At 39.0% G+C, this 240,825-nt stretch overlaps 3 protein-coding genes across 3 annotated transcripts in view; all 3 read right to left on the bottom strand.

Moving 5' to 3' along the window:
* Window positions 1-14,685, bottom strand: part of LOC139316018 (MARVEL domain-containing protein 3-like) — a 20,724-nt gene extending 6,039 nt beyond the window's left edge. The window contains exons 1-2 of the mRNA XM_070942562.1: window positions 14,582-14,685; window positions 11,548-11,711 (exon numbers count right to left, since the gene is read on the bottom strand). Coding sequence (XP_070798663.1) covers window positions 11,548-11,711; window positions 14,582-14,685 — 268 coding nt within the window. The remainder of the gene's footprint in view (window positions 1-11,547; window positions 11,712-14,581) is intronic.
* A 30,903-nt stretch (window positions 14,686-45,588) lies between these two features.
* On the bottom strand, window positions 45,589-178,334 carry BCL2 (BCL2 apoptosis regulator). The gene is made up of 3 exons (XM_070942561.1): window positions 178,157-178,334; window positions 177,053-177,902; window positions 45,589-45,856 (listed from the first exon to the last, which is right to left on the bottom strand). The coding sequence occupies exons 2-3, from the start codon at window positions 177,584-177,586 to the stop codon at window positions 45,722-45,724; spliced, it is 669 nt and encodes a 222-aa protein (XP_070798662.1). The 5' UTR covers window positions 177,587-177,902; window positions 178,157-178,334; the 3' UTR covers window positions 45,589-45,721.
* A 17,294-nt stretch (window positions 178,335-195,628) lies between these two features.
* KDSR (3-ketodihydrosphingosine reductase) lies at window positions 195,629-231,760 on the bottom strand. Its single transcript, XM_070942560.1, has 10 exons — window positions 231,590-231,760; window positions 219,215-219,304; window positions 215,035-215,091; window positions 209,351-209,416; window positions 209,153-209,248; window positions 207,652-207,843; window positions 206,489-206,572; window positions 197,887-197,970; window positions 197,394-197,495; window positions 195,629-196,664 (listed from the first exon to the last, which is right to left on the bottom strand). The coding sequence occupies exons 1-10, from the start codon at window positions 231,716-231,718 to the stop codon at window positions 196,554-196,556; spliced, it is 1,011 nt and encodes a 336-aa protein (XP_070798661.1). The 5' UTR covers window positions 231,719-231,760; the 3' UTR covers window positions 195,629-196,553.
* Between the last annotated feature and the right edge of the window lie 9,065 nt (window positions 231,761-240,825).

Raw genomic sequence — 240,825 nt, 5'->3', positions numbered from 1 at the left:
TTTTAGATTACACTTTGCATATGAAAATATTAATTCAAAATTAAGTATTTTTAAGCACTTGAGATTAAAAGTGATTAAAACCTTTAAAACCTTTAATCACTTTTGTAACATATTGTAACACCCCTTAGCACAAATTTACTAGTCCAAAATAATCTTCAATAGAAATATTTCATTTCAGTAGAAAAGGACTAGAGGTGAGGATGGTGCTCTCCCACTAACAAAATCTCACTTTTACATATACATTGTACATATTGATCGTTGGATTTTCTAGTCACAGATTTATTTTTTGGTTCGTAGACAAACAATAATTGCACTTAAGACCAGTGCATCTGTTTACTATTGTTAGTTTCCTGAATTTTAGTATTCTTGTTGCTATTTCTACTTGTATGCTTTTTAAAAATAAAAATAGTTTTTAGCCATTTTCACGCATCTGGTGTAGAAACGGGGAGCCAAGGCAGGACCCAGTAGGTAGAGCAGCCAGCTGACTACTGCTGAATACACGGAGGCAGAAATAGCCAAGAAGGGGGGTCTTGGACAGCTGTCTGTGAAAAAGGATGGGGCTGACTTGACAAGCAGGTCTAGAATTAATCTAGAACTGTGATGGCGAACCTATGGCACGCAGAACCATATCTGTGGGCACGTGAGCATTTCCCTAGCTCAGCTCCAGCGTGCATGTGTGCGCCGGCCAGCTGATTTTTCGGCCTTCTGGGTCCATCGGAAGTCGGGAAACAATCTGTTTCTGGCCTCCGGAGGGCTTCCAGGGGGGTGGGGAAGGCTGTTTTCGCCCTCCCCAGGCTCTAAGAAAGCCTCCGTAGCCTAGGGAGGGCGAAAAAACGGGCCTAACGGGCCCACTGTGCCATCACGTGCCAAAAGCGGGTGTTGCACGGGGGGGTGTCTATGTGCATGCACAGCAGGCGAGGGGCATTGAATTATGGGTGTGGGCACGCGTGTGCGCAACCCCCCTGCGCACCCCCCACTTTTGGCACACAACGGCAAAAAGCTTAGCCATCACTGATCTAGAATTATCAAGCAACCCACTGTAAAATTGCTTTGCTTGTGTTTGGCTATATGTACATGTCCTTAAAAACAAACTATAATTAACAATGGGACAGCTCACGTAGCAACTCACTTCAAAACTAGTTATCTATATGGATAGACAGATGCAAAGGTAAACAAAAGTATTATATTTTGAATGGCTCTATCTCACCAGAGTGAGGTCTATGACAAAATGATCCTTACCCCTACTCAGTTTGTGGTCCAGCAATCTTTTCTAGAAAGCAATCTTTGCTTTCCTTTGCTCTGATTATACTTAAATCCAATTTATACTAGATAATCTTTTAAACAAGAGTTGCTTTTTATATAAGATTATCCTGTGCCAAATGAGCCACATGTCTTATTATTGTGTACTAGTTTATACAGTATGTCCAGGACATGAATGTGAACACGATAATCAGCACGTAAGCTACTAATATCAACATAAGCCCATCAAGTTATTGTGGCATTTTTAAACAGAAATCTTACCTAGAAACTTTATAGTACAGGTAGTCCTCAATTTATGACCACAATTCAGCCCAAAATTTTTGTTGCTAAGTGAGACATTTGTTAAGAGAATTTTGCTCCATTTGTTAAGTGAATCACTGCAGTTGTTAAGCTAGTAAGACAGTTGTTAAGTGAATTTGGCTTCCTATTGATTTTGCTCGTCAGAAGGCTGCGAAAGGAGATCACATGACCCAGGGATACTGCAACCGTCATAACTATGAGTCAAGTTGCCATAGTCTGAATTTTGACCATGTGACCATGGGAATGCTACAAACGTAAGTGTGAAGAACAGTCATAAGTCACTTTTTTAAGGGCCACTGTAACTTCGGATAGTCACTAAATGAACTGTTGTAAAACTGTACAGGTAGTCCTCGACTTACAACCACAATTGAGCCCAAAATTTGTGTTGCTAAGTGAGACATTCGTTAAATGACTTTTGCCTCATTTTACGACTTTTCTTGCCGCAGTTGTTATGTGAATCACTGCAGTTGTTAAATTAATAACACGGGTTGTTAAGGGAATCTGGCTTCCCCATTGACTTTGCTTGTCAGAAGGTTGCAAACTATGATCACATGAGCCCGGGACGCTGCCACCGTCATAAATGTGACTCAGTTGTCAAGCATCTGAATGTAAATCACGTGACCCCTTACAGCAACAGCCATAAGTGTGAAAAATGGTCACAAGTCACTTTTTCAGTGCAGCTGTAACTCTGAATAGTCACTACATGCAGTAGGGATACAATCTAACAGAGGGATACAATCAAGATCAAGTGAGGTACTAATACCACTCTGTAAAGCCATAGTAAGACCACACCTAGAATACTATATCCAGTTTTGGTCACCATACTATAAAAAAGATGTTGAGACTCTAGAAAAAGTGCAGAAAAGAGCAACCAGGATGATTAGGGGACTGGAGACTAAAACATATGAAGAACGGTTGCAGGAACTGGGCATGGCTAGTCTAGTGAAGAGAAGGACCAGGGGAGACATGATAGCAGTCTTCCAATATTTGAGGAGCTGCCACAGAGGAAGGGGTTGAGTTATTTTCTAAAGCACCTGTAGGCCAGACAAGGAATAATAGATGGAAACTGATCAAGGAGAGATTTAACCTGGAAATAAGGAGAAATTTTCTGACAGTGAGAACAATCAACCAGTGGAATAGCTTGCCTTTGGAAGTTGTGGGAGCTTCATCACTTTCAAGAAGAGATTGGACTGCCATTTGTCAGAAATGGTGTAGGGTCACCTGCTTGGGTGGAGGGGGGGTTGGACTAGATGACCTACAAGGTCCCTTCCAACTCTGTTAATCTCTGGAAATATACTGTAGTCAACACATCCTGAGGGCACAGGTTGGGGAAGGCTGGAACAAACAGTAGCACTTTCTGTCCTGGAATCCGAGAAGTTTGGCACCTGCTCAAGAGTTAAAGGCCGTTTGATTATTCCTTTCAAAAGGCCATTCAAGTCAGCTAGCTGCTACAAAGCCTGTCGGTGGGAATCAAGAGGCCAGCTAGCTCTCCGCTATTTTCCTGGCAACATATATTGATAGCACTAATTCTCAGAGGTGGCTCATGTACAAAGCCTAGTCTCAGAGTAAGCTAAAGCAATCTTGTTAGATAAAGAAATTGGACGAGGAGGAGGAGGTGGAGGTAAAAGGCTAAAGAGGGTGAAAGATCTTCAAATGCAAAATAATTAGAATGGAGCTGAAGGTTATGTGGCTGATTTAACTAGAATTAAATTCAAATTCTGCAGGAAAAGAATGAAAACCTATCAAAGGCTTAATACCGGTTTGGACCGGCATTTCTATTTTTGATCGGCGTATGTGAAAAGAGGGCCCCAAAACATCATATAAAGCTTCACAAACAGGAGAAGATCCTATTAAAATGAATTTAATTTGTTCAAAAAGAAAACCGATCGGAGATGGATCAAGGCACAGATTTGTGTTCAGATCACTTTTCCCCAATGCTCCCCCTTCTTGGAATTGCTTAGATTACACTTCTGTCATTTCACCCAGCAGGGACAAAAATGCTTTAATATTTGACCACCAGATAGAGCAAAGTGTAACAGTGAATTGTGTGCGTGCGTGTGTGTATAGTTTTGTATAAAGACTTTATTCTAATCAAAGTATTTGAATTATCACTGTTTGTTCAACAGATATTCCACACTATCTTATATACACTCTGATTACAACTGCTCCCTAGATATACATACTATATACATACTTCTGTTTTTTAATGAAAAGGTTATGTACTCTTTCAGGGTGTGAGAAGATTTTCCTCATGAAAAGTAAAAATCCACGATAAGCCAATTGCAGCTAGAAAAATAGTTATAGATTTCAGGAAGAAGCCAATAAATAGGTTAGTTGGTTTCAGTCCTAAATTACCACAGTATCATTTAACAGAAACACTTCCAAAATAAATTAAATTATCCCCAGTATAAAACACACACATATGCACACATTACGCAGGCGAGTTTATTACAAATTAGTGTATTCCAGTGGAGGGAAAAAAAACCATTTAGGGCTGTTTTTGCTGATGAAATTCAATTTACTTACTTGCTAATTTGCAAATGACCTTGTTGAGAAAAGAAGGGAAGGCTGGAACTGAAGCACAGCCATTGTACTTTTATGAGAATTCAATTTAGGCAATTGCTAAACTACAGTCCGTCAAGATATTCAGTCAAATACAGCATTTAGGGGACCTACGAATCTTAAGTCAAAATTAAAGACCTCCTCAAAAATCAATATCCTTGGAACCTAACTAAAGCATGCCACAAGAAGACAAGTGAGTATATGCATATTAAGCCCACTGTCAGTTAACCTTACCCATTCATAAATGACAACCTTAGTCACTGTTTCAGGGAAAGATGAAGTCTGCCCAGCTTGCTTATTGAAAAACCAAAACAGGGGAGCGAATAATTTAAGAGCAGCTTTTGCAAAGGAGATATTGAGATGGAGCTGTCTGAAGAAGGGACCACTAATTCAATTTCTCTGAAGTTACTAAAGGTGTAACAGAAGCCTAATTCAATGGAAAAAAAATAATATCAATCTTTTAATCATAGTAAGGGCATGGAGAAACCATTTACATTGTCCAGTTATCAAGTTCCATAGAGGAGGCATGTTATCCTAGGTGTTATCCTCTGAGAATTTTAGCTTTTGTTGCTCAGCTACATTTATATAGTCCGGAATTTCGTCCAAAAATTTATTTAGTGTAGGACACTGTAAAATATATATATTTTAAGGAAGACTTATATTGGAACATTGGAAAGTTAAATGTATGACCTCATTCAGTCAATGAATTGAAGACCTGATTATGCTTGCTACTTATAAGTGGATTGCCTATAGATCAGTGATGGTGAACCTTTTCAGCACCAAGTGCCGAAAAGGGAGCGTGCATGCACGGCACCAAGTGCCAAAAAGGGAGCACTCATCTGGGCCATGACCAGGAAGAGGAATAGCACAGGGGACATGTGCTCCCTGGTGGAGCAGGGAGCGGGTCACCCTAAACAGGGCGGCCGGGCGATTATCTGATGACGCAATAAGAGCAGCAAAATGAGTACATTTTGCTGCTTTTATCGCCACTAGGTAATTCTTAATATGAGATCTTACCAGTGTCCGGTCTGATTCAGAAAGACTAGCCCTCCAACTACTCTCTAGGCGTCTTTTCCGGCGCTTCATCTCCCTCAGCTCCTCGGTAAACCAAGGAGCCAGGTGAGAACGGCGCCGGGTCAGAGGCCGCAAAGGCACGACTTGATCCAGAGCTCCAGCGGCCGCTCTATCCCAGGAGGCCACTAGGTCTCCAGTCGAGGCGTGTGCAAGATCCTCGGGGATTGGCCCAAGCTCCATCTGGAACCTATCAGGTTCCATCAGGCACCTGGGGCGGTACCATCTTACCGGTTCTGCCTCCCTACGGCGGGGTACCGCGGTTCGAAGGTCAAGGCGAAGGAGAGAGTGATCCGACCATGACAAGGGCTCAATGACTATGTCCCCTATCTCAAGATCACTCAACCACTGTCCAGAGACAAAAACCAGGTCCAGTGTGTTTTCCCCCCCCTGTGCGTAGGGCCATGAATTAGCTGGGTCAGATCCATGGCCGTCATGGAAGCCATGAACTCCCGAGCCATCTCAGATGCCTCACCCGTGGACGGCAGATTAAAATCCCCCATGACCATAAGTCTGGGGGTATCAACCGCCACCATGGCGATAACATTGAGTAGCTCGGGCAGGGCTGCAGCCACGTGGCAGGGAGCCAGGTACGTGATCAACAAGCCCATCTGAACCCCATGACCCCACTTCACAAGGAGGGACTCACAACCGGCCGTCTGAGGAACAGTGGTCTCCCTCGGCCTAAGGCCTTCTCTAATAATAACCGCTACTCCCCCACCCCTCCCCTGAGGCCTCGGCTGATGGAATGCGTGGAAACCTGGTGGGCACATTTCTACCAGAGGGACCCCTCCCTCCGGGTCCAACCAGGTCTCCGTAATACCCGCCAGGTCTGCTCCCCCCTCCTGAATAAGATCACAAATGAGGGGGGCTTTATTTACTACAGACCTGGCGTTGCACAACATCAGACGAAGGCCCAGGCCCTGAGGATCTGTGCAACCTGGAAAACGACTAGAGCTTTGGGGGCCGGAGCACCCTACCGCTTGAAGACAGCAGGTGTGTGCTGCCTTAACATGATATGGCCCCCTGCTCCCGCCATATCTACCCCTCCCACTCACAGTACCGATGATGGAAACAGTCTGGACAAGCTTGACAATTAAAATTTGCATTTTAAAAAATCTTTTCTGCATAAAAATGCATTTACATTTAAGCTTCTAGAATCTATTTCAAATCTATCCCCACCCCCATCAATCTTTCAACTTTGCAATTATTTTAACCAAAGGGGGGGGGAATAAAGAGATAAAAATGTATTGCTCTTGTTTTTAGTTTGGCCCTCAGCTATATGGAAAAGCTAAAATAAAACACTGGAGAACATTTTTAAATTTGAATTGCAGAAAATTGTGTTACTGTCCTTGAAAAAGAAAACTAATATGCAATCATACATTTGACTACTAAGAAGTTGGTCTCATTGAGTTCAACGGAGCTTATTTTAAGAAATCTATAGATATGCAATATGCATAATACTTTGAAAGGTTTTCCTTTTCTTGTGGTGTTATTAAATTACTGAAAATGTTCTTAATTCCCTCCAGTAGTACCCTCTGAGGTTTGTCCTCATTCTGTCAAGAACGCATTCTCTAAGTAAACAAAATTAGACCATTAAATATGATTATTTTTGTTTAAAACTGGTTTAAAAGATCACTCAAAATACAATATATGTATATAGATATATAGATAGATCATGTAATGGTTCAAAATGTTGGAAAAAAAACCCAGGGGATGTGCAAGACCATTTAATGAAATTCCCAGGTCCATTTTGATTTCTGAATATATCAGGGAAGAAGTTTGAAATATGGTTAATTGTCTTTGTGGGGGTTGTATAATTTTTTATGAAGTAATATATATTTATTAATCTGTAACCGGACTGTATCCATTAGGATCTTTACTACCTTATAACTGAACACTAGAGATTAAAACACACAATACCAGGTCTCCAGTGCTCTATTTTTTCTTAAAGTCAAACAATGAGATCTGAGGAACTTTTATGCTGTCAGTGTTGTAGACTCACAACATTTATTGGACTATTGACAGCTTTAGTTCAACAACATCTAAAACAGGGGCCCCCAGACACTTCAGCTCATTGACTCTTCGTGAGGTTTCAGATTGTGCATTGACACCCTCCCCAAACATTTATGTGAAAATAATTTGAACTTGCAGTAAGTGCAGGCAGCTGGTGTTACTTAACAGTGCTTTAGTCTGCTGCGCCACCAATCATATGCTCTTCTAGAAAGTATTATGTAGCTATCCTACCATTCAATATTACCTAAATCAATTAGCTTCAATTAATCTTCTTGAAATTAAGTAAAAATCAGTTTAATTCAATCTATGTTTACGTTTCTACACAAGCCCTCCTTTTTCTGGTAGGAATTTAGAATACTCTATTCTACCCTAGGGGTGAAATGTAAAATCTGTTACTACCGGTTCTGTGGGTGTGGCTTGGTGGGGAGGGGGTAGTGTGACTGGGTGGGCGTGGCCAACTTTAAAAAAAAAAACTTTTCAAAGCATTTTTTCTAATGCTTTGAAAAGCCTTTCTGCTGATCAGGAACTCAGCTGGGATCGTTAGAGAGGCTTTTTAAAAAATGCCTCTGCAGATCAGGGAACTCAGCTGGGATCGTCAGAGAGGCTCTTTTAAAAATGCCTCTCTGCCATCAGGGAACTCAGCTGGGATCGTCAGAATGCTTTGAAAGCATTTTTTTTAACCACCTCTTCGGCCAAGAGGTTGCAGAAAAAAATGCTTTGAAAAGCCTCCAATGATCCCAGCTGAGCCGCGTGATCATCAGAGGCTTTTTTTTTTTTACTTTTAAAAGCATTTATTCATCGGAAGAAGTTGTAGAAAAAATGCTTTTAAAAGTTAAAAAAAAAAGCCTCTGATGATCGTGCGGCTCTGCTAGGCATGGGGGGGGGGTGCAGGGATTTTTGCTATCGGTTCTCCGAACCACCCGCAGCCATCGCTACCGGATCAGGTGATCCGGTCCAAATCGGGAGCATTTCACCCCTGATTCACCCCCATCTTAACTTCTGACAATAAAACAAGCTAATCTAAGACATTTCACTCCCCGCAATGGTAGAGAAAATTATTTTATTCCCTATCAAGGAAAATCTCATTAAAAAAACCCCAAAGCAGTAAAGAGTGAACTATAACTGAAGATGCTGTTGGAGAGAACCCTCAAGAGTTCTAATTAGCCAAATGTGGGAGAGTTTTGCAAGCCAATATTTTTATAGAGAACTTGAAATCATCTAAATGAGCCTTCCCAATATGTAACTTCAAAACCTAGTAATTGAATTATCAACCATGACTGTATTAAACTTCCTGAGTTCCCCAGTCAGTGCTCATGGCTGATAATTACTAGGTTTTGAAGTCACTTATTAGGAAGGCACATTTAGATGATCCCAAATTGTCTATAAAAAATATTGGCTTGTATAAGTCTCAGGAAGTCAGGAAATTTAAATGCACTCTCCAGAGGGGCCCCTAAGAGAAGCCTAAATATCTCCTTGCTCGATGCAAGATGGACAAGGCAGCATCTTTGACAAATGGCCAATTAGCTATATCTAAGAGAAGAGGACTACAGGTAGTTCTCGATTTATGACCACAATTGAGCCCAAAATTTATGTTGCTAAGCGAGACGTTTGTTAAATGAGTCTTCTCCCATTTTACAACTTTTCTTGCCATGGTTGTTAAGCGAATCATTGCAGTTGTTAAATTAGTAACCCAGTTGTTAAGTGAATCTGGCTTCTCCATTGATTTTGCTTGTCAGAAGATGATCAGATGACCCCGGGATACTGCAACTGTTCATCAATATGCCCCAGTCACCAAGCATCTGAATTTTGATCGCATAACCATGGGGATGCTGCGACGGTCATATGTGTGAAAAATGGTCATAAGTCACTTTTTTCCAGTGCTTTCGTAACTTTGAACGGTCACTAAGTGAACTGTTGTAAGTCGAGGACTACCTGTACTTCCTTCACAGCCAAAATCTGTTAATAAAGGAATGCTTGAAATCCCAAATTGCTATCGCTTAAGATGCTATGAACATTTATGAAATAACAGAGAAAAGGACAAATGCCGAGATTAAACTGGCATGTCAGTGATAAAACTTCACTCTACAGAGCAGGGGTGGATTCTACTTATCTTTACCACCGGTTCGCAATGGGATTACGCGTGCTTGCTTCGCTCACACGCCTTGCTTCTGCGCATGCGCAGATCACTGATGACAACATCCGGGGCAGTGGGCGGGACGTCCCGCCAGTTTTACTACCGGTTCTTGTGAACCGGTCCGAACCGGGGGCAACCCACCACTGCTACAGAGGTAAATTTTCAAAAGAGCTTTTCTTATTTGCAGTAGTCTCTATATTATAGATTATTCTTCCCCCAGAAATACATGCAATTCTTACTTTTCTGGAACTCTATAATAATCTGGACTCCAACTAGCTGACAATGGGAATCCATCTCACATTTTGCCTTGCTTTCTGTTTTTTTTTTCTTTGTAGTTAATTTTTGGTTTTAATATTAATTTGCATTTAGTTTTTATCCTAAAGTCTCCCGAGCTTGCAATATTATAACCTGCAATATTCAATTATACAGTATATTATTTTTATTTAAAAAGACAAATCGTGCTTTGCATGGTGAAAAACACCATCTTTATTTAAGAAATGTACATCTTGACTATTGTGTCAGCTCCTACCCTGTCTGTTTCGAAAAAGAAATCAGGGCCTTAATCATTAGCCAAGCTTTCTCCGTCTGAGATCAATTTAACTCTGATTTCACAGAATTTCTGAGGTTTTATGATTGGTGCCTTATAGTCAGAAAAGCAGGATATAATTCAACAGCTGATGTGACAGAGACAGCAAAGAGTAAGAAAATCATTTTAAGATGTCATGACTAGCCATGAACCCCACACGCAGTTTTTGCAACTCTTAGACTGAGAGGGAAAAAAAAAAAAAAGAAATCAGGAAAAAAAAAAGGAAGAATCTCATGCCAGTTTAATTCATGGAAGAACATGAAATTTATAACCGTGCTGCATTCCCGAGTAAGAGACTAATAAAAAAAAAGTCTGCTTATTAGCATTGCATCTCATGTGAAAATTTGCAATTATTTTAAAACAGGAGTGTCAAACTTGATTTCATTGAGGGCCGCATCAATGAAGGTTGTGTTTGACCTTGGGGGGCAGGGCGGGGTGTGTGTGCCAGGGTGGGCGTGGCCAGCTCAACTTCACTCATGTTGGGGGCAACTGTGGTGACTTGAGAGCTCTGCCAGCGAAAACGGACTTCCGAGCTCCATTTTCACCTGCAACGGCCTCCTGCAATCCTCTGCCAGTGAAAACGGAGCTCAGGAAGGCCGCCCATGGCCCTCGCAAGCTCCATTTTCACTGGCAAAGGCACCATGGGCCGGTCCTTCACTGTTTCCAGGGCAGCCCTGTGGGGCAGATCTAAGCACCCCCCAGGTCGGATGCAACCCCCGGCCCTTGAGTTTGACACCCCTGTTTTAGAACATTTGTTTACAAGACAAATTTTACTCCAAGATATAAGTTTAAATTACATTGCCTTCTATTCTTCACTCTGCCTTTAAAAAGTTCAGACAGTTTTCTCTCTCCCCCCTTCTCTCTTATTCTATTCACAAGGGGAAAAAAAGCTGGCCATAATAAAATGTAGTATCTTTATAAACCCCCTTGAATACAAGTTAATACAGGTACCCTGTTTCCCAGAAAATAAGACATCCCCTGATAATAAGCCCAATCGGGCTTTTGAGCGCGTGCGCTAAATTAAGCCCTCCCCGAAAATATTTAAACGCAGAGCTGGAAACCAGGTAAGATGGTAAGAGGAGCCCCATCTTGGTCCATGTGCCCCAAAATAATAAGACCTCCCCAAAAATAAGGCCAAGCGCTTATTTCAGGGTTCAAAAAATATAAGACAGGGTCTTATTTTCGGGGAAACACGGTGGTCCTCAACTTACAACAGTTCATTTAGTGACCGTTCAAAGTTACAACATCACTGAAAAGAATTGAGTTATGACCATTTTTAACACTTATGACCATTGCAGCATCCCAATGGTTGTGTGATCAGAGAGTTGGCAACTGATTCATGTTTATGACGGTTGTAGTGTCCCGGGATCATGTGACCTACCTTTTGCGACCTTTCAGACAAAAGAAGTCCATGAGTAAACCAGATTCACTTAACAACCCTGTAACTAACTTGACAACTGCCCTGATTCACTTAACAACTGTGGCAAGAAAGGTTGTAAAATGGGGGCAAAACTCACTTAACAAACGTCTCGCTTAGCAACATAAATTTTGGGCTCCATTGTGGTCGTAAGTCGAGGACTACCTGTAATGAAATGGATACAGGAAAAGGCTTGCCTACCTCTTCGGGAGCACAGGTTTGAACATTTCTCCGAAAAAGTCTTTTTGGAATGATAGTAGGGAAGCGGGGGATTGTCATAGCCCTGCCTTGGTCCCAGATGGTTCGGCTCTGGGTCTGCAAAAGCCGAGGAAGATCTTGAATGTTCAGTTGTTCCTTGCGACAACCTATGGACAGATAGAAAGGCAGAAAAAAAAACCCGGATGTCTTTGTGATAGATCAGCCTGTTAGGATCATCAGCAATTTCCTCTCCCTTCAGCAACAGCTTTTATTCCTGTACCAACACAATGGCAGCATCCCTCCCAGTCAACTACCTGACTATACTGGGAGATTATTTCAAATTTGGAAATGACTTCATCAAATCTGTGACAGAGGGCTACTATCATAAATGTTGTGGCCTGTCAGATGCCGGCCCCTCCAGCAGCTGAATCAGATGAGGAGTCAGCATGGGAGTCAGGGACAGTATCAAGGTAACTTGAGAGCTCCGAGAGGGAAGAGGGAATGGAGCTGTCAGAGACAGATACAGAGGCGGAGCCTGGGCCGTCCATCAGCCCTCAGATGGAGAGTCAACAGCCCCCAGATCTGGAGGTGGCTGATGAGAAAGAGGGGGAATAGCTGGGTCCAGTGCCTGACGTGCAGATGCGCAGAATGCAGAGGAGAGGAGAGCAGTGGAAATCTATGGGCCAATCCTTGGGATGGAAGAGCCACTGCTGCTAGCTCTGGGGATAAAAGGCATGGGGCGGAGATGAATAAGTGTGGCAGACAACTATTCATCTCCCTGCTGGACAGACTTGTTAGCCTGCTGTGTGTGTGAGACAGAGACTTTTTGCCAGGGCTCCTGGAGCTCCTAATAAAGGGAACATTTATTTAACTACACAACTAACACAACTACTTGTCATGTTTGGGAGCCAAGTCAGAACAATAAACTTCTGTTTTTCTGCAGAGGGACAAAAAAATTGGAAGACTTCTTATGTGGTGCCTCCATGGGAGGAAGTTGGTGTTTTCCAGAGGATGAACCTACCCACGTTGTGGGGAATATTAAGTAATATTAAGTAAATAAAAGTTAAGCAAACCTTTTGTCCTAGGTCAGAGTTGAACCTCGGCAGGTTTATGGGTGAAATGTTACGGTGGATTAGATATCTCTGCAAGAGGTTTCTTAAGTAGAGACAACATAGTGGTGGAATTGACAGAAATTTCTTTGGAGGAAGGACAAATTGGGGAGCACCCATTTGTGCTCTGAAAGAGCTGCTCCTCACGAGATTTAGTTTTTTGCTATCAATTGTGGGTCAAGGTTTGGGCGCTAAGGGGTTTACAAGGTGTCCCTAATTGCTGGGCAGCCTTCATGGATATTGACTAGCAAGAACATAAACTTCTTAAACACTTGACGATTTAATTACTTTGCAAGCTAAGAGAGATATTCTCAATGGCATTGAAGATCAAAGACCCTTGGTGGCTGCCTTCTTTTTGAAATTAAGAAGGGGGGAGGGAATCAGCTATTTTAAAAGATTTCAATTTTAAAACAAAAAGCTTAACAAGATCGTGATCTAAGAAAGTTTCCAATGAACAAAGGGGACAGTGATTTTTTTAAAAAAGAAGATTTGGGGGTTTTTTTGTTTGTTTTTTTTACAAAACTGCCTTGGAAAACAGTAAAATTAATTAGACTAGCAGACTGGACCTTTGTGGGAATGCTGATTGTTTGTTTTAAGGACAATAGCAGTTGGTTAATTTTGCAAAATAAGAACATAAGGCTAATATGAGCTAAGTTGTGAGACTGCAACTGCAGAAAACTAATTGGGACTAAAATGTTAACGATAGAGAGAAGCAAAATGGAAGGGGGGGAGCCTATCTTTTACGAACTATAACTAGTACTATAATTGACATACTTTCACTTTCTCACCATGGTAACCACAAGGAAAGTTGCCAAATTGGGGAAAAGGATGCAGGGGTTCACTAGAACAACTTACAGATAAAGACATTTCACCAGATTTATTGCAGAAAATGGTTGAAGAATTTGGCAGAAATGACCGCAATAATTTTTTTAAAAATGGAAATGGAAGAATGATTTGCAGGGATAAAAAAAAAAAAAGATCTGGCAGAAGAAGTTTAAAAAAAAAACCCTAAGGCAACTGCCTGCAGATCTAAACCAAGTTACTGATAAAAGTAAAAAGTAAGACAGAAATTATAAATAGAGTTGAGGAAGGAGTTGGAAAATCTGGCATAACTGGAGCGGAGAGAAAAAGCATTTTACTTCAGATTTAGGATAATTCCACACAAAAAAATGGAGAGGATACCAGGGATTTGTGGTGTGTGTGTGTGGGGGGGGGAGGTGTAAATATATTTGCTGCCAAGACACACTTAACTTCCAAGCTTCCCCCCAACCCACTGGAGCTTCAAGTAGCTATTGGTACCAATGTATAATTTTCTCTCCTAGATCTTAACTTCTATGAAGAAGATGATTGGGGAAGGAGCATGTTAGGTACCACATCTTGCAAAGACCAAAATATCCCACTCCCTAAGCTGGACAATTAAGTTTAGGAGGGGGGAATCCATCTTCCATTAGTGTTTGCAAGTGTTTCTCTACTGCTTACAGCCCTGTGGGAAGAAATTTGAAAGAGAATGCTCTCTCCCCTTCCCTGTGTACTACAACTCTTCCTGAAATCGGATATGCTGTGAATAACAATTAAGCTTAGAAAAATCACTGGCACTGGCACTAATGGAAACTCCCACTCAAGCTTAACTGAGGTAAGACATCACTCCCTCCTCCACCCCCTCCCCTTTACATGCAATGCTATTCAGTTTAGAAAAGTATGCCTTGGCCCATTAAATGAGGGCTTTTTTGGTGTGGGAAAACACTTTGCACGTACCCAAAATACTGTGCTCTTTCCCTACTCTTCCTGAGAGAACATTAAAACACTGGTCTACTACTTATCAGCAGTTTGATAGGAAACCTTAACAGGAGTAAATTATGTGGAAATGAGAGGGAAAGAGAGAGCGTTAAAATCTCTATTCTATGTAAAGGATGATTTCTTAAACTTACCGTCCACCTGAAGAATTTGGTGGCCTACTTCTTTTATCAAAATAATTGGGATTCTCCCTGGGAATGTAGCCTCTGTCTTGATGAAATTTCCCAGAATGGGGCATCTTCTATTTTGTTGAAGTTACCCACAAGTGGAACTTGCTTCTGCTTCAATTTGATGAATGGCGAACATTCAGTCAACAATTTTGTTACTTGGTTAGAAACACAAAATAAGGCACGAAGGTGATCTATAAAAAAAGAAAGTGACTTAGTAGGTTTTATTACTTGCTATATAGTATAGGTTAGGGCATCCTTTCCCAATTCAATACCATCCCAAAATTTTGGATAACAGCTGCCCAAAATACATACTTGTCAATTTGGTCAATAACAATAGAATATTAGCCCCAAAAATTTAGAGAGCACTGGTTGGGGAACAAAATGTACAGCGAGGCAGGGAGTTCCTAAACTAAATGATTAGATCAAATTATAATGCTATAGATTTAAAAAAAACCAAAGGAATACAACAAATGGCAAAAATCAAAGGAACGCAACATTAAAATGTTGCTGTTTTAAGAGATCAGCAAAGTTTACGGAATATAGGTAGCCGTCAACTTATGACCACAATTGAGCCTAAAATTTCCATTGCTAAGTGAGACAATTTTAAATGAGTTTTCCTCCATTTTATGACCTTTCTTGACACAAGTGTTAAGTGAATCACGGCAGTTGTTCAGTTAATAACATGATTGTTAAGTGAATCTGACTACCACATTGACTTTGCTTGTCAGAAGGTCACATGACCTCAGGGCACTGCAACCATCATAAATGTGAGCCAGTTGCTAAGGGTCCGAATTTTGATCACATGACCATGGGGGTGCTGCAATAGTTGTAAGCGTGAAAAATGGTCACAAGTCACTTTTTTCAATGCAATTGTAACAGTGGCGGGATTCAAAAATTTTTACAACCGGTTCTGTGAGTGTGGCTTGGTGGGCGTGGCATGGTTTGATGGGTGTGGCTTAGTGGGCGTGGCAGGGGAAGGATACTGTAAAATCTCCATTCCCACCTCACTCCAGGGGAAAATTACTACAAAATCCCCATTCCCTCACGATCAGCTGAGACTCAGGAGGCAGAGAATAGATGGGGGCGGGGCCAGTCAGAGGTGGTATTTACAGGTTCTCCGAATTACTCAAAATTTCCGCTATCGGTTCTCCAGAACTGGTCAGAATCTGCTGAATACCACCTCTGAATTGTAACCTGAAAGAGTCCCTAATGAATAGCCATAAATCGAGAACTACCTGTAGAGAGATCATGACAACCTCATGGAAAAAATCACTCAAATGTTTTAAAATTACATAGTTTAATAGGAGAATGGATTATTTTACCAATGTCTGCTATACCTCTTCTTGGGAAAATATAATTCTCTCTAGGATGAATTTTAATTCAGTCAGCTGCACCTGTCAACTGGTTCGCACATGCCCAGTGCATCTTTCATTCCTCCTTTATATCAGAGCTGATGCGTTAACTGTGTCATGTTCAAGAAAAGGAGGAATCTGTGTTTCGGGCATAAGGCTAACATGCAAATGACCAGATAATGCTATAGTCACACAGGGAGGATGTGATATAATACCAATTCTGATCTCCTGCATTGCAGCTTTCTCTCCTTTTCATTTATCATAAGCCACAGAATTAAAGCCCACTCAGGGTTCCTGCTGCCTTAGGAATTGCTGGGTTTTACTCTATCTTGATTTTGATCCTTTAGATTTCCATTAAAAAATAAATGTACTGACTGAACCAAGACAGTTTATGATGTCAACACTTCTACTGAGTTATCTTAGTTTTGCTTTACAACTACAGCTACAACTACAACTACATAACTTACTTACAGTAAGTTATGTTTATTTTTAATGGACTGTACCCCAGCTTTGGACTGTTTCATATTATGTTCACTATTTTATAAATGAACTGACAAAAACAGCCTAATCTCATAAAATTTATCTCCATCTTTCACTGTATTGCCAGGAATGGTAAACCCAAGATTATATTCAGGTTTGATCTTGCGATGGGATTAAGTTACACATCTTCCAGATGTAACTGAACTCCCAACTCTCATCAGCTCCAGCCAACAGTCAAAGATGATACCATTTTAGCCCAACTGTATCTATGCTACAAAGTCCCATCTGGGATCAGAAAGGACTACGATTAGACTGCCTAAACTTGACTTATGATGAGAGAGACTGTATATTCTGAGAATGTGCTTGCCTTAGTCTAAGTTGAGCCATTTTAATTGCATCCTATCTTTTCCCCAGGTGGTCTACAATCACCTAACCTTTCCAACAAGGTGCTCCTCATTCAGCATTGAAGCTCTGAGTGCAAAAGCAGGAATTTTTAAAGGCTTTTTTCCTGAAATCTATCTTCAGTCTGAAAACAAGGCCAACAGGCAGCCAAGGATTTAGTAAGCCTTCTGCAACCTGATGCTTTGCTGGGCTAGAGGTCCCTTCAGTAGCACTGATGATGTTATCTAGCTTGGATTAATGAAACATCTGCAAGAAAACAAGAAAACTCAGAGAGCACCAAGGGTCCCTCTCTAGAGGTCCCTTCCTTTGCAGCTAGCATGGCCACCACTGACTAAACTGCCTAGGGCGAGTACCTCAAACAGTTTTGGAGGACACCAGGTTGATGAATACAGGTCGTCCTCAACTTACGACCAGATTTGAGCCCAAAAATGTATGTTGCTAAGTGAAACATCCATTAAGTGAATTTTGCCCCATTTTATGACTTTTCTGGACAAATTTGTTAAGCGTATCACTGCAGTTGTTAAACTAGTAACACAACTGTTAAGTGACTCTGGTTTCCACTGCAGTTGTTCAATTAGTAACACAGTTGTTAAATGAATCTGGTTGACTTTTGCTTGTCAGAAGGTTACAAAAGATGGATGGCATGACCCCCGGGACCTTGCAACCATCAGAAACGAGAGTCGGTTGCAAGCCACCCCCCAAATGTAAATCACGTGACCCTGGGGATGCTGCAACAGGTCATGAAAACCGGTTGTACGTTAAGTCAGTTTGTTGTAACTTCGAACGGTCGCTAAGCGAGCTATTGTAATAAGCGGAGGACTACCTGTACTGATTTAAAGGTATCGTATTCGAGCAGAACAAAGCCGGATAAGTTTCTGGGGCGTTTTGTTTACAAATCCCAGATCTTCAAAGACAGAAAGGGGAGGAGAACTTACGTGAATCCAGCCAGCCTTCTTTACTACACAATCATAATCATAAATTTATTTTGTCAAGCATATATAAGGTAACAGGTAAAAGTATAAACATAATGAAAAGAGTAAGTAAAAAAGGAATATTAGGACAGGGACGGTAGGCAAGCTGGTGCACTTATGCACGCCCCTTAATATACATATACGAAGCTGTTTGTGTGCCCGAGATATTTTATTTTCCCAACTCACCCCAGAGCTGCTGAAGGGAATCCACACGTTCACAGCAACGCGCCGGAGTTCACGGGAACTATTTTCCAGGGATCGGGCGCAGCTTTGTCTCTTCCCAGCCGAGAGTCCTTCCGACAGGATCTCGGCGTTTCCTGGTTGGTGCGGCGGCGAGAGAAAAGGTGAAACTTACCTTGGTCACGTACAACCAGCCCGCCCAGCCAAACCTTCCGAAGTCGGGGGAGGGTCAAGTTTCAGTCTGTAAGCGTCCGCAGGTTTCGGAGACGGCTCAAAAGCAAATGGGAGCTACCTTGCCCAACCTGAAGGGGCGGAGCGCGGTGCCCGGAGCGCCCGAAGGTGGCCGCTTCTCCGAGGCGCTGAGGAGAAAAGAGCGCCCGCGGAAGAAGCGTAAGAGGAATAACGTCCGAAAGTGTCAAATGTGGGGTCGTTGGCTTTCTTTTGCAGAGGTGGACGCACCTGCGCTTAAGGGAGAGAATAAAGGGGTTTTGTGTGTGACAAGACGGGGCAGTATTAGGTGATCTTAGACCAGAGAGGTCTTTAAACTTGGCAGCTTGAAGACTTGTGGACTACAACTCCCAGAATTCTCCAGCCAGCTATGCTGGCTGGAGAATTCTGGGAGTTGAAGTCCACAAGTCTTCAAGTTGCCAAGTTTGGGGACCCCCTGTCCTAGTCTTACAACCACAACTGAGCCCTCCAAATTTCTGTTGTTAAGTGAAGTGAATTTTGCCCCGTTTGACGAGCTTTCTTTGCCTCCCTTGTGAAGTGAATGGCTGGGGTCGATGACTTAGCGACATGGTTGTTAAGGGAATCTGGCTTCCCCATTGACGTGGCTTGTCAAAAGGTTGGAAAACTGGATCGCGTGACCTTGGGATGCAGCGATGATCATAAGTAGGAACCAGTTGCCATGCATCTGAATTTTTGATCGCGAGGATGCCGGAAAGGTCGCAAGTGTGAAAAACAGTCATAATAAGTCACTTTTTTTCAGTGCCATTGTAACTTTGAATGGTCACTAAATGAACTGTTGTGAGTCAAGGACTGCCTGTATTGGTAATGTTGCAATGTAGATGTCTGAGAGAAGAACATGGCTGGAGGGCTCCTTAGGCTACCTGGCTGTACTCCTCCTTAAGGACCTACGGTTGATGGTTTGATCTGCAGAAGGCTGGCTCCAGTTTCGTACAAAACGGCTGTATTCTCATAGCCCTTGGATCCCTGAATTAGCCCATGTTGTGGGTTTGCACAATATGGTCAGCGAGTCATTGGCCCCCACGGAGAGGGCTCGCAATTTAGGTGTCTTCCTGGACACACGGCTATCTTTAGAAGAGCATATGACAGCCGTGGCCAGGGGAGCTTTCTATCAGATTTGCCTGATTCGCCAGTTGCGATCCTTTCTAGATCGGGACTCCTTACGCACAGTCACTCATGCCCTCATCACTTCCCGTCTGGACTACTGCAATGCTCTCTACATGGGGCTCCCCTTGAGGTGCACGCGGAGGATCCAACTGGTCCAGAATGCAGCTGCGCGGGTGATATTGGGAGCGACATGGCGTTCACATGTAACACCTCTCCTACGCAAGCTGCACTGGCTCCCGGTGGTCTTCCGAGTGTGCTTCAAGGTGTTGGTTCTTACCTTTAAAGTGCTCCATAGCTTAGGACCTGGGTACCTACGAGACCACCTTCTGCAGCCAATAACCTCCCCCCAACCAGCACGCTCCCACAGGGTGGGCCTCCTCAGGGTGCCATCACTAAAGCAATGTCGACTGGGGGTTCCCAGAGAAAGAGCCTTTTCTGTGGAGGCACCTACCCTTTGGAACAGGTTACCCCCAGGGATACGAATGATCCCAGATCTTCGTACTTTCCGTCGTGCACTTAAGACCTTTCTATTTCACCAAGCCGGGCTGGCATAAATCTCTTCTAATTGTTCTAAATCTTTATGCTGAAGATTGTTAACCGATGAACCAAATTGGCTTAATCATCTTATATTCACATTTTATATGTATGTTATTTAACTGTTCACTGCCCTGAGTCCTTCGGGAGAAGGGCGGTATAAAATTAATTAATTAATCAATCAATCAATCAATCAATTAAATAAATAAATAAATAAATAAATAAATAAATAAATAAATAAACCAAACAATACTGAGATGTTTGGCAAATACAGTCATTATGCTTTAGGTCTTCAAACTTGGCAGCTTTAAGACTTGTGGACTTCAACTCCCAGAATTATCCAGCCAGCTATGCTATGCTATGCTATGCTATGCTATGCTATGCTATGCTATGCTATGCTATGCTATGCTATGCTATGCTATGCTATGTTATGCTATGCTGGCTGAAGAATTCTGGGAGTTGAAGTCCACAAGTCTTAAAGCTGCCAAGTTTGAAGACCTCTGTTTTAGGTTATATATATTTAAAGCAGTGTTTCTCAATCCTGGCAACTTTAAGGCTTGTGGACTTCAACTCCCAGAATTCCTCAGCTATCACAGCTGGCTGGGGAATTCTGGGAATTGAAATCCATACATCTTCAAGTTGCCAAAGGTTGAAAAAAACACTGAGACAAAGCATGAACATAGCCAATTTTTTAAATCAAGCTTGTCCGTTTTAACTGAGATTATTCCTTGAACTGAATGTTTACATTGTTGCCCCTTCTTGCATGCATCAAAATCTACAAGGTAGATACTTTCTTATCTTTTGCAGGAATGTAACTTACTGTTGAAATGTATATTTTATCTGTGTTTTTAAAAAATGTGCAGAAGTAAAATCAATAAAGTCATCAAATATTTGTAACTTTCAGCAACCGAAACCCAAAAGGATTGAGTTTTGTGGGGATATTTCTTTCTGTAAAGATTGTTCTACGGGTTGCATTTATAAAGAGTTACAGTACAACAAAGATGATTGTTCCTAGGAAATAGCTACGTTAATTATGCATTAAATTAACCATGTAAATAAATACATGCATTAAACTGTCGGTTCCTATCTTGATGTCTGCAAATTGAAGGGGGTTGGATGTGAAATTACAGGCTTCAGCTCAACCCTAGCAAGGCAGAATAGTTTTGGGTTTAGGCTCCAGGGATTTGATCATCTCAGGTTCTAGATGGGCTAGCACTTCCCCAAAAAGACTCAGTTTGTAAGTCGAGGGTTTTCCTTGGTGATGGTCTGATGACAGTCACGTTCAGGAGGGCCTTTGTGCTTTATGGCAGTTGCAACTGTTCCTGGATCAGGAGGTTCTGTTCTCATTCATGTGCTGGTTACCTCCTGAATGGATTACTGAAATGTTCTCTATATGGGGCTATTCCTTGCCAATGCATAGGTGTGTAGTATGGGGCATGACTAGAATACATGCCTAATATGGCAGTAGACAGGGGTGAAATCCAGCAGGTTCTGACAGGTTCTAGAGAACCGGTAGCAGAAATTTTGAGCAGTTCGGAGAACCGGTAAATACCACCTCTGGCTGGCCCCAGAGTAAGGTGGGAATGGAGATTTTGCAGTATTCTTTCCCTGCCATGCCACCAAGACACGCCCACCAAGCCACACCCACAGAACCGGTAGTAAAAAAATTTGGATTTTACCACTGGTGATAGGTTGAGCAATGCAACTTTAATCCAGTGAAAATGTGAGTAACATGGAACATTCTTCACATGAACTGCAATCTTCGGACATGAAGAGGGTTATAGTGCAGCAGACATTCTCCCACTCCTTTATGGAATGGACTATGGTTATTTTGGGTTTTCCCAAAGAACAAATGAAAATAGATGAACAATCATGCATGCACTCTGTATGGTTCATGTGGGGCAGGTTTCATCTGATCTCCAAAGTCATTCAAATTGTGTGCACTTGTGTGCACCAATATTATGTTTTTAACCTCAGTAGAAATATTGTAAAGAAAATCCAATTGTGACATCTAGTGGCATCTGCATATAAAACAATGAACATTTCTTTCTTTGTATTTTTATTCATATGGAAAGTAACACTGTGCTTGCTTATGTGAAAAAGGCACGACAAATTTAAAATTGCAAAATATTTTGCAGGCACAGTGCTATTCACTGGAGCTGATTCCGGCCCAGAACCATAAAACATCCTTTTACAAAATTCCAGGGAGGTTTGTGAATGTGTGAAATGACCAGATGACATACAGAATCCTAATATGCGTTGGGTACTATTATTCAGAGTGTTTTAATTTATTTAACTTGCAGTAATATTATTCTAACCTTATACATGTTCACTTTAAGCCATATTACCATTTTAAAAAATATTGGTGATGATGTTCAAAACCAGTTATGATTTAAATTGCCTCTGATTAGCAAAGAGAAAACGGCATTGCAAGGAATTGCTTTATATTCTTCAGAAGGTACAGTTAGCTTTAATTTCTGTTTTTAGTGTCTTCAGGGTTCAAACCCTATGAAAAAAAAAGAGAGCGTGAACAAGTGGCCCAGTCCAAACATTAGACAGGGACATAGCTAATCTTGGTGACAGACACTAAAAGGAGATGACAAGATATTAGAGCAGCAGTCCCCAACCCTTATGGCTTAGCAGCCTGGCGGTGTGGAATTGATGGAGGGGGAGAGGGGAACTGGTCCATGCAAGCAGTGGGCCGGCATGTGTGTCAGAGGTGGTATTCAGCATGTTCTGACCAGTTTTGGAGAACCAGAGCGGAAATGTTAAGTAATTCGGAGAACCGGTAAATATCACCTCTGACTGGCCCTGTCCCCGTCTATTCTCTGCCTCCCGAGTCCCAGCTGATTGGGAGGAAATGGGGATTTTGCAGTAACCTTCCCCTGGAGCGGGGTGGGAATGGAGATTTTACAGTATCCTTCCCCTGCCATGCCCACCAAACCACGTCCACCAAGCCATGCCACACCCACCAAGCCACACCCACAGAACCAGTAGTAAAATTTTTTGAATCCCACCACTGGTGTGTGTGTGCACGCATGCTGGTCCACCTCTTGCATGGCCCACTTCCAAATTGGTCTCCTCCCGTTAGTGGGCTGTGAGTCAGGGGTTGGGGACCCCTGTATTAGAGGACAAAACACAATGTACCTTAAAGTCTGGCCAGTGCTTTTAAGTTTTACGCTCTTCAATGGTGCAGAGAGGGCACCATCCATTGTCAGAAATGAACTAAAATTCAGGCAGCAATTGTGTTGGGTTTAAGGAATGGAAAAAAGGACACCACTTTGTCTCAGACAGGAAAATCACTCAACAGCCCTGATTGAGGAGATACAGAGTACTTTTGGTTATTCATGGGGAAACTACACAAAGTACCTTCATATATACTGATACAGGACAAGGGAAAGAAATCTGTTAATTTTCAATTGCTTTGGATCAGAATTCCATATTTCCTTGATACTAGCTAAAATGCTAAAGCTGTTGAGAACTGAAGTTGGGAAGCACTGCAAAATATTATGTGTTTGTAAGATTTATGGCATAATTCGAATATGCTAATGCTAGTTTGGTGAAGTTAATCAATATAAGCAAATACCGTATTTTTCAGAGTATAAGACGCACCGGAGTATAAGATGCACCTACCTTTTTTGGTGAGGAAAAGAAGAAAAAGAAATCTCCCTCTGCCTCTGAGCAATTTTGCCTCGTTGCAGCAAACAGCAAACAGCCTGCTATACTTTCATTTTCATTTTCAGCATAGCTTGATTAGCACAAGGAAAAAAAAATCTGCTCCAGCAATTTACCTCTTTGCAGCAAGCAGCAGAGCCCTGGCAAAACAGCTGAGAGCAAATCAGCTGAGAGTTGGGAGGCTGATCCAATCAACTTGTGCTAATTAGCCTGTGCTGAAGCTGAAAGGGACTGTTTATTCTTGCTGTTTGCTGCAAGGAGGTAACTGCTGGGAGGCAGAGGCCAAAGGATGGGGGCCAGTGGGTGGGCGGGGCTACATTCGGTGTATAAGACGCACCTAAATTTTCACTCCCTTTTAGGGGGGAAATAGGGGCGTCTTATACTCTGAAAAATACGGTATATACTTGTAGGTACCAGAAAGTGAGCTCAACTTGAGGGAAGCTTTATTTCAAATGATATCTCTGTGGGGCAGCAACCAACCTGGATGGGAGGAGGGCTCAAGAGAGGAATCAATCTAGGCTCAGTACCTAAATGCAAGAGGGCTATGTTTGACCCCACCCCCCTTTAAAGGCCTTAGAGCCTTATATGGTCTTTCCCAGGCAAACATTGGAGAGATTCCTGTATTATAGGTAGTAGACCACTGTATTACCAAGAGCCTTGGTAGTACAGTGGTCTAAGGCACCCTGTTATTAAGCTGGTTATTAAGACCAGCTTCCTGCAATTACTGCAGGTTCGAATCTCGCCAAGGCTCAAGGTTGACTCAGCCTTCCATCCTTTCTAAGGTAGGTAAATTGAGGACCCAGTTGTGGGGGCAATAAGCTGACTTTGTATAAATATACAAAAGGATGAAGGCTATTGCTTAGCGCATTGTAAGCCGCCCTGAGTCTCCGGAGAAGGGCGGCATATAAATCAAATTAAAAAAAAATAATAGACAGTAATAATAAATTACTTTGAACTTTTTACCCCTGCATCTGGTTGTTTGCATGAGATAATCTCAGAAGTCTGGAATAGATTAAAATTCTATTCATACATCTGAAATCCAGTGTATCTGTATTGTTTCAACAACAATAACAAAAAATAAACTCTTGGGTTAACATTGCTGTGGTTCTTGGTTGATATTATGATTAATAACTTAGCTTGTTTTTAGTTAACCGTAAGCCCTAATGTGGTTGCTTTGTTTTTAGCTTAATCAAACATCCAAATTACTCTTTATGATTGAGTATTGATATAAATAAAAATACAAAGAAGGGAATGTTTGTTGTTGCAATGTACCATATTAGCTGATAGATATCGAAATTATAACCATGAGCAGATTTAGTATTCTCATTGTGTGTTGTGGACATTTATTTTGGAAATAGCCATGTTTTGGGGATGTGACATGGCCAATTACAAAACAGACATTTGCCAGTAGTTGAACTCTTTTTATTCTCAGCAAGTGGGCACATATCTAAACAAAATAACTGACTGCAGCTAACCATTGCTTTATTTTCTGGGAAAGCCTATAGAATCATTGGAAATACCAAAGGTTTTTTTTTTTTAATAAAAATAAAGAGAATGTTACAGACTTGACTCTTTCCATTGCAGTATGTTGTCTTCAGATTTTTTTTAAATAAAGGAAAATTATAAAAACATAAAATCAGATGAGGCAGGCACCTAGGCACATATTGCGAGGTTGTTCTTGAAATCCTATCTTTACAAAATTCAAACTTAGCTGTATGAATGAATGGAGAAATGTTTGTTTTTGCCAAGCACCTTTACTTGGCAAAAACAAAATCATTAGGCAAAATGCCACAAGCAAATTGTATCTGATTAAAAGGATAATCAATTATTTCACAAATCTAATCCTAAAGCTACCAGATATAGTCTGCAAGGATCTGATGGGCCACTAGATGGCAGCAAAGTGTTAGGGATTTTCTCTACCTCTTGACCATTTCTAGTGGTCCTTGAATTTTTGAGACTCGGAACTACCAATGCTTCTCTGATAGTAAAGACAGGATAATGTGACAATCAAATCAAATCAAATCAACTCTATAAACACCTTTTGTCCCCGTAATTCGGCTTTCTTTTTATTCTTGGCAATCCAACACAATATTGGGAGGAAATTATTATTATTTTTTTTAATATACTTTATTGGTTTTGTAATTAAAAAAGAAAAACAACAGATCTCTACTAAGATCAGCAGTGCAGGAGGAAATTATTAAAAGGGCCACACTTGTACTGCCCATTGGCAGAAAATCTTTCCAAAAGTTGAATAAAACACAATCAAATTTGGAACAAGGGAGAAGTGGCAAACCAAAACTGAGCTGGACGTTCCAGGGAATAATTCTCCAATACATCCCTAAGGGATAGTTGGGTAGCAACTTGAAAGGCTGTTGACTGATCCATTCTAAGCCTCACTCCCAGACTGGAGTATATATAGCCCATCCTGTACATATGTAGGAAGTTGGCACCCACCCCTCTCCTAGGAAAATGACATATTCTAGGAAATATTAAAAAGGCAGAATATTATATTTCCCTGGATGAGAAATTGAGAAACATGTTTTTAGGCAGGAAACACTCTTAATAGCCCCCACCATCCTCAATAGCCCACAGCAGATGTCCACACTTAAGAGATAAAGAGATAGCTAGGTCTATTCACAGGCAAATGCCCTCACCCAAGATCCAAAAAAAGGTAGGATTAGCCCTCTACCCATCTAGCAACAGAACTCACCACATGGCACCTGGGCAGATTACATCACCCAGCAAGGCTCAAGCAAGCTTGGGACCAGTGGTGAAATGTAAAATTTGTTACTACAGGTTCTGTGGGTGTGGCTTGGTGGTGGTGGGATAATATGACTGAGTGGGCGTGGCCAATTTTTTTTTTTAACTTTTAAAATCATTTTTTCTACAACCTCTTCGGCTGAAGAGGTTGTAAAAAAAATGCTTTTAAAGCCTCTGACAATCCCAGCTGACTTGCCTGATTGCAGAGGCTTTCTTTCTTTTTTTAAAAGCCTCTGACAATCCCAGCTGACTTGCCTGATCGGCAGAGGCTTTTTTTTTTAAGCCTCTGACGATCCCAGCTGAATTGCCTGATTGGCAGAAGCTTTTTTTAAAAAAAAAAAAACCCTCTGACAATCCCAGCTGACTTGGCTGATCAGCAGAGGCTTTTTTTCCTTTTAAAAACATTTTTTCTATAATCTCTTCGGCCGAAGAAGTTATAGAAAAAATGCTTTTAAAAGCCACTGATGATCCCAGCTGAGCCATGCGATCATCAGGCTTTTTTTTTTACTTTTAAAAGCATTTTTTCGGCCAAAGAGGTTTTAGATAAAATGCTTTTAAAAATTAAAAAAAAGCCTCTGATGATTGCGCGGCTCAGCTGGGCAATGGGGGAGGGCAGAGATTTTTGCTACCAGTTTTTCAAACCATCCGCCTCCATCGCTACCGGATCGGGAGATCTGGTCTGAACCGGGAGCATTTCACCCCTGCTTGCGACTCAGGACAGCTTACAGAGTTGCCCCTGCATGGCCCCGGGGGAGTCTGACAACCAATCAGAATACAAGCTCAAATTCAAAGCCCAACAGAAGGCATAAAACCAAGGCACTCTCAACATCTCGGCCTTTTTTTTTGTTCAGGAACTCAAGCCATGTGATCCTGTTCATCAATAAACCTTCTTTCCAAGCAACTTCCATGAATCCAGTGTCTTTTTCCCCACTTGGAACTGAACCCAGAAGAATATTTCTTCCAACACATACATGCACATGCATAGTAAACATAACATGAGGATAGAGTCCAAACACACAGTCCTCCAGATAGAGTTGTGTGAAAGGTGAGTCATGGAAACTGGACTTTTAGGCTTGATATGTTTTGCTGCTTATCCAAGAAGCTTCTCCAGTCAGGCACTGCGTGCATTCCTTATCATGTTTAGATTCGATTTCTCCAGCATGTCCAAAGCATCACTGCACTAAGAGCAAACTGGTCAGGTGCTGCATACAGTTTCTTCCTCTATCAGCCAAGGAACAATTGCAAGTCAGAACCCTACCTTACTTACTGGGTGTACAGAGTTCACTAATCCCTACAAGAACCAAAGATGCAAACTCCCACCTTGTAGCCCAGTGATGGCTAACCTTTTTCCCGTCATGTGCCAAAAACAGGGGGAGCATGGGGGGTTTATGTGCGTACGTGCCCACACCCATAATTCAATGCGCCCCATCCCCCTGCACATGCACGCATGACCCTCTCTGGGCTCCCCCCGCTTTTGGCACGTGATGGCCTGGTGGGCCGGTAGGCCCATTTTTCAACCTCCCCAGGCTGTCTAGAGGCTTTCTTGGAGCCTGGGGAGGGCCAAAACGGCTTCCCTCCCCCGGAGGCCCTCCAGAGGCTGGAAACAGCCTGTTTCCCGACTTTCGCTGGATTTGGAAGGCCTGTTTTTTGCCCTCCCCAGGCTCCAGAAGCTTTCTAGGAGCCTGGGAGGGCAAAAACTGCCTTCCCCACACTCCCAGAGGCCCTCCAGAGGCCGGAAACAGCCCATTTCCCAACTTCCGGTGGGCCCAGAAGGGCTGAAAATCAGGTGGCTGGCGCACACATGTGTGCTGGAGCTGAGCTATGGCAACACTCATGTGCCCACATGTGCCATAGGTTCGCCATCATGGTTGTAGCCTTTGGTTTCTTAGTTCTCAGGCAATGTTCGTGTTGTACCACTAGGTGGCGCCAACTGTGAAGGAGTCCATTTTACTACAGTATAGGAAAATGTCCCCATTCTTTTTATATGGTGGGCTTCAGAGGGGTGCTCTGTGTGCAAAATCTTAGCTTGTGATTAAAGTCTAAATAAAATCTAATCTATGATATACGATAGGAGATGCTCAGCACAGAAAGGGATAGAACAGGGACAAATCTAGAAAGCGATCAAGGTGGAATATTTGTTTGTTTGTTCTGTTTCCAACCTTTCTGTCCATGTAGTCTCAAACAAATACAAAATGATTCAGTTAACATATATGCAGATTCATCATGTGATCCACTTTTTGATTAAACAAAAAGTTCCACTTTCCCACAAAAAGTGGAAAAGAATAAAAGAATAGTAATCAAAACAAAGGTATGAAATTCATGTAAAAAATGAAAACGAAATGAATAATGTTTACACTAACACCATACCTGTTGCACATCCTTTCAAACTATCCATGCTTCCGATATGCCCATGAACAACTTTGTACAGTGTCTTTTATTTGTCTCACCACTATCTCTTTGAGGATTACATCAACTCCTTCAGCAACAACTTTCTCAATCTTTCCTTTCGTCTTGAACCGTTTATTCTTTCTTCACATATTTGTTTTGCAATGGACATTGTTTCTTCTCTGTGTGTCCAAGCCACCCAACATACCTCTTTCAAAACTAAAGTGTTGAATCAGGGGTGAAATCCAGCTGGTTCTGACAGGTTCTGGAGAACCGGTAGAGGAAATTTTGGGTAGTTCGGGGAACCGGCAAATACCACCTCTGGCTGGCCCCAGAGTGGGGTGGGAATGGAGATTTTGCAGTATATAAAGATTTTGCAATAAATAAACATGGATTCAACACAGTGGTGAAATCCAATTTTTTTACTACTGGTTCTGTGGGCATGGCTTGGTGGGCGTGATATGGCGTGGTAAGCGTGGCTTGGTAGGCATGGCAGGGGAAGGATACTGCAAAATCTCCATTCCTACCCCACTCCAGGGGAAGAATACTGCAAAATCCCCATTCCCTCCCCACTCCTGGGGGAAGGATATTGCAAAATCTCCATTCCCACCCCACTCTGAGGCTAGCCAGAGGTGGTATTAAATCCCAGCCGTGTGTGTGTGTGTGTGTGTGTGTGTGTGTGTGTGTGTGTATCATGCAGCCAAAGCAACATCATTCTGGGCTGCATGCAGATAGGGATGGTTGGAGCAAGATTGTGAAAGTCACTCAGGTTTTCCTTCTTGCCTTTTCATCAGGGGTGGGTTTTACTTACCTTTACTACCAGTTTGCAATGGGATCACGTGCTTGCTTCTGCTCATGTGCAGATTGCCTATGATGACATCCGGGGCAGTGGGCGGAGCCTCCTGCCAGTTTTACTACCGGTTCTTGCGAACCGGTCTGAACCAGGGGCAACTCACCACTGCTTTTCATGCCAATGTAGCAATTACCATAGCTAATTGGCTGATCCATTTTCAATCAGTAATAATTTGAATAATTTTATTCAAAAGAAGGATCACACAAATTCACTTATCATTTTGCTGAAAAACTTTGAGAATGACTGACTTAGGTCTCAATGGCATGAATTGACTATATTTACTGGAATAAAAATAACACTGAACTTAAGCCAATTTCCCCCTCTCACCACCCATCAATCAAAGAAAGAATTGATAGAAAAAGACATTAAAAAATGACAAAAGTTCTATGTAATGCCCAATTCCCCATCTTGTTGATCTGGGGTTTTCAACCCGATATCTGGAGATTATCTCTTTGTACATTTTTGTTTGTGACATACTTTTATTATGGATACTTGCTCAAGACCACATTCCAGTCAATTCCATGCGTGAGAATGACTCTTTTACCAATGTTGAGGTCTCTCTCTTTTTTTTGCCATTCAAGTTAAATTCATGTCTACAGAATGGCCAACATTATCAAATCTATCAATTTTACCCTTGAAGCTCTTTATGGGCCGAAGATTATTAAACATCCACCCATCAAGCTTCTCTGTGGCATTTTAAAAGTGGGCCTAGGCACCTCTCCTCCCACCCCTTGTCAGAGTGATTTGAGTCTCTATTGAAAAAGTTACAATAGAGAAGTTGGTTCCCATGTTCACTATTAAAATGGGATTGTTTCTTGGACAAAAGGACTGAGTGATTTTTGACCGTTAACTCAGCAGCAGCTCGAGATGTTTCCAGAGGGTTGGACAGAGAGATACATAGAAGGTGATAGTTTAATAGTTTGCTTAGGTCTTAATGGGCCTGCTGGAGCTTCTGTTTATTTTCTGTTTTCAGTTTCCCACTGTGGGATGATTTAATAAGCCAAATGCTTATTCAGTACAATAGGCGTCAGACCATGGGCAGCATGGAGTTCCTTGCTTCTCTAAATCAGTCAACATATTACTCACCGTGTTATTTTAATTAAGAACCTGTATTTTCAAATATTTTCCGCAAGGAGGGCGTGTGAGTTGTGTGACTTCAATGCAAAAGGTTGTGGAAATCACAACACTGCCCTCCAGCCATTCCTTGTCCTATTAGATGGTGTTTTGGTGGTCTCCGAATGATAAAATCCCTTTGATTGACCTTGTTGGATAGGGCTGAAATTCACTTTTTGTGGGTAATTTTTTAAAATTTATATTTCTAAACTGCTCGTCTCCCTCAAATTACAGGACAGCATTCGATTGAGTAGTTACCGGTATATTGTGTTGTTGTATACACACCAGTGGTGGGATTCACATTTTTTTACTACTGGTTCTGTGGGAGAAGCTTGGTGGGCGTGGCATGGCTTGGTGGGCATGGCAGGGGAAGGATACTGTAAAATCTCCATTCCCTCCCCACTCTAGGGGAAGGTTACTGCAAAATCCCCATTTCCTCCCTATCAGCTGGGACTCGGGAGGCAGAGAATAGATGGGGGCGGGGCCAGTCAGAGGTGGTATTTACCGGTTCTCCGAACTACTCAAAATTTCCGCAACCGGTTCTCCAAAACTGGTCAGAACCTGCTGTATACCACCTCTGATACACACAGTACAGTTTTTCATGGAGATAGAGTGTGCATTATGCTAGGCTGAACTGCTGTCCCAAACGTTTCTATTGTTGCCATTATGGAAATAAGCTTGACCTGCTGATCCATTCAGCATCTGAACATGGAAATACAGACACTTGGTTGTGTATACTTTGTGGAGGTTTTAGCCTTTGGCTGACATTAACACTGCTTTTACAAAACAGCATATTCTTATACACATGTTGGAAAATGTGCCTCACCATGAATTTATGATAGAAAGTTCATTCCCAGTTCCAAGCTCAAGTAAGGAATTTCAATGGTTTTCCCTACCTCCCCCATAACTATATCAATAGTCATTCAATAAGCCTTGGATATGTTGGTCTGGTTTATGCACATAGTTCCAAAACAAGGGAGAGGGAAGGAAAAAAGCCTTTTAGCATTCAACTCTGACATTGTTGAGTGCTTAGGGACATTTTTGTCTGCCGTAAAGAGTTCTTTTTCAGATGCAACTTGGAATCATAAGTGGTGCACCTGTCAAGTAAGGCTCAGCTGCCTTTTCACCTGGAACCCTGACGGTGGAACACTTTCCCTAAAGAGGATCACTTGGTACTTCCATCACTGTCTTCCCACCATCAGGTTTCCCCAGGCATTTAAATACCCATACTATACTTAGATTGCAGTGTTGAATTATTTTACTTTTTTGTGCTTTATATTGCTGAATGCCCCTCTCTTATTTTTCTCATACCTCTATAATTGGCATAATGATTCTTATTAGATGGCTCATATGCACACATATCGGGGTGGGTTCTACTTACCTTTACTACCAGTTTGCAATGGGACCGCGCACGTGCGAGCACTTCTGTGCATGTGCAGAAACTTCCTGATGACATCTGGGTCAGTGGGCAGAGCCTCCCGCCGGTTTTACTACCGGTTCTTGCAAACTGGTCCGAACCCGGGGCAACCCACCACTGACACATATGCACATTTCCCTTCTGTATACAAGTAGTCCATGATTTACAACAGTTTGTTCAGTATCCGTTTGAAGTTACAACGGCACTGAAAAAAGGGACTTATGACCGTTTTTCACACTTACGACCATTGCAGCATCCCCATGGTCACGTGATCAAAATTCAGATGCTTGGCAACTGACTCATAGTTACGACCGTTGCAGTGTCCCGGGCCCATGTGATTCCCCTTTCGCCATCTTCTAACCAGCAAAGTCAATGGGGAAGCCAGATTCACTTAACAACGGTGTTAACAATTTAACAACTGCAGTGATTCACTTAACAACTGTGGCAAGAAAGATCGTAAATAGGGCAAAATTCAGTTAACTGATTCGCTTAGCAACAGACGTTTTGGGTTCAATTGTGGTTGTAAGTCAAGGACTACCTGTATATAGTACTGCTCTTTTGAGGTTTGTTTTCTTGTTCGCTATCTCCACCAAATTGCAGATGTGTCATTTCATATTTTGGTTATTTTTTCCTGTTCTCTTACAAGGTATTATCTTCATTGCATTTTTTGAAAAACCTGGTTCTCACCAAATTCAGCTTCTGAAATGTATACACATTCTACTCTTTCCAACTTGTGTGTTTCATCTAGAGATAAAGTAAGCCATTATCTGTCTTCCAGTCATCTCCTTTATGTCTATATTCAAGAGTTCTCAGCATGAGGAGTTAATTCCTAGACACTTAACTGTAAAGTTATGATCCAAGGCAGGATTATGCAGTTTGCCGGATCTATCATTAGTCTCTTACAGGTGTGGAAAACTGGAGGAGTTTAACTGAAGCAACATTTAGGCTTTTTTAGTGAATCGTGTTATCCAAATTCGTAGGCTTCCTAAAAAAAAGAGTAGTTTATCTCAATGGTGAAATCCAATTTTTTTTACTACCGGTTCTGTGGGCGTGACTTGGTGGGCGTGGTGTGCTTGGTGGGCATGGCTTGGTGGGTGTGGCAGGGGAAAGATACTGCAAAATCTCCATTCCCACTCCATTCTGGGGCCAGCCAGAAGTGGTATTTGCCGGTTCTCCGAACTGCTCAAAATTTCTGCTACTGGTTCTTCAGAATCTGTCAGAACCTGCTGGATTTCACCCCTGGTTTATCTAGACAATAAGTGTTTTTTATAGGGGCAATCTGGTTTACCCAAATATGGGACAGAGCATACTGCTTCCACTTACTCTCTCCCCTGGCATAGCTGACAAAGCTAGGAGAGCCCATGGCTTAGAGGTTAATACATCTACCTAATATGTAAGCAGTCTGGGTTTGAATCTCAGAAGGTATGGCTAGCTCAGTAATGGTGAACCTTTTTGGCACTGAGTGCCCAAACTGGAACGCGCATGCCAGAGCGCCGGAAACCCGAAGACCAGCTGGCCGGCGTATACGTACCTGTTTTTGGCCATTTTTTGGCCTGTTTTCAGGCCGTTTTTTGGGCCATTTTCAGGCTGTTTTGGGGCTGTTTTTCAGAAACCAGAAGAGCAGCTGGCGACGGTGTGCGTGCCCACAGAGAGGGCTCTGCGTGCCACCTCTGGCACGCGTGCCATAGGTTCGTCATCACGGGCTAGCTGACGAGAGTTAAATAGCTCGAAATAGATCTATAGTAGTCGCCCTTTATTTCTTTGTCGGTAAATATAACACAAAATAATTCTCTAGACAATGTTTTTTTTTTCCGTTGAAGGGGTGTGGGCAATAAATGAATACTGACTATTTAGGGTTGAGCCATGGATTTAACTAGAGTATGCTATTTCACAACTGATTTTTCTGCACACCCCTACTCTACCCTTCTTTATTAACACTACGTTTAATGAAATACAGTTCTTGCGGACTGGACGGGAGGAGAATATCGACAGATATAACCCCTTTATTTATGGACGGGCAGCAACAGAATGTCTCTTCCATCCCACTCTCAAAAAATTTATCGTGAGCATTTCTGCCTTTGGCAAATGCATTAGTGCAATCAAATTAGCCTAGGCAGAAAATGGCTTTCTACGAGAATGCACTTTCTTAATAATTGCAGGTACAAATATAGATATCTAGAGAGGGAGACAGACAATATATTTTTTGATTAGCTTCCGTCTCAGGGATTGGATGGCATCTTTTTCTGATCACAAGTGGCTGGCTGCCAAGTCGGTTATCTGACTCGATGGAAAACTCTTGCTTCCCCCCCCCAATCTGAACGATGTCTGCTTTTGCACAAACCTATTAAATGCAGCTGTACTTAAAATGTATAACAGCATTGGTTTAAAAACAGTCTGAAGTTAATAACTGGTCTCCCCTCTTCTCTCTGATCTCGCTGATCTCTTTGATTATAGCTGAAATACACTCACATCTTGTGAAGTGTTTTCGTTCCTCTCTTTGGCAGCCCCACCATCTTTTTCCGCCTTCTTTTTCTTCTCTGAAAGCTGTCCTGCTTACTGTCAAATCTACAAACCATTATGGCGTTTAAGATAATTTTTCTTCCTTTAGCTAAAATGCAAAAAACCCCAAAAACATTTTGGGTTTCTTTGGGGGTGGGAAAAGTACTTCTCATTAATTGCAAAAGCCAAGTATCTCTTAGTATTTACATGAGCTCTGGCTGCTCCTAACGTTTGATATTCCCAGATGTTTTCAGATGCTACCACACATTCACCCAATGCTCTTCAAGTCCGAAGAACATCCATCCACCTTTGAGCTTGGCATACATTTCTATCAGTCCCAGATAGATTCTCCCTGGGTTCATCTGCAAATCCTGCTTGCCCTGGCACAAACCATTTGTTTAAGAAGTAAAAAGGTGAAGTTGCACTCAAAAGCTCTCCCCAGACCATTGCAACAGTGTCTTCCTCCCATCATGTCTTACTCTGCATCAAAAGCAATCTTTCCCCTACTTCTACTGGCAGCCTGCATGTGGTACTTCATTATGTAGGAGGCAATTATTCTACTTCAAAGTCTAATTGAAAGAGCCAGTCAACTAATGCAGTAGTTGAGCCAAAGGGAAAATATGGATATGCAACTGAATTATCAGTGATACCAACACAGAATTTGTCCAGTAGGTTGCAGAAAAATATAATCAATTATTTTAACTGTAAACAGTTTACCAAGTTTATTCTAACTTGGTAAACTATTTCCTCACCCCTGATCATTTCATTCTTTCATTCTGACTCTAAGTTTTATTACAGTGCTTTTATGCATGTACACTGCAACGCAGGGGTGAAATCTACTTATGTTCCCAACTGGTTTGGAAGTGCACGCACCCTGCACGCATGCAGACTCTCTGTGCATGCACAAATCCTTCTCCGTATGCGCAGAGGGTAAAAAACAGGTTACTTCCTGATTAAAACCAGGAAGTAATGATGACCGGGTGGGTGGGTGGAGCCTCACGTCGCCATCGCTACCGGTTGTCCGAACCACCGGCCGCCATCACTACCAGTTGTCCGAACCACCGGCCGCCATCGCTACCAGTTGTCCGAACCACCGGCTGCCATTGCTACCGGTTCGGCCGAACTGGGCCGAACTGGGAGCATTTCACCCCTATGCAACTGTTACATGGAAAACAGACTTCAAAATCTTCGTAAGAATGTTGTTGGAAGTCTCAGACATAACATATGGTGAATATACATCTTTCTCAGTTCAAGCCACGTTTAAATGTTTAAAGTCTAAGAGATTTTGTTAAGAGTCATGTATAGGAGAAGCATTTGTGTTTTGTTAAAAATTGAACTGAACAATGGAAAGTGCATGGGAGCTTCCAAAAGGAGGGAATTCTTTATCTAATGTTCCTTTGGAGACAAAACAGCTGTTTCTGCAAATTCAGAATGTAAAAATCAAGAAAATCTATCTTGTAAAATTCAGGAACTTGGACAGGAGGAAGTCGGTAATGAGGAGAGGATGTTAAAAGGGAGAGAACCCTTCACCTGCTTTATCCATACATGTTGGGGGAATTCAATGTTAAAGACTCCAGATGTTGAGCAAAATATGGATTCAGAGGAGTTTCCCTCAGTTACATCCATTTGCAGGCTCACGAGAGAGCAGTTTGATTTTCTGCCAATCCTGTTTTTGCATAATTGCAAATGCAAGATGATTATGGAGTCAAAGTTCCTTTCAAACAATTACTAAGATGAGAGACATCATCATCTGCCTGGTAAAATTCAACAGGGATTGATCATTTGGGAGTTTAAAATGTGAAGTATTTCTTGGTCCAGAATTTTAACTGAGCTACCTCAGTTTTCCTCAGTCTTTTGCTCTCTAAATACATTGTGAGTACATCTCACAGAATTGCCAAGCTGTATAGTTGTTGAGAATTCTAAGGAATTTTACTTTAACCTATTTGAAGGACATCTGGATGAGATAGTTGGAAAGACAATTTGATATTGGTTATGGACGTTTCTTATAGTCAAGCAAGAATGTGGGAATGGAATTTCCTCAAGAGCCAGGTCAACAGGGAAGATGGTTCTTTTTAGATAGGATATATGAACATATTTTTTCTAAGCTATTCAAACAGATATAACTAATTGGAGGGCAGACTCTATTAAAGGCATAATGGGAATTTCATTGCAAATGATTTTGCTTTGCAGCGTTTCTGGGCCTAGTTTCAGCTCTTGCGTAATTGGATAATTGCCAAGACCATTAGAAATAATGTCAGGCTACGCATCCTATAATCATATGGCTTTCTTCCAGTGTAGCCTAATGATCTGTTTTGGGCTCCAAATCATAGTTAACTGGAACCTTTAAGCAAATGGCTTATAGCTTCCATGTCATCTACTCTGGAATCGAAAGGCCCAAAGGAAGGCATGTTCTAAAGTTTTCTTCAGTCTGAAATTGGCCATAAGTGATTTTAAGAATTAATTATTACATGGAACACTGACATCATTTAACAGTTTCCATATGACTTCTAGTGAAAACAGAGGAAAATATACTGTGGGATTCCTTAAAACAGAATTTACTCTGATAGACCTCTCCAAGTGGATCTCTAGAACTAGATAACTCTTCTATACTTGTGAAGATACAATCAACTTTTTTTTTTAATGGTCATCCCAATTCTGGCTCATTCTGTAGCAATTTCAGTTGCATTTGGGGTCAGCAAAAGCTGCATGTTTATCTTCAAGAGGCATGCCATTATTTTGTTTAAAATCTATAATTTAACTCTCTGTTACTAATTGGATTGCATTTGTGATGTAATAAATATAATAAATGATTTTGCAATCTAAAAGGCAGAAATAATAGAGCATATATTTAAATCAATAAATTATCTTGTTCGAGCATTGCTGACTCTGTGAATATGACAGAATCAAACTATCACCCAAACTAACTGACTTTGCTTATACTTTTATCAGAAACTCAGCTACATCTAGCAATAGCAATAGCATTTAGATTTATATACCATGCAACACAGTGCTTTACTACACCCTCTGGGTAGTTTATATTTAAGACAGAGTAGTCTTCCTCGTCAACCCTCCATATTAGTTGGGAACTGAAGACTCAAAACATCAAAAACACAGCAGACAGAGGAAGACTGCTGTATAGAGTTGTAAATTATATGTATCACCTTAACCTGATCCATATAATTAGGGGCTGAAAGCACATGCGATCTGTTTCTTACAATGTTAGATGAGTGTTATTGCCAAGTGGAAATTGTTATCTTAGTTTTAAGTATCAGACCACAAAACTTATAAGAATCTTGTTAATTGGGGGAGGGGAAATATCACCATCAACCAATATGCTTTTCTAACCAAAAATAGCTGGCTCCATGAAAAGCTGAATGGCTGCTTGATTTCTGATGAAATATGTGGAAAGTTAACTACATTAGGTCCAAAAAGAAAATGTTACTATGTAGAATGGTTGCATTATGAATTTAGCAAATTTACTAAAAAGGTAAATCACCCTTGGTGAAGAAACACACATGGTTCTTTCATTTGCCATTGATTATTTGAAATCGGCATACTTTTAGACACAACGCTGTGCATTGCGCCTCAACTTCAGCTCACTCTGTGCCTCCATTGAGACATAATGTTTGCAGTAAATCTACAATCTCTCAATGATGTGTTTGCAGTAAATCTACAATCTCTCAACAATTACGGTGCACACGGAAGGGTGATTTAACACTGTCCCTCACTCCTCAGGGTCTCCGTAAAACTCACTTCCTCACAGTTACTAAGAGACAAGCTTCCATTATCATCAAATGCTTGGGGTCAAAAGCAGTGGTGAAATTCAACTTTTTTTACTATCGGTTCTGTGGGCGTGGCTTGGTGGGTGTGGTGTGGCTTGGTGGGCGTGGCTTGGCGGGCATGGCAGAGGAAGGATACTACAAAATCCCCATTCCCTCCCCACTCCTGGGGGGAAAGGATATTGCAAAATCTCCATTCCCACCCCACTCTGGGGCCAGCCAGAGGTGGTATTTGCCAGTTCTCTGAACTACTCAAAATTTCCGCTACCGGTTCTCCGAACTGCTCAAAATTTCCACTACCGGTTCTCCAGAACCTGTCAGAACCTGCTGGATTTCACCCCTGGGTCAAAAGCAATCGCAACCGAGTATCATTTTAAAATTGGTATCGTAAGAGTAATAAATACCCTTTTCATATACTGAATTTCATTGCTTCCAGGAAAGGTAATCAAGATATGTGAACTACGTTTACACTTTTAAATACTGAAATTCATTTGGCCCTTAGAAACTAGTTGGGATAGAAGGAATTCCTTCCCCAATCCCAAAATAAACGACAACCCAGTGTATTAGTTTTATTGATCCGTGGTTTCGGGGTGGAGTACCATCAGTACGCTGACGACACCCATCTGTACATCTCCACCCCAGACCACCCCAACGATGCCCTTGAAGTGATGTCCCAGTGCCTGGAGGCCATATGGATCTGGATGGGGAGAAACAGGCTCAGACTCAACCCATCCAAGACCGAGTGGCTGTGGTTTCCGACGTCCCGATATAGTCAGCTGGTGCCATCGCTGACTATTGGGGGCGAAGCATTGGCCCCCACGGAGAGGGTTCGCAACTTGGGTGTCCTCCAGGATTCACAGCTGTCTTTAGAAGAGCACTTGACGGCCGTGACCGGGAGGATTTTTCATCAGGTTCGCCTGATCCGCCAGTTGCGTCCCTTTCTGGATCGGGACTCGTTACGCACGGTCACTCATGCCCTCGTCACCTCCCGTCTGGACTATTGTAACGCTCTCTACATGGGGCTCCCCTTGAGGAGCACCCGGAGGCTCCAACTGGCGCAGAGTGCGGCCGCGCGGGTGGTGATGGGAGCGACGTGGCGCTCCCATGTAACGCCTCTCCTGCGCGAGCTGCACTGGCTCCTGGTGGTCTTCCGAGTGCGCTTCAAGGTTCTGGTTATCACCTTTAGAGCGCTCCATGGCTTAGGACCTGGTTATTTACGGGACTGCCTGCTACCACCAATAGCCTCCCACCGACCAGTACGCTCCCACAGAGAGGGGCTCCTCCGGGTGCCGTCGGCCAAACAATGTCGACTGGCGGCCCCCAGGGGGAGAGCCTTCTCTGTGGGGGCACCTACTATCTGGAACGAGCTCCCCCCCCGAGATACGGAGGATTCTGGATCTGCGTACCTTCCGTCGCACGCTTAAGACGTTCCTATTCCAGCAAGCCGGCCTGACCTAAACTTCTCCTCTTTTAAATGGGAATTTTAAATTTGGTTTTAAATTATTGGGGTTTTAAATATGGTTCAGCCAAATTTATTTAATTTGTTTTATCTCTATTTTAAATTTTGTATTTATATGTTTTATTTTATGGCTGTTCACTGCCCTGAGTCCTTTGGGAGTAGGGCGGTATACAAATTTAATAAAATGAAATGAAATGAATGATCTTTCACTGGAGATCTGAGAAGGTTTCTATATATTTAGAATTTATGCAGAATAGAAGAAGGGGTACTGGACTTGGAAATGAATGTCATTTTGAAACATTGTAAATATGCAGTATATTATACTAAACCAAGGTTATACTGGAGAAGGTAAATTAGGGGGATGTTTTGGTCAACCTCACCCCCAATATTTTTTCCCTTGGGAAACCATCATCCAAAACATTCATTGCTTGATGTTGTGTATTGATGCACTTTCAGTTTCTTATGGCAGAGGAATCACAGTTGGATGACTTAAGCGCTCCTATCCTAAGCTATTACTACAATATGGCTGAGTGGATGAATACTGTCATCAAAAGACTCAAGTGCAAATCTCAGCCTTGCTGTGAGCCCGTAATTTATCTTGGAAGGAATATCTGTCAGCCCAATTCTATTCAACCCTTAAGAAGTTCAGTTCAACAAGTCTTTTATATCCGTAAGTGGACATAAGGACATAAGGTTGAATTTCTGTTTTCCAGACACAATGTGAAATACTCCACAAGATGAGATGAGAGGGAAATGGGATGAGTTATTTCAAAGCATAAGCAGATGAAAATATCTGTATAATGTTACATCATTTTCAGCTCTAAAAGCTGTGTTTTGCAGGATTTTCCCCTTAAATCAAAACAAAGTATCCAAAAAAAACGGAAGGATTATCAATCATGGTGAAACAACTGAGAAGATAGGCAAAATCAAGCTTTTATGTACATTTAACATCTCTAAAATACGTTCAACTTGAATAGTACAGTATTAATATTAACAATCCTTAGAGCTAGTGCAGCCACAGTATTATACAATTTGCAGCAATCGAGGGGTGGGAAGTGGGGTACACACTACTGGCCATCTATTAAAGACAATTGACAGACATTTGGACTTCTCTGGTATGTAGACACTTACAATACCAAGAAGCCCAAGGGGACAAAAACAACAGGAAAACACCCAGCAGTAGCATCTATTTACATGCCTGCAATGTGAAGCAGCTCTGAAAAACAATCGCAGCATTAGGCAATACAAGAAAATGAACTTTGTTCCAATAATTACTATTTTCTAGCAGCATAGCCATTCCTAGCTCAGATAGCGTTCTATTTTGATAATGTAAACGTTTCATTCAAAAACACTCTGTTCTTACTGGATGGTGCTTGAGACCTGTAGTATGATTTTTTTAAAGAAGAGGAATCTGGAAATTAAGAAGAGAAAGTGCTGAGAATGCTCCATGCTTTCTTGTCCCGTAAGCCATTATGCTCAGATGCTCGCACAACCTCTTTTGGAGGAACATCATTATTCTGCCCTAGTCAACAGAACAGGGGTCCTCCAAATTAGACAACTTTTAAGACTTGTGGACTTCAACTCCCAGAATTCCTCAGCCATCCGAGGCTGGCTGAGGAATTCTGAGAGTTGAAGTCCACAAGTCTTAAAGTTGCCAAGTTTTGGAGAGACCCCTGCTATAGATGATGGATATTCCCATATTTCTATTCTAGCCACACCAATTAAGCAGTTTCTTGAAAGTATTTCATTTGGCTCATTTATAATGACTTTCTTCCATATGAGGTGAGCCACTACACCAGATCTGAGTTTCTTCCTACCTCTCAATGGTGAGAATGGTAGGGCAGTTACTTGTTACTATAGCTTAGAACCATCTCATGCCTTGCTCCATGTTCTTCCATGACATATTTGAAAGCATGTAGCCTCTGACGCAGCACTGACCACACATTATTTTTTGTCATTCTCCTCAAGCTTCTGGACAGCATTTTAAGACTTGCCCAAGGGGTTGTATTAAGGAACCTAGTTCAAACATACATGCTTATTACTATTTTGACACTGACGTGTATCACAACTTAATCCTATTCGTATTTTCCGGTATCAGGAGAGCTCTTACACTGAAGGAATAGTCTGATTCTATGCACAGTTTTCCGTAAGTCAGTTGGATGAGCTAGTCTCAGTTTAGGATGTGTGAACCAGTTCTTTGGTAAAACTTTAAGCCTGGTGAATCACTGCACCTTGGAGTTTCAAGGACCTGAAGCTTGTTTGTGGAATGCAAAGGCACAGCTTTTGTGGCATTCCTTCTCTACACCAAATATTTTAACTGAAGGCTAGTTGGAAAAACATTGTGTGGTTTTCTTATATGTTTGGACTCTTTGGACATTCCAGTCGTTTTTAGGCACAGTTCAAATGCCTGAAATGCTACAGAATCTAAATGCACCTGACTTATACAGAATTGCTATTTATAAATCTACACTTTTAATATATGTTAATAAACATTTTTAGGCTTAGCAAAGCTAAATAAAGTGAAGCCGTAACACACATTGCCCAGTATCTAGAAATTAGAATTCAACCACATATCTCTATAGGTTTCTTTTTGCTATGAAATTAAAGCGCTCATTTCACGGATGCTCTTGAAATGCTGGATGCAAAGGCCATAATTGTATATAGTAGCTACAGCCACGTTTTAACATGCATAAAAACTCTGGGCTCAGCCTACCAGAAAGTTCTCGTGTGCATGCTCCATTGGCAGGAGAAAAAGCTGAGAAAAGGTGGCTTTCTGGTGGACTTGGCCCATTTACTTTTTAAAGCAGCTTTGAAAACATGGTATGAATTACAGCAGCCTTCCCGAACCATGGTGATCTTCAGATATGATGAGGCTTCAGCTCCCAGAATTCCCTTTGATTATGGGGGAATCCAATACATTTGGAATGCAGCAGGTTGGGGAAGACTGAACTACATTTTAAGTTTAAAAGTACTACATTTTTGAGACCAGCTTTTCCAGCTTGGTGCCCAACTATTGTTTTGGGACTACAACTACAGTCACTGTAGTTGTAGTCAATGGAAGCTGGTTATTATTTCTTTATTAAACTTACATGCTGGCTTTCCAGTCAGTAAGAACTCTGAAGGTGATTGTGTTATCTAATCCATGTTAGCAAGTACCAGGTTAGAGAAGGCTGATCTCATTAGTTGTTTTTTTTTTTGCATATAATGCCACAAAATCAAGTTATTTCGCTTCTTACATATGTTGTATCTGTTAATTATTTTGCTACATTCTTTTGAATACAAAGCTTTTGATGACTGTACTTCAGTCCTGACATTTTATCACTGAATTAATATTATTTCATAACTTCTACTACTTTACAGTTTTACAGACATTTTTTAAAAAAAATGGAAAGGAAAGCTTTAAAAAAATAAACAAGATAAAAATTCATTCATGTCAAATATGTCCATCTCATTTAATTTAACCTTTTGATCCTTTCAGTTTTTGATTTTCATCCCAGAGTCTATGATGCCCCTCATGTAATAGCTCACTCACAAATCTGAAATACATTGCCTAGGATCCAAGGAACAAATTATAAGTTGGTATCTTTGAACTTGATGAGTCCTTCCTCTGCAACATCCCAAACACCTTTGCAAGATAATCAAAGCATTGCAGAAAATCTTCAGTGTTGAACCCAACAGCAAAGTCCGGAACAACTACAGAAGTCCCAGCTGTGTAGACACGCAGCTTTTCACTGTGGCCATTTATTTAATCTGGTGATATAAATGGATTGTTAAGATGGAACAATGGACTACTGGAATGAATACCACAGCTGCTTTTGTCCAAGTGACAATCATCCTGACAATTTGCCTTCTTCAGGGACTAAGTCCACCTTAGGCAGTCCAGCAAGTTGATATCTATGCTGCCGTTAAACAACTTCATGAACCGAGTCCACTGCATTCTTGGTTACATTCTTAGATATTGCCAATTTTTTTATTTTGGGGGTTTAGAGGTATAATGCCCAGTAAGCAAGCACACACACACACACACACACATACTCAGGAAGGCTCAGGATCTTTGTCATCACCACTGCCTCATTTATTTGCCTTCTCCATCTGAGCCTAATTTGAACCAAGGGCCAGAAGGAGAAGTCAAGATAAGGGGAGGCAGCTTCAACTTCTCTTTGCTTCATTGGTACTTGGTATTCTTTGGATAATAGATGAATTCACAGGAACAGTAATCAAGTGACAGGTGCTCAGTCGGTTGGGGTGGGACACCTTCAACGTAAACCTGGGTTGATGCCTGATGATGTTGAGTTAAGGTGCCAGAAGCTCTGCCTATAAGCCACCTTTGATATTTATAATCAAAGAACCCAAGTGTAGGCATGGAGAGTTTCATATTCATTTTGCTGAAAGTTATTGTAACAAATTTTCCATTCTCTTTCCTTTCCAGATTTCCATGCAAAAACACTTGGCATCTCAAAGGGTTGAATGTCTATGAGTCATACCAGATGGAGGCGTTGGACCATTTCTTTATCTTCTTTTCTTTTCGAAGACATCTGAAGGAATAAATAGTGTGCATCACTTCTGAGGCAAATACACTTCCAATCTGGGACTGGCCCAGGGCTAAGAATGCAATCTGGGTGTTAATTTTGGTACAAAGAGGAAGCCATACCTAATCTCCACCAGCTAATCGCTTCTTCTGGCCAAATGAACCTTGAGCCTGTTTTCGACTTTGAGATGTTATTAATTAACAAAGAAAATTACATTTAAGACCCTAAGAAAAATTAACCAAGGAAGGCAGGCTCTATTGCGAGCAAACCCTCATTCTACTGGGAATGTGAGCCACGGCTGACTTTGAGGCTTCAGTTCTGCAAGCCAGGCACAGGCACTTTTGGTTTTCCTGATAATTGCACGAAAAACGGCAATTTTACCGATGAAATATTTAATGAAACTGTTTCTGCCCATTCCAATGTATTTCATTTCAGCCTTTTAAATCACAGTTTGAGGACCCACAAATAGCTTCCTTATAACGATGGCCAATTGTGGTATGTAATGGCACAGCACTCATGTAACAAAATACTGCATGAATCACTATTTCCAGCTGTTGCTCTGCTGGGCATTTTTCCAAAAACAGCTGTCGGCTGTAGGGACAGAGGGTTGAACCATATGGTCTTATTACTGGCCTGAATCTGGCATTGTTTCTCATTCTGAATAGGTACCATGCCGAACCACCAAATCATTGTCTTCTCATCCTGTTGCCTTTTTAAATCACCTTATTCATAGGCGGCTCTGAAATCTTACCTACAAAATTATGCCACTTTATCATCACTCTTCCTAAGGGTTAGGGTATGTCTCTATACCTACAGTTCTTCAGCCTATTGTGATAAAATAGTCTGTGGAATGATGCTTTATAAGGAAGCCGAAGATCTTTGGAATCTTCATTAAAAAATATACAATGCTTGTGTTCCAGAATTTTAGGAAAATAGTGGGTTAAATGTAAAATACTTTTAATAAATAACTCCTCTGCAATGTAAAAAATAAATGAATATTCCCTTTGGCAGTAATAGCAGATATATATATATATATATATATATATATATATATATATATATATATATATATATATAATATGTGTATGTGTGTGTGTGTGTGTGTGCATTTATATATACACACAAATATGTGTGTGTGCTTGCGCGCGCATGTGTGTGTATATGCACACTCGTGTGTCTGTGTACACCCAAACACACCCGAACACATATATAGAAAGATACTTGGCTCATAAAATAATAGCATTATTTGACACGGGGGGAGAAAAACACCTCATATTATTTTCTTCTTTCAACACTCCTCTTTTTTCAGTTTCTGAAATCAAGATTTCCCATCAGTCCATCACCAGTTGGATGAAGTCGAAAGTCACTTATGTCCCAGGTAAGCCCCCAGGGTGATGCAGGCGCCCACCACTGCCAGACTAAGGATCGTCTTCAGAGGCAGCCATGACAAATCGAACAAAGGCCTGATGTTGTTGCTGTACAACTCCACAAAGGCATCCTGTATAAAAGAAAAGGATAGGGAAAATGATGAGAAACAGGAGAGTACATGCTATAAAACATGAATAGGCATAGTTGGTATTTGTGACCGTTAAAACCAAACCAGCCTACAAAACAAGTATCAAATATGACCTTTTCATTCTCATTCCTGGAGGAATCTCTTGAATTGTGGAAGAAACTCCTGCCAGGTGCGACGGAAGAATCACCTGCCTTTTAGCCAAGATTGAGCCATTGGCATTCTTAACTGTCAAGCAATATAATAAGGGCAGTTTGGTCTAGTGGTTAAGACACTAGCTAAAAACCAGGAGACCATTAATTCTATATGGGGGCACCTGCCCTCTGGAATGAATTGCCCCCGGAGATATGGATGATCCCTGACCTACGCGCCTTTCGCCGTGCCCTCAAGACATTATTGTTCCAACAAGCTGGGCTGGCCTAAACATGAATTTTAATGGTTGTTTTAGTTTTTTAATAATATCGGGGCCAAATTATTTAATATATTTTTAAATTGCTTTTAAATTTTTTGTATATGTGTGTTTTAGTGTTGGCTGTGCACCGCCCTGAGTCCTTCAGGAGAAGGGCGGTATAAAAATTTAAATAATAAATAAATAAATAAATAATAAATTCTAGCCCTGACTTAAATAAATGCATCTTGGGCCAGCTGGTTGGTGATCTTGGGCCAGTCACACTCTCTCAGCCCTAGGAAAAAGGCAAGGGAAACCACTTCTGAAATCTTATCACGAAAACTGCAGGGACTTATCTAGGAAGTTGCTTGGTATCAATACCTGGAATGGGAAAGGGGAAGAAGAGGAGGAGAAGGAGGAAGAGGAAAAAGGAGGAAGGAGGAAGGAGGAGAAAGAGAAGGAGGAGGAGGAGGAGGAGGAGGAGAATTCAATTCAATTCAATTCAATTCAATTCAATTCAATTCAATTCAATTCAATTCAATTCAATTCAATTCAATTTATATGCCGCCCCTCTCCGAAGACTCAGGGCGGCTCACAATACATTTTAAAAAATCATTATAAAAACATCTAAAAATTAAAAACATTAAAAACTCATTCACTCCATTCATGGCCGGATCTTGCCAGATCACAAGAGTCTTCACCATTTTTCGGAAGGCTTCACCTTCTTTTCGGAAGAAGAAGAAGAAGAAGAAGAAGAAGAAGAAGAAGAAGAAGAAGAAGAGGAAGAGGAAGAGGAAGAGGAAGAGGAAGAGGAAGAGGAAGAAGAAGAAGAGGAGGAGGAGGAGGAGGAGGAGGAGGAGGAGGAGGAGAAGAAGAAGAAGAAGAAGAAGAAGAAGAGGAAGAAGAGGAGGAGGAAGAAGAATTATTCCTCTATTAGATTTGGATGCTTCCATTGGACAATGAAGCTGGCATGATAATTTGCTTAAATATTAGTTTCCAATGTTTATTCCATACAAATTCTCTGAGCCAAAAAAATATTCTATATTGTATAGCTTTTCTAAACCTCCCACCCTCCCAGGTAGGTTCCCTGGAATCGCCTCTTCTTCCAAATCACGCTTGTTATCCAACAGCAATGCCTTCTTGAAACCAGACATTCTTATTTGCTGCTGTTGCCACCAAAATTGTATTATATCTACCCAAGTGGACACAAAAATGCAAGTTTGCCTTTGGGGATTAATGCCAGTAACTATCTCCCACATCTGAATTTTGGTTTAGCCCTCTGAGCAGCCGTGCCACTCAGGTAATTCAAGGAGCCTTGAGAATGTGCCTTACTAGCAAGGTAATAAATACAAATGATGAGAATAAATCTTCTCTCCACTTTAGCCGCACAACTCCTTCTCCTCTGTCCACTCTCCTAACCGAGAGAAGCATCAATAGCTTTTAGAAGTGACAGCAGCTCTAAAGATGAGCATGTTACAAGTTTCCACAACTCTGCTAAATGCCTAAGCCAGCAATTATTCTTGCTGGCGCATTTAACAGCAGACACAAGATGGCGCATCATCCTTCTTATGCCATGCAGTTCAAAATCGAGTGAATTAAAATCTGAAGGAGAAATGCTTACATAAAGAAACAGTCAATTTTTAAAATTTATCTTCCCAAAAGGAGGAACAAATAACAAGCAGGCTAGCTTGTATTCTGGTTTTTTTGGGGGAGGGAGAGGAAACCATTATACCTTTCATACCAGGATTAGGAGCCTTTAATACCACTAAAATGGCCTGAAATCAAAACTACTTACATTTCCTTGTTTGTAGCATCTATGTACAATCTTTCATTAGCAATTTTACTATCTGTCCTTCTGCCAAGGATAGTACAAAGTTAAACACTTTTCTCTAGGCTTGCTTTTCAAGGCATCAAGAAACAGAATGGGAAAAGCTTTAGTATTCTAAAATAACACTACATTTTGTATATTGTCAAGGGCATCCCTGTACCTTTCAAAGCTTGAGGGCTGGTTATAATAGAGATATGCAATCTAAGCTACATGCTTGCTGGCAAATAAAAGGGTTCAGGCCACATATATTTGTATAAAGTACCGTACTATCTGTCCAAACCAAATTCCAGCATCTCCTTAGCCAACCGTCTTCAGGTTTACTGTGCCATCAATTATCTAGAAGATTTACCCTGGTATGTAATTGAATGCAGTTATGGCATGGTATGAAGTGGGAGATTCTTACAGGATTTACTACGTAATTATTTCCATCTATGATGTTGATGTTCTGATGTATGAATCATGAACAGGCAGTACTGCCTTGTGATACACAGCCTTGTGTTAAAGATGTATATAAATGTCATTGTGTACCCTAGTTACTGTTGTATAGAATAGCCTTTTTGGGCTTTTGAGTACATTTTTGACTTTTGGTGGTTGATTGTCTACACTTTTCTCGGCAGGATTGTTTGGGGTTGGCTGCCCTTGCCTTTTTCCTAGGGCCAAGAGAGAGTGACTGGCCCAGGTCACCCAACTGGCTCTGTCCTAAGACTAGATTAGATTTCACAGTCTTCTGGTTTCTAGCATTTGCCTTAACCACTATACAGAATTGTCTCTATACAGCTTGTTTACTACTTAAAAAGACTCTGAATTTGATTCTTCCAAGGTGCATCAGAAATGCATGAATGTAGTGTTTATTCTTAACTTTTTAAAGCAGCTGCACCTCTTCCTGGGAAGTACCATATTTTCACATTCTCTCAGCCCAACCTACCTCATAGGGTTGTTGTTGTTGGAAACCTAGGAGGAGAAAGGTGTGTTGGATGTGTTTGCTGCCTTGAGTTATTTGTAAAAATAATAAAAATATAGCCCACTACTTTTTGTAAATCCCATTACATTTTACATTTATTATTTTATTATTTATGTGTGGGTGGGTGAGTGAGTGGGTGGGTGGGTGAACCTGCCCTATTGATGCTAATTTAATTAAAGAAATGCTTAAAATGTGAAATTATTGCCTTGCTCTTCAGGACTCTGAATTTGTGGAATTGTGATGCAGCATAAATTGCATTGTCTTAATTATGTTGATGTAGGGTCAGTTTGACTGATGGAAAGCCATCTTATCTATACCTTCTCCCTTCTTCATATCCACATCACATCTACACGATCTGGATTTGACGAGGAAAAGGTGATTAGGGGTGGTTGTGGATTGGACACATAGCACCTGCTAGCTCTTTCTTAAATCAATTTCGTCTGTGTTAGGATTGTGCTGCAAGATTGTGTGAATTTTGGAGAAGACCCTGCTTCTTTACCGAAGTGATGAGAGGTGCTAAGGAAGCACTCCCGAATGTTGCAAGTCACCTTTTCTTAATTCAGTCAGGATTGATGCATAGCTTTTAATCATTTGACCAGTCAGCCTATCTTCTATCCGGCGGCTCTGTTGCTGGGTTGCAAAACGGATTGAGTTTGCTGCATAATCTGGCTAACAGATGCCTCATATTACATCCCTTTCCTGAATCATTAATATTGATACCCTAATGTACAATCTGGAGTACAAGCAAATTGTGCAGAACTTCAATGCCCTTGCTGCAGACTTTTCCTCCCTTGATGATTTCATTTAGCACTTTGTTCTGATCAGGAAGTGGAAGAACTTGATGAAGAAGAAAAGCCAGGCTAATTTTACGTTCAAATGAATTCGCAGCGAGAGGACAAAAGCTTTAACTCCCGGATTCCTACTTCAAGGAGAACTCATTACAGCATTAATTTTAATATTTTTGTGATACCTCTGTGCCCCATTAATCGCAATCACAAGCGTGTGGTTTGTGCCTAGCCTGAAGACATGCACACCAAAGATGCATTGTATTGACACAAAGAAGAGTGTCAAAGCTCAGAATTCTGGCGATGTATAAGAAAATACACAATGGGAAATTGCAGTTCTTACTGACAACAATAACATCAATGTCTATCTTATGGCTGTTGCTGCTCCATATATTTGGAAGTAAATATTTTATGGGTCCTTCCTTTCCTCTTTGGTGCTTTCTCAAACATCCTGATTAGACTTATTTCCGAAGCTTGTTTGAACAGCCAGTCACTATTTGTTTAAGTCTGAAACCTGATTTAAACAAACATCCCCACTTATAGTATTTTATGCATTACACCAACAGAGTGCCAAAGACAGAAGTCGGAAGTGGAGAAAGGTGATTGGGAAGGGAAGCTGCAAAACCTCTAGCATCTAGAGTCAAGTAAATTCTAACCTGTTATTGTTTCATTATGCTGACTTCTTAGGCTGGTCATAAAAAAACTTCCTATCAAATGACATTACTGGTCCCTTTTACTTTAAAGTAACTCTGCTACGCCTGGCACTGGCTTTATGCTTTCTAATATCATTTCTTGGAGATTCCAGGGAATCAACATCAGATGATTGTATATCAAGAATATGCTGTACATTAGTAGAATGCAGATCTAGATATTATGTAGATTTTGGATGATTTGCAGTAACTGGGAGAATTTATTATTCATAATTGCATAAGAGTGACAGCAAACCCTTGTCTATGGCTGCCCAAATGTTAAAACTGTTCAATAAAATGTGGAATAAGTAGTAGATTTTTAGGTGGAACAGCCAAACAAATTTATGGGGTCAAATGTTCGTTTATACCAAGAGTAATGGATCTTAGGGTCTTAATAATAATAATAAAAAGAACCAAATAGAATTGACAATGAAGTGTACTCCTGCTATTCTGCATACAAGCTACAATCTTTTCCAACAAGGACTAATGCCATTACAGAAGCATTACCACAAGGATTAACGCCACTGTTATAATGTGAGATACAAACGTGTCAAGTGAAAGCAACATTAGCTTGATTCATAGTACAGATATTCAGCTGAATGCTGCAAAATCGGTAAAGTCTTATTAAATTCAATGCAGCTAATCCCCAAATAAGCCTAGTGTCTTAGATGGCTTTGTTGTGTTCACAGAATACATTTAACTGGTTCAGATAAAGACATTTTGCCTAACATATTTGATCAATATTAACTCTGGTTAAATTTTTTGCGGTTTTACTACATTGTGCAAACCTAGCCCTGTTTTGGTAGTTTATGGTTCAATGCATTGTGTGAACTCTCAGAATAGGTTAATTCAGTAGCCAGATTAAGTATGTTGTGAGAATGCCACTGTAAACAGTTTATAGCAGTGCTATGTTAATTGGGTATCTGTGATCTAGGCAGGAATGGGCTTTTGTGGATTAGAGGTGAGAAATGGACATTCAGCCTTTTCTTTTATAATAACCAATCCAATCCAAAAATACTAAGGAATTCCTAGAAGATTCACATTCAGATAAATCAGCCATCAATTTACACACCAAGATAAAGTACATTTACATACCATTCAAAAGAGACAATAAAAAAGCTAAGAAGGAAACAGAACAGAACAGAACACATCAATTCCTATCCTCAGATAAGTAAGGATTAACACCAGATAAACTATCAAGCAGAAAATAGTACATGACTCAACTACCAAAGAGAAAATGACACCCCCACCAACACTGACAGAGGAAGCTACTGTATATAAACAGGGAGGCAAGCCACACTTACTAGTACTGATGATTTTAGCTAGTCAGGTAATGAAATATCTGCAAGCAAACAAACAAGCTCAGAGAGCACAATGGGTTCTACTTTATAATCAATCCGTCCAGTTGCAAGGAAACTGGAATTGATCTAAAAGTAGCCTTGTTGGAAATCTCACCACCCCTTTCTACATAGCATGTTGCAAACTATGATTATATGCCATTTATTAAAGGCTCTTAAGTTCATTGAAAGGGTTATAGCATTCCTAATTTAAATAATAGCAAAAGAATCTCCATTATTTATATGAGCTCTTTCATATACAGTCACAATTTAATGGGTTCTTACTACAAAGGGCCTGTACCTGAGTATGTCAAAGACCTTGGTTAAGTGCATGATGATTTTTACTAAGTGGGTACATAGTTACAGTAGATGGCAGTACCTAGCCAAAGTTGGTTAGCTTAAAGAAAGTTAGTCTGTCCTGATTTGTACTTGGATGGGAAACCACCAGGAAATCCTAGGACTTTGCATTGGAAAGTCAAGAAGTCCCAGAAGGCACATGATGGCAAATGGCTGCTTTTTGTTGCTTAGAAAACAGCACAGACACGCTTCCTTAGGAGTTGAGCTTAAATCAAGTGAGACTGCATTTACTAAATGTCTTTAGCACCGAAGTTCTGTGTTAAAAATGTGGAGCGTATCCTCTATGTATAGTTTAGCCCCTGACATTTCTAGCTGATGCTATCTCAATGGACCAATCTCAGTTTCATACCTTCTCTTATGACTGGCGCTCAGATTGCTACCACAGGCTAAAATGCAGCTCCCAGTTTGCAAAGCCTCAACCTATTAGCTGCACTTCAGTGCTCTGTTACAGATCGGCACCAAACATAAAACTGGAGTTAAATAAATGGTTTCCTTGGTGCTGCAGTTTGCATTTATGAGTGGGTGTTGGGCAGAGTTTACACCCAGAGGAAGCCGACTTCCTTTTTTTTTCTTTTTCTTTTCTTTTCTACCTGAATCAAACAGATGGTGAGGAAGTGATTTTATTTCCCTCATTATCACTGGTCCAACAGGATATCCTTTTTGACCACACTGTGCTGAATGAAGAGTTGGCAAGCCTTCCAAGGCTTGATGGAACACAACTGCTCGCTCGCCTTGTAACGCTTTCTTGCTGCCTTCTCTATGATTCACAAGCAAACACTGCTCATGCCAACTTTTCCGGAAGCCCACATAAGGATCGGGTGATACAACCGTTACATTCACATCCATGAGTCCAAATGGGTGAAATAGGGTATAATGCAGTGGTGGTCTCCAAATTTTTTAACAACCGGTTCTCTGCCCTAATGACTGGCTGGGTGGGCGTGGCTGGGTGGATGTGGCGGGGGGGATGTCATGTGACTGAATGGGCATGGCCAACTCTATGTCACTTGTGCAGATGGTACAGAGGTGGGTTCCACTTACCTTTACTACCAGTTAGCAACGGGAGTGTGTGCGCGCACTCGCTTTGCTTGTGCGCAAGTGCGCGCTTCTACGTATGCGCAGTTCATCAGTGATGATGTCAGGGTGGGTAGGCAGAGCCTCCCACCGCCATTACTGCCAGTTTGCAAGAACTGGACCGAACCGGGAGCAACCCACCACTGAGGTGGTACCTGTATGGGACAGGCGGGGTTGGAGAGGGACAGGCAGGGTTAGGGGGCCTCTGGTGGGGGGAATGGGAGGAAAGAAAGATCCAACCTGTGTGTGTGTGTGTGTGTGTGTGTGTGTGTGTGTGAGAGAGAGAGAGAGAGAGAGAGAGAGAGAGAGAGAGAGAGAGAGAGAGAGAGAGAGAGAGAGAGAGAAACTGCTAGACTGGGAAAGCTGGCTGCGAGAGGAAGAGAAGCCAGGTGAGCTGGACCCAGACGCTTCCCAAGTCCCCTCATCCCAGAAGCAGAAACCTCACACTCTTCCCCCCTCTGCTACCCCCTTCTTCACACGGGATCGGCCAGCAGCGGAGACAGAGAGGGAGAAGGGGGTAGCGGCAGCCGCTAGCATTGAGGGGAGTGCCACACAGAAACAGGAGCACACAGAAACACCACCCCCTTCTCCCTCTCTGTTTCCATTGCTGGGCGATCCCATGAGAAGAAAGGAGCTAGCAGAGGGGGGAAGAGTGTGAGGTTTCTGCTTCTGGGATGAGGGGACCTAGGACACGCCTGGGTCCAGCTCACCTGGCTTCTCTTCCTCTCACAGACAGCTTTTTTGGGCCATTTTCAGGCCATTTTTGGACCGAAAAAGGCCCGGAAAATGGCCTGTTTTCGGGGCTGTTTTCAGGCCATTTTCATTTCATGCCATTTTTTGGGCCATTTTTCACCTGAATCTTCTGAAAATGTTATATGTACAACTGCTATGGGTTTAGTGATGTCATTTCAAACAATGGCCTATATAAGTTTTCATGAAAATATATGCCACATATACAAATTAGGGTAGATCTCTAGAACATGGTTTGCTTGAAGAGGTGCCTTGTGCTTCTGTCATTTACAGAAAAATGACTGCATTACATCTTAATTACTAAAATATAGGCAGTTTTGAAATAAACACATGACATGTATGTTCATACTTCAATATCCAGCTAGTATTACAATAAAAAGTAGAGTGATTTGGAGTGCTGTGCTATGCTATGCTTTACATATTTTATCTACACAGATTAAAACAGATTTTTAAAATATTTCAGAATGTGGATGTTCCACATAAAATACAGGTAGTCCTCGACTTACAACAGTTCACCTAGTGACAGTTCGAAGTTACAACGAAGTTACAATTACACTGAAAAAAGTGATTTATAATCATTTTTCAGACTTATGACCATTGCAGCATCCCCATGGTCATGTGATTTACCTTCAGATGTTTGAGAACTGATTCACATTTATGATAGTTGGGTCATGTGATATACTTTTGTGAACTTCTGACAAGCAAAATCAATAGGGAAACCAGATTCACTTAACAAATGCTAAATTACTAATTTAACAACTGCAGTGATTCACTTAACAAATGTGGCAAGAAAAGTCGTAAAATGGGGCAAAACGCACTTAACCAATTTTTCAAATGACTGTTTGATGATGTTACAATGGCATTGAAAAAAGTGACTTACAACCAGTTCTTGCACTTACGACCATCACAGCCATCACAGTCACGTGATCAAAATTTGGGCCCTGGGCAACTGGCGTGTATTTACGACGGTTGCAGGATCACTGGGTCACATGATCCCCATCTGAAAACCATCCCAGCCGGCTTCCGGCAAGCAAAATTCAATGGGGGAAGTCGGATTAGTTTTAACAACCACATGATTCATTAATAACTGCAGTGATTTGCTTAACAAGCATCGCAAAAATAAAAAACTTTGACAACTGCCCTCATTGGTGAGGGAGGGACTATCCTCACTGGTCCACACGGCATCGATGGGGAGGTATAAAAAAAGGCAAGGACTTTTTTTTATAAAAACCACAATGTGATTGAAGAAGCCCAGCCCCTTTATCATGGGACATGGGACATTGGCACACCTCCAAAGGGGGCAAGGCTTGGACCACATTGTGGTGACTATCATCTTACCTTTCTTTATCACATCCTCTACGGACATTGGTGCCAATCTGTACAATTGGAAAGTCCTATGTTTAGCAACTCTGTGTGCATCCAGAACAAGAAGTTTGGGGACAGTCCTTTGACAAGTTTCTACCTTTAGGCTTCGTGTGCAAGCTGCAGTAGGAGATAGGCTATGAAATTCAGAAATATCTGTGGTTTCTGATTACATTACTCCAGGGAATCTGCATTGCCATTGTTCCATGGAAGCAACACTATATAACACTTCAGGGCTACTAGATGAGAGCAAGGAACCTGCACTGTTTGGAGAGGCTGAAATTTCTTGATTATGAGTGGTGAGGAGGTGGTGAATATCCTTCTATGACAGTCTGAGAACTCCCCCCCTCACTCCAGCCTGATGCTGGCTAAACCAAGCCCGCCTGGGAAACGTTACAGCAATTAGTCTTGGCGTCTCCAACTTAATTCACTTACACACTGTTTTGCAATATCGAAAAGACAGCTCCCGTGAAGGGAGGGGGGGACGTTCTTTCTCTCCCCCCCCCTTTTGTTTCCATTCTTGGAAAAGCCACCTCAAAAATGAGATTATATATCTGACACTAGGATAGCAGCTGCAACAGCATTAAGAAATCAGTAGTTAATCATGGTTGTCTAGGATGAAAATCCACATGATGGGATCAATGTTAACCCCCAAAATTTTAACAGCAGCAACACAGAGAAAGAGACACACACACAAACACAGAATGAATAAAAGCCGTGTTATTACAATTCTGTTTTGCATGGGATCGTAGAAAGATAACAATTCCCAAATCAGGTAGTCCAGGTAGTCCTTGACTTACGACAATTCATTTAGTGATCGTTCAAAGTTACAACGGCATTGAAAAAAGGGACTTAACGACCACTGCAGAATCCCCATCAGGGGTGGGTTCTACTTACCTTTACTACCGGTTCGCATCGTGCCCATGCGCATGTTTTTCTGTGCATGCGCAGATCACTTATGATCTGCCACCCACCGGTTTTACTACCAGTTCTATAGAACCAGTCCAAATCGGGGGCAACCCACCACTGATCCCCATGGTCAGATGATCAAAATTTGGATGCCTGGCAACTGGTTCATATTTATATTTATGACACTTGTAGTGTCCTGGGGTCATGTGATCACCTTTTGCAACTTTCTGACAAGCAAACTCAATGGGGAAGCCAGATTCACTTAACAACCATGATAGTCATTTACCAACTGCGGAAAGAAAGGTCATAAAATGGGGCAAAATTAACAAATGTCTCACTTAGCAACAGAAATTTTGGGGTCAATTGCGATCGTAAATTGAGGATTACCTGTATTCAGGGATGGGTTCTAACATTTTTTTTACTACCGGTTCTGTGGGCGTGGCTTATTTTGTGGGCGTGGCTTGATTGTCATGTGACAATTCTTTAGGATTTAGCAGAGGTACTGGTCTACCAGGCTTTTAACTGCTTGCAGAGCTGTACTGGTCTATCCATTTATTTTTGCAGGCATTGGTCCATCCATTTATTTTTGCAGGCACCGGTCTACTCATTTGTTTTTGGAGGCACTGGTCTACCACTGCCTTTTAACACTGATCAGCTGTAGGGCGGCCCTTTGAAGCCCTGCGGCAAGAGTTTAAACAGTTTTTTTCCTTCTAGCCGATCAGCTGGGACTCAGGAGGCAGCAATAGATTGGGGGTGAGGCCAAATAAAAGGTAAGAATAACGCGGGTGGCGGGACGGGGGAGGAGAACTGGTTCGGTGATGTCATATCGTCACTGCTACCTGCTCGGCGGAACCAGGCGGAACTGGGAGGAACCCACCACTGCCTATATTGACTTGGAAGTCCCCTCCCCCCGATGTAAAACTGCAGGTAAGAATTTTTCTTCTCTTGAATAAATTCAAATCACTTTTGCTTCTTACATTTTAGAAAATGCCAGCACTTACTACCTTCAAATGATCATAAAAACAGTAAATTTGCAGAGCAATTTAAGAAATGAGAACTGAAAGTCTCCATTAAGTCAAATGTCTCCAAAGTAATTTGGGTTCACAGTTGCTGTCAGCAGGCTGCAGCAGCAGCAAGAATGGGGTTTATTCATTAAATATATTCAAGGTTTATTGATGGCCACTGCCCATAACTGCAGACCTTTTACTATCTAAGACAAAGGCAGAACAAAATTTTGAAAGCTCCCTCCTCTGAGTTTTAGTAAACTATGCAGACGAATAATTTTTTTTTTAAAAAAAACTACTGGATGCATAATCAAGGATCTAATGAAAAGTCATTTCACTCTTTTTATGCTTTCCAAAATTAGACAAGATAGTCCTTCCAAACATGTTTGACAGGCAAATTCTAGTTATCCGACAAAGTTTCGGCTCATTCCAGCAATTTGGCATACAGAAGAAAAACATAAACTGATATCCCTGTTAAATTTCTGGAACCAATTAATGCAGAATGACATTAATGTAAATAAGTCAACAGAAACAGCCATTAAAAAATAATAATAAAAAAGCAATTACAATAGAGTGTCATATTTCTAATAAAAGTTTGCTGAGATTGAGAAATAAAAAACAATATAGAATGTCAGAGAGCAGAGCAGAATCTGTGACTTGGGTCATTCCTTACCACTTACATCTCTGCATATTCTACTACATTGTACCCAGTGGTGAAATCCCAATTTTTTTTTATTACTGGTTCTGTGGGCGTGGCTTGGTGGGTGTGGCAAGGGAAGGATACTGCAAAATCTCCATTCCCACCCCACTCCAGGGGAAGGATACTGCAAAATCCCCATTCCTTCCCCACTCCAGGAGGAAGGATATTGCAAAATCTCCATTCCCACCCCACTCTGGGGCCAGCCGAACTACTCAAAATTTCCGCTACCGGTTCTCCGAACTGCTCAAAATTTCTGCTACCGGTTCTCCAGAACCTGTCAGAACCTGCTGGATTTCACCCCTGACTGTACCTTCCTTTACATGCCAGTTCCAACTATGCCCTATCCTTAAACACCTAAATAATCCATTTACCTACACCATGCCATAAACTCATTTAAAACTCCAATTCATCACATTATTTTCCCCTATTACTTCTACCCCTCCCACTGGATCTCCAAAACCTTTTATTTGCTGTACTACAGAAGAAAACAGAAAACATATGAACATGGAAACCTCAATACAATTAAGGGATATATAAATGGAAACCCTAAATACTGAACATTGTGTATCCTAACGTGTCATTCTGTTTTGGTCTGCTGTTCTCCTTCTCAGAGTAAATCCCATTACATTTTTTAAAATAATTACTTATTCCCTATTAATATTTAGAATTGTAACCAAACTATTTTTTTAATATAAAAACATTTTCTTATGAAAGGACCATGGCTTAGTTGCCTTGCATATAGGTAAAGGTAAAAGTTCCCCTCACACATATGTGCTAGTCGTTCCCGACTCTAGGGGCAGTGCTCATCTCCATTTCAAAGCCGAAAAGCCAGCGCTATCCAAAGATGTCTCCGTGGTCCTGTGGCTGACATCACTCAGCACCAAAGGCGCATGGAGCGCTGTTACCTTCCCACCAAAGGTGGCCCCTATTTTTTCTACTTGCATTTTTTATGTGCTTTCGAACTGCTAGGTTGGCAGAAGCTGCGACAAGTAACGGGAGCTCACCCCGTTACGTGGCACTAGGGATTCAAACCGCTGAACTGCCGACCTTTTGATCGACAAGCTCAGCGTCTTAGCCTCTGAGCCACCGCGTCCCTTACATATGCAAGCCTTGCATATAAAGAATCCCCAATTCAATTTCCAAGCAGGGCTAGGAAACATTCCAGTCCAAAACTATAAAAAGCAACTGCAAATCATTGCAGAATGAACTAGACTGGCCCCTGATTGGATTTTTTTAAAGGCTGCTTTCAGTGACACGCGGAAGAATCCCTCATTAATTGCTGCTGTCTTATCAAACACAATTCAAAGAGTTGATCTTTTTTTTTTTTTCTCTCCTAGAGATCTTCGCTGCTGCCCACAATGTATCTCTAAGCAATACTTTACCTTGGAACAAATCCTATGTGCATTTAAGCAACAGCGCAATGCATTGAACCTTAAAGAGCTTATACATGGGTGGAGACACAGCCAGCTATCTCGGCTATTCTAAGATGAGGAAGGAGTTCTACTGCTACTATACCTAGCTTTGCTACTGCACCTAACAGGGCTGCCTGTGGCAGTCGTCAGAGGCAGTCCATACCGACAGAAATGAAGTAGTAAGAGGATATTGGAGGATAGAGTTACATTCAATATGTGGCTATCCCAGTGCTTTTTCAACAAATCTATTGCCCGTAGACACTGTGGAGAATGTCATTTCCCTATCAACATTTAATTGGGGATCTGGTTGTCTTACTGAAGATACTTACTGAACACTGCATCCATTTTTCATTTATAAGGGGAAAAACATATTACAGTATTCAGCCTTGGTTTCTGGCACCGATGTCATGGGAACAGTTCTTGGGATTTGCCCCGGTATTCAAGGCCGGGGAGCAACTAAAAACAATTGTATGAACGCTCTCTTGTTTTCTTCTCACTCAAGGACAAAACTCACTTTGTGGCTAGATTCTTGACCACTCTTCTGCGACTTATATCATAACCAAACTTCCAGAGGCCTTGTTTACTGACACCTCAGACATAAAATAAAAGTACAGCATGGGTTGATTAGAGAAACTCCTTGAACTTCTCTGCTGTTGTGGTTTAGGAACATGATTTCCAGTTAAGGAAGGCAGCTATCTGTTGCAACTTAGAAGAAAAAGATATGTGGAATTATTAAGCGTATTAAACACAAAGCATCTGTGTTACGAGCATTATGAGTGTTTTTGAAAGTGGTTAGTAGAAATACATACCATTTCATCCAAACAACCTAACAATCTATGTTACAATTACTCTCTTTCCCCCCCACCCCCTCGTCTCCTCTCCTCTACCATTGTTCTGATTGCCAGCTTTTGGGAATATGAACCTGCCTTTTTTTAAACTTATCTTATTTGGCAATGTACCACACATCGCGCTGGGGCTGTATAAATGAATAACAACAGCAGATGGAATGCCATCAGACACTGTAAACAGAATACAGATCAACATCCTGTAATAATAGACCGCGGTGCATATGGAAACTGAGAACTCTGCATTTGTTATTCAAATGGCCCCATCAATTATTTGCATTTATATTTGTAATCCACTGGGTATGACTGTTATATTTATTCATACAGTACCTTCAAAGACAACTGAAGACTGGCTTGCAAAAGTGAGCAATGAATTATCCCTATGCATTTATGGGTTAGCAAGAACATAGATTGCTCTTCAGTATTGGCTGACTTTTATTTCTTGAAGAATGAACTCTTTGGAATTGTCCCCCATTTTAACAGTATTGCAGCAAATCAGTGAAAACATCACCAAGCTTCTACCAGAGTCTGAATTTAGCATTAAATCATAGCTTCTCTTTATCTCTGGATGTAATATTAAACTTTAAGTACTGCTATGTGAAAAGTCTTGGGGTTTGTTTGTTTGTTTTTTGCACTCAATTTCTTTGATTGCTGCAATGCACATTTTAGTAGTGCATATGTCAAAACAGAACTAGAGACAACTTGGAAAAGAGTTGATACAGTTCCCATCTTCAAAAAAGAGGGGGGGGGAAGATCCAGGAAACTACAGACTAATCAGCCTAACATCAATACTTGGGAAAATCCTGGAAAATATAATAAAAAAACAGATCTGCAAACATTTAGAAACAAAGTTAAAACTAGAAGTTTGTTAAAAACAGATCATGCCAAATCAATCCTATTTCCTTGACAAAGTGACTAAATTAGTAGACCAGTGAAATGCTGTGGACATAGTAGACTTAGACTTCAGTAAGGCATTCAACAAAGTAGACCACAACCTACTTCTAGGTAAGCTAAAAAAATGTGGCATAGACAGCACCAGATGGATTTGCAATTGGCTGATAAATCATACCCAACAAGTAGGTCTTGATACTACATCTGATACTACATGAAGGGAAGTAGCCAGTGGGTACCACAAGGTTCTGTCTTAGTCCCAATACTCTTTAATATCTTCATAAATGACTTAGATTAGGGAATAGAAGGTGAACTCATCAAATTTGCAGATAACACTAAAGTGGCAGGAATAGCCAACACCCCAGAAAATAAACTCAATATCCAAAAGCTGGCATGCGCCAGAAACCAGAAGACAAGGGGGCTGGCGCACAAATGCATGCCGGCCAGCTGGTCTTCGAGTTTCCAGGGCTCCGGTGCGTGTGAAAAGCAGCTGGCCGGCACGCATATGCATGCAGGAAACCAGAAGATCAGCTGGTCTTCAAGTTTCTGGGGCTCCAGCGCACACGCGTACACATGCGTGCCGTGCACGCACATTCCGGTTTGGGAACTTGGTGCCAAAAGGGTTCATCATCACTTGTATAGGATCTCCTGCTTGTGCAGGGGGTTGCACTAGAAGACCTCCAAGGTACCTTCCAGCTCGATTCTGATTCTGATTTTATTTTTGAGTGGATGAAAATGGAGCATGTTCACCAATGCTACATGTACAGGTCTCCTGTTCTCTAAATAAAGACTGGATATAAAAACAATCTTGTACAAGAATAAATACTATTGTTCATAATAAAAGATAATGTGTCTGTTTCTGGTTTTTTTGATGGATGGGTAGACTTACATATTACTGGAGAAAAGCCCAAGTATGCATATCACAATCATGTCCTTAGAGGAACAAATAAGGATATGTGTAGCAGAATTTAAACCTGCCATTTTGATCTTCCAGCTAAATTTGATTATCTTGGCAAGAGAACATGGTGTAATTTATCTTATTTGTTTGGCTTCCACCACTGTGGATAAAATGTTAGTATTAGATATCAGATCAAAAAGAGGGCAAGACGCAAAAAAACAAAAAAGAGGACATAAACCAGAAATTAAAGCAATACTAAACAGCAATATATATCAAGATAGTTTCAGAAGTGGTTTCTGCATAACATGAACCCATGCAATTTTATAGTTTAGAGGTTTTCCATCAAAAACACTTCATGTACTAAAACCTTCAAGTCTGCCCAGATAAATCCTTTATATGATTGTAGCTGACAACCTTTGATTCTTCTTATATAAAGTATTATCTGACAGCCCTTAGTAACTTTAATAATAGGTAGACAGGCAGGGTATGTGTCATTTGTAATGGGCATTAATCCTCTGTAGCTGAAAGATACTGAAATATATAATAATTATATATATAATATATAATATTAAAATATATAATAATTTAAATGCACGTACACCCTGAATATTTGCATCTTAAAAACAACTAGTACGATGTGCATCTGATACCTATGGGGTCAAGCCAATTTGAATCAAGAGATCAAAAAGAAAAAACTATTTTCTAAGCATGCCATATTTTTTCATCATCTTGACATCACTTTATGATGGGCAGGTTGTAAGAAATGTTTTATGTATGTAACCTGAGAGAGTAAGAGAGAGAAATGACAAGATATAGAGGAAACAGACATAATGTAAAAGGTATGTTCTGTTGCTAGATTTTTCTGTCACATCTGCGCTAACTATCAGAAGTGGAGTCCCACATTTTAAAATGACTTTTCTGTTTTAGCTAGCCATGGGAAAGAGAATGCTGGATTAAATGGATCTTGGTCTGATTTGGCAAGGCAATTTCTATGTTTCTTTTTGTTCAGCGCTATTTGATTACAATGCCAAATTTGCTCTTTGCAGCTTGACATTGAACATTCCAAGGAATTAACTAATGTGATTCAGATTTCACAACAACAGAAAACTATTTATGACCTCAGATTGACAACAATATAATGGGAATTCAGAAATCTAATTAGACAACAAAGAGTACCTTAAAAGGAGGGGAAAAGGGATCTGCCTGGCAGCATTGTTTTATAGAAATAAGACAAAAGAAGTGCTTGTTCTGCCAAGCCTTTCCCTCCATTCAGTATTAATTGTGAAACGAAAATGCAGTACATTGCACTCATTCTTTGGAGCTAATTAACCATTCATAAATATGATTATATCACGGTATACACCTGTAGAGAAAGAAAGCACAAAAATCCATGGCTAAAAATGTCGAATATTATAAGAGGCCGAAGGAGTCTTGATGCAAGTGTTCTAAGAGTTTTGGAATACTGGATAGGAAAATGTTTTTATCATTTTTGAGGTGAGGGTTGAAAAACTTCATGCTTCTATATTACCTTATGATTCCCAACCTAAGTCTCATAATACAGAATTTGGTTCTCAACACTCTATCTGGATGGATGGCCATTATGTCTGGGGCTGATTCATGGCATACCCAAATCACAGGTGATGTAATAATTGTTTCTTTCCATACAGAAAACTGGGAATATCTCTGTGCATGTGGAATTTGGGACCTCTCAGCATTTTCACCATCGATGCTGTAGAAGCCTGGCTATAAATCTGGTGCAAAGCCCATACAAAAGTTCATAATGTAAATATACATTAAATTAATTCTAGTGACACAAACTACCAGCATCAACAATGGAAGTTTTAACCTATTGAATCATTTATATGTTGCCAATATGGGGGGGTGGGGAGTATTCTAATTGCACAAATGCAAAATAATTATAAAACAGTATAGGTAGGAATGAGTAAACTAAGGGCATAATAAAGGAGTCCCTGTGGATTTTACTCCACTAACCATAGCCAACCTTAGGGGATGGCACTCATCTCTGTTTCAAGGCTATTGAGACAGTGCTGTATGAAGACATTTCCGTGGTCGCGTGGCCAGCATGATGTCACGGAGCGCTGTTACTTTCCCACCAAAAGGATACCTATTTATCTACTCACATTTGCTTGTTTCAAACTGCTAGTTTGGCAGGAGCTGGGGAGAGGACGGGAACTCATCCCATTGCATGACTCACGGGTCTTGAACCCTGGCAGCTGACTTCCCAGCCGATAAGCCCCGTGTCTTTAACCAATGAGCCACTGCACCACTCAAGGACAGAATATCCACAGATAGTTTTGTTTGATATGACGAGTGAATAATAAAACTAAAATCTTTTGTTAGTGTTTCAAATGTAACTAACTACAAGAAATCGAGACAATATAGGATAAGTCAGTGATGGCGAAACATTTTGGCACTGAGTTGGCCAAACAGGGAGCACGCGTGCGGGGGGCACCAAATGCTGAAAAGGGACACATGTATTGCTAAATGTGGACAATTTAGAAGTATTCTTTCATTCCTTTCTAATCAGAAAATATCATGTAGCAGATCCACAACAAAATCACAATACTCAAGCAAACAAAAAAAGAACACAAACACAAACATTCCAATTATCTTTTTTTAAGTGAGAAAGCTGTACAAAAGTTTCCAGGTTAAGTTTGCCTTGGAAGAAGATGAGCTACCACCACCAAGAAGGTTCTACCCATCCTTCCTTAGAAAACAGTGTTGGCTTTTGTGTATTGCCTTGCAAACAGGAGTGTCTGGCAAAGATACATACGGGGAAGACTCAGGCAAATAAAGAGAACGGAGGTGTAAAAACCCTTTGCCTGAATCTCCTGGTGAAGAAATTTTGCTGAAATAGATAATGTGGGAAGTGTACATGGAGTAAGAGCTGGAGAATTATGGGCATGATGGGAAGGAGAGGGCAGAAGCCAAACAGTTCTCCAGGGGCCTATTAATAGTGAGTGCTGAAGTTTAGGAATTTTTTTCCAAATTTCTAATCAGATTCGAACTACCACAAACACACCTCTGACACTGACAGGGCAAGCCATTTGCATATAAACAGAGAGCAAACCCCACCCCCTTCTAGTACTGATGAAGTTACCTAGTTGGGTAAGGAAACGTCTGCAAGAAAACAACCAACCTCAGAGAGCACCAAGGACCTCCCAGACTTGACCAAATGGTTGGCCTTGGACAAGCCGGTCACTCTGACTCTCTAGCAGGGGTCGGTTGTACTTACCTTTACTACTGGTTCACAACGGGAGCGCACGTGTGCTTCTGCGCATGCACAGATCATCCATGATGATGTTGTGGCGGGTGGGTGGAGCCTCCTGCCAGTTTTACTACCGGTTCTATGGAACCGCACCGAACCGGGAGCAACCCACCATTGCTGCCTAATGACAATACTACCTGCCCTCCGAGGATAAGAATAATAATTTTTAGAAGTGTCTTTGAGATTTCTGAGATGATACTGTATACATGAAGTGTATTCACTGATCAACAGTGGGCTATTAAAGCCAAGCATCTCTGCAGCCTATCTCAAAACAAGGCCCAGATGTGAGGAAGCTACACATATTTAAGAAATAATATGTCCTTCAACATCAAGATGATGCTGTCTTCAGCAGTGCTTTGTCTAAGAATAGAAAGAGCCACAAGATGTATCTGTTTAACCTGGATTTATGATTGAGGTCAAGGAGGAGGGCAGTGTTTTTGAATAAACAGTGGGGATAATAGGTGGCAACTGCCTGCCTACAGACATGGATTGTCCTTATTGTTTTACTTTACTACACATGTCCAGATGGATTTTCTTTTTATTTAGAAAATAAATGTTTGCCGTATGAAGACAATGAATTTTAAAACTGTCTAATATTGTGATAATTTTATTACTTAAACTGTCTTTTATACTATCACTGTATTATATTATTTGAAAATGTGTGTGTGTGTGTGTGTGTGTGTGTGTGTGTGTGTGTGTGTGTGTGTGTGTTTGTGTGCCTGGATGGATGGATGGATGGATGGATGGATGGATGGATGGATGAACGGACGGACAGACAGACAGACAGACAGACAGACATATTCCTTCCAAGATTAATACTTATAAAAAAAACCAATTTAATAGAAATGATACACAATATGCTAATGTATTTCCCGTCATAAGTGGGACTCAATAGGATAACAGTGGCTGCATTATGCCCATGACATTTTAAGAGATGCCATAAATTAAAAAATGAGATGTAAAGTGCCCATGAAAATATATTTCATCTGCAATAAAATGTTGCAGTGTGAACTGTTCCTATTCAGGGTTCCCCCAACATTCATTCAGTGTCCTTTTGCTATCTTTCTTAGGAAAAAGAAAGTCTTTCTCATCTACCAAGCATATTCAGATTTTGCAGAATGGTTTGAGATGTTATTTACCCTTATATTTATGTTCTTCTGGGCTTTGAAGTTTCCTAGTTTTGCTATGGTTCTAGTTTGAATCTTGTCCTCTTGGCACCATTCTACCTTCATTTAGACGAAAACAGGGACTCACTGTACTCTGTACAGGTAAACATTTGATTCATTTCTTGTTGATCATATTAATTACCGCCGGTTGAAATAGGAAACATGATCACAAGTTTTAAAATGTAGTCTGGGATGGCTACAATTATGAACTTTGTTATTGGTTCTCCTGTGAATGATCAAGAGAGATTCAGCCTATAGACTAATAGCAAATGATACTATTAAAATGATTTAAATCTCTTGTTTATTCGTTTCTAATATCAAAACACAGAAACTGGATTTTTTTTCTGATTCAGTGGAAATTTTGTCTGTAGCTTGAGACTTTTCTTCAGTTTAGCAAAAAAAAAAAAAAAGAAAAAAGAAAGAAAGAAAGAAAGAAAGAAAGAAAGAAAGAAAGAAAGAAAGAAAAGAAAAAGAGGGAAAAACCCGTTACAGATTATCGCAATTAATCCTTTGTGCAGAACAATCTGATAATATACAAGTATAATTTTAAAAACCCTTATTATAATTTCATAAACTATAATTTATGAAAAAGGGTATTTCCAAGTGTCACCACTACCCTTTTTACTGCCTTTTCTAGTTTCAAGAGGAATTATTTTAAAAGGCTGATTTGTCATAAAAAATGAAACTCTCTGAGCTAATTTGCAAATTTGTACAGAGTGGCCTAGGGGATTCCCATATCTGTACACAAAAATATTTTTTTTTCATGAAGCAATAGGCACCTCCCTCCCTCCCCTTGCCCAAACAAACTTTTCAAACTATTAAATAAAAATATGTGTACTTGCTTATGTTCTTGCTATTTTATGGTATTCAATATGCTTAGGCTGTTTTCAATTGCCTAAGCCATATTGATATGATTTATGGCTGAACTTATTTTAACTGGTATATATATATATATAAAATAACATAAGCCAAGGCTTGGATCTCTGAGGCTTTTGCATATTTATGTGGAAAGGTTTGGTGGCTGAGAATTTTAAGAAAATCAGCTGAGTTTTCTTTTCCTTTTGGAATTCAGTATTAGTACACCTTTGTACTAATGCCAAATGCTTCAGATAATCAATCTGTCTGTAAAGTTAAAGTTATATTTCAGAACAACCTTGCAAATCAACAATATGGTAAAAGAGCTATAGGTCCTGGATTTTAAAATGAAACTTTGCAGATGTCACTGAATTTGTGACAAGGAAACTAAAAACAGGCTGGATCTTATCAACCAAACAAGATGAAATCAGACTGATGATTCTTCCATCATAACTGCAGGATATTTTTGGCAAATGAGAAGAAAGATTTGGTTCTATTCTGGATGCTTACATGCAGTCCTTCATTGATAGATCACTTGGGATGTTCGGCAGACTATAATGATTTATAGAGATACTACGATCATGGAGACACCGTAAATGCAGTGAAAGCTGGATGGATGAAATAATCCTGTTCTCATAAACTAAGCTTTTAGACATTCAGGAGACAGATTTACATCAGCTGCAGAATACTTCCAGCTTTTATATAAAATTACGTTTGCCCCAGCACTGTTGTATAGAGCAAACGGGGAGGGGGGGGTTGATGTTAACCCATGTTTTAAATTATTGCTTGTTGAGCAACCCAAAATAGCCTAGTTCAAAAATCACACTAAGCCAAAATCAGACCAAACACATTTATATATTATTATTATTACTATATTATTATGCCTGGAGTAGATCAATGTGAATAATAGCAGAATAATTTCCCTCCATTTTTTCCTACCAGCCCTAATTATATCATGATATTCCCTGTGACAGTCTTAATGGATGCGAAAGTTTAAATTTAAAAAAGCAGGATAGGAAGAGTATTGATGCTTTTGAACTTTGGTGTTGGAGAAGTTTCCTGGATGGCTACGAAAAAAAGGATGGATCACGGAATAAGGGTTCTCACTTGAGGCACAAATGACCAGATTCAAATTATTCTACTTAGGACAAATTATGCAAAGTCCCAGCTCTCTAGAAAAGGCTGTAGTGTTGGAAAAAATAGAAGGAAAGAGGAGAAGAAGAATATGACTACAAGTAGTCCTCGACTTACAACAGTTCGTTTAGTGACGGTTCAAAGTTACAACGCCACTGAAAAAAAGTGTCTTATGACCATTTTTCACACTTATGACCTTTGCAGCATCCCCATCGTCACGTGATTTTCATTCGGATGCTTGGCAACTGCTTGCAGCATCCCGGGGTCACGTGGTCCCCTTTTGCGACCCTCTGACAAGCAAATTCAATGGGGAAGCCAGATTCACTTAACAACCATGTTGCTAATTTAACAACTGCAGTGATTCACTTAACCAAAATAGCAATAGCACTTAGATTTATATACTGCTTTACAGTGCTTTATAGCCCTCTCTAATCGATTTACAGAGTCAGCATATTGCCCCCAACAATTTGGGTTCTCATTTTACCCACCTTGGAAGGATAGGAGGCTGAGTCAACCTTGAGCCTGGTGAGATTTGAACTGCCAAATTGCAGTCATAAGTTCAGTCAGCAGAAGTGGCCTACAGTACTGCACTCTAACCACTGCGCCACCACGACTCATGTGGCAAGGAAAGTCGTAGAATGGGGCAAAACTCTCTTAAATTTCTCACTTAGCAACATAAATTCCAGGCTTAGTTGGGGTTGTAAATCAAGGACTGCCTGTAACAGCAAAGTGAATGGAATCAGTTACAGAGGCAATGAATACAATTGCTGAAAGATGTGAAAGAATACCTTAGATTGTCAATGCCCTGGAGAACATCTGTGTAGTTAAGAGTTGAAAACATCTTGAAGGCACATTGTCTGTCCATCCATCCATCCATCCATCCATCCATCCATCCATCCATCCATCTATCTATCTATCTATCTATCTATCTATCTATCTATCTATCTATCTATCTATCTATCTATCTCGACTACATGAACATTAGTTTGGTTTAATGGTTAGGCATCAGCTTAGGAACCAGGAATGTCCCACCTTCAGCACAAAGACATCTGGCTGATCCTGGATCAGTTCAGTCCCTCTCAACTCTTAGATGAATACAATGGCAAACGGCTTCTGAAAACCTTGTTATGGAAACTGCAGGGACTTGCCTGTAGTCACATCTGACACATCTGGCAAAAAACACCCCAAAATCAAAACAAAAACATAACTACCTCCACTTCTCATATAACCATTATGAATATCTCTCTATTGCTCAGGTTCTTTTTATTTTTGTTAATGCCATTCTCTTATGGTAATACACACACACACACACACACTGCCAGATCCATCACCACGCTTTGGCGTTTGAGAATGTTTGTTTGTTTGCTTGATTGCTTATCGTATTCAGATCCCAAAGGATCCACAGCAGCTCAAAGCAAGTAACATCAAATTCAATACAAAATTGAAGCACACAAAACATTGTGAACCTCCACGGAGCAATAGTGCAGCAGCCATCAGTGTACAACCCAGATAACATGCCCTAGAAAAGCTCCATTTTCACCTGCTTCTAATGGATAGCCAAAATGGAAGCTCACCTAATACCTACCAGGAGATCATTCCAGAGGGCCAGTGCTGTTACTGAAAAGTAATGCTACCAAACCTCAGACATCTTCTTCATCTTCCCAAAGTGGAAACCACTATTTGTGATGTTACAGTACTTTAGAACAGTTTTTTTTTTCTACAGTTATTTCTGTAGCTTATTTGCATCCTGAAATCATACTGAACTTTGTAGCATTTGTGGATTAATCAATTTAGCGATATGAAACCATTCTCTGTCACTACATATAGAGGCAATATCAGTGGCTTATATAAAGAAAACACAAAATCTATCCCCCAGGGGTGAAATTCATTTACCTTTCCCTATTGGCTTGCAAATGTGAGCGCCCACGCCTCCTCCACGCATGGCAGAACCTTCTGCGCATGTGCAGAGAGTAAAAAATGGGACATGATGACATCTGGGCGGGTGGGCGGAGCCTCCTGCTGCCGGCCCTACCGGATCATGTGATCCGGATAGATCCAGCTGAATTTCACCACTGCTATCCCCCCACCTTTGGCATGAGTCCTTTGTATATAACTCCACAAAGATGCAACTAAAGTAGATCAGCCTTTTACAACTTGGTGACCTCCAGATCAGGTAGTCCTCCACTTACAACAGTTTGTTTAATGATCATTTAAAATCACAACGGCACTGAAAAATGTGACTTATGGCCGTTTTTCACAGTTACTTTCACAGACCTTTTTTGCATCATTCCTATGGTCATGTGACCAAAATTCAGAACCTTGGCAACTGATTCATATTTATGACGGTTGCAGTGTTTCATGTGTTCACCTTTTGCAACCTTCTGACAAGCAACCTCAACCGGGAAGCCAGTTTCACTTAACAACCATGTTATTAATTTAACAACTGCAGTGATTCACTTAATAAATGTGGCAAAAAAAAAAAAGAATGTAGACTGGGGCAAAACTCACTTAACAACTGTCTCACTTAGCAATGGACCTCCATTGTGGTCGTAAATCGAGGGCTACCTGTATTTTGGATTGCAATTCCATAAAATCCCAGCTAACAGGAGCTTCCTGTTACATACGAAAAGCAGGAAGACTAGAAGGGTGATAGTAGTTAGTTCCAGCCAAGAAAAAGTATCAAGCAAGACAGCTTCCTGTGTGCATCATTGAGATAAACTCCAATGATGCAGCAATACTGAATTTATGCTGAAGAAAAGTTAGACTGAGGGCATGAGCAAGAAACAGGTGAGCTGAAGAAAAAAATAAAAATAAACAAACTATAGTTACCATCTCAGCAAAATCAAAAGCCTTGCTCACACTTCCTAGCCTACTCTGTGAGAACAGGCCCTTCAGAACGTCTGATCATAACAATGTGGTTTTTTAATGTGTTGTTCTGAAAGGTCACCCCCTCCGCCCTGAGCATTGAAAGCACAGAGGATATGTTGAATCATACCTATTGTTCCTTATCTCATTTGCATTTGGTGAAATCCCTGCATGGGCCTGATTTAGTAAGTAAGTCCTGCGCTGATATTTCCCCAGGCGAAACGTGATTTCTAAATGTAGCTTCTGTGCTTCTCTAAAACAAACACTTGTTCTATTCTGCCTGTTTACGTTCACATTTTAATTTTGAAGGTTTGTATACTTGCTATACTTGAAGGTTTGTATGCTTTCATCTAACATCACTGGTAGGACCTTTATTACTTCCTTCAAAGAAATGTATCAGATAATCTATAGCCATGATGGCGAACCTATGGCAAGTGTGCCATAGGTGGCACGCAGCGCCCTCTCTGTGGGCACGTGAGCCGTTGCCCCAGTTTAGCTCTGCCACACATGCGCGCGTGCCTCCCACCAGCCAGCTGGTTGCCAGGTCTCTGTTGTGCATGCAGATGGGATGTGGCGTGTGCGGTGGGCCCATGTGCGCATGCACAAGGGTAGGGCGCGGGGGCACATGCAGGGGCCACACGTGCATGCACAGGGGTGGGGCACATGCAGGGGGACACACACACATGGGGAGGGGTGCATGCGCAGGGCCATGAGTGCATTGCATTTTGGAGGTTCGGGCACGTGCACGCTTTGGGAACTCCATCCGGAAAAGATTAGCCATCACTGATCTATAGTGATCAATGGCTATGGAGATTCTCAGTCATCCAGGTCATGGTTGCCCCAAAGGTGCTTTTTCAAGAGGCAACTGACCTCTCTGGTTTTTCTCTGAAGACATTTTGCTTCTCATCCAAGAAGCTTCTTCAATTCTGTAGTTATCAGTATTAATCAAAAGCACTGGAGGAATGAATGTTGTATCCTTTTAGCATGGCTGTGAATAGAGGTAGTTCTTGACTTATGACCATTTGTTTAACAACTGTTCAAAGTTTTGATAATGATGAAAAAAATGACTTAGGATGGTCTTTGTACTTATGACCATCACGGTATCCCTACAGTCACAATTAGAACTTAATAATTTATCATCATTTCATCCATAACAAATTCCTAGTCAGAGAAAGGTTCAATGGCCTTTAAGGATGACGGCCTGACAGGTCCTCTTGCTTCAGTTCTTTTATTCTGTGAGCTTTCTAATGCCATATTTGCCTCTGAGATACCAACTGAGAGAATTTTAGATTCTATTTAGCCCAGTTATCAATCTCTAATTAAGTATTTAAGCTGCTCTGGGATAAGAAGCTAAGTTCTCCCATGGATTAGTAACTAGTTAAAATATAGGAAACAAGGGTAGTAATATATAGACAATGTACTGGTAAGATATGCAAAGTCAGATCCTTCAAAGACGAGTTTTAGGATAAATATGAATACATGTACAAGATTTGCAGTTACTGTAAATTTGTTATATTTAGTCAGGGTGATATCACCAATAAAGGAATGTGAAAAGCTTCAAAGGATCTCTACGAATTGCCTGACTAGGCTGCAACTGCTTTTCAAAACAATAACAAAGGCAAATTCTATGTTTGGCATCATTAGGAAGGAAACTGAAAATAAACCTACAGATATAATTATCTCTTTATGTTATCCATGGTGAAAGCACAGAACTATTGTGCAACTACTCTGCACCTTGCAAAGAATACAATCCTTGGCTTATGGAAACAGAATTCCTGTTGCTAAGCAAGCCAGTTGTTAAGTGAGTTGAGCCCAAGTTTACAAGCTTTTTTTGCCACGGTTGTTAAGCAAATCACTGAAGTTGTTACAAGAATCATGCAAATTCAACTTTTCCCATTGATTATTGCTTGTTGGAAGCCAGCTGGAAAGGTTGCGAATGGCAATCACATGACCCTGTCATGCTACAACTGCCATAAATACATGATGGTTTCCATGGGCCTAAATTTGATCATGTGACTGTGGGGATACTACAATAGTGCAAGGACCAGTCGCAGGTCACTTTTTCATTGCTGCTGTAACTTTGAACAGTTGCTAAAGACATGGTTGTAAGTCAAGGACTCCCTGTACCACCAAACTAGAGGTTGTTCAAAAGGGCCACTTGGAATTATTAAGGATTTGGGCTGAGTAACTCGCTTCTGAGGAAAGTCCATAGCAGCTGGGGACTTTAGGTTGGAATAAAGGGAGGGTAGGAATGATATGACTGGAATACATAAAATTATACACAGATAACACAAGTAGGAAGTTCTTTCCCCTCCTGCAAAGTGCCAGAATACAGGGCCATCCAGTGAAGCTAAAGCTTGGAGATTGGGAATAAAGACAAGGAAATACTTATTCACACAGTGCATGGTTATACACTGTGGAACGGACATTGTCCTACCTGAACGTCCATTTTCTGGGCGCTGCGCTAGACTCCATAGCTGGGTTACTTCCTCATGTGTCTGACATCAACTGAGTGGAACTTTTTTTTTTAAATCCGATCCTCTCCTCTCCTCTCTCTCCGTGCCCTGGCTATGCCCTCTTGTCCCATGATGCCTCAGTCTTGAACGAAGGCGCAGCACAGCAAACAAGGACCCATCCAAGTCAACAAAAACAGGAACAAACGAAGCTGGGTCTGAAAAGGAACAACAGGGAACAGAATAAGAAGCCCCAACAACGAAGAAGGGGGGTAATGGAGTGTAGCCGCAGCGCCCAGAAAATGGACGTTCAGGTAGGACAACATCCGTTTTCCAGTGTGCTGCGTCTACATTCCATAGCTGGGACCTACCCAAGCTTAAACCTCTGGGGTGGGAGGCTGACTGCTCCCCGCAGTTGAGGCCGAAAGGACACTCTGTAAAACCCTTCACCCGAAGGAAGCCTCTGCTGAAGCGTAAGTATCTATCCGATAGTGACGAATGAAGGGAGACAAGGATGTCCACGTGGCCGCCCGACATATGCCCGCCACTGACGCTTGTGTTGCCCACGCCGCTGACGTGGCAGCACTGCGGGTGGAATGCGGCAAAACCCTGCCCGGAAGAAGCCACGCTTGCAGATCGTAGGCAGATGAGATGATCCAGCAGCCCACCGTGGACGAGGAAACCTTCTGTCCCATGGAGGCAGGGTGAAAAGAGACTAGAAGGGCCTCCGTCTTCCTAAAAGAAGCCGTCCGACGGATATAACACCGAAGGGCCTGACGGACATCCAGTGTGTGTCAGAGGACCTCACGGGGATGTCTCAGAGAATGGCAGAAATCCGGTAGGATGATCCCTTGGGCTCGGTGGAACCACAAGTTCACCTTGGGGGTGAAAGCCATATCAAGTCTAAGTACCACCGTGTTGGTATGGAATATGCAAAGATTTTTCCTAATAGATAAGGCAGAGAGCTCCGAGATCCTCTTGGCCGAGGTGATGGCCAGGAGGAAAGCCACCTTGAAGGAGAGAAATTTGAGCGAAACAGAGGCCAGAGGTTCAAACGGCGATGTGGTGAGCGCTTGTAAGATGAGTGAAAGATTCCAGGAGGGATATCGGTGCACTGTGGGAGGTCGTAAATTTGTAGCCCCGTGGAGGAACCCCCGCACCCAGGGGTGATGAGACAAGGACTGATAAGGCGGGCAGGAAAGAACTGTAGACAGGGGAGCAGTTTGATGCCTCAAGGTGGCTGTGGCCAAGACGTTGTCAAAACCCGCCTGGAGAAAGTCAAGAATATCGTGAATATTTGCCGAAATCGGATCCACATGGTGGCTCACATACCAACGACAAAAGGACCTCCAAGTCACCTCATAAATTCGTGTCGTAGACGGCTGCCTGGAAGCCTGGATTGTGCCGATCACCTTGTCCGAAAACCTACCTCTCTTCAGGATGACCCATTCAAATGCCAGACGGCCAATTGGAGCCACTGAGGCTCTGGATGACAGATGGCCCCCTGGCACAGGGAGATCCGATGAGGAGGGCTCACCCTTGGCTCTCGACGGAGAACTCCACGAGGTCGGCGAACCACTGGTGATGTGGCCAATTGGGGGCCACCAACAATAACTCGGCCCCATCGGTGATCATCTTCTGGACTTGCTGGATCAACTTGCTGGATGAGTGGAATCGGAGGGAACGCATATAACAGCCCGGGAGGCCAACGACACCACAACGCGTCCGTGTCCTCCACCAGTGGACTCGGGTAACCAGTTATGTACCGTGGGAGCTGGGCGTTCGCCGGACTTGCAAACAGATCGATGAGCGGGGTCCCGAATCGGACCGACAGTTACCAGAACAACTGAGGCTGAAGCTGCCATTCGGCAGGGTCGATCAGCTCCCGGCTGAGCCAGTCCGCACGAATGTTGGCCGTTCCAGAAATATGGTCCGCCCGTATCGAGAGGAGGTGGCGCTCCACCCAGTTGAAGAGTTTCTCCGACTCGAGCATCAGTGAGCGGGACCTTGTGCCCCCTTCCCGATTTACGTGGGCCTTGGCCGAGGTGTTGTCCGTGAGGACTAGGACGTGGCTTCCCTGCAGCATGAAGCGGAAGTGATGAAGAGCCAGCCGAATCGCGTGCAGCTCGAGGAAATTGATACTGTTGAGTTTCTCCAACGGTGACCACTGTCCCTGAGCCACCTGGTTGGCAAGGTGGGCACCCCAGCTCTGGAGACTGGCATCGGTAGTCAGAACGGGGCGGTTGAGCTCTAGGAAGTGGCAGCCTTGCCGGAGAGCCGGCGACCTCCACCATCGAAGAGAAAGACGGACTTGAGGCGGCACAAATATTTTCTTCGTCGTGCTGGAACAGCCTCTCCGCTGATAGGGAAGAAGGAGCCATTGCAAGGGCTGGGAGTGTCTCCGTGCCCAAGGAACAATGTTGAAGCAGGACTCTAATTTCCCGAGCAGTTGAGAGAGAGTCAGTAAGGAACCTCCTTAGTAGAACCTCCGGTCAGTAAGGAACCTCCTTAGTAGAACCTCCGGTCTACTAAGTCCCTGATGCTCTGGACCCTGTCCAGGGACAGAAAAACCTGCCCTTTGATGGAGTCTATTAGAGACCCCAGATGAAGAATGGATGTAGAGGAGACGAGAAGACTCTTGTCCCAGTTTATTGAAAAGCCATGGGTTTGAAACGCTGAGAGAACCAGGTCCATGTCGTGAGCTGCTCAATGCCAGGATGCCGAGAGAACCAGGACATCATCCAGGTAACAAAGGACTCTCACCGGGGCCAACCTGAGGGTGGCTGCCACCAGCTTGGTGAAGGTATGGGGCGCTGACGAGAGCCCGAATGGCATGGCACAGTACTGGTAATGACTCCCCGCAAACTCAAATCTCAGGAAACGACGATGAGAGGGATGCACCGGGACGTGTAGGTACGCCTCCCATAGATCCATGGACTGCATGAAGTCCCCTTGTTGGACAGATGAGAGAATCGACCGAAGCGAGTGCATTTTGAATCGGCGGTAGCGGACCGCCAGATTCAGATGCTTCAGGTTGAGGATCTCCCTGTAACCTCCTGAGTGTTTGGGCACCAAAAATAGCACCAAGTAGAATCCGGTGCCTAATTGATCCCTGGGAACAGGCTCCATTGCATTGATGTTCAATAGATGTTCGATCTCTGCCGACATGAGACTGCGCAGATCCACAGACCGAGGTACAGGGCACCTGAGGAAGCAACTCGGGGGAAGGTCGGTGAACTCGATAGATAGGCCTTGGGAGACCGTGCGACGTACCCAGGCATCTGGAGTCAAGTCCCATTGGAAGCGAAAGGCTTGGAACCGACCGCCGATCGGACCCAGCAACCCTGAGTCATTTGCCCCACCGGAAGGACTTGGAGCCGGAGCCTGGAAGGAGCATTTTGAAAATTGTTGAGGTCTCCCCTTGTTGCAGAAGTGCTGTCTGTCCGTGAAATGGTCAGCTGCCTGGGCCAATTGTTGGTAGGTAGAGGACCCCCTGGGCCCGGGGTAGTTCTGAAAGGGCTGCCACTGGCCATAAGGAGTATAACGTCTGTCTTGTTTATGGTAGGCCGACGGGAGGACTTTGCGCTTATCTTTGTCCTCAACGAGGACTGGGACGAGCGCGGGTCCAAACAGGTTGGGAGCCTTATATGGAGCCACCGCGAGCTTCCATTTGGTCTTGACATCGGCCTTCCAGTGCCTAAGTCAGAAAAGACGCCGAGATGTAATCAAGGAGGCGAGACCCCGAAAGGCGAACTTGACTGAATTCAAGGAAGCGTCGGCTGAGTATTCGGTGGCTGTGATGATTTTATTAACATCTTGGTGCAGCCTGGTCTCCTCCGGGGGAGCCTTTCTTGCAATTGTCGCAGCCAGATCAGCGACGCACGGTTAAAGAATGACGTGGCATTCGCAGTCCGTATCGCCCAGGCCACTGCTTGATGTGATTTGTGGAGAGCGAGCTTGGCTCGTCTATCCTCAGATTTCAGACTGTCCAAGGGGTCAGAAAAAAGGACTGAAGATGAAGCAAGGGCTGCCACCGGAGCATCAACGACCGGCAATTCCAGGAGTGCCTCCAGTTTGGGTGCTGGACAATAGAGCTTTTTGTCCAGATTGCTGGGGGTGGTTAAGGAGCCCGCTTGACCCCACGGTGTTTGAAGGGCATCTGTGAACAATTGTGGGCACGGAATGTAGTCCTTCTCCTGCTTGGCTTGCTTGAATAAAGCATCATGAGGGCCTGCCTCAGGTTGAGGGGTGGCGGCCTGTGCACCAACCGTCCCCAAATTGGTTGTCAGGCGCGCTTTGTGTAAGAGCGACTTAAACAATGCTGGGCGAAAGAGCCCAGTGAAAACTGGGGAATCTGGTGTCAAGCCCTCATCTTCTGAAAACTCAAGGTCCTCAGGATAATCATTGGCTTGGTCCGATTCCGCGGAAGAGTCAGACTCCTGTCTTTGAGGCGAACGAGACCTGTGTGTAGATTGACTGGGAGCTACTCCCTGGGTAGGCACCGGAGGTGGGACCAGTGAAGCTTGCTGTAGACCAGCTGCTAGAATGGTTGATAAAGCCAACGACAGCACGGTCTGAAGATCAAACTGTGGGCCTGCCGGTGGCGGTTCCACTGTGTGGAGTTCCGCTGCCATGGGTATTAAAGTGGCCTCGGGAAGCTGCCTGCGATGAGGCTGAACAGAGGCCAACCCTGCAGAAGAGACGTCCGGCATAGACTGTGAGATGTCTTTGACTAATGGCTGTGGAGTTGGTGAAGTATCCCGAGATGTGGCCGGTCCCGTTGAAGGAGGAGTCGGCTGACGTGGCCTAGAGTCCAAGGCAGAAGAAGCGGATGCCGCCTGCCTAGCCTTATCATATTGTCTCTCAAATGCCTTGTGGTGCCTCAAGGCCTCAAGGCATCCTTGTCAAGAGGCGCAGCCGCCTTAGGGCGATGGGTCTTGCAGCTGACAGGAGTAGACCGCTTACCCGCCCCCTTCTTGTGCCCCTTGGCCCTGGGAGGGCTCTCCTCCTGTTTGAGGTCAGATGAAAGGAATCGGCCATAGCAATGCGAGACAAAGACCCTCGCGGAGTCTTTTTTTTTTTAACAGAAGGGTGGGTGGGTCAGCGGAACACTAGCCAACGACAGGTGGGACTGAGGACCCCCAAAGTTCAACCAACAGCGTGCCGATGTTGATAGGCCATGCACTGGAAAGGGCGGAGAGCTGGAACGAGCAGGCTTCAGGCTTGACATGACCTCCAACTAAAACAAGCCAGCACCTGGCCTGGCGCTTGGTAATCCTTTGTGGGTGCTGGAGTTCCAGCACAAGCCAGGGGCATCCACCTACGATAGCTGACCGAACAGAGTGTTGGCAACTGACCCACAAAGTGGTGGGCCCTTCGAACAGACAACCCAAAATGGCGGCCACGACTGTCGGCAAAATGGCGGACTCACGTCTCCACTGTCCATGCTGTCAGGCCCGTGAGATGATTAGGGCCACGGCACCGATCGTTACTCCTCGCTACAGTTGGCGCCGCCTGCAGGAACACTGATGGGACAGTCACCGAATGCCGGCACACCACAGCAAAATACGGAGCGAGCGCGCGCTTCGCACCAAGCCACCTTGCTAAAGGAAAACCGCGAAGGATGATCCAAAGGTGGAGGGGGCTATGACTGCGAATCGTCTCGCCCACTTGCCCACTGGCGGCTGGGAGTCAAGCCGGATCCGCCCTGAGGGTCAGAATCCGGCGGCTGTCATTGCGCAAAGCGCCGCGGCACGGGACGGCCCGGAGCGCCCAGACACGTCGCTGCGCCTTACAGCTGACTGTCGGCTCGAAAGAAAGTGAAATCTCCAGCTCTTCACCGCAACCAAAAAAACAAATCAAAAATAACAAAATGACCTATACAAACTATCCAAAAGGTAAAGATTTAAGCACAGAGAGAAAATCCACCTCAGTCTGTCAGCAACTGAGTGAAAGACTGAGGCATCATGGGACAAGAGGGCATGGCCAGGGCACGGAGAGAGAGAGGAGAGGATCGGATTTTTTTAAAAAAGTCCCACTCAGTTGATGTCAGACACATGAGGAAGTAACCCAGCTATGGAGTGTAGACACAGCGCACTGGAAAATTAGTTGCTAGCTGTTGTGGTAATGTTAGCTAAAGGGGATGGTTTGAAGAAGGGACTGGATAGATTCTTGAAGGACGTGTTAACAGTCACAACTAATTTCTAAGGCTATTCACCACTTCCTGAATCATAAGGTAGTCCTCGACTTATGACCACAATTGAGCTCAAAATCTCTGTTCTTAAGAGAGATTTAAGTGAGCTTTTCCCCATTTTACATCCTTTCTAGTCACAGTTGTTAAGTGAATCACTGCGGTTGATAAGTTAGCAGCCCAGTTGTTGGGTGAATCTGGCTTCTCCATTGATTTTGCTTGTCAGAAGGTGACCTTGGGACACAGTAACAGTCATAAATACCAACCAGTTGCCAAGCATCTGAAAGGTTGTAACTGTGAAAAATGGTCATAAGGCACATTTTTCATTTCCACAGTAACTTTGAACTGTCACTAAACAAATTCTTGTAAGTCGAAGACTACCTGTGTGCTAAATATTGGCTTTTAAGAAGCAAAAGTGGACAATGTATAGTGCAAAATGAAAAACTTAGTGAATTCTAGTCCATCTTTCCATGTTCTCATCTTCAAGGCATTTTCTAAGGATTATTTTTACTTTGGCCTGTGCTAGTGACCGTGAGAAGTTTCCTGATCACAGGTTGAAAACATTTTTATATTATGGTTAAAATATTTTGTTAAGTTGTGTCATAGGCCACCAAGGATGTCTGAGATCAAACACGAGAATGGCACATAAATATTTTAAACAAAACAATGTTCAGTAGGACTCCAATTTTCGGTAATAATTTAGTATAAAAAAATATAGTATATTTCCCATGTGTTTCACATATGTAGATGAATAAGCCTTGTAGTAGTTTTGTGAAGGCAGCCAAATCTTTCCCCTAGTATTATTGGTGCATGGATTAGGGAATTTTCTCAAAGGGAACATTGTGATTAGGAAAGCAAAACATATTTGATATATAAAAAAGGGATTCAGATAAAACAAAATGTAAGTTAATATTCAGCATAATGTGTATGTTGGTATACACAGATTTGTCAGAATGAGAAGCAAACACAATTGTAAGTATATACAGTGTCTTGTTAGAGGGGAAGTTCATTCCCACAAGAATAGGGTGAGACAACAGTTTATTAGACCCACATGTAGTTTAGCTACTTAAAATGCTATATTATGTTGAAGGGAGGAAGTGCCATTGTTAACAATATTCAATCTAGTCAGCTGGACTCAATAAAAGAAATTAAAGCAAAATCCCAACCTAAGCAATGCTTTTTAATTGAATCAAATCTTTACACATGAAAAGAATCTGGCCAACTCGTTCATGATGTAGCCAGAGAATTCTAAGGTCATTCAACTAATCCAACAAAGCTGGTACTTTCCTAGACATTATAGAATAGATCTAAGTACCGCACAGGTTTTTTTTTCTATCCAATATTTTAAATAATTTATATGAAGCATAAACCACCCTAAAACCTGGTCATTTTCCTGGTCATATTTATTTGCCCACAATAAATATGTTGTGTTTTCCTAGTCAGAGCTTTCTCTTTGAGAAAGTTCCCTAATGACATATGCTGTCATGTGTTAATACAATTTATCCATATGGATTATCTCGTTCACTTCATCACAGCTTAGATTTATTCTGTAAAGCGACAGCTAGGTTTCTTTTAATATGGGATCCAATACTCTAGGTATGTTGCAAGTGTTATAAGGGCAATTCTTATTTTGTTCCATGTGTGTAAATCAGAACAATCCTAGATACTGTATTGATTCTTTATGTAAAATGAAAACCAAAGATATTACTGCTCTGATAATTGTCTCTGTTAAATTTTTTTGGAATTGGTTTAGAGCTGCCTTCAGCAACCTTTCCCATTCGATTAAAAAAGATGGTTTAGGAATAGCAAATTTCTAGATAATTACATTTTTAAAAAACTTGAGATGGAGAAGGGAAGAAACACTAGTAGAATAACATAACAAATAATATCCATCCACTTTAAGAAACAAGTACTTTCTCAAAGTCTTGGGTGTATTCCAAGAACTATTTCAAAAGATATCTCTAATTGTAATTTTTAATGTGATAGAATGGTGGAAATAATTAAATATGGGGAGAAGTAACTGCATTAGGACATTCCAAGGAAATGAAAATTGGACTTTGAAGAAGCAGGAGAGAATATTGACACATTTGAACTGTGAGGTTGGAGAAGGCTCTTGAGAATAACAATGGACAGCCAAAAGCAAACAAACAAACAAATGGACCACAGAACAAATTGTTCCAGACTTCTAATTTAAAGTACAAATTACCAGGTTCAAATTATTATACTTTGGATACATTATGCAAAGACCAAGCTCTCTGGAGAAGTCTATAACGCTGGGAAAAGTGGAAAGAAAGGAAGAAGATGACCAGCAGCAAGGTGGATGGACTCTATTACAGCAGCAATGGGTGCACCATTGGAAGACGTGAGGGGCCTGAGTGGAGACAGGTTATCCTAGGGAAGCTCCTTCTAGATGGTTGCTAAATATTAACGTTGATTTGATAGTATAAAAATGAATCAAAATCCTATTAACAATATTTTCCTAATTCAATTAATTCCTAATTAAATATAATTATTGTAAATGGAAGTCTAATTGTCTCTATAAAATAGATTGGGAGAGGAAAACGGAGATGGTTATAAACCACAGAATATTTACCTTTTACTAGATCAGAAGCTTTGTCAATTTAACCCAATATTTGTCTACCATGAATGGCTCCCTAGAGCAGGGGTGTCAAACTCATGTCGTCACAACATCGTCATGTGACGAATTGGGACTTTTTCCTCCTATGCTAAACTGGGCGTGGGCATGGCCAGCGCATGACGCATCCGGCCCATTGGCCGGGAGTTTGACAGCCCTGCTCTAGAGTCTCAGGGATTTGGTGATTTATCTGCATTTTTAAGGGGAAAAATGGGAATTAGTTTTTGCTCATTAGAAGATGCCAGATTCAGCCATAATATCTCATTTTTTTAAAAAAAAAAAAACTAGGAAACAACTAATATACATTGGGAAAATGCATAGTGGATTTGGCAATTAGAGGGGAAAAAAAACATAATCACAGATATGTCACTCTCAAAATCTTTCATTAACAAATTACAAATGTGTTTGAATTTCAAATCCCCCCTCCAAAATGTCATATCATTCTTGATTGCCCTCCCTCCATTGGGCTGACCACATCCTAATTTGTGCATATTTGGTGAAGAAACGTACACCTATCTTCTAGTGTTTATTTATATATTTTATATTATATGTTTATATTATAACATTTTCATAGGGCAATCACCAGAGGTAGGTTTCAGCAGGAAATGGGGATTTTGCAGTAACCTTCCTCTGAAGTGGGAAGGGAATGGAGATTTTATAGTATCCTTCCCCTGCCACGCCCACCAAGCCACGCCCACCAAGCTACGCCCACAGATCCGGTAGTAAAAAAATTTGAAACCCACCATTGGGTAATCACCCTATTGATGTAACAGAGATAGGATTTTGATGTCTAGCAAAATAGGCTTTTGCTCTTTTATCGGAAATAAAAAGAATTCAGTCAAGGTGTCAAAAAAGGTTTTAAATATCCTACTGATGTTTTTGCACTGTTATTGGATCTATTCAGTTCCTGTACACTGACAGTGTGAATGGAAGAGATTCATTGCTGAGCAAACAAGGCTGAGATTACAGGAACTGATCAGTGTGTTAAGACAGGATGGAATGAGAATATCTCTGCCTTTTGTCAATGTCACAGAGATGAATCTATTAGGAAGGTGGGATAAAACAAGAATAAAGGAGAGAGACCAGAATGGTACATTAATATTCTGCCTTAATTTAGATTTTACTGTTATGTTTTGTTAAAGGGAACAGAGCCTGAACTGGAAAAATTGTGATTTCTTTTACATTTATCCTAAGCCATCAATTCAGCTGCAAGACTTAGGAAGGCTTATAGCACTTGTTCTTCTGGGACATGTATAATGAATGAGTGTGGATGTGGGATAGCGAATGAGCTCAGCGAAATAAGCTCCGGTGTCAATATATATGAATTTGCCTGACCATCTCTATGCATCAACAAACCTCTGCAAGCAATGTACTATACACTGTTATGTATTTTTTTTTTTCCTGGAAAATTCAGCATGCATCTATTCTGGAATAGCGAGAGCAGCCTTTTCCAACTCAAGGCCCTCCAGATATATAGCATTATATAACCCCCTCCTTCCAAAAGTACAAATGGAGTAAAAACATGTGATGGGAGTCATAGGCCAATTCATCCAGATTGGAGAAAGATGAATTAAAGAGAAATGTTGAACATGGTCCAATCAAACATGAGATGGTCAAGTGAAGAGCAATGGACCAATTCAGTCACAAGTTCCACCTAAAAGTAAGATTAAAGCAAATGTTCTCTATTACGAAGCACAGTTCCTATGAAAATGGTCTTCTTTTGATCATCCAACCAACAGGCCTTCATTAAAGAGAGTAAGGTTGACAATGAATGGGATCTTTATACCTAGCCACAGAGGGAAAGCTAGGACACAATTTGGTTACAAACCAGCCTTTGACGAAGAAGCTAGTTATGCTATTAGGCTGTACTGAATTGCCTTTTCTATTTTATTTTAGGCAGGCAGCTAATCAGGTTAAAATAACAGAAGAAGAAGAGCTTGTTTTGAGTAGAAACTGGAAATTAGATTTTACCTGAACATTCAGTATTCTTTACTTGGCTTCATTTGTCAGTTTCTTTTAGCTAATCTAAACAAGCTTTTCCTGTTCCTTGTGTTGTGTATATAAAATAGAAAACTGTTTTTCAAGAAAGCTTAGAGCATGGAAGGAAATATATAGAACTTTTGAATTAATACACTTTAAAAGAAAACCTCGCAAATATGAAAAAATACAAAAAAAGAGGAATGTTGAAAAGCAATAGCATTCAGTATAGAGTTATCTATATTGAAATGAATTAAGGCAATAGTCCAACATTTCCTTTATGCGAGGGCTATTGTATCTGGGCTACCAATTAAATTATCCCTAAATGACTGCAAAGAGATATAGAAAATTCCCTTTGTTATCAACTAGATGCTGCCCAGAGTTCTGCAATTTAGACACATTTTCACAGAAAATGAATGTTGAGTAAAATTTTGTGAGACGCCTAAAATCTCATGAGATAATTGTGCCTTCTCCCTTGAAATCCTTGATCTTTGAGACAAAAATTCCAAATGTCAAAGTCCATAATTTTTCAAGATTTGTTATATATAAACACCAACACACACTGCAGAAATAATTGCCAGCAGATTTATATAGTTCCAGTAATTCCTAACTACAAACTGGGAACAGATACTCAGCTATACATTTCCACCCCGAACCACCCCAATGATGCCCTTGATGTGATGTCCTGGTGCCTGGAGGCCGTGCGGATCTGGATGGGGAGAAACAGGCTCAAACTCAACCCCTCCAAGACTGAGTGGCTGTGGCTTCCGGCGGCCCGGTATAGTCAGCTGGCACCATCGCTAACTATTGGGGGTGAAACCTTGGCCCCCACAGAGAGGGCTCGCAACTTGGGTGTTCTACTGGATGCACGGCTGTCTTTGGAAGATCATATGATGGCCGTGGCCAGGGGAGCTTTTTATCGGGTTCGCCTGGTACACCAGTTGCGTCCCTTTCTGGACCGGGATGCCCTGCGCACAGTCACTCATGCCCTCGTCACGTCCTGTCTGGACTACTGCAATGCTCTCTACATGGGGCTCCCTTTGAAGAGCACTCGGAGGCTCCAGCTGGTCCAGAATGAGGCTGCGCGGGTGGTTATGGGTGCGACTCGGCGTACCCATGTAACACCTCTCCTGCGTGAGCTGCATTGCCTCCCCTTGGTCTTCCGAGTGCGATTCAAGGTGTTGGTTACCACCTTTAAAGCGCTCCATGGCTTAGGACCAGGGTATATACGAGACCGCCTTCTGCCAGCAACAACCTCCCACCGGCCAATACGCTCCCACAGAGAGGGGCTCCTCAGGGTGCCATTGGCCAAACAATGCCGACTGGCGACACCCAGGGGCAGAGCCTTCTCTGTGGGGGCACCAGCCCTTTGGAATGAGCTGCCCCTAGAGCTTCGTCTTAGCCCTGACCTGCGTACTTTTCGCCGCGCCCTTAAGGCTCTACTGTTTCAGCAAGCCGGACTGGCCTAATATGAATTTTAAATGGGTGTATATGTGTTTTAAATTGATGGCCAAATTTTATATATCTGATTTTAATTGGTTTTAAATTTTATAAATTTATGTGTTTTAATATGGCTGTACACCGCCCTGAGTCCCTCGGGAGAAGGGCGGTATAGAAATTTAATAAAACTAAACTAAAACTAAACTAAACCACTGAATTAAATGGTTTATGATGATTCTAGGAAAACATCTGCAGAAATTAACTTGAGCTGCTGAGATGTTTCAGACAGAAAGTTGCCCTTTACCAGGTGCTTAAAGCCCGGAACAAGCAATATGAAAATATGTAGTAAACACAGGTCTATTTTGTGGTCTTGGCCAGAACCACATACTGAAAAAATTATGAGTCAGTCCTTCTGCCCCCAATTATATACATTAGATATAGAGCTGATTTCATTTTGCCTTCTGATTTTAAATGTTTAGCCAGCTCTAAATGATACTAATATTTTCCATGGCAACCATTAGTCCAATATTCTTCGGAAAGGAAGGAAGGAACTAAATAAATCCAGTAGTTACTTGCAGTTAAATAGCTCCAAGAACTGAAGCCTAAAGAACAGCATTAAGCATCATGACTATCAGGATAAATATGAACTTTGACAACACTGTTATTTCTTGGCAATCCAGATCAAAGGATTCTAGCTATACCTGTGGTTCCTTGAACCTACTTTTGGATAACTGCACTGTGATAACAATATGATTCACATAAACACTTAGGCCAAAATTATGACTTTTAAGCGCAATGTAAAATGCAATTTCAGCACATGTTTAGATCTGTGTTGGAGAAATCATAAAATGTATGACTTTGTAGAACAGGTGTAATGACAACAGAAGAGTAAGGATGAAATTGTTATATTTTATTTTGCAGTTACAAAGCCCTGAGTTTAGAAAGACAACTCTTTCTGCAATTCTTTTAAGGATTCCATTCCCAATAAGGGATCGATCCAACCAACCAACTCTCTAACTATCTTATTTACCCTGTTTCCTCGAAAATAAGACATCCCCTGATAATAAACCCAATTGGGCTTTTGAGCACATGTGCTAAAATAAGCCTCCCCCAAAAATAAGCCCTCCCCAAAAATATTTAAACGCAGAGCTGGAAATCATAATCATAATAAGATCTCCCGGAAAATAAGGCCAAGCACTTATTTCAAAAAAATATAAGACAGGGTCTTATTTTCGGGGAAACATGGTAACTATTTGATAACTGCTGTGAAACTCTCTGTTTTGAAGCAATATGTCAACAAAGAAATGTAATACTTTAGGTTATCCAATACAGGATAATTATCAGCCTGATAAATTAGGAAGGGTCCTTTTGAGTTTCTTTCTCTGACTATTATGCAGCTACCTCTCTTATCTGATCATAATCTAGGTAGCATCTCCCACATCTCCCCCAAAGGTAATTCATACCTACCATTACAAATAGGAATACATATTTTTTTTTGAGCCTTGGCCATTTTATATTGAGCTGCAGTGGATAAACTATAGTTGCATTAAATTAATAATTTTTTCAGGTTGAGACTTCTATTTTTGTATCTCTGCTCTAAAAGTAAACTTTTAATGTAACAGAACAAGCTATGCTTCCAATTTTGATTGAGAAAAATAATGAGTCTCAAGCGTATGTCAATGAGGAAGTGCTTCTATCATTAATATAGAAAGGTGATATGATTTAAGAAACAGTACAAATCACTTAATTAAAGGTTATATTAACATGTCATGCAGAGATATTTAGAAATGAGCGAGCCCCTAAAGCTCAGTCTCATTTAGTTTCTCATTTTTTTCCATTCATAAGTTCATTTTCTCCAATGTCCACATACTTTTTATTAAAAAAATTTCAATGAAAATTCATATGCATTTTCATTGGTGCTCTTGGTTTTTGAAAATGAAACAGGTAGTGCCATATGAAAAAAAGAAAAAGTAATCCTAAACTACTTCCCAAAACATCATATAAAATGGTTTGCTCACTTGAAGAGGACTGTCTTGGGATTCCCTTCCGTACAAGACATTTACAAAAAGAAAAGAAGGTCAAAGAACAAGATGCACACCCAGAAAAAAAAGGGGAGACAACATCAAAGCCACACTACAACACTACAGCATCAAATAACAATGGTTGAGGCCGCCAGAAGAGCAAGAACCAGAACTTTCTATCTCTCTCAACGCTCGAAGTGGTAAAAGAAGAGATATAGAAGGCGCCATATCAAAAATTGGTATCTGAATGGCACCGTGACTTCCAGAGAAAGAGTTCTGCCTCTACTAACCCATCTGTACTCAAAACGCTTCATCCCTTCCATCTCTACTCAAAACTCTTCATCTTTGGTGGACAAAACTATTGTGAATTAGCCTATTTTATTAAGGACTTATTTACAAGGCCTAGATAATTCTACATTCCATTTATAACCATTTCTATCTTACATCCATTTTTTAAAAAAACCCATTAAAGAGAAAAGGTTGTTGCTATTTATAGCAGTGATTACTTCAAGGTCCATTTACTATTCCCAACATGTGCAGTGGGATCATAAAATGTAGGAAGAATAATAAATTTCACTATAACTGTATCTATAATGATGTCCTATTGCTTACTTAGCCAAAAATGCTGAAAAAGTGCTGAAATGCATACGCACCCCACTATAATCCATATTTATTCAGCATAAATGGGTCCAGAGGTTGAATTAGTAGGGGTGTAGGCTGGTCTCAGCCAGCTTTTAATGAGATATCACTGCTCATTATTTTGCACATAATCGGAAGAAGAGTTATCTAGCTTCTGTTAGCAGGAGGGTATTTCTCAAATTTCTTTAATAGAGCATATTTTTTTTTGCTGAACTTCTATGTTTACCTCTGAGATACATTATGAAAACTCTTTTCGTATCTCTCGTAAGGCCATGAGGCAAATTAAAAGGAAAGCTGAGAAAAGCACTATGTAAACGAAAAGCAAGGCTATTGTATTGAGTGAAAATCAGTAATAAAATTAGAATGATTTGAAAAGTAACGGCAACAAAGAAATTTAAGTATGGCAGTAATTTTCCGCAAATCTAAGCGCTGGAGGAAAACCATATTAATCCTTCTAGCAAATGCCAGACAAAATCAAGCCAAAGTTAAATAATTAAACCCGCTGTCTGAAATGTTATTGAATGATGAATGATTTTATATACATGCTATAGACTGTTATAACACCAAACACTAAAATTGTCAGATCTGATTTCAATATTTTGGTTATCTAATTTTTTTAAAATGCGCTTTCCAATGTTTTCCCATTTGTCTTGAGAAGCTTGGTAATATGAATAAATTTCCTACATGAACAACATGGATAATATACAAGAACACTGATTTGATGAAAGAAAACGTGCACCAACTGAACAAATCAGTCAGTAAATTATTATCCAGTCAATAATCAACCTAACTGCATGCTATTCTGCTTCCGGGTATCTTAAAGGGACATTCTAAACATTACCCTCAGAATTTAATAAAGATCTTGGCAACACATTTATCTATGGATCTTCTTTTCTCAATTTATTGCACTCCAGAGGAGCGGACTATTTCTTCCATAGTTCATTGACAATATGGAAATTTATTGGAATACAGGTAGTCCTCAATTTACAACAGTTTGTTTAGTGACTGTTTGAAGTTATAGAAAAAAAGTGACTTATGACCATTTTTCACTCATGACTGTTGCAGCATCCCCATGGTCACGTGATCAAAATTCAGATGCTTGGTAGCTGACTCAAATTTATGACGGTTGCAGTGTCCCAGGGTCATATGATAACCTTTTGCGACCTTCTGACAAGCAAAGTCAAAGTGAAGCCAGATTCACTTAACAACCGTGTTACTAACTTAAGAACTGCAGTGATTCACTTAACAACTTTGGCAAGAAAGGTCAGAAAAAGAGACAAAACTCACTTCACAAATGTCTCACTTAGCAACATAAATGTTGGGCTCAATTGTGGTTGTATATCGAGGATACCTGTAATATCTCTGTTCATGTGAATAATACCTAACTAAAGGTTATTCTAATAAAGAGGCTATGGAACTGCTCAAACACAATGCCTTAGTAGGTGTTCTTTTAAACTAACAAATTAATAGTCTTTCAGTTTGATATTCTGAGCAACATTGAACTTTTACCTAATTCATTTTCCATAGTAATAATAATAATAATTTTATTTCTATACCGCCCTTCTCCCGAAGGACTCAGCCTATTTAAAGGTGTACAGCCTATTTAAAAACACAGACAAAACAACAATGTAAAATTTAAAATAATTAAATAAATTGGCTCAGATTTAAAACCCCAAAAAATTTAAATACCCCAATTTAAAACTATTGTGTTGATAGTCCGGCCTGGCGGAACAAAAGGGTCTTCAGTGCGCAGCGAAACACCCGGAGGTCGGAGATCTTACGAATTTCCGGGGGCAGTTCGTTCCACAGGGCTGGGGCTCCCACAGAGAAGGCCCTCCCCCTGGATGTCACCAGCCAACATAACTTGGCCGATGGCACCCTGAGGAGACCCTCTCTGTGGGAGCGAACTGGTCGGTGGGAGGCTATTGATGGCAGAAGACAGTCTCGGAGGTACCCGGGTCCTATGCCATGGAGCCCTTTAAAGATGGTAACCAACACCTTGAATCGCACCCGGAAGACCACTGGGAGCCAGTGCAGCTCGCACAGGAGAGGTGTCACATGGGCACAACGGGTTGCGCCCATAACCACCCGCGCGGCCGCATTCTGGACCAGTTGGAGCCTCCGAGTGCTCTTCAAGGGGAGCCCCATGTAGAGAGCATTACAATAGTCCAACCGGGAAGTAACAAGGGCATGAGTGACCGTGCGCAGGGTGTCCCGATCCAGAAAGGGCTGCAACTGGCGAATCAGGCGAACCTGATAAAAGGCCCCCCTGGCCACGGCCGTCATATGCTCTTCTAAAGACAGCCGCGCGTCCAGGAGGACACCCAGATTGCGAGCCCTCTCCGTGGGGGGCAAAGATTCACCCCCAATAGTCAGCGACGGCACCTGCTGACTATATCGGAGCGCCGGAAGCCACAGCCACTCGGTCTTGGAGGGGTTGAGTCTGAGCCTGTTCCTCCCCATCCAGACCCGCACGGCCTCTAGGCAGCGAGACATCACATCAAGGGCATCGTTGGGGTGGTCTGGGGTGGAGATGTACAGCTGAGTATCATCAGCGTACAGATGGCACTTCACCCCAAAACCACGGATGATCTCACCCAGCGGCTTCACATAAATGTTGAACAGGAGGGGCGAGAGGACCGACCCTTGCGGCACTCCCCATGCGAGACGCCTCGAGGTCAACCTCTGTCCGCCTGCCAACACGAACTGCGAGCGGTCGGAGAGGAAGGAGGAGAACCACCGCAAAACGGTGCCCCCTATTCCTAACCCCCTCAACCGCTGCAGCATGATACCATGGTCGATGGTATCAAAAGCCACTGAGAGATCTAATAGGACTAGGACAGAGGAGCAACCCCTGTCCTGAGCCCTCCAGAGATCATCCATAGTGTCTCTGATAAAGCCATATGCTGGAATATTGAAGGGAAACAGTGGCTGAATTTAATAGAGGTAGTGCCCAGTTTACAACTGTTTGTTCAGTGACCGTTCAGTGCAATATAAACCATGGAAACAGTCAGTATTTTGGCTTCAGAACTGAAATGGTCCACATCCCTATTAGCAAACAATCATGACTGGACTTTTTCTCCCCCAGATCAATGATACAAGAAGAGAAAGAAAAACCCTTAGTAGACAAATTAAATGGAATTAATATTAACTGAATAAAAATACGAGTTCTAAGACACTGACACTTGCCCAAAGTTTCAAAAACTACAATTCTAGAATGAATGATTATTGGACTACTAAAATAATGAAATGCTAAAATGCTACGCTAATTCTAAAGCATTGCCATATTTTTTCCTCCTAACTTCATAAATTAATTGGGCAATATAAGTTACCTAGCAAAAAAAAAAAAAGTGATATGCTGTTAAAGTTATGATTCTCAAGTAAATGTCAGACATAAAAAGCCATAAGAATTTCCAGGAAAATTAGAGATTATAGGGCTACAATATCCTCATAGATACCTTCATGAAAAGAGTAGTATAAAAGGATGTGTACCATAAATATCTGGTCTAGGACAACTCGCTGCAGCCAATTCACCGCAGCTTTAATGAGCTTGTAACATTACAAGATCTTTAGAGTTGTTCGTTAAACAAGTGAAGATCTTGACTTCAGCCATTCTATTTTTGGAGCCTCTGGTCATCACTCAACTACGCAACTATCCTCTGTCCCAGATGGACTTATTCATAGTCCAGTGATTAAGCCTAAACTAGGTGAATTACAAAGCAGCATTAACCAATCTTTACATTCAATTGTCTTAATATCAGATAGAAGTTTACAAGTAAGGTATGTTGTCATCTGCTGAAACTGTCCTCCTAATTAAAAGTAATGTTATTAAATTCCACATTTCAATCCAGACTTTAAAAGAGTTCAATAGTATTTGGTAAAGAAATGGTGGAATCAAATTAAATTAAGTAGATTGGATAATTTAATTACTTGAAGCCTAGAGAAGGTTTATTCAACTTGATGTCCTCCAGAAGTTTGGGATTAAGTCTTAGAATTCCCAGCCAAGATATTTAGAAAGTTCTTGCTTCTTCTGGAGGAAGATGATCTGAAGTTTTCCACCATGGTTTATTAGATCTTACTCTGTGGACCTGAGTGAGCAAAGGAAAGTGCCATAAAAATAGAAAAATCTATGGTATATTATTTTTAATTTGTATGATATTATCAGGTTTTATTGGTATGAAAGAAGAAATATCTGTTTAATTTTTATTGGTTTTCATAGAAAATTACTGTAAACAAATTTAATGCAATGAAACCAACATTGTCCAAAACTTAACTAGATACAGGTGAAATCTGTGCAAATTACAGGAAAAGAAATGATTTTATATGACTTAAAAAGAGGGAATTGGGACAGAAGAATGGAAAATTCTACAAGATAGGAGTTGCACTGCACATACCATGATCATAAATCCCATATGTTGCCATAATTTGAACTTCAAGTTCAAATAATTTTAATTATGACCCTTATACACATTTTTCAAAATGGCAGGCTTATCTCACACAATAGGAACTAACACTCAAAGTGAGTACATCTTTGAAAAAAATAAGTATGTTTTACTGCTTTCATTGCCAAGATCTATTATAGGCTTTTACAATTGTTTGGATAGATTCACTTTTTGTCTTTCTCTAGGGGTAGTCTGGGCATTTCTTCTATGTTGTTTCATCTCCCAGGAAAACCACAGAGCCCCAAGATCAATAACGGAGAGGTTGCATAAGAAGAATGTGACCCACAGCTCTTGATTCCCCATTCTAGGAGGCAACTGAGGCCTTTGTCAAGTTGCCCACCACATCCACAAGAAAAAGTCCAATCTCCTTCACAAATCCACCAGGGACCATGAATTCATATACTGCTCATCTACATGGAACATAATTACTAGGATTTGAACCATGCTTTTAGGTCTTCCTGGTCCTAAATAAACATGTCCCTGTACACACATGGTCTTTGCACAATAAAAGTCTACATTTGTACACAGAAACACATGCATACAGTATCTCTAGAAACTGACAAGTAGTGTGCTCAAAGTCAGTTGATGAAAACGCATAGAGGAGCTCAACTGGCATCCTCAAATTCTCCAAGACAAAAAGTGGCTGCTATATATCTGTGGAACTCAAACTATTCAAAGCCAAGCCAATAACACAACTTCTTTATAGTACCCAGCTGGGCCTCTTATCCAATTTTGCACCATTAGAACTTGTTTAATCCAAATGTTTGAAGTTGATCCTTCAAGTCCCAAAATGTGTTTCTGATGCCACCCTGAGATTTGAGACAGTCTTCATGTAAGTGGAGAACAGACTCTGGATGATCATACTTGAGGGGCTGCCACAAAGAATAGGGTATTGACTTATTCTCTAGGGCACCAGAGGGCAGGACAAGAAGTAATGGGTAGAAGCTTGTCAAACCTAAGAAATAAGGATAAATTTTCAGACAATAAGAGCGATTAATCAATGGAATAGCTTGCCTCCTGGGCTTAACCTGCTCCATTACTGGAGATTTTCAAAAATAGACTGAACAACCATTTGATTGGGATGATAAATCTCTCCTGCCTTGAACAGGGGGTTGGGCTAAAAGATCTCCGAGGTCCCTATGATTCTATGCTTTCCACTCAACTACATTACCTTGGTGAACATTCAACACTGAGGCTCCTTAGAGTTACAACAAGAGAATGGCTTCTTCTCACTCAGAGATGGGGTTTCAGTTGTCAGACTTTTAACATAATTTCATTGGGAACAGAGTAGAGTACTCTCAATTCTTCTGTGCTTCATAGAGTAGACAGACATAAGACCTGAGCTTCTTGGATGAGGAGGTAATCAGAATTTCAGATGTAATTGTGCAGCAAGTGAAGGAGCAGTGCAAACCTGCCAAAATCAGGTAGAAAAGAAAAGTGCTGGGGAAATCTGGTATCTAGTATACTGCTACCTACTGCACTCAGAAATACAGGAGGGGCTGCTTTTAGCTTGCAGCCGTACCTATGCTTTCCTAGAAGTAAATTCCATGGCATCTCATGAGGTCTTTCTCCTAAAGTGATCTGTATAGGCTAACATTATTGTTGGAGCAAGTTGTTGCCTAGGTTATATAACATACTATGTGGGAACCAGTAGTGATTCAGATGTTACTGATCCATAATTTCAGCAGTCCCAGCCAGCAAAGCCACTGAAACAGCATTGCATAGAGTCAGGCCCCACACCATCAAAACCTCAGGGTTTCCAATCTGATCAGACTTTTAAAATGTCATAGCTAAGAAGTAAAAAAAAAAAAAAGTAAGTCAAGTCATAAAGGAGAGATTACATCAAACACAGTCATCAGGATTAAATAAAATATACAAATGTACAGAAGATGACATTACTTATGGCATTCATCCCATTTATAATAGGGAAGACCAAATCTGAAATATTTTTTGCTCTAGTGAAGAATGATAGCCAGGATCTATTTCAACATAGCATAGCAGTAGCAATAGCACTTAGACTTATATACTGTTCCACAATGTTTTACAGGACTCTCTGAGTGGTTTACAACATCGGCATATTGCCCCCAACCATCTGGGCCCACATTTTACCCACCTCAGAAAGATGGAAGGCTGAGTCTACCTTGAGCAGGTCAGGATCGAACTCCTGGCAGTAGGCAGAGTCAACCTGCAATACTGCATTCTAACCACTGCACCACACAACTAACATAGGCTTCTAGTTTATTGGTACAAATTACAAATCATCTGATTCTTTACCAATCCTCCTTTATTATTATTAAGTTCAAGTTACACTTATTTAAAGATTCTGTTAGATAAAAAATTAACAGGGCTGTGAGTCAGAGTATGGATGCTATAGATACTACAGCTATAATATTGTAAAATTAGTCAGAAACTTTCCATAGAAGCAATGTTCCAAACAGATTGTGGTCCAGACTTTTTAAAAAAACTGTAATATTTTTATGTATCTTTGTTTTTTGCTTTTTTTTTGTTATTTTTATGAAAGCAATAAAAAATAAATTAAAAACCTCTCCTTTCCAGTCAAGTCCAAAATATTTAAAGAACATCAGACTGAAGAAGGGTGCCTTACAGGAATTTGGTGGTCCTTGAGCTGTTGGATTATTTAATTATTTAATTACAAGGTTCAATGAGGAAGGTGAATTAAGGCAGTAATGACACATTAAAAAACCCCAAATCTACTCTATACCCTTGTACTGAGATGGAATGTTCCATTTAATAAATTGCTATCTCAGCTTTCCCATAGCATTACTCATATATCTGCTAGTAGGTGCTGGACTACCTTCTCCTCATTCTTTTCTTAAGGTTAATTTCTCAATGTGAACGTAATAGTCATAGTCATATTTGTTCAGACTTCTAACATCTTTACTGTGTTCATGAATAAAGAAACTGGTGGCTGTTTTGAACATCATACAGATGTTCAACAGTTTCTTTCATGCAATAGCACCAGGCCTTTCCTTTCCCGCTTGGCTTTATTTGTGAGTGGGAATAACATAATGAATGAAAATGGCTTGAATGTTTCCTTATATTACATCACTCCCTCCAGATAAAAGACTATGCATCAGAGAAAGCAGACAGGCCAAATCACAGATATCCTAACTCAAAGAGACCAGTCTTACATAAAACTGATTAACATAGGGTTTGAAACTTGTGAACTTCCAAATATAGCCACATTTCAACTTCCATAATTGTAACAAGTGGCCATGTTGTCTGGGCCAGTGAAAGTCAAATAACATCTGTCTTTTGATATAGGATCTCCAGGCAGCTTGTACAGTACTTTGAAGTCCTTGATGCTCTCTGAGCTTGCTCATTTGCTTGCAGGTATTTCATTACCTGACTAGGCCAGTACTAGTGAGTGTGGGCTTTGCACCATGTTTATTATTATTTTTTATACAGTAAGAAAAATGTTGGTGGGGCTGTGGTTTCTCTAAGGACCAAACTTTACACTCACTGGCACTGATGATGTTATCTAGTCAGGTAATAAAAGGTTCACAAGCAAAGAGCTTCTGCTAGTAGTTAAAGCATCAGGCTATAAACTAAGAGATCTTGAGTTCAAGTCGTGGCTTAGTTATGAAAGCCACCCAAGTGACTCCGGGCCAATAACTATTATTCCAGCCTACCTCACAGGGTTGTTGTTGTGGAGAAAGTTGGAACCGGAAGGTGTGTTGAATATGTTCGCTGTCTTGAGTTATTTGTAAAAATAATAAAGGTAGGATAGAAGGAAGGAAGGAAGGAAGGAAGGAAGGAAGGAAGGAAGGAAGGAAAGAAAGAAAGAAAGAAAGAAAGAAAGAAAGAAAGAAAGAAAGAAAGAAAGAAAGAAAGAAAGAAAGAAAGAAAGAAGCAAGCTCAGAGAGGACTTCACAGTTCAAACCTGAGCCTCCTTTTACTTTTCCCCACAATAAAAACACTTTAAGATACATTGGGCTAGAGTGAGGGAGTTGTCCAAAGTCCCCCAATGAGCTTTCCTCCAGATACTGTAGATACCTCTAACATATATAGCTTGTATTTCCTTCAAGACTGAACATCTGGGCTTAATATGGAAAGGCTTGTCTGTTAAAAAAAAAAGGTCCAGTTGTGGACATACCTGAGTGATGAGTTTTGATGTACACAAGAGAACAAACTATTTAAAACGATGGTTCCAGAGCCTTCTGTAGCTGGCTTACTGTCTTGAGAGTAGGGAAATCATAACACTGTTCAGACACATACAGTTTCTGTTTCAGACATTTTTATTTCCTTTGGCTTTCTTCTTATTTTAAGAGCAGGAAGCCTCAATAGATGGGGCAGGATGATTCGATTCTTAGAACATAAATATATACCACTTGATTTAATTCTTAGAAGTAGACATGCACCACTACCGGTGTTCTTGGAGTTCAGAGTATAATATAAGACATATTTTCCCTGAAAACACTAGCTTAGAGTCATTAACGCCTTTTCCTTAGAGACAAAATAAAGTGCAGCAGGCATTCCAACTCTACATGCAATTACTTTACATTGGAACACTCTTAAAATGACTACTCTGCAGTGGTATAACTAGATTGTGGTTAGCATCTGATTGCACCTTACTGTGAAGAACTAGGGAAAGGCAAGCATTATTTGGTACCGTATTCCAAAACCCAGAAAGTTGAGTTATATCATTGTATTAAGAAAGCCAATATATGGAATACAAAGATAGGAAGCAAATGGTCTTAGTAGGTATGGGCATGATAAATGAGAAGTAATTAAAACTTTCCACAGTCACATTCAATTTATTCAAAGAATTTATGGCGAGGAAGGATTAAATGGACAAAAGCATAGAGATTATTGGGTACGGGGTTGATTAATATTAATTTAAAGAGTTTAAACATTGGGGAGAATTACTTATTCTTCAACAACTTATTGGAGTGTGATGCCAGGTAGGATCTACAGGCAGAAAGAGACCAGCAGGCTGTATAAGGAAATTCCTTGGACTATATATTCTCAACCACGGACAATTAATTTTATCTGTATCAGATCTGCATACTGTGTGGTAAAGCAACCAGTGGTCGGTTGCTACCGGCTCGCCCCAGATCGGGCGCACTGGTAGCAGCGGCGGGAGGCTCCACCCACCCACCTGGATGTCTCTGCGCATGTGCAGAAGTACATGCGCGCCCATGAGCGAACCAGTAGCAGCCGAAATTGAAACCCACTACTGAAAGCAACTACATGTAGTTCATTTAAGAAATTTCCCATTCTGTAATCACAGGTTCAAGCAAGGAACAACCACGAGATGCTTACTGAGCCATGTGGGCCAGTAGATTGGGTTGGTGGAGAATTACAGATTGCACAGAACTCTCTTATACAGAAATGGACCATCAGAAAGTTGGTTAAAGTATTTGACTTGAAAAAACAAATGAACACTGATGGGAAACTCTGTTGCTCGAGGTGACAGTGTTTTGAAGAACAAGTCAAAGCCAGGAGCTTGGTTGATACAATAGGCAGAAAAATGAAAATGTGATTTAATCTTAGAAGTAAAGTTAAATTTTCTATTCTTACTAGATGGAAAAGAAGGTGCCTTTAAGAAATTGCTATGGGCTTTTTCTGCATCACTATAATGTTTTTTCTGGGCAGACGGAGGGCTACATGGGAGCAATACATCACTGTATAAGCAGTTTTTTCTTATATGGATGAATGGCATTCCAAAAAAAAGAGGAAGAAATTAAATACGTCGTTGTTGACAATTCACTATGAACCCTCATTATAGCTGAAGATGAGGAGTAAGCCTCATATAGTCTATGGAACTTTTAAACATCTTTTAGAATTTGGCAATCCTAAATCCAAACATTTGATATTAAGCTTGACAAATGACATCCCATTCCTCCAGGGCAGTTCAAATGTATACATGCCATTATTTTTTCTAGTTGCAAAGAAACAAAAACATTTTGTCGATATTAATTTATTGATATGAGCTAATAGCATCCGCTCTTTTTTATTTCCTACGAGACTCAACCCTCTAACCTACTCAGTGCTGTTTTATTTTAACATCCATTGATTTTGCAGGTTAAAAAGAAAACTATTTATGTCAGGGTGTATTTTCAAAGATAAGTAAGCGATTTAAAAAACTGTCTAATACAGACTGTGGTTTCAATTAGCCAGTTTATTTTTTAGTATGAACAGTGTGTGTGTGTGTGTGTGTGTGCGCGCGCGACTGCGCGTGCGTGCATGTTTGTGTGTAAAATTATTTTGTAATCTCCCAACAAAGCAAGACAAGCGGCAGAGAACATTGAGAAAATGAATGGGAGATTGAATGTCCCACTTATTGGAACTAGAACAAGGGAATAGCAGGTATTCAGCTTTTTGCTGACTTAATAAATGAACGTTATTTATTATATTTTATTTAGCACCATAAACACATGGCGTTCTTGCTCCCAAGTGGAAAGAGCATCTGAGGGCCTCATTTACAGACCTAGAAGGACAAGTTAATTCCTTATCCTTGCTGCCAATTTTAGCCACGCTTGCATTTTTCTTGGCACATGCTCAAATGTAATGTTGGTGTCATGTGTTTAAATGCTGCTTCAGTCAATATAATTTCTGTCCAGGTCACCTGCAGTGTGAATCGAGGGACTGTTTGGTCTTATTACTACCAAACAGTTACTTCAAACCAAAATCTACCAGCTGTCAAACTGCCAACAAAAGGCTCTTGCCTGAGATGTGGAGCAGGAAGAGACCATATTCTTAGAAAAGCATCGTTCTCAGTAACTGATAAACCGCAACAGCTACTGGGTTCACATTACCGTGCACATTAAACCACAAGAATAAGGTTTTTTTATATAGTGCAGTATTGGAAGTCATACTCCCCCACCCTTCTCCTCCTCTTCCAACCCAGCCTCCGTAAGGTAGGGAAGGCCTATGTCCAGCAATAAACTCTTAGGCTCATATCCTCTTTCCCCACCATTAATTATTCCAATAACGTGAGATTTAAATTCTTTGATGCCTTCATCATTTATTACCATCATTGCTGATCTTTTAACAACCATACTGATAAATTTCTCAGGGAAGGCAAATAGAGGGCTAGAGTCCACGTCAAAGTAGCTGCAGCAAGATTCATAGACCGGCTGGTAATGGAGGGCACAGAAGTCATTGTCATGATGGAATTTCTCATTGCAATACTAGGTATACTTCTGCATGCTAAACAGGAATACATGAACGCAGCAGATTATAGCACTGCTGTGAAAGAAAACACCAAAGTATGCCAATAGCTCCCATGGTCCCTAAGATTCTTTAGAAGAAGAACAGAATAGAATTCTTTATTGGCGAAGTGTGATTAGACACACAAGAAATTTATCTCCGGTTCATAAGCTTTCAGCGTACATACAAGCCACAATTGATAAATCATGATAATAAAATACTATAATCATAAATCATATCATACAAGACTTTGATAGTCATAGGATACTACATAAGCAATCAATGTAAATCATAATAGGTTCCTAAATAAATAATAACAAGTACAATGAGGGTAATCAAATGTAGTCTATAAAGCCCATGATTACCAGTGTCAGCAATGTGACACATTTAAGTTTTCATGTGATATTGAAGAAAATCACAGACACAAGCAAAGTTATAGTTGTATAGTATGCATTGCCATTGTTAAGGAGATATAATGCAAGGATATATGTTGCACTCCCATTTATTCTATGAAATATTTGAATGGGTTGTTCTGAAGTTCATTAATTGAAGTCAAAGAACTCAAATGGAGGGACTCTGACACTGAAAAGGTTTTAACATACAATGAGGGCTTTTCTTCAGGCCCAACTGAAGCGTTATTGGGCGATAGTGGACACAGCAAAGAAGTTCTGATTCTCTGCCTCCATTCCATCTGCCCGGACCGGCAGACTAAGTCAGCAATGCATCTCCATCAAGGTGTTGGGGCAGGGAAATGAGAACTGTCAGAACTTGCTGAGAATGATTTTCATCATTCTTTGCAGGTAAAGTTGACCTGATTCACCTCAATTTGGACTGCAATATTGGGGGAGGTCATAAGAAAGTAACCATGGTAACCACTTGTCAGGTTCATTCCTTTCAGCTTGTAGATCTGAAGGATGTATCCAGAGTGTGTGGAGAAATAAGGGCCATTACTTGCTTACTCAACCCTTGCCCTTCCTGGCTAATTAAACCAGCTAGGTTGAGCTGGCCCTATGGTTAAGGGATGTGATCAATGCCTTCTCAAGCAAAGGATGTATTCCTGTATGTCTTAAGGAGGCAATTATAAAACCTTTATTTTTTAAAAAATCCTCCCTTACACTTGTCTAGTCAGATTAACAGGAGAAGCATTTCTAAAGATGCCCTACTACTATCAAGTACGTAAGAAAGGGTCTCCACTATTGTAGTTTCCAGAAAGTACTTGGTTCCTACTCTTCCAGCTATGAGGATGTTGGTAAAAACAATTCTTTTCCACCGAGGTTTGAAGAGTTAACTCGTTTATTTTAATGTTTGCTTTAGTCTGAATTCTAGTTCTATTAGTACTGTTTTGTTCATATTTTGCATCTTCTGTATTTTCTGACAACAGTATTTACCCATATTGATTAAATTCACTGCACTTCAAAACATGATTGTTTAAGTAAAATGATCAGGGATGTAGCAATTATATTACTACATATATGAATAAATCATGAACAAACACAGGTTTCCATGATTCTGATCACCACATTATAAAAAAAGATGTTGAGACTCTGGAAAGAGTGCAGAGAAAAGCAACAAAAATGATTAGGGGACTGAAGGCTAAAACATACAAAGAACAGTTACAGGAATTGGGTATGTCAAGTCTAACAAAACGAAGGACCAGGGGAGACATGATAGCAGTGTTGCAATATCTGAGGAGCACCTACAAAGGAGAGAGCAATCAACCAGTAGAACAACTTGCCTTCAGAAATTGTTGGTGCTCCATTACTGGAGGCTTTCGAGACACTGGACAATGATCTATCTGAAATTCCAACTTTGTCGTAATGTCTGGTTTAAAAAAAATCAGATGTGAATAGCAATTTCTGTTAAAACTTTGGGGAAAGTCATGTTAGTTGAAGAAGCTAGCCTTCTTCAGACTGAGCTTGACCCAGCTAGCATGATGTTATAATCCATCCTGGTTGGAGAGCAGCACATCTGAGAAACTTCGGATTCTGAAAGAAATGCAAATATTCTGACATGGTATGAAATAGTTTTTCATGTATATATAATATGAAATAGTTTTTCATGTATATGATACATATACGGAGATTCCTTGAAAATTATACCTCTTGTTGAACAATATGTGAAAAAATAAACTGGAAAAACAAGTCTGATTAAATGAATTAGGAAACTATTAAAAACTGGAACTGCAACAGCCATATTTTATTGTATCCAGAACCAATCTCCGTTTGAGCTGAACAGTCCTTGATTTTAAACGTACATTTAAAGCCTTATGATACATTTCCACATTTGTGTTAGGCTCGTCATTGTAAATGTATGTTTTCCTTTTTCTCCTCCCATTAATTGCTAATTTTTAAATGTTCAAAATACTTTACAGGGAAATAGTTTCTAATTCTACTGATCACAAGATAATTCAGAATATCTAAGCCACACTTTCACAAACTGTAACTCACCACTGTCAATATTTTCAAACCATGAATTGTGATTGTAACTGAGGAATTCCATATTGATATTATTATTGTTGTTGTTGTTGTTGTGGATTCTTGGAAGGACGTGTAAAATCTGACAGATACTAATCTACTATTAAACTATGCTCCAAAGTTTTGAACTGCATTAATTTATCAAGGACTTTGAATAAACTGTGCTTTGATGCTTGTGAAGAAGACACGTACTATATTCCAAGAAAGTTTTTATGTATCGAATTACAAATCTTGGTTCAATGAAATTTGCAACTCTTAGCCTTTGTTTCAATGGAGAATCAAGATTGGATAAGTTTCTTAATGGTCTAGGTTTATATTTAAAATCTGAATAACTTAAGAGTTCTATATCAAAGGAAAAGTAAGGAATACTTAACATTTTGAATTTTTTCCTAGTTTTTAAAATATATCTTTTCCTAAAGCATTCCTAGGATTTTCCTTTTATGTATGTAATACTTTCTGTAAGAGCACCATAGATTGCATATACAACATATACAATTGTTATTATTTTAAACTCAATAAAAATAATAAAAAGATGGCACCTCAAGAGGATCCAAAAAACTTGATTTTGTTTCCTCCTTGGGCCATCCCTCCAAAAAATAATGTATGCATCTGGTGTTGCAGCAACATATACTATTAACTGATATTTAATATGCTTGCTTACATGTGAAAAACCTATTCTCGGTAGTTGCTCTTACAAACTTATTTTAATTTTAATCAGCGTCTATTAACACAACTTCAGAGACATACTTTGAACTCAGAGAAGTTGCTAAATAGACTTTCAAAGAACTCTAATTGCTTCAATTTGATTTGATGCCAAACTTTTTTTGAGATAACTAGTTTTAATTTTCCCAAAATGCAAACAAGAGGAACAATTCTACTTCTATCCCAGTAATTTAATTTGAGGCAAAATTTCGGTTACTTTTTTTTTTTAAGTGTCGGGATCACATATTGCTCTGCATTGAAGAAAAAATTCTGGTTTGTTGCAAGTGTGTGTGTGTGTGTGTGTGTGTGTGTGTGTGTGTGTGTGTGTGTGTAATTATAAATCCTTATTTAAATGATATAAAAATGTTCTACTTTGCCCTGAAAAAATACATGCTTTGGGATTGTTCATGACTGATTTTTTCCCCCACCCCAAACCTCTAGTTTAAATAGTGAATGGCTGAGTTCTGAGTCTGAATAAACAGTGTGGGAGGTGACTGTTCTGTGAGGCCCATGTAAAGGATGCAATCATTCTTCTTTCTTAGTCTGTTTGGTATTAAATCAAGTGAAACCAGCTCAATTACTCTACGCGACATTCATTCCACCACTGGAAGATCAACATACAGCATATGCTTTCCAAAAGGAATGGAGAAAACACATATTCAGTCAGGAATTCTCCCAGCTTCTGCTGCTTAATTGTGTATAAAGTTCATTGACTTGCTGGTTACTGTCAGATGATCTAGCTAAAAGCCTGTGGAAAAAAAATGTCAGGAATGCCGCGAGCTGGGCAAAAACAAAGCCCACAGACTGCTTTAAATGAAATAAAATTCAGTCTGCCAGCCAGAGAAGTCACCAAACCCAGGGATGTGGGATCAATTCTGGTTTAACTTCACTCAAATATTCCCAAAGCCAATATAATTTTAAAAAACAACAACTATCCTTCCTAGAAACCAGTTTTTGAATGTGTAAAGTTAGTTTTGTTTCTGTGCAGGCTGCATTTGAAAAATGAAGGGAGGGTAGAGAGCAGAGGTGGGTTTCAGCAGGTTCTGACCAGTTCTGGAGAACCAGTAGTGGAAATTTTGAGTAGTTCGGAGAACCAGTAAATACTACCTCTGACTGGTCTCTCTGTGTCCAGAGTCCCAGCTGATTGGGAGAAAAAGGGGATCTTGCAGTAACCTTCCCCTGGATTGGGGAGGGAATGGAGATTTTACAGTATCCTTTCCCTGCCACACCCACCAAGCCACACCCACAGAACTGGTAGTAAAATTTTTTGAAATCCACCACTGGTAGAGTGCCTACTACAGTATATACAGTTGAATTCAGGAACAAATTCAGATTGATGGCTTTAAGCAAATCTTCACTCTTAACTTACTTTCTTAATCAGCAATGTGGAGTAGTAGATGGGTGTCAAAAACATCCTACAACCTTCGTGGTTAAATTTGTCTGCCGAGCAGTTCCTACTGCATTGTGTCATCAATTGCTACAGGTTTATAACAACTACATTCGGTATAACCAGATAGTTTTTTAATAAATGAGGACTGAGGTGTTCAATCAAATCTGTGTTATAGGGGGAAAAAATCAACATTATTCTTCCCAATCAAACCTATGACATAATTATTATCACATTTACAACAAATGAGGTTTAAGTGAAGTTATGAATACTGCACGAAGAAATCGTTCAGTACCAGGGGAAGTAAAACCAGACTGCTTACTAGAAGCACTAATAAAGAAGCTAAATATTTCTAATACATAATACAATGGTACGAATCAATGCAGAAGTCTCTATTTTTTAGATAAATTTAAACCAATCGAAAAGGAGGCCAGCAGAAAGCAAAATGGCAAGATAGTATCACTAACGACAGAGGCACGAGTTTATACAAACTCCAAGAAGTAATTAGAGATGGTTCTGGTGAAATCATGTTAATTAGGTCACAAAGAATAAGAATGATTGAATCATAGCAAACAGTTACCTGCACTCCCTATGTTCTTAAAACAGAATTAGAAGCTGCTCTACTTGATTTGCATAATTACTGATAAAATAATATGAATACATGTCAGGTACCACAAGAGTTACCTGAATACAAATATAGATCTGAACACAATCTTGTGGTTTCTTTAGCAGGCATGTTAGCACAGCACTGAATATAGAGTTTTACAGACCTGGAGATTTTGGACTACACTTGATTGCAAAATATAAATTTGGCATTGTACAACACGATTCCTGTTGATGATGTTGCATTTTGCTTGGCAATATCTGATTACATTTGGAAAATGTTAACTTTTGTGATGAATATGAACAACTCTGTAGACTATACAGCTTGTGAAATACTTTGCCTTGTGGTAGCAAAACTGTTCTTAAGGTACTATATTTCCCTAAAATCAAGGAACTATATTCTCGGCGTCGGAAAATACTAGTCTTCACTCAATTTTTGTGTTCATTAATATTGTGACAATCTTTGGAAAAGGATTTCAGAAATAATATGTCTCTCAGGAATAATGCATCTTTCAGGAAGTTTTGCATACTGTACAGTAAGTTCAAGATCTGATATATCAGTTTTTAAAAAGCTGATGACAGGTCAGGGAAAAGATTGCATTTGAGACCTTGGGTAGCTTCTGCAAATTAGAGAAGAAATGCTGAGCTGAAAGGATAAGCAGACTGATGTGATAATAAGGCAGCTCCCTACTTTTTTTTACATGGCACAATGAATATTAATAGCGGTAACTGAAAAGAACTTCCATGTTCAAACCATGATAGGTTTTATTTTTTTTAGTGGCATCGCTACGGATGCAACAGTCCAAAGGAGGACTACCTAACCAGCTCTTTTAAAACAAAATAGCAAAACAAAAACAATATTTTGGTCACATTATGCCACAATATTGTGTTTTACTTTGTTGTGTCCTGCTCCAACCATGCTTTTAAAGGAATGCAACCTTACATGTATTTTTCACCAACTGCCCAGTAAGTTATTCCTTCATCCATTATATGGACATTACACTATTCTTACTTAGGCAGGCTACAATACTATCCTACCAATATTAATACATGATTTCAGTTGACCAACTACAGAAAGCCTAATGCTTCATAGCACATATTGATGACTACAAGAAGCCTGGATGATAATTTCAATCATCTGAACATAATGTACAAGACCAATAAAACCAGAGTAATATATTAAATTAAAAAGTATAGTACATCTTAGTATTAAATTATAAAGTTGGTTTTATAATATTATATAGATAACTTACAACAGGCCCTGTTGCATGATCTGCTAGATGTTACTGAATCAAGTTCCCAGCATCTCACACAATTAAAAATATAGGATAGGATTGCTAGGACTGGACAGATTCCCCATCTCTGATCCAAAAGAGGGGTTCTTAATCTTATTGGCATAGTAGGCACTTTGGTAAGTTCTTGTTGGTCATTTGAGGGCTACTGTTGTGGGCTACTGAGATGCTTTATCCACTATAAGATCTACATCTCAACCACAAGTGGCAAAGGTAGAACTATCAATGAGTGGCCTGTAGTCACTCATCCAACATATAGAGTCCATTTGGCACTCCACAATATTATTATAAATAACAGGCCAAATCCTAGCATTTTGCTTTGCAGCTGGCCATTTTCCTACTTCCACCTCACCCACTTTCCAGATCCCTAAAAATGATTTGATTCCATTTTTTTTTCCAGAAGTGCATTCATATTGGAAAATAATGTATTCTAAACTAAACATTTCTGCTTAAAAAGCTGCAATAGCCTGGAAGATTGTGAAATCCAGTGAGTAAAACATTATTTTCAGAAAAATTCTTGCTAAATAGAAGACTCCAGTTTACTTTTTGATTAAAAAAATATGGCGATACTTAAGACGCATAAACTTTTAGTCCTAAACAAATAAATAAATTACCAGTATATCAGTTAATGTTTGCAAACCATATGTCCCACATGAATCTGATGAAGGAGACTGTTGCATATGCATGTTCATTCAACAATAAATTAACTACTGGTAAGTCCCCTATAAGCTACATTTTCTTCACTTGTTATGAAATCCAGAGCACAGTGACTTTTACAATTCTACAATTAATCCTTGCCTGGTCCCCAAATCACTGAAAAGTTTGTATAAACAACTATTGGTTTTCAAGTGCATCAGGATCCTTATACTGCATAGCTTGGTTCAGGATGACGCCAACACTTAGTTAATAAAAGATTTTCTCCTACAGACATTGCACCAACTGTGTGAATGTCCAGGGGGAAAAATGATGTCAGCAATGAAATACTCACCATGTTGTAACAAGTAAGTGGAAGTTTAGATATCCTTATACTCACTGAGTTAAGTTAGCACCAGACTGCAATCCGGATATATTTTTATGGCATTGTGGTTGTAATCCTAGGCTTTTCATTTTGTTCTCTATAAATATCCATATTAAAAATTTAGCACTGTTTCCACAGAAAATATACAACTAGGCTACAAAAAGTTTTTTAACTGGGTCATTTTTAGTACTTATGTGACTCTATTCCCTGCTTTATTTCTTCTTTAATATTTAATTGCTTCTACAACCATCGACTCTTTCATAAAGCTGGAGGAACACTGATTTCACAAAAGTAGCAATTTTTGAGGATGAAAGAAAATCTTTTAAAGGGCCGTGGCATTCATATTACGTTGGCTGGGAGCACAGGAAATCATAATATAACTTAAATGAAGTATGGAAATTCATACTTAAGATGAAGAGGTCCTACATGCAACAGATTCATTATGTCTGGTATATGATATAATAAAAATAACAGAAGAAAGTCTGGACCACTTTGGACCAGTGACTGGATTCTATTTTTTTTACTACCGGTTCTGTGGGCGTGGCTTGGAGGGCATGGCATGGCTTGGTGGGAGTGGCAGGGGAAGGATACTGTAAAATCTCCATTCCCTCCCCACTCCAGGGAAAGATTCCTGCAAAATCCCCATTTCCTCCTGATCAGCTGGGACTCGGGAGGCAGAGAATAGATGGGGGCAGAGAATAGTCAGAGGTGGTATTTACCAGTTCTCCAAACTACTCAAAATTTCTGCTACCGGTTCTCCAGAACTGGTCAGAACTTGCTGAATATCACCTCTGCTTTGAACATAATCAGTGCAGGAATATTTGGTTTTCTAATATTGTTGGACACAACCAGGTCATGGAAGCTAAACCTCAACAACTAAAGGCACATGTTGCCTATCCTTTCAATAAATCAGAAGCATGCACTAAAAAAAGTTGTGTTCTATTGAGTTAGATTATCGTTCCATCGCAACCAAACATTTGTCCTGATTGGCAATGCCCTTTTAAAATTTCATAAAGGGATCTTTTCCTAGCATGCTCAAAATCTTCTTCACTTAAAAGATGTGATCTACCACTAAACCACAGACTCTCATAATCTAGCACAGGCCTTAGGTCTACAATAGGTTGATTTGAAATGAATATGCATTCAATTTTTTTCTGAAAAGCCCAAACTGTCATTCACTTTAAAAGACAGCCACCAGGTAAAGCAACCGATGTACCTGTTTAAAATCTTGCATTCCAAACAAGAAAAATCACATAATTTGTTAGAGGGAAAAATTGATATAACAGAAATTGTCAACCACAAGTCTCTTGAAATCTTCATTTTAGGCTCATTTATTCTTATGCCACCTCATTCCTGAGACATCTGACAGGGGATCAGGCAGAACTTTGATGAGCACAAAAAAGCAACACCATACTGAAGAGGTTGAAAAGAAACTTTAGCTGCTATGATTGGTCAAGGCACATATAAGTTAACTCTATTTCCTCATAACACGATGATTGAGCCACAAGACCATTATGATATAATTCATGGTTAGTTTACTCATATGGTTTAAGGGGGACAATCTCTGATCAGATCATCTTAACCTACTTAATCTAAATTAAAAAACAGAAATAAAACCATTAACCAGGGTTCGCTCTATGATTCTATCTTCTGTCATCAGATCAATCACAGTGATTCAAATCATGTATGTTTTATCTTTCACAGTTTATCTAGAATACCTGAAACCATCACTATTATCATTATCATCAGTCACAGCATGGAAGTCCACAGGGAAGGCAAGACAACTAGCAGGAGCTGTGTCAAGACGTCTGCATACATTATGTAAATTATGTACTTGCATCATGATGCCTCAATGCAAATGACATAACTGCATTATTTACATCATCATTTTGGCATTATTTAACCACGTAATGAATCCTTACTATTGTAATTGTATCAACTACTAGAAAAGCATCCCAATAACTGCAAGAGATCATTAGAAATAACAAAGGCTTTTAATATTTTCTAGTATTTGGAATGCAGGCATGAAGTATTGGAAATCTAAAATAAAATGTCTGATAATTATGAAAATTATGTAATTCGGCACTCTAATTACTATGTACCTATCCCCCATTTCATTTGATATCCTTGCACCTTAAAACTGTGGTTGATTTCTTTATTTTGCACATTTTTTCTGGCAGCAATCCAGGTTTAAAAGGAGTCTAGGATTGCAGCTCTTATACCAGCTTCCTTCCTAGTCTGAAAAAAGACAGAGAACAATTTCACTCAAAAGAAAAAAAAAAAGACATATTGCTGATCCTGTGGAAATTAAAATATGGCATCTGATTTACAATGTATGATAAAGCCATTCCTTTCAGAGGTCATTTTCATATGACTGGAGTAAGCTGATCCTTAAAACAAAGGAAAACAAAAAGGACTTCTGGTGTGTTTTAATATTTCCCCAGAATACCAATCCACAATTAACATGTGAGAATGACAACAATATTTGAAACAATTGAGAATTGAAAAATGGGCTTTTCATCCTTTCCCCGGGCCTGGACATTAACACGTTAAAGATTCCTTTCTATTTTAAACTCATTGATCTTTTATGTTTGAAAGATAAATTGCACAGGAGTACATACACATATGCCCCGCCAGTATCTTCACATCCAAGCAATTAAAACTTCTGAAGGGAAGAGAAACAATTAAGTATTTGTCAGACGGAGAGTTAAGATTAATTGAGCAAGTGAGACAGCAGGGCAACAAGACAGAGTGATTAAACTGAAAGCCTCCCTCTGAACGTTTGCACCAAAAATAAATGTGTTTAATCTTTCTCAACAAGTGCAGTGGAAACAATGATAACAGGCTTTAGCTATACTGGAAAAACTTACTGATTTTTCCCCTCTCAAAAGAACTGGTCAGAAAAGAAATATTATATTTTAAAATTTCCAATAATAACATTAGCATTTCCAATACCAATATTAGGACAGGTAAATTGCTGTAGCTTACATGTCAAGCATTATTTCTAGCCATCAACCTTCTCTCCTTCCTGGAAGTTGCAGGCAGCTTTAGAAGAAGATGGTACTTCCTTGTGAATGTGATATCAACTGTTAGTACTCAACTTGTCACCTTTTCCACGATCTCTTTCTAAGTTTGAAACTGTTGGTTTGATCTTAGCTTAAGCCCCCTACGTGCCTTTTCTTTTTCTTTTCTTTTTTCTTAGTATTACTGATTTTTTAAAAAAATCTATGTAAACTTCTTATGACATGTGGTCACAATAATAAATTGACTGCCTCAATTCAGTCTCCTCCCATTTTTTTTAAGGAAACTTACATGTAGCTTGAGCCAATCCATGTTTACTTGGAATTAAATCTTATTTTTGCAATGAAATTTACTGTAGTAAGTATACATAGAACTGCATTCTAAATCTTATAGGAAGTGATCTGGCAAACCACCAATGGGAATATAAGTGAAGAACGGTGTAATAAAATAAATAAGTAAATAACCTTCTTTGTAGAATGTGTCACAAAGAAATTATATTTTCTCTCCCTCAGCAGACCAAATTCTGCAATGCAAAAATTAAGTAATGAGCCAAAAAGATTTGGATTATTCTCTTGGGTTGCATAAAAGAACAACATAGCTGCAAGCTGATACGGTTTAAGAGTTGTAGCATTTCCCCCCCATCCCCAAATAAACCAGTAGTTTGCCTTTATAATCAAGGCTGGAGGCAAGAAGTAAAGACATGTCAGTGTTAACAATACACTAATATGTTCCAGCAAAAGCACTGCCACAAACTTGACAAACAGCAAGTGATTTAACAGGGTAAGTGAACCAAGAAAGTCGCAACCATCTACGGGATGGCACAAAAGGACAGGATTGAAATGTAACAGTTCGTGTCTGTACTTGCAAACTCAACAATAAGCCTTCAGCAAATATATTAGGTCGTCCTTTCTTGGCTTCCTCCACAGTTTGAATAGCAAACATCCCAGAGATAGCTTTGTTTCAGAACTTTTAGCAAGGATCCTGTAATTCAAGTCTTCATTATCCCTCACAGATCCGTCTGTTTCTAGACAACAGTTTTTATTCCTGTTTCTTCTTTTCCTTTTACTGTACAATGAAGTGAGAGAGAGAGAAAAACAACAACTTTCCACTTCCCAAGTCAAAGACCAGGTCACAGCAGAAGCTGCAAATCTATTATATATTAGTAAAACTCCCTGCCTCCTTGCTTCAGAAATACAGGAATTGAAAAATAAAATGCTTGACTTAAATTGCTTTCTTTGAAGCAAATTAATGAAAGAAATTAGCAAGGAGGGGAACTTTGGGTATTTATCTAGCTTTATTGCGAGCAAAAAATATTTCTGCAATTGCCTTAAGTCAAACCAATGTTCCCAGGTGCAGAGAATTATAGTGAAAAGATTTATTCCGATGGGAAATGAGAAAATGTTTTCCCTGACTGGTTTTTCCCTTTAGATCTCATGGAGAGGGCCAGGGGACTCTCCAGAAGAGTCTGGAAAAAGGGGTAAAGGAATTGCAAAAACCATACCTTTTCAGCCCCACTGGCTTTTCTCCAGTGACTTTTATGGTTGAAAAAGAGTTATTCTGAAAGGAATATTCTGGATCCAAGTTTCAATGCAAAAAACAGAATAATACAAGTTTTTGGGTTGCACAGTATTGGATTTTCAACTATTTTGAAATAATCATCATGGAGAGAGAGAAAAAAGGGATCTTACTATTCAGGGAATAGGAAGCAAATACCACACATTTTTGTGGTCAACCCCCCCAAAAATGTCTCTACTTATATAACATTGTCTAGTATTTCCCAGTCAATAAAACATAACTTTTATATGTAGCAGTAGTTCCTAGGAGAAGCATTCCATGTTGAAAAATGGCCAAAGTTCCAAAAATAGCATGTTCTTGAGGGGGGGAGGGAATGCCCCTAATTAGCCATTTGCATAAGCTATAAATACAATTAAAAGTCCTCTAAATAACAACATTCATCTTATAGTTTGGATTTCAACAGTTCAGCTTTCCTTTTTTGACTCCTAAGAATAGTCTTTTCCTTCCTTTGTGCCATTTATAGAAACTTTGATTCCATCTGGATGAATTTTGTGACTTATACAAGTAGCTTTTGCTTGGCAAAATATCTAAAGAATATTTTTGCAGAATGCAGACTATAATTATATGAAACAATGATAACAAAATGGTGTGAATATCCATAGTTTCATAATTTCACTGGACCAATCTTGGTTCAGAAATGGTTATTTTAACATTGGTGTAGGCGACATTTTAAGATCCAAATAGTGGTAAATATATCAAAATAAAACAAATGCTGTGAAAACATTTATACCCGTTCTCTTTCTTTGGGGAAGTTAAAAAGCCATCTTCAAAATTTACAAAAGTTAGAGCAAGCGAGTGATCTATGTATGCTTCCCCACTAATTACTTAATACCATTTGTTGTTACTTAACTGTTTTTCTGACAAACTAAAAATAATGAGGATAGGTTTTAAATAATTTCAACAGTGGTTGGATAATGGAGTAAAGATGCTTTCGTGGGCAGTGGCCTAAGACCCCTCATTCAATTTAATATAAAAACAGGGATTTTAAAAAGCAAGTTATTCAAATTATCGTCCTGGGTTGACAACGTGAATGATAGCTTCAAGCATATATATATATATTGTACTGTACACCAATATATAGAAACATCACATCTGCCACATACCACAAAAGCTTGCCACAATAATATTATCTTAATCAACAAAAAAAAAAATAAAACACACTGATGTGATAATATTAGCTGAGAAGCTGTTTCCTCTTGTCTCATTCCAGCATACTTTAATTCTGGGATGAGATAGCTGAAAATTGCCCTCCTGCTACTTATGCAAACTCAGAAATAAGATGGAGCAGGTAATTTGCTTCAATATTCAGAAGGGTAGGGTTTAAAATTCCCTGTCACATAGCTATGATCCAATACAATGTATTCTTCCATTCTTTTATCATCTAAGTTCAACCCAAGTGAGTGTACTAAGAAGAAAAAGATTTTGAAAGACACTGTTTTGAGTGTTCTCAGCATAGTAATTAGAGTTTTGTGGCTTTGATTAGCTCAGGGGTCCCCAATCTCCAGTCCATGGACCAATACCGGTCCATGGCCTGTTAGGAACTGGGTCACAATGCTGGAGGTGAGTGGTGGGTGAGCGAGCAAAGTTTCATCTATAGTTGCAGCCGCTCCCAAGCACTAACATCACCACCTCAGCTCTACCTCAGAACATCGGTCATTAGATTCTCATAGGACCACGAAGCGTATTATAAACTCTGTATGTGAGGGATCTAGGTTGCACGCTCCTTCTCCCACCCTCACCCCCTATCTTCCATAAAATCGATCCCAAAAAGGTTGATGACTGCTGAATTAGCTTACGTGCATATTTCTTGTGAGACTGGCAGCTATATATATTTGATAATAAATACATGTTTTCAAGTTAGGTATTGCAGCAGAAAGAACTGATCTTGCTGCTTAGGATGGGCGGGATAAGGGATGAAGTCTTAAGGTAAAACAACAATTAGTTAAACCTGTGGCTCAGGCCTTAAAACAATGTTCCAAAGCATACTTCCAATTCAACCCTTGTAATACTTTCAAGAAAGAAAGATAAAGTCTTTGGAATGACCTGCACTGTTCCCACATTTGAATATGATTGAAAATGTGTGGTATGATACAGATGTGGTAAGCATATAGTGCATACAAGGAGATCTAAGAATATTTCTGAGCTAGAAGAGTGGAAAATTGTTTAAAAGCAAGAATAGGAAGACCTATAGCAAGTTACAAGAAAAATTTGGAAGCTATTATTTCATTTAAAGGATTATAAAGGACTGAATGAACCTGTTTTATGCACTATGTTCTTATTTTGATTCCATAAGCAGCTAAACATACGTGGTATGTATGTATTAAAATTTACAGAAAGATATCACTGATCCTCTTACCATGCAAAGACTGAGTCAGCTTTTCTTTGTTTTCAGATTCACTGAAACATACAATTTGACCAGGAGTGTTTAATCTTTGGAATCCAACTATAATTCCCACATCAGTTGAGATGTAAAGATTGGGAACAAAAAAGCATCTTTAAAAAAAAAATCTAATGTATTCTGAATTATGACCTATAATTATGAGTCAACAATATTGTCCCTGATGAAGAAAGATAGTATGTTCAAATAAAAAAAATAGTTCTGCATTTGAGGTACAAATTGAAAGTGTTGTCATTGTAAACATATTGGAATTAAGGCAAAACATCATGGCATTTTTCATGTGTTTTCTTGGGACACTATACTTAAAACTGAGGAGTAAAAGCTTGATTCTTCCAACACATTATATTTGAAGTATCAATATTTTTTTTTTTAATTAGATATTTTGTTTTGGCTATGTGTATGTATATGTATGTGCATCTTTGAGTCAATTCTGATTTGCGGCAATTGCCCCCACAAGTCCCTGCAATTTTCATAAGTACTTTGCCACTGTCTTCTTCCTAGGGCTGAGAGACAAGGATCCCTAAAGTCTCCCAATTTCTAGCTAGTGTCTAAACTTTACATCAAATTGTGATTCTCAGAACTAATTACCAAAATAATATTCCTTATTATTTAACTAAAGTGAAAAGTTGCAGTTATAAATAAGATGTCAGTATTCATTTTCTGGGGAATAAAAGGAAAAGAGATGTAGGAGATGACCAGGCTGAGCCCGAGGGAGGGGTCAAACGTGTCATCAGTCATGAGTCCCTTTGTACCCACAAGAAATTTAATTTGAATTCCTGTGACTCTTATCTATCGCCAATTTGCTTGGATCGCTAGTAGTTCAGATTCTTGTAGAGAGTTTAAGCTTGCAATAAATCTTTATACTGATTTAAACTGCCTGGATCTCCTGATTTCCCTGGCGCTTGACAGGAGGGAAGATATGCAAGATTCTGTTAATGTAACCTTACAATAAAGATAGAGTTAATATTCACTCTTGCGCTTCTTGTATGGACTACCTCAAAGGGCTAACATACCATAAGGAAGACAGATGGATGGTGGTAGCAATTCTCAATTATGTATACTGAAATAACAAGAAATCTGCCAGCCATTCCTGCATTCTTCTGTTCGATCAGAAAACTCAATCTCACTTTCAGAATGCAATTCCACTGTGCTATATTGCTTTGGCTTAGGGTGCCTGGATCTGTACTATTGACCCGAGATACTGCTAAATTTGTTTAACAGTCTCCCCATCTCTCCTTCCTGTAAGGAACTGTGGGAATTACAATGTTGTAGAGTTGCTGAGAGTTCTCAACACTATGCTAGGTTTACAATTCTCCAGGTTCCAAGGCAAGGTAGGGGGGAATCAAGATTCTTTTAAAGTGGTTTAAATTTGTAGTGTAGAATTTCCCCAGTCTCTATGCAGCTAAGTGTCTGTTAATAAGGAACATATGGAAGTATTTTATTTAAATCTTAACTCTGAAATATATGTCTAGAAAGAGAAGGAAAGGGACTCATAAGGAGAGTTTGAGATTAGTTCTATGTTACATCATGTGTGACTAACAGCCCTCACTAATTTTTGTAATTTTTATGTATTATGTTAAATTATCGGTACATTCCAATTTTAGATAGGTATGTCTGGGTGAGTGTGTGTGTGTACATACAGACATACATGATTCTGGATTATCAGCACTAACTATAAGAGATGTCTGAACTGAACAATGAGCAATGAGTAATGAAGCAATGAGCTGTATCTGCATATATTGCTGGTCTCTTGTGTTGCAACCGTGTATGCATGTTTGCACTAGAAACATAGGGTGGGCTGCATATGCTCTACTTGGTCACAGTATGGATCACAGACCTAGAATGGATTTCTTGTCAAAATGCATCTTCAATAAGGATTTGCTGGGGGAATCTGGGACTATTTCTCTATCGTTCTCAACATGATCTGCCTATTGTCTTGGGATGAAGAGTAGACATCCCTATTACTCACAATTTAGATATTATCGAGTTATTGTAATTCATACTCATGCATCTTTGGAAAACAAAAGAAATAGCCAATGTGAAGTCAGTGAGAAATAAAATTGAAGGCCAGGACATGAGAATATGACTACCATCTATTCCTTTCTTATGCACAGCTTCACAAATCTCAATTCCTTCAAATTGGATTCCAGACCCTGTGCCCCTATCACCAGTTTAAATTACAAAGGATCAAAATGTGTTGATAAATTTTCTTAAGAATTACAATTTAGCCTATAACTGGGTTCACACATGGCCCTACAACACAATTTCTAATTACAATTTCTAGATTAAACCAACACTGATAGATTCAGACATAGCATAAAACCATAATGGCTGGGTTCTCAATTTCACCAAGCCACAAACAAATATTATGCCTTAGTACTATGAGTGAATTCATATTTTCAAACTGAAAACTCTGTACTTTTCACAAATAGACAAACTTTGTAAAAATATCTATCTGCCTACAAATGCATATCAACTTTCAAACAATTAAGAGGTAGTAGAACTCTAGATTCTTGCTTTCTAGGAAGATGAGTCGAACTTCATATGTTAAAGTATTTAATATATTTACTAGAACAATACAAAAGGAATTTTCCCACTGCTGCTCACAAGCAAATGATACAGTATCTGCCTGCTGGTGCTTTGGGGTCAACCCATTTTCCAAAACACCAGAAGGCAAGACAAGATGCAATGGATGGAAACTAATCAAGGAGAGAAGCAACTTGGAATTAAGGAGAAACTTCCCAACAGTGAGAACGATTAACCGGTGGAACAGCTTGCCTTCAGAAGTTGTATGTGCTCCATCGCTGAAGGCTTTTAAGAAGAGACTGAATAGTCACTTGTCTAGAATGGTATAGGGCAGGGATGGCTAACCTTTTTGCTGTCACGTGCCAAAAGCGGAGGGAGTGGGGGGGGTCGCCTTTGTACGTGCCCACATCCATAATTCAATGCCCCCCATGCTCCGCCCACTTTTTGCACGCAATGGCAAAAAGGCCAGAGGGCCCAGTAGGCCCTTTTTTTCGCCCTCCCCAGGCTCCAGAAGCTTTCTTGGAGCCTGGGGAGGGCGAAAATGGTCTTCCCCACTCCCACCCCGAGGCCCTCCAGAAGCCGGAAACGGCCCATTTCCTGACTTCTGGTGGGCCCAGAAGGCCCGAAAATCAGCTGGCCAGTGTGCGCATGCACGCTGGAGCTGAGTTAGGGCAACACTCGCGTGCCCACAGATATGGCTCCGTGTGCCACTTGTGTCACACGTGCCATAGGTTCGCCATCACGGGTATAGAGTCTCCTGCTTGAGCAGGGGAAGACTTCTAAGGTCCCTTCCAACTCAGTTATTCTGGTATTCTGTGTCACAATATCAATTTGAAAATTGTATGACTCATCACAGCCATATTATTTGTGTGATGACATCATGACCCATGTCATTTTGATATCATGGCTTGATATAAATGGTGCCACCATTGCTGAACTGAAATACTATGCATTTATCCTTGAATTAGCAAAAAAAAATTACACCAGCATGAAAGTTACTACTGTATTTCTGTAACATCCTTTGTAGCCAACACATATGTCAGAAACACAGAGGTCTCAGTTAAGTTGAAATCTTTATTCACTCCATTAGAAAAGAAAAGAAACAAAAACAAGCCTCTGTTTCAACAGGTCTAAGTAGTTCTTTGCCATTAATTTAAATATTTTCTTTGAACAATTACAAACAGTGAATACAAACAGTATTATCACGTATAAACACTAATGACTTTTAAAGAAACTTTTGATGCTGGGTTCCTATCAATCCTTATTTTGCCTCTGTGTGTTTCCTCTCAAGAAACTACAATCATTAGACTTCTCTCCTGTGTAAGAAGGAGACAAACCTACGTTTTATATACCTTGAGGCTCTTTGAATAGTGTCAGAATAAGGAGGAGAATACTACTTCAACCCTAAAGCTATTTAAACCATTGTCTCATTTGTGGGCTGGAGAAAAAATAAAGCTAGTGTTATGGGGATACAATAGAAAAGGGTTGCTTGCCAAGGATGTTTGTGCCATGATTGTGCTGTATAGTCTACTCTAAAGGAGAAAAACTCAATATTAAACTTTTTCCCTCACCTCTGCCAAATTCTCAAAGACATGCATGGCCTATAGTCATTTTATGAAAGCAGTTACAACATTTGTTTCACATCTATGTTGTAAGAGGAACTCATAGCTCTTGTAAATAATGGGTTCCATTGCTCAATACTAAGTTTTTCAACAAGGAAAAATGTTCTCTGATTTATGGCTCCAGTCTCCTTGGAGGTATTCAAAATACTGTCTATTGGAAATTTTCCAGCACTGGATTTTCTTTATCAAAGATGGACTAGATGGTTGCAAAAAACCTCCTTCTAACTTAAGATTCGATTCATGTTTTTGCATCTTGATGTTATCAAATAGCCTTCTGCCTTATGTCAGAAGAAGCTTCATAAATTAGTATTATTTGGGTTCACAGGGCCTAGCTGAAGGATACAACCTGCATTATTAAAACATAGACATTGTTATCTGATGAGAGTTGATGTTTCATAGGCTTGTGGGCAGAATGATTGAAGCATTCTGTAGCTTATATAAGTCCAATATCTTTTCAGCACTCCAGAAATAACATCCATATTGATTAGCAACAGATAGCAATGTTCTGTGGCAAGACGTTGTCAACTTCGCTATATAAGCTGCTTCTTGTGTGCATCTTAATGGTTTTATTGATGTAACAAGCATCTCAGAAAGAAATAACAAGCACCACATCTATCTCACCCAGACAGTAGGTATTTTTCAGGAAAATATAAGAAAGCTATGCAAAGCTGAACTACGTGCATCACTTTGTATGCTACTAGTAGTCTACTAGGATGACACAAATTATACTCAAAGATCATATAAGCATCTTCTAGATGGCCTAGCTGAAATATGACAAAAGGAATAAGGAGAGAACACATCTGAATTAAATAAATAACACCTATGACAATAGTTTTATTCTGCAACCATATTTATTTGCATCGTTTTATTTTTTTTAAAAAAAATTATGATGTACGTCACCCAGAGTCACTTATTGAGATGGCTGGCTATAGAAATCAAACAAATAAATATTACATAAATAGTATGACATAACGGTAGAAGAGAATTTGGGGTGCTCTTAGTTGGCTCAACAAACCGATTCACCAGATAACGAATAACTTTCAATTTTCAGTTATAAAACTGCACATAAAAAGTATGTAAAACAATAAAAATACACATTAATTAATGTAATTTAAATTTAATTATTCTGGGTTTTCTTTTTATGTAAATAACCCTGACATAAATGCCTTAAACAAATGCATAGGAAATTAAACAGACTATAATCCAGCTAAAATCAAGTGTTATAAAACTAAAAGTTCTATGAAATCAAATTGCTTTCTGATTTAAGTATCTTATTTATTAAATATAATGCTTGGTTACGTAATGGCAGAATTTAAAAATTAAACAGCGAAAACTGCCAAGACTAAAATTTACTGAATAAAAATAAAATATAAAAATAATCTTTCTACAAATTTGTTTTGTTCCTTTAAATAAATAAATAAATTCAAATCTAATTTATTGTTAAGATCAAAGATCAGAAACACTAAAATAAGTTTTAAAAAGAGGATAAAATTAAGGTAATTAAATTAATATAATTACTAAAACAAGATTGGAAAATGTACCACATTTTTACTGCCGCCACACAAATTTTGACTCCTGGATTATTAATAATAGCAGTTGGAATCTGATGGAAAATTGATGCAGTATTCTTCTATCTTTCCTAGGATGTATTGTGGCAGAGAAGAATGAGTGAGGGAGTAAATAAATAAACAAACAAACCAACAAATGTATGTATGTTGGTGGCCATCACTACAATTGCTAATGGTGAATTGTGTATAAATTGATTGATTGATTGATTGATTGATTGATTATTTCGATTTATATGCCGCCCTTCTCCAGAGACTCAGGGCGGCTTATAATGCATTAAGCAATAGCCTTCATACTTTTGTATATACCTGCTTAGTAGGGCTTTCGGCCCCCCCAAGCGGTGTTCTTTTTTTATACAAAGTCAGCTTATTGCCCCCACAATCCTCATTTTACCTACCTCGAAAGGATGGAAGGCTGAGTCAACGTTGGGCCTGGTGAAATTTGAACTTGCAGTAATTGCAGGCAGCTGGTGCTATTTAATAGCACTTTAGTCTCCTGTGCCACCAAAGCTCTTGGTGTTATGTCAGCCCAATTGCTTTATCTATAACTTCTTGCAGTCTTGCAGTTTTTTAATGCAAAAATACTTATAAGGGGAAAATTTGGGCCCAAAATAGTGGGACTCAAATCTAAAAAAACCCAGAGGGCAGTTGATTGAGATGCACTATGGTTTATTGAACAGACGTGGCAAAGGTTGAGGAAATAAATGAACATTTATATCAAAGTTTTCCCAACTGATGCTATGCTAATTGGGGAATTCTGGAATCTGGAGTTTACATAACAAGCCAGCAAAGATAATAAAGAGGAACTGGCAGTCTCTGCAAAGATATTCCAAACAAACTATGTGTATTTCTGTTTATTATAAATAACATTAATCACTTGTTAGCTATTGATTTTACTCCAAGTCATGTAAGCATACATAGTACATTGTTGAGAGATTAAGTTCTGTTGGTTGTGTTCCAGTTCAGATTATCATCCTATTTCCGCTAGAATAACTATTCTATATTGGTTTTGCATTATAGATTTCGGGCAGGCCTTTAAAGACAGTATGACTTTTATACTTCCACGCTTAGGGAGGGGATTCTTTTTTCCGCTCACAGTATGATTGTATATGGTGCTAAAGTCAAGCCACATGAAAGCCCCAAGAAATCCTACATATGTGAATCCACGTTTAACCGAGGAGGGGAAACACACTTCAGATTTTTATTACGTGAACTTTATTGGAACATTCCCTTCATTCAGAAGAGAATCTGGATTTAGTTACAGTGCTGCTGACTCCCATATGTTTTCTTATTGTTAAGATTATCCTTCCCTTACTTGATAGTTTAAAAAAAAAAATGAAGATCACCTTTTGCTATAGATGTGAGACATCAAATGCTTGGGCTTCAGGTATTCTAGCAAAGATAGATTACAAGATGTGTTTGTTATGCCTTGAAAGTGCTTTATGGCAGCTGCCCCCAATGTTTTGGGCACCAGGGACCAGTTCCATGGAGAAAGGTTTTTCCACGGATTGGTGTGGTTTCATGTGCTGCCTGCATTCAGCGGATGGGCCTTTGCTTCTTTGTGCAGTCCAGTTGCTGGCATGCCATGGACCACTTGGTTTAGAGTTTCTCCTGGCCTGATGTGGCTGCCTACCTTTCTGTAAAATTAGGCATCATTAGTGTAGATACAATTATCTAAAGTATTGTTGAAACTAATATTTGATGCCTCCTTTCTTGTAGAAATCATATTTTGATTGCAATCTTTTTCGATGTTCACCTACACATTCAAGCAGCTTTATACAGGTAGTCCTCAATTTATGACCACAATGGAGAAATTTGTTAAATGAATTTTGCCCCATTTTACGACTTGTCTTGCCACATTTGTTAAGTGAGTCACTGAAGTTGTTAAATTAGTAGCACGGTTGTTAAGGGAATCTGCCTTCCCCATTGACTTTGCTCATGAGAAGGTTGGAAAAGTTGATCACAGGACACTGCAACCATCATAAATAGGAACCAGCTGTAAATCACATGACCATGGGGAGGCTGCAACAGTCATAAGTGTGAAAAATGGTCACGAATCACTTTTTGCAGTGCCGTTTTAACTTCGAGTGGTCACTAAATGAATTGTTGTAAGTTGAGGACTTCCTGTATTTTTATATCTGCAAGTCATGTTCTGCTTATGTACCCTAACAACATTTTTAACAAACATCCAAATAAACCTTGATGCTGTAAGCTTTATGTTTACAGCACAAACTATTTTCCAGGTTATACAATGAAAGGCAACAGATGAAAATTTGAGAGTTCATTGCACTGAAGAACTAAATATCTATGGCACCTCATGTATACCATGATATAAACCAGACTTCTCCAATTTTTTCGGCTTTGCGGACCGTGGGGGAGGGATGATGGTTCCATGCATAGGATGGGCAAGCATGCATAGCTCCATTTGCACGAGCGGCAGGCATGCATGCCTGCTGCACATGTGAGTGGTGATACCTGTGCACTTGCCTGCCAGTTCTGCGGTCCAGTTCCAAAAGGCTCAAGGCCTGGTAGTGGGTGGTGGCCTGGGAGTTGTGGACCCCTGATATAAACAATGAATTGTGGTAGCTATTGGCAGCCAATCGTTACCAGGTGACTTTCAATAGAGAGAGATTTTGATACTATCATTAAGATCTATAAGTGGTCACTAAGAGTTGAAAATTGTTTGATGGCACATAACCAATCAGATATACTATCAGCTTTTATACTTATTTATTCCACCAAGCCGGCCTAGCCTAAATGGTTCTTAATTAGGATTTTAAATTTTATGGACTTGGTGGTTTTAAATTGGGAAGCTAATGATTTAATTCTTTTTAATTATCTTAACTTTTGTATTTGTATGTTTTTTAATTTTGGCTGTTTCACCGCCCTGAGTCCCTTCTGGGAGAAGGGCGGTATAAAAATTAAATTAATAAATAAATAATAAATAAATATACCAGTGGTGGGTTGCCCCCGGTTCGCACTGGTTCTATAGAACCGGTAGTAAAACTGGCAGGAGGCTCCGCCCACCAACTCCAACATCATCAGAACGCTTCTGCGCATATGCGCAGCCCCGTTGCGAACTGGTAGTAAAGGTAAGTAGAACCCACCCCTATTCTATACCTATCACAACCAGCCATTAAGGACAATATCTGGAGGGCATCAAATTAGGGAAGGGCAGACTAAAGTTTTATACTTTATATAAGGAAAGTTGTTAAATGTTAATAAGCGAACAGCTGAAAAGATTTACATAGCATCGTTTCTCAAAGTGAAGTATAAAGTAATCCCTAAAGAATGGTGAGGGACAGTGAAAGAATAGGAAATATGTCACTGTTGGCCAAACTGATGGTGGGTTTTGCCAAAAACTCTACCCAGCTGTTGTTTTTGTTTTCATGGTTTTTTTCCACCTCTTATTTCAATGGGGAAGGCATATTCTTGTTAACTCCAAGTTGATGTAGATAATGGCTTCTTTTGTACCAATAAAGGATAATATCTGTATCTCAGGGTTGAAATAAGGGGTCTTTGGTGCGTCTCTTGAGCTTGGTTGTTTTCTTGCAGATGTTTCATTACCCAAACTAGGTAACATCATCAGGGCTAGCAAGGAGTGGGGTTTGCTCTCAATTTATATTCTAGTGGCTTGCCCTGCCAATGTTGGTAGGGTGATCTTAAAGATTCTTTGGTTGGGCTGTTTATTGTTGACTTGTTTCTTGATTGGGGTATTGTTTTACTTGATTGTTGGTCTAATACTAATCTTGGAGTTAATCAATGCCCATCTGGGTGTTGATTGCTGGTGGTGTGGTGCATAGGTCTTTTTGTTCCATTTTGGCTTGTTCATTGTCTCTTTTGCATTGCTTATATATGTTGTTTACGTCTATGTGTCTATTAATGGCTAATTTGTCAGAATGCCAGGCTACTTTACACATTCTCTAGTGGGGTTTTTTTTGTAATTTTTTTTTTCCAAACATAAACAATTACCCCCCCCCCAAAGAACGAAGTCTTGGTCCGGTCACAAATGGTTATACTACGTATAACTATATACTAGATAAATGGTGTTACCTAGTTTGGGTAATGAAATGTGTGCAAGAAAAGAACCAAGCTCGGAGAGCTCCAAAGGCTTCTTTTATGGGAGCTTATCATAAAATGAATTAGTTTGAATTCTAAAACCATAGATTATCTTCAACCCTATTATCAAATCTGGTTTGAAGCCTATTACTGATACTGCCAGCTACAGATCTGCATCTGGGAAACTTTTCATACACAGATCAGGAGCTCTCAGGAAAGATATCAAGCAACTGAGTGACTGTTCTGTATTCTAATAACCCTCTGGTTAGGGGATTGTGGGTCTATTTTTATTATAGTGTAATATAAATTCATGGAAAGCATTAATCTTTTGTAGGCTAGGAAGGGTTTCCTTTGGAATTCATCTAGAGTAGATACAAATTACTTATCCCCAAAGGAACCCACTCATCCTCACATGATTTAAAGAAACACCTTATTTGAGGAATAAAATACAATTTTCATTATTGGATGTATTTCTTCTCTATACCATGGATGGGAAAAAGGTGTCAGAAAATTTGCAATAATAATAATAATAATAATAATAATAATAATAATAATAATAATAATAATAACAACAACAACAACAACAACAACAACAACAACAACAACAATAAATCCCCCATTTATTGCATGTTTGTAGCTCACTAGATAGCTATACCTTTGGGATACATAATTTAGACTGCAAGTAGAGTACATAGACATCTCTATGTGGTCCGCAAGGATTGAGCTTGAATTTTAACTTTATTGAGCAGGGAGTTGGATGAAATAATCATGTCCAACAGTATGATTCCACAATTTCAGTAAAAAGTTATAGTATATATTTCAATTAAACTTTTCCACTGAGATTAAGAGATCTTTAAAGTTTCTACTTTGGTAGTACTAATATAAAAAATAATGTTCTCTATAAAATTAACACTAGTACCACTGATGTGAAAATCAAAATTGGACTACAAAGAGAAATCTTATTCCAAAGTATCCAGATATTTTATGTGCGTCCCCCTCTTTTTCTCTTTGTGTGTGTGTGTGTGTGTGTGTGTGTGTGTGTGTGTGTGTGTGTGTAGGTAGTTCCTGCCCCAAAGACCCAGCTCAACAAAGATAGAGCACTTTCAATAATAATGGAATTTGCACACATAGAAATGAAAAATGGAAGCCAAGAAGAACTGAACCCTGGCCTGGAAGAACTGAAAAGAACACCTCTTTAAGATTTAAATACTCCTGAACTATCAAACAGCAGCTGGTCAACTGGACTCTCTAGGACTTTACTCAGAAAAGCTTGGTTCCTAGAATTCCTTTGATCAAGAAGCAGGGATCAGAGGTGTTTACATTCTACCCTTGGTACTATCCTCTTGATATAAACAGTAAAAATCATACCGAAATGGAAGAAAATACATTTAACATTTATTTATTTATTAGAATTTGTCAAACAAAAATAAGAGCAAGAATAAAAGAATAAAAATGCAATAACTGGGACGATAGGCACGTTAGTGCACTTATGCATGCCCCCTCTACTGACCATTTAAGGTCCATGGAAGTTAATTTATGACTGGAACTGTGAAAATTTGTAGCTGAAACAACTGAATCAGGTAGACCATTCCAGACTTCGACAACTCTATTACAGAAATCATATTTTTTATAGTCAAGTTTAGAACGATTTACACTGAGTTCAAAGCGGTTGTTAGAGCGCGTATTATTGCGATTAAAACAAAAAAAGTCATTTACAGGTAAAACGTTACTATGTATAATTTTGTATGCAATACCCAGGTCTGACTGCAAGTGACGCAGTTCTAAGTTATCCAAACCGAGAATTTTGAGCCTAGTAGCATGGGGAATTCTATTGTGTACAGAAGAGTGCAAAACTTTTCTCGTGAAATACTTCTGAACCCGCTCAATTGTATTGATGTCAGATATACTGTCCAAACAGTTGAACAATATTCTAAGATTGGTCTAGCATAAATTAATGAAATAAACATTCATTGATGCTAGCAGAAAACTTCCTCCTAAACTTAAATATTCCTCATGGAATGTAATGAGGATGTGAGTACACTTAGTAGAATGTACTCATGTAAAAGGAATCCACAAATAAGACTATAAAGTTCTTTGCAAAACCCGCACAAATGTCATTTCTAAATAGTCACCTCATTGCTTTGACTGTAAATAGATTTCATTTGCTATAGATTTTCTTTTCTTTTTTCTTTTTTGCTAAGTACAACCAACTCTCTATTGGAAGCACAGCTTTTTTTCATCACATGTACATTTTTATGTATTGCCATAGTACTTGGATTCCATACTCTCTTTTTTTGGCATTGTTGTGTTTTAAATTACCACATTTCCATGGAAAGATACAAAGATCCAAAGTTATGGAATTCCTCCCACACTTCCTTCCTTTGGCGAGCAGGAGCAAACAAGTGACTGTACAAGTGACTGTATGCCACTGTACACCACCCTTTCCATATGATTTGTTTCACAATTCTGTCTTTTATGCTCTTGGTGTCCGTGCCTTTTCTGTGATGTTCCCTGCAACACCATTTTCCCTCATCTCAGTTTTATTGTATCTCTTTCTTTTCCCCTTTTATTGCTTCCATTTATTTTCTCTTCCAGACCTATTTCATTAGTAAAGCTTTTTTTTTTAGAGGCCATATTATTCTGTATCACTATTGTTCATCATTTGCAGCCCTGAGTCCTTTCTTAAACTCATCTGTTGAACCAAATCTAGTCTAGTCTAAACATCCAAGGACGTTGATGTTTTCTATATTCTGAATTCATTTGGCATTAATAAAAATAACCATGTGGGAGCAGCATCAAGCAGTCTCGGATAGAAGACCTCATCGATAGAGGTAGATTTCAAAAATAAATGTATAAATCTCTCCATAATGTATTATCCAACTGTATTTGCATTTCCTCTTCCAGTATTATATGCACAGCTGCCACCTCCTCCAGACAGTGGCTTGGGCCTAGAACAATATTTTACCATAAAACTGATCTATTCCTTTATTTATTCTCTGCATCGTCTCCTGCACAGGGTTTCAGCACATAACAGAAATCTCAATGCCAAATCTTCCCTGCTACAGACACTCATGATGTGTTTGTGGATGACCAGTTCTTCACTGATGTAACCGCATGACTTAGGGCGTGCAGAGCTTGCTCACTGCTGCTTCTGTGTCATCCAATTGTGGCCATAGATACCAACTGGGCAAATCAGAGAAAGTGATCCTATGCCCCTTGACATCCCTCCCGGGTAAATCAGACAGGAAACACAACTAAAGATGAATTGTTCTACTTTATTGTAAGACTGCATCAACAGAATCTTTCAAGTCTGAAAGTACAACTTCCCACTGCCACTTTTAATTGCTTGATTCATTAGGACAGGTCCTTCCTAGGTTTCTTTGACCCATTGGGGGCTCCTGTCTCTTTTGTCTGATTGTTTCCTAGGCAGCATCTCTTCCCCTCATTCTTCAAGGTCATCCACACATTCCATAACAGAAGACTGGAAGAAGGCCATTCATTATAGGTCAATTTTTAAAGAGTGGTCTAGGACAGCGGTCTCCAACCTTGGCAACTTTAAGACTTGTGGGCTTCAACTCTCAGAATTCCTCAGAATTCTGGGAGTTGAAGTCCACAAGTCTTAAAGTTGCCAAGGTTGGATAACCCTGGTCTAGGACGTCCTCTTACTTTCATAACTGTTTTGGATTAGCTAGGGAGAATATCCTTAAGCCTAAAATTAAGAAGCCCACGGAAAGCCAGTTTTTACTGAAAACATACCAATATGGCTTTAGCAAAGGTATCTGTTGTCTGATTGAGTTTTCAAAAGATTTCAGCTGTGCACATAGTTTTAGAGGACAACACTAGGAAAGAGACAAAAGGTTTGAAGTAACTATGATTTGGACCAGTGGTGGGTTTCAAAATTTTTTACTACTGGTTCTGTAGGCATGGCTTGGTGGGCATGGCAGGGGAATGATACTGTAAAATCTCCATTCCCACCCCACTCCAAGGGAAGGTTACTGCAAAATCCCCATTTCCTTCCAATCAGCTGGGACTTAGGAGGCAGAGAATAGATGGGACCGGGCCAGTCAGAATTTTTACTACCGGTTCTCCGAACTACTCAAAATTTCCGCTACCGGTTCTCCAGAACTGGTCAGAACTTGCTGAAACCCACCTCTGATTTGGAGGACATTAATATCAGATCACAAGAAAATAGCTAGTATGAAAGCACCTGAACATATTAGTAATGTTAGATGTGGGTCACATTTCAATATAAGTCCACAATCCCTGTATTTGCTATTAGGAAAATAAATTATAATAAAATCTAGGTATGTTCCAGGACCAGCATCTCAGCTTTCCAGAAACTGATATCGAATAAAGTATCCATGTATTTCTGTGTTGGTAACTAGGGATAATATATTTACTTTAACTCATTAAAGCTTTTTACCATTATGGTTTACATATTGTGATTATGTAAAATGGAATAGCGCTTTAGTATTCTATTCTATTACACATTTTTACGCAATACAGAAATGCTATGGAAGATTTGCAGATGAAGATCAATGTCTGCCTCTCCTTAAATTCCATAAATGGGGCTGAGGGACTTCATAAGAAAAGTCACAGCACTATAGCGGCTAGCATAAAAAGTGGCATTGGTTCACAACCTGAACTAATCAAAGCCTTTCCATCCTGTCTTTGATGACATTCCTGTTTTACCTTTTAAAGTAATTTATGAGACATAAATTTAACTAGCATTTACTTAAGTTCCACCTTTTCTCCAGACAGTCCAGAGCACCAAGCCTGGTTTTCTATTTGGTTTTTACATCAAGCTTGTAAGATTGAGAAATAGCGTTGGACTTCAGATGAACCTTACAGATATGCAGGAATTTTAATTCAGCCCTGCCACCATTTTATAGCAGAATAACTAAAAACTGGAAATGGGCTTTACACATTATTCATTATTTAATGAAGCATTAAATAAAGACTGAAGGAAGCTTGAGCAACTGCATGATAGGGTGTTGTAGTTGACCAAGTGGGAATGACCAGCAGAATCAAATTAAAATGTCACAAAACTTTAATTTTACATACAAGAGCACCACGTAATTGCATTTTTAAACCAATTTCAGGGCCCAGTATTCTAAGGCAGCTTCATTCCTCAGTGATTATTGCCAGAAAAGATAAATTTGGTATCCTTTTCATGTCTGCTTCTGTCTGCTTCCAGAAACCTGTACTATAATCAGTCAGCTAGGCAGGTTATTAGAAGATAAGTACATTTTCTTCTCTTCTGGTCAAACAATATTCCCACTGAATTACTGCTACTAAATAAAAAACATTCTCATTTGATATGAAGTAAATTGCATAATCTATTAGACTATTAAACATGCATGCTTAAAAGCTCCTCTTGAAAATGCAATACAACATACCTTTCTGAATGCAAACAATCTAAAGTGAAATTAGATTTAAGTTTAAATGAAATTTATAAAACTATTTTTAGATAAGAATATGCAACTCTTTAACAGCCACCTGACTTATAGTATACCAGGAACAGGTGGTGTAACCTGGTCACATCTGGGATAATACTCTATGCATAACAAAACACCTATCATATTACACCAACAACCCACTGATTTCAATGCTCTTACTTAGCAATGGTGTTGTGTATAATACTTATGGGAAAATTTAGCCAGGGATTACAGATAGAAAACAAAATAAAGACTCCTTCAAATTGATCCCACTTCCTGAACATTATATGGGAATGGCCTTGGTCATGTGATTTGGGACAACAATATACGGGCTGCCATTGCTGCTGCTGCTCCTCCTCTTCCTTCCATTTTTTATTTTCCAGTTTATCCTAGCATTTTACAGTCATCCTCCATCTATGAATTAACCAGATAAACAAATACACGCATATAAACACATCCTACCAGGGACTGTAGATTACTGTATATCTCAATTCTATTCCTCAGTGGCTAATCTTTCTCTAAAGCATTCTTCAAAATATAATCTTAGTAGATTAATTTCTGAATAATTACAGCCTAACACTGTAATGTCTAATAGTGAATGAATTAGATCTTAGATGATATACAGAAATGATTAACCGCAGGCAGGATTGCTTACTTTTGACTTAACCTGCTCTTGGGTGTTAACATTTCAGGCTAATGTTTTTTTTTAAATTGATGGTAGGATATTTAACCAAGAGAACTACTTGCTAGTAATTAATTCTACCTGGTTTATCAAATGGCAAATGGAATGTTCACCCATCAATACAGGTATTATCCTTAGCAGAGCGAAGCAACTGATTTACAGGTAGTTCTTAACATAAGAACATAATGGACCCTGGGATTTCCATCATGAGAGTTATAAGTGAATGCACCCATGTGATCAGACCCAATTTTATGCTTTTTTTAGTGGTAGTCATTAAGTGAACACCACAATTGTTAAGTAAATCAATGTATTTTGCCAGTAAGCCTTCTGGCAAGTATTTGATATGCAGTCATATGACTGTGGGGGGTATGTACAGCTGTTGGAACTCTGGAATTGGGTAGCTTTTAGGAAGGTCAGTCATAAACTTCAACCAGTTGTTAAACAAGGATAAGTTATTCATAGCGGATTCTAGTGAGTGCTTACTAGTAGTAGTTTCTTAGCTTACGTTTCATGAAGGTTTTTTTAATAAATAAATAAGTTATACTGATCTGGTTAACTTTTTCTCTCTGCTGTTGAATTCAAGAATGCAATATTAGAAATGCTTACAATTTTTTTTTTCCAATATGACCTGTGAAAATCCACTAAAGGGCCCCTGGTACATTAGAATTACTGTTTGTGAAAGAGACTTGAATTTAAAACACAACTATTTAAATATAAAATTTTCCAGAAAATTTTTACAGAAAGATGTCCATAATTGCTTGGTGAATGAAAAAGGATATCGAACAGGATACAATCTGAAGCTGATTTCACAAACATTTTCCTGAGTTGGATCTGGCATTTAGAACATTTTTCTTACTTTTCTCCCTCAGGCAGAATCAAGTAAAGGACAATGGAGCAATTTACAAGACTATTTTAATGTGAGGATTCCAAGATGAAAACTCCAAGAATCAACATGTTAATGGACTCTGACTTAAAAAATCTGGAAAAGGTCCTATTAGTACTCAACTGTACTCTATGGAATTGCAAGTTTTTCTTTTCTTATTTTCCCTGCTTCTCTTTTTAATTTGGAGGACTGGCCTGACCACTAAATGTTTTCCAATATAATGCAATTATTTTATTGCAAACTATAAATATTTTTGTGCATGACATCAGTGCTGTATGTTTTCTGCTAGCAGTTAGATTTTTTTAATTAGGATGAGGTTTTTGATACTTGGAAAAAACATTCAATCTCTTTCAGTGTATTCCTCTTTTCTAACAATAGACTATTTATTTTTTGTTGCTTACTGTCCTTGAAAATTGGCCTCCTAGCAGATCAGATTATCATGGTAAAAGAAAATAAAGCATTTAAAACCATTATGAATCATTTTTAGATATATTTTTCACTTTCTTTCTTTTACAACTTTACATATAATTTTACATTTCCAGGTCAGAATGGCAAGAATGTTTAATCAGAAGGGCGAGAAAAGTAATAATTCTTTTTTAAAAAAGTAGCGATTGTTACTCTGAACCAAAATTATTTATGGTTATTTCTGCAAGATGCTAGTTATAAACAAAATAAAATGTTTTCTATAGCTTTGTTCCCAAAGAAATCAGTGGCAAAGCATTCTAAGTTCCACATGAATGGTGACAGATTAATGTGTCACCAGATTTATATGATAACTTCTGTTGTGCAAGCTGCATTGCTTTCCAGGTGCAATTCAAGGTGCCATCTGCCATCTCTAAAACCATGTTATCTGAAGGACTGCCTTCCCCTAAGGACATCAGATTAGATAAAGTAAGCACAAGGCACTCTGGGGTCTAGGACAACTTGTTGTGGTCAACTCATAATGGCCAATTCATCACGGCCAACTCACTGAGAGACAACTTGCCACAGCCAACTCACCATGGAACAATTTGCCACAGGACAAGAGTTATACTAATATCAAAGAAATGGTGGAATAAAATCATTAAAAAAAAGGATGCAAAAGGAAGGATAAAATGAAATGTGAATGACAAACATTAAAATATTTTTAATTATTTTGAATAATAATATTGAATTGTTGAATTGTCCTGCAGCAAGTTGTCCCATGGTGAGTTGGCCGTGGTGAGTCGGCCATGGCGAGATGGCCATAGCAAGCTGTCCCATTCTGCATCCTTGGTCCCTTCCCCTAAATATTGCCATCTGATGGAAGCTAGGAAGTATGCCTTTTCAGCAGCAACCCCTACCCTACGGACCACCCTTCCCCTGGAAGTATGGCGGGCATCTACTCTCCTAGACTTCCGTAAAGTTTTGAGGACCTGACTTCCTCCAAGAGCTCAGCTAAATTTAGATGGCTATACATCAGAAGTTTGACTTGGCATTAGGTTTTCATGTGTTTAGTTTTATAGTTTTAATAGAGCTTTTATGCTGTTTTAACTTTTTATTGGGAGCTACGCAGAATTAATTTTAAGAAGGGTGGCTATATAAATCTTATAAGTAAATGTGTTTTTCCGTCACATTGGTATAAGAATCATATGAATGTAATGATGACAAATGAGTAAATATACCCACTGAAGAGCTTGATCATCTTAGCTTCAATACAATCCTCTCATCATTATCTTCAAGAGGCATTGCACCATTTCCTACATGTCACCTCCCCCTAATGAATGAGAAATGTACTGTACATGAATAAGGATGTACTGGATTGTCCCCAAGGTGCTTTTTCAAGAGGCAACTGGACTTTCTGGTTCTTTCTTTTGCTTCTCTTCCAAGAAGCTTCTTCAGCTCTGATTGGATAGTGGGGAAACCATCAAAGAAACTTTTCAAAGAAAAACAAGAAAGTTCAGTTGCCTCTTGAAAAAGCACCTTGGGGACAACCATGACCTGGATGACTGAGAATCTCCATAGAGACACAGTGAATTGTTCCTGAGATCATATGGGGAAATCAGTGTTTTACTGCTTAAGTTCTAAGTGGGAAAAGAAAGTTTGATACAACAAAAAGTTTAACATTTTGGTACTTTCCTAGACACATAATATAGCACAAGAATCTAATAAGAAATTATGTCAATGGAAATAAAAAGGAAATGAGGAAAAGTCCCAATTAAAGTACCAGTAAAATATATGCTCTATGACCACACAGCCATACCAGGGGATGTCCCATAACAAATATATATCTGCAATTTTTGACTGCTCCTTTGAAGTTACAGCATATCATTTATCACACTAAACACTAACATGCATGAAAAAAATGAACAAATTAAGAGTCAAAGTGAATCAGTGAGGAAAACAGTGTGTTGACATAAAAATGTAACCTTTTTATATTAAATCCACTAGTGCCGGTAACTGCTCATTTTGGTAGAACTTTGAAAAATATGCACATAGATCTGCAACATATACATAAACTATTATTCTAGTTCATTAATTTTTTTCTCTCCTGGATGGAATCAACAAGTTTATTACTTTTTTCAGCCTTGGATGAGAATGGAAAATATTTTGTAGGAAGTGTTGTTCTGTTCTCCTCTCTCAAAAACAGATTTCAAAAGCTTCATTTTAAAGTGGTGGCCAAATTACATTAATGCATGAAATAGTATCTAAGAGGTTTTAATAGTTCCAGGAAAACTAGATGGCAAAAGCTGTTATGGAATAGGCAGATGTACAGCACTGATAAATTATTTAATATTTTTATTTTTGAATTTTGAAGAGGTTAGAAAGTTTAAACTGTTGGTTCACCATCTATATTTTCCACAAATAAGTTTAAAATAGTACATTAAATGACAGTGATTAATCTGGCTGGAAGCAATATCCAGCAGTATCCAGACATTCTATTTATTGGTGTTTTGATTAATTTATGATAGAACATTCAAACCCAAACAAAATGCTTTTATTTTCAGGAAAAGAGATATTTTCTGTCTTGAGTTATTTTTGAGAGGAGAGGAGAGGAGACAGAGACAGACAGACAGACAGACAGACAGACAGACAGACAGACAGACATAAAAGCAACCTGTTACTTTTTATTATATTGAAAATAAATTATTGGATAATTCCTTTAGCATGTCGCTACTGTCAAAATATGTCCATTCACTTTTATCTATTTATTTATTTATTTATTTTAATTTGATTTATATGCCGCCCTTCTCTGGAGACTCAGGGCGGCTTACAATGCGTTAAGCAATAGCCTTCATACTTTTGTATATTTATACAAAGTCAGCTTATTGCCCCCACAAACTGGGTCCTCAATTTACCTACCTTAGAAAGGATGGAAGGCTGTCAACCTTGAGCCTGGTGAGATTCGAACTTACAGTAATTGCAGACAGCTGGTGTTAATCACAATGCTATCAGTCTGCTGAGCCACCAGGCCCTTAGTGAACATTTGAAGTTATTATGTCACTGAAAAAAGTGACTTATGATTGGTACTCGCATTAATGACAGTCATAGCACCCTTAAGATCACATGAGCAAAATTGGGGCATGTATTTACAATGGTTGCATGTGATCGCCATTTGCAATATTTCTTAAACTTATTTCCCAAAGTTATCCATAGTTAGTGATGACCTTAAAGCAATGGATGAAACTTAGCTTCTTCTTCCCACCTAATGTCCCCCTTTACTGATGGATTTGGATTCCCACTCTCCCACAAAGTTTTAAGGTGTAAGCTTAGCAGGCCAATGTCTTCTCTTTGTGTTTATCATCTAGCCTACAAATGGTCTTTAGTTTCTATAGAACAGTGTTTTCAAACTCAACAACTTGAAGCCCCATGGACTTCAATTTCCAGCCAGTAGACCAACCCCAGACATTATCAACCTTGGAAGACAAGGCATCAAACCCTATTAGATAATCAAGATCCTTTTGGCCAACTGATTGGAGAATGCAAAGACATTACTCATTCAGTGTCCTGTTTCTTGAGGTACATGGAATAGCTACCGGAGCAATAGAAATCCCTCACCTTTGCTCTACATGGAAAGAATTAAAAATAAATTGTTGCCCTTTATGTTTTTAGTACATGCTGTATGTAACTGGCTAACAATGGAGGTATGAATATGAGAGTAAGTATTCAAGACAAAATTCCTCTTCCATACAAATTTATACTGAACACCTTAATAATGCTATGAGCCTATGATTCTCCAGCCAGGCACTCTTCTACAGGCTGTAACCAGGGATGTAGGTTACAAACTACAATTTCTACATGTGTGGACAGGGTAGATCAGGAAGATAATATCTCACTAAACCCACAGAGCAGGATATAATCAGAGGCTAGAGTTTCTGACATGCTACATAGGTAAGCAAATAAAATCAAATAGGATTATTAAACCTGATTAGAAGAATCAAGATTGGATTCATGTATGTATCTGCCTGTCAAATCTATTAAAAAGATTTAAGCTCAAGCAGCCGGAGGAAGTTCCCTCGAATGGGAAAATGTCACTCTCCAATCTTCTAGAACTGTAGCATCACAAATGTGAACTGCGCTGTACTGCCGGGAAAATAAATTCTTTAACTATTGCAGGAACATGGCACTGTCACATTATGGTTACATCAGTGCAACTATGGGTGGATGAGCCCACAACAAAAATGCAACAGCTAGTTCTCAATGGGATAGCTTTTCTGAATCTGGTGCCTTCCAAGATGTGTCACCTACAAATTTCATGGCCAATAGGTTCAATTATAAGAAAGTACCACATGGGGAAAACTTCACTTAGAACTTCTAATAAGCTTACCATGTCCTAAAATAAATATTTATGCTAGGTACCCACATGTTTATTTTAACACTGTTAACAGTCATACTACCAATATATTATGCTTGGTACAGTGGAACTTCATACCAGGTCTAACTGCTGTGGAAAGAAAAAGTTAATGTTTAAATTATTGCTTGATGTAAAAAGATGTGTTGTTACATGCTGAACAGAATTTAAAACAGGACTGTTCTTGATTTGTGGCTTGCATACACAACCGCCAGGTTTTATGTGGAGAATGTACAGATTCGGTTCTCCAGAATTAGGTGGAATGGCCAATAAAACTACACTGAAAAACTGTTTTGGTGACCATGAGTTTCAGTTTCAAGGCTGAAAAATGCTGAAGTCAAGTCAGGGCTGCAATAGTCCAGCGGAACTCCCCAATCCAAGTTACCACAATATGGTATTTGTGTAAATAGACAAAATTCTGATCATGTAGCACAAATAACTTTTTTTTTTTGTGGTCTGGCCAGCAATGAAGTGTAAAAGCCTGTTAGCTAGCTAACACAAAGCTAGCACAAAGAGCAGGAGTCAGGCGAGTGTGCGCTTGCATACAAAATTGTAGGAACAGAAGGGGAAGGCCAGGAAAGTGGGGTGTGGTACACTTGTATATGCAGTTGGCGACAGAGGAAGTTGTGCGGATTTTTGAAGTTGAAGAGGAAAATGGAGTTGAAGCATGATCAGATAGCCTAAGAATAGGGGAACGTGAAAAAAGGTACTCCCTATAATACGAATATTATTGCTTATATTATTATTAACTTCTGATATTATAGTTATTTATGTTATTCTGTGGTTTTTATGTACCGAAGGTTATTATTTTATTTTATATTGTTTTTATTTTTCATTCCTTGCTTTTATGTTTCTTCAAACTATAAATCACTCAGAATAGCTCTTGAGAATTGTGTAGTCATATAAACATAATGCAGTAGGTTGAATCTGGTTGCTGTCAAGAGACAACCTAGATTGGGAGCACTGAGTGGGAAGCAGATGCTGAAGTTACTTCCAGTAACTAGGGAACTAGGACAGGCTGGTTTATGCATCTTTCTGGTTAGACTCATGTACCTATACAGCCTTCCACTTAGCTATTAGTAATGGGGTGTTCATTGTGTCAGATCTTGTAAGTAATTGTAGTCTCTTTTTGAGTAACTTGTTTCTGCATAGTGTGGTATTTTTCCACTGAGGTTGGGATAGTCCATCACATGGCCTGGCATCATGTCTCCTTTGCAGAAGATGGTCTTCAGATCAGGGGTGGGTTCTACTTACCTTTACTACTAGTTCGCAATGGGGCCGTGCATGCTCGCTTCTGCGCAGCAGAAGCTTCCTGATGACATCAGGGTCGGTGGACGGAGCCTCCTGCTGGTTTTACTACTGTTTCTATAGAACTGGTCCGAACCCGGGACAACCCACCACTGCTTCAGATGCACCCTAATCAGTGGTGAGTTTCAATTTTTTTGCTACCAGTTCTGTGGGTGTGGCTTGGTGGGCGTGGCGTGGCTTGGTGGGCGTGGCTTGGTGGGCATGGCAGGAGAAGGATACTGTAAAATCTCCATTCCCTCCCCAATCCAGGGGAAGGTTACTGCAAAATCCCCATTTCCTCCCAATCAGCTGGGACTTGGGAGGCAGAAAATAGATGGGGGCGGGGCCAGTCAGAATTTTTACTGCCAGTTCTCCGAACTACTCAAAATTTCCGCTACTGGTTCTCCAGAACTGGTCAGAACCTGCTGAAACTCACCTCTGACCCTAATCTGTTAGTATCCAGAGGCTGGTTCTGCCATTTTGGGCATTATAGATTCAGTGTGAGTAAAGGAATAGCCATCTGCCTTAAGTGACAAATTCCTTCATCCTCACTCCTGGAAATGGCTTTATTTTTTCAATACCTCTTTACTGAAAGGCCTTAAGGTAGAAGAAGATGCATTTAGGTTCTACTCAAAACTTCCCATAAAGATTTTGGTTTGTGCAAACCAAACAGAAGCAACATGGGGTTTTGGTTTGGCCCTATCAGTGCTTCAAGGTTGGTAGGTTCAAGAAGCAGAAGCAACATGAATCCCAGAAATGTTCTTTACTGTTATAAGTTGGGATATAATAATCCTTGAAAGCCTGTCAGAACTTCTTTCTGCCCATCTTATATTAAATTTTCTCATACTTTCCACTTTCTCAGTATTGAATGGTCTCCTTTACTGGTTCACTGCTCCTTTCCCATTCCCACTTCCCAAAAGCAGATACCCATTCTTTCACCATTCCAGAATTGCTCTTTGAACACTCTTACTTAAAGAGTTGCTAAAGCCTATCCTTCATCTGTGCTGTTTAATCTGCCTATTGATACCTGCAAGTTCAAAATGGGTTCAGCATTGAATCATTTTTCCTTATATTCCAGCTAGAAAACCTATTACTGGAGGCCTTTTTTATTTGTACCCTAAGGCCTTTTCAGAGACAGCACCTATTTATAAAGTGTCTTCCCCAAGAAAGCTTACCGGGTTTTACCCTGTTTCTTAAGTGTCAGGTGAAAATGTCTTTCTACTCAATATAATTTCTAATTATCACAAACATAGCTCATTCTTTATAGAAATGAATATCAGCATTTCATAACTTCCCTTATATTGTATCATTCAAATTTTGTGGATAAGATTCAAGTATCATTTTATTACAAGCTTGCTCCAGAAATCTACTTATAGATAACAAAACAAACATATGTTTTTGTTACTTCAGGTCCTCTAGTGACATATATTTATAGTTAAATGAAACAAGCCAGGATCTTATGTTCTGGGGAAAGGAAGAAAATTGCTATTGATCTTAATTATTAAATTGGATTATTTTTTATGTTATGCAAGAAAAATATACTTAAGTAGTTTCATGTGCAAATAACAAAAGGCCATTCAACTGAGAGAGATCCATGCACTTTGTACAGAACAATATATAGTTCTCCTTGTTGTTTTGAAGTTCCCAGCTTAGAATTTATCCAATTATATATCTATTGTGTGACATGCCAGGCATGAGAGATTCCATTTACAGGAAATATTTCTGAGATCACAAACACTCTAGGCTAAATGCAAACATTGGAGCAGACGGTAACTGATTCAGTAGGACTGTGCCTTGGGGTGCTAGAAGGGGAAAAGTCTTGGAGAGTAAACTCTGCTGAAAAAAATAATCTTATTATTATATAACAGAACAAACACAACTTCATCAGTCCAATGAGTGGGTAGGAATTCAGTTATATAACAGCATAGCACATGGTTCTATTAGTCCATTTTTAGAAGAGAGAAGAAGAACAGAGGAAGTAAATGAAAGCAACTATCTAAATATATGGTTAATACAGTACTTCATTCTTTTAAGGTATTACTGCAGAATTAAATCCCATCAGTTTTCTATAATTTAAATTATTATGAAACTAATCCATGCAGTATGGTTTTTATGCAGGAAGTTGAAATGAAAGCACAAGCAAACTATGTGTTTTATTTTTATAGACTGTATAAATATTCCAAGACAGAATTATTAAATTAAGAAAGTACAAGATGTGGGTATAAAATCAGCTTGTGTATCTCCCAAACTTAACTTATTTTTTGGTTTATTTAAAAAAATTATTTAATTCTTGATGAATATTATACCAGCTGCCATATGAGAAACTAAGATAATTAATATACCATATATTTAACTGGAACTAAAATGGAATGATTTTCATCCAGGTAAAACTGTGCAATAATACATTCATTTGCACGTGTTCCCTTTCCATCTCCCAAGCAAGAATATTCAAAGCATTTTCAGAATAATCCAGTTTAATTAACTAATGCAACTACCATGAAATAACAGTAGTGAAATAACAAGGAAAGAAGGAAAGAAGAAGGAAAAGAAGAAAAGAAGGAAGGGAGGGAGGAAGGAAGGTTGGTTTAATGGTGCCAGGAAAGGTGAGCAACATATAGTAATCATAACTCATTCCTCAAAATGAATATTTATAAACTTTTTAAAATAGTTCTCACAGATCTCAGCTGGCACTTTATCTTAGCACTGAACTGAATTCCAATTTTGACTCAGGCATACATAAGGCTCTGTTCAGAAATATATATTAGTTTTAATGAATTCTATAGAAACCAAGAGTATAATTTAAAACTGTAAAAATGAGTGAACTCAATTGGTTTTAGTTCAACATGTATTTAAGAAACTGACAAAATCCATTTTTCTACAAACAGCTCAACAGAAAGAACATATCTCATTTTAGTGACTTAAGGATAGTTTTCTATAGAACAAATGCTGTTCAGGAAAATCAAAGCTTCAATTAGCATTGAAGCATTAATTTTCTGCAAGAGGTATTTTCAGATAAGCAGTTCCTAAATGCATCCTATCCTTTTCTCCTTAATAGATTTTTTTGGGTAATAAGGAAATAAAGAGGAACATACAAAAGTACATAAATAAAAGATGGACCTACCCCCCCAATTTCTATAAATAAGGCAGGTTTTATATAATTGTATTGCAAGTGCAAGGGACACAATGGCTCAGTGGCTAAGACGCTGAGCTTGTTGATCAAAAGGTCAGCAGTTCAGTGGTTCGAATCCCTAGTGCCACATAATGGGGTGAGCTTGTTACTTGTCCCAGCTCCTGCCAACCTAGCAGTTCGAAAGCATGTAAAAATGCAAGTAGAAAAATAGGGACCACCTTTGGTGAGAAGGTAACAGCGTTCTGTGCATCTTTGACGTTTAGTCATGCCGGCCACATGACCATGGAGATGTCTTCGGACAGTGCTGGCTCTTCAGCTTTGAAACGGAGATGAGCACCACCCGCTAGAGTCGGGAACGACTAGCACATATGTGTGAGGGGAACCTTTACCTTTATTGCAAGTGCCTCACCTGGAAGCATGGTTATGAGACCAGTTAATATTACATGATTTATCATAGATAGGTTTCAAGCTTTTGGAAAAGGAAAATAAAACGTAGCAAAAACTGGGTTGCAAAACAGAAATATCTATGAATCCATCTCTACAAGTGCCTTCATACTATTTAAATACATCATCATGTTTAATCATGTCATCCTTTGAATATTTAATCACAAGAAGGACCTGTTGGATAGGTATTTCTGTATATGACCACAGTCTAGATAGATATTTCTGTATTTTTTTTAAAATACTTTATTGAATTTTTCCATAATAAAAAGAAAATATACAATCTCTATCTCCATCAGAGGTACAGTGTTTATACAATTTGGTGAATCATACGATATTTCTATAATTTTATCTGAAGCATAAAATCATTGAACCTCTACATGTCAAGGTGATCATCAGTCCAGTCCACGCTGCCAATAGCTAAGGTCAATAGGGTTTGGAAATGAGCAACTGCAATCTAATGTAATTTTTTTTTCTAAATTCGAGCTTCAAATTCTCGATATATTTGTAAATTATTTTAAGAATTCCTGCTCAAAATTCCACACAGATACAATTGCATACAGGTAGTCCTCCACTTATGACCACAACTGAGCCCAAAATTGTTGCCAAGTGAGAAATTTGTTAAGTGAGTTTTACCTCATTTTACAACTTTTCTTGCCACATTTGTTAAGTGAATCACTGCGGTTATTAAATTAGTAACACCGTTGTTAAGTGAATCTGGTTTCCCCATTGACTTTGCCTGTCAGAAGGTTGCAGAAGGTGATCACATGTCCCTGAGATGCTGAAATTGTCATAAATGTGGTAAATACAGGTAGTCCACGACATGCAACAGTTCATTTAGTGATAAAAAAATGACTTGTAAGTTTTTCACACTTATGAGTGTTGCACCATCCCTGTGCTCACATGACCAAAATTCAAAAACCTGGCAACGGACTCGTTTTTATGAGGGTTACAGTGTCCCAGGGTCATGTGATCACCTTTTGCGAACTTCTGACAAGCAAAGTCAATGGGGAAGCCAGATTCCTTTAACAATCGTGTCATTAATGTAACAACTGCAGTGATTCACTTAACAACTGTGGCAAGAAAGGTCGTAAAATGGGGCAAAATTCACTTAACAAATGTCTCACTTACCAACAAATTTGGGGCTCAGTTGTGGTCGTAAGTTGAGGACTACCTTTATTTAGAAGTCATTGGAAACTGTGAGCCGTGTTGACACTGTAGTTAGAATGCAGTATTGCAGGCTAACTCTGCTGACTGCCAGCAGTCCATTTTTCAATGGCTCAAGGCTGACTCAGCCTTCCATTCTTCCAAGGTTAGTAAAATGAGGACTCAGCTTATTGGGAGCAATAGGCTGACTCTGTAAAAGGCTTAGAGAGGGCTGTAAAGCACTATGAAATGGCATATAAATCTAAGTGCTATTGCTATTGCTATTCACGCATGAACATGCATCATTGTAGCTATTTTTTTTAATTACTTGGGTAGGAAAAGTAAATTGAAAATTCATCAATTTATAAAAGTAATGACTATGTGCTCATGAATAGGAGCAATTAACTTTTTATTTTTATTTAATCGTTACTCAGCCTTTTATGTCATTTCAACCAAATCTACATCTTATTGTAATTGATATCCTTGAAATAGTTTGGCGATGTCTAAATAAATAAAATCCAAAACTGGAAAGCAACAGGTTGGAAAATGTTCTTCTTTGCTTGTTTTTCTACAAAACAAACTTTCAAAAATACTCCAGATCTCTAGCAGCTTCCCTACCTCCACTTTCACCTCTTATAAAATTAGAATAGCAGAACCAGATCAGTTGGTCCCCCCCCCCCCCCAGAATAAGGGAACTGTCCAATGAGAAGCAAACTGTATGAAACTTCCATCTTATGCTCTACCAGAGTCTTGAATATGCAATGCAGGAAAGCTAATATAGAGATATAATCTCATAAATTACTTATCCATTCCCCCCTCCCCCAGCTAATCTGATGTGGTTATGAGCAAATCTGTCATTTCTGTCATTTATGATTCATTATCAAAACTGGTAGTTTTTCTATGGAGTATTCTTTTCATGATTCACTCTTTCCATGATCTCTAACTGTACCCAAAAAAGGATAGAAAACATTTAAACTATCTTGATAATTTATCACTATAATAACAGTTGCAATTTAGACGGTGATATATAAATTGGAGCTTTGATACACTGACAGTTTTCATGTTTTGTGTTCTAATTGCCATATACACCAGTTACAAATAAAAAAGGTTAAAAAACAGCCAGCTGTAAATTCAACAAGGGATTTTCCCACTGCATATATCTCAGAGTTTTGATCGGGTAAAATATTTATCATCATACACTAGGAGGGAAAGTTCCAGGTGCTAAAATAAATTATGATGATCAATACATTTAAATGATACCTCACATCTACTTAAAAAACAAGGACAAAAAGTCCCTGTTTTGTTAAACTACTAGGATTATGCGTTTGCGATACATCGTGTTGATCTCAGCTGAATTTCCAGCACATTTGCTTCTGGTAAATGTGTATTTTCATTTATTACCACCTGCCTATATTTGTAATGGTGCCAATGATCAAAACATTTTGGTTCACGTGTGATAGAACTTAGGTAAGCAGAAATATTTCAGTCAGTCATTAGCTAGCCGGCTCAGAGGAAGGAGAGAATAGCTATAAAAGCACTTGCAGTTACATCATATACCTTCAAGACAAAGATTGGGAGCACAAAATATTTTTTTTGAACAGCTGATATACTAGTCAGAGAATGCCTAAAAAAAAGCAAAATATCTTGGACAAGGATAGAAAACTTGATATCCCTCAAATGATGTAGAATGTGGCGGCAAGATGGACAGCTAAACAAACAAACAAATATTTTCCATTATCCATTTCTGGCAGTTTTCTTGCTGAAAATTTTGGAAATTGTATTGAGAACATATTTAAAAGGCAGCACATTGGGAAAATATACAGTAAACTATAGCATGGTCAGGTCGGGATTAAATACAATTCGTCAGCCTAAGTCAAGACAATTAACTGTATTTCAATATGACTTGTTAAATGAACCACAAGCTGAGGGTAGACAACTAGTGTGAATTACATAGCCTATCAAGAAAAGCCAATTATCTATGGGGGATACCGGAAGAAGTAGTTCAACAGTATCTGACTGCCATAATTTGTCTATGCCTGTACTTAGTCATAACCTGTGGTTAACAAACCACAATGGCTGGATTCACACAGCAAGCTAAGCTCAAATAGAGCACATTATAGTTTAGCAAAATTTGTCAATCCAGTCTAAAACAGATCCAATTGCTCCTATTCACAACTGCAAGAAAAACAGGGAAAGTAGAGTGTGAGGCTGAGATTTGTCAAAGGTTGTTCTTGAATGATAAACTAGATACTGTAAATGTTCAACTAGCTGACCAGCCAAATACATATATTTGGATGGTCAGCTAGTTGACCACCCAGATATATTATAGTGACCACCAGTGTCTCTATGATATATCTATATCTATCAACATCCATATCTATCTATCTATCTATCTATCTATCTATCTATCTATCTATCTATCTATCTATCTACCTATCTACCTATCTACCTATCTACCTATCTACCTACCTACCTACCTACCTACCTACCTATCCACCCACCCACCCACCCATCTCTGTGTCACAATATCCATATCTATATATCAACTTTTATCTAGAACCTCAAGTGCCTATGGATCTCCCTTTATTTTATCCCCAAACCACATCCTATGGGGTGTTGGGCCAAGAGTGATTAGCTCAAAGTCACATACTGAGTTTCTGTGACTGAGGATATGTTAACCACCTTGAGTTATTTATAAAAATAGTAAAGGTGAGATAAAAACAACAAACAAATAAATACCAATCTAACTGCTTCTTTGAAGATCAGACATTCTTTATCCTGAAGCAAATAAATTACACTCAGGTGTTAGCCACACAAAGTATTTGGCAAAACTAAAGCTGCATTACTAGTTAATTGTTTTTGAGGTAATGGTTTTAATTTCCCTTGGTGTTTTACACATATACATTTTTTTGTTTTTCTGATAGAAAACGTTGTAATATCAGACTTGACAGATTTTATAATTTTATAAGACTGTTGAAAAGCGTATATAACTGAGTCTGACAAGTTATGAATTGCAGATTTTAGCAAAAGTGCATTCAAGGCCAAAGGCACTTTTATGACAGCCATCAAAGTACAGCTTTTGGTTACCTTCTTGAACACTAAGTCTAATAAACTATTTATAGTTGGCCAGGATTTCACAATATAATATAATAATCCAAGACCATGATTTCCGAATAAAATGTTATTTTGTTCCCAATAAAAACCAAATGTATCAAATGCTTGAAAAAAAATCACATATTATTTTTACTATAATTAGAATTCCATGCAAGGTTCATAACTCTCAAGTTGGCCCCCATATTCAGCGTCATCTTCATTCCAATACTTTATTGAAATTAATAAATCTGCCCAATAGCATACTTTAAAATCAAGAACGTTAAAACCATCAAATTGATGATCCTCAAAATTATGGCAAGAAAATTACTGATAAATCTGTATTTGGATTACCTACTCCTGGACTATAATTTTCATCAAATATGATTCTCCAAATTAGAAATTGATTTGTTCAAATGAATCTGTCTATTATTTAGAACAAAAACAAGGATAGAAAGTGGCAGTTTTTAATCTGAAGCTCACCTAGCTTCGATAGAAAATGGAGATAGGCCATTTTTAAAACAGCTCTATTTTGGGAGGAAAAAAACCCGTTTCCTATTCCATATATCAAAACAATGACATTTTAGAGTTTTTGAAAATGCTCTGTCATATAGAGGATTATCCCTAAGGTGATGAAGATCATCTACGAAAGACTATTCATGTGAACCACCTTCAGTTTATCTATAAAAGGTGAACCTCATATCTTATATCTCTCAACATGACATTGCTACAAGGCACCACATAAAAGTAGAGTGGTAGGTTTTCTCACTTGCCTGAAGTACAGGAGGCATCTGGGATGGGTTTTGCTATAGTTCTGAGCTTGGGAAGTGGCTGAAAAATGTCAAATAATTTGGTTGGCAAGCAGTTAAGTTTAGCTCAGGAAAAATGTAGTATTGAGGGATCCTTGGTGTTCTCTAACCTTGGTTTTCTTGCAGATGTTTCATGTTTCAAACTAAGTAACACTGATGATATTACCTAGTTTGGCCAATGAAATGTCTGTAAGAAAACAACCAAAGAGCAACAAGACTCATTTCAACCCTGAATTACAAAAAGTAGTACGTTTGTATAAATTATTGATGTGCTTTGGACAAGACATTCATTCGTTTTTTTAAACTTGATTCTCACATAATCTTTTTAAATGTAGAATGAGATGCTCTCCCCAAATAAATAAAAAGCATAGGCACAATCCATAAATGTAACTTTTATAGTTTTACATGTTTTTATGCAATGCAGCCCCAGCACATGTTTAAAAATGGAATTGTAAAGATGTCTTCCGAAATCTACTTCTTGATAGTACTTAATATTATCTGGCAGTGTTGCATTCATTATAGAATTGACAACTTATCCCTTAAAGTCAATGAAACTAATGTTATCAAATGTATCAACATTTTCAAAACATGATAAATCCTTCTGTCATATAACTATAATGTTACAAACACCTTCCTAATTCTCAATAAATGGTCTTTTTCATCTGTATCAGTAGTGGGTTGCTCCTGGTTATGTCTGGTTCTATAGAACCAGTAGTAAAACCGGCGGGAGGCTCCGCCCACCTGCCACGACGTTATCATGGGTCATCTGCGCATGGTGCGAACTGTTAGTAAAGGTAAGTAGAACCCACCCCTGATCTGTATAATAAGTGGTATAACGTCTTTAGAAAAAAGAAGAGTTGAAGAATCTCTACAAAATTAGAACTAGGATAGAGTATCAAATGGCTTACCTATCTTATTCATATCTCACTCTTTCTCTAAGGACTTTGCCAAATAGGGGTTGGGGAGGTGTTGACCCCATTTTCAAGTTGACTTTGTTCTGCTCCGAGTAAAAAGCCACATGTTAGCTAACTTTTTAGCTGAACTTTAAATGAGAATTTTGCAAATGATAATTATCTTCAAGTGCACATCTGACCTGCAAAAACAATCTAGGGATAGGGAAACAATTCTGCAGTCAAAATTACTCATCTACAGCAAATCGTCAAAAAAGAAAAGCTTTCTTTCTGAGTAGGCATGTATATGCTTGCACCATGGAAGGCATTTCTCGATATATGGGATGATCATAAATCTAGATACATTTATAAAATCCTAGCTGTTTAAAAATAGATTTGATTATTTTTTGGAGACATATCAGACAACTTCAGTTGCACATGGAAAACAGATCAGAATCAAGCTCACCTAGCTTCTAAAAGCTAAGCAGACTAGGAATGGTAAATACTTGGATGGGAGACCATTATGAAATTATAATGCAGTGTTTCTCAACCGAGCCGACTTTAAGATGTGTGGCCTTCATCTTCCATATTCTCCAGATGACATCTTAAAGTCAGCAAGTTTGAGGAACTCTAATGTAGGGTAAGCTTGTTGCAAAAATATCCTGGAAAAAAGCAATGACAAATCAGTTCTGTACTGTCCATTCTTTCACTTTTTCCAAGGCGACCATAACTTTGAACCATTGTTAAATGAACAGTTGTAAGTTGAAAACTACCTGTATATCCTTTATTTAAACATATTTTTCTATATCCTCTGACTCCAAAAGAAAAAGTCAAGATAAAATTGTAAAAAAAAAACACTGGCCACTTTGCAAAAAAAATAAATAAATCTCATCTATGAAATATCCCTTATATCATGACATTACTTTTCTGGAAATGCCATTCTATTTGTCCAGAATAAATAAATGATATTCTTTTACCATTACAAAAATGTCATGTGAAGGGATAACAGTGTTCCTTTCTTATTATTACTCAGATTAATTATATGTGGAATCTAATATCTTATGACATCAACACTGATCAAATTTCCTCCTTCAGATGGTGCCATCTCCTTCGCGTATCCTGATATCCAGTGCAGCACAATGAAGTTATTTCAGAAAAGATCCCAGGAGAACTAACCGAAACATGGCATGGAAAGAAAAAAGAATTTTCAATTCCTGTAAACACTGGCAAGAACATTCTCTGTCAAATGTGGAATAAAAAAAAATCCGGAGACACAAGAATTTTTTCCCTCCTCTTATTCCTCCTTTGGGACATAAAACATGCCAGTTGAAAAGAAAAAGCATATATCTTGTTTTTCTAGGTTTTTTCCCCCTCAAATCATCTATTAACAATAATATTCAAAAGGAAATTTAAAAAAGGTGGGAAGAGAATAAAAATTGTTTTTAGTCAATGTCTCAGGGTGGAAAATAGCGGTCTTCATTGGCACAAATATCAACTTTTAAACTCCATGTTAAAAGCTCCATTAGCAGGAGTCATTCCTACATTGTTGTAAAATGAGGTTCTTATAATGTTTAAAGTTACATTTCAACAACCCCACAGAACTGCATTCATATTTTGTACTTTCCACAGAAAAAGGAGTGATCTTATTCTGCTACAGTATTATTATATTTTATAGATTCAAAATATTCTGTCCAATGTTCTTCTAAAAGATCTGTTCAAGCATGTTTTTCAATAACTAAAAGCATGGCATAGATCTACCTAGACATACCTAACCATTTCTAGCTCTCTATTTGTCAAATAAAACATGACATTATATCTAATTTGGGACTAAATGAGCACATCAAAGAAACCAAATCTGCCAAAGATCTTAAGCAACATTCTGAGATACCATTTTTGACTTCAGAGCAGGGGTGAAATCCAGCAGGTTCTGACAGGTTCTGGAGAACCAATAGTGGAAATTTTGAGCAGTTTGGAGAACCGGTAGCAGAAATTTTGAGTAGTTCGGAGAACCGGCAAATACCACTTCTGGCTGGCCCCAGAGTGGGGTGGGAATGGAGATTTTGCAATATCCTCCCCCCCGGAGTGGGGTGGGAATGGAGATTTTGCAGTATCATTCCCCTGCTACCCGCACCAAGCCACGCCCACAGAACCGGTAGTAAAAAAATTTGGATTTCACCACTGCTTCAAAGCTCTGGTAAATAGGCTCTTCCTTACAAATAAGCAGTAATGAAAATTAAACAAAAAAGTAACAAAATATAATATATGGAGTATTTGCTGCTCTCTGAGTTCGATTGTTTGCTAACATACATTAATTAACATACATAATATCATCAATGTTAGCAACTGTGGGATTTATTCTGTTTATATACAATAACTTACTTTATCATTATTGGTGGGATGTGGTTTTGTCCTCCATAGTTCCTTGATTAGGGTGTGCTTTTTTTTCTGATTGAATGTTTGCTTGGTATTAGTTCTTGTTTATATGGGTGTTGGTTGCAGGAGAGGAACTGTTTTAGTCTTTTTATTACTTTCTTAGATTTTTTTAGTCTCTCTTTTGAACATAAATGTGGTTTATCTCAATTTTTTGTTCAGATAAAAACTGATTTGCCTGAATGTCTAGCTTTCAGGAATTCCCTACTGACTTTGGATTTAGCTTGGTCTATGATGTTCAGTTTCCCAGTTGAAACTATGGTTGAGTCTCTCTATTTTCATCATATATTCTGATTGTTTGTTGGTTGGGAGTACAGGTAGTCTCAACTTACGAATGTAATGGTGCCTGCCCATTCCATTCGTAACCTGAGGATTCGTGAGAGTAAATCTTATACCTTAAATGGGAACATTCCCTCCTTTTGCCCACACGTTCGCTAATCAAATGTGAGGCTCATTAAGTGCACATGAGGTATTTCATGAGCTCCATTTCGGCCTGCAACATGCTGGGTGAGGCCTCTAGAGGCCTGAACGGAGCGATGGAGGGGCGGATCTGCCCCTCGGAAGCTCCATTTTGGCCAGCAATGTTCAGGCCAAATGTTGAAGAGCCTCTGGGGTTGTTTGTAAGGGTGAACAACTGCCATGGTGCTGCAAGATTCGTACTTTCGGGACTTGTTCATAAATGCTAGGAGGCGCTTAGCGCATAACTTCAAACATTCACTAAGGGAACGCTCATAACCCGGGGATTACCTGTATTTGTAGTACTGCCACAGATTCTTTCATTAATTCTGGACCTATGGACATGCTATGGCATCGAATGAAACCATCGTTTCATCTTCTATTTTTAGGTCTTTGATTTTCTGGAGGAACTGTAGTAAGGAGTTGATAAAATATTCACTTCCCTTTGTGAGATGTCCAAACTTTTTTGCAAATACAATATATATTTGAATGCATTTTTAAATTGAAGACAGTATATGCTGTGTCCTTATCTATGTCTATGTCTATCCCTACTCTATTTCTATAACTTCACAATCATGTCACCAAACTTCAGTAGCATAACTGTTCCCCACTCTCTCTCTTTTAATTAAAAAAGCAGAAAAGCAGATATGTTAATGCACTTATTCTGATGGATAATCCCTCAAAATCCTAGTAATAGATGCAAATTTATTAAAATAGTTATATACCTTACTTTGAATTATAAATCTGCACAGCAGCTAACTTTTTCATAATTCGCAATGCAAATTAAAGAAATTATAAATCAAGAAAATTCTCCTCACCCCTGTTAATTAAGCAGCTGGGACAGACAAAACTCTCAGGAGAAAAGTTTGCATCTCCTCCCTCTTCAAAACTTCATCTGAAAGAAACATTTACTGGTGCTTTAATGCTAAGAAAGATTGAACATTTTATTCAAGCCTTTCCTAGCACATGAGAAGCAGAAATATGTGTACACAAATGGTCTCCTTAACTGGGTTTGACTACATGATATGACCATTTAATTACTTGTCTGTCTATGTAAAGACTTTCAAGACTGCTTTCAAGGTGCCAAATTCAACTGTATACAAGTGGGAGCTTTGCCACAGCTTCCTTCTCATATTGAATGATGCCAGAAAGACTCTTAAGAAGTCCATGTATCCTAGTGAAGCAAAGACTATAGGATGGCTGGAGCCCTTTTCAGTCCTTTATTTTGAGGCTTTTCTGATGATATTCCCCTGAGGCGAGCTCAAGAGAACAACAGCTAAACATTTGATAGGAAATTAAAACCCAAACTGTGAACTCCTATTAGCTTTCCTCTAAGTAAGCCAACTGAGCTTATTATCCAACCCACTGCAATTTAAACAGAATCTCCAATAATTTGCCTTACAACTGGTTCCCCACCAGAAAATGAGTTACATTCATATAGATCGGGTGACTCTATCTTAAGATGGAGAAAATAACCAGAACAGAGAATTTACAGTTTTGATTTGATGACTAGAGTGCTTCAAGTTCTCAAACAAATAAACACACACACACACACACACACACACACACACACACTTCATGAGCAATGTCTTTCTAAAATAATAATAATAGTAATTCATATTTTATGTGCAAATCTTATTTCTGTTCAAATCCATCATCTGTAATTATACATCCTTTCTCCATGCTCCAACACCATAGAGGAAGCCATCAAAAAGCCATCACAGAGACAGAATAGGACTCTTGCCTTGGGCAGGTGGTTGGACTAGAACAGGGTTGTCAAATTCGCGTCATTACAGCGTCATCACCTGACGTATTGGGACTTTTTTCCCCTTCGCTAAACAGGGCTGGGCCATCATGTGATGCATCCAGCCCACGGCCCACAAGTTTGACACCCCTGGACTAGAAGACCTCCAAAGTTCTTTCCAGCCCTATGATTCTATGTACTAATCCACTGCTAAACTAAGAACCTCCTATTAGATTTATGATTATTTGTACAGCCTTAAATTGATCTGGAAGTCTATTTAGAACTTGAAACAAAAATAAACAATAGCATTAAATAAATCCTAACTTGGCTGTACTTTTTGCTGTGGTAAAAAAAAAGTGACTCACTGGCTATTGTGAAAAATTAATGTGTGGTGACAATAGAATGCATTTAAGATTGAAAACTATGAAGGCAGCCTGAATCATTTGGATAAACTGGACTGCTATTTAGAGGGGCATCGAGAAAATTAATCATTTAAGTATTGGAGTGCTACTACACAGAACATTGTCATCTTTAGACATGAAGAGTCAAGAAATGACTAATTAGTTCAACTCAATCTGAGAAATGTAATTCTACTTTTCCAGCCCACAAATACTTGCCTTATGACCTTTAAGCCTTTCCCAGTTAATTCTATTCCTGCTTTCTCTTTAGGCTCTGTATGAGATTTTTTTTTAGTCCTCCTCATCCCATTCCTCAATTACTTAGCAAGTGTATGAATAGTAGTGTTCATGTTCTATTATCTCCTACACAATCTGATTCCAATTAGCTATGGGCCAAAGATACAGCAGGCACAGAAGCAGAGTTTGCTATAAATACAATTCTGCTTTAAGTGTAATACATTTATTAATAACCCAAACTATGATAGTCCAGGGTTCTAAATGTAACACACTAAATGTATTACTTGGTAGCTCCATCTTTATTTTTACCTGAAATCAGAGCTACAAACACCTCCACAACTAAAAAGGACAACTCACATTAACTTTTTACTCAAGATTTTTTTGAAGTTAATTGAATTTCACCTAGCAAAAAAAGGTGGAAGGAACATTTCATTTTTTCAGCTGGTTTATTCTCAAATTTTTCTGAAACTGACTGGAAAGGATATAGCACTTGGTTTTCCATTAAGACAAAATCAATTCACAGTTTGGAGATCACTCCAGGCTTAATCCACAATTCTTTGCAAATCAGAGGAACAGTTCGTGTTGATTTAGTAGATGGTGACTGGGCTAATAAGAACAAATTCCTTACTAGGAAAATCCATAGCTCATTGTTTTTATTACTTGTACAAGCTGCTGCTTCATGGTTTCTGATTTTCATTTTCATTCAAACCAGTCTAAAATGAGAAAATAGACTCCATTTTGCTGAGCTAGTGGTTGCAGCAATACCTTTCACAGTACTTTTGAGTGGAGAGGAGAACCTCTTCTATGCCATGTTTCTCCTTTGCCTAGGAATATCTAAGTCTTTTTAATTAGTTATCCTCATGTTTAATTGAACATCCCCTCATTTTGCGAACAAGGCAGGTGACTACATGCTGATTTATACTTCTTTTCACTGAAACGTATGTCAGTTTTTCTCTGACAATGTAATTATCAGAGATTAAAAAGGAGCAAATTACGTTTATTTGCATGTAAAATTATGTTCTACTTTTCTTTCTTCTCTCAAGGCAGAGACTTCCACCTCCAGCTTTCCTCATAACAAACAACCTTTTGAGCTAGGCTGGGATGAGATTGATCCAGTCATCCAGTGAGCTTTCATGAGCTGTGGTGGTACAGTGATTAGAATGAACTTAAACCTGAGTTCTTCCTTGTCCCGGTTTAAACATCATAATTCTAATGACAACAACAATTTATGTATATTAAATAACTTTACTGGCATATTACATTGCAGCATTAGCAATTTTATGTTCTTCTCCTTAATTTCTCATTCTGGGCAAATTTTAAAGCTATTTAATAGTATCCCTCACCAAATCACAATTCCTACAACTCACTGCAGAAAACCATGTCAAATCTGATTGAAATAAACCTCATCTTTTATCTTGAAGGATACAGTAGTAATAATCTATGTAGTTCAAGGATTGGTGGCAGGTGACCAGAATACTTTAAATACTGATGACCCACGTTGATCAATCAGAATGTTTCTCAATGTGGGTTATCAGTATTAAAAGCATTCTAGCCCTCCGCCTCCAACTTTTAGCTCAACAATTTTTATTTATTTAACTGGACTATTCCTACACAACCTTTCAGTACAATGTTCTGTGTGGAGTATGTCTTAATAGTAATAATAAAAGATACAAGCAAGAGCATCCATAAAAGAACAGATGGAAGAGCCATTCAGATAATTGAAATTCTATAGAGCAGGGTCCCTAACCCTTGGTCCATGGACTGGCACCAGGCTGCAGCATGCCAGAAACCAGGCTGCGCAAACACGTGAAGCCTCATCCATGGGATGCAGGTAGCACATGAAACCATGCCCCCTTTGGTCCACGGAAAAACCTTTCTCCACAGAACCTGTCCCTGGTGCCCAAAAGGTTGGAGACCGCTGCTCTCAAGTTCTGAAAACAAATTAGTTATTATAACAAATAAGTCACTAAAATATGTGGGGTAGGCTTGCCATCAAACTTTACTCCAAATGTGGCAATAAATCTCCACTCCCGAGAAATTCAAATCCACATTCAGTAACTAGTTGATAGCAGAAGCTTCACGGAGTTGGCATAGCTAAACATGCTATTGTCAATATGAAGGAATTATGGATGTGCAGAAGGTCTGTCTAGAGCAAAATGTAAAACTCAATTTCCATTTTAGGATTTAAATTGTACACCTTTCCTCCTGTCTTTATGAGTCATTGGAAATTTGGCTGATCCCTATATAGCCTCAAGAATGTGGAATGCCTGCTTAAAATTCACAAAATAGTTTCGACCTTAAAACTGTTGAGTCTCAATTCACCAGTTTCAGACTTTTATCATCACCCCATTTTCTTCTTCTTCTCCCACTTTGGACATGAAAGTGTTGTCTGCATATCTCCTTTCTCCACCTCTAGTTATGGGCGATTTTTCTACAGTATTTCTTTGTTTCTGCCCTTCAACATTCTCTATCCTTTCTTTATCTCAACTGGAGATCTTGAAAAGAGGAATTTCTCTAACTCCTTTGGCTATAATCAGAAGTTTCTCTTCTTTCTGGCCTTTCTATCTCTCTATCCTCCTGACATCAGAAATCAGGGAGGAGGGGGTTGTTTCCATCTCTTCTAGTCTTCATCAAGACCGTGTGAAGGGCAAGAACCTCATCTGCTGCTTATCATAATCAGTCTGTATCCAGGTAACCATTCAAATGAATTGAATATTCCAGTCTGCTGCTCCTGCACTTAGAGACCAAAGTCAGATTCTTTCCCACAAAAGACTGGGTAGTAGTGGGAGCAGACAAGACTGGGTTTTCAATGTGTCTGGGAACTGCAAATGAAAGGCTACACTACTGACCTATGCCAGTATGAGAAATGACCCAATAAATTTGATATCCAGCTTTGCAGATGCTGTATATGGGGTAAAAATTGGTAGAAAGTCACTGGCAATGGTGGGCCTTTCTAGTCAGCAGAGTACAGATTCGATTAAGTGAGGGAATGAATCTCTCCTCTGGCCCCAGATGTCTCAGAAGGCAGGCAAGTTTTGAGACGGAGTTCTGAAAGTAAAAGGAATATTCTGGTTTACCCTCACACTGTAAATTTCGGAATGGGACAATTTGGTGTGGCCAACTTGCCGCAGCTAACTCAGTGTAGCCAACATGCCATGGGACAACTCACTTGGGCAACTCACTGCAGGACAACTGGCTGTGGGACAATTCAGTTCAAGTATTTGAATTGTATCTTTGGCTGTTCACCGCCCTGAGTCCTTCGGGAGAAGGGCGGTATATAAATTTAAATAAATGAAATGAAATGAAAGTATTTAAAATTATTTTAAAAATTATTTTAATTTCAGTCATTCACATTTCATTTTGTCCCTCCTTTGGCATCTTTTTTTTAATAAATCTATTCCACAATTTCTTCGATATTAGTGTAACTCTTGTCCTGCGGTGAATTGATGAGTTGTCCTGAAGAGAGTTGGCCATGGCAAGTTGCCCATGTCGAGTTGGTTGTGCTCAATTGTCCCTCTGCAATTTAATTTGGTAAAAATGCATGCTTTCTGCATCTGTTCCAAGAACTCAAAAATGAGCGAAACAGGTGAGTGGTTCCTAATCGTTAGAGAGTTCTAGTTCTGTAATCATGAATGTTTAGAGTCAATCTTCTTAAAACAAAGCCCAACGTACACATGGTTAAAGAAGAATGGTGGATAAAGCTTTCTATAAATTCTCAACAATAAAACCTCACAGGCAGAGTAGCTACCCAAAATCCAAACCCAATAGCTTCATAACATCTTCAAGAATAAAATCTGTAAATAAATAGACAGTGGCCTTGTGCAGAAATTCAGGTCCAGAAATAAGACTTGAAATAAGTTCAATCACCAAATTGGTGGTGGTGCGGTGGAAATATCACTACCTCTTTTCAAACATATAAACTTAGTATTACAGTACCAGACAAAGTAAGAATGATTTGCTGCTACAAGATGATGGGCAGTAGGATATATTTATTGTTATTTATTATTTAATGGTAATATTTAAATATTTTATTAAATATTAAATAAAAATATTAAATGTTGAAATATAGATTGTAAATATTGTAAATGTAGTGACTGTTGGTAAAACTAAAATGTTTCAGACTTCCAATGATTGCTGATGATGAGCAAGAGAGAAATTGAGTGTTAACTGCTATACATAAATAATCTCAGGTTATCAGAGGATTGTATAGGCCAGAGTTGGTGAACCTTTTCGGCACTGAGTGCTAAAACGGGAGCGCGCACGCAGAGCAGCACCGGAAACCGGAAGAGCAGCTCCCCAGCACACACACGCGGGAGCACCAGAAACTGAAAGAGCAGTTCCCCAGCGCACGCATGCACGCACCAGGAAGCTTCCTGGTGCGTGCATGCGTGCGCTGGGGAGCTGCTCTCCAGCATATGCATGAGCACCAGTCACCTGGTCTTCCAGTTTCTGACACGCATGCACACACGAAGACCAGCTAGTAGGAAGCTCAGCTTCCTGGCACACACATGCGTGCCAGGGAGCTGCTCTTCCAGTTTCCCGCACATGCGAAGACCAGCTGGCTGGTGTGCATGTGTGCGCCGGAAGCCAGAAGAGTAATGGATGACAGCTGGCGTGCCCAGAGAGATGGCTCTACGTGCCACTTCCGATACGTGTGCCACAGGTTCGCCATCACGGGTATAGGCTAAGTGAGCAGAGCACATGATAAGGACAGAGCATGTGATAAGTATTCAATGAAATTGCTATGGGGCAGAATCTACTACAACCTACTGTTGTATTTCTGAGCCCATTTAGGCTTGTAGAGTAACAGGGATGAACAAATGCCAAGGTACAAAATATCTCATTTTGGGGGCTCTACTTAATGTCCAAGTGCTTCTGAGTCTGAGCCACTGGTGTCTAGGATAGATTCATTTTCGAATAGGTCAAATTGGAAGGGCAATGCCCCCTTTCTCAGGTATGACCCTTACTTGATGCTTCAGAAGGGAAGCACCTTAAGAATCTTCATGTGCAATGTGTCCAGGTTCCCCATAATACCCAGATAGGCTTGGTATGCGTTGACTAAATTTTCTCAGTTGCTTGGGCTTACTTTCTGGAATCTTTGATGTCTGGGCAAGAGAGGAGGATGGGACAAAGAGAATTTTGGCATTTTCCTCTTCCATCTCAATGGAATCAAAGTTAATGTTATTTTAGCTGCACCTTTTTCAGGCTGATGTGAATTGGCAGTTTTTATGAATAAAAGAAAAATGCTGTGCTCGTCCTTGTTTGAGATCCAAAGCAATTTTACCACATTATTTTTGAGGTACTATATTGATACACGCTGAATCTAAAACTGTGAAAAATTTAGTACAGGTTCTACTTCAGATCTCAGAAGGAAGCTGCAAAGTCCTATTAGGTGCATTCAGGTTTAAATTAGGAAACAACAACAATCTGCTGTTTAATTGCTTGATAAATTGCAATGTTTTCTCACGTGATTAATTCATTAAAATTCCAATTAATCAAAGTTATGGCATTTATTTAAAAAGTAAAATAATAAAAAAAGGGAAACAGCAACCTAATATAATTTTCCTTCTTTCACAAACATCTGTACAAACTCCTGCAAACAAATCAAGAGTAATGATTTATTTCAAATGAATTTAATCAGTCATTAACTATAACTTACATACAGGTTATTCTGGACAGAAATACTCAAATGGATATTAAAAATGCTTGCATTTATTTTTGTTGTTGCCATATAGAATGAATTGTAAGTGAAGTAGCCCATAAACTTCACGTGTATGTGTACTTACATACATACATGCTTGTCGTCAAGGAATGGGCCAAAAGATGTTTGCCAATTTGGTTGTAGTTATTATAACTAAATGTGGTAAAAATCAGTTATTAAACCTAAAAGGAGATTACTTTTTTCGCACTGGCACATGGCACATTGGATGAGTTTATTTAATCAAGCGCCAAATGTTGATGTTTTTAATGCACTAATAATCCCTTTATATAATATCAATAGGACACATTTGTAGGTCTAATAATAATTCAATAGCAAAGATAGGCAAAGATTTAAAATATTTCAAAAGGGAGAATACTTTTTCATGAACAGCATGTATGTGTGATAATTCTGTGGGGGGGTTTTTCCCCCTTCAGTTGCTTTTGTTTGTTATTTCAAGTTTTTTCTTGCAAATTCTGTATTTTAATATATATTATTTTGCTTTTAAAAGCTGATTAAAATAATAATAATATGCGTGGTGAATCAATTTAAATATATTTAATCAAATTGCAGTGTTTATTTTAAGAGTGTTTCTTGTATTTTACAACTCTCAGAAGTCTCTGTCACATAACCAATAGGAAATTTTAGTCCAAAACATCTGGAGGACACAAGATTGCCTAACTCTAACTTTTATCTGATAATGGCTTCTGAGATGTTGCCAACAGAGGGAAGAAATAGTCATATAATTGTTACTAACCAAGATTTGCAATTTGATCTAACATAGGTTTATCAGAACAGCAATGCTAATTGAGATCATGGAAGTGCAATATGGTACATCTGTATATCCAGAACCCTGTTACCGATGGAGAAAGCAATGTTTTGTTTTTCTTTGGCAGTGTAGTTATGTTTTGTTTTTTCTTTCCAGAAACTCCCTCCTGTAAGTACAGATTTGCTTCAGGCTGGTACAGCTAATAGTTCCAGAGAATCAAAGACTATTTGATATACTAGTTGCAAAACACACGGTTATCTCATAGTAGAGCCTATGGTTAGCTTCTGGTAGCCTGCAGATGACTAGTAATAAATACAAGTCGTCCTCGACTTACCATCACAATTGACACTATCTTTAAATGAGACATTTGTTAAGTGAGTTTTGCCCCATTTTACGACCTTTCTTGCCACAGCTGTTAAGTGAATCCCTGTAGCTGATAAGTTAGTAACCTGGCTGTTAAGTGAATCTGGCTTCCCCATTGACTTTGCTTGTCAGAAGGCTGTAAAAGTTGATCACATGACATGATCACATGACACAGCAACCATCATAAGTATGAACCAGTTGCCAAGCATCTGAATTTTGATCATATGATCATAAGAATGCTTCAAAGGCCATAACTGGAAAAATGGTCATAAGTCACTTTTTTCAGTGCCATTGCAACTTTGAACAGTCACTAAATGAACTGTTGTAAGTTGAGGACTACCTGTACCCACTGTCCATGTCAACCCTACAAGGTAGAGCAGACTAAGAAACAGTGCAGATCTGAATCTACTTTTATTAGAACAGCTATAGCAGAGATGATGAGCCTTTTAGGAACCAAGTGTCCAAACTACGCATGTGCGCATGCCTAAACTGAAAGGTCTGTACACGCATTTGCGCATGTGTGGGCATGCACAAATGTGCGCATGCACAGGCATGCACACATGCGCAGCACAGATCCGAAGACCAGCTGGCCAGCGGGAAGTGGAGCATCCCAACCCTGGCAGCGCAGCAAGAGGTAAGATCTTTTTCTTTTGTGAGCTTCTGTTTCGTTGTTTGCAGGGAAACAGAAGCTCATGAAAGAAATGACACGGAGATCTGACCTGGGGCGATGGTGCGTGTGCCAGCAGAGAGGGCTCTGCATGCCACCTCTGGCACGCGTGCCATAGGTTTGCCATCACGGAGCCATAGTAACAAAATCTTGCAAGCCTGGGAGACAGGCATTTTTGTTAAGGCATTTTCTTGGCCTCATTTATCTGATCGTTGCCTTGGGAATGGATCTTCCCTCTGTTCTACAAATGTCATCCTCTGTGCTCACTATGTCACTTGACTAGCTTACAGCATCATGCGTCTTCATATGACTGGTTGATGAGCAATAATATAATGAAGATTCACAAACCTTATTAACAGTTTATTGGCAAAATATTCCAAAATTGTATTGGTTGCTGAAAACCTGATTAGCTTTCTTGCCTCAATTTAAGTTTTTTGGCAAAGCTCATTTTCAGTCTGCATTTCAGCATAGCATGAAAATACAGTTTTTCCCTTCATCCTCCAATGTTTGTAAATTAAACAAAATGGAAATAATATTGCTGGCTAGGTAGAGATGACAAATGGTGCCTTTGTTTATGAAGAGTGCAAAGTATAAAAATAGACATCAGAATATTGTGAACAACAGCCCGTTGGGACTATCTGTACAGTGGAAAGAACACGAAGGGTGGAACTAAAATAAGATTAATAACTACTTAAGAAAAACAGCCTTGTTAACAAGTAAAACAAAAAAATCTCTCTCAACTAGTGGAATTGGTATTTCTCCTCATTCCGAAACATAAGCCTTAATTTTAAAAAATAGTGCGCTATTTGTGTTGCTTTTTCAATCAGAAGAATAAAACCAACAATTCTATTCCTTATGAATTTTTGGATCCCACAATTCATCTTACAGATATTCAAGAATTCAAGAGCCGAGGTGGCGCAGTGGTTAGAGTGCAGTACTGCAGCTACTTCAGCTGACTGCTAGTTCAGCAGATCAAATCTCACCGGCTCAAGGTTGACTTAGCCTTCCATTCTTCCGAGGTGGGTAAAATGAGGACCCAGATTGCTGGGGGCAATATGCTAATGCTAATGCAATATGCTAATATGCTATATGCTAACTTTGTAAACCACTTAGAGAGGGCTGTAAAGCACTATGAAGCAGTATAGAAGTCTAAATAAATAAAAAAAAAGAATGATTTATATATGAAAACTCTTTCTCTAAAAAAAACCCCCAATAAGTTGCTTATAATTAATTGCATGAACAATAGAACTGAGCTTTCAAGCTACGCACTGAGTTTCTTTTTATATAATTGCTTGGAAGTCTTCCAAACTATTGAGCATTCCAGTGCACAACTGATTCCATAATTTAATAAAACAAGAATGCTCAGATGAAAAATATTGTTGTCGAAGATGGTTGAACTACATGAATTCACTACTTAGGCAAATTCAGGCCTATAGAAATATCTTCCTGATAATCAAAGTGCCTTTCCCCACTGCTGAGCTGATATGCTTCCTACTCCATTGCTGAGTCAGCAGAAAGCTATACCAGTATGAAATGCGCTGTCCCCATTGCTAACCCTAATCTCCCTTTAATGCTTTTGTTTCACATCATTACCATTCCAAAATAAGGAGGTGGGGGAGGGGAAACAAATTTTATACACTGTGAGGCTGTCTTCCCTATCAAATGATATTTGACAGCACTGGGGTTTGCTTTGAATTTCAGAAGTTCAGAAACATTTTTTTTCCTGAGTTCATTCCATTTGACTCTTTGGATTTCTTTTTTAAGCCATCTAACTTTTAAACAGTAAGACTGCCATTTTCCCTCTAATGGATACTATTTATTATACCAAGCACAATTGATCCAGAGACTATGGATCACATTTGATTTAGATAATGAAGCAGAGTAGGGTAATTCAAAACAGGTTTTTCTCTTGCCATACTAGGAAAAAAATGGCTTTGAACCTTCACAGTTCCATAAAGTTCCAGTTACAAGAATTCTAGTCTTCTCCAAAGGACAGCAATGTAGAAGACATTAGTAAATCAATTCTTCAAGAAAATTTATAGGTGGATGTGTCCATTTAATCACTAAGAGTGAACTCAACCCATAGAAAATTTTAGCTTTAAAAAACAATCTGATAAAAAGGAACATGGCTCAAAACCCAATCCAATAATTCAGCAAGCTTCATATTCTTACAAAAATTTAGCATTTCCATATACAGTATATATAGTCCTATTTCTGACTAATATCAATAATATTATACCTTTTTATGTTTTTCCATGCTAAATTATGGAAGAAGAGTTCATTTTTTTTCCTAATTTCACTCCAGATGCAGACAATGAGTTGGACTGGACTATTTCTAAGTATCTCAAACTCAAAGACTGAGTCATTTTGGAGCAAGTTCTCCAAACTGAATAGCAAATCAGATTGGAGAAATTCCCCCTGTCAAAAACCATGGTAAATTTGTATTGACAACAAAAGGAAATACAAAACTGATTATGCACCTTTCCAAAAGTGCCTGATATCTAAAGTATTTATCAACCAGAAGGAAAAGTTGTCTATTTCAAAGATGCAAAAATGTGGCTGGAGGAGAATTGTCACAGCTTTGCTTAGAGGATGAAATAGGTGTCTTCTTGTGGCATGGGGGGAAAAAATACATGGTTACTTTCAAAGACATTATATTAGGAATGCATTATTGTTAGTGTGGGAGAAAATTAGAGAACAACATTACTTGAGGATACCAGTTTGGCTATCAACAATGGAAGCACTGATTCACCCAAATGTTATTAACATAGAAAATATTGTTAGGTACAAATATATTTTCAATGAAAAGGGGGAACTCAAAACTAAACAAGAATTAAGCAATCAAGGGATTGATATGGCATGGTACTCACAAGTGCAGATACATTCTAGATATGAGAAAGATGTTACATTATACGGTTTTTATAATGAATTAACAGAATTAGAGAAGATATTAACAGGGACAGAAGAAAAATTGATAAAGAAAATGTATAGCTACTTATTGGGAATTAAATTGGAAGATGAACAAGTGAAGGAGACAATGATAGTATGGGCAATATGAAGATGTTTAATTGAAGATGTAATTATTATTTAAAAAAGAAAAAATTCAAAAAAGAAAAAAAAACAGAAATAGGCATCTTAAAATTAATGCACTAATCTTCCCAAAGTAGCCTTGGTTCCATCTGGTTTAGAAAGCATTATGTCACACAAAGCCTGCTGTGACCCTCAAACCAACAGAAGTTGTACCCTCTGTACCACAGAATAATCTTATTTCATTGCCATCCCATTAGAGGAGTGATTCAAGTGCTGAAGAAAAGTTTACACTCTTTCTGATTCCCTAGGTTCCTCCTGTCACCAAGAAGCAATTCTGTTCCTGTTTATTGTGTTAAATTACAATAATTTAACACAATAGGAGAACACAGTGCTTCAATACTCTATTAGGGGGACTACAAGAACATACAATATTGCTTGTTATAAAGAAAGCAACAGAAAGATTTTTATATATGAACCTGCTGCAGAAATATGACATTATTCTTTTTTTCCATTTTATCTACTTATTGGTTAAACTTCACAGCTCCTGTAATAAGTGGATGGTAGGCCATGTCTTCACCCAAAAGAAACAAGAGATAATAACTCATCCAGAAGTGCATTCAGCCTTCAGTAGTCTTTTGGGTCTTGTATCTTCTGACTTGGGGAAGATAATTCTGTCTGGAATATATCATACCTACCTACAGTATGTGTTATCTGCTTCTCAGGAGAACATGTTATAGTGAATACGTGTTTTACTGGAGTAACTAGGAGAGAGATATCTATTATTCATAAAGCTATGTTTATGATGCCATTATGCAAATAATACAAATAACATCACTTGTTCCAATTTGCATCTTTTGCATCTATTGCTTTATGAGGTGTGTAGTACACTGGTTCATTCAATGAGAAGTTTGTTGTACTGAGGTCTGGTAGATCAAGATTTTATTTTACATTGTTTAATAATTTTATTTCACTTGCCTATCACTTTGTAGCACAATACGAAAAGGATGCTGAGGAACTGGAATGAGGGCAGAGAAGAGCAACAAAGATTTAATTGAATCGGATTGAATTGAAACCAGTGTAATTTGTATCTTTGAACTCAGTAATCTATGGTAGTGAGCTTCAATGTTTAACTAATATAGTAGAAGCCCCAAATGACTAATAACACATAATAGTCAAAACAGATATTTCCAAAATAACAAATCACCTGGCACTGCTCAACATTTGAATCGACTGGCTGTTTGATACACAAACATATATTACCTATCCTCAAAACTTTCCAATAATGTTGCCGGTGGGTGTGGATAATGAATTTGTTTAAGAAAATTAAGTTGGCTGAATTATTTAACTTGTCCCACCAGCCTTAATGGATGAATTACTTAACTAGCTTAAATGAGAAATATAACCACTATGCATAGATTGTCCCTGCTAATGTGTTTAATTTTAGCTTGTTACTTGTTGTGGAAGTATTATACAAGTCAAGAAAATTAAGAAATCCTTTAGTACAGTGTTTAGCATACATGGCTTGTCTTTATAATGTCCTTAGTTCAATATCTTGGGTCTGGAAAAATGTGAAATCTTGAGACACTATTGATAGTCAAGTAATGAGTTTGAATAAGGCTAGAATCTAGGAGGCTGTGAGTTCTAGTTCCACCTTAGGTACAAAGCCAGCTGGGGTATTTTGTGCTAGTCACTTTCTGTCAGCTCTAGTAAGGAGGCAATGACAAACCTCTTTTGAAAAATCTTGCCAAGAAAACTGGAGAAACTTTTTTCCAGAATCGGAAACAATTGGGGGAAAAAAATGAATAGTTTTGAGAAGCACTTTTCTATATTCCTAGAAAAAATTATTTATCTAGCATACCTCCAAATGAGTATGATTAAACTAAAAATAGAATGGATCTATAATGTTAATCACAGTATTATTTCAACAGTGCTGCTACTTGGAAGGAAAAATGAATTTGCAGGACATTTAAAAAGAAACTGTCTAGCAATGCCATTTTCAAAAAACATTTTTTAGATTATTAATGAAGTCAAAAAAATCAGAGTACGGTAAAACTCTTAACAACTCATCATCAACATATGCATATGCCAAATATTCATAGATGATATTCAGCTTCTGAAGAAAAGACTTATAATGCTGCATATCTCAGTCTATCATTTTGCTAGACACAGAATGAAAAACATGGTGCCAAAATGGCTCTGAAAAACAGTATCTTTGTTGCCAAAAAGCTCAATTCCCTTCTCATAGCTAAGGTATTTATTACTGTTTGGTCACAGTCCCACAGAACCAGCATTTGCTGCATGAAGATTATAAATGATGCATAAACCCTATTTTCCAGTTTGTGTGAGAAAGGAAAGAGATGTATAATAGACCACAAACATCAAAAGAAGGAGTTTATCACTCAAGTTGAATAACTGATTGGTCATTTAGGAATTATATTCTTGGCCAGGAAATGAAATCTTATGGCTGCTCAAGGCTCCATACATAATAACCAAGCCCCTCTGCCATTTGGTATGATTGAATTATTTATCTGGGTACAACTGTTTCTTGAATAATAGCTTACAACAAACTGAAAGTGACTGGCCCTATCTCTTTCTCTAATAAGAAATATTCATTGTGTTGTCAAATAAGGCAATTTAATTTATATTTATTAATAATGTTCTTTCCAACCATTTGCAGCACAAGCCTCCCATCCATATCTTTCTTTATTCTTCCTGAAATATTTTTTTCCCAAACATGATTCTCCTTTTCTATGAGCTAGTATTACACCATCTCTGTATATGCAAACACTTGCAAAGTTATGTTTTATTTACTCTATTCTTATGTGGATGGAAATGTTGACTTACAAGTCTTACATTTAATTTCTGCAGATTTCATCCGTAGCCCACTAAAAACTTCCCATCGTATTTAATAAATTGAGAATTATTAGCTGAATGAGAAAGGTGCAATTACAGAATCTCAGTAAGGCTTTCAACTCCACACACTTCATCTCTGAAACAACAAAGACACCTCTATTTGCTATCATGATTAAAAATGCATTCAACTGAATCGTAGGATGGCTGAACTTCAGGTCCAGAGAGAGACTAAGATAAAAATGTTGAAACACGGTGGGCCAATGCACGATGTCTCTGTATATGTGTGTGATTTTCAAGTTAAAATCGAACAGGGGGAAAAAAGGGGGAGGGGGAATGGACGGTGCATGCAGCTGCAATTTCTTATGGTACTCTCTGACCATTGACATTTAGGAGACTGGAACTGCGTCATGACTAGAAAGCACAACAGAGAGTTGGAAAGCACATTAGGCAGTCAGTCAACTGGAACAAAAGAGAACTGCAATTTAGCAATAGCAGAATAAAAGCATGTAAAAACAAGCCAAACATAAAGTCAGCAGGGTAAGCATATGACTCTAAAAGCACTTTTTCAACTGAGTTTTGTACTCCCACTCTCTTTTACAAACAGATACAAATCACAATGCCTTGTGATTATAAAACTGCAGCATTATTACAGCATAATTCTTTCTGATTACAAAAAGATCCTAAGTTTAAGTCTCTGGTATTCTCAGGTAGGACTAAAATTCCCATTCTTAACCACTGTCAGAGTTGACACCGCTAGACTAGATAAGCCAACAGTCTGATTTAGCATAAGGCAAGAATCAGAAGCAACCAAAATTTATTCATCCAGGACTTAACTGGATAAATTACAGAGACTCGTGTGGGATATTAAAATTCGATGTATTAAAATTGGAATATAAAGAACAAAACATTTATATTCTTCATGAGCAGGATCCTGAAGTTCTTCTCATGGAGATTAAAAAATTTCACAGATTTTTTCAGAGTCCTAGGGCAGAAAAGGGGATTTGCCTGTTGTATCTTTCACTCTCTGTAGATTTCTAGAATCTGTTCTCTTCACCCTAATATCGATACTACTCAATATTCTACATGCTATGGATATTGAATGCCTATGGAAAAGAGGTTGCCAAATATTTGCAATTTTGTGTTAAGTGGAATGTTCATAGAAGCTTGGCATTGAGAAAAAAACAAAACAAAACAGAACAAAACCCTAGTTCTTTAAAGGACATGAGCCAAGAATGAAGAACAGCAGATTGGGAGAGATTCCTGTAGGAAATCAAAACCCAAAGATCCTGGGTGATACAAGATCCTTCAATAAACACTTCTCCTACCTGAACACATTAACTAGTATTAGTCACTAGAACTGAATTATTAGAACACAGGGGACATTTGGACTCTTTGCTTTCGTATACATTTTTAAAAAGTTGTGAATAGCTTTTTATCTTAAAACTTCACAGAGTACTACAGCCAACTATTTTAGAAGAGTTCATTATAAGTATACAACAGTTAATTCTAACAGTAGAAAAGCAGACAAAAGTTTATTCAAATACTATGTCCACTGTTTATGGGCTAAAGGACTAACTGACACTAAGAACATGGCATGGTTTCTACCATACTGAGTATATTTGAATGTATAATGAATATGTGTATTTATGATAAGATCACAAACAAACAAATGATATGTGGCAAATAATGAGAGAATTGGGACAGAATGGTGAAGTAAAGGATGGAATTTGGAGGGAAAAGGACATGGATGGAAAGAAGCTAAATCAACTACAGGAAGAGGAAGCTAAAGTCTTTTATGAAAAAGTATTAGAAGGAATCTTAATCTTCCAGCAAAATGAATATAAATTAGACAAGAGGAAAAATGATGCAGCAGCTCTCTGCAATAAAGTGAAAAATATTAAAGTAAAGGTTCCCCTCACACATACGTGCTAGTTGTTCCCGACTCTAGGGGGCGGTGCTCATCTCCGTTTCAAAGCCGAAGAGCCAGCACTGCCTGAAGATGTCTCCGTGGTCATGTGGCCGGCATGACTAAATGCCAAAGGTGCACAGAATGCTGTTACCTTCCCATCAAAGTGGTCCCTATTTATCTACTTGCATTTTTTACGTGCTTTCGAACTTCTAGGTTGGCAGAAGCTCAGGCATGTAACAGGAACTCACCCCATTATGTAGCACTAGGGATTTGAACCCCTGAACTGCCAACCTTTCGACTGACAAGCTGAGCATCTTAGCCACTGAGCCACCACGTTCCTGAGAAATATTATCCTACCAAAATACCAAATAGGCATGTGGCATTATAGTAACTATGAAAAAGATGTTGGAATACCATCATAGTAAAAATCATATGAGAAGATGCATGATTTCTGCAGTAAATGAATATTTCAATAAATGAAATATGAAAAATGAAAAAATATATATTTTCATAGAGAAAAGGAGAATTGCAAAGTATCCAAAAAACCCAAGAAAACTTAAGATAAAAAGAGGCTGAAAAATATGGAACAATTTTGATATAAATAAAATTATTTTTGAAGTGGGTGAAAAGCAGTAGACTTTACACAAGCAAACTATACGAAGGTGAACACATTTAAAAACAAAAGTGGCAGAAGTATTTGGGAAGAAAATAAAATGGATGAATGTTGAAAGAAATATTTTATAGGTTTAAATGGACATGAAAGACATAATCAAACAAAAAAAATAATGAAAAGGAAGCCATAAATGTGGTGAGACTGTTGAAAAACCGTAAGAATGAAGAATAGATAGTGAAGAAAATAAAGATGACATAATTATTGAAATGTTAAAATGTGAATGCGGATTGCTTATGGAGTAGTTATGCGACTATCTCTTCTTCATGTTCCAAAGAATGTTGTTATCGGTCCCTAATACCAAAAGAAAAGAAATTTGTGTGAATGCAAAAATAATAGTAGGAGTTGAATTATGGAACATGGTTGTGCTGTTATTGAGCTGAAGGATGATAGGTGAATGGGGTAAGAACGGTATGCTTGGAAATAAAGTGTATGCATACTGATCAGTGCAACAATGAGCTAGGAGTAAAACAATTTAAACAATTAAATGAGTCATATTCTGCTTTTATAATTCTTCGCTTTATGTTGAATATAAAACTAAATAAAGATTTTTTTAAAAGTCATTAGAAATGTATTAATTGGGGATATTTTAAAAGTAGAAGACTACATACGAATTAGTAAATGGACATGATAGAAGTAAGAATGGATTGCAAGGATAGAAAAGTATAGACAGCTGTAGTGAATAATGTTGGGAGTAAACTAGGTTTAGATTTCCTTTCCTTGTATTTTATTTGTTTGTTTGTTTGTTTGTTTGTTTGTTTGTTTGTTTGTTCTTATTTCTATACCGCCCTTCTCCAAATAGGACTCAGGGCGGTGAACAGCCAAAGTAAAAAACAATACATACAAAATTTAAAAGCAGTTTAAAATAATTAAATATTTTGGCCGTAAATTAAAACAACCCAATTTAAAATCAATTTAAAATTTAACTCAAGCCAGCCCAGCTAGTTGAAATAAATGGGTTTTCAGGGCCCGACGAAAAATCCAGAGGTCTGTTATTGTACGTATCTCTGGGGGGAGGTTGTTCCAGAGGGTGGGCGCCGCCACAGAGAAGGCTCTCCCCCTGGGAGTCGTCAGCCGACATTGTCTGGCGGACGGCACCCTGAGGAGGCCCACTCTGTGCAAGCGTACTGGCCGGTGGGAGGCTATTGGTGGCAGAAGGCGGTCTCGTAAGTACCCCGGCCCTAAGCCATGGAGCGCTTTAAAGGTGGTCACCAACACCTTGAAGCGCACCCTGAAGACCACCGGGAGCCAGTGCAGCTCGCGCAGGAGAGGTGTTACATGGGAGCGCCTCGTCGCCCCCATAATCCCCCGCGCGGCCGCGTTCTGGACCAGCTGGAGCCTCCGGGTGCACCCCAGGGGGAGCCCCATGTAGAGAGCGTTGCAGTAGTCCAGGCGGGAAGTGACAAGTGCCTGAGTGACTGTGCGTAGGGAGTCCCGATCTAGAAAGGGGCGTAACTGGCGTATCAGGCGGACCTGATAAAAAGCCCTCCTGGCCACGGCCGTCAAATGATCTTCTAAAGACAGCCGTGCGTCCAGGAGGACGCCCAAGTTACGAGCCCTCTCCGTGGGGGCGAGTGATTCGCCCCCAATAGCCAGCGATGGCGTCAGCTGGCTATATCGGGACGCCGGAAGCCACAGCCACTCGGTCTTGGAGGGGTTGAGTCGGAGCCTGTTTCTCCCCATCCAGGCCCGCACGGCCTCCAGGCACTGGGACATCACTTCAAGGGCATCGTTGGGGTGGCCTGGGGTGGAGATGTACAGCTGGGTGTTATCTTCTGCCTTTAATTTATTTTGCTTACTACAACATACCCCTTTTCTTCACTTTGCATAATGTTGCTTACTTTGAAAGGGAATAGCATTTTGGTATGTATGTGTGTGTATATGCATAAACATTACTTTATCAACAGAGTCATAATACTACATTGTGAACTATCAAATCTGCAGTTTAAAGTTCTAAATATAGAAACAAGTAAATATTTAAAAATCTTTACTTGTTTTAAAGGTACTCCCCATCCTCTGTTAAACCACACAAGACCCAACAAGTTACATAATGGATTCAGAAGGATCTAGGGAAAAACGTAAAGACACAATCTGTTTCCAATAATTTGAGATTACAATCACAAATTAACCAATTAGCTTCTGGTATCTGGGCTCCCCCAGGTGTATGTGAAGAGAGAAATAGGTAAATATATAAATGGCCAAACTGATTATCAATGAAGAATTGAGGAAAGTTATACTGTATAACTTTCACAGCTCAAAAACAGTTTTTATTTGTTGAGTCTATTCATAGGAACAACTGCAGAAGGAAACCAGTTGAAAGACATGCTAGTTTAAATATTGTCTTGATAAGCCTGGATTCATCAAACATATCTGTCTCCTCTTCAACAGTCTTCCAGAACAAAAACAAAACAGAAAAACAAAAAAACAAATAAAAAAACCAAAGAAATTCACAGCCAGTTGAATACATAGAACACAAGTTCCACTTACCAGGGGCATGAGGAAATCAAAGGATATTACTTAAAACACTTCTCAATTGTGAACACAAACTGAAAGAGAGTCCCCAAACAAGGTGAGAAGATACATCTACATCAAGTAATCTTAAAGATTATTATTACTCATTTTCTTTTTAGGATTTCAGCAGCTATTGGAAGACCTAGGGATATTACAACCTTTTGTTCAGCATCACAGAATGCTTTTAATAAAGTTCTCACTAAAATCTCCTAAGTGTACAGGACCTAAAACAAAAATAGAATGTAGACTGCAATGCTTCCACTGCTCTATTGCATTATTTTTTCCATTTTTTCTTTTTTTTATTTCAACCCCTCCCCCCAGTAATTAATGGCCATGTATTCCTTTTGAAATTTTTCTCTTCTTTGTACATTTTGTACTTCAGCAAGATTCAGGATTCCTCAGACTTCCCTCAACTCTGGGACCTTTAAGATGTGTGGATTTCAACTCCTATGTTGGCTGGAGTATTCTGGGAGTTGAAGTCCACACGTTTTAAAGTCCCAGGGTTGAGACACACTGCTCTGGGGCGTAGATTATATTACTCTGGTTACATCAGGAACAGTTCACAGAAAACTGAAATCACTATTATATATTTGTATATACAAATGCAAGAAACTGTTGAAGTGTGAAGTGCTTCTTGGTTGAGATTCTGGCATGTCCCCATCCCTATTCCCTATCCCTTCTGATTTTCTCGTTTTATTTCAACAAACCATCAGAATTCTATGATGAACAAGCACTTTTTTAAAGTTTTCTTTCCCTCCTCATAATGATAATAATTACCTCAGAAGAGATGTTTTTTCCTAATGACTTCTTTAATTCTATAAGCCTTCAAATTCCTTGAACTCTGCCAATACCTCCCTCTTGTGTATAAGTGATGCATTTTGACTCCATACATAACGGCATGCACATGGACTTTGAAAATAGCAGATATGGTAAACTCATAAGAAGAACCAATTAATAGTTATTCAATAAATGTTTAATGAGCAATTAGTCCCCTGTACTCAGCACAGCCAGGAAGAGCACTCTAAGACTTTCCAAAATACAGCTCTAGTATTACTATTATTAGATGAACATTATTAGATGAACATCCTCCAGTTAAAACAACATTTAAAAGGCTATGTAATGGAAGCAAAAACAAGCTTTCTCTGATGGGCTGCTAAAGCAGAATCTAAAATTTAATCTTTTTGGCACATCTGAACCCTGCAAAAAAGAGCCATATGTTAGGCTATAACCAAGCATTCCTAATATGCAATCTATCTAGTATCTCCACACTTGACTTGTCAAACGATGACTCTTCCAAGAAAAATATAAACTCGATGTTAATCACACTCCGTATCTACCAAAGTCAAATTTCTAATGTATAAATGGCTGATCAGCTTTCATCACTTCTAGAAAAAGTAATTCTCTAGAAGAGGGAGTGGGCAAAAGGGGGAAATCACAGCCGCTACCAATTAACATCAAATGATACAATTGGAAAACATTTATTTTTCCCAATGCAGGAAAACCTACTTATTAGCAGCTTTGAAGCAAGACAGCTAATACTCAGTTTCTATTGCTACTAATGTTTTTTTTTTTTGCAAAATTAATACTGTGGTATTTTAAATTGGCATGCAAATAATTTGTGCTCTCTTGTGCCACCCAGAAAGCAAGTCATGTGTTTTTGTTTCATCTAGTGATAAAAACTAGTTTTGGGGTAGAAGAAAAGCTGTTCTCTAGGAGAACAAGTATTTCCAAAGTTAAAGTTAAGATATGCCAGGTATAGAAATTATGTTAATTTAATTTAAAGGAAGTCAATTCTGATACACAACACATGTGTTAATTCAAATTATTCCCCTATCTTTCGTGATATGGCCATCAGATGGATTGCAATGCATTTGATGACTAAGAGATAAATGTGTCAACCTGAAAATGGTATTTTAGCATAGGATCTGTAATAGGGCTGTTGAAATGACAACATGTGACATGGCATCATTGCACAATTATTAGATAGACTGTCTAGGACCTAGGTAGTTAACACAGTCACTCCAATTGATTATTTCTTTCTGACAGATGGTGAAGAAAATGAAAGAGTTGGGAATACAATTAGAAGTGCACTGGTAAAGATTAAGGCCATATTTGACACACATGAATAAGCTCTTGTTGAAGCTTATGCCATAGCAGTAGAAGAAGCAAAAGATTTATTTTTCTCTCAATCTACTGCTTCAGCACAATGTCATCCGGCCAAGTGAACCATTTCTTGCATTCTGAACCCTGCAGAGACTACAGGTGAATCTTCAGCAGTTCAATGTCAAATGTTTGTGCTATACTTTGAAAGTTACATTGCTCCTGCTTTCTCAAAATTAAATCTCCAAGCAAAGGATAGATTTTGAGAGGATCCCTGATCGTGCAGTTTTAATAAATGATACAGAATTTTGCTGCTTTAAAATGTGGTTAAATTGGCTGGAGTGGCCAACTTGCTTGGATTTTCCCTACCTGGCTGTTAATGTGTGGTATAGTGTAACGAATATTGTGCTGGATTAGAACTAAGAAAACCCAAGTTGAAATCTACTATACGAATATTGATTGGATGACCTTGGGCCAGCCTTTGTCTAATCTGGTCCCAGATGATGTAGGGAAAAAATTGGAGATGAGAGTGCCAGGTACTCGATCTTGAACTTCAAGAGGAAAGGTGAAAAATAAATTTGAGCTGAAGAAGCTTCTTGGATGAGAAGTGAAATGTTTTCAAAGAAAGTCCAGTTGCCTCTTGAAAAAGCATCTTTGGGACAACCATGACCTAGATGACTGTGAATCTCCATAGATATGAAAAATAAATCTAACATACAAGCAAATAAATGAAATTGCCAAAGATTACTTGACTAACTGTGTTAATAGATATTGTGGATGATTCTTGAAGGAGACCATTCTCACTTTAATAAAAGAGTGTGGCTAAAGCTTATGTTAAATTATTTTGGATAATAATTAGTCGCATTTTGCATTTTTCAGGAAGATCTAAAGGAAATAGTAACTGTCCAACTATGTATTTCTTTCTAATTTAGAAAAAAAAGAGGAAAAAATGATGAGCTGTGGTAGCGCAGCTGTGGTTAGAATGCAGTATTGCAGGCTAATTCTGCTGACTGCCAGTGGTTTGATCTTGACCTGCTGAAGGTTGACTCAGCTTTCTATCCTTCTGAGATTGGTAAATGAGAACCCAGAGAGTTTGGGAGCAATAGGATGACTCGGTAAACTGCTTAGAGAATGCTGTAAAGCAGTGGTCCCCAACCTTTTTATCACCGCGGCCCGCTGAGCGCGCGCAGGGGTGGGGGCACGGCCCAGGAGCTTTTGCGCACGGCCCATTGCGCACGGCCCAGGAGCCTTTGCGCTGCAGCGTTCATGTCCCCCGGCCGCTGCGCGGCCCGGTGCCAGGTACTCCACGGCCCGGCACCGGTCCGCGGACCGGGGGTTGGGGACCACTGCTGTAAAGCACTATGAAGCGGTATATAAGTCTAAATGCTATTGCTATACTCTGTTGATTATGCTGACCCTTTTGATGATATTCAATACTGTTGATCAGGTCTCCTTCTAAGGCAGTTAGCTAGATGAGAACATTGGGGGATTGCTCTGCAGTAAGTTAACTACTTTCTGATACTGCTGAGGCATTGTAACTTATATTTGGCCCATTGCTTTCTGTGGTATGTTTTAAACTTCTACATGAAATCATTCTGAGAGGTAATCTGATGGTATGTCACATCACATGAGAATGACACCCAGTTCTCTATATTTTCAACTCATTTCCAGGAGTATGGAAATCTTGAAGGAGTAACTAGAAAAAAATTATAGATTGGTTGTTCATTAACAAATGACTATGAGATGTTAAACTGGTCGGAACATGGATAAGAGAGTCTTCTGCAGTAGCATCTGCTACCAGAAGAATGATCTTTCAAGAGGGTTTTACATTGTCCTCTCCTTGCCTTTTGTTGAGCAATAAGAGCTCAACAAAATTTGGATTTGGATTTGGATTTGGTTTGGTATTTCTTAACTCTCAGCTTGCTTTTGTTATGTTCTTCCAAGTACTGTATGGCTCTGTTTTTAGGTTCTGTGTGTGTGCAAGCTCTTGAAATACTATATCTAATATTTGCACTAGGGTTTTCCAACTAAAAATACATAACATGCATCTGATTATGGGTAGCAAAGCTGCATGAAGGTATATATCTATTTATTCTCTCCTAAACAATGTAGGCAACACTAGGTATAGGATTAGGCTGCTAGTCTGTCATGTTATATTCCTGGTATAAATAGAGATAATGCATACATTATTAACTGTAATATGAAAAAGATGCTAAATTGATTCAAAATGAAAACCCAGGGAATTTCAAAATGGACAGTTACTCCATGTATAATATGTGATGAGGATATGATTGATTTGAGTAATATAAAGGCTTCACTTTCTAGACCCAACTGACTCAATAAATATGTCTTGGGTATTTTTGTTGGTTTACAACTTGTCTTCTAATTTCTTCAAACATCCCAATTTCTTTCATAAGAAGGGAAAAATGACATATACTCTTAACTCAACATTGCTATTCTTTTTAGGATTTCCTAATTTTTTTGAGGAGGAAATGGGTGTTATAGTTGATTATAAAATCCAAGTAAATCACCTTTGTACCCCTTTTCTGCCTGTTTCTAATTCTACTTTGATTCTTATATAATTCATTTTAACATGCAGACTTTCTACTTGTGCACTGAATCTAACAAATAAAGCCAATCAGTTTAATATGATTATCCAAGATGATAACATGTCAGAGTTAAGAAGACAATATTTATCTGTACAAAGATATTTAGTTTATATTGTAACAGGTGGGAAAAGATACCATTATTTTTAAAAAAAATGGTTCCTTCCTGAATCCACATACTTTTAAAGTAAATTAGTTAGCACCTCATCTGACTAAAAAAATTATTATTCAGAAAAAGTACAATTAGACTCATGTTGTTTAGACACATAGACAAACACAGATCTCTACCCACAATGTAGAATTCAAATATTCTAAAAATTATCACAATAAACAATCAAAGAACTAATTAAAGGAAATGCACCTGAATATTAGTCAAATAACATCATGCTAAAAATAAATAAAAATGTTGTTATATCTTTGCTATCCCAGACATATTTCCAAATTTCTTTACTTGTATAAGCTGTTTTATGTAAGCTTAACTGCTTAAGGTGGCTCTTATAAAGAACATTTATCCACACACTTAATAAGGACTCCAAACTTAGAAAAAGTTCATAAACAGTTGAAGTATTGTGAAATATATTTTCCAGAATTCCATCTTTGTGCAAGTGAAAGTCTGAAATCTATCACAAACATGAAGGTTTTACAATGCTATGACAATCCACTTTGGACAGGGTTTGGGGTTTTTTTGCTTTTTTTCAGTCTAAGTCAAGGTGTCAAACTGGTGGCCCGCGGGCCAGATGCATCACGCGCAGGCCACGCCCACCCCAGCTCCGCAAAAAATATTGCAATATGTCACATGACACGATCGAGTTTGACACCCATGGTCTAAGTTTGTTTTTTTAAATGTCTGCACATGCCATGATTAGCTGCTGCATTGCTAACTTTTCTCTCCTCTGCTTGTGACCTCATTTACCAGCAACTTTCACAACCAGTGAATGACATCAGTGACTAAATGTTGATTAAAACAAGATAGGGAGTACTTACTCCCTTTGACCAGAAAGAGCACAGCTCAATACAGCCATCAGTTAACCAAAAGGGATTGCATGTCCGTATTGCTGGAACACATTACTTTCTACATTGACCTTGATAGGACAATTAATGTTCATTCAAAGTAAGCAGGATGGTGAAAAAAGGTGTATTTTCTATCCTGAAATGATCATGCTGGTAACAGAAGGTCAATAGTATGACAAATTTCAATAACTACTCTATGGTAACAGGCTGTTGCATTTAGTCTGCAAGAATTGAATTGCTTGAAACCATTATACACAGATTAATACACCAATGACGTTCCCAAACAGAAAATACTAGTCATGCAAGCCACACTTGATTCTACTGCAAATATGTCAGTGAAGTGAACCTGAACTAGTGAGATTACTACATTTTGAAAAGCAAACACAGTCAAAGGACACAACCAGCCACGTACCCAGCCTCCATTGTCCTGGATCCAATTGTGCAGGTGCCTGTTCATGTACTCAGTCATCCATTCAGCAATACTGTCCACAAGAGGTGACATCTCCCGACTGACACTTTCCACACACAGCATGCCACCAAATTCAAAGAATGCCACAATCCTTCCCCAATTTACTCCGTCTCGGAACAGCTCTTCCACAACAGCCATGAAATGACTTCTGGCAGTGACTGGAGTCAAGTGCAGTTGACCAGACATCTGGGTAAAGTCCCTTTGATATCTTCGGGAAAACTCATCACCAGCTTGGCATAATGTGGAATAAACAACTTGGGGTACAGGATGTTCTTCAGTGGCAGCCAAGTTACTAACAGCAGCAGAAGGCAGAGGGACCAGTCCTCCAAGGGCAGGAAAGGTCCCAACAGCAGAAGAAACATTTTCTCTGTCTCCACTGGCAACCCAGTCATATCCTTTCTGTGACAGCTTGTAATGGATGTACCTCAGCACTATCTCCCGGTTACTGTAATCTCTTATCCCAGGATTAGCCATCATTTACAACAGAGTGCTGGGAGGGGAATAAAAAGAAAGACAAAATGTCCCCCTCCCCACCCAAAAATTAAAGCTGCCAGTAATAATAAGTGCCAGTGTTATATGGAATCCAGTTGCTTTGTTGTGTGTAGTTCCATTTGTGGAGGTGGGGTGAAGTCCTTAGATCTCAAATGTATTTCTGTCTTCCCAGTGTCTCTTCTTTCGTATATGATAGGGGATGAAGATCAGATTTAAAATGAAGCCAATATTGTATTCCACATGTAATATTTATTACAAAATTAATGTTCAGAATCCTTCCTTCCTTTGGGTTAAAATACATCTAAAAAGAAAAAAGAAGATCAAATACCTTTTTTCAAAATCAGGTGCTTTTTTTCCCTCCATTCTAGATGCTGATCTAGAATAGGGAAGAAGATGCTGTGCATACATTTCAATTCTCCTCCCGCCCTTCAAAATGATTTACAGATTAGAGCAGTTTCCAATGCAAATTCATGTAAAGCACGTTTAACAAAACTCTTTTATTTTTTCCCTAAAGAAAAGTTAACACGAAGTAAATTCCCTGTAGAAAATACTTACTTGAATTAGAAATGTTCTTTCCTGTCAAATGTCCTTACAGGAGAAAAAGCAAACAAAAAACTTCACAGGTTTCTTAAAATATTAAATACAAGGATTTTTCGATGAGGATTCCAAAAAATAAAAATAAAGAAGCAAAAGAGGCCTTCAGCTCCTGTTGAATTAGCTTGATTTCCAAAAATATTTCTTGGATTTCTGTTTGGGTGACATTTCCAAAGATGTGTCAGAGCTCACAAATCCTGGTTCTGAAACTTCAGAAAAGGAGACCAAGCCAAAACAGAGGCAGCAGGGTTTGGGTAAAAATAAATTCTGAAAAGCATCAGAGAAATGCATTTTTCAGTTTAGGCTCTGGAATGAAGTAGGGTGCTCCAGGGCCATAGATTTTTTTCACCACCAACGTAGTTTCATTCAGACCACGGATCTTGAACCCAATACCCCTAAACCACCATCACCCATCATCATCATTCTCTGAAATTATACCACCCACCCTCCTCCCTTCTTCCACTGCTTAACTCCAGGAGGCAGACAGGCAGACAGACAGACCCACATCCATAATTGGGAAGGAGCCAAATAAGTCTCAAGCAAAAAAAAAAAAAAAAAAAAAAGCAAAGAGAAGAGGTGTCTGAAGTATTAATTGATCCTAATTATTCCCCCCTCCCCCCCACCACCCTCCCTCCCCGGTGCCCTTGGTACCCCGGGCAGCCTCGTAAAGCTTCCTAGTCACGAGGCGCCTCCTCCTTCTCCAGCGTCGGCTCCAGATTGGATGTGCTGCGTTCGGCGCGGAGGCTCCAGCTGCCGATGGGGAGGTCTCGGCGGCGGGGGAAGGCATAGTCAATGCGGCCGCACACGGGGGGGAGGAGACTGAGGAGGGGAGCTCCCAACGCTTCAGGCTCGGCAAATGGGGCAGCCTTTCTTCTAGCCCCACCTCGCTCTTCATTCAAGAAAAGGGGAGGGGGGGAGGGAAAAGAAGACGCAGAGGGAGGGCGCCAACTCTCGCCTTTTTCGCCGCTGCAGCCTCGGATGAGGCTCACACGGTTGTGCGGCTGACCTGCCTTTTCTCGACCTTGGAATTGCGTGCTTCTCCGCCAGGGCTTCAGACTCCGACGGGTGGGTGGGTGGTCCACGACGAGGAAGGGTGGACCGGGAAAAAAAAAAAAAAGATAGGACGTTCCCCTTGGTTGCTTTTCATTCATATTTATGGTTGGGATGGATCGACTTTGAAGCGGTCCCGGGATTGTTTTCAGGGCGAAAACGCCCTGAGAGAGGAAGGAGACATTGTGTCCCAAAGCGCCTTTTGGAGTTGGAACTGGCCGGGGCCCATCGCTGCGGCAGGTCAAGGACGCTTAGATCTCCAAAGAAGAAACTGAGGCCGAGAAAGAAGAGGAGGCACAACCTGCCGGGGACCACCCAGTAGCTTCCCATTATGGGAGCTACAAAATGCAGCCCATCTCCAGCTTCGCAAAAAAAAAAACAAAAAAAAACCAACGTTGGACTCTAAAGCGGGGTGGAGTGGGGGAATAATATAGTTGAGGAAGCGTGCTGTGTAACGTCCCAGCTGCCAAAAATATGTGCATCCAGTTTTTTTGGTGTTTTTTTTAAACCACTTAAGTTTAGGAAGCGTCGTCTCCCCCCCCCACCCACCCAATTAAACAGCCACGATGAACCATCAGTGGAAATGTAGCTGCGTCTGCAAAGCGGAGGGAGGGGGGTGTCTCTGTCCTTCATAGTTCCTAATTCGTTTGAAGCAGGCATCTCCACGCAGTAGAGCCGATTTCCCACCCATCCCCCCCTTCCCCTCTGCTGGAGTCTCCCAGCAAAAGTTGCCCCTAGAAAAGCAGAGCGGGGGATGCGGAGAAGTCACCAAGGTGGGCTTGATGGGGATTGTCACGCGTTTTTTGGGGGGGGAGGGAAGGGGAGGAAATATTATTTGTATCAACAGGGTGCCACCTGCTGTCCGGCCTGAATGCCTTCCTCAGGCTGGAATCTGTCCTTGAATCTCCTTGCTCAGTTTATTCCCGCCTTTTCTTGAAGGGACTATATGTGTAATACTGTCAGGGTGTGGGTTGAGAAGAGCTGTGTAGTCTTCATCTGGTGGAAGGCGCCAAACCAAGCACTCCAATTCTGTTCTGGGTCTTGTGGTAAAAATGTTGTGGTCTAGGGCATATTATGCACCTTACATCCCGACTCTTAACAAAGCATCCTCCAGTACTAAAAAATAACAAGGGTTGTTGTTAAACCCCAGTTCTTATTGCTGCTCAGTTCTTCTGACTCCCCCCTCCTGACCTTCGCATTGTTGAAAATACGTTGGTGCACATTAGCAGATAATAATCTGGAAATAACACTTCAGATCTCTTATAATTTAGGCCAGCAGTGGCAAACGTAGGATGTGTGTTAAAAGTAACACGCCATGGCATTTTGGGTGATACACCAGCGCTCAACAACAACCAACTATTCTTGACAGTTCACCCCATTTTTGCACAATTTTGGGAGGCCGTGCAGGAATGAGGTGTTCTGCATTGCTTCTAGACGTTGGTGCAAGAGGGTCGTGCTGTCACACAGCCTCCAAAAAATGCATGAGAATGGAGTGCGCTTCTGCTTGGTTTTTGGAAGCTGCAGAAGAGCATTCTCTGAAGCTGCTTCAAGAACAAGTGTGTGATCTAGTGTGACTGGGAGCAGCTTTGGGTAGGCCAGAGGGTCTTTTTGTCAACAGACAACATCACCTGAAGGTAAGTGGCATACGGAAGATCCTGAGGACTGCTGGGCAATCATGCTGTTTCCCAAGGCTCATGCACCTTGGGAATAGCACGTACCTGGCTCCCTGCCACGTGGCAACGACCCTGCCTGAGCTGCTTAACGTCATAGCCGAGGTGGTGGTTGACACCCCCAGACTTTTGGTCATGGGGGATTTCAACCTGCCATCTATCGGTGAAACGTCTGAGGTGGCTCGGGAGTTCATGGCTTCCAAGACGGCCATGGACCTGACTCAGTTAATTCATGGCCCTACTCACACGGGCGGGCACACTCTGGACTTAGTTTTTATCTCTTGTCAATGGTCGAGTGGCCTTGATACAGGGGATATAGTCATCGAACCCTTGTCATAGTCTGACCACTCGCTCCTTCGACTTGACTTTCTAACCGCTACACCCCGCCGCAGGGAGGCGGGACTGACTAGGTGGTTCCGCCCCAGGCACCTGATTGATCTTGATAGGTTCTAGATGGAGCTTGGGCCATTTCCTGAGACTCTGGCTCATGATTTGGCTGAAGACCTGGTGGCTGCTGGGGCTTTGGACCGCGTCGTGCCTTTGCGGCCTTTGACCCTAGCTCACCTAGCTCCTTGATTCTCCGAGGAGCTGAGGGAGATGAAGCGCCAGAAAAGACGCCAGGAGAGCGGATGGAGGACCAGCCGTTCCGAGTCCGACCGAACATTGGTGAGGTCTCATATTAAGACCTACCTAGTGGTGATAAAAGCGGCAAAATCTAACTATTTTGCCGCCCTTATTGCATCATCAGATAATCGCCCAACCACCCTGTTTAGGGTGACTCGCTTCCTCCTCCATCTGGGAGCACGGGATGATCCCTTGCAGGGTCGAGCTGAGGATTTTGTGCAGTATCTGCATGACAAGATCGCTCAGATTCGGGAAGGCCTGGCCTCTGACTGGGTAAGTCCAGACGGGACGACTGAGGCAGGTCTTGAGAGTATTATCTGGGAGGAGTTCGATCCTGTAGCTCCCGAGGACGTGGACAGGATTCTGGGACGGCTGAAAACGACCACATGTTTATTGGACCCATGTCCCTCCTGGTTGGTGCTGGCTTCCCGGGAGGTTACACGAGGCTGGCTCCAGAGGATTATTAACGCTTCCTTGAGCGAGGGTGTCCTACTGGCCGCCTTGAAAGAAGCGGTGGTGAGGCCCCTCCTCAAGAAGCCCTCTCTGGATCCGGCTGTTTTGGCTAATTATCGTCCAGTCTCCAACCTTCGTTTTATTGGGAAGGTTGTTGAGAGTGTGGGGGCGCGGCAGCTTCCACAGTAGCTGGATGAAGCTGTCTATCTAGATCCACTCCAGTCCGGCTTCAGGCCTGGGAACAGCACGGAAACGGCATTGGTCGCATTGGTGGATGATCTCTGGAGGGCTCGGGATAGGGGTTCTTCCTCTATCCTGGTCCTGTTAGATCACTCAGCGGCTTTTGATACCATCGACCATGGTATGTTGCACCGGTTGGAGAGGTTGGGGTTGGGGGGCACCGTTTTGCAGTGGTTCTCCTCCTACCTCTCTGACCGGTCGCAATCTGTGTTGGCAGGGGGGCAGCGGTCGACCCCGAGGCGCCTGGCTTGTGGGGTGTCGCAAGGGTCGGTCCTCTCGCCTCTTCTGTTCAACATTTATGTAAAGCCGCTGGGTGAGATCATCCGTGGCTTTGGGGTGGAGTTCCATCAGTACGCTGATGACACTCAGCTGTACATCTCCACCCCAGGCCACTCCAACAATGCCCTTGAAGTGATGTCCCGGTGCCTGGAGGCCGTGTGGGCCTGGATGGGGAGAAACAGGCTCCGACTCAACCCTTCCAAGACCGAGTGGCTGTGGCTTCCGGCGTCCCAATATAGCTAGCTGGTGCCATCGCTGGTTATTGGGGGCTCGCAACTTGGGCGTCGTCCTGGATACACAGCTGTTTATAGAAGAGCATATGACGGCTGTGGCCAGGGGGGCTTTTTATCAGGTCCGCCTGATATGCCAGTTGCGTCCCTTTCTAGATCGGGACTCCCTATGCACGGTCACTCAGGCACTTGTCACTTCCCGCCTGGACTACTCCAATGCTGTCTACATGGGGCTTCCCTTGGGGTGTACCCGGAGGCTCCAGTTGGTCCAGAATGCGGCCGTGTGGGGGATTATGGGAGCGACGGGATGCTCCCATGTGACACCTCTCCTGCGCGAGCTGCACTGGCTTCCTGTGGTCTTCCAGGTGCACTTCAAGGTATTGGTGACCATCTTTAAAGCGCTCCATGGCTTAGGGCCGGGGTATTTACGAGACCGCCTTCTGCCGCCAATAGCCTCCCACCGGCCAGTTCGCTTGCACAGAGAGGGCCTCCTCAGGGTGCCGTCGGCCAGACAATGTCGGCTGGCCCCCCAGGGGGAGAGCCTTCTCTGTGGCAGCACCTGCCCTCTGAGATACGCACGATACCAGACCTCCGGACTTTTCATCGGGCCCTGAAAACACATCTATTTCATCTAGCTGGGCTGGCTTGATCCCATCCTTTCGGTTTTAATTTGTAATTGGTTTTAACTGGGTTGTTTTAAATCGATGGCCAAAATTATTTAATGTCTTTTAAACTGCTTTTAAATTTTATATGTTTGTTTTACCGTGGCTGTTCACCACCCTGAGTCCTGTTGGAGAAGTGCGGTATACAAATAAAATAAAATAAATAAATAAATTAAATAAAAAAGGTGGCCTTTTTGAATGGCTACTCTGGCATTAGTCTCTACTTCAGGCCCAGCCTCTGAGCTGCTGCAGAGTGCTGATGTTCAAGGTGGGCTTGATGGGATATTGAGATAGAGAATTGTTTCTCTTGTTGGGGGGAGGGTGTGGGCCACTGGCAGAGTTAAGTTAGGCCTTTTCCAAATTTTGACACATGGAGCCCAAAAGGTTTGCCACCGCTGATTTAGGGTGTGAAATGGTCCCCTGAATATCAATAGCTCGGTTTATAACACAATATTAGATGGCCTAATACTGTGATGGCGAACCTATGGCACGTGTGCCAGGGGTGGCATGCAGCGCCCTCTCTGTGGGTACCTGAGCCATTGCCCCAGTTCAGCTTTGCTGTCCATGTACACGCACCTCCCGCCTGCCAGCTGGTCTTCGGGTCTCTGCTGCGCATGTGGGGGGGTAGAGGCAGGTGCTGGGGCCGCGCACACATGCATGGGGTGGGGCGCATGCGGGGGCCTTTGCGCACATGTGGAGATGGGGTGCATGCATGGGGGTGCATTACATTTTGGGGGTTTGGCTGCGCATGAGCATGTGCATGCTTTGGGCACTCGGTCTGGAAAAGGTTAGCCATCATTGGCCTAATATATAGATAAACCATTCTGCTTTTTTGGGGCACTCTGGTTAGAAAAGCAGAAAGGTATATTAGGCCATTTAACTGTTAAAAATAAGTTTTGGAGTTTTCAAGATTCACCATCAAGCCAGACATGGTAAAATACATACCTGACTGCTTGTAGGATCTGAGGTATCACAAACTTTGCTCAGTCCACAGGAAACATTAAAATGCAAATTGGTCCTTCATGGAGAAAGCATCCTAGAAAACACCTCAAAAGCTACAGCTGGCTAACAGTATGTGGGCTGCTACATTCTGGACTTAACGAGGTTTTTGGATGAATTTCAAGGACAACCCCAAAATTCCTACAATTGGCTACAATTCCTACAATGTGCAGTACTGATCAAGGAATCTTGGAAACATTTTGTTGCCATTATTGCTGTTTAAGAGGTCTCACCAGTTACTGAAAACAAAGAACTGCCACACACAAATATGTAGATTTGAGGATCATTTTCCTCAATAAAAAAATGAACAAGTATAATATTTTGACTCATTTAACTAGGTTCTCTTTATATAGTTAAGTTTGGTTTCTCTTTATATATAGTTTGTGTGGAGAACAGATCATTTTAGCTCATATTTATGCAGAAATATTAAAAATGTTAAAAAGCTCACAATTTTTTTCAGCATCACTAAATAGTGGAAGAAAGATTAATTGCCAAACTGTTTAAAAATGGGGGGGGAGAGAAAATCAGATGCCTACATTATGAAAAGTCATCTCTTAAATGCCGTTTAAAAATATCCTCTGGGACTAATGGAAATCATTATAATAGTATGCATGTTCTAATTTCACTTAAATAAAAGTGGAAAGGCAACTAGAGCATGCTACAACTAAAGGGAATGTTTTACAAAAACTTTCCATTTCTTGTTTCCTGGTTTTACCTGTTTACAAAATTTTAATGGGTTTGAATAAAACAGATACTAATAGATAAAATAGAGTTATTAACCCAAGCTGTCTGGGCAATTTTTAGTTCTTTAGTGTAAGAATGAGTGAAGAAGAAAATGATTCTTCCATTATACTTTTTGAATTTTGAAACTATGCATTCCCTACCTTTACAGAAAATTAGTCTTATTTTATGATACCACCTAGTGGCCATTCATATTTTTACACTTTGTTAAAATCAATCAGTCAGAATAGAGCTGCGGGACCTTAGGAGTCCAGTCCCTATAACATTTCAGATAAGTGACTGTCCAGTCTTTTCTTAAAAACCTCCAGTGATGAAGCACCCACAACTTCTGAAGGCAAACTGTTCCACTGGTTAATTGTTCTCACCAGAGGTGGGCTTCACATTCTGTCACCACCGGTTCGCCCAGCACCAGAAATGTGAGTGCACGCCATCCACACATGCGTGCGGCATCAAACAACATGGGAATTGGCTCACGTGTGCCATCCACACATGCGTGCAGTGTCAAAGCCACAGCAATATAGGACGGGATTGAAGGTTGCTACTACCAGCTGAATACAACCTCTGGTTCTCACTGTTAGGGAAGTTTCTCCTTAATTCCAGATTGCTTCTCTCCTTGATTAGTTTCTATCAATTGTTTCTTGTCGTACCTTCTGATGCTTTGAAAAATAAGTTGACCCTGTCTTCTTTGTGGCAGCCCCTCAAATACTGGAATACTGCTAAGATGTCACCCTTAGCTCTTCTTTTCTCTAGACCAGGGGTGTCAAACAAGGCCCATGGGCCAGATCTGGCACACAGGGTGCTTAAATCTGGCCTGCGGTGCCTCTGGCAGCCAAAATGCATGCAGGCCCCTCGCACCCCTTTTTCAACCTGGATGGCCTCCTGCAGCACTCTGCCAGCCAAAACGTCTGTCCTGTCTCCCCTCCCCCCTTGGCCAGCCCCCGGAGAACTACAATCTGGCCCTCGAAGAAATCCTGTTTGACATCCCTGTTCTAGACTGAGTGGCCATACCCAGTTCCTCCTGCCATACTTCACATTTTTGTCTCCAGAACCTTAATCATCTTAGTTGCTCTTCTTTGCACTTTTTCCAAAGTCTCAACATCTTTTTTGTAATGTGGTGACCAAAACTGGATGCAGCATTCCAGGTGTAGTCTTACTAAAGCTTTATAAAGTGATACTAATACTTCCCATGATTTTGATTCTATACCTCTGTTTATTAAACCAAACATTGTATTAGCTTTCTTGGGTGCTGCTGCACAGTGCTGACTCATGTTTAAGTGATCATCCACTAGGACTCCTCTCACAGTTGCTGTTTTTGAGTCAGATTTATCCTAATCAGTACTTGCACCATTGGTTTTTCCTGCTTAGGTATATTTTTTTTTTCCACATTAAATTTCATGTTGTTGGATAGGGCCCATTGTCAAGATCTTTTTGGATCCTGAGCTTGTCGTCTGCAGTGTTGGCTATTCCTGCCAGCTTAGTATCATGTGCAAATTTGATGAGTTCCCCTTCTATTCCCTCATCTAAGTCATTTATGAAGATATTGAAGAGTACTGGGCCTAAGACAGAACCTTATGGTATTACTTCTCTCCAGGTAGATGTAGTACCATTAAGGACTACTCATTGAGTACGGTTTGTCAGTCAGTTACAAATCTATCTGGTGGTGATACTGTCTATCCCACATTTTTCTAGTTTACCAAGAAGTAGGTTGTGGTCTACATTGTTGAAAACCTTGCTGAAGTCTAAGTATACTATGTCCTCAGCATTTTACTGGTCTACTAACTTAGTCACTTTGTCAAAGAATGAAATAAGATTGGTTTGGCATGATTGGTTTTTAACAAACCCGTGCTGGCTACTAGTTATAACTTTATTTGTTTCTACATTTTCACATATTTTATTATTATTATTATTTCTTCCAGTATCTTCCCAGGTATTAATGTTAGGCTGATTGGTCTGTAGTTTCCCGAGTCTGGTTTTTTTTCTTCCTTTTTTGAAGATGGGAACTACATCAGATCTTTTCCAATCCTCTGGTAGTTCCTCGGTGCTCCAGGATTTTTAAAGATATGGTACAATGGTTCTGAGATAACATCTGCCAGCTCCTTCGGAACTCTGGGATATAATCCATTAGGTCCCAGTGATTTATATTCATCAAGATCCAACTGGTGTGTCTTACCATTTTCTTGCTTATTTTAATTTTTATTTCTAGTTTGGCTATAGTTTTTTTGTGTGTGTGTGAAGATTGATGCAAAGAATGAGTTAAGCAGCTCAGCTTTCTCTTCAATGCCTGTTACTTCCTTGCATTTCTCACTTTAGTGGGCCGACTGTTTCCTTGACTTTTTTTCTTGTTATTCATATGTTGAAAGAATTTTTTTTTATCTTTGACTTTTGTTACAAGTCTTTGCTCATTCTGCACCTTTGCTTTCTGACGTCATCAGAAGTCAGATCCCTAATATTCTGCCTTATGTTTTCCTCTTTCCATTTTTTGTACTTATCCTTTTTGTCTTTTACTTTATCAGAGATATCTTTGTGCAAACATGATGGTTTTCTTCTTGGATTTTTTGTTTTTCTTTTTCAGTGGTATTGTGTTGGACTGGGCTTTTATGATTGTCTCTTTTTAGTTTTCCACACTTCTTGTTTTCCCCTTTAGGATTTTTATCCATTGAATTTTTCTTAGGCTCTCTCTGAATTTGTTAAAATCAGTTCTTTTAAAGTTTAAGACATTGGCTGGATCATATTCTATTGCTTGTGTTTGCATTGCATTGAATTCCAATGTGATGTGGTCACTGTCGCCTAAGGTTCCGGCAATTTCAACTCCCTCTATCACTTCTTCTCTATTAGTAAGAATTAGGTCCTCTAGTTCCCTCCTCTACCTTTTGGATGACAAAATTGTCAGCTAAATTAGTTAGAAATCTGTTAGATCTCCCACTCGCTGCAGATTCTCCCAGTTGATATCAGGGTAGTTAAAGTCTTCCTTTACTGCTGAATCTAGATCTGAATTTATATTTCAGTTAGGGATTTGCTACAAAACTAGACACTCGGAAATGAATGCAGGGTTGAAAACATGCACCAAAATAACAAAAGCAGGGATATGTCATGATGCAACTTCTCCTTTCATCATGTGACATGACATATATACAAAAGGGTAGAGGTTGCATTGCAATGGTACAATGCTGCTTTCTTCATTGGTGAAGACACCAACACTGACATCTCTGGGTGGACTCCATCTAGTCTGCTACACAGTATGTCCCCCTCCACCAAAAAAGAGGAAATGCATAATAAAAAAAGAGCGCCAAATCGCACAAAAACAGCTTATGTTGTTCAATATGAATATATGCAAATTTATGCAAAATGTATTTTAATAAAAGTCAAATTTATCTCATGGTGCAGGAGATTAGGAAGCATGCTTTGCCTGATGCTATCCATATGTTAATCTCTAAATAAACAAGCCCTGTTCTGTATAGATCAGAACAGGGCAAGTTCTTCAAGTTGCACAAGTTTTTAGCTGTTTGTATATAAAATTGCACCAGTTAATAAGAACCCAGCTCCCAACAATAAGGAAAAGGAAACTCTGCCTTTTTAATTAAGGAAATATGCATCTTGTAACTCATAAGCATCTTGTTATTCATCAGTTATGGTACATTTTAAGTACTGTATGTAGAAAATATAACAGTTGTGAATGCTTCTATGAAATAAGGGGAGAGAACTGGCTGAAGCAGAATCTGCCTCTATAGGATTAAATATTTTCTTAAACCTAAACCAAGTAAAATATCCAAATAATGAAAAATAATTATAGGGACTATACAACCCTATTTCTCCCCTCAAAACTCACTTTTGTCCTTTTTTTGTGGTCATTTAACTTTTACTATACAAATGGTACCCCTAAATGCAGTCTTTCACAGTCATGTGAAAGATATGGAAGTTAGAATTGTCTTTTCAAAAATATACTGTTCGATTGTAGATATTTTAATTGGAATATGCTTTCTTATATTATTTTTTCTTGGCTTTGCTCTTGGATTTTCCTTTGTAAAGCAACATTATAAACCATTCAAGGTTTTTTTTTATTCTTACAAACCTTTTTCAGATTTGTCCTTAATTTTTTTCTAAGAAAATATTTTATTTTAGGCTTTTATTTTTTTTTAGCTCTTACGCTCAGGCTCATTATGCCAGACTTTTTGAAATGTGCTACCAAAACAAATGCATGGTTACCTTTGCTGTACTGCATGCAACCATAGACTGCCAGCCAGCCTGCTTTTTCTCATAGCTTCTGTTTCTCTATTATTTGAAGAAGAAGGAAAAAAAAAAAAAAACAGAAGTAGAAGACACTTTTAAATAAAAGAATCTACTTTGTAATTTACAGCCCACTTTTTACTTAATCTCTCAAATCAGGATGCCAGTCATTTTGGAACAGGAGCCTAGTATAGTAGAAGTAGTACTCGAAGGAAAATGGAACTCTCCACTCTGCTGAACTTTTTTCTTCATTGTCTAATACAATACAAAAGGCTCCCAGTTCAAATTCAGTTAAAAGACCATGAAAAAAAATTAGATAGAATTCTTTATTGGCCAAGTGTGATTGGACACACAAGGAATTTGTCTTGGTGCATACGCTCTCGGAGTACATAAAAGAAAAGATACATTCATCAAGAATCATAAGGTACAATACTTAATGATAGTCGTAGGGAAACAGTCAATATAAATCTTAAGGATACCAGCGGCAAGGTTACAGTCATAAGTGGGAGGAGATGGGTGATAGGAACAATGAGAAGATTAATAGTAATGCAGACTTAGTAACTAGTTTGACAGTGTTGAGGGAATTATTTGTTTAGCAGAGTGATGGCGTTCGGGAAAAAAAAATCTATGAAATGCCAGATAGCTTAAAGGAAGAGTCCTTTTTTGTTCACTCTTTTTGCTAATAAATACTTTGCCAATCTAAATATTATAAGAATTAACTACTAAAAAGTGTATTTGTGATTATCTTGAAGAGAAATGGACTTCAATGTATTTTTCTTCATTACTGGTGTATAATATTAACCTTTTTTGTTCTCTTGAGTAATGTGGTACATATTACAACTATCTTTAAATCCAAAGCAAGTAGTGATATTTCATGGAAACCTGAAGGCAGAATAAATGTGTAAACAGCTGGTTAATATTGTTATTGTTGATACTTTTCAAAGAGCTTGATTAGAATTTTATCTTTCTGTAGCATGTTTTCCCATTGCCTTATGTATTCCAGTTTGGAGAATTTTATCTTATTGTATTTTCTTATGTGTTTTATGTACTTAATGTATTTTAATGGATTCTGTTATGTTGGGTTATGTGAATAAACCATATTGCTTATCAATATTTATTTTATTTTTATCCCATCTGTATTATTTTTATAAACAACTCAAAGTGATAAACATACTTAATAGTCCTTCTTCCTATTTTCTTCACAACAACCCTGTGAGATGGTTGAATGACAAGCCCAAGTCATCAGCCAGTTGTCATTTCTAAAGCAGGATTAGAATTCAGTTTCCTGGTTTCTAGCCTGGTGCCTTAACCACTAGAACAAACTGGTTACCAATAATGTTAATGTCCTAGCTTGAGTCAATATAGGATCTGACAAAATATCCCAATACCCATTGTACTAACATTATGTTGAAGATCATTTAAAAAAAATTCTTAAAAAAAGTTATTGGGCAGATCAGTTCTCTCTCTTATTTTTTCTCTTGAAATATATTTCCTGCATGAAAGCATGCTTTTTCTCAAATACAAACTAAAGATATCTAACGGGTATGTGTGAAATCATTATTTCCCTGATCTAAAATTATTTATCTATGCCACTGTGAATTAATTTTAAGATTTTCCCAATGGCAAAGGAAATATTTTCAAAGAAATGCAGCTGCTTTCATCTTTGTCAGATGCTGTTTAACAAATCCAAGGAATTTGTTTAGTCATTTAAAACCCCTTGGGGGCAGGTGTCCTGTATTAGTTTTAGTGGAATTAGTATTTTAATTCTACTGATACAAGACGTGTCAATTGATATAACTGACTTTTTCTGTCTTTCATTAAAGACAGGTTTAGACCAAAAAGAAGTGACTAAAAGCTCTCTCTTCTAAACCTAAACTTCAGTCTGCTTAGGCAAATCATTGCCTGCTGAATTCAGAAGGCAACCTGATCTAATCAATCTTTACTTTGAGGAACATAATTTCTGTTATCTACGGCATGTGCTTAGATATGATGTGTTTATTCTATCATTCAACGTTATCTTCCATTACTCTCTTTTATTTTTTTGGAAAGAAGTTTAAATTTATTTTTGTCTCAGCAGACTTTGGATTCCTCTAAAAATTCTGTCATTTGAGTTTGATCCTATCTTTTAGGGGTGTAGCATCCATCCTGGCCATTTTTGTATTATTTACAAATCTGGTAAAGATTCTCTCCGTTTCAGCATTTGACACCTGAATACAATATTGAAGACAACCAAACAGAAGACTATTCCTACAAACCATCTATACCATCTTCCACATTTATTTTGAAAACGTGCCTAATTATGTTTTGGGGAAAAATATGCAGTAAATACACTACTTAAGATCTAGCTATATATTATAATCAAAGATTTAAAAATGAGCATTTGAATAGTGTATGAAAATGGAAGAAATTGAACAATCTGAACATCTTTCCAGTCACAGTAATTTGAAGGGCTATTTGCTGAATCCTAACACCAAATTTTTTTATTTTTAACTCTGAAGACAATAATTTATAAAAACATCAAAATAAAAACTTGGTCTCTTAAATTAAAAAATCATTATACTTTCTTAATGTTCGTGTTCAGCTTTTGATCACACATGTAATTACATAACTGGGTTTGAGGAGGTGGCACGTAGAGCCTTCTCTGTGGGCACACGTGCCGTCGCCCCAGCTCAGCCAGCTAGTCATCGGGTTTCCAAGGCGCACGTGTGCTGGCCAGCTGGTTGTTGGGTTTCCGGCGCTCTGGCGTGTGCACCTTCCAGTTTGGGCACTCTGTGCCTAGAAGGTTTGTCATCACTGGCTATTAGAATCATTTAGAATCTATTAAAATATGTCTGCTCTCTGACTATGTCACTTGAAACTTATTTTGGATCAGGGAATTGATTGTGGCAGAACACTGAATCACATCAGAAGTCTACCTCAATATTATCTTGTAATGTATTGAACCCTCTACCAAAGAAATACACTTTTACAAAAAAAGTGTCTGCTAGTACAAGAGTTATTCTGTCTCAGCTGCAAAACCAGCATAACCGAATTTTGTCCATCACTTTACCTTTCTCTAACAATTAACAAGTGCCGTGTAATGGGGAGAACTCCCGTTACTTGTCCCAGCTTCTGCCAACCTAGCAGTTTGAAAGCAAGTAAAAAATGCAAGTAGAAAAATAGGGACCACCTTTGGTGGGAAGGTAACAGCATTCCGTGTGCCTTTGGTGTTTAGTCATGCCGTCCACATGATCACGGAGATGTCTTTGGACAGCGCTGGCTCTTCGGCTTTGAAACGGAGATGGGTACCGCCCCCTAGAGTCAGGAACGACTAGCACATATGTGTGAGGGAACCTTTACCGTTAACAATTACCTGGATTTCTGCTGTTCAAATGTAACTGCAGTCAGTGCTTAAAATGTGGCTGGGTTTTTAAAACTGCCAAAACTCATCAGCAAATTTTGTTCACTTGTGGTACACATGCAATCTCCTGTTTTCTAAAATAAAAGCTAAAATAATATTTTTTTTAATTGTATGAGCAAAGAAATGTTAAGGAAAGGCAGAATATATAAAAATGCCCAGTGCATCTTATCTATGAGATCCCTGATGTGACTTTATAATTCAATCATAATTCAATTCTTAGCATCACTGTAGAAAAAAAATTAAGAAGAGGCAGTGCATCTAGCCATGGTATGAGGCTTGTGGAGTTGTATCTGCCAATTTTTCACTATTGCAAGCAAACTAAAATCTGGCACAGGACAGTGTCATTTTCTTTTCCCTATAAAATAAAGAGAGGAGGGGGTTCCCTTAACCGGGAATCACAATTTGGGGACAAAAATAATTCCATCATATAAAATATTTTCCTACCAAAATTCAACTCCCTTAGAGTACTGGCTATCAAATAATTGGAAGAGTTGATTTCCAGCAAGAAAAATGGCTTAAAGAGATTTGATTCCAACTGCTATGCAATAGAATGTTTCAATATCTTCTTTAAAAAATGTTAAGATGTTAAAAAATGTTGTGATTAGTATCATAATATGTTAGGTCATGAGAAACGAATGAGCACAACAGGATAGACGTCACATTAATCAATTAATTATTGCATTGCTCCCAGCAGGACCTGCCCCAGCAGTTTACTTTTGGTTAGCAATCCAGAAGATGTCTCCACCCATTTATCACTATAGTACTTGGGATTCTAAAATGGGATCTAATGCATTTCAATCTCCTCTATCTGCTCAGTTCACTGAACAAGGCCCATAAATGCCTTCCCGTATTTTTCATGGCAGACATGAGAGAGAAGGAGCCTTCCAGCTGTCCCCACTTCCTCTCAGAACTTCATTTTAAAAATCTGTTTAGGAAAGTATCCCAAATTCTTACTACTATGACAGCCATTAATAAAAACACATTTACACAGCAGGATCAGGAGAACAAGTTGAACCAGTTTCAAAGAAAGGCACAGAGGAATGTAGTTTTTTTTTAAATTTAATAAAATACAAAATATTACAATGTATAATAACTCTGCCACAGCAAAAAGCTAAGCACTAATGGATGTTAGCTGTATTCAACATTAAAAGTGCATAACATTTTTCACAGTATACATTTATATATGACCTATTGTCTCTTTTATTAACTTTATTTTTATAAAATATGAGCCATAATTTTAAGTAAGGTTAAAGCCAGTTAGAACTATTTAGGGGGAAATTTGAAAATAACAAAACTTTTTTTTTTTTTTGTTTAGGTTGAAGAAATGGAGCAACTGATTTTAGGTCAACAGTGAAGAAGCTAATCCATCCATAAAGGATCTTACAAAAAACTCATCGGTTTCAGCAAGTTTATCACATGCTCTTGTGGAGAAATGCAAATGAGTCTTGCTTCTTTGAATTGTTTATGATATTTCTAACATCTTTTACATAACTGAAAATTCAATGCTGAATCAAGTGCCTTATTTACTAGCTTCTGTAGTCTTCTATAGCTACTTGCACCTACTCTGGTATACGGTCAGTATAGCAATCAGGTTAACAGGTTCTAATTTAACAGTTCCAATTAAAACATTCTAACAAAAACATAGTTGCTTTCCTCCAAGTAACGTTAAAAATGTGAGCTCTTCTTTGTCGTCAACACTCCCTTTATTTTTTGTTGTCAACCATCCCTTTATTTTTATTATATGTTTAACATGACAACGCAAGGCTTTTGGATCGTATAAACTTTCTCTATTAAGGATGTAATAAACATACCAAGGTATTTGGAAACGAGAGATATAGCAGAAATTATGTATGAAACTGTTCAAATCAAGAAACAATTGGCAACAATTAGAGTATATGCAACAAAACAAGTTCACTAAACCAGGGGTCCCCAACCCCCAGTCCATGGATCAGCATTGGTTTGTGGCGCGTTGAGAACCGGGTTCTGGAAGCAGCAGGTGAACGCGCAAAGCTTCGTTTTTGCACACGTGGAATTAGGTTGTGCATGCAAAAACATCCCCTCGCCCCCAACCGCCACTCCGCAGAGGCGGAAAGGTTGGGGATTTTTACACTAAAAGCTTTTTAAAAATATTAAATGTTGACATCCTATGTTTAAACCCTTAAGATAATATCGCAAGTAATGTTACCACACTGGATTAACCCACGCGTGTTCTTGCATAATGTTTAAAAGTATCAAGCATACAACTTAATAATTTCCATTTGTATTATACAATGTAAGCCCACCTGAGTTGGCAAAGAATAAGCATGAATTAAATTATAGACAATGTTTATAATTATACCAACACATTACATCTGTTTTAGTTATAGTCAAGGCATAAGGCAGTGGTGGCAAACCTTTTACTTACCAAGTGCCAAACAGGTACGCACTTTGTGAGCTTGGGTGCTATCCATGCGGCTCCTTCTCCATGAGCACCATCTGCGCATATGCACGACTTTCATGCTACTCCCCCTGTGCATGCAATCGCATCATCTGTGCATGCACACATGTTTTGCATGGCTCCCCCGTGTGCTGCCATCGACATATGCGTGTGCTGTTTGCAAGTACTCTTGTGTGCATGCGCAAACACGCACGCATGTGCAGGAGAGCTCTGAAGATCGGCTGGGTCCCCTAAATTGTGTGCATGCGCACTGGAGGCCTGAACACCAGCTGGGGCGGGTGCGCATGCAGAACTGTAGGTGAATTGGGTGACAGCTCGAATGCCCGGAAAGATGGCCTTCCATGCCACCTCGGGCATGCGTGCCATAGGTTCGCTATCACGGGTGTAAGGCATAAACAGAAAAAAAACACACACACACATCCAGTTTCTCAGAGTCATGTGTCCTTCATTTTTCCCGAAGATTTGTTACAGTTAAAACATTCTTCATTGTTCCGACACAGGGAACTTTGGAACATATTAATAACATTCTGCCATCTAGGCACAGCGCTTAATAAAACAGAATACTTCACAAAACTATACACTCAAGAGCAGAAATTACCATATTTTATTAGACCAGGTCCCAAGAACTCATAGGAGGAAACCTATCAATTCTTGACTGGTGTATTAAATCCAACGGAACCGTCCTATGAAAGGTTAGTTCTCAAATTTGATATAATCTTCTTCATATAACTAACTGCAATTTAAATTGTAAAAAAAAAAAACAACAACTTTTGTTTATTTAAAGTGTCATTATGGGCAGACAACTTAATTGCATGACTTTGGGGAGCTACAAAATAAGGATTAGATATGAGGCAGTTGCGCTGTCTTTTACATCACAGAAACATGTAAATTGTATCTTAGATTTGGTTAGTCAACCTTTCATTCTCCAAGGCTTGGAGGGGATGGGAAAGTTGGGGTAATGGCAGGGACAATGGCAATCATCTGAGAATTGTAGTCCTCAATAACTGAAAGAAACCAAGTTGTTTACTCCAGTTCTGGATAAAATTTGCCATTGAACAAATACTTCAACACTGCTAAAACAATGTATTTGTGCAGAATTACCAGCAAAAAGAGCACTCTGAAGCTCTGCTCTTTCATAAATTCATTTCTAAGGCAACATCTATTATTTCAAATAACAGAAAATAAAGAGCAGTCTTCTTCATTAGCACTTTTTCTGGAATTGTTCATTTGTTTCCTTCTTTCACCACTGAAGATTACCATCACTTCAGCATATATATCTCTATGAGGCATATTTAACAACAAAGTGTCCACCTTTCTAATTAGGATTCAGTTCAAAGTGTGGTTTTACTTCAGTCTGTCTTTTCAGATTTCTCTTTTTCTATCATGCAACGACGAACAATGCTGTCAAAACCTGCTATAAAATACAGGCTGGCCAAGCGAAAAATGCCCAGGAACATAACCTGTGAGAGAAAGAATCACATTTAATTCAATGTAAGTTTTATTTCTTTAAATACCAAAATCACATATTTCATTATACGCAAAGGAAATATATAATTCGACATATTTTGCCTAATAGGCATTTCACAATTCTTACGGATTAAATCAGGTGTAGAGAAATGAAAGTCCAAGAGCTTAATCTAAATCCCAATTTCCTTGGTGAGTCGAAAGAAATTATACCAAGTAATACCTATACCTCCGTGCACGACTCTTTTAGTTAATAACTTTGTTCTCTTGTACAGATAAAAATACTTGGTTAACCTACTTGGTTCTGTCCTAAACATGTTTGTTCATGCAGGAGGACACTGGGATGGATGGAACAATTCTTAAGTGGAGAGGAGGGGCCTTAGCCTACAAGACCAAATATTCTACTTTCCTGAATTAAGTGATGGTGTTGTTGCTAAAAAGCAAAAAATAAAATAGCCTCAAGTATGGATGAGTACATATTTTATAAATTTGAATTTAATTCAATCCAATCAAGAGTAAATTGAGGGCCTTATCTTTCACTGTAAGATATGAACTACTACTTGAAAAAATTCAAATTAGAGAAAACCAAGAGGAAGTTTCATGGAACTTTATGAAAAAGATCAACCCTAACCCTATAAATACTGGATTTACCCCCATCATTAACTTCGACTAATACAAAGCATCACAACAATTCCAAGAACGATGCTTCTATCTTGATTTCTTACCGACTCTAGGATTTCAGCAATGGAAGAAACTGGCGCCAATCCATTAGTCAATATTGTCAGCATGTGACCATCAGCACCAAAAGAACTAGTAAATTTTCCTTGCTGTGGGAAATCATAAAACCAAGCAAAACACAAATAGATTATCAAAACAATTCCATCATCGTATGAACAGCTTTGGGGGAAAAAACAAATAATATATATATAACAAATAGTACTGCCGCAACTTCATTTCTCCTTTTATATTTTTATATATCCATTTTAGCTTTTGATACCCTTTGGAACAGAGAGTTTTTTATTTTTAACAATGTAAGACACTACATTTCTGATGCTACTCAATATTGTAGTATTAAAATCTTCAATGTTGATATTTGGGAGAGAAAAGTTACTAAGCATGGAATAAATTTTTTGAAAAGTATAATTGTTTTGTTTTTTCCCAACTAATAATGCACCCATGTTTGCTTGTCATCCAGGAAAAATGCAATATTTTACTTACAACAGCATTCTTAACAATGATTTTGGCAACATAGTCAGGTTGGCAGATTGATGATGATTCTGAAATAAGCTTGGTTTCTAACACCTTGAATAGAAATACAAAGATCGTATGTATATAAAAGATAAATGCATTGACAAATCTAGCCACAAAAAACACCCCTCTGAAACCTTTCTCTTAAATGAAACAGATGCATCAAGAGCGATCCAACAGTATATATCTCTAAACCCTAAAATATATTATTTGTTTTTTGTAGATACTGAGGGTAAAACTAAAAATAATGAAGTGTTTTATAGTGCCCACTGACCATTTCTATAATCATATATCTGCACCCAGGGATAATTCTTTTTTGACTCAGCAAGCTTTTTAATTTTTTTTTAAAATAACTTTTATGTTTTACAGTAATTTTATTAAACCTTACAATTAAAAACATAAATTAAGAAATACAAATTTATTTAAAAAATAAAAGAAAAAGAAAAAAATAGAAATTGCAGGAAAAAAATAGAAAAAAACAGTGTATGTGTATGTGTATGTGTATGTGTATGTGTATGTGTATGTGTATGTATGTAACTCTCTTGTAAATGCAATATAGAAAAGTTAATCTAGGTCACTCTTTGGTTTATCATTTGTATATCCTTGTTGATTGTTAAGACATCAACTGGTTTCCTTTGTAAATCCAATATGACATCTTTTTGTATGATCTGTATCATTCTTGTGGTCTGACATTTTAAAATCCACATTTGAATCTCAATCTTGCACAGTAAAACCTGTTCCTCTTCTGTAATCTTTTTAAATTCCATTTTTATGGTGGAAGACAATCTTAAAAGTTCTGAGTTCATTCTCCCCAAATACCTTTGAATTCTTCCAAAGTTAAGAATATTTTGTTTTATTCTGTTTTTGGATCTCTTCTTTTTTAATTATAATTTTTAGTTTTTTTCTGATTCCCTTTAGACTCCAACCTTCAAAGTCTCTTTTATCATGTCTTTTTTTTTTTAATCAACAGCATTTTCCCATGAGGAAGATTTCTTATACTTAATTTCAAAATCTTCATTTGTCTATAGAATTGTAAATAACCCACAGGAAGAATCCTTATAATTAATTTCAAAATCTTATTTCAATTCCATTTGGACCCCTAATCTGTTTGTACTGTAACTTTCCAAATTCTAATCACCTCTTTGCTATTTATTCTGAAATATTTTTTCTCACTCCTTAAAACTTTTATTTAAAATTTCTTTTGCTAAGGATTGATGGAAATGTACCCGGAGCTTTAAAACCTGTCAATCCCAATAGTTGAAAAGCAGTTAACAAGCAATTTCTGAAAGTGATTACTTTGTGGAAGTGAATGAACCCAGTGTCCCTTCCAAACATGGTTTGAGGAAAAAGATGGGTACTCCTTCATCTCCAAGAACTCTACAGGTGAAACTCGAAAAATTAGAATATCGTGCAAAAGTTCATTTATTTCAGTAATGCAACTTAAAAGGTGAAACTAATATATGAGATAGACTCATTACATGCAAAGCGAGATAGTTCAAGCCTTGATTTGTCATACTTTTGATGATTATGGCTTACAGCTCATGAAAACCCCAAATTCACAATCTCAGAAAATTAGAATATTGTGAAAAGGTTCAATATACTAGGCTCAAAGTGTCCCACTCTAATCAGCTAATTAAGCCATAACACCTGCAAAGGGTTCCTGAGCCTTTAAATGGTCTCTCAGTCTGGTTCAATAGGAATCACAATCATGGGAAAGACTGCTGACCTGACAGTTGTGCAGAAAACCATCATTGATACCCTCCATAAGGAGGGAAAGCCTCAAAAGGTCATTGCAAAAGAAGTTGGATGTTCCCAAAGTGCTGTATCAAAGCACATTAATAGAAAGTTATGTGGAAGGGAAAAGTGTGGAAGAAAAAGGTGCACAAGCAGCAGGGATGACCGCAGCCTGGAGAGGATTGTCAGGAAAAGGCCATTCAAAAGTGTTGGGGACTTTCACAAGGAGTGGACTGAGGCTGGAGTCAGTGCATCAAGAGCTACCACACACAGACGGATCCTGGACATGGAAATGTCGCATTCCTCTTGTCAAGCTGCTCCTGAACAATGTCAGAAGCGTCTTACCTGGGCTAAAGAAAAAAAGAACTGGTCTGTTGCTCAGTGGTCCAAAGTCCTCTTTTCTGATGAGAGCAACTTTTGCATCTCATTTGGAAACCAAGGACCCAGAGTCTGGAGGAAGAATGGAGAGGCACACACTGCAAGATGCTTAAAGTCCAGTGTGAAGTTTCCACAGTCTGTTTTGATTTGGGGAGTCATGTCATCTGCTGGTGTTGGTCCACTGTGCTTCATTAAGTCCAGGGTCAATGCAGCCGTCGACCAGGAGATTTTGGAGCACTTCATGCTTCCTTCCGCAGACGAGCTTTATGGGGATGCTGACTTCATTTTCCAGCAGGACTTGGCACCTGCCCACACTGCCAAAAGTACCAAAACCTGGTTCAATGACCATGGGATTACTATGTTTGATTGGCCAGCAAACTCGCCTGACCTGAACCCTATAGAGAATCTATGGGGCATTGCCAAGAGAAAGTTGAGAGACATGAGATCGAACAATGCAGAAGAGCTGAAGGCTGCTATTGAAGCATCCTGGTCTTCCATAACACCTCAGCAGTGCCACAGGCTGATAGTATCCATGCCACGCCGCATTGAGGCAATAATTGATGCAAAAGGGGCCCAAACCAAGTACTGAGTACATACAGTCAGGTCCAGAAATATTGGGACATCAACACAATTCTAACATCTTTGGCTCTATACACCACCACAATGGAGTTGGAATGAAACAAACACAATGTGCTTTAACTGCAGACTGTCAGCTTTAATTTGAGGGTATGTACATCCAACTCAGGTGAATGGTGTAGGACTTACAGCAGTTTGCATATGTGCCTCCCACTTATTAAGGGACCAAAGGTAATGGGACAATTGGCTTCTCAGCTGTTCCATGGTCAGGTGTGTGATATTCCCTCATTACCCCAATTACAATGTGCAGATAAAAGGCCCAGAGTTCATTTCAAATGTGCTATTTGCATTTGGAATCTGTTGCTGTCAACTCTCAAGATCCAAAGAGCTGTCACTATCAGTGAAGCAAGCCATCATTAGGCTGAAGAAACAAAACAAACCCATCAGAGAGATAGCAAGAACATTAGGCGTGGCCAAAACAACTGTTTGGAACATTCTCAAAAAGAAGAAACGCACCGGTGAGCTCAGCAACACCAAAAGACCCAGGAGACCACGGAAAATAACTGTGGTGGATGACCGAAGAATTCTTTCCCTGGTGAAAAAAACACCCTTCACAACAGTTGGCCAGATCAAGAACACTCTCCAGGAGGTAGGTGTATGTGTGTCAAAGTCAACAATCAAGAGAAGACTTCACCAGAGTGAATACAGAGGGTTCACCACAAGATGTAAACCATTGGTGAGCCTCAAAAACAGGAAGGCCAGATTAGAGTTTGCCGAACAACATCTAACAAAGCCTTCACAGTTCTGGAACAAGATCCTATGGACAGATGAGACCAAGATCAACTTGTACCAGAGTGATGGGAAGAGAAAAGTATGGAGAAGGAAAGGAACTGCTCATGATCCTAAGCATACCACCTCATCAGTGAAGCATGGTGGTGGTAGTGTCATGGCGTGGGCATGTATGGCTGCCAATGGAACTGGTTCTCTTGTTGATGATGTGACTGCTGACAAAAGCAGCAGGATGAATTCTGAAATGTTTCGGGCAATATTATCTGCTCACATTCAGCTGAATGCTGCAGAACTCATCGGACGGCGCTTCACAGTGCAGATGGACAATGACCCAAAGCATACTGCAAAAGCAACCAAAGAGTTTTTGAAGGGACAGAAGTGGAATGTTATGCAATGGACAAGTCAATCACCTGACCTGAATCCCATTGTGCATGCATTTCACTTGCTGAAGACAAAACTGAAGGGAAAATGCCCCAAGAACAAGCAGGAACTGAAGACAGTTGCAGTAGAGGCCTGGCAGAGCATCACCAGGGATGAAACCCAGTGTCTGGTGATGTCTATGCATTCCAGACTTCAGGCTGTGATTGACTGCAAAGGATTTGCAACCAAGTATTAAGAAGGGAAAGTTTGATTTATGATTATTATTCTGTCCCATTACTTTTGGTCCCTTAACAAGTGGGAGGCACATATGCAAACTGCTGTAAGTCCTACACCGTTCACCTGAGTTGGATGTACATACCCTCAAATTAAAACTGACAGTCTGCAGTTAACGCACATTGTGTTTGTTTCATTCCAACTCCATTGTGGTGGTGTATAGAGCCAAAGATGTTAGAATTGTGTCGATGTCCCAATATTTCTGGACCTGACTGTATGCATGCTTAAACTTTTCAGAGGTCCGATATTGTTCTATGTACAATCCTTGTTTTATTGATTTCATGTAATATTCTAATTTTCTGAGATTGTGAATTTGGGGTTTTCATGAGCTGTAAGCCATAATCATCAAAATTGTGACAAATCAAGGCTTGAACTATCTCGCTTTGCATGTAATGAGTATCTCATATATTAGTTTCACCTTTTATTTTTCGAGTTTCACCTGTAAATCCTCTTGAGTAGGGGTTCCCAACCCATGGACTGGCACCAGTCCACAGCATGCCAGAAACTGGGCCTGGCAAACAAGCAAAACCTATCTGTGGGATGCAGGGAGCATGTGAAATCACATCCCCTCGTTTGCAGAAAAGCCTCTCTCTACAGAATCGGTCTCTGGTGCCCAAAAGGTTGGGGGCCATTGCTCTAGAGACCACTGTCTTGCAATCTCCTCATGAGAAGCAATTGTATGGAACATCTGTGGGTGATTGCAAGTTCTTGACCAGAGGAATTACAGGTAGTCCTCGACTTACAGTATGACTATAATAGAGTCTGGCCTTTACAGTCATTAGTCATGAAAATTGTAAAATGAGTTACCCATGTGACCGACTGATTTCACAACCTTTTGGTGCAGCAGTCATTAAGCAAAATACCATGGTTGTTAAGCAAACCCATTGTTCACTGAAAATGGAAGCAAATGGCACTTTTTGTCAAAAACATCGTAAATTGCAGTTATGACTGCAGGATGCATAAATGTGGGCTGGTTGCCAAATGCCCAAAATGCGGTAATGGGACTGCAGAAATTTTTTTTGGGGGGGGGGGAATACACTGTAACGTTTAATATTCACTAAGTGAGCGGTAATAAGTCAAGTACTAACTATATAAAAAGCCAGTCTACTTGCCAGTCCTTCATTCCACTATAATCATTGACTTTCCTGTTCTCCATTTTTCCTGAAAGTCCCATGCAGTGAACTTTCAAAGATCAGCAGAACTCAGGTTGTCCTCTCCCTTTTCATGAAAAGCACTTTGCATTAACTTTCCTTATGCCCAACAGAACACTCCCTCTCATTTAATTCAAGTTGCTTGTAGTTTTCTTTGTAATGTAAACACAACGTACTGTGTTCTAATACACCCACTTCGGTTTTCTTCTCACAGATCCTATTGCGTATATTTCAAAAGTTATGTAGGTTAGGATCTCTGCCAAACAGAAAACTGAATAACCCAGAGATGACGTAGAGAATGAGAGAGACAAATGCTATCATATAGATGGATCTTGTCAATGCTTCAGGGGATACCATCTTGAAAAGTACTATCTGTTGTAATGGGACTTTACTTTACAAAAGTAAATCTGTTGTAATTGGTTCGATGAGCATGCTTGCACATGTGTGCACATACACACAGATCTGTGCACAGCTTCCAGCATGTAGAAGTGTAAGATTTCTCCTAGCAATGTTGTCTTTTCAAATTCAAACACTAAAAATATACTATTGCATAACCTAGTTCATCTGTGAACCATTCCAACATTGAAAAAAGCAAAGCTATACCTGTATTATTAAAGTTTATGCTATTATGTGTTATATTCTTCACATCCAAATAATGGGGACGGAACAGAAATAGCAATCGTGGTCAGCTGGATTATGAAGCAAAAAATTGACTCCCCACACTTCCCCCTTTATTTGCAAAATAACTGCTTGGAGACTAATGGAATATGACAGTATATAAATACCGTTAGCAAATCAATATAAACAAGAAAATGTACGGAACTTCAAAAATTGCATCCTCCCTTCAAATTCTTAATCCTATCTTACTTTTTAGCAGACCTGAAACAAAGAAAAGTGGAAGAGGGAGAGGAGTTCAAGACATACAGCTAACCAGGACTGTTTCTTTAAATGCTTCATTCTCAAAAGGCATTTTGTCAGTTTGCAGTAAAGTTGCAGTTGGACGCACCAACTACCATCCAGGTGAACAAAGTGCCTGTGTAGTATGAAGCAGCCATAGTGGGAAGCAATTGGTCGGTCTGCAAGCATCAAAGCTAGTAAGAGCTATGGTGCTGATTAAAATATTGGTTGATTAGCCCTTCAGAATGACCGAGGAAGCTGAATTCTTTCTCTTTCTGGTTGCCTTATTATCCAAATCCCTTGCATTCCATCTTTAGCAGGCAGAACATGTCTCCTCGATACAAGTGGTGCTCAATTTACAATCACAGTTGAGACCAAAATTGTTGTTGCTAATTGAGACATTTAAGTGAGTTTTGCCCCATTTTAAAATCTTACAGATTAACAGAGTTGGAAGGGACCTTGTAGGTCATCTAATCCAACCTCCTGCCCAAGCAGGAGACCCTACACCATCTTTCTTGTTACAAAAGGTGAAGACATGATCCCGGGATACTGCAACTGTCATAAATATGAGTCAGTTGCCAAATGTTTGAATTTTGATCACGTGACCCTGGGGATGCTGCAATGATTGTAAATGTGAAAAATGGTCATAAGTTACTTTTTTCAATGCTGTTGTAAGTTTGAATAGGAGAGGAACTGTTGTTAGGTAGAGGACTACCTGTATAGAAGTACAGGTGGTCCTCGATTTATAGTTCATTTAGTGACCATTCGAAGTTACGATGGCACGGAAAAAAGTGACTTATGACCATTTTTCACACTTAGGACCATTCCAGCATCCCAATGGTCCCATGATTTATATTAGGATGCTTGACAACTGACTCGGCTTTATGATGGTTGCAGTGTCCCAGGGTCACATGATCACTCTTTGCAATCTTCTGACAAGAAAAGTCAACAGGGGAAACCAGATTCACTTAACAACCATGTTATCAATTTAACAACTGCAGTTAACAAATGTGACAAGAAAAGTCGTAAAATGGGGCAAAACTCCCTTAACAAATTTCTCACTTAGCAATGCAAGTTTGGGGCTCAATTTTGGTTGTAAGTGGAGGACTACCTACATATAGAAGCAAAATACTATTTCCTATTAGTTTGAACTTTCTTACCCTTCACCAGCTATATTAAGGTACGTTTGGCTAGACTCAATATGTTAAAAAATAATCTACTCGTGTACACAGGTCATATAAAATAAAAAAAGAGCATAGCAAAGGGTTGAGACTACAATATTGTGAGGCAGTCCACTTAACCTCAGAAAATTGGCCTGACTGAAGTGATGTTTCCACTGGGTGGAGTGGGGGATACTGAGGAGACATTTACTGCCTTAGTACTTTCTATGATGCAAAGCTTGGAGGCAGAAAACGCTTCTTCCCTTCCATTTTGTTATTGTTTTTCCTTTCCCTCATTTATGTAGCTCTGGGAGAAGAGAGAATGGTATATATGCCTGCACTGGTATGTCTCTGGTAGAAATTTTTGTAGGTCTAGTTTCCCTTTAAAAAAAAAGTAATAATTTTCTTCACTTTTTTCTGTAAGTTTTTGTTGTTGTTAATACGGCTTTAGTGGCCTCCAATTTTGTGATTATTATATATTATCTTCAGATTAAGTTTTTCTTGTCTAAATTAATTATTTTGTTAAATATGAAGCTTCAATTGTAAGAAATTGTTGTTTATAACTAATCAAATAACTAAATAAAATCATATATTTTTCTTTATTTAAATATATAGGCTTTTGTAAATCAAGGATGCTAAAGGTTGAGAATTAGATATAGAAGATTTTTTTTTTTTTTTTTTTTACAAAACTTCTAAAGGGCAGGGATTTTATTTTGTTTCTGCAAGAAACTCAATTTTTTTTTCTGACAAAGAATATTTTGGGCTAGATTTTGGAACAGAGATACACATTCAAATTCATGGTAGAACAGATACTGCAGCTATTATTGTGTTTCCCTGAAAATAAGACCCTGTCTTATATTTTTTTTTTGAACCCTCAAATAAGCCCTTGGCCTTATTGCCATGCACTCAAAAGCCTGATTGGTCTTATTATCAGGGGATGTCTTATTTTGGGGGGAAACAAGGTATAGTATACAGTTGTGGCACTAATAATGGGGAAAACTGGAATGTTCACTGTCTAATTAGAGATAAATCCAATAATCATTTTGCAAATCTTTTTACTTTCAGATAAACCAAATACTTTCATTGTAGATCAAAATAAAATAAATAAAAGTTTTCAGAACTGTGGTGAATGTTGTGTACATGATAAGAGTTGTTATGCAACATAAAATGAGTTTGGAGAAAACATGTTGATGTGTGTATCTGGAATTTGATTGAAAGAAACTAAGAAGTTACCTTGTTCTGACTTTCCTCTGCAAAGCCAGGTGTGTCTGTATCTGGAGGATAGGCAATGGTCACACATATATTATATGGCTTTACCTATTGAGAAAAATACTCAGTTTATGTTATAGTAGTTTGAGAGCTTCATGCTTACTAATCTTACATAAAAATAGATGATGAGATGCAAGAAAAGGCATATACTTGCCTTATAGTTGCCAAGAAGTTGGTAATACTCCAAAAATACTTCTCAGTTTACACTCTGTACAATTATTTCATATTTTATTCTAATATATATTTGTCGCTACAAATTAAATCAGTGGTGCAAGTAGGATATTACTGGGGCTATAAGACGTATAAATCCCAGTAAAATCTGGGATGTTTGCTGCAAGTTACAAAATAATACAGCTATGAACTTAGAATTGAATGTGAACTATAATTTCAACCTTCTATGTTCTGCTTGTGTTTTTTTAAGATGTTAAATTCTATTCTTTTATCATAAGAAATGATGCTGACTTAAGAGCATACAGCTATTCATCTATATTTTACAAAAAGAAAAAAAATCTTACTTTTGAACCTGGACATAATGTTGGCACGACTATTTGAATACATCTATAGAATAGGGAAAGTTTATTTTCATGCCATTAACAGCTACTACTTTTGAAAAGTATCAGTATTCTGTTGCCAGACTGAGACAATTAGCATTGCCACAGAATGCACAGAATGGAAGAGACGTAATTTAGCAATATTGTGTTAAATGAACAACTAAATGAATTACGTGGTAATTCAGAAATATTTCATAAATAGGAGAGATCTAGTCTACAGTATAAATTACTCTAAGCAACCTTCTTCATCTAAGGATCCTATTTTGCTTCTGGTTCAGCCTTTACTTATTATTTGGTCCTTATCCCTAACTTCTGAGCCTTAAAACCTTCTGGAAAAGAGAGAGGTAAGTCCTATAAGAATTAAGAAATTAAGTTTTCCTGGTTGAAGGGTTGATCGTCTTCAAAGTAGAATAATCTTCTACTTTGTGTTCACCATAAATAATCCAAGTATGGTCAGAATGGGGCTTAGACAGGACTGTAAAGCACTAGGAAGTGATATTTAAGTCTAAATATTGCTATAACAAGTTATGACTATTTTCTTTAAGTACCACAGATACTGGTGAGAGATAATCATACCTCCATATGTAAAGATTCAGCTAATCCTCTAAGAGCATATTTTGTTGCAGAATAAGCCGAATAGCCATAAACACCAACTTGTCCAGCCTGAGATGAGACAAACACAATCCTCCCCATTCTTCTCTCCTTCATTTTACCAACTACTGCACGAGTTGGGTAAACACTACCCAGATAGTTGATAGCCATTAATTGCTGTAAATAAACATATATTAGTGTCAGCTGCTTTCATAATAAAATTGGCACAGGTTGCATTAATGTATAGGTAGATTAAAACAGGTGTGGTGCTGGCCTGTAACTTCACTCTTAGGTTTCAGCAATATTAATCTAAATTACATAGTGGCATAATCCTATGCAAAACCTATAATAAAACCCCCACAAAATATTGCTCCATGCAATGTGCTGACTTTAACTCTTGTAAAACACACCATGGTGTTGTTGCACTCAGTTCTATAGCCATTTTGATACCCAATGGGATATATGTTCTTGGGTTTTCACCCAAGAGGAAGAAGCGTGCAAGAAAGCATTTGAAAGGGTAGTTCTGGAAAGCCACTATTAGTCAGTTTCCCATGTTTATCAGTAGTTACAAGCAACCTAACTCCATTCCCAACAATAGGTCTTCATTACTAATTGAATCAATGAGAAACTACTATAAAACTATACGGTATCTACAAGACCTCGTCTTCTAAAAATGATGCTGTTGTATTTTGCCTTAATTAATATACCACACATCCACAAAACATTTTCAACAATTAAATTGGTTGAAATTTGGTTGACACATAAAAAGTATCCAAGAATATTTATTAGTTTATAATGTAAGTAGGAAAGATTCGACCTTATTAAGTAGTAACAATAGAACAAATCTCAGGTATACTTTATATCAGGCATGTCCAACATTTTGGCTTGCCTGGGTTGTATTCTGTGAAGGGGAATTGTCTTGGGCCAGATATAAAATATACAATAGAGTTCAGGGTCCCCAACCCTGGGCCATGGCCCACTACTGGACCTTGAGTCTTATGGAACCGGGCTGCGGAAATGGTGGGTGACCGCGCATGCGTGCACATCCCCACCCACGTGAACAGCGGGTGACCACATGCACATCCCCACTCACGCAAGCGACTGTGCGTGTACCCGCTACTCGCACAAATGGAGCTGTGTGAGCATGGGACCATCCCCTCTCTCCCTCCTGTCAGTCTGCAAAGCCAAAAAGGTTGGAGAACTCTGATACAGTTAATCTATATAAATACACATCATGTTAAAAGTTTACAATTGTGTGGGGCTCCTTACTATCCAAAGGCCATAGTTGGACATACCTGCTTTATATAAAGATTAACATTCAATGTTTTATTTCATATAATTTAGGTACAGATGCATTTATATAAGTTGTCTTTAAGGTCCTTGAGAAGTTTTAATTTTTAGTAACTTCACTTCCATATAAGATATAAATAATCAATATAATGCAACAGAAAAGGATTCATTTAAGAATTAAGCTAGGACCACTTACCTCAAACCTATAGGTATCAATTTCTTCAAATTTTCCAGTTATTGATGTTCCAGCACAATTAACAAGCATGTCAACAGGACCCAATCTTTCTTGAGCCTAAAAGACATCAGTGTCACAAATTATATGCTACTATTTGAACAGAATAACTCTATCATAACATGAAAATATGAACTTTATAAAAGCCAGCAGGTCCCTTACTTGTTTAAGCAACTTCTCCACATTTGCATAATCTTTGGAAACATCAAGAGAAATAGAATGCACAACCTAAAAGAGAGAAAAAAAGAAGAAGAATTATATGACCCCATTCAACTGAATGTAATGTTGTTGATTTCATCATTTACAACCATTTTAAATTACCATTTTATTTGTTTTGAATTATTTCTACTTTCCCAAATGCCATATTATGTAAGAAGCTATAGAATTATTACTAGCATAAAAAAAAACTTATAAAATATATATTTAGGTTACCATATCTAAAATATGAAACAATATTTCTTTGTTTATTTTATTATATTTTTATCCTGCTCTTATTACTTAACAGAGTAAGAGCTGGAAGTGACCTTGGAGTAGTGGTGAAATCTGAACCGGTTTGCCACCGGTTCGCTGGCTGCGCATACATGGTGTACGCCAAATGCATGCTGTGTGTGCACCAAATGCATGCTGTGCACACGCACATACACAGTACATGCCAAACGCGTGCTGCACATGGAAAAAGGATGCTTGGGAAGGTAAGTAGAACAGCGAGGAGGGGAACAGCTGTGCCGCGCGATTTAGATTCACTAGAAAGCAGGATTTCCTGCTTTCTAGTGATTTTAAATCGCGCGGCACAGCTGATCGTCAGAAATACTGGTTTGGAGGAACTGGTAGCTTTTTTTAAATACTGGTTTGCCTGAACTGGTAGTTTTTATCACTACCATTTCGTCCCAACTGGTGCAATCTGGTAGCATTTCACCACTGCCTTGGAGGTCTTCTAGTTCAACCCCCTGCTCAGGGAGGAAACCCTATACCAGTGATGGCGAACCTTTTAGAGACCGAGTGTCCAAACTGCAACCCAAAACCCACTTATTTATTGCAAAGTGTCAACACGGCAATTTAACCTGAATACTGAGGTTTTAGTTTAGAAAAAACAACTCATGTATTAACATGAAAAAATATATTAGAAAATATAGTTTTCAAGGACTATAAATTCAGGGGACTTAGAGATATAATTTTGGGATTGATTAAATTTAATTGACAACTGGTTTTATTGGTGTTTATAGAAAATTGAGATATTGAAAATGTGGTGGAACATTTTTATAATATTAAAATATTAGTGATTTAACAGGTGTTAATAAGTATATTGTATAAAGAAATGTTATTGATGTTTACATATACTTTTTGGAGAAAGTGATAAAAAATCACAGAGAATAGTATTGGTATTGAAGAACCCCAACATATCGGAAAAATAAAGAAAATAGTATAATATAGATTGATACATAAAATAATATATTATAATTATAATGAGCACATTAACGTTAGAAGTTGGACAAAAATTCTGTATATGTAACTGTATTAGTACCGTGAGCACTGTGTGAAAAATATGTTAACCCAGTCATTACACTGTCCACAAAAAATGTTGGTTGTTAAAGGAAAACTGCAAATAAAACATTTATTAAAAAAGAAGCAGCAGCAGCAATGGATGGAAACTAATCAAGGAGAGAAGCAATCTAGAACTAAGGAGAAATTTCCTGACAGAACAATTAATCAGTGGAATTACTTCCCTCAAGAAGTTGTGGGTGCTTCAACACTGGAAGTTTTTCATACATAATATTCCTTTTCATCCTATTTTCCCCACAGCAACAATCCTGTGAGGTGGTTTGGGCTGAGAGAGAGTGATTGGTCCAAAGTCACCCAGCTAGCTTGCATTCCTGAGATGGCACGAGAACTGGTCTCCTGTTTTTAGGCAAGCACCTTAACCATTACTATACACAAACTGGTTTCAAACAGACTTTCAAGAAAACTATTTGTGGATAGCAAAATAATGTTTCCCCGATGTGTCATTGATGAGCCACAAACATTAACATTCATGCCTTGAGCACTACTAAAACTAAATTGGCATCATCCTGAGTCCACCCTCCTTGTTTAAAAAATGTGTAAGTGTGGTAGTAAGCACAGATTTTGGCTAGTCATTAGGACATTAGATATATGTCTAAGCTTTATTTTATCAGGACAAAGATTTCCTGCAGGATGCAACTATTTTATCAATGAAAAATAGCAGTTTTGAACAGCCTCCTGGAAACAGCTGCTAAGAAAATAAATAGAAAGGTATTATTATGTAGGGGTCTTATTTATGGGCTTCTTATTAATGTATGGCTGACCACTGTAGGAATTTTGATTAGATAGGGTTGGGCTAGCTCATCTCTTGTTCTTTATATGGCTAAATAATACATTTAATGCCAAAGTCATAGTAAACCATTTAATTCATTCTAAAATCAAGAAGCTCAGCAAAAGTTTTGCATTAATAGACAGCTATGAGCTCAGAGGTGGATTTAAAGATGTCATCTATTTAGAGTCCTTGTGTTGCCAAGCCCAGCCTCAGCCTGATTTCCATTGGCCCTTATCTAGCACCAATTTAATGCTAACCATTAATTGGTTAAATTCTTGTGATTAAGCTTGAGTAATAAATCTTTCTGAACTATAACTTAATCTAAAGTCTTGATCTTTTACTTTTGATATTAAACGGGACATTTCACAGTAAATTGGAATTAAAATTGCCAGGAGAAATATCAACAACCTCAGATATGCAGATGATACCACTCTAATGGCAGAAAGTGAAGAGGAACTAAAGAGCCTCTTGATGCAGATGAAGGAGGAGAGTGCAAAAGTTGGCTTGAAACTCAACATTAAGAAAACTAAGATCAAGGCTATGGTTTTCCCAATTGCAATGTATGGCTGTGAAAGTTGGACCATAAGGAAGGCTGAGCGCCAAAGAATTGAGGCCTTTGAACTATGGTGCTGGAGAAGACTCCTGCGAATCCCTTGGACTGCAAGGTGATCAAACTGGTCAGACCTAGAGGAGATCAATCCTTACTGTTCTTTAGAAGGCCAGATCCTGAAGATGAAACTCAAATACTTTGGCCACCTAATGAGAAGGAAGGACTCACTGAAGAAGAGCCTAATGTTGGGAAAGATTGAGGGCAAAAGAAGAAGGGAACGACAGAGAATGAGGTGGCTGGATGGAGTCACTGAAGCAGTCAGCATGAGTTTAAATGGACTCTGGGAGATGGTAGAGGACCGAAAGGCCTGGAAGAACATTGTCCATGGTGGGTCGGACACGACTTCATGACTAACAACAAGAAATATATTCTTATTTTTTAGGGCTCACTCGAGGCAGTAGAATTAAATACTGATTATTTCTTTTTCTAATTAATAAGCTCTTGTCCATATAATGCTTTTTGAATTAAAAGCAGATATATATTTCTGTCTATAAGGACTGATAATTACAAAATTGCCTCTTAATGCAAAACCTACTAATGCCCAGGATGGCAGAATAATTTTTTATAAATGTACAGTATACACAGGTGTGAAATCCAGCAGGTTTTGACAGCTTCTGGAGAACTGGTAGCAGAAATTTTGAGTAATTCGGAGAACCGGCAAATACCACCTCTGGCTGGCCCCAGTGAGGAGGGAATGGAGATTTTGCAATATTCTTTCCCCAGGAGTGGAGAGAGAATGGGGATTTTGCAGTATCCTTTCCCTGGAGTGGGGTGGGAATGGAAATTTTGCAGTATCCTTTCCTTGCCACGCCCACCAAGCCACACCATGCCCACAGAACCGGTAGTAAAAAAAATTGGATTTCACCACTGAGTATACATTTTATATATATCACAATCTGGTAAAAACTCTAATCCCAACTTAACTTCTGTTTTAATAAAGAAACACTTTCTTTAAAGATAACAGGTTTTTGTAACTTTCCCAGAAGAATCACTCTCCCATTTTATATTGCTGTTTCTTTTACTGTATTACAGCTCTTCAACTCGTTTATTTCCTTATGTTATCCTCTCTATTAATCTCATTTTATCGTGCTTTATTTACATATTTGCCTTTTTTATGTTTTCCTTTCCTTTATTCCCTTTCCTTTATTCATCTTGGCATCCAAAACATATCATTGTTTCAAAGATTACCATTACTATACATACAGTACATATTTGGTTTATGCACCATTCTAAAACATAATCTGGATTGTCATATGGTGTAAATGTGATTTGTTTGACAAACCAAAAATAAGGCAAATTATGACTTTTTACAATGTAAAACGAACCACCATGCATTACATGGATTATCTAAAATGGAATTGGACATTTTATGGCCTGCAGGCCACATCTGGCCCTTTGGTTGCCCCCGTCTGGCCTGCGGTGGCAAGCAGCAGATGGAGTGGTGGGGAGGCAGTGGCAGCAGAGTGGTGGCAGCAGGAGGTGGTCCGGTGGCATCCTTCTCAATTTCTCATGTGGCCCCTTGGGAAAATTAATTGCCCATCCTGACTATAATGTAGAAGAAGTAAACTACAACTAGAAGAAATAAAGAGTGTAGCCTTCTTGAGGTCACAGTTTACTTACCATCAACTGCAGCTTGACCAATAATCAAAAATTGTAATTCAGTGAAATAATGAATAACAAACAAATGAATGAAATGGTGAATAATGAAAAATAGTAATTCAGTGAAATCTAAGAGTCACAGGTTCCCTATTTCCCTTGAATTACTGTGCATTCATGTAGTCATCATCCACTATATGCTACTGCAGATTACTCTGCTGTACTTGTTGATTCTGCTTACAAGGAATTAATTAATTAATTAATTAATTTATTCAATTTATATGCCGCCCTTCTCTGGAGACTCAGGGCGGCTTACAATGCGTTAAGCAATAGCCTTCATACTTTTGTATATACCTGTTTAGTAGGGCTTTTGGCCCCCCCGCTAAGCGGTGTTCTTTTTTTATACAAAGTCAGCTTATTGCCCCCACAATCCGGGTCCTCATTTTACCTACCTCGGAAGGATGGAAGGCTGAGTCAACCTTGAGCCTGGTGAGATTTGAACTCGCAGTAATTGCAGGCAGCTGGCAGCTAAGTGCTACTTTAACAGCACTTTAGCCCGCTGCGCCACCAAGGCTCTTATGAGCTCTTATGATGACTGAGAATCTCCATTAGTCAGACAGTATCTTAAGACAAAAAAGTGCTGGAAGGGTCCCTGGAGGTCTTCTAGTCCAACCCCGTGCTCAAGCAGGAAACCTTATTCCAGACAAATGGCTTTCCAGTCTCTTCTTAGAAACTTCCAGTGTTCTGGAACTGACTAATAAACACCTCTCCGATTTCAACACATTTATTTAGTGGATATAAGGTAGGAAGCTATGAAGATCTCTAAGGTTTTCTGCCACCTACACTCCTGACTTGTGGTACTTATTATGGGTTATTCATTCCAAAGATATAACAGCGGTTAGCCTATTACTTCTGCCATGAATAATATAATTATTCTGGGAACTCCCTATGCCTTAAAGACATTGACTGAAGGATGCAAATCCCATTAGTTTCAGAAAATATATTGCTGGGAACTTTTACATGTCTCCCTCAAAATAAATGTGTATTTCTACCTTCTGCCTGCTATATAATTTAGGACTTCCTTTTCCTTAACAAACAAGCTTCAGATTATCTATGAAATTATTTGCCAAGTACTTTAGTTTTATGACTCATGAGGAAACGATTACATCACATTTCATCTATAACATCTGACAGTTAGGATAGCAACACTTCATTTACTTTAAGTTAGAGTGTGTGGAGGAGGAGGAGGAGGAGGAGGAGGAGAGAGGGGGTGGGAGAGGTGTATTGTTAAAAGTGAAAGTGGAAACTTACCTGCTTCTCATTAACTGAAAATGTCTCAATTTCTTTTTTGGCCTCCAAGAGACGTTTCTGGAATTAAATAAGCACATCTTGGACTTGCAACTAAAATATTTTGTTAAAATATAGCATTATTTAAATTTTTAAATTTTAAATTATTTTAGAAATTACCATCTAGCATATAACAAATCTATATATAAATAATGTATTACAAGTTCTATAACTATGTAAGTAACTTCTTCAGCCAATTAGGATTAAATCAACCATTCAACTCCACTTTAAGAAGTTTGACTTGAGTTATTTATTTATTTATTATATTTCTATACTGCCTTTCTCCCGTAGGACTCAAGGCGGTGTACAGTCAAGAAAAAATATAGATATACAAACATCATAAAATTGCTAATTAAAATTATTATTATAACATAGTTTGGCCCAATTAAACAGAACCTAAAATTAGATAACATTTTAAAATCATTCACATGTTCATATGTTTAGCCCCGCCTGTTGGAACATCAGGGTCTTGAGGGCACGGCGGAAAGCACGGAGATCAGGGATATTTCGTATCTCAGGGGGCAGTTCATTCCAAAGGGTTGGAGCCTTCACAGAGAAGGCCCTCCCCCTGGGAGTCGCCAGTCGGCATAATTTGACTGACGTTACCTTGAGTAGTCCCTCCCTGTGAGAACGAACTGGTTGGTGGGAAGCTATTGGTGGCAAAAGACGGTCTTGTAGGTACCCAGGTCCTAAGCCATGGAGCGCTTTAAAGGTGATGACTAACACCTTGAATCGCACCCGGAAGACCACAGGGAGCCAGTGCAGCTTGCGTAGGAGAGGTGTTACATGGGCACAACAAGCTGCGCCCATAATCACCTGCGCGGCTACATTCTGGACCAGTTGGAGCCTCCGGGTGCTTTTCAAGGGGAGCCCCATGTAGAGAGCATTACAGTAGTCCATACGGGAGGTGACTAGGGCATGAGTGACCGTGCGCAAGGCGTCCCGATCCAGAAAGGGACGCAACTGGCGGATCAGGCGAACCTGATAAAAGGCACCCCTTGCCACGGCCGTCAAATGATCTTCTAAAGATAGCCGTGAATCCAGGAGGACACCCAAGTTGCGGGCCCTCTCTGTGGGGAGGGCTTATGTCTACATTCATGTGCAATACAAGTCCTTCAATGTATATTCAGAAGTTTCATTGTGTTCCATGGGACTTATTAAGATATAAAAGTTTACGGTAGAGTAATCTTTCTTCTTAAGATCTCTACTTCCCAAGAAGCAAGCAATCATTATCATAAGGCATCCACATGACATATATCATTCCAGGAAGAGATGCAGCTACTTTAAGCAATGCCAAATAGTGAGATGTACTGCATATCCATACTTTATTAGTTTGTAAATGTCACCAACACAGAACTATATGCAAATCTGTTAAGAGCTGGAATTCTAGCCAATACTGTTCAAGATTTTTAAAAAGTAATATAATACTGTAGCATCAGATACACACCAGTGCAAATAAAATTATTTTTGTATTTCTTTTTAACATTTTTAACTTAAAAATTAATATTTCATTTTCAGCTCTTAAATTGTTATATTTGTGCTTTTGTATTGTTGCTTGTTCCATTATTAATGTTTTTAATTAAAGTACATGTGTGCTTCTTTGATTCAATCATAAAAAGCTGGAGGTTGCAAATTCCAAAATAAAAATTAAAAAGGTTTTTAATATATAATGCACAATAAGTAGCTGCATAACACTAAACAGAGTCCACATAATGGTTTCAAACCCACAAAACAACATAAATAAATATGGAACATCTATAACTGTTTCTTTAATGAAAGAGGATACAATGACTGTCCAAAAATGTGAGGTTTGATATGGAAGCCCTAAACATCTGAGAGCTCCAGCCTTTTCCTACACTTTTATTTCTAGCTGCTAATGAAAAGTAACAATGCCTCTAGTGACAACTGTAGCAAGATCAGCTGATATGAGTCCTAGGCAGCCTTTGTTGAAGAGCTGGCCAAAGGGGAGCATTGCCCTGACAACTTCACCTGAGTTTGTTTCTGAGACCTATTTCTGTGAACATATTAGCTGCCTTGGTGTTGACTAAGATGAGGATATGTCAACTACATAAAACTATGTTTTGGAGTTGTGTAGTTCTGGCCTAGAAATCAGGAGAGAGTGAGTGCTAGTCCCATCCTAGGCGTGAAAATCAGCTTTGGCCCAGTCACTCTCTTAGCCCAACCCACTTCATGGGCTTGTTGCGGGGAAAATAGGAGAAAGGAGTATTATATATGTTCACTGCCATGAAGGTGGGATAAAAATCTAATAATCAATCAACCTTTGCCAGGTTTCATGCTGCAAGGGGAAATGCCATCTAGAGCCTTGGAACTGGTCACAATGTTCTTTGATGGCTTACTATACAGAGACTAGATCAGGAGTGTCAAACTCAAGGTCTGCGGGCCAGATTTGACCCATAGGGTGCTTAGATCTGACCCGCAGGGCCATCCTGGAAACAGCAAAGGACTGGCCTGCGGTGCCTCTGCCAGTGAAAATGGAGCACAGGGAGGCTGCTTCTTCAGTTATGAATCCAGAACTGAAGAAGCTTTCAGAACTGAGGAAGCTTTTTGGATGAGAATCAAAACATTTTCAAGAAAAAAAAGAAAGCCCCAGGGTCTCCTTTTTCACTGACAGAGGGCTGCAGGAGGCTGTTGCGGCTGAAAATGGCTTAGGGCCTGGTTATTTACGGGACCGCCTACTACCACCAATAGCCTCCCACCGGCCAGTACGCTCTCATAGAGAGGGACTCCTCCGGGTGCCGTCAGCCAAACAGTGTCGACTGGCGGCCCCTAGGGGGAGAGCCTTCTCTGTGGGGGCACCTACCATCTGGAATGAGCTCCCCCCGGAGATACGGAGGATCCCGGATCTGCGCTCCTTCCGCCGTGCTGTGAAGATCTTTTTATTCCATCAAGCGGGCTTGGCCTGATCTCTTCCCTTTTTAAATATGTAAATTTTAATCTGTTTTTAAATTATTGGGGTATTTTAATTTGTCTGGGCCAAAAAGTTTAATTTGATTTTATCGGGTTTTTAAATTTTGTGTATTTATGTATTTTATTGTTGGCTGTTCACCGCCCTGAGTCCTTCGGGAGTAGGGCGGTATACAAATCAAATAAATAAAATAATAAATAAATAAAATAAAATGGAGCCCGGGTAGGCCGTGCACAGCCCCCTGGGCTCTGTTTTTGCTGGCAGAGGGCTGCAGGAGGCTGTCATGGCTGAAAACGGAGCCTCGACAAGTGACATCAAGCTGACCATGCCCCCCCTGGGCCCCCAAATCAAGCAGAACCCTGATGCTGCCCCTCCATAAAATTGAGTTCGACACCCCTGGACTAAATGTACTTATTCTGCTCTATTGATATATCTCTGTGGAGGCTGTTTGCTCATGCTATTGTTCAACTTTGTAGAACTGTGGTTACTTTTCAATAGAAATGGACACAATTTCTTTGAGTCTATGACTAATGTCTCTTCATGTTTTGCACACCCTGAATGAGAAACTCTGTTTAGTATAGAAATGTTTCTACAGCAGTAAAGTGGCTGATTTCGAACCATTTCACTCTTAAGCCTTGTGGGGCTACAGTGAAAAATTACAGTAGAGACCTGCTGAATTCCACCAATAAAAACTTACCCATCTCCATATGCAAAATTGAAGTTTGACAGTAGACAGTAGATTAGGACCAGTCACACATGAAAAAGTGGGACAAAAAATGCCAGCTCTGTGCTTTGTCCTCTGGATTGCTGAGTTACATGCACAAAGAAGTAGAAAATATTGCTCCTTGTGCACTGAGAAACCATTCTATAAAAATAGAATGTTGGCTTTCCCTCCTCAAAACTCAATCCATGTTTTTTTTTTTTAACAATCCATGTTATTTAAATGGCTGCCACTGATGTGATCCTATCCTGATTTTCCTACATCTGACCCAAATTTACAAGAGTAAGGTCTCTATTTTTAAAAAACTACTAGAAATGCCACAAATTCAGTTAGAGTTTGCTATCACTAATTTAATTTCTATTTTTTCCAGCCATCAGTGCTTGATTTTGAATCCCAGAATGCATTTAATTAAAGAACAGTGCCATATGGTCACTGTTGTTTAATAATCTGTAATTAGCTTAAAACACGACAATTACTAAATAAACTTAAAAATTTACCTCATTTCTTGCAATCAGTGTTATGAAAGCACCCTGCTTGAAGCATTCAATAGCAATGCTTTTCCCAATGCCACTGGAACCACCAGTTACCTTTAAGTAAAGGAGATATGGATTAAAGTCATGAAGTTGATAATCTGTCATTGTACAGCTCTTAGAAATAAGAATTCCAAGTAGGAGCCACACATTTGCATGCACCAGCATTTTCCTTCCATATACAATGGGACATTTCTGGTCCATGGCTAATACTATGAAGATGGTAAACAATAATATAAATGGTTGCAGGTTGCCTTCATGGACAATCAAGTTCATTTTAAACTTAATTATTTAATTGAGTTGTGAATCCTAATCTACTACTAATCTATCTACATCCTAATCTACACCCTAATCCACTATTCTGTTTATAAATCATAATATGATATAGTTGGGGTATATTTGCATATCACTGCATTGAGGTATTTCTCTGTAACTGTACTCAAGACAAATTACAGATAGCTAGGCAGATTGACATATAGTTATGTAATCACAAACTAGGAATCTAAGGTTCTCTCTTCTTAAAAATTTGTATTTATTGAGGATTTTATATCAAGTAAAAAAGGAAATCTAAATAAAAATTTAGAAAATAAAAAAGTGCAAGAAAATATAAGGGGAAAGTTATAAAGTATGACTTTCAACCTTCTCTTCAACACATATTAACAAACCTATTATCTCCTCTCCTTAACTCTTCTTCCAAAAAGCTCTTCAATCCCTTACAGGTAGACTTTGATTTACAATCACAATTGAGCCCAAAATTTCTCTTGCTAAGGGTGACAGTTGTTAAGTGAGTTTTGCCCATTTTATAGCCTTTCTTGCCACAGGTAAGTGAATAACTGCAGTTGTTAAGTTAGTAACACAGTTATTAAGGGAATTGGCTTACCTATTGACTTTGCTTGTTAGAAGGTAACAAAGGTCCAGGACACTACAATCATCAAGATTATGATATAGTTTCTAAGCATACAAATTTTGATCACATAACCATGAGGACGCTGCAATGGTCATAAGTGGGAAAAACAGCCCTCGGTCACTTTTTCAGTGCCCTTGTAACTTTGGTCACTAAACAAATGCTTGTAAATTGAGGACTACCTGTATCTCACACGTTTCTATCATTAAATTCATAAAACATCATTTCACATTTTCTTCATTTAGCAAAAAGTCCTTTAAAGTTTTTTAGTCTTTAAAAAAATACTTATTTTGTCCCTGATAAATTATGTCAGTTTTGTCATTTTCACTAATTCTGACATTTTTACGATCCATTTCTTCATTGTAGAAATTTCCTTCCAGCTTTCTGTATATACTAATCTTGCTGCTGTTATCATACATAAAATTAACCTTCCATGAGTCTTTTCCAGTTTAACATCAATTTGTCCTAAGTAAAAATTTCTGGTTTTTTTTTGTTGCAATATCGACTTTTAAAATTCTTTATATTGTTATATGTATTTGTATTTTGTATCCAAAATTTCTTAGCTTTTTCACAAATGTACCATGCCTGGTAAAATGTCCCTCAGGGGCAACTCAGGGAATCTGAGGGAATATAAATATATTTTTGAAAATTTCTCTGATACCAACAATACATCAATTTTCATTTATTGTTCTTTAAATGCTGCTAAATTGCAACTCCTACTGTATTATCCTTATTTATCCAAGCTAACTCGATTGCTGGAAATGGAGTTCAGCACTTGATGGAATTCAATACAAAAACCTGCATATTTTAAATTTTTGTTCAATACCAAAAATGCTTTACAGCTTTCAGTAGCATGCCTTTTAAGGCAGACATTAAAATTTTCGCTCAACCCACCCTGCATCCTTGAATGGTAGCAAACTTTTTTGTGGACAAAAGTATATACAGATATATCTAAGATTTGTTAATGTGTTATCTATACATCTTTATTTGGCTAAATTCATACCTGTCATGCATGTTCAAAACTCATTTTATCAAACATGTGGGATGTTATTCTGAGTGATGAGTATTTGGGTGTCATCATCATCATCATCATCATCATCATCATCATCATCACTTTTGCCTATCCACTGCAGGAGGATGAAGGCCTCTTCTGCATGTTTCCAACCAATACAGTCATGAGCTTTCTTTTTTCAACTGGGCTCACAATACTTGCTGATGTCATCGATCCATCTTGTTTTAGGTCTTTTTCATGGATGCTTTTTATTCTATGACTGCTTTGATCCACCTGCCATCAGTTCTTCTTGCTATGTGACCAGCCCATTTCCATGTCAATTCTTTTACTCTCTTTATGATATTGTATACTTTGTTCTGTAATCCCTGTGCAGGTCTATCTTGTCTTGTAATGCCGAGCATGGTATCTTTCCATGGCTCTTCGCGCCACTCACAGCTTTTGTATAGATTGTGAGGTTAGTGTCCATGTTCCACCAGCACGTTAGAGTAGGTAGCATACACTGATCGAACACTTTTCTCTTCAGGCATAGGGGGAGGTTGTTCTTGAAAATTATACTTAGCTTGCTGAACAATCTGGATGTGATCCATTGTGCTATAGTCACTTCTGAACTTGCCTGTTGCTTTGGCTGTGCATCATTTAATGTTTTCAATATTCTTTTTGCTATTATCTTGGTGAAAACCTTTTTTTAAAGACAAGTATTATTAAATTTTTCTTTTACATACATATTTTATGAACAGAGTATTGACCGGGTCACATCTTTTGCAACTTATAACATAATTATATATTGATTTTTATAACCTATTCCAATATTTTTTGTTTTTTCCAGATACAATTTACATATTTCATTTTCTGCCATGATATTATTTTTCTCTACTTTTTTATCTTATCTTAATCTCTTCTTATACATAATATATAAACAGTATCACAATCCGCCCTTTAAATACTGATTTCTTAGCTTTACTTCAATTATTTATCTTATTTCTCCATTTATAAAGTATATTTCTTATAATCCCCATACATTTTTTTGGTTATAAACAATAAACTTCATCTTATTCAATTTTTACTTTGAAACCCTTTAAGTTAATTGATCTTCCACATCATATCTTATCTCTTCTTAATACATAATAAGTAATATCACTATCTGCCCTTAATTCCTAATTTCTATTATAGCATCAATTAATTATTTTGTTTCATCATTTACAACATATTATTTCAAAATCCCCATCAGTTTTTTTTACATTTCCATTTTATATCTTTTTTTTATTTTTTTTATTTTACCCATTTTGTATCTTAATTTCATTTTCATAATTAAACCTAATTACCACTTCATATTTCATCTGCTGTTCCATTTTACAATACACTATACATCATCGTATTTAATTTTTGCATTCACAATTACTAATATTAATACAGTTCCCTTAGATCTACTAATATATACCTTATTTCCCTTCTTCCTTTCCACTATTCTTCACCTTTTAACCATTTTCTCTTGGTCTCTCCAGAATTCCATTTTTTAATAATTTTCTCCCTTCGTCCGATTTTCTTTCCTTCTTCTTCTTCTTTTTTATTTTTATATTTATTGTGTCTTTTCTCTTGAATCCTTTCTCTGGCTTTTAAGCCATCACTCGCTTAATTTGGCCCCCCCCCCACTGTTACCTAATCTTTTCCCATTTCCTTCTCTTCCCTTAGATTGCTTTTTTTGGGGGGAAAAAGATTCCCCCTTATCCATTCTTTTTTTGCCACTGTAAATCCCAGTGTAATCATCTAACTTTTTGCTTTCAATTCTTTCTTCAACATTGTTTTCTTGTTTCTCATTTATGTTCTCTTTTTTCTGTTTTATATGCTCTTAGAAAATTTCTGACTTTTTATTGCCCTTATTTTTATTGATTCATGCACATTTTTAAGCATCTCAATTAAGTCCTCACACATCCAAGACTCCATATTGTCAGTTTAAAACATTATTGGTATTTCAACTTATGTTAATTAAGATTTAGGTCCATATAGTCTCTTTTTTCTTTCTAACTAATATCCAGTACAAATGTTTATCTAATCCACTCCAATTTAATGCTTTATTATTGTTCACCTCCTTTAGAAGTCGAGACCAAGCAGTTTAAGAAAAAACAAATACTCCTTAAAGTTTCTCACAGCTCTTATCATGATCAAGGTCACTGTAATTATTTCCTTGAATTTTAAGGCCAATTGTTGTAGTGCTTTCTACCAGATGTCTTTCTCCAATCCACAATTCTCAAAACAACGAAGTATCCAGTTTACACAAGTACTTTAAATCCACATAAAAATACTTTCTCTCAAATTGCTTTTCCTTTTATTGTTTTTAATTTTCCCAAATTCAGTTTTAAATCCAGTTGTAAAATTTCTTTTCTTGGGGTTTAATATTTTGACCTCCTCTTTGTTCTTCCTTCAAACTTCAGAACTGTCAAAATTATTTCAAATCTTCATTAAAAAATACTTTCCCTTGGGTTTCCTTTTTTAAAAATTAATTTTAATTACTCCAAATCCAATTTTAGATCCAAATATAAAGTTTTCTTTCCTGGGCTTTAGTACTTTAACTTCCTCTTTGTTCTTCTCCCTCCACTAAAATTCCCAGGTGCCAATTAGCTGCTCGTTTCCTCGCCGGGAAAAAAATTACTTTTTTAACCTGTGAGTTGGCCAATCACTCACCCGGTATCAGTACTCCGTCCAAACACCACTCTTGCACAAAATCTTATTCCAGTTGCCCCAGCTTCAAAGTGGTCATTTTAAATGGCTGCTGCCCTCGCTGCCAGATCAAAGAGCTGCCTCTGACCTTCCGTGGAATTTGCCTCTTCCTCTTGGTTGTCCAAGGCTCTTCTCCTTCTTCACTTTCCCTACAAGATGGTTCCGGTCCGATGACCCCCTGACAGCGATTTGTCTGGCTGGATTTTCACCGGGCTCATTGGAGCCCACTAATTTCCAGCCAGTCTCGCCGTGACACTTCTGGTTTCTCCTTCTTGGTGAAAACCTTGTAGATGACTGAAAGAAGACTTATTGGGCAATAATTCTTTAAATCATCTTGGCCCCCTTTCTTGTGTATAAGAATCACTTCAGCATTTTTCCATGCATCGGGTATTTTTCTTCTTCTTCTTTTTCTCAGTCATTTCCTGAAGTTTTGTCATTTTTTATTGATTTTATGGCACTTTAAACTTTCTCCACTAAAATATCTGGCATTTCCTCTTTCATGAGTGTTGTTACTTTTGAGTGATCTTGATCTTTGTATAGCTCTGAAAAGAATTTTCCAATTGTTTCTAACATTTCCTCACTTGCTCTCCACACAGAGCCATCTTCATGTTTTAATGCAAAAACCTTCTTTCTTGTATTTATAAGCTTGCATTTTGCTCTATTTATCCCTTGTTTTCTTCAGTTGCCTTTTTCACATGCTGACATGTTTCTTCTTAAATACATTTTCTTATGGTTCAACTAACTTGTTTATTAGTGAAACTTCCGGTATTCTTCATTGTCCATCATTTTTTCATTAAATCAATAGTTTCATCAGAGATTTTTGACTGTAACAAAGTGTTTTTTTCAGCGGTGTAATAGATGTAGCAGATTCAAGGATGTTTTCATTTTGGTCCAAAATGTTCATATCTTCCATATCTTACAACAGAGCAAAGCAATATGATAGATTAATCTCAAAGTCACTGTTCTTGCCCAACATCTTATCACTCTTTATTTTTGTTTTTTGTGACATCTTTCTCATATTCATAAATTCTTTTCAACATTCATACAGTTTTTTGGGGGGTGTATCATGTAATATAATTTTTAACTTTTCTTTAATTTATGGCTTCAATTATATTCTTAAGAGCCAATACACTGTCATTATATTTGTATGTGTTATCCATGTCATCAGTTTGACATACCCAATAGCTGATCTACAGTCAAAATGGATAATAACTATGTGCAACTCTGGATTTTGTTTTGTCCTCTTTATTTTTCCTCTTACTCCAGCCTTCTTATATATATTTTCTTTGCCAAAGATAACAGCTGATGCATTTGATAAAATTGACTGTAATTCATAACATACAGTGTCTCTTTGAGATATCAGAATACTTGTTTTCCTGCAACAGGAAACTACCATGTTTTTAAAAAATTAGAATTACATGATTTTAATTTTTTAAAATTTTAACTTTGGATTTTAAAGTAACAATTTTATTGATTAAAATACAAATTCAGTTGCATTTTAAACCAGTTGAACATCTTCAGGATTTAATTAAACTGATGCTATTGGGAGCTTGTTGAAAATGGAAAATTAGCATATTGATCTAGCATTATCTATTAACGATGGAATGAAGGAAAGGATGGAAGTAGGAAGAAATGTTTGTCATCAAACATAGATGTAACAGATATTGTACATTTATTACCAAATAATGAATATTTGGTTTGGGGAATATGAGCATTCATTACCAAATCTAAGTAATTCCTTAGGCTCTTTAAGAAAGTTTGAAGAGATAACTCTATGAAAACAGCTCTGAAAATCTGTTCAGATCCACTTCAGAAGACGTTTCCTAAAAAAACTCCTATGTACATTTGGGCCTGTAAAAGAGAAGTGTACTTCTTTAAAGAAGAAAAAGAAAGAAAGCTTGTAGAAGGAAGTATTATATTTATTTAAATTCTTGCTTTTATCTTTTTTAAAACTAACATTAAGTTCAAAAGGAAAAAAATAAATGTAATTCATGAATGTCAGAATTTCTCTCACAGTAACATGCTAACATGTAATAGATTTCAGGATAAAACTTCCTGAAACATAGACCTAATATTGTAAACTGATTTTAGAAGTAAATCAGTATTCCTTGATTGTTCTAAAGAAATAGGAAACAGTGGTTTTTAAATGTAGTCAGTCAACAATAGTTGAAGCCAGGGTGGATAAAAATCAATGATTTTTTTAAAAAAAATAAAAAAAATCAGATTTTTTAAAATTTAGATTGGATTTTTTTGATTTAAATTGGATTTTTTTGATTTTTATCGAATTTATTTTAATAAAAAACTTTTGGGGTAAAAATCTATCATAAGATAGTTTTCTATTTAAGATACATAAATAATTTAGTTTATTCAGCATGAAATGGAACTTAGTTATGTAGCATGAGGCTGTATATTCTGCAACACTGGGACTATCGGTGAGTCAACAGTGGGTCAAAGGAGTAGCAGAGATGACAGTTGCTCTTTAAAAATTATGATTTAAATCGAGTTGATTTAAATCAAGCCTTTTTACTAGTGATTTAAATCATGATTTAAATTGTGATTTAAATCAACTCGATTTAAATCAAATCCACCTTGGTTGAAGCTGAAATATCTTTTAAATTCACATGTTAATACTTTATCAACCGAAAGATGGGTTCTTAAGGTAGTATTTTTGGTTCAAGGTAGGTTCAAGTCAAATAATATAATAGCTTAGTAACTATGAATAAATATTCTAAAAGTAGGAAAAAACTGGGTATGTTTTCCTTCCTGTGGCATGCCTATTGTTGACTGACTACATTTAAAAATCACTATCAAGTTAGGCAACCGGTCATAAGCTGAAAATTATCTGTATGCTAGGAAACTCTAAACTCTCTGTTATAAGGAGAGAACATTACATAGGCTGCCTTGAGCTCCTGAATAAAGACTGAGATATTAAAATAATAATAAGCAGAAATAAAACCTCTGGGGATCCTTGGTTCTCTCTGAGCTTACTTGTTTTCTTGTAGACATTTCATTATCCAAACCAGGTATCATCAGTGCTGGTCTAATAAAACCTCTGTTGGGTATAAATCCATTATACTGAATAAATTCTATTAAGTAATAAATATAAGAAGAAAACTGGAATCTTGTATATCAATACAGATATATCCAGGAATCCATCTATGTAGTTACCAAATTAAGAGAATTATCCTCTACCACACACCCTTTCCTGCCTGCAGTCATTTTCCAAATTATCGTTTAAATAATCCAGTTCAACAAAAAAATAAAAATAAAAATAAAAATCCCAGGAGGGTAGATTTGCATTTTAAAAAAAGGAACAAAAGGCATCTGTTTCGTTAGCTGGAAAAACTAACATAGTTAGTTGGAAAAAGGCATAAAGTTGGAACACAGTTATCTTGTAAGACAACACACCGACCAGCTTTTTATTTCTTAAAATTCATTCTGCAGCTGGCTATCCAACCACCTACCATTTTTCAGGACTTTAAGTGATACTAGAATATATCAATTTTGATCCTAGCTTCAGAAACTTGCCCCAAAGGGCATCCCTCAGAAGGAATATTCAGAGTTGAACATTTTTCTCCAAGAACTGTTGTAAGGCAAACAGGCAGACATCTCTTGCTATCTTGTTATCTATAGAGAGAAATAATATCCCAAAGATTTAACAGATTTTGTTTTGTTTGTTAAAATTATATGCTGCCCATTTTACTGAACTCTGGACAGCTACAATAGATTTAGTCACATACAATGAATGCAAATTAAAACAAATCTGACAGCAAAACAATGACCGTTAGTGACTCATGCTTGCTTCAAAAAAACAACCACCGATTACACAAAGAAACAAATGCATACCACATTACATACAGTCTGGATGAATATTAACACAATAGTTTGGGAGATCTGATATTGCACATTGTCCTCAACTTAAAACTGTTCATTTAGCGACTGTTCTAAGTTACAGCAGGACTGAAAAAAAGTGACGAATGCCGCTTCTCGCACTTATGTCTATTACAGTGACCCATAGTTAGGTGATCAAAATTCAGGCACTTGACCGTATGTAAGGTTGCAGAGATCCAGAATGATGTGATGTGACCTTCATTTGCGACTTTCTCAGGCAGCTTCTGACAAGCAAAGTCAATGGGGGAAGCCAGATTCGCTTACTGACCACATGATTCATTTAAGAACTACAATGATTCACAATGGTGGCAAAAAGGGTAGTAAAAGGGGACATGACTTACTTAATAACTGCCTTGCTTAGCAATGGAAACTTTGGGCTCAATTGTGGTCATAAATCGAGGACTACCTCTATGTCAGAATGAAATCCCTTTGAAAAAAATTCTCTAAACATTTTGTAATAATATCTAAGTTTAATATAATGGACTTAAGTGTTTAAAGAACTTCATACTCAGACCAACTCTTAATGCCAATTAAGAGTATTTTAATTCTCAGTATTTATGCCTTATCATCTGACAATTTATGCAATCAGCTAATTCTTGATCATACTGTACATCACTGTCACTTGCATTCACTAAGTATTCTTTTACAGTTTGTAACAATTCTTTGATTTTTACATTAGTCTTGACCGTAATATTTTATATGATTCCTTGATTTTGTTCAGTCCTTGAGACTAAACAAGGAAATTATGTATAGCATTGCTTCCAATGTTCTGCCGGGTTTGATTGCTGCAATTAAGTTCAATTTCTAGTTCAAGTTCAACTAAATAATTTCAGTTTATGCTGGTACTGCTGCTCCTACTGGCCAAGTCTGGCTGGGGCAATGGGGGAAAAGAGCAGTTACTTAAGATCCCATTCAATTACTACTGCAAGTGGCTTGTCTGCAAGACTGTTCTCAACTGTATGCCCAGTAGATCTTTTTAAAAAACAAGTTCTTTGGTGTGGGGTTGAGTTTTACATTACTGTATGCTTTCTTCTGCAAACTATATCCATTAGATAAATGCAAAAGTATGTGTACATGTAATTTTTGCACCACATGCGTATTAATATGCTGATGAAGTTGCAGGTTATAAGTTGGAAATGCAAATCAGTTTTTTAATTAAAAACACAGCAAAACTCCAAGACACTAGTGACTTTCGGTATAAAACATGCTTGGTTTTCATGAGAACTTGACTTCAGTGAATATATTAAATAAAATTCTATAAAAGTAACCAAACTGAACTGAAACCTGAGATTTTTCACTTCTTTTTGGTCTTTGACTTTCTTATAAATTTCAAATAAAGAAATTAAGTTCCAAGTAAGCTAAATTACAACCTGGAGAATATTACTAGAGGAACAGAGGTAAAGACTGCATTCTATTATCTAATCTCCTATGGTGAGAATATTGTTGGCGCATCATATATATATATATATATATATGGCGGCTTACAATGCGTTAAGCAATAGCCTTCATACTTTTGTATATTTATACAAAGTCAGCTTATTGCCCCCACAAACTGGGTCCTCATTTAACCTACCTTAGAAAGGATGGAAGGCTGAGTCAACCTTGAGCCTGGTAAGATTCGAACCTGCAGTAATTGCAGGCAGCTGTGTTAATAACAGGGTGCTTTAAACCACTGTACAGAGGGACATCTGTGTATAACATTATGTAATGATCTGAGAATTTGAGTATGAGTTACTACTGCATTTGTTCATTCCTTACCTTAGTTAAAAAATAACTTCTTTTGAGCAAATGGAATTAGGGGGTTGTTTGCTGTCAAGTATCTGTTGTTCTACAATAATCCTTATATATACGAAACAAGAAAATCCAGTTTGATTCCATCACGCTTCCTTAGAAAAATAATGGCGTGGGTGTCACTGGTAAGTGTGTTGGTGTATGTCCATGTGGAATATAAAGTGGTTTCAGATACTTACTATAAAAATATAGTAAAAGAATCTCTATTAAATGTGGCAAATCAATACAATAAGTATAAAAAATGTAATGTGAGAACAGGAATAAAATAATTGCAACGTGAGCTCTTTTTCAAGGATTTACCTCATTTATACCCATTACTGTAGCTTCTGACTTTTGTTTAACTTATGCAAATCATGTCTGAAAAAATCAAAATTTTGCATGAACTTTGAAAACTTTTTCTCAAGCTATTAGAAATAGAAAACACCTGCTCTGCTGTATATGCTACATTCATGTAAATAAAAAGCCTACACATGCTGTTAAAACGTGATTAATAAGGCTTTGTACAGGTTCTTATTATCATGCATCCTTAGTATTCAGTTTTTTCAAGTCTAGACATTTCACTTCTGTGATCTTTGCTTCCTCTAAGCCACACATACATAAACATCCAGGAAAAGGAGAAAGTAAAAATATATCTGTGAGAAAAGCCCTTTATATACTAAGATCTCATGGACTGCCTACAACACCACAAGTATTTTGTTTTGTGTTGTTTGGATGCATACTATAACGCAGAAGAGTCTCCTTGATTGTGGCAGGGAAAAATTCAATAAATGAATAAATTAGTGTGTGTGAGGCAGATTCATGTCGAGGTCTAGATCATGCAAGTATTATTCCTCCTCATTTATATTACACTTTCAATTCATTTCGGCCTCTCAGAGAATGGTTGTATATAAAGTAGATTCTTCAACATGGTACCCTCCAGATATGCTGAGATTTCCAACTTCTGGTCAGCAAAGCAGTGCATCCACTTCTTTACAAAGCCAATTGTACAATAAAATTGTTTATAAGATCCCCTGAGGCCTTATTCATAAAAGTAAAAAAGAAATAGTGACGAGAATGTCTACCCAGGTCTACAACCTAAATTCACCCCAAGAATTAGCTTTGACCTGAAGGCAATTCACATTCCTACATGCCAGTCTACAATCCTAAACTCTTAGGATGGTAAAACAGTCATAAAGTATACATGCAGTTTAGGCATACTTTTTAAATAGCGCAAATATAAAACAAAGTCATCTGAAGTCCAACACCCCTTTGTGACTAAATAAGATTGGCTTGTTTTAAAGCATGTATGACACTGAATTTAAGAACACCAAGTGTTCAACATTAAAATCTATACAGCTAAGAAATGTTTGGTTAGGATTTACAGCTTGCATTTCTTTCACCAAAATCTTTAATAATAATAATAACAACAACAACAATTCCTAGGTCCTTGGTTAAGACTCGAGCTGCTGAGCTATTAACCAGCCTCAAAGGTTGTGAATCTCACTAAAAATTAACCAATAATAATAATAATAATAATAATAATAATAATAATAATCATGCTCTTACAATTCTGAGTATTCATTTATCGAAGTGAAACATTCCAGAACATAAAAGCGGAATCAGCAAAAAACTATCAAAACACATCAACATCCTGTTCATTTCCTAACCGATTCACATTTTTTTTTCTTTAAGAATGAATTCAAGGAACACCTGGTACTGTAGTATTGCGCTTTAGGCTAAAAATAACAGAGGTCATTCACACCCTTTTCGACTTTAATAATAAACCGAAACCATTCTAGAAACCATTTTTGAAAGGCTGCATCTTGAAACCGATACTCACCCCCATTGGATTGTGGACAGAGTTAAAACCCACAGAGTACAAACATGCATCTAATACGGTAAAAGAGGCTGGGAAGAGTGGAGAAGAGAAGCGGGAAAAGAAACCAGAGGTTTAGACCAAACCATTTTGCAGGACCGCAAAATGTCATCTTTTCGCACCAGCCTCCCTTTTCCCTCCCCAACTCTGCAATCATCTCGGCTAGATTCTCACCACAACGTGAGCCCCGGATAACGACAGCGGTTTGGGATGGTTGAGCGGCGACAATAGATAGAGCAGCAGCAGAAAGGCCACAACGAGAGCGACTCCCGTGGCCGCCACTAGCAGAACCGTGCCCGGCATCACTGCGCCCCGAACGCCACAGACTCGACTGACGCACGTTCCTCTTCCCCCACCAGCCACCGCCGTGCCGCGACCGCCGGGCGACCGAGTGACCCGGTTCAGCCAACCAAGGCTTCTTTTTCAAGGAAACGAACCCCAGGACCAGGGGGACGGGAAGAAAACTAGAGCTGCTCTCTCATTGGGAAGGAGACCGAAAGGAAGTCCTGATTGGCTGCCTGTGTGGCGGGGGGAGGGAATAGGAACGGAGCGCGATGACATACCCGCACGAGATTGGGCACGACGAAGGAGAGCGGGCTTGTGAAAGGTTGGCACGCGCGGGTGGGGAGGGGAGAAGACGGCGGCAGCGGAGGGTTCGCCCGCTTATTGTTTTGTGTGTTTGGCTCCCATTCCCGCCGGCGCCGCTGGAGGAGAAGGAGGAGAGGAGAAGCAGCTGGCGGAAACCCGGCGGCAGTGGCGCAGCTGATCTTTCGCATTGCAAACAGGGCGACGAAGCGGCCCCTCGTCCTTTCTATGCCTACAAAAATCATTCCTCCAGAATGGGACCAATTCCTAAATTCAGATATGCTCTTAGGATCGTTGCCTTAAATAACTCCACAAAACATTTTCCCAAAGGTGCTTTTTTTTTCCCCCCCAGGAGGCAACTGGACTTTCTTGGGTTTTTGAAGATGTTTCGCTTTTCATCCAGGAAGCTTCTTCAGCTCTGACTGGATGGTGGGGAATGGAAGGATTTATTATTCCTTGCAGACAGCTGGTCAGAGCTGAAGAAGCTTCTTGAGGAAACCATGACTACTTTTGAGGAAGGATAGGATATATGTATTGTAAATGAATAAAAGCTGGAATTAATCCAAATCCAAATGTCTTAAATTGTACTTGCTTTGGTCTAGCTGAAATATCAACCACTTACAGTATTTATTGAAATAAGTCTGGTATGTGTGAAGGGAAACAATAATAAGGATATAATAAATAATACTAGAATATGATATACTGGTATACTAGATTCTGTAACCATTAGGTTCCTGTAATACATATATGCCTTTGTATTTGTATCACATATATTATGCCTTTATATTTGTATCTCCTGTAACAAACATATTCTGTTATTAGGCCTCTGTAATGTATCTGGTATTTGTCAAACGTATGTCCCTGCCATTTGACCTGAACTCATATCAATCTATCTAAAAGCATGGTACTTATCTCAGTTGGAACTACAGCCATCAACAAAGGGATAATTTACACCTCAGCCCTAATTTATGTTTGATCTGGATAAACTCCTGCTTTCCAGAGCCAGGGGGCCAAAGTGGCCAATTGAATAAACAAAGAAATGCTCAAGATGACTAATTGGGAAGTTTCTATTCCCCCTTGCAGGGCAACAAGGAATACACAAACCTAAATTAGGAGGCAGAATTGGGTACTAAGCTGACGACGCCATACCTTCCTCAAGGTGTGGCTATCTCCTCGCATACATTGTATCTGTATGTTCTGGATATAGTTCCACCCAGTATTTTGTTTTTGGCCATAAATAAAATCTGGGTTTTTTGCAAGCCTTGTCTTGAGTCTCTCTCTTTGGCATTCTGGTGACTCAAGTGTATTTTGGGACCTTACATTTCCTTAAGAAATCCAGTTTCATAAGCCTATGTTTTTTTGTTTTTTTGAGTCCATATTATTTTTGCCTTGGTGAAGAGTGTGGAATTTTGAAAACGTGGTGAGCCTTCTTCCTGAATGACTCCTAGAGGCTAATTTGCCCAAATTATCTGCCAGAAGTTACAAAGTTATACCAGAATTCTATTTGCTAGCCTCTTCCTACTACCCAGGTTTATGTTTATAATATTTCCAGATAAGGGGATAAACAAGCAAAAAAGCACTGGACTGTTACATGATTATTTATATGTATAAGCATATTTATATTTTTAATAAGTTTTATGATCTATAATACTTGGAGGTGAAATGAATTGGAAATAAAAGCCATGCTGGTCACTTTCAGCAGTGCAGGATTTCATTTTGGGGAATGGGATTGGGGTGGGGAAAGTCATTTATGCCAGAAAGCCCGTCAGGAATCAAGGGAATATTAATATTCCCAGATGCTATGTTAGGGGCCTGGTTCTAAAATTTCTCACATATTTTATGTTGTATGTACTACAGGTAGCCCTTGACTTGCAGCCATTCATTTAGTGACCATTTGAAGTTACAGCGGCACTGAAAAAAGTGAGGTATGACCATTTTTCACACAATTGTTGTAGCATTGCCATGGGCATGTGATCAAAATTCAGATACTTGGCAACTGGCATGTATCAGTGGTTACAGTGTGCTGGGACTATGTGATCACTTTTTGCGACCGTCTCACAAGCAAGTTAATGGGGAAGCCAGATTCACTTAACAACCATGTCACTACTTTAACAAATACTTAACAAATTTACTTAAGAACTGTGGCAATAAAAGTTGTAAAATGGGGCAAAATTCACTTAACAAATGTTTCACTTAGCAACAAATTTTGAGCTAAATTGTGGTCGTAATTCAAGGACTGCCTGTACTGAGAAAATCTAAACGTGGTTTTTAAAATGACAAGAGAAGATGATAAGTTACTAAAATTGTTTATATTAGTTGGGATGAAGAGAGAAGTAATTTATATATTTCTTTTCTTTTTCTTTATTATTTTCTTATTTTTCTTTTCTATTTTTCCTTCTATTTTCCTTTTTCTTTAGTTTGTATTAGTTTTTATCTTTTTAATGGTATTACTTAGTAAAAAATGAAACCATCACCATCACAGGAATCATCAGCCACTGGTAGTTTTAAGCTAAATATGAAGACTGTAATAAAATACAGGTAGTCCTCAAGACTTGTAATTTAACTCCAGCTGTCTGCAATTAGTAAGTTCGAATCTCCCCAGGCTCAAGGTTGACTCAGCCTTCCATCCTTTCTAAGGTAGATAAATTGAGGACCCAGTTTGTGGGGGCAATAAGCTGACTTTGTAAAATATACAAAAGTATGAAGGCTATTGCTTAACGCATTGTAAGCCGCCCTGAGTCTCCGGAGAAGGGCAGCATATAAATCAAATTAAAAAAAAAAAAAGAATACAGCAGGTCACCTAATGACCATTCGAAGTTATGACAGATGCTCCAAAACTACATACAAACTTCTCCTGACTCCTGCTAGACTTTGAAAAGCCAGCTGCCTGGCAACAGTTTCAAAACCAGCTTCCTAAAACCTGCCTTTGCTTAGCCCCTCCCTCTCCCAGAAAGCCACATTTCTTCAATAAAGAAAACAAACAAAAAAGCTGGCTGGGTGTCACAGACTTGTTGATCTTTGTTTCCCCCACCCGCCAATTAGATGCTGAAGCTGAACGTTTTGCCTTTACCCGCCAATCATGATCCCTTTGAAAAATCTCATTTGCTAAATTTAAATCAAAAGATTGGGTGACAAAAGTTACTTTGGCCCTAGGCTGAAGAGTAGAGGAAAGGAAGCAAGCAAGCAAGCGAAGAAAATCATTCTGCAGTGGGTGGGTGGGTGTAGCATCTGAAGAAAAGATTCAGCAAAATGTGCAGCAAATGGTCCCGCAAAGGAACAGCTGGATCCTAAATGCAGTCAGTCAGTCGGCAAAAAGCCTTTCAAAAGATTTCCAAACTTTTTGTGGCCTGGTTCCCTTTAGGACTCGGCTTCTGCTGCACATGATGACCTTTTGATGCGTGCAGTGTCATAAAACAGAAAAAAGCACCAGAATTAAAAAACCTCAAAAGTGATTCTAAGAAACAAGACGAACTGCATAAAAAATTATTAGATCAATTAAAATAAAATTATGAAAAAGGCCTAGGGCAAAGTGGAAAGATTTTAATCATGATTTTTTTTTTAAATGGAGGCTTGACTAACCTCCAAGGATTACCAATATTACTGACACCAGTGCCTAGAACTCCTACTTTGCACTGTTTCAAACTGGGTATCAGCAGTGCCATTAGCCATTATATTCTCTGTAGATTATAAAAAACAAAATAGGCCAAAAATAAAACAGGGTATTCCTTGTACAGCTTGGTGTTTAACTTTTAGACCCATTTAAGGCAACACAAATACCCTGCTTAGTAGTTATCTAGGGCAGATTTTTCAGGATAGGCATTACAGGTAAGGGATCCACTGAAGCTACTGTACAGTATAGCATTCTAAGTAGAGCCCCACCTATAATGCATTACATCAGGGGTGTCAAACTCACGTCGTCACGTGATATATCGGGACTTTTTTTCCCCTTCACTAAACCAGATGTGGGCGTGGCCAGCACATGAGGTGGGCTGGGAATTTGACAGCATTACATAATACAATCCTGAAGTCATCAATGAATGTTTTTTTTTCTGACAAGGTTACTTATATCCTGCAAAACCTTTAGTTGTACAAACTAAACTTGTAATAGGTATTTTTGACCGCTAAGACTACTTGAGCCTCCAATGATAAATAAAAAACAACCTACTCCTGAATATGAACCTACAGTGGATGCAAAAAGTCTACACACCCCTGTTAAAACACCAGAGATGTAAAAAAAAAAAAAAAAAAACCCAGACCAAATTAAATCACTTCAGAATTTCCCCCCCACCTTTAATGTAACATATAACATGTACAATTGTACATTTCAATTGAAAAACAAACCGAAACCTTTCAGGGGGAAATAACAATAAGAAACAGACAATAACATGGTTGCCTAAGTATCCACACCATCTTATTAGTAGGGATATGGCTGTCTTCAGAATTAACCATAGCCAATCATATTCAAACGGATGTTAAATAATAATCAGAACACACCTGCCATCAATCAAAGTGACTCTGATTAAGCCCATATAAAGTTCAGCTGTTCAAGTAGGATTTTTCTGACATTTATTCAGTTGCCTCTTACAGCAAAAGCCATGATCTACAAAGAGCTTACAAAACATAAAAGGGATCACGTTGTTGGAAGGGATCACTTGGGAGAAGAATACAAAACAATTTCCAAGGCGTTGGATATACCATGGAATATAATGAAGACAGTCATCAACAAGTGGAGAAAATATGGCACATGAGTTACATGACCAAGAACTGAATGTCCCTCCAAAGCTGATGAAAAAACAAGAAGAAAAGGAGTCTGAGAGGCTGCCCAGAGGCCTACAGCAACGTTAAAGGAGCTGCAGGAATTTCTAGCAAGTATTGGTTTTGTACTACATGTGACAATGATCTCCCATATTCTTCATAGATCTGGACTGTGCAGTAGGGATCAAGGATGAAGCCTTTTCTTACAAAGAAAAATAGCCAAGCCCGGCTTCGTTTTGCAAAAAGTTACATCAAGTCTGACAAAAGCATGCAGGAAAATGTGTTATGGTCTGATGAGACCAAAGTTGAACTTTTTGGCCATGATTCCCCAAAAGTATGATTGATGCAAAAACAACACTGTGCATCACCAAAAGTACACCATGCCCACAGTGAAACATGGTGGTGTGATGACCCGGGGCATGACACAAAGGCAACACAGCCAGAGAACCGGTATGAGTCCCTTTATTATCACCAACTGTGCCCCCAATGTCCCCTTCAACTTTCTGGCTTGGAGAGAGCTCTTCCACCAACCTGTGCTAGTCTTTGGCTGACAATACTTCAGTCCCAAACGTTGTAAGCAGAAAACTAGATAAGGTAATTAATCCAGCAGGGCAAGCAAGATAAGGAGTTCCAGAAGGGAAGTAGCACGGCAGTAAATCAAATCAGTTGGGAGGATGCCAGGAACTCAGATAAAAAGTGAACACAGATGAACTCAATGTTTGTTCCTGACAACTGCCCCTCTCATTTGCCTCTCCTTTAAACTCCATCCCCAGGTGTGCCTTGTGAAGGGAATCGGGGCCCTTTCCTCCCTCATAAGTCACATAACCTACGTTGCTCTCTTCTCTGTTCTTCCCTGTGTGCCTAGGATGAGGAGGGGGTGGGCCTTGTTCTTCATCTGAACCCCCTCTCCCTTGTTCTACCATTCCCCTGGTCTGCCCAGCCTGACTTTGTCCTTCCCCAATTTCTTCCACAGCCAACAGAGCCACTCTCTCGCTCTCTATGTCAGCTGTTTGTCTTCCCCTTCAGATTCAGACTCCAACAGGGGCATGACAGGTGGTGGCAGTGTTATGTTTTGGGGCTGTTTTTCTTCAGCTGGAAATGGGGCTTTAATCAAGGTGGAGGGAATTTTGACCGATTCCAAGTATCAGTCAATTTTGGCACAAAACCTTCAAGCCTCTGCTAAAATGCTTGAAGAGGAATTTCACCTTTCAACACGACAATAGCCCAAAGCATCCCTCCAAATCAACAAAAGAATGGCTTCACCAGAAGATCAAAGTTTTGATATGGCCCAGACCTGAATCCAATTGAACATCTGTGGGGTGACCTGATGAGGGCTGTGCAGAGATGTTCTTAATCTGAATATTTGGAGCATTTTTGCAAGGAAGAGTCGGCAAAGATTCCCAAGGCAGATGTGCCATGCTGATCCCGAAAAGACTGAATCCTGTCATAAAATCAAAATGTGATTCAACAAAGTATTAATTTTAAGGTGTGCACACAGATTCAACCTCATTATTATATGTTTTTATTATTTGTTAAAGGTTTCAGTTTGTTTTTTTTAATTGAATTGTACAGCTTATATATCAAAGGTGGAAAAAATATTGCCATGATTTATGTTGGTCTGATTTCTTTTACAGCTCAAAAACCTGGCATTTTAACAGGGATGTGTAGACTTTTTATATCTATTGTACCCCAAATGTGTACCAGATGCCTTCTAGGTGTTACCTGTTCTGTTTCAGTCTCCCAGGTGTTGTTCTGATTTGTTCAATCGGCTCAAAGAATATGGAAATCTGATGTTTTCCAGTGTTATGAAAGATGCTAAAAGAACATTCTGGTTGGTGGCCTGCTTTGCCTCACCATATCATTTTAAGACTAAGGCGGCAACTAGATCACGGCCTTTAGCAGGCAGAAATTTTTGAAGAGCACTGAAGAATGCACTAGAGTTCTTGATCAAGAACATAAGTATCAGAGGATACAGTAAATAACTCATTATATCAGGTTTTGAATTGTGCCCCAATGAGACCAAATTTCATTAGAAATCGGCCCGATTATGCCAATACATTGATTTCTCACTCCACCTCCTTTAATCAGATCTTTTCTTTTCACATCTAGGGCAAAGACCTGATCAAGGATCTGACCTTTCCGGCTAATTATGCATTGAGATAACTCCATCACGAAACTACAAGTTGGACTATTAAATGCAACCTTATCATAAATACAAGTAATCCCTGTCTTACAACCACAATTGAGCCCAAAATTTCTGTTGCTAAGTGATATGTTTATTAAGTGAAATTTACCCCATTTTATGACTTCTTGCCCCAGTTGTTAAGTGAATCACTGCAACTCTTCAATTAGTAACATGGTTGTTAAGTAAATCTGGCTTCCCCATTGACTTTGTCAGATAGTTTCAAAAGATGATCACATGTCCCTGGGATACTGCAGCCATCATAAATATGAGTCAGTTGCCAAGTGTCTGAATTTTAATTACGTGATCATGGGGATGCTGCAATGGTCATAAGTTACTTTTTTCAGTGCCATTGTAACTTTGGTCACTAAATGAACTGTTGTAAGTCAAGAACTATCTGTGTTTAAATCCTCACAATAACTGTCCTTCAATATTATACCCATCTCAGCAGGGATGTCATTGGGTAACAGAGACAATGGTACACCAACAATCATTTGTCAGCATCAGATGGATTCTTAAAACTCACTGCATGATCAGGATTCTTAATAAAATGTGCCATGAACCCTAATTCCTAGTACTGAATTCAGTGTACCAATGTTCCTTTGTTCTCTACACCCTCCACATCTTTGCTCTAGTTCCACTCAGTTCCTCCCAAATCAAGACAATCCATATCCCTATTTTCACTCTTACACAAAGTTACCACTGTTGAGGATTAATTCCCTGTTAAAGTTGTCCAAATTGGTGACAATTACTTCATCTGAACCTCTCTGATTAACGGTAAGATATATGAAGTGTGTTGCTGCCCTTGATTTTCCACTATTCAGCTTTATAGGGTGCACCCAGGTTTTAGTATTCTTCAAAACAAAACATTGCTTTTTTCCAAATTACAAATGCCCCACCTTTCCTGCCTTCCCACATAAAGGAGTTGTTTCATTATTTCCATGGTCCATTTTCAGCAATGGAAATATTTGTTAAGGTGCAGTTTTCTGAACCATACATAATAGTATTCAAATATGTTAGCACTATAAATTGATGTGAGGGTAGATATTCAAAGACAAGCTTGATTCCTGAGGAGTATATTCACAAGTTCATTATCAGCCTCCCAAATAGGCCAAAATCAGACAGAAAAACATGAACCAAATTCTACTTTATTGTAGAGCTGCATTAGCAGAATCTTGCAAGTCTGAAAATACAAATATTATGTTCTCTCTCTTGTTGCCTGAAAAGCTTGGGTGGATCCTTTCTGTTTCTTCTCTTCTGTTATTTAGCTGTGGGCTTTCCCCCCTTTCATCTCTTTGTTCCCTAGCAACATCTCTTCCCCTGGTCTCTCAAGGCCATTCTCACATACTACTACAGTTGTCTTTACAATCATACAAAAGTGACTTTCTTTCAGGATGTTTTGATAAACTTCTCAGCTAACTTTTGGCCCCCAATTTCCTGGCAGCCTGCCATCAAATTACTTAACCATCTAAATGCTTTTCATCTCCTTTTCTGTACTTTCTTACCTGAATTCCATAATATGAAAATAAGCTTATTTGGGAGGAAGATCAGAAAGGAAAGGTACAGGTAGTCCTCAGCTTACAACCATTTGTTCAATGTTCAAAGTTAGCACAGCACTGAAAAAATGGACACACAACCAATTGCCAAAGTTCTGGCCATTGCATCTTGCAGTCACATGATCACAATCTAGGTGCCCAGATTCTCAGCTCATGACTTCTGCATTGCAGAGCATTGAGGACATGTGATTGCTATTTGTTACCTTCCCTGCTGGCTTCCCATGAACACAATCAAAACCCACTGCAGGAAAGATCTTAGATTGCTCCAGTGTCACTCACACCTGAAGTATCTTACTGCCCACATGAAGTTGGCCTTCCCCAAATCATACTTG

The sequence above is a fragment of the Pituophis catenifer genome, unplaced genomic scaffold (genome assembly GCF_029215685.1).
Source record: "Pituophis catenifer annectens isolate HBS135680 unplaced genomic scaffold, rPitCat1.0.hap2 SCAF_3, whole genome shotgun sequence".
NCBI classification, from domain to species: domain Eukaryota; kingdom Metazoa; phylum Chordata; class Lepidosauria; order Squamata; family Colubridae; genus Pituophis; species Pituophis catenifer.
Note: the sequence above shows the minus strand (reverse complement) of the source record. Positions and strands in the feature narration are given on the sequence as shown.

Bases quoted from the DNA above. Each gene is read 5' to 3' on its own strand.
- BCL2 (XM_070942561.1), bottom strand. From the start codon at position 177,586: ATGATGGCTAATCCTGGGATAAGAGATTACAGTAACCGGGAGATAGTG. The intron at 45,857-177,052 runs GTACGTGGCTGG...TCTTTTATACAG, and splicing joins TCCAGGACAATGGAGGCTGG to GATGCCTTTGTGGAGTTGTA.
- KDSR (XM_070942560.1), bottom strand. From the start codon at position 231,718: ATGCCGGGCACGGTTCTGCTAGTGGCGGCCACGGGAGTCGCTCTCGTT. The intron at 215,092-219,214 runs GTAAATTTTTAA...ATTTAATTCCAG, and splicing joins CACTGATTGCAAGAAATGAG to AAACGTCTCTTGGAGGCCAA. The intron at 209,249-209,350 runs GTAAGGGACCTG...GATGTCTTTTAG, and splicing joins TGGAGAAGTTGCTTAAACAA to GCTCAAGAAAGATTGGGTCC.